The sequence below is a fragment of the Canis aureus genome, chromosome 21 (genome assembly GCF_053574225.1).
Source record: "Canis aureus isolate CA01 chromosome 21, VMU_Caureus_v.1.0, whole genome shotgun sequence".
Lineage (NCBI taxonomy): Eukaryota > Metazoa > Chordata > Mammalia > Carnivora > Canidae > Canis > Canis aureus.
In genome coordinates, this window is record NC_135631.1 from 5,787,234 (window position 1) to 6,044,816 (window position 257,583).

At 53.4% G+C, this 257,583-nt stretch overlaps 22 protein-coding genes and 2 long non-coding RNA genes across 47 annotated transcripts; 11 read left to right on the forward strand and 13 right to left on the reverse strand.

Annotated features, from left to right (window-relative positions):
• Positions 1-2,548: 2,548 nt before the first annotated feature.
• CLCF1 (cardiotrophin like cytokine factor 1) lies at positions 2,549-12,163 on the reverse strand. 3 transcript variants are annotated; one of them, XM_077862605.1, is made up of 4 exons: positions 11,993-12,149; positions 7,882-8,079; positions 5,840-6,006; positions 2,549-3,994 (listed from the first exon to the last, which is right to left on the reverse strand). In XM_077862605.1, exons 3-4 carry the CDS (start codon positions 5,990-5,992, stop codon positions 3,500-3,502), a joined length of 648 nt encoding a protein of 215 aa, XP_077718731.1. In that variant the 5' UTR covers positions 5,993-6,006; positions 7,882-8,079; positions 11,993-12,149; the 3' UTR covers positions 2,549-3,499. The 3 variants fall into 3 exon arrangements, with proteins under 3 accessions (XP_077718731.1, XP_077718730.1, XP_077718729.1); XM_077862604.1 differs by lacking the exon at positions 7,882-8,079 and having other exon boundaries at positions 11,993-12,163; XM_077862603.1 differs by lacking the exons at positions 7,882-8,079; positions 11,993-12,149 and adding an exon at positions 11,346-11,434.
• Positions 12,164-25,394: 13,231 nt separating this feature from the next.
• RAD9A (RAD9 checkpoint clamp component A) lies at positions 25,395-32,901 on the forward strand. Of its 3 annotated transcripts, none has more exons than XM_077862613.1 (11): positions 25,396-25,571; positions 25,655-25,725; positions 26,161-26,289; positions 26,693-26,807; positions 26,896-26,995; positions 28,417-28,526; positions 28,623-28,732; positions 28,810-28,874; positions 28,937-29,092; positions 29,855-30,059; positions 30,146-32,901. In XM_077862613.1, exons 1-11 carry the CDS (start codon positions 25,538-25,540, stop codon positions 30,239-30,241), a joined length of 1,191 nt encoding a protein of 396 aa, XP_077718739.1. In that variant the 5' UTR covers positions 25,396-25,537; the 3' UTR covers positions 30,242-32,901. The 3 variants fall into 3 exon arrangements, with proteins under 3 accessions (XP_077718741.1, XP_077718739.1, XP_077718740.1); XM_077862614.1 differs by having other exon boundaries at positions 25,397-25,571; positions 28,955-29,092; XM_077862615.1 differs by lacking the exons at positions 26,896-26,995; positions 28,417-28,526 and having other exon boundaries at positions 25,395-25,571.
• Positions 30,881-33,910, reverse strand: PPP1CA (protein phosphatase 1 catalytic subunit alpha). Its single transcript, XM_077862616.1, has 7 exons — positions 33,750-33,910; positions 33,093-33,224; positions 32,706-32,936; positions 32,045-32,149; positions 31,625-31,848; positions 31,407-31,541; positions 30,881-31,329 (listed from the first exon to the last, which is right to left on the reverse strand). Exons 1-7 carry the CDS (start codon positions 33,802-33,804, stop codon positions 31,219-31,221), a joined length of 993 nt encoding a protein of 330 aa, XP_077718742.1. The 5' UTR covers positions 33,805-33,910; the 3' UTR covers positions 30,881-31,218.
• An 805-nt stretch (positions 33,911-34,715) lies between these two features.
• On the forward strand, positions 34,716-40,879 carry TBC1D10C (TBC1 domain family member 10C). Of its 4 annotated transcripts, none has more exons than XM_077862611.1 (10): positions 34,716-34,858; positions 35,145-35,323; positions 36,072-36,171; positions 36,368-36,475; positions 36,564-36,670; positions 36,872-36,986; positions 37,643-37,708; positions 37,828-38,017; positions 39,742-39,896; positions 40,193-40,879. In XM_077862611.1, the coding sequence occupies exons 2-10, from the start codon at positions 35,172-35,174 to the stop codon at positions 40,538-40,540; spliced, it is 1,341 nt and encodes a 446-aa protein (XP_077718737.1). In that variant the 5' UTR covers positions 34,716-34,858; positions 35,145-35,171; the 3' UTR covers positions 40,541-40,879. The 4 variants fall into 4 exon arrangements, with proteins under 4 accessions (XP_077718737.1, XP_077718736.1, XP_077718738.1 ...); XM_077862610.1 differs by having other exon boundaries at positions 34,753-34,876; XM_077862612.1 differs by lacking the exon at positions 35,145-35,323 and having other exon boundaries at positions 34,825-34,876.
• A 4,925-nt stretch (positions 40,880-45,804) lies between these two features.
• CARNS1 (carnosine synthase 1) lies at positions 45,805-54,847 on the forward strand. 2 transcript variants are annotated; one of them, XM_077862607.1, is made up of 10 exons: positions 45,805-45,907; positions 46,293-46,311; positions 47,649-47,922; positions 48,951-49,040; positions 49,290-49,777; positions 50,002-50,176; positions 50,269-50,354; positions 51,122-51,353; positions 51,448-51,722; positions 52,698-54,847. In XM_077862607.1, exons 2-10 carry the CDS (start codon positions 46,309-46,311, stop codon positions 53,922-53,924), a joined length of 2,850 nt encoding a protein of 949 aa, XP_077718733.1. In that variant the 5' UTR covers positions 45,805-45,907; positions 46,293-46,308; the 3' UTR covers positions 53,925-54,847. The 2 variants fall into 2 exon arrangements, with proteins under 2 accessions (XP_077718733.1, XP_077718734.1); XM_077862608.1 differs by lacking the exons at positions 46,293-46,311; positions 47,649-47,922 and having other exon boundaries at positions 45,831-45,907.
• Positions 54,848-56,363: 1,516 nt separating this feature from the next.
• RPS6KB2 (ribosomal protein S6 kinase B2) lies at positions 56,364-61,884 on the forward strand. Of its 5 annotated transcripts, none has more exons than XM_077862618.1 (15): positions 56,364-56,520; positions 56,846-56,886; positions 56,982-57,102; positions 57,374-57,442; positions 57,939-58,086; positions 59,117-59,174; positions 59,277-59,377; positions 59,505-59,595; positions 59,679-59,787; positions 59,900-60,007; positions 60,539-60,601; positions 60,743-60,820; positions 60,910-61,017; positions 61,129-61,241; positions 61,465-61,884. In XM_077862618.1, the coding sequence occupies exons 1-15, from the start codon at positions 56,449-56,451 to the stop codon at positions 61,649-61,651; spliced, it is 1,467 nt and encodes a 488-aa protein (XP_077718744.1). In that variant the 5' UTR covers positions 56,364-56,448; the 3' UTR covers positions 61,652-61,884. The 5 variants fall into 5 exon arrangements, with proteins under 5 accessions (XP_077718744.1, XP_077718748.1, XP_077718747.1 ...); XM_077862619.1 differs by having other exon boundaries at positions 56,365-56,520; positions 59,679-59,769; XM_077862622.1 differs by lacking the exon at positions 61,129-61,241 and having other exon boundaries at positions 61,465-61,623.
• Positions 61,885-62,001: 117 nt separating this feature from the next.
• Positions 62,002-64,255, reverse strand: PTPRCAP (protein tyrosine phosphatase receptor type C associated protein). The gene is made up of 2 exons (XM_077862623.1): positions 64,104-64,255; positions 62,002-62,838 (listed from the first exon to the last, which is right to left on the reverse strand). Exons 1-2 carry the CDS (start codon positions 64,104-64,106, stop codon positions 62,218-62,220), a joined length of 624 nt encoding a protein of 207 aa, XP_077718749.1. The 5' UTR covers positions 64,107-64,255; the 3' UTR covers positions 62,002-62,217.
• A 344-nt stretch (positions 64,256-64,599) lies between these two features.
• Positions 64,600-69,816, reverse strand: CORO1B (coronin 1B). Its single transcript, XM_077862617.1, has 11 exons — positions 69,703-69,816; positions 68,735-68,937; positions 68,373-68,495; positions 68,138-68,267; positions 67,774-67,955; positions 67,567-67,686; positions 66,806-66,910; positions 66,580-66,725; positions 66,276-66,333; positions 65,215-65,493; positions 64,600-65,047 (listed from the first exon to the last, which is right to left on the reverse strand). Exons 2-11 carry the CDS (start codon positions 68,933-68,935, stop codon positions 64,922-64,924), a joined length of 1,470 nt encoding a protein of 489 aa, XP_077718743.1. The 5' UTR covers positions 68,936-68,937; positions 69,703-69,816; the 3' UTR covers positions 64,600-64,921.
• Positions 69,817-74,314: 4,498 nt separating this feature from the next.
• On the reverse strand, positions 74,315-75,770 carry GPR152 (G protein-coupled receptor 152). The gene has a single exon (XM_077864310.1). It carries the CDS (start codon positions 75,768-75,770, stop codon positions 74,373-74,375), a length of 1,398 nt encoding a protein of 465 aa, XP_077720436.1. The 3' UTR covers positions 74,315-74,372.
• Positions 75,771-78,200: 2,430 nt separating this feature from the next.
• On the forward strand, positions 78,201-81,357 carry CABP4 (calcium binding protein 4). Its single transcript, XM_077864311.1, has 6 exons — positions 78,201-78,572; positions 78,964-78,994; positions 79,078-79,221; positions 80,643-80,752; positions 81,085-81,232; positions 81,329-81,357. The coding sequence occupies exons 1-6, from the start codon at positions 78,201-78,203 to the stop codon at positions 81,355-81,357; spliced, it is 834 nt and encodes a 277-aa protein (XP_077720437.1).
• A 5,943-nt stretch (positions 81,358-87,300) lies between these two features.
• On the reverse strand, positions 87,301-92,477 carry TMEM134 (transmembrane protein 134). 2 transcript variants are annotated; one of them, XM_077862624.1, is made up of 7 exons: positions 92,225-92,476; positions 91,232-91,296; positions 90,662-90,751; positions 90,433-90,509; positions 88,036-88,080; positions 87,787-87,840; positions 87,301-87,651 (listed from the first exon to the last, which is right to left on the reverse strand). In XM_077862624.1, exons 1-7 carry the CDS (start codon positions 92,396-92,398, stop codon positions 87,569-87,571), a joined length of 588 nt encoding a protein of 195 aa, XP_077718750.1. In that variant the 5' UTR covers positions 92,399-92,476; the 3' UTR covers positions 87,301-87,568. The 2 variants fall into 2 exon arrangements, with proteins under 2 accessions (XP_077718750.1, XP_077718751.1); XM_077862625.1 differs by lacking the exon at positions 88,036-88,080 and having other exon boundaries at positions 92,225-92,477.
• LOC144292409 (uncharacterized) lies at positions 87,760-97,638 on the forward strand. The gene is made up of 3 exons (XR_013359815.1): positions 87,760-88,104; positions 88,616-91,475; positions 95,253-97,638. It is a non-coding gene; the product is annotated as an uncharacterized LOC144292409 (long non-coding RNA).
• Positions 97,639-103,243: 5,605 nt separating this feature from the next.
• AIP (AHR interacting HSP90 co-chaperone) lies at positions 103,244-109,174 on the forward strand. 2 transcript variants are annotated; one of them, XM_077862630.1, is made up of 6 exons: positions 103,244-103,518; positions 106,198-106,377; positions 107,583-107,771; positions 108,194-108,370; positions 108,465-108,598; positions 108,862-109,174. In XM_077862630.1, the coding sequence occupies exons 1-6, from the start codon at positions 103,420-103,422 to the stop codon at positions 108,932-108,934; spliced, it is 852 nt and encodes a 283-aa protein (XP_077718756.1). In that variant the 5' UTR covers positions 103,244-103,419; the 3' UTR covers positions 108,935-109,174. The 2 variants fall into 2 exon arrangements, with proteins under 2 accessions (XP_077718756.1, XP_077718755.1); XM_077862629.1 differs by having other exon boundaries at positions 103,253-103,518; positions 108,465-108,606.
• Positions 109,175-109,760: 586 nt separating this feature from the next.
• Positions 109,761-122,767, reverse strand: PITPNM1 (phosphatidylinositol transfer protein membrane associated 1). 3 transcript variants are annotated; one of them, XM_077862627.1, is made up of 25 exons: positions 122,585-122,767; positions 122,254-122,374; positions 121,510-121,628; positions 119,881-120,095; positions 119,674-119,795; positions 119,241-119,465; positions 117,446-117,775; positions 117,269-117,364; positions 117,079-117,186; positions 116,357-116,418; positions 116,012-116,262; positions 115,514-115,703; positions 115,306-115,413; positions 114,918-115,075; positions 114,629-114,834; positions 114,036-114,206; positions 113,224-113,388; positions 112,839-112,987; positions 112,628-112,738; positions 112,132-112,248; positions 111,813-111,961; positions 111,574-111,723; positions 111,310-111,493; positions 110,873-111,001; positions 109,761-110,270 (listed from the first exon to the last, which is right to left on the reverse strand). In XM_077862627.1, exons 3-25 carry the CDS (start codon positions 121,585-121,587, stop codon positions 110,007-110,009), a joined length of 3,738 nt encoding a protein of 1,245 aa, XP_077718753.1. In that variant the 5' UTR covers positions 121,588-121,628; positions 122,254-122,374; positions 122,585-122,767; the 3' UTR covers positions 109,761-110,006. The 3 variants fall into 3 exon arrangements, with proteins under 3 accessions (XP_077718753.1, XP_077718754.1, XP_077718752.1); XM_077862628.1 differs by lacking the exon at positions 122,254-122,374 and having other exon boundaries at positions 117,079-117,183; XM_077862626.1 differs by lacking the exon at positions 122,254-122,374.
• An 86-nt stretch (positions 122,768-122,853) lies between these two features.
• On the forward strand, positions 122,854-128,195 carry LOC144292413 (uncharacterized). Of its 2 annotated transcripts, none has more exons than XR_013359817.1 (2): positions 122,854-126,525; positions 126,836-128,195. It is a non-coding gene; the product is annotated as an uncharacterized LOC144292413 (long non-coding RNA). The 2 variants fall into 2 exon arrangements; XR_013359816.1 differs by having other exon boundaries at positions 122,854-126,512.
• CDK2AP2 (cyclin dependent kinase 2 associated protein 2) lies at positions 123,940-126,138 on the reverse strand. The gene is made up of 4 exons (XM_077862631.1): positions 125,460-126,138; positions 125,054-125,154; positions 124,835-124,967; positions 123,940-124,477 (listed from the first exon to the last, which is right to left on the reverse strand). The coding sequence occupies exons 1-4, from the start codon at positions 125,539-125,541 to the stop codon at positions 124,410-124,412; spliced, it is 384 nt and encodes a 127-aa protein (XP_077718757.1). The 5' UTR covers positions 125,542-126,138; the 3' UTR covers positions 123,940-124,409.
• Positions 128,196-131,931: 3,736 nt separating the features above from the next.
• Positions 131,932-135,042, reverse strand: CABP2 (calcium binding protein 2). Its single transcript, XM_077864271.1, has 6 exons — positions 134,986-135,042; positions 134,266-134,469; positions 133,663-133,693; positions 132,777-132,911; positions 132,249-132,358; positions 131,932-132,135 (listed from the first exon to the last, which is right to left on the reverse strand). The coding sequence occupies exons 1-6, from the start codon at positions 135,040-135,042 to the stop codon at positions 131,938-131,940; spliced, it is 735 nt and encodes a 244-aa protein (XP_077720397.1). The 3' UTR covers positions 131,932-131,937.
• Positions 135,043-141,831: 6,789 nt separating this feature from the next.
• Positions 141,832-144,819, forward strand: GSTP1 (glutathione S-transferase pi 1). 2 transcript variants are annotated; one of them, XM_077862632.1, is made up of 7 exons: positions 141,832-141,946; positions 142,102-142,137; positions 142,561-142,667; positions 142,776-142,863; positions 144,101-144,204; positions 144,299-144,406; positions 144,567-144,819. In XM_077862632.1, coding segments are annotated over exons 1-7 (633 nt in total). In that variant the 5' UTR covers positions 141,832-141,945; the 3' UTR covers positions 144,756-144,819. The 2 variants fall into 2 exon arrangements, with proteins under 2 accessions (XP_077718758.1, XP_077718759.1); XM_077862633.1 differs by having other exon boundaries at positions 141,926-141,946; positions 142,102-142,211.
• Positions 144,820-187,697: 42,878 nt separating this feature from the next.
• On the forward strand, positions 187,698-190,754 carry LOC144292415 (glutathione S-transferase P). 4 transcript variants are annotated; one of them, XM_077862634.1, is made up of 7 exons: positions 187,698-187,819; positions 188,194-188,229; positions 188,534-188,640; positions 188,747-188,834; positions 189,200-189,303; positions 190,189-190,296; positions 190,485-190,754. In XM_077862634.1, coding segments are annotated over exons 1-7 (633 nt in total). In that variant the 5' UTR covers positions 187,698-187,818; the 3' UTR covers positions 190,674-190,754. The 4 variants fall into 4 exon arrangements, with proteins under 4 accessions (XP_077718760.1, XP_077718762.1, XP_077718763.1 ...); XM_077862637.1 differs by lacking the exon at positions 187,698-187,819 and adding an exon at positions 187,998-188,015; XM_077862636.1 differs by lacking the exon at positions 188,194-188,229 and having other exon boundaries at positions 187,786-187,819.
• An 18,567-nt stretch (positions 190,755-209,321) lies between these two features.
• Positions 209,322-214,921, forward strand: NDUFV1 (NADH:ubiquinone oxidoreductase core subunit V1). The gene is made up of 10 exons (XM_077862638.1): positions 209,322-209,496; positions 210,565-210,647; positions 210,726-210,896; positions 211,819-212,002; positions 212,816-213,005; positions 213,405-213,617; positions 213,796-213,962; positions 214,201-214,282; positions 214,510-214,655; positions 214,762-214,921. The coding sequence occupies exons 1-10, from the start codon at positions 209,425-209,427 to the stop codon at positions 214,846-214,848; spliced, it is 1,395 nt and encodes a 464-aa protein (XP_077718764.1). The 5' UTR covers positions 209,322-209,424; the 3' UTR covers positions 214,849-214,921.
• Positions 214,922-215,306: 385 nt separating this feature from the next.
• Positions 215,307-220,913, reverse strand: LOC144292417 (double C2-like domain-containing protein gamma). Of its 2 annotated transcripts, XM_077862640.1 has the most exons (13): positions 220,541-220,913; positions 219,156-219,252; positions 218,993-219,049; positions 218,664-218,750; positions 218,413-218,492; positions 218,265-218,336; positions 217,941-218,050; positions 217,713-217,848; positions 217,539-217,592; positions 216,132-216,283; positions 215,953-216,034; positions 215,693-215,789; positions 215,307-215,617 (listed from the first exon to the last, which is right to left on the reverse strand). In XM_077862640.1, the coding sequence occupies exons 3-13, from the start codon at positions 219,006-219,008 to the stop codon at positions 215,487-215,489; spliced, it is 1,017 nt and encodes a 338-aa protein (XP_077718766.1). In that variant the 5' UTR covers positions 219,009-219,049; positions 219,156-219,252; positions 220,541-220,913; the 3' UTR covers positions 215,307-215,486. The 2 variants fall into 2 exon arrangements, with proteins under 2 accessions (XP_077718766.1, XP_077718765.1); XM_077862639.1 differs by having other exon boundaries at positions 218,664-219,049.
• A 143-nt stretch (positions 220,914-221,056) lies between these two features.
• NUDT8 (nudix hydrolase 8) lies at positions 221,057-223,104 on the reverse strand. The gene is made up of 4 exons (XM_077862643.1): positions 222,824-223,104; positions 222,063-222,195; positions 221,454-221,531; positions 221,057-221,363 (listed from the first exon to the last, which is right to left on the reverse strand). The coding sequence occupies exons 1-4, from the start codon at positions 223,015-223,017 to the stop codon at positions 221,136-221,138; spliced, it is 633 nt and encodes a 210-aa protein (XP_077718769.1). The 5' UTR covers positions 223,018-223,104; the 3' UTR covers positions 221,057-221,135.
• A 969-nt stretch (positions 223,105-224,073) lies between these two features.
• TBX10 (T-box transcription factor 10) lies at positions 224,074-226,561 on the reverse strand. 2 transcript variants are annotated; one of them, XM_077862641.1, is made up of 5 exons: positions 226,409-226,561; positions 225,716-225,871; positions 225,362-225,429; positions 225,063-225,157; positions 224,074-224,625 (listed from the first exon to the last, which is right to left on the reverse strand). In XM_077862641.1, the coding sequence occupies exons 1-5, from the start codon at positions 226,529-226,531 to the stop codon at positions 224,339-224,341; spliced, it is 729 nt and encodes a 242-aa protein (XP_077718767.1). In that variant the 5' UTR covers positions 226,532-226,561; the 3' UTR covers positions 224,074-224,338. The 2 variants fall into 2 exon arrangements, with proteins under 2 accessions (XP_077718767.1, XP_077718768.1); XM_077862642.1 differs by having other exon boundaries at positions 226,391-226,547.
• Positions 226,562-233,494: 6,933 nt separating this feature from the next.
• Positions 233,495-240,874, reverse strand: LOC144293146 (aldehyde dehydrogenase family 3 member B1-like). The gene is given in 17 exon segments (XM_077864272.1): positions 233,495-233,866; positions 236,138-236,191; positions 236,194-236,252; positions 236,457-236,512; positions 236,514-236,563; positions 236,671-236,767; positions 237,008-237,175; positions 237,625-237,793; positions 237,857-237,941; positions 238,001-238,159; positions 238,519-238,654; positions 238,656-238,863; positions 239,097-239,178; positions 239,302-239,387; positions 239,563-239,683; positions 239,900-240,010; positions 240,399-240,874. Coding segments are annotated over 17 exon segments (2,115 nt in total). The 5' UTR covers positions 240,561-240,874; the 3' UTR covers positions 233,495-233,554.
• Between the last annotated feature and the right edge of the window lie 16,709 nt (positions 240,875-257,583).

Here is a 257,583-nt window from a genome sequence, read left to right on the forward strand (position 1 = left end):
GGTCATCTCTGGCTTGCTAGGGAATGTCACAGTCCATGACAGAGGTGTGTGTGCTGATGTCACCTGGCTCCACATGGCAGCCCAGCAATGCTTTTGATTCCCCTTCTCTGCTCATCCCTGGTTCCATTCTCTAAGGCTCTACATGCTTCTCCAGCTGCCAGAGCTCCTGCAGCAATTTCATGTTTAGATCTCCTGTTTAAAAACAACAGCAAACCAGCCAACCACACACAAAAAACCTTCCCCAGGGCAGCCCGAGTGGCTCAGCGGTTTAGCGTCGCTTTCAGCCCAGGGTGTGATCCTGGAGACCCGGGATCGAGTCCCACGTCAGGCTCCCTGCATGGAGCCTGCTTCTCCCTCTGCCTGTGTCTCTGCCTCTCTCTCTCTCTCATGAATAAATAAAATTTTTTTTTTTATAAATAAAATTTAAAAACAACAACAACAACAAAAAAAAAACCTTCCCTGACCCTGCTACCTGCCTCGGTATTCCCTTTGCCACCAAACCCCTTCCTCTTTCTTACCACCTCGTTTAAGCTCAGAATTTGGTGTCTGCCGCCCAACTGCTCTTGCAAAGGTCACCTGTGACTTCCTGATCTCCCAGTGGGTTTCCCCAGAGTTCTTCCCTCAGCGCTTCTGAGGCACCTCTCTTCTCTTAACTTCTCATACACCATTGTCTTGACACTCTCTAAATCAGCTTACATTAAATGATCAAATACTTTAGTGGGGTGCAGGCATTGTGCTAAAATGCCATAGGGACACTAAAATGAGTAAATCATGGAACCCGCCCTGGAGACACTGTCAGCTTAAAAGGGAGACAGACATACTGAACTGACCCTTGTCCTGCCCTTGTCCAAATCCTACCTGGAGAGGCCATGCAGAAGCACTGACTGACCGACCGTGTTAGGCACTGGAAGGGCACTGGTGACCGAAGACACCACTGCCTCCCCTAGAGGGCTTACAGACCAGCACCCTCCCCAGAGGGACACCATCACCCCTTCCCTGACTCCCAGGGCTTTCGCCTGGGTCTTTCTGTAGTTAATCAAATCCTGCCTTAGATTTTAGCATTTAGAATGAGGGATCCCTTTTCTAGGCTGTTTTGTTCAACGAACTAATTCAACACCTTCTTTAAGCTTGCGCCTAAACTGGGATGGAGAAATGGGGAAAACTCAGAGTCTGCCCTGCAAGAAGCTTGCAGTACAGGAGCGCGGGATATGCCTTCCTCCTCCCTGTACTCTGTATAGCTTGCTTGGTGCCTTACACATTACAGGCTGCTACTCATTTTGCCCCAGCGTGGAGACAGCCCAGATGCCACCTCCTTCCTATCTCGTTAGGCAGGAAGCAGGCCGGCAGGATATCTAGACAGAGCCTGGGCAGATATCCCTGCTGGAATAGCCTGCACCCCTCTACGGGGCATATTCCCTCCCACTCTGGGACATCCAGCAGAACCCAGCTCACCCACAAGCAAGTCCAGTAGTTCCTGCACCTGCACTCATGCACTTGTCGGTGATTTCAGGTGAGCAGGTCTTCTCTCCCCAGATGGATTGCAGGCTCCGCAAGGGCAGAAGCTAAGTTAGGTCTCAGACTTCTCCTGGATTTCCTACTCATTAGCATAATGGTGGGCAGGTCTTTAAAGTATTTATCAATTGCTTGGCATCATTTGTTACTTGCTTCATTTGTTACTTGCTTTGCTTAGGGCACATCTCCTGGAGGCCCTGGGAAAATACTTCTGTTACCTGGGAGCAGTCAGCCCCTTAACTAACCCAGTGGCTCTTCACTAGAGGGTCATGGCAGGCTGATCTGTCCCAAGTAACCTATGATTACCAATCACTGCTGCTGCGGCCAGGCACCTCACCTTTATCGTTTCTCTCATCCTTCAAAAAGTCTTAGAAGTCTATCTAATTATGCCCATTTTATAGATGAGGAAGCTGGAGAATAGAGAGCTTTAAGTAATTTTTCCAAAGTCACTCCAGGAGGCTACAAGGCTGGGCCTGGAGCTAAGGTCATCCTTTGAATAGCATGTACCCCACTGGCTTGCAGACCAATCTGAGGTTTTCTTTTGCCTCCTAACCTGCTGTCTTACACTGGAAAGGAAGCAGTCACAGCTGAGACTTGTGACTTGGCCACCGTCATCATGTTCCCCAGCAGACCAAGGGGATTGAGGTGAGGGTCACTGCTGGGGGCCCCAGTGGGCGGCCACAGGTAGGGGTCCTGGTAAGGCTGAGGGCTGACATGCGCATAGCCCACCCAAAGGGCAGGTGAACAGCTCTGCACGGGGACAGACCTACGAGACCCTTAAAGTAATCTTGAGAGGTGAGGCGCACTGAGCAAAGGCTGCGAGGGGGAAGACAAGATGTTGGAAGGACTAAAAGAACAGGCCGTGGGTGGAGGAGCAGAGTGTGCTGTGCACACCCTCCCTGTGGACAGAGCAGAACCTCTTCCCCCAGCTCTTTGCCTCTTGAGCTATCCCCCGGACTGTCAGGTTCCAAGCCAGTTGGGCGCGCAGGAGCCCAGGAGGGGAAGGGCCAGGAGGAGGGGCAAGGCCACAGTGGAGTCCTGGGGCAAGCATTTTATTTGTTAATACAAGAATAGAAATTCTGCAATAAATATAATCTAATAAATAACATCTCCAAATAAATAAATATTAATACAACAAACTTAGAGTCATGAGTGGGTGAGGCTGGGGGGCAGGGCCTGGGGGAGCTGCCCCCCGCACCCCGCAATGCTACTGCAATGTAAACTTTCAGGGAACCCTGTGGCTGTGGCTCTGGTTGCCCTCCCCAGCCTGGGCAACCCTCAGACAGCCTGGAAAGGGGATGGGGAGGAGGCACCGTGATGCCAATGACAAGATGCAAGGCAAGGTCCTTTTGGCTGTCATCCTGTGCCACCGACGGCCCTGGGTCCCATCTGTCCCTGCCCCTATGTTTTTGGTATGACCTCCAATGCAGACCCTACCTCTCCTACTTTCAAAGCCCATCTCTTCCTGTTTGGACTTGCCATTGTGTCTGTTTCCTGAATTGGGTGTACTGAGTTATTTGGGGGGTAGGGGAGCAACCCCCATCTAGGAAGAGTGGGGCAGCCAAAGGGTTTCACCCCAGAAAGGCATGTGCTGTAGTGGCCCCCCTCCCTGCCCAAGCATGCTTCCTGGAAGTGCTACAGGAGGGGCTGTGTGGCACTGGTGAGTGCTGGGCAGGAAGCAGGAAGCCAAGAGAGTCTTTGCACCAACCTGAACCACTTAGAGCTCCCTGAAGCACTCCTTCCTGTGGAAATGGGACCAGGCCTATTGCACCTCTTCCCCAGACCTGCAGGACTCTGGGAAGCAGGGAAGGGACAGGCCTTATTGCATCACACCCTCTTCCAAGACTAGAGAGAGCCAGAGGCTCATGGCTTCTGTCTCCTGGCTCAACAGGTGTTGGCACACAGCTTTCTCCCCACCCTCCCCCCCACCAGAGTGGGAGCAGGGTTTGAAGGAGGAAGGGAGGGTGGAGGTGGTAAAGGTCAGAGATCAGAAGCCGTGGGCCTCCAGATGCAGGGTCACTGCAGCCGCAGGGGGCTGCATCTTCTTCTTGAGCCGGTTGAAGTCCTTGGCTGAGCGCCACAGCCAGGTCTGCAGCTCCTTCAGCAGCCAGAAGTCATCCATCTTCTGGAGGAAGTCGCTGTGGGCAGGGCCGGGGGCCCAGGTGGGCTCAGTTCCTGGCAGGGGCTGGGGCAGCGGGTAGCCCAGAGCCGCCATGACGCCCGCGATGCTGCCCAGCAGGCCCTGGAGGCTGGTGCAGAAGTGGGCCAGGCTGCGGCGCAGCTCAGCCGTGGCGGCCTGGCGGTTGAGGCCGCGCAAGTAGCACAGCAGGTGGCTGTAGGCCTCATAGTTCTGGGTCAGCCGCAGTTTGTCGTTGAGGCTTCGCCACACATCCAAGTTGACCGTGGCCCTGGGCAGAGTCTCTGCCCCCAGCCGAGGTGGGTTGAAGTCAGGCTCGTTGAAAGGGGGGCCCAGGTAGTTCAGCTGTGAAAAGGAGAGGGCGATGGGGAAGGGGGAGGGCCGAGAGCCAGCGGCCACCAGGAGATACCTGCCCCCAGAGCTTCTATGTCCCCTGTCCCCTGACACTGGGCCCCTCTCTGTTCCAGGGTCTCCCCTAAGTTTCTCCAGGGATGTCATTTGTATGGAGGTGACAGCTGGGGCAGTGGGGGTGATGAACTCTCCTATGGAGAGGTGTGGAAAGAGAAAAACACACAGGAGATGCTCAGGGAGGACGTGCTGATTGGCTGTGTGTGTAAGCCGAGGGACGTGCCCGCCGAGGGATGTGCCCACTGTGGGGCAGGGCAGAGAGGAAGAGAAGCCAGGAGGACCCAGGAGGCCAGGCTGCAGAGGTGGAAGGTGGGCCAGAAGAGTGCAGAGCCAAGAAGAGGAGTTCAGAAGGCAGCAGTGCTCAGCAGTATGGCTGCAAAACAGAGATCAAGGAGAATGAGCCTTAGAAAATTCTGTTGGGTTTGGCAGGGAGGAGGTGCCTGACAACCTTGGAAAGAGCTGTTTCAGTGGCCTAGAGGCCAGATTGCAGGGGGTTAAGGAGTGAGTGGGTGGAGAGGAAGCGGAGGCAGAGGGTGTAGACCACTCCTTCGAGAAATTTGGCAGGGAAAGCCAGGAGAGAGAAAGGGTCGGGAGCTAGAGGGGGTAGCAGAGTCAAGCAAAGGTTTTTGGCCAGGGAAGGGAAAAGCGAGTGGGAAGGCAGAGGGGCCCGTGGGAATCAGAGCTCCATTGGCCTCCCGACATGCCTGGTCCCACCCGCAGAAGGGCAGGGAATAGACGGTACTCACTAAACACTAAGACCCCAAGTCAGGGCTCATGGGAGCAGGGGCTGCAGAAGGAAGAAACTGAGGCAGTCTCTAGCACTGGGCTGGAGGAAGGGTATAGGAGGCAGTCTGGGGAAGTGGACAGAGATTTGCCAACCCTCAAGGGAGAGGCCTGGGGCCCAGGGAGAGGGCTGAGGGGGACGTTTCAGCTGGAGAGAAAGGGAGCAGTGTGGGGCGAGGCCTGGGATAGGCAAGGGCCCAGGGGGAGGTTCACACGCTGACAAGCACAGAGACAAACTAATTTCCTCGGTGTATCCTGGGGCTGGAGCCAGCTCCCCCGCCACCCTCCTCCCCTTTCTTTCCCTGGCTCCAGAGTAGGGTCTGGGATGTGGAAGAGGAACACGGGAAGAGGGGGCCAGTTCCCCATGGTCCTCGGCAACTCTGACCCCCTTTTCTTCTCTCCTGGGCTCTCTGAACACCTCTGGATTGACCCCAGATCCTTATGGCACAACTTCCATCCATACCCTGAACCTCCTGCCACTGCTGGCCTGGCTTTCCTGCAGCCCCCTTCCCCCCAAGTCCCCCCTAGGAGGCCCAGCTAGGATGGGAGAGGCAGACAGAAGGGAGGCCCATGGGTCCAGAGCAGCAGGGCCCCAGGTCTGGGGCAGAGGCGAGCTGGAACACAGGCATGGGAGGTGGGGCCCCTCCATCCCCACCCAGCCCCGCCCGTGCAAGAGACACCACAACACGGTGTAAACAGAAGAGACTTCCCCAGCCCCCAGGGGGAGGCGGGCGGCTGGGCCGGCAGCCAGTGGGGCAATGGGCCAAGGCGGGTGCGAGGCCTGCCCACATGCCTAGTCCTGGGGCCAGGGATGGGGAGGAGGGGGGCACCTAAGAGGGAAGGGCAGGCAATAGGCCAGATATGGGGACCGTTTGGAACCAAAGGGCCCCCCTGGTCACTGTTGCCCACCGGGACCCCTCCACCATCCTGTCTCTCTCCCACCAACTTCTTCTCTCCCTTGCCCAGCTCCCAGACCTTGCCGCTGCCCCGGGTACTCACGTAGGTCCCAGCCAAACTGCGGAGTTGGTGCTCCAGGTAGCGGGTGAGGTCGTAGGTTTTCTGGATGGAGGGGCCAGGCCCTGGGTCCCCAGTGCGATTGAGGGCTGGCACTGCAGGGAGGTGCCAAAGCACAGCACACAGGCAAGCTAGCATCCCCCACGAGTCCCCTATGGACAGGACGGGCAAGAAGCCATGAGAGCAGGCCCAGGCCCAGTGGACAACAATGCAGCTGGCCGTCCCTTGGGTGTCTGTCCCCACCTTGGGCCGGGTAGGGGGGTGGGGGGCCGCCAGATGGGAGGCAGGGGGGATGGAGGAGGGGAGCGTGTCTGGCCTGGGTGTGTGAGTATAGAGGCACGTATGTGTGGATGAGGACTTGGCCTCTGTGTGTGCATCTACCAGTATATATTGGAGAGTATATTAATGTGTCAGCTAATAAAGAGTCACCATATGTATGCCAACATGTATGTGTGCGTACGTGGAGGGATGGGGCCAGGCCTAGGGTCTGTGAATCAGTATTCCCGGGATCAGCCTCCTCTCCCAGCCTCCCAGTCCTACTGGAGCCAAGGGGTGGGAAACAGCATATGTCCCCGCTGCCAGCTGAGAGCAGGCAGCCCTGGGAAGGGCACGGGAGAGGCTGCCCCAAGACAAGTCCAAGCCGAGCCACAGGAGGCAAGGGCTAGGGTTAGATCCCCAGGGTCCGGCTGAAGGACACAGGGCTGGCTCCCATAGTCAGTGGTGGGTACATTCTAGCATAGGATTCCTGGGCATGGACTGGTAGGGTGGAGATTTGCCCCATTCTTATCTAGGAGGTTGGATGGGGAAAAGTGACCTGAATGAGTGTTGTTTGGTTGGTTGGTTTGGTTTTTTGAAAAATTTATTTATTTATTTCAGAGAGAGAGAGAGAGAGAGAGAGAGATTGCATGAGTGGGGGAGGGGCGGGGGCAGAAACAGACTCCCTGCTGAGCATGGAGCCGGACTGGGGGACCATGAGGGGGACCCTGAGATCATGACCTGAGCAGAAATCGAGAGTCGAATGAGAAACCAACTGAGCCACCTAAACACTCCCCTGAATAAGGTCCTTTGATCAGCTTGCAGTGGAGACAGAGGGTGGAGATGGGGTAAGTGAGAGAGGGGAGGGAATATGATGTATGGGTTGGGTTTGGCTTGTCAGCCAACGGTGCTGGAGAGTTTGGACATCTTGGGATACCAGAGCCCAGGCGTCAGTGCCGTGACGACAGACATAAGTTGTTGGGAAACATGATTTTCCCGGCTTTTAGGTGAGGTCCAAGGTGAAGAGAACAAGGCTAGGATTCAGTGGGCACCGGGGCTGGGTAAAGGCAATTAGGGTTAGGTTGGGGTGAGGCTATAATGGGCATTGGGTTAGGTTAGGTTTAAGGACTGGGTTACTTTTAAAGTTTCAGGTTAGTTTATTGGGATTTGGCTGATTGAGTGTGGTTGAGGTTTGAGTCCAGCTGGGGGATGTGGTTAGGTTTGGACAGGCACAGGGTTCGCTGGGGCCAAGGTTTGTGAATGTGTTGATTTAGATGTCAGATGGGGTAACACACAGTACGTCACTAAGAGTAGGGCTCATTTGGGTTTTAAGCTCCAGTAGGTATGAGATCACGAGTAGTTTCTTCTGCTTTCTATTTTCTACTTTCAAAGTTTTATAATGACATTTGTTGCCGTGATAGTTAGAAATGACTTGGACACGGGGTTTGACAAATTGACCGCACTTAGAGTGAGGGGAAGATTGGAGCTAGTCGTAATGCTGGGTCAGGGTTTTAGAGAGGGTTGAAGACTCGAACTGTATAGAATGTCTATTACAGGGCAGAGGAGTCAGGTGGGGACTTCTGCAGTGGCCCAATCCATCAGTCTTGACCCTTTCAGAGGCTTGGCTACATTATTGATGGTGTCTGGGCTCGGGCAGGGTGGGGGAGTGCACCAGGCTCAGAGACCCTGCCCCTGGGGGTGAGGGGCTCTTGGTTTGAGACCATAGGTGGCTGCGTGTTAAGTCAGAAATCAGGATCAGGCACGTGACTGACCCTCTTGTCCTCATCCCCATCTGCAGCCCGGGGCTTCACCCCTTTCCTCATTCTGCCTCTCCACACCTAGCTTCTGCTGACTGCTTTCCCTTCCATCCACTGTTCCTCACATCCCAAGAAGATTCCAGGCCTTGCTCCTCTGCACCAAGCCTTGGGCTGCCCTCAGTCTGCGTATCTGGTAGAGTCACTCCCAAGATCCTAAGGGTACAACATGGGGTTGGTTTTGGAGGTTGGAGACCTGCCGAGGTGGGCAGTGGCCCTTCCAGCCTTGAGTTAGCAGCAGTGCTGAGGGTCCCAGCTGAAACTCAGATTGGGAGCTGGGCTCACCTCTTTCCCCCACCCTGCTTTGGGCAGCCCTATTGGCCAGACTCCTGAGACTGGGTTTTGCCCTCGCCATGGGAGAGGGGGAGCACAGGGTCAGGAACCCAACTCTGGTCTTGTTTCGTCTCCCCTTCTGGGTCTGTGGGACATCCCTGGGGAGAACTGGCTCCCTACGCAGGGACAACAGGGGGAGAAGCCTTTGGATAAACAAGAGCTAAGTCATCTGGGCAGAAAAACGGCTCATGAAATTAACCAGACCAGACGAGGCCGGTGTTTCCAGGAATATTTCAGTTCTGAGGTAACTGTGTCACTGCAGGCAGGGGGTGGGGTGGGGGCAGGGGAAGGAGCAGAAGGATCCGACTGACCCTCCCATGGAAAGAGGAAGGAGTCTCAGGTGTCTAGAGGGAGAAGAGGCTAGAACAGGAGAAAGGGGACTGGCTCTGCTCTCTACTACAACAGCTTCCACGCTGGGCAAGATGTCCCCATATCTCAGACAGCAAACTGATAGCCATCTGGGGCAAAGAACACCTGTGGCTTACTTGTAAGTAGTGCAACTCTGAGCCGCCTGCAGCTTGCCTGCATCACTAGGAGGGAGGATTGGGTGGGCATCCTGGAGCCCTCTTCCATCCTTGTGTGTGTGCAGGTGGACCTGGCCCCTGGGGGCTGCGTCCTGGGCCCCCTCCCCCCAGTCCTGGCCCCTAGCCCAGCCCCCACCCCAGTTCTGCCTCTGGCTGCTGCCCACTGATTGTTTACATCCCGTCTTCCCTTGTGTTTATAAATCCGGCTGAGCACGTGAGGAGCTAATGAGCACAGCTCACGTTTCCTGCTGGAGCCCCCCACCCCCCATCCTGGCCCCCACCCGGGCGGCCCCTAATTCCATCCAGATCCCTGGGCCCTGGGAACCTAGGCTCCCCTCATGAACACACACACACACACACACACACACACACACTCAGCCCATGCAAGCGCATGGCCACCCTGACACGACTGCACAGGCTGCACAGGCGGGCAGACCCTCATCTGCATGTCTTCAGCCTGCTGCCCCTTGATCCCTGATCTGCCCAGGCTGACCTCATTCAGTGAGGGTGGGGGGCTCAGTGGGGCAGCTGTGCCAGAGCAGTCAGGATGGGTAGGACGAATCAGCCAGGAGACTGCACCTGGGATTGGTGCATAGGAGCCATCAGTCAAAAAACATAGAAGCCAAGGAGGCATCACAAAGCTCCAGAGGTGCTGAAAAATGTGGGAGCCTGCCCACGACCAGCATACCGACCAGCATCCCGGTGACCTTGGAGGGATCTACTGAGGGGAACTGGGGTAAGGAAGTGGATTCTGGGGCTGTGTGTCCACTGTAGTGTGAGATCCAGGCACTGAGACTATAGGAAGTGGCCCTTGGGGGCTCCTCCTGACCTGCCTCCTCAGGGAAAAGCCCACAGAAACAGCCCATGTTTCCTTGTCCCAGACTGGGCTGGCTGCCTTCCCCTCGTCTCCTCTCCCGTCTCCTCTCCCATCCCCGCTCCATCCTCTCCTGGGTTTCCTATGCCCCAGGTCTCCTAGAAGTGCTTAGTGAGTGAGTACACAGCGGCCCAGAAGTCAGGAGCCTGAGCTTGGCCACCAACCCATCAGGTGACTGGGCTTGTGTGAGGACTGCACTGCGCACCCGTGAAAGCAGAACCGTGTGGGGCCACATCTCTGCTGTCATCGGCAACAGCTCCCCCCCCTCTTTCTCTTCCAGCCTAAATGATAGGAGAAACTGAGGCCCAGGGAAGGAAGCAGACAGGTGGGCCGGCTGCCCTGCCTTGTGGAGTCAATATGGATATAGTTGAGCTGTCAGGGAGAGAGGGTTCCGGATTGTGCTGCAAGAGGACCCTGGGTGTTCCCAAGGGGTGCAGGATGGGGGGTGGGGGGTGCTGGGCAGCCAGCTGAGAGCCAGACAAGGGGACCAAGAAAAGGAAATAGTCTGGGCAAGTGTGTGGGTGAGTTTGAAAGGGTGTTGGTATTCAGAGGTGTGGGAGGGGCCGGGAGGGAGCGGGCAGGAGCCAGGGTGTGAATAGGCAGGTGGGATTGGATTGCGGGGAGGAATGTGAAGTGTCAGTAATAGAGTAGCTGGTGTGGCCGGGTGGTGTGCACAAGTGTGAACAGGGCAGGAGTGCAGGGCTCTGTGGAGGGCAGAGGGAGCCATTACACCAGTCTGCAAGAGAGACTGGGGAAGGGAGGGCTGCTAGGTGACACTTGTTGCCATCTGCCTGGTGCCTGTTTTCTCCCCTGGTTGAGTGGGTGTCTCCAGGGCAGTGAGGGTGGCAGAGCCAAACTGCGAAAGGGTGGGGGCAGGGTCTGGTCTGTCAGAGGAATGTGTCCCTGGGTCCCGAGGGAGGGGCAGTGTGTGCTCAGAGCCGGAAACGGGGTCTGTGGGGGTTGTGAAAGCCCGGAGATGTCAGCCCGTCTGGGTCAGGGTCAGGGTCAGAGAGTGCCTGACACAGATGTGTGTCCAGCAGCGTCACCCACAGCCTCTCTCCAAGGCTGGGGACCCCCGGCGCCCCTCCCCTCCTGCCCCTGCCGGGAGGGCCGGGCCGGGCGCTGGAGGAAACTGGGACGGGGTCCTCAGGGACGGGGCGTGTGGGGTGAGGACTTCTGGGGCGCAGTGTGGAGTCACTGGGAAGGACGGTGGGGAGGGCAGAGACCAGGGGACTCCGGCGAGGCCCGGGCGCCGGGGGTTTCCCTCGAGGGGCTCGGCTCTCGCTGGCCCTCCCCCACGGCGGTGACCTCTCGCTCCCGGCCCCCTCCCCGCGGCGGCGGCGCCTTCCCCCTGTGTGGCCTCGGCGCCCCCGGCCCCGCCCCCGGCCCGCTCCCGCCCGGTCGCTCCCTTCCCGGCGGCGGGGGCGGGGGCGGGGTCCGGGGCGCCGGGCTCCGGGCTCCGGGCTCCGGGCTCGGCCGCTGCCCTTTCCCGCGCGTCAATTCCCCGCCCGCCCTCCCGCCCTCCCGCGGGCCGCCGGGGCCGAGCGCCCGCTGCCCCGCTCCCGGGCCGGCGACCGACGTTCTCCCGCCGGGTCCGGCCGGGCTGCGCGCGTCCCCCGCACTAGTCACTCCCAGGCCGCGGTGGGCCGGACCCGGGCTCGCCCCCGCCGCCCCCGCCGCCCGGCCCCTACCTGCCGCCAGCTCGCCGGCCGCGGGCAGCATGGTGGGCTCCGGCCGCGGCGCGCCCCGAGGAAGCCGCGAGTCCCGCAGCCCGGCCCGGCCCGGCCCGGCTCTGCCCTCCGCCCTCCTCCCCGCCCGCCCGCCCTCCTTCCCGCCCTCCCCTCCCTCCCGGCGGGCCGCGGAGGGAGCGCGGCGGCCCGAGGTGTCGGCCTCCCCGCGCCTGCCGCCGGCGCGGCCTCGGGCTCCCCGCCTCCTCCCTCCTCCTCCCTCCTCCCGCCGCCTCCCGCGCCCCGCGCCCGGCTCCCCGCGCCCCGCGCCCCGCGCCCGCCGCGGACTCGCTCTTCCCAACTTTCGCGCGGGACTGCTTCCGCCGGGATCCCCGGGACCCCGCCTGGCGGGGGCTCCAGGTCGCGGGTCCCCGGGTCGGCGGGTCGCGCTCCGGCCCCCGGCGCCGGCTGGAGGAACGCCGCGTCCCCGCCCGGCCCCTCTCGAGGGCGCCCGCCGGGCCCCCCCCGGCCCGAGCCCCGCTGGCGGGGTAGCTGCCGGCTCCCGGCCCGGCCCGGCTCGGGGCTCCCGGGGGGTGGGGGGAGCACGGGGACCGGATCTCGCGGCTCCCGGGCGGAGGCGGGGGCCGGGGCCTCGGACGCCGGGCTCCTACCTGCTCGGAGGTCCATGGGGCCGGGGGCCGGGCCGGCCGGGCGCGGCTGCTCTCCCGGAGGCTGGCGGAGTGGGAGGGCGAGCCGCGGCTCCGGCGAAGCTTTAATAATCCCATCCGCCAGGCCCACTCGCAGGTTTTTTTCGCTCGGTTTCGGATTTTTTTTTTTTTTTCGGTGTGGGACATTCTGCAAACTTTTTTTTTTTTTTTTTTTTTTTTCTGACGTGTAAAGCTGTAACCACAAATTGTAGCGGCCCTCCCCGGGGTGGGGGGAGGAGGGGGGAGGAGGGAAGGGAGGGCTTCTGGGGCTCCTCTCCCTCCCACAACACCGAGGGGGGGTGAGGTGAGGCGAGGCTGCGGCGGTACCACCCTGGGCCTCCTGGGGGAGGGGGCGGGGAGGGCATCGGTCGGTCGGCAGAGTCCTGGAGCGGGGGAGTGAGCCGCCCGGTCCTTTACTCCTCCGACGGCGTCGACCTGGGGTGTGGGGTCCCGGCGCTCACCCTACCTCTGCCTCCTCATCCCTAACCTTCCCTCCCCTCCCCCTCCCCCTGAGTAAATGCAATGACACATTCTCCCAAATGCCAGCGAGCTGGCTCCGTAGCAAGTGATGGTGTTTTTCCTGCTGCCCTTTGTCTGGGCTGGCCGCCCCCCTTGCCTATTGTCCCGCCGCCTGTCCCATTTCCAAAAGCTGGGGCTGAGGGAGGCGCTGGGGCTGGGGCAGGTGACTAACCGGCTCGCTATGCCCCCTAGGGTGGGGGCGGCAGAGGGCACCGCAGTCCCACCGGCCAGCTCCAAGGAGAGCGGAGGGCACTTGGCGGAGGGTTTTTGCCTCAGGTTCACAAGGTCCTTCATCCTTCCCAGTGGCCGGGAGAGTGCACATGGGTGGGGGAATTGTAGTTCATTAATCAGCACGAGGCACCGGACCAGTTTCAACACCAGAGGCTGCAGGGGTGACTCAGCGGGAATACTCCCATTCAAGGCGATGGACAGACCAAGAGTCCCCGTTTGTGAAATTCTTCCCCCAAAAGACTCTTGGTTTTCTCTCGCCTTTGGGGTTTGGAGTCGCTGGTGTTTCCAGTGGTGGGGTAGGGGTGGTTTGGTTGCAGAGTGCTCTCCCTCCTTCCTTCCCTCTGGCCTGGGTTAGGATTTGCAGGGGGGATACCTGGGAGACCCATAAGCCTAGACCCTCCCTAGAGGGTCTCCTTCCCACCCCCTTTCCTCCCTACAGAGAGCTGCCAGGGAGAGTGAGTACAGAGGAAATGGCTCTCTCCCATCTGGGGCTTGCAGACAGTCTCCTCTCGGTTACTTCTTGGGGGACAGTCCTTTGGTCTCCAAGGCTTGAGTGCTCTAGATCCAGACCACCAATTAAATCATTTGGTAATAACTTGCTTCTGTTGTTTATTTGTTTTTTCAAAGTGGGAGAGGCAGTGGTGGTGGGCCAGCCCTGGAAAGTGATTGCTCTCTCTGGAATAGCATCAGATTCTTCACTCCACACTCCTGCCCCAGTGCCCCCAGAGAAAGGAAGGCAGGCACCCTGCCAGCCCTGCCACAGCCCTTCCAGCCTGCAGGTCAGAGCCGGCGGATTGGTCAGGACCAGGGCCGGGTTCCCAGGGCAGCTCTTCCCTTTTCTGCACTGTGCAGACTGAGGTGGGGGGGTGGGGGGGTGGGGAAGAAGTTTGTTTTCAATTACCTCACTGGAGTGGGACAGACTTTGTTGTTGGTTTTCTTTCTTTCTTTCTTTCTTTCTTTCTTTCTTTCTTTCTTTCTTTCTTTCTTCTCCTTTTTCTTTCTAAACAAGGAGAAAAAGAGCTGGGAAAGGGGAGCTGGTCCAGGGTTGGGGGCAGGGGGCTTTCCAGGGCATCAGTAGCAGCTCTGATGAAACCTGCGGGGGGGGGGGGGGGTCCTGCTGAAAAATGCTGGGGGGGCCTCTTCCCCCTCACCCCTCAACCCCAGCCAGTACTCTGGAGTTTCAATGACATTCTTGGCGGGTGAGCCCCACGATCTTTTGATGCCCATGCCAAGGTCAAGAAGGCAGATGCCCAGTGAGTGACTGGCACTGAGGCCAGCCATGAGGTCCTCGAGCGCCTCCCTTTCAGAGGGAGGGAGCCATAAAGGGAAGGGGGGGTACTATCCGTCCTTCTCCCTGGTTTGCAGCCTGCTCCTTGTGGAGAGTGTCTGCACAGACAATGTGGTTTGGATTTGGCTGAGCCCCCTCAGCACCTTATAAAGCACCTTGCTGAGTCAGGGAGAAAGCAGCCCCCACACGGGAGAGGAGGAGGGGGGCAAGGGGAAAGAGCGAAAGGGGAGCCAAAGGAGGAGGGTGGGGGCTGAGAACAGAGGAGGGAAAAGGAGAAGGAAAGGGCAGGAAAGAGGAGAGGCAAAGAGGCAAATAAATGGGTGGGAGTGGGAAGGAGGGGAGGAGGCAGGAGCCCAAGGAGGAAGAGGAACAGAGTGTGTGGTGGAAGGGGAGAGAAGCTCACCACGCTGCACACCCCCTCACCCTGCACAGCAAATGTTCACCTCAGGAGTCCAGAAACTTGGTCTGCAGGAACGGAGGACCGTGGCTCCAAAATGGGGACCCAGGCCAAGTAGGTGCAGGGACAATGAGCTTTACACACTGACCCCCAGCTCCCAGCTTGATACACTGACCCCACACACTGGGGAAGTCACCTTCTCCCTCTGCCTCTTGTCTAGACTTGCATGTCAGCCCTCTCCCTTCACCCAGGGGTGGCCAAACCCTCCCCCCCCCATCTTTCCCACTGCCAAAGGGAAAATCAGCTACATCTCCAAGTTGCCAGTGCCCCTCTGCCATGCCTGGGCAAAGGCAGCAGGCTAGGAGCTGCCAGTTGGGTTGGGGTGGGGGCTGGAATAAAGACCGAGCCTTTCTGCTGCCAAATCCCAAATAGGGTGGGCTGTTGGAACTCGGGGGAGTGGGATAGAAGGAAGAAAGGAGAAGCAGAGCAGGAATAGCCCCTCCAGCATTTCTGTAGGGATGGGGACACAGGTGGCTGCCCTCTGATTTCCAGCTAGGATCCTCACGCAGGTTCCTGCCCCCCGCCCCCTCCCCCAAGGGATTCTTGTTCTGGCATTGCTGCTGAGGGCAGGGCAGAGGTTACAGCAGACTCCAGCCCCCTTAGCCCCAGAGCCATCTGTCTTGGTAGGAGGTACAGGCATTTCCTGAACCCCTGCTGGGTGCTAGGCACTGCAGAGGACAGAGGGGACGAGGAAAACCCAACCCTGCCTTGAAGAATTTCATGGTCCTGTGACAAGAGGCACTCATTAAACTGAGATCAGAGGATGGAGAGGGCAGGAGAGCTCTAGGAGGAGGTGGAGCTTCAGGGTGGAAATATAGCTGTATGGCCGGAGGGGCAGTGGCAAGCACCGGAAGAGGCATGGAGGTAGTCTCTGGCCTGGCCTACCCGGCTCCCTGCATCTCTGCAGGTCGCCAGACTGGGAGTCAGGGTGAGGGGCTTCCTTCCAGTTGGCCAGTGTGGCCTTGGGATAAGCCATCACCCCTTCATGGAATGGGTTATGACCACCTAGGCCCTCTTCCCACTCAGGATGGCGGGAGAGCAGTGAGCTCACGAGGAGGACACTGCTTTGGTGCTCACTCTGCCTTCCAGACTCCAGGCCTTATCATCCACAGGGAGTGGCAGACCAGGCCCCAAGGAGTGTGGCTGGGAGTGGGTCAGGGCTGGCACTGGGTGATGCCTGAGTTGCCCTCCACAGGAGTGGGGGTGAGTCAGTGTTGGCTCAGGGACAGGCTAGACCCCCTCCTTTCCCTCTCCCTTCCCTTGCTACACCCATAACTGGTATCCCCAGGAAAGGCACTCCGGACACCCCCAAAACACCATGACCCACACAGCTGCAGAACTGGCACTGAGGGGGTCCTAGCCCTGAGGATGTCATGATTTCTGACTAGGGAGACTTCTGGTCCAGTCCCCTCCTGATGGGTAAGCAAGAGTATGTTGTTGAAGAAGCCCACAGAGGTAAGTAAGGGCACTTGTGAACTCATTCCTGTGCTCACCAAACATCTCCTGGGTAGACAGTGAGGAGCCCCAGAGGGCCATCAAATGAGGGTTAGAGGCTGACCCATGTGCAGGCAGGAGAGGCAGGGGCCTGCCAGTGCCTGATGCAATGCCTGACATTTCATGGTGACACTTTTAAACCTTTTAGGACTCTAAGACTTAACTACTGGCAATAGTTTAAACATACTGAGCTCTCACTCTGTGTTGGGTCCTGTGCTAAGGTTTTTGGGACGATACCATCTTGTTCTTACAGTAACCCTATAAAATAGGAACTATGATTTACCCATTTTATATGTGAGGACATTGAAGCTTGGTAAGATGAAGTCACTTGTCTTAAGGTCACACAAGGGGCAGAACTAGGACTGGAACCCAGCACTGTCTGCCCTCTGAACTACACCACTCAGGATGTAAGGGTGATCTGGTTGTGACATCTGTCACCCCATTGATCACCAGGGTTGATTCGGCTGATCTGGCTGGCTAGGTGAGTGTCTCCTTCCTCCCTCACCCGTTCCATGTGCATCCCTCCAGAAGCTGAGGGCTTGGTTGAAGAAGATGACCATCACTGATAGAGGAGGACCGTTCTTCGGTCAAGGGTATATGAGTAGCTGCACTCACCTGCTAAAACCTCCAAACAAGCTCTCAAGGTCCATTTGAACTACACCACTCAGGCGCTAAATGGGGAGGAAGGTCCTGAAAGGGGAAAAGGCTGGGTGCCAAAGACTGGCTCCAGAGGCAGCAGGACTTGTCAGAGCCCCCTGGCTATGAGGTATCTCACCTGGGGCCAGCCTGTTTTTAAAGGACGCTAAGAGGAACCTTGGGAAGAAGGAGAGCCCCTCCAAACCCGCCCCCCCACCCCAGTCTCCGTCTGCACCTGGAGCTGGAGACCTGGGCTCTCATGCCCTCCACCCATCACCCATGGCTGACACAAACTGCCTGTGTGATGCTGGGTCAGGTGCCTGACCTGAGCCCTCCTGGGGAGGGGAAAGTGCTCCATTCCCCTCAGCTAGAATTATAGATTCCATGAGCAGGTAAACATGTTTGAATCACTGAATGAGGCTGAACTGCGTGTTAGATACCCACCTGCCCCAGCCAGAGTGAGGGCTTCCCCAGGCTTGGAGGGCCTGACTATCCTGCCTGCTGTGTGAGGACTAGGGAGGCTCAGAGGCCCTGCTTGAGCTGCCGGGCCAGACAAAGCTCCCTGGGATCCGCTTCCCTGAGGCAGCCTCCTCTCCATCACCACCCAGCATACTCCACCAAGTGTGTGTGGGGGGGCACAAAGAGCAGAAGGGGGAGGACAGGCAGCAGGGCCATTGTCCACTTTCCCTTTCACGCTAGTGGGCAGGAGCCCAGAGGGCCCTGCCTCACCCTGAGCTGGCAGTGATGTCAGCGGAAACCCCGGGGGGCCGGCCCCAGGACCTCCTCCTACCTCAGCCAAGGCCCTACCCTGCTCTGCTTCCCCACCCACACCTGGCCTGGCTCAACCCTCGGGGACACCGCACCTACCTGCCCTCAGCTTTCCCCGCCAGGCTGAGAGGAACCCGGTCCTGTGGCCTGCCTCTCCCCTGCCCTACCCAGGCTTTGTCTCCCCATCTGCAAGGATGTCTGGGTGATGAGTGCATGAGGAAGGCAGGGGTACCCCTGCTCACCTCCTCCCCTGCCTGCCAGGAGCTTCCCCGCCATCCTCCCAGGATGTTCCATTGCCCTGGCCAACCCATGCCCTGGGCTCAGTGACTCTGTCTCCCCTGGCAGAGAAGTGGGGTTACCTCTCCCTGGGCTGGGAGATCCTTATCCTGCCCTGCTGAGTCACTGCCGGCTCCTCCCGCCCTGTCCCCTCCCTCCTCACTAGCCACCCTCCTTCAGACTTCTCAGGCTTTCTCCAGAGCTTCTGGGTTTCTCAGGGGCCCCACAGGTCAGAGGACAGACAGCACCTCCCTGGAACGACTCAGAGTCCCACCCCAAGTGGCTGCCATCCCAGCGCTGTCAGGACAGTAAAGTGAGCGAGGTGCCCCTCCATCTTTACCAGCCGTGTGACCTTGGGCAAGTCACTTGGCCCTTCTACACCTCACTTTTCTCTTGCATAGAACAGGATGATGATAATGATACCTTCCTCCAAAGAAGTGCAATTGAATTAATACAAGTCAAATCTCTGGCATTCAGCACTTGATTATGTTGAATATTATTGTTACCTGCTCCCCATACCCTATCCTCCTGTCTTGGCTAATGATGCCCTTCCCCTTCCAAGTCCCCATGCCCACATGTCTTTAGATTTTACTTTCCTCCCAAAGCCTGTCCCCACAAGCCACTCACCCCCCTATAGAGCACCTACACAAGACTGGAGAGTTCTAGAGTTGGGCCATTCCTTGTTCAACTCTCCTCCCACCAACTCCTAAGCATTTGCCTTTGTACCCTGACAGCCTCCTCCCAGGGGTTCCATGAATCGAAGGAGGGCTGGAGGGGCAGGGTGGACACTCAGGGCACAGGAAGCTCTGAGGGGATGATAAGAGCATAAATCTGTCCTGGTTGAGCTGGACGCATCTGGGCTTCTTGGCCGTGGGTCCCTCTGCGAGACATGAGAGATTTGGGTCTTCGAGGAGCTACCCCCTCTGTGGTCCCCAGGGGTACCTCTCAGAGGTCCTATTGTGTGCTTCTCACCAGAGCACCCTGAGCACCAGCCAGTCTCAGCTGCTGCCCCCCTGCAAGAGGTGTGACATGATACGCACCTCAGGAGTTCAAGAAGCTGTACCAAGGGCAGCTGTGTGGAGCGAGGAGAGGGCAGGGAGGGATCGCAAGGGGCTGAGGAGGGCCTGGGTGGCAAAGAGGGGAAGGCCATGTCTGGCCTGGAATCCATGTCTGGCGGGGGGGAGAACTGGTGCTCAGGCCTGTGGGGCACAGCAGCCCATCGGTTCTCAGAAGCCCCCTGTCTAGGCACCTCGAGGAGGAACGCTGTAGATCAACAGAGATCCACACTCTGCCCCCCAGGGGCCCCAGATCTGCTGGCATGGTGGGCAAGTGGCTCCAGAACCACCCTGCTCTTCAGGAGTGGCCTCCTCCCTGCCCTACCCCAGGTGCCTGAGGTCTCTCTGCCCTCTCCCTCCACCACAGCCAGGGAGGATGGCATTGCACACTGAGCTGGCACCCTTGTGCACTCACTTGCCCAACTCAGGGCTGAGCTGCCTAGTCTCTGCTCTGGAAGCTGGGACTGTACGCGGTGTCTGTCTCCCTCTGCTGGTCCCTTAAGGGACAGCCTGGCCAGGACGCTTTCCATAGAGCTAGTGGCATCCACGTCTCCCCAGACGGAGGATGCTGAGTACTGGAGGGTGGAGGGAAGGGCCCGGGGACTCAGGCACAGCTGGAGCCTCCGCAGGAACACCGACCCTGCCTCCTGAGTCGGGAAGCCTGAAGCCAGCCTCTGACAGCGGCCCCGAGGGGTGGCCTCCCGGGTGCCTTCCCCACAGACCAGCAGGCCCCAAACAGCCTCTTTCCCCTTCCAACCCCTGAATGGAACTGTCATCCATGGATTTATCTGAACCTTTTGTGAAGTTATTTATATTTCCAGCCGAGACCACATCTTGGAGTAATGAGTTCCATCGGTGGTGTCCTCCCCTGCTGGGTGAAGCACGCTGCCTTTGATTTGTCCTAAACTTACCTCACTTGTGCTCCAAGGGGGCCCTGTAACTCCAGCATGCCAGGTTTTAGTGAACAAGCTGGAGCTTCCCCCTTCGCATCCCTGCTGTGGGCTTAAGAACTTCCATCCCACCTCCCTTCTGCCTCTACCCTGCAGCCTGAAGAGATTCGGTCTCTCCTCGGGCCGCATGAGCAGTCATTACCCGGAGCCAGCCTCTGGCAGCCTGCAAGGACAGCAGGACTTGCAGTCCCCCCACGAGGCGGAGGGTCCCGAGGGCCCCGAGGGCTCCGCACTGAGGTCGGCATGTGGCAACACTGCAGCCTCCCTCCACCGCACCTCTTCTCTCTTCTTGGGGCTGACTTCTGCCCCTACCAGAGCCCTTCTTTGATCCTCCAGTCCCTGGTGGCCTCTGGGCCTCTCTCTGGAATGTTTCTCTGTGGGGACTTTCCTGACAGGTTCCTAGTGGGATTCACTGGGGCTCTGTCCATGTGGATTTTTTTTCTTTAAGATTTTGAGAGAGAGAGAGCAGGGGGAGGAGCAGAGGGGGAAGGACAAACAGACTCCTGCGCTGAGCAGGGAGCCTGATGGGGTACTTGATCTCAGACCCTGGGATCATGACCTGAGCCGAAGGCAGCTGCTCAACTGACTGAGCCACCCAGGTGCCCTTGTCCGTGCAGACTTACATTGTTTCCAGTCCTGACCCTAAAGTGTGATGAAGGTGCACTCCAGAGACGGAGGCGGCAGGACACAACCCTACTAACAGTGACACTGGCGGTGTGTACTAGGAGCTCTGTGGACCCTGGCAGGGCTACCCCTCACCACAGTCCCTGAGGGAAGGACTGGTACCACCCTGCTCAAGCTGTAGGTGAGAATCTGAGAAGGTAAGCAACCTGTCCATGTGCACACACCCTGCAAGTGGTGGAGCCCCGTCTTGGCAGGTTGGTACCTGGAGTGCCCTTAGTCCACCACAGCAGATAGTCTGGGTTCAAGTCTTGCAAAGTCACCAAACGCTAGACACTGGTCGTTCAATATATGCTTCTTAAGCTGCTGCTCTGTACCAAGCTTGTTCTGGTTGCTGGGAGAGATGGCGGAGACCAAGGAAGGCCTGGGCAGCGCTTGCGTGCAGGGGGCTGGCAGTGCCTGGTGTCACAGGCGGGCAAGGGGTGCCCTGCCAGTACCGCGCCCCCGGCAGCTCGCAGCTCCCTTACCCCAGAGTGACCACCCCTATACTGTGTTGTGTGTGTGCACGGCCCAGCGGACTTCCTGTAGAGCCTTGGCACAGGCCGTTCCCTCTACTCAGTATTTCTGCACAGGAGTGGAAGCCCCTGAGGGCGGGGACTTTTGTCCTGCACTCTCTCTTCCTGTAGAGAAGTGCATCTAATACAGGTTAAATAAATGAATGACTGAGCTCCGGGGATTCCTGCATTTTTAAAAGGATTTCATTTTATTTATTTTTTAATTTTTATTTATTTTAAAAAATATTTTATTTATTTATTTGAGAGAGAGAGAGAAGAAGAAGCAGACTCGATCCCTGGTCTCCAGGACCACACCCTGGGCTAAATCGCTGAGCCACCCTGGCTGCCCGAGGATTTTATTTTTAAGTAATCTCTATGCCCAACATGGGGCTCGAGCTTACAACCTCGAGATCAGGAGTCGCATGTTCCTCTGACAGAGCCAGCTAGGCAACCCTGAATTCCTGCATTCTTAAACTTAACCATTTGGGTAAGAAGTGGTTAAAGAGAAGAAGTTTCCCAGCAGATAATTATTTTAAAAGTTTGAAATGGTAATGGCCTTCCTCCATTCCGTATCCACCTCACCACACACATATGCCCCAATACCCATATGCTTATGTACTTGTAGGAGACCATCTTGAATATGGTGCGAGGTAAGAATTTGGGGTTTGAAAAGATCCTGAGAGAGCATCTCATGCAACCCTCTCATTTTATCAAGGAAGAAACAGGCTCAAGGGATGGCCTTGGCTCGCTTGTGATTCTCTGTGAATGGGGCTGGAGCTATGCCAGGTCTCTCCACCTCTTGCACAGACCCCAAATTTTCATTGGGTTCCCAACACAAAGTGTTCTTACCATTGTGAGACCCTCATCCTCCACTGTGCCTCCTTTGTCTGGACCAGAAAGACATCATTGCCTGTGCCAAGTGAAAGCTGGGAGAGGCTGCCCAGCTTCAGACAGGAGATCTACCTTCCAGTCTCACAGTCTGGGGGAAGCAGGATGCCAATTACAGCTCCTCTCCAGAGCTGTGGCCAGATGACAGGCCCAGAGAAGCTGAGGGCCCTGTCAAGATCACATCAAGGTTGGAAACAACCTGGGTAAGCATCTTACGTCACCAACCACAGTTGTACAGATGAGGAAATGGCTGCAGAGACAGAGAGGGACCCACCCAGTTACACAGCGAGTCAGCGGTGAAGCACAGACTAGAGACAACTGGCTTCTGGCAGGGTGTGTGTTGTGTCCAAATACATTAAAAAAAGACATTAAAAAGACATTAAAAATCCTAAAGAAGGGCGCTTGGCTGGCTCAGTCGGTAGAACATGCAACTCTTGATCTTGAGATTATAAAGGTTGTAAATTCAAGCCCACATTGGGCATAGAGTTTATTTATTTATTTATTTATTAAATTTTATTTATTTATTCATGATAGACATAGAGAGAGAGAAAGAGAGGCAGAGACACAGGCAGAGGGAGAAGCAGGCTCCATGCCGGGAGCCCGACCCGGGACTCGATCCTGGGACTCCGGGATTGCACCCCGGGCCAAAGGCAGGTGCTAAACCACTGAGCCACCCAGGGATCCCCGAGATTATTTTTAAAAAGATTTTATTTATTTATTCATGAGACACACACACACACACACAGAGGCAGAGACACAGGCAGAGGGAGAAGCAGGCTCCCTGCAGGGAGTCCAATGTGGGACTCCAATCCTGGACTTGAGATGCCCTGAGCCAAAGGCAGACGCCCAACCACTGAGCCACCCAGGCGTTCCAGGCATAGAGATTACTTAAAAAACAACAACTTAAATTTGCGTGTGTATGTGTGTGTATTTGTGTATGTGTGTCTGAAGACTCATTAAGAAACCTGAAGAGGGGATTCCTGGGTGGCTCAGTGGTTTGGCGCCTGCCTTTGGCCCAGGGCGCGATCCTGGAGTACCGGGGATCAAGTCCCCCGTCGGGCTCCCCGCATGGAGCCTGCTTCTCCCTCTGCCTCTCTCTTTCTCTGTGTCTATCATGAACAGATAAATAAATCTTTTTTTTTTTAGATAAATAAATCTTAAAAAAAAAAAAAACAAAACCTGAAGAGTTTGGGGTGCCTGGGTGGCATAGTCACTTAAGTATCCAACTCTTGGGATCCCTCGGTGGCGCAGCGGTTTAGCGCCTGCCTTTGGCCCAGGGCGCGATCCTGGAGACCCGGGATCGAATCCCATGTCAGGCTCCCGGTGCATGGAGCCTGCTTCTCCCTCTGCCTATGTCTCTGCCTCTCTCTCTCTCTGTGTGACTATCATAAATAAATAAAAAAAATTAAAAAAAAAAAAAAGTATCCAACTCTTGGTTTTGGCTCAGGTCATGAGATTGAAACCCTCGTTGGGCTCTGCACTCAGCTAGGTCTTCTTAAGACTCCCTCCCCACTCCCTCTACCCACCCCCTCAAATAAACAAATAAATCTTTATTTTTTAAAGATTTTATTTATTAATTTATTTCGGGGAGACAGAGAGACATACCGCACAAGCAGGGGGAGTGGCAGAGGGAGGAGAAGCAGACTCCCTGCTGAGCAGGGAGTCCCACGTTGGAGTTGAACTCAGGACCCTGGGATCATGACCTGAGCCAAAGGCAGACACCCAACCAACTGAGCCACCCAGGTGTCCCTAAAGAAATAAACCTTAAAGAAGAAAAATAAAACCCTGGAGTTTATGTCTCCCTTGCCCTCCCCAGGGCCCTGCCTCAAAGACCTCAAGGCGATAGGACCTTCCAGCCCCATAGGTGTCAGTGGCAGAGGTGAGACTGTGTGATTATTTCCCCTCCTTGCTTTCCCGGGAGCCTTGACATCTGCCTCCTGTTCCAGTTGGGCTGCTCAGGTAATGGCTGTGGGGTAAAGCTGTGAAGGCCATGCTGAGTTACACTGGGATAAAGAAAGAGAGGGAGGGAGAGACAGAGAGGAAAGAGGGAAGGAAGAGAGTAGCTAATGCTAAGTTCTTTTGTGGATTTTATTTATTTTTTGTGGATTTTATTTTTTTGACAGAATGTGGAGAGGAGATAGCTACTGTCCAGGAAAAAAATGGGACTGTGTTAGAAGGTGTTGGAAGCTTCATGACAGCAGTTCATGTAGACACCTACCTATGAAAGACTGTTGCAGTGTGATGGGCAGTGGGGGCTGGTGAACAAAAGGCCTGTCTGAGGACCAGCAACTAAAGCTGTGCCCTAGGAAGAGAAGGAGCCAGCAGGGGGAACGTCCGTCAGGAGGACGTTTTAGGAAGATCGCTTTGGTGCCATTTGGAGAGCGGACTGCAGAAGACAGGAGGCAAGAGACCATTCAGCTCCTACAGTCGTTCAGGTGAGAGAGGATGGTGGCCCGAGCCAGGATGATGGCTGTGGAGATGGAAGAGTGTGCCATCTCTTTGGAAGGTGGGACAGTCAGGTCTTATACAAGGACTACAATACCTGGGGTGATGGAGAGGGTCTAGGCTGACTCCCAGTGTAAATGCCTGGGTTGAGGGGAGACCATTTACACTGACCCCCATGGAAGGCAAGAATAGCCTCACCCAGTGCTCTAGAGAAGTCTGGTGATGGCACGGACACTGAGGCACGGGGGGCGGGGTCCGGAATCACAGGCCAGGAGCTGGAGGGCAAACGGCTGGTAGACAAACACCACTCCTCACTGCAGACAATACCAGAAGGGCAGGGCCAAGCAGGTCCTAAGAAATGTGGGGATGCCCAGGGCCCTGAAAGGCCCTACAGAACCTGGATGCTGTGGGGGCTTGAGTTCAGGAAATCCCTTAGGGACTTCCCTTCCACTTTGCAGACTTGGAGCCCAGAGCCCAGGGCGAGGGGGAAAATTCCCTGACGAACCGCCCCCTTCTGCACAGTCCTGGAGGCTTTTTAAAAATGACCCCATAAACGTGACTCTACCCTCTTATAACGTTTCCAGCGCTTCCCACTGGTGTCCCCCACCATTTGGCAGCCTTCATCCCTCTGCAAGGCTCACAGGCCAGTTCCCTCCACGAGGGCCAAAGCCCACGCACCAATGCCCTTTCCTCCCGCTCCCCCTGTTAGGTACACCCTTCTACTCCTTTGAGCCCCCAGAATCTTCCGTTCTCCAAGGGTCAATGACGGATCCTCGAAGCCACAACGAACAGCCACTCTCCCACGCTGGAGTCCTGCAGGAAACTGCTTTCATCTCGTTAGAGCTGGTGGCTGCTGCCTGCGTCCCCGGGACGCTCCAGCTCGACCCCACGTCCAGACAGGCGCCCAGGAAGACCGGTACGAAGCGGCCCAGGAGGGCTCGCCCGCACACGTGCTCGCTGCCTCGCGCCGGGGACTTCGTGCTCTTGGTGTCCAGGTGCGCAGCCGCCGAGGCCCCGCCAGGCCGGCCGGCGCCCCGCGCTCCCGGCTCCGGTGACCGCCGCCCGCCCCTCACCGGGCACCCCGTCACGTGACGGCGGAGCAGCCGGACGTTTTCTCACGTGACGGAGGCGCCGGCGTGTGGACCAATGAGAAGGCGGGGGCGGGGCTTACGAGGGGCGGTGCGCGGGAAGGGAACGCCGGGCCGCTCGGCGGCGGCTGGTGAGACCCGGACCCGAGCCGCGGGCGGGGTGGGCAGGGCCCGGCGCGGACCAGCCGCCAGACCCAACCCGGTCGGAGGCCAGGCCCGACCTCGGCGCTGGGGGCAGCATGAAGTGTCTGGTCACCGGCGGCAACGTGAAGGGTGAGTTCGGGGCCCCCGGGGGCGGGGGCACGTGGGACCGCGGGAGACGCCAGCCTAACCCGTTTCTCTTCTCTTCCCCGCAGTGCTCGGCAAGGCCGTCCATTCCCTGTCCCGCATCGGGGACGAGCTCTACCTGGAGCCCCTGGAGGACGGGGTGAGGGGGGTCACAATCGGGAGCCAGCTTCACCTCGTGTCAGGCTAGATGCCCTTGGGCAGAATTGTCTGCCAAGGTTGCCCCCCCCCCCACCGTTGTTGGGGTGTCAGGTTGGGTCCTGTCATCTTCCCAGGCCGGTGTGTGGATCGAGAGCCATTGCCCTCCCCGAAGTGCCTTGTGTGTGTTTGGGGGGGGGGGGCGGGTAACTAGGGAAAAAAGGCAGTGTGTGCTGACGGTTGTGTAGGGCCCTTGCCGCCAGGGACTCAGGGAAGGCTTCATGGAGAAGGCAGTCGCTGACTGGAAGGAGAGGGAGGATTTCAACAGGTGACGGTGGAGGAGGAGGACATTAGGACAGGTGTGAGCAGAAGCCAGACAGAGGACAGAGCCTGTTTCTGCCCCCTGACCGCATCCCTCTCCCTGCTCTTCCTGGCCCAGCTCTCTCTTCGGACGGTGAACTCCTCTCGCTCTGCCTATGCCTGCTTCCTCTTTGCCCCACTCTTCTTCCAGCAGTACCAGGCCACCACCTCTGGTCAGGAAGCCCTGCGCTGTAAGATCTTGATGAAGGTGAGGTGTCCCCCCCCCCCCCAACCAGGAATGGGTCCACCCTGGGGCATTCAGAAGATCCTGACTGGGGAGGGGGGTGTATGCAGGAGCAAACCAATGTAAAATGCATTGAGGTGTACAGTAGAGACACCACAGAGGGTAATGGGAGCTGGGGAGAGGGTAATAGATCCTTCCAGGGACCTGGAGAGAGTGGTGATATTGAAAAGTAAGCAGATCTTTCAAGACATCCCAGACAGGTGTGATAGCATGAACAGAGAAAGGCCTGGAAAAGCATAAGTGTTCTGCATGTTGTGGGAGCTCCCTCTCTAGTGTGACAGTGCTGAGCCTGGGATGGCCAGAGCCTACATGGGATGTGGAAGCTGGTTGGTGGAGGCCACTGGGCTGATGGGTTTCCCTTGCACAGTCGTTCCTGGCTGTCTTCCGCTCGCTGGCAACGGTGGAGAAGACTGTGGAGAAATGCTGCATCTCACTGAATGGCAGGAGCAGCCGCCTGGTGGTCCAGCTACACTGCAAATACGGTGAGGGGGCAGCTGACTGGCCGAGGAATCCCTGGGGTGGAGGGGTGGAGGTTAGCAAAACCCACTGAGACCCCATCTGCCCATCCAGGGGTGAGGAAGACTCACAACCTGTCCTTCCAGGACTGCGAGTCCCTGCAGGCCGTCTTCGACCCAGCCTTGTGCCCCCATGTACTCCGTGCCCCAGCACGGTGAGTGTGTCCCTCTGGATACAGACTGAATGTGGGTCTTTTTTTATTTTTTGGAGCTTCAAGGGTCAATTTGAGAAGACACCTTCTTCATTTTCTCTACAGAGTTTCTGTGAACCTCAAAGAATTAGTCCAGATCAGTTTGCTCTCAGGTCTGGCTCTTTAAGGGCAGAGGCTGGAATAGAGGAGGGCATTGCTCTGTGCTCCTCACTGTGTCCAGGAACCTGCATTCTCCACCCTAAAGATCTGGCTTGGCTTTCTGGCCACTTGGACCCCTTCTGACTCCCCTTTTAGGAAGCAGGTCTCTTGCTTGCCCTTAAGTCCCCTTCCTTGGGCTTCAGGAGCCTTGAATGTCCATCTTTCACTTTCTGGCTCAGGGGCTCCAAATTCTTCTCTGGAGTAGTCATCTTTCTGGGAGTGTTCTCTATTCAAGGGCAGCCTCTCTTCCCATCTACTTGGGCTGGAGCTTTGAGAAGTCCACAGGCCAAGGAAGGAGGCTGGACAGGGAGGCCATGCTCCAGGAGGGCAACCTGGATCAGCAGCTGTGGGGGTATGGCTGTCCTGGGAAAATCAGAGCACACCTAAGGGCTATGCAGGGCCTGGGAGATGGAGTCTACAGAGGAGGCAAAGGTTCCTGCAGAAGACCAATGTAGAGAGGGATGGCTCCCCTCCCACCCCATGCTGGATGCTGCTTGCATCCGAGTAACCCAAGGTAATGTTCATTTCTTTTTGTAGCCATAGGGTATGATAATTTGAAGTTTCCTTCGGGTCCTGAGTCTGTTTTTCTGAGTTCTGTTGAGATAATGCTGCTTAGGACTCCTTTGGGTAGAGAAAGAGAGAAGGATATCACCTCTGGTCTGGATTTTGGAGCTTTATTATTATTATTTTTTTTAATGAGCAATTGTTTTTCTTCTTTCTTTTTCTTCAAATATGTATAAAAGTGGATGTCTGCTCCCATCTGCTCCGGTTCCAATTGTCTTGAGACAAATTCCAATTGTTACTTCATATGTAAATATTTGTCAACATGTATTCCTAGAAGACAGAGATTTAAGGCCTTTTTCCTGAAGGCTGAATTTCTAGGGATGGCCTGGGTGTGGTTTCCCACCCCTGGGTGGGCAGGTGCTGCTTGCCTGGTTTGGCCCAGTGCAAACATTCCATGCTTTCTGTTGCCTCCTCTGGGCTGTGCTCTTGTCTGCCCCATCCCTTGCAGTGGACTCTTCTCCCCCCAACAGCCTGAAAGCTTTGGATGGGGCAGGACCCATGACCTGCTCACCCTGTCCTCCTTCCCAGGGTATCCCACACATGGTGGATCCCCTTGGACTCTGGCACGTGTCATAGCCCTGCCTCAGCTCAAGAGCAAAGCCACAGTGCAGGACTGAGTGTGTGATGTTGTACTCCCCCCCGCCCCCCGCCCTGCCCCACAGGGTTCTGGGGGAGGCTGTTCTGCCCTTCCCCCCTGCACTGGCAGAAGTGACGTTGGGCATTGGCTGTGGCCGCAGGGTCATCCTGCGCAGCTACCAGGAGGAAGAGGCAGGTGAGAGAGCCAGACATGGCCTTAGGCAGGGTCAGAGCTGGGGTGGGAGGGGGTAGGGCCTAGAAGCCTAGGTTCCTCCTGTTCCTGCCTCCACAGACAGCACCGTCAAAGCCATGGTGACCGAGATGAGCATTGGGGAGGAGGATTTCCAGCAGCTGCAGGCCCAAGAAGGGGTGGCCATCACTTTCTGCCTTAAGGAATTTCGGGTGAGGTTCCCCCCAACACACCACCCTGTCCTTCCCTTCCTGCCCAGGGCCTCACTGCTCTGCTTCTCCCCTCCTAGGGACTCCTGAGCTTTGCGGAGTCAGCAAACTTGTCTCTTAGTGTTCACTTCGATGCACCAGGCAGGTAATTCCCAGCCTCAGGAGGGGAGGGGATGCTGAGAGCTGAAAGGCCCTGACCTTGCCCAGGACCTGTCATCTGCCTAGGCCAGCCATCTTTGCTGTCAAGGATTCTCTGCTGGATGGACACTTTGTCCTGGCCACACTATCAGAGTCGGACCTGCACTCCCCAGCCATGTGCTCCCCAGAGCTCCACAGGCTTGCGCCTCCACTCCAAGCTCACAGGTGAGGAAGCCCACCTGCCTCCCCATGCCTCCCCACTCCCCTCTCTCTGCACCCTGGCCTGAGCCTACTGCTTGCAGCGTGTGCACCTCCCCCAGCACATACACTTCCTGTTGGGCCCAGTGCTACAGCTCTCTCCAGCCCTGCAGGCTCAATCTTCCTGGTCAGCTGTGCTCAGAGATCCCTCCCACCCAGGGAAGTGTCCCCAAGGTCGGTCGGGCTGGCTTCCTTCTCTGGCTGAGTCCTCCCCTTAGAGCCTCTTCCCAGGCCAAGGAGGGAACAGACTGCTGGGAGGCAGGGGGCTGACTGGGGCTGGGGAAAGCAGGTGGCTGGAAGGGCAGGTGGGCTGGGGAGGATGGGCCCAGTGTAGTGGAAGCAGAGGAAGTTTGGTCTGGCCCCCCGCCCAGCAAGTCCCTGGGCCCCAGTGCTCTCCAGCTCCGTCTCCTGGGAAGGGGGGAGCTTTAGCCCCAGGTGGCCTAGTTCAGAGGACTTGAGGCTTCTCTACCCAAGCTGAGCTAAACTGGCTCCCAGGATGTTTCCCTCAAGCCCCTATTTGAATTCTGATCAAACAGATTCCAGGTCCACTCCCTGCAGGAAGACACCACTTAACCACTGCATCGTTTCCCCTCCTATGAAATGAAAGTAATAAAGTCAAGAGACCACCAGTGGTCACAAGGCTTTTACAAATACTCCGACTCCTCTAGGGGTCCTGCCTCTGTACCTTCTTTTCACCCTCCTACTCACTGATACCATCCCTGCCTGCAGCACACCCCACCTGGATGACTTTGCCAGTGACGACATTGACTCTTACATGATTGCCATGGAAACTACTGCGGACAGCGAGGGCTCCCGGGCAGTACCCTCCATCCCCCTTTCACCTGGACTCCGGCCCCCCTGTAGCCCTGGCCCCTTCTCAGAAGACCATGAAGCCGAGCCCAGTACAGAGCCTGGGACTCCCCCACCCAAGAAGGTAGGGGCTGGAGATGGAGGTAGGGGTGGGAGACAAAGAGGGAACAGCCTCCAGAGCTCACTCTACTTCTCTTCGCTCCATTCCAGTTCCGCTCGCTGTTCTTTGGCTCCATCCTCGCCCCTGTACACTCTCCTCCGGGCCCCAGCCCTGTGCTGGCTGAAGATAGTGAGGGTGAAGGCTGAACTGAGAACAAGCCTGTGTCCAGAGGCTCTGATTAGATGAAACCACAGCCTCCTCCTTCCCCCAGCAGCAGCCCAGGGATGGGGCTAATCACCCTGGTGGTTGGTAAAGGTGGGCTGTGTTGGAGTAGAGCACTGGTCTTGATGCCACCCCAGGTCCTTCCTGGCTCTGACTAGCCTGGGTCCTGTCTTCTCTAACTCCCAACCAATCATGTCTGTTCCCAGGCTTTGCACCGAGCTGCCACCTGATGGGAGGCCCCCTGTTATTCCCCTCCCATAGGCCTTTAGGCCAGACTCCCAACTATGTGGCTAGGGCTGGACACCTGCCTTCCCTAAGCCTACCTCCCCAGGACAGAAATCACAGAGGGGCTATGAGCCCCTGCTGATTTACCTTCTTTGCCAATCATGACTTGTCTGTCCCTTAAATCCTAAACACACCTCTGGAATCCTTTGTGGTCACCAAACTGTTTTCTCTATACTCTCTGGCCCCAGCTTGGAATTCTAAGCCCCCATGGACCTGAGCCTATGGCTGGGATTGCCCTAGCTGGGGCCCCATGCCCAGCATGCCTATCCTCCCAAGCAGCCCTGGACAGAAGGGCTGCCAGGCCCAGTATTTGGGACAAGGGAGACAGAGGCCATGGCGAGAATCCAGCTTTGACCTTTATTCAAGAGACCAGATGGGTTGCCCCAGGATCTGTCGGCCAGCCCTGAGGCCAAGCAAGGCTGGAAACCCACATCTGGCCCTGCTTTGCCCTGAGCTGCAGCCTCAGCCCCAGGATCCTGCTTGCCACCACTACAGCAGGCGGAAGGGGCCCTGGGGGATTGGACGCTGCTATTGATTCATTAAAAAAAAAAAAAAAATACACCAAGGCTCCGTGTTCCCCGTGACAGGTGGGCCTGGGGGGCCAGCGTGAACCCCCTATGGCCACGTAATTTCTGTACAAATCCACCATCTGGGGCAGAGTGCGGGCACGCGGAGGCTATTTCTTGGCTTTGGCGGAGTTGCGGGGTGGGGTGATGGGCCGGCCTCCAGGGTTCAAGCCACTGAATTGCCCGTATTTCCCCTTGTTCTTGTCAGCGGGCTTGAGTATCTAAAAAAGACAAGAGCTGGTCAAACTCATGGGCTAAGCCACAGGGTCACCAGCCCCCCTCCTTCCCCCATCCCAACCTGGAAGGAGCACATGAGTGTCTCATCCACACTCATCATGGCGCCTGCATTGTCAAACTCGCCACAGTAGTTGGGAGCCGAGAAGAGAGTCACCAGCTGCCGCTTGGCAAAGAATTCATAGCCATCTTCTACCACCTGGATGAGGATGGGGGCAGTTTGTTCAGCAAGTGCTGGCTACCCAGGCCCCACTCCCACCCGCCCCAGAGCTGCCAGCCCACCTGGTGTGCCCGGCAGATGAGGTCCAAGTCGTGCTTGTGCAGGAATTTGGCCACTACCTCAGCCCCAAAGGTAAAGGAGACACCACGGTCATTCTCGCCCCAGCCCTGCACGTCCTTGTCAGGGTCAGACCACAGCAGGTCGCACAGCAGGCCCTGGTCCGGCACGTCTGTAGGCCGCATGATACGCCGAATCTGCTCCATGGACTGCAGGTCTGGGGACAGGCCTGGGGGAGGGCAGGTTACTTGCTTAAGCCTCAAAACAAAGAGTGACATGCAAACCAAGACCACTGGGAGAGGTCTTCCAGGTGACGGGGAATACATCCTCCAGCTAATAGCCTCATCCCAGGGCTCCCCGGGATGTGGCCCAGGGCTCTTCCTTCCCAAAGAACCCTTCAACATGTACCCCAGAGCCACTCTCACCTCCATGGCAGCAGAAGATCTTCTCATCCACGATGGCAGCAATGGGCAGGCAGTTGAAGCAGTCAGTAAAGGTCTTCCACAGTTTAATATTGTAGCGTCTCTTGCCTGCTGGGAGGAAGGAGATGCCTCATGAGGCCTATCTGCCCCACAGCCAGCCTGGGTCTTGAGGCCCTCCAGACACAGCTGGGAGAAGAGAATGGCAGACAAGAAGAGAATCCCCCCTCCCCCGACTCCGCTGCCTACCAGCCTTCCAGGAATTCTAAAGCAGCTAGGTCCAGAGGAACCTGAGTTCCAATCCGAAACAACCCACCCGCACCCAGTGAGCAGGGCCAGGCCAAGACTAGGCCTGGTTTATCTCAGCTTCTGGTTGGTAGGATCCAGTCCAAATAGGCATCCCAAGTGCCTAATGGATGTCCTGGAGGGGAGTGTCATGAGGCAGGGCCCTGCATTAGAACATGGGCAGTCCTCAGCAGTCACTCCCCAGACCCCTCCTGCGTGCCGGCCCCACGGCAGGAGGGCAGGCAGAGAGGCACCAACTGGTGTGCACCCTTCGCAGAGCTCGCGGTCTGTGGGTAGTGGTCAGACACCAATTCCCCTACTGCCAGGCCTATGTGAGGGTCTCCCCGAAAAGGGAAGTCACTTAAGGACTTGGGCTACTCACACTCATCGTAGAAGCCATAGATGCGGTTGATGCTAGCACACTCATGGTTCCCACGGAGCAGGAAGAAGTTTTCGGGGTACTTGATCTTATAGGCCAGCAGCAAGCAGATGGTTTCCAAAGACTGCTTGCCCCGGTCCACGTAGTCCCCCAGGAAGAGGTAGTTGCTCTCTGGAGGGAAGCCACCATACTCGAAGAGCCGCAGAAGGTCGTAGTACTGGCCATGGATGTCACCTGTAACCCAGGGAACCGGTTCAGCGCTAGGTGCAGGGGCTACACTTGAACCCAGGGCCAAGTTCGGGCTCCAGGAAGCAGCAATGCAAGGACTGGGCGGGGTGAAGTGGGGATTCCACTTTCAGAAAGCCAAAGGGATCTGGGCAGCAGACTCACCGCAGATCTTGAGGGGTGCCTCCAGCTCCAAAAGAATGGGCTGGCTCAGGAAAATCTCCCGTGATTTGAGGCACAGACCACGGATCTCGTTCTCTGTTAGCTGTACATTCTTTCCAGGCCGCGAGCCCTGCACTGTGGGAGGAATGGGGTGTCAAGACTCTGGTCCCTCAGGCAGGAGGAAGGTGGGCGACACAAGTGGCCCTATGGGCACATCTGAGGGCGCCTGGGCCTCCTAGGCCCCTCCCTGCCTAGGGGCAGCTGTTGCTGGTGAGCCTCCCAGGACCTCCGCCTCTGGCCTCCCAGGATGGGACCCCCTCGAGGGGGTGTGCTGTGCGCGGGGGCCTGCCACCCAACACCCCACCCATAGCGCAGGACCCCTGGGAGGGGTGGAGCTAGGCTTCTTAGGTTTCTCCCTCACTCCCAATAGCGCAGGCCAACCCGTGCGCCCCCCGCCCAGGAGGGGGGCTGCTCCCCGTGCCAGAGCGTCCCCGGAACCCCCCTCCCCCGGCGCGCCGCGACTCGGGGGGCGGCTGTGGCCACGGGACCTTGCGGCCCGTCCCCGCCCAGTCTAAGCTGGCCCGGGGAGGGGCAGGCCCGCCCGCGCACCACTTCCGGGCCAGGGCGCGGCGGGCACCGACCTCCCCGGCCCCGGCCAACCTTCCAGCAGGCGCCCGATGATGGAGTCCAGGTTGAGCTTCTCACTGTCGGACATGGCGGCGCCGCCGCTCCGCCCCAGCAGCTCCGGGCCCGCTCCTGCCGCCCTCCCTCCCGCCCGCTGCCTCCTTCCGGCCTGGCGCTCCTTCCGCCCGCCCCGGCCCGCCCCGGCCTGCCGCCCCGCCTCCCCGGCCCGCCGCCCCGCCCTGCGCGCTGCCCCCGCGCTCTAGCGCTCCCGCCGGACACCGCGCGCAGCGGCCGCGGCGGCCCGGGGGGCGGGGCATAGGGGACGGGGCGGGGCTCGGGCTGAGCTCGGCCGGCGGGACGGAGCCCGGCCGGTGGGTGGAGCTCGGAGGGCGGGGTCGAGTCTGGTCCCGCCCCCGAGGAGTTACCCGAGTCCAGTTCCGAGAATATGGGGCCGGAAGTGCTGTGGGAGTTGTTTGTCTCTATCAGACGCTAACCCACCCCCTGGGCGGGAGCGTGGTATGAGCACATTAATAACCGATGCTCCAGACACTGCGGATCAAGTCCTCGAAGTGCAGAAAAGGAAACGGAGACTCAAGAGATAGCAGGGGGGTGGGTTGGTCCAAAACCCTGGCCTCACATTCACGGGGGGCCTCCACCTCCTGAGTCTCTGCGGCCCTCAAGGCAGCTGGCCAGACCCAGGCACCTGCCGCGGCGCTCTGAACCCATCTTGGTCCACGCTGTGCTGCACGCTGAACTAATTTTTGTAAGTTCCGTTATTGCCTGCTGAGTGCATAATAACGCTGCGTTAGGTATATATTCAAAGCATTACTTGTAAAGAGCAAATATTAAATAAACGAGAATTCTCACTGGAATCTTGAATTGTTTTAACCTCAAAACTGGAGGGGCCTGGCCTCTGTAACTCGGGTGGGTCCTGGACTGGTCACACCCTGCTCTGGAGCCCAAGCCTGCAGCCACCCAGCCCATGGGGAGGGTGGGAGGAGCCCACGGTCCTGGGGGCACTGGGGCAGGCCGGAAGAGCCTCAGAGAGGAAGAGGTGACCCCCCCACACACTTGGGAGGGGAGTGTGGGAGGGGCCCCCCAGCCGGTGGCTGAAGCTGCTGAGAAGGAGGAAGTGAGAGGAGGAGGTGAGGTGCAGCAGGGAGGTAAGCTGGCCTGGGGGGGCAGGGGCTGGGCCTGGGGACCAGCCTCTACACAGAGGTCTGGCTTTTCTGCCATTTCAAGGCTCACTCTCACCCTCACCCTCCCACCCCGATAAAAGAGGGGACAGAGGGGGCTTGGTGAGATGCCCTGAAGTCTGTGCCCTCTGAACCCTGCAGCCAGGTCCCCGGGCTGGGGACCGGCTGGATGGGAGCTCAGGCCCCAGGCTGGTCAGAAGCTGCCTCTCACACTGGCTTTCCCCACATCTTGCAGCCTGTGGTAGCTTGGGTCTGGGGCACCATGGCCCAGGCCCTGGGGGAGGACCTGGTACAACCTTTCGAGCTGCAGGATGACTCAAGCTCTTTGGGGTCCGACTCAGAGCTGAGTGGGCCTGGCCCATATCGCCAGGCTGATCGCTATGGCTTCATTGGGGGCAGCTCAGCAGAGCCAGGGTAAGTGGGGAAGGGATGAGGGGCAGTGGGGTGCTGGGAGTGAGGATGGGGGTTGAGGGCTGAATTCTAGAGACAGGCTCAACTCCTAGGGTCCTAGAGGGTCTGGGGACTCAGCCAGTGTCCCTACTCCTCATGTTCCAGGAGGAATCCTAAAGCTGGTAGGGCTGCGGCAAGAGTGTCCCTCATGTGTCTCTTTGACTCCCAATCTCCCAGCCTTTGCACCTATCCTTGGGGCCAGATATCCTTCTGCTTTTAATCCCTGCCATGATAATCCCAGAACCAAACCAAAGAACCCACACCTCTATCCCTACCATCTTCCTTTCCCGATATACAGACAGGAAAACAATTCCAGATAGGAGCTTGCCCAAGGTCACACGGCAGATCAGATAGAATCAGGTTCAAACTCAGGACTCCTAGCTTCTAGCCCTTGGCTCTGGCCACCTGCCTCTCTTATGAGTTGTCTGTGTTCCTGTCCTGGAGGACAGCCACCTGGCCCCTGCCCTCCCCCAACACACACCTACACACCCCCTTCAGCCTCTCCTGCTTCTGCCCACATCAGAGCCACATCTTCTCCTGTCCCTATGACAACCACTGGCAACTCCTGGGTGATAGGTTACCCCCCACCCGGGGCTCCCTAGAGATCCCCACAACCAGGAGCTGAGTTTACCCGGGTAGCATGGAAGGTGGCAGAGGTGGGCTCTGGGTGAGAGCCAGCCAACGCCTCGATGCCTGTGCCTTGTGCCCACAGGCCAGGTCACCCTCCTGCAGACCTTATCCGCCAGCGGGAGATGAAGTGGGTGGAGATGACCTCACACTGGGAGAAAACCATGTCTCGGCGGTACAAGAAGGTGAGGGGACAATGGGACTCCTTCAGTCATCCCCCTTTGCCTCTGCCTATGCCCTGGCAAAATTTACCCATCCTGTGTCCCTACCCCCCCAAGTGACCCTTGTCCCATGACACATTGGAGCTTGGGATCCTCCAATAGGAGCAGGGCAGGCTGGTCTGGCTGATCTAATGGGGCCCTGGGGTGGGCCTCCCCGCAGGTCAAGATGCAGTGCCGGAAAGGCATCCCCTCAGCTCTCCGGGCCCGCTGCTGGCCCCTGTTGTGTGGAGCCCATGTATGTCAGAAGAACAGCCCTGGCACCTATCAGGTAATGCAGTTGACAGGGGTTCTGCTTCCCCTTTCTAGAGCCTCTGGCCGCTCTTAGCCCTCACAGAGAGCTTCCTGTCCACACACAGGAACTGGCCGAGTCCCCTGGAGACCCACAGTGGATGGAGACCATCAGCAGGGACCTACACCGCCAGTTCCCCCTACACGAAATGTTTGTGTCACCTCAGGGTCACGGGTAGGTGGCCAGTGACACCCAGGGACCTCCAGCCCCACAACCTCCAGGGCTTTCAGCCCAGACTCCTATCTCAGCCTCAGCTTATATCCTTACATCTCAGGGGATCCAGCGAGGCCCAGGGGGGCTGTGACCTGGGAAGAGGCCATCTTCGGGCAGGGAAGGGGTATCTGAACCAGCCCCTAATGGGGTCTTCTGGCACAGGCAGCAGGGGCTCCTGCAGGTCTTGAAGGCCTATACGCTGCATCGGCCGGAACAGGGCTACTGTCAGGCCCAGGGTCCCGTGGCTGCCGTGCTACTCATGCATCTGCCCCCAGAGGTGAGTGCCCTAGACCCTAACCCAGGGACTTGAGACCCTGACACCTAAACCCAGTGATCCATGATCCTGACCTTAGGTACTTGAGGTCCTTGACCCACATCCTAGTGACCTACAGACCTAGTAATCCTGTGCTCTGGACCCATGACTCCTATCCTCAGGAACTCGGGACTCAGGGATCTGGGATCCTTGACTCCCAGATCCTGTCCTAGTCACCTAGGGCCTCATGACCATCAACTTCAGTGACTTTCAAGCCCAACGACCTTGACTCCAGGTCAAGGTCCCTTTGGCCCCTGCTCCCTGCCCCAGTGACCTAAGAATCTGGATGTCATCACCTCGACCTCAGGACTCCTGATTCTGAGCCCTGTGACCATGATCTCAATGACTCTGAGAGCTCAGGACTTGAACTTTAGGACCCTCCCAACCCTTGACCAGTGAGCCCCAACTCTGTGACCCTGAAATTCAACACCATGAACCCAATGACTTCCAAACTCCTAAACCAATTGATAGGCAGAGAGACTTTTGGTAAGAGCCTGAGTTTAGGCTCCAGAGTGACCTCAGAGGGCACCTATGCCCACTCCCGCACTCTGTTCCCCTATCCTATGGTTCCTTCTGTGATCCCCTGGGTGTGGGCACTCATGGCGTGTGCCCCCACCCAGGAGGCCTTCTGGTGCCTGGTACAGATCTGCGAGGTCTACCTCCCCGGCTACTACGGGCCCCACATGGTGAGAGGAGGGGGGCGGAGGGCCCGGGGATGCACTGGGTGGGCAGGCAGGGGCCCTGGGAATGGAAAGGGGCAGAGCCTGGGATTGGGGAGTAGAGGCACTGACGGACATGGCTGCAGGAGGCCGTGCAGCTGGATGCTGAGGTGTTCATGGCCCTGCTTCGGCGGCTGCTCCCTCGCGTGCACAAGCATCTGCAGCAGGTGGGCGTTGGGCCTCTGCTCTACCTGCCCGAATGGTTCCTGTGCCTCTTCGCCCGCTCCCTGCCTTTCCCCATCGTGCTGCGCGTCTGGGACGCCTTCCTCAGTGAGGGTGAGTGGCAGCTGGAGGGGAGGCGTGGCCAGCGCGGGGAGCCTGGGGGTGCACGGGCAGGGACGGAGCCTCCACTCGGCCCCACCTGCCCCTGCCAATCCCGGCTGGGGTGTGGGCGCCAGAGGGTGCCAGGGTGATGGTGTCAGCCGGGCTCTGGGGGGAACGGCCCAGCCCCTGCCTGCACATCACCAGGGTACTGACTGGTAGCTCCTGCCCCTGTGATGAGATTACCTGAGGGAAGGCAGACTCTGCCCAGTGGCAGGCTGGGGAGCCGAGGAAGCCCCTCCCCCCAGGTAGGGGGGCCCAGCTGAGGGGGCCAAGCAGTGGAGCTGTTCAGGGTCTGGGCTCAGTAAGCATGGCCAGTGGCAGGGATGGGGCTGGTGGGAGTGGAAGAGTGCTGGTCGCTGGAGCCCACTGGCACTAGGTGAGCCCTCAGGGTGCCAGGCACCTCTATAGACGCTGGGATCACCTGAGTCAACACCACTGCGGTCTGGTGGGGGTGGGGATGGGAGACAACAGGGACCAAATTAACAAGATATTTATAGGGGTGCCTGGCTGGCTCAGTGGTGGAGCATGTGATTCGATCTCTGGGTGGCGAGTTCAAGCCCCACTTTGGGCATAAAGCTTTAAAAAAAAAAAGGGATATTTATAGATTGTCCTAAGTGTCACAAAGAAAATAAAACAAGCGATGAGACCATATTAGGGGAGCAGTGGGAGGAGAGTGCTGTTTTCAAGAAGCTTTTGGCCTCTCCATGGAGGAGACAAACTTGCAGGGCCCAGGTGGAGGTGGGAGAACCAGAGAGATTGATGTCCATAGGGTCCAGGCTATAGACTCCTTGGGGGTGTGGGCATGGAGAGAGATGAAACCAGAGAGGTCAGGCCGAGAGTGGGAGCATTCAGGGCAGAGCTGAGCTGGACTTTTTGGGACTTTGGGGCTCTGCCTTGGTACCCCCGTCAGTAACCCACCTGCCTTCTGATCTATCTGGGTTGTCTCGCAGTAACAACTAAAAAATGGTAGAAATCAATCAGTATGTCTATTGAGCTCCTGCTTTGTGCCCAGTTGGCTCCAGGCCCTATTAGGGCTCTGGCCACAGGTGTCCAGGCTGCTAGGTATGTGTCATCACCCCTCTAACCTCAGATCTCAAAGGCCAGGCAGGGCAAGCTGAGCCCCCTTTGCCCTCTCTGCCAAGGACAGGACAGGCAATGTCACAGGCTCCCATTTGTCATGATGATGACGTGAATGGCTGTTATCATCTCTTTACAAGCCACAGTTGTCACTAGGCCTCACTGGTCCCCAGACTTGAGACTGCCCGGAAAGGATTCTGAGGCTCCGGGAACAGCCCAAGGTCACACCCACGCATGGCTGTGAGCATGTGTGCCTGTGTGTGTGCACATGTGCACCATGCTGTTGGCTTAGGGGTGAAGAGCTCTAGTGAGAATCTCTCCAGAATGAGGTCTCTGATCTGAGCTGGAAAGCTCGTAAGGACAAGTTGCTGAAGCTCAGAGAGCAGGTGTAAGGAGTGGCTAGCCCAGGGTTCTTGGCAGGCTTCTCTGCCCGGAAGCGTCTGCGGCTGCAGACACTCGTCAGTGCCCCCACATTGCAACCCCGCCGTCCAGCACTGCTCCTGGTCTGAGTAGCGGCTGCAGAGCTGCAGGAGGGTGGAAGGCGTCCGGCTGAGGTTAGGTTTAGGTACAGAGCATTGAGTGAGCCCCACGGCCTGCAGGTGTGAAGGTCCTGTTCCGCGTGGGGCTGACGCTGGTGCGCCTGGCGCTGGGCACCACAGAACAACGCCTGGCCTGCCCAGGGCTCCTGGAGACCCTCGGTGCGCTACGAGCCATCCCCCCAACCCAGCTGCAGGAGGAGGTCTTCATGTCCCAGGTGGGTGCACCCTGCCTCCCTTCCACAATGGCCCAGCCCCTGCTGCTCAAGTGGGGAAATGGAGTCTCCCCGCAGAAGTCAGAATGAGAACCGGGGCTCAGTTCCTGTCCTCTGAGCAGCAGTGAATGTGAAAACCCCAGGCTTCAAGTAGTTTTCTATGGCGTAGTGAGTCTGGCTGTCAGCCCCTCAGCCCTCAGCCACTTCCTGAGGCTGCGTCCTGCCCGCCCTGTGGGGACCACATGGTTTCCTGCCCTTCCCCCAGTCTGGGCACACTCAGTACCAACCACTCCCCACAGGTGCACAGCATGGCCCTGTCTGAGCAGGACCTGCAGCGGGAGATCAGGGTCCAGCTGGCCCGGCTGCCTGAGTCGACGTCCGGGCCACCCCCCAGGCCTCAGGCTCGCCTGCCTGGGGCCCAAGCCATCTTTGAGGCCCAGCAGCTGGCAGGGGCACAGGGGAGTGCTAAGCCCGAGGTGCCTCGGATAGTGGTGCAGCCCCCAGAGGAGCCCAGGCCACCACGGCGCAAGCCCCAGACGCGAGGCAAGACTTTCCACGGGCTCCTGACTCGGTCCAGGGGTCCTCCTATTGAGGGCCCCCCCAGGTCTCATCGAGGCTCCACATCCTTCCTGGATACCCGATTCTGAAGGTTCCACTTCTGAGGATATTGTGGACTCGGTATCCGCTAACCCCAGTTGCCTGATTGGCTGATGCCAGCCTCAAAGATGGCACTGCACTTTACCGCTGGGACTTGGCAACTCGGCTCCCTTCCCACGGACTGTCAGACACAAGGATGAAGGAAGGTCACAGAGTGTGGTTTCAGGGCCCCAGGCCTGCCCTTCACCCGCGGAGCTGCCCTGGTACCCGGGCCCTTGCAAGCATGGGAGCTGGCATGGAAGGAGTGTGGGGCTAGGGGCACCTGGCAGGGCTAGGGGACCCCAAAGGGCTCCTGGGGAGGCCTAGAATAAAGTCTGAACAAAACCCTAGATGGAGTTGGATTGACTGCTCTCCACCCCCAACTCTAGACCAGCTGCCCCTTCCCCTGCTCCCTCACCCCCTCACCTTGCCTCTCCTGGTCCAGCCCAAATTCCCACAGGATACACCGAGGCTGCCCATTGGCTGCTGAAAGCTGTTTACCAGCAACAGGAGCCAATGGTAAGCCACCTCGCCCAGCCTCTTGGGTCCAGGTAAGGCTCTGGCGTTGGTGGGAGGAAGGTTCCCCAGCTGGATGCTGGGCCCAGGGGTGGGGCTCTATCTCCTATTCTTCCCTTCCTCCTGGATTGGTTCAGGACCCACAAGGGTAGGGGGGACTCTAACCCCAGTCTGCTCCCCACCCATGGCCTTGGGCTGTTCCTCTAGAGTCAGCCAAGCGGGAACAAAAGCCTCTTGTGCCAGGACAAAAGGAGAAAGCCCCCACAGGCCCTTACCCACTCCCAGAGCCTCAGTACACCCCTGGGGATTCCCACCGTGGAAACTCTCCCACACTTGATAATTGCCCCCGTGGGTGCCCAGGGTGCCTGAGACATGAGCCATCACTAGGACAACAGGGCTGGCTCCCATGCAGCCTGGAATGGGTGCCTTGCCTCCCTGGGGGCCCTCCCCTGCAGGGTGGGGGATGGCCAGGCATGGCAGGACCCTGGAGTCCTGGGAGAAGGCATCTGGACTCCCACCTAGGTGGTGGAGTATACCCACAGCCTCACTAGGGAAAGGGGGAAGGGAGTGCTCAGCCCAAGAGCCCTGTAAGGGGCAGAGCCACTAGGGTGCAGGGCTCTGTAACAAGTGCACAACCCCTTAGCCTTGGGCATCAAATGCTGTCTTAGGAAGGTAGGATGGGGGCACCTACCCCTGGAGTCTGCTCATAAACTCCTTGCCCTCCAAGGGCTCAGCTCTTCTGTTCGGAGGGTGGGGAAGCAGGAAAGCAGCAGCCCCTGTCATGAGGCTGGGAGCTGGGCCATGGTGACAGTGGGTCCCCCTGGTTATAGACCCTAGGGGCAAATGGTCTCCAGCAGGACTTCTCCAGCTAGGGAGGAATCAATGCCTTTTCTGCTCAGGGAAGCATTTTCTGGGCTGGTGCCATTATCAAACATCTATGTGGGGAACCGGAGTAGGGTAGGATGTGGGGGTGTCAGACCAGAAGAGAGTTAGCTCCCCTCACGTAAACACTTTTCTGCACACACTGTCCTCACAAGATTATGCTAGCCGCTACAGCACTTGTGTGCTAGTTGGGAAAAGACACCTCTCCTCCAGGCACATGCAGCCCTATGTGGCAGAGGGGAAGTGACCACTCACCTGAGTGCCTTTGTGAAGTGAGCAACCTGCACAACCATCCTCAGTAAACCTGGCAGCCCCAGCTCCTGACAAACCTGCTTAGAAGGCAAACCTGCTCCGGAAAGCCAAGCCATGTATCTGACAGCACTCAGCCTGCAGGGACTGAAGCTGGAATGGCACCCAGAGATGTCCATTGGTCTGGGTCAGCCCAGGGGACAGCAGTGGGGACCAAGGAAAGAAGTGGAAGGACAGGGGCCCCTGGCTGGCTTAATTGGAAGAACATGGGACTTCTGATCTTGGGGTTGTGAGTTTGAGTCCCATGTTTGGTAAACAGATTACTTAAAAATAAATAAAAAAAATTTTAAAAGTGGAAAGGCAGATGGATCCCACCTCGGTTGTGGGGCCCATGGTCTCCATCTTGCACTGCCACTCACCCCAGAGCTTCCCCATCCCCACACTGTCCAGAAGCCAGACTCCGACTCCCTGCGAAGTCCCTGCATAGGAAATGTCCTCTCGCTCTCTGTGATTGATTTTTCTCCTACGGATAATGAGATAAGAGCTCCCCCCACCCACCCCCCCGCCATGCGCAGCCCCAAGATCGTTTTATCAGTCACATTATTCTGAGGATGATTGTTCACTTGCTCTGGGCTACAGCCGGCACATGGTCCCTCCTCACCCCACCACTAGCTGGCTAGAGACAGAGCAGAACTGCTCTGCCAGACTGCTTGCCCCAAGCCCCAGACCCTGCCATTCCTTCCTGCAACCACAAGGCAAACGCCATGAGAGCTGGTGCCCGGCCAGGACCCTCCGGAACTGGGCACAGGACCACACTGCCCTCTGTGCACGTGTGTATAAACTCTGGCAGATGGAAGACCCCAGCTCCACCTCTCACCAGCAGTGTGACCTTGGGTGAGTCATATCACTTCTCCGAGGCTCACTTTGCTCATTGGTAAAAGGCAGAGAGAATCACAACTGCTACCTCCCAGGGTGAAGAGAGAGACAGCACATAAAGCCCTCCCGCACAGCCCCTGGGACAGAGCCAGGAAACGTTGACACACAGCAGGGGAGCTTATCTTCTCCAGAGGCCCCCTGCCTTGCCACACCTGGGCTGAAATTTGCATCATAATCCCCATTTGAGGATGAAAAAGCTGAGTCTGCAGTGGTGGCATGGCTTGTGTTAAAAACAAGAGGTTTAGGGATATCTGGGTGGCTCAGCGGTTGAGCATCTGCCTTCAGCTTCGGGAGTGATCCCGGGGATCGAGTCCCAACGTCGGGCTCATTGGGGTCCCTGTGAGGAGCCTGCTTCTCTCTCTGCCTGTGTCTCTGCCTCTCTCTCTGGGTCTCTCATGAATAAATAGATAAATAAATCTTAAGAAAAAAAAAAAAACAAGAGGTTTAAGATGGAATTGGTTATGTTAAGCCCCACATTGCCAAACCGAGACTCCGTTCTCAGAGAACTAGAACTTTTTTCTTTCTTTTTTTAAAGTAGGCTCCATGCCCAGTGAGGAACCCAATACAGGGCTCGATCCCATGACCCTGAGATTGAAACCCAACCTGAGATTAAGAGCCAGACTTTTGGGGTGCCTAGGTGGCTCAGTGGGTTGAACGCCTGACTCTTGATAATCAGCTCAGGTCCTGATCTCAGGGTCATGGGATCAAGCCCGGCATCCGGCTCCCCCTCAGCACAGTCTCCTAGAGATCACCACCCGCCCCCTCTGCCACCATGCTTGTACACACATGCGTGCGAGCTCTCTCTCAAATAAATAAATAAAATCTTAAAAAAAAAAAACCTAAAAAACAAAACAGAGTTGGACTGAGCCACCCAGGCGCCCCCAGAAATGCAATCTTAAACTAGGATCAGGAATCACCTATCAGCACTAGTTAGGTTGTCTGATAGATCTCTGCCATCCCCTAAAGGAAAGCAACCTTGCAAAATCCAACTCACTTTTTGCCCAGTACAACCTCCTTGTCTTTGCTCCCTTCTGCTTAGAAGTCTTTCATTCTGCACAGCTCCTCGCAGCTTCTTTCTTATTTGCTAGATAGGATGCTGTCCAATATATGAATCGTTGACTAAAGCCAATAAAATATTTAAAATTTACTCAGTTGCATTTCAGCTTTTAACTCTTGTTAGGTGCCAAAGCTCTTGTTTCTTGATAACATCCGTGCCTCATCCCTGCTCCCACCAGTGGGATTGCAGCGGAGCTCAGTCTACCCATACAGCAGGAGAACGGACTTCTCAAGTGGCCACACCTAATTCCAGAGAGGGCACAGAGCAGCCAGCCCTGGGAAGCTGTGCGGGGAATGTGGGCTGAGCTGGGCAGACTCTGGATGAATCATTACTCCCCTCTGAGTGCCTTCAGTGGTAAACAGAAGTGGGTCCTCTGTATACCCAAAGCTGCTCCCGCAAGTGCCATGGGCCCCTCAGTTCTCTCCCCCAGCCCAGGAGGCTCTCAAGGACACCCAGGAAGTCTCTGGCTCTGAGACAGGCAGGGAGAAAGTGTGGGTTTGAGGCTGTAAGGTGGTGGAATTGTAACAACAGCCTACGTGTGGTGGGTGCATGCAGGACCCTGTGCTTATCCTCCCCACAGCCCTGTGAGATGGAAACTAGCCTTATTTTAGGCAGAAGGAAAGTGAGATTCAGATCAGAAAGGGAAGGTGCCCAGGTCCTATGGCTGGAGGTAAGATCGACACCCACCTACTGTGACACTCGAGGAAAGGGTGTGAGTCTCTGAATTTGTGGCCGAGAGCCAGGTCTCTTGCAGTGTTTTTCTGTGGGTGCTGGAGTGAGCGCACCTGAGTGGAAGGTTGTGTGTCTTGGGGAGACTGGGTGTAACTACTGGTATCCAGCAGACTCAAGTGTTGATGGGCAAGGGAGATCCCATACATACTCCCTTTCCTGGGCTCAGATCCACCAGAACTCCACAGCTTGGGCAACCCCTTCCTTCTTGGCCCCTTGCAGGGCAGAGGGTATCCCAGGAAACTGGGATTGCCCTTATGGGGTCTTCTTACCAATTGGTTCCCACTCTGGTGGTGGTGGGGGCCCAGGAGTGGTGAGGCAGGAACCCCATGGGTGTCCAGGGACCCCTGCCCAACCTGGCCTTTCTGGGAGAGTCTGCCATAGGGCAGAGTGCTTGCCCATGGCTGAGACGGACTCCAGCAGGTTGGGTATTCTAGGGAGCTCAGGACTCCATCCAGGCGCAGGACTCCAGACTGTGTACCTCCACTGCTCTCCTGGCCACCCCACCCCCAAAGGCCAAGGACAGCCCTGCCATGGTCTCTGCCCTCGACAGCCCTGCCCCGCTCCCCTCCCCTCTCTCCCCTCCATCCCTCTTCCATTCTGGACTTGCTCTCACTCCGACTCTGCCTCTCTGTCTCTCTTCCTCCTCTTCTCTGTGTCTCTCCGTGTTTCTCTTTCCCCGTCTGGGCTCTGTCTTTTCCTCACCACAGCCCAGCGTCGTGACCCTCTGCTCCCCGGAGCCTTCCTGCCCTCCTTCCCTGGACCCATCCTGGAGCCCCAGAGGCGGACTGGGCGGCCGCGGCTGGACGGGAGCGACCCGGCAGCCGGAGGGGGGTTGCTGGCTGGGGCCCCGCGCCGCCCCCGCCCCGCACTGGGCATGCCCCGGTCGCTTCTATATAAAGCGGCGCCACCCGCGCCCCGCTGTGCCGCCGCCACCGCTGCCACCGCGCCGCCGTCGCTCTGCTCCACGCCTGCCCGCCTGCCCCACCGAGCCGCTGCCGCCCTCCAGGTACCCGGGCTCCTGCCCTCCCCCGGGGGAGAGCCAGGCAGGGGGGCTGCGGGAGTGGGGGCCGCAGGGATCCAGCGCGCCCCCGGCTGGAAGGGCGGGGTGCTGGGACCTGTCCAGCGCTGCCTGGCGCAAGCCGATGCCTGAGCTCTGGGCAGCGGGGTGCGCGGGGTCAGGACCCCTAGGGTCCCGGCAGAAATCCCACTGCCTCCTTGGAGTGGGGGTGGGGCAGTCTTGGACATCTGTCAGGGACAGGACACCGGCGCCCTGGGGGCCACCTCTCCACCCCAGAGTCTTAGGGGCTGGGGTGGAGAGGTGGGGTACAGGCCCAGCTGCCCTGACTTCCTCCTTTGTCTCTCTCCCTCTATCTCTGCCATCAATCTCTCAGCCACTCCACCTGTAAGATGGTGAGTCTTTTCTGCTCCTTCCCCCCAAAAAGCCCAAGCCCAGAGGGAGAGCCCAGAGGGCAGTGTTTGGCCCCCCAAAACCCCACCCTGGGGGCTCCCCTGTGCAGACAGCTCAGACCTGTGATCAGCCGCACGCACTCGGTTGGCTCCCCGCTCACTGTACCATGGGACAGCTAGCTACTGTGTGCCAGACGCTTCATCTGTCCATCGGCCCTGGAGAACAGCACTGTTGGTTGCCTTTGGCATTCATTCATTCTGCAACATTTATTGAGCTCCTACTATGCATCTGACACCATTCTAGGTTTGGGGACATAGTAGTGAATGTGCAGTCTGGGCTCTTGGGAAACATACCTTCTTCTTTTTGGAATACCTTCTAAGAGAAGGCACAAGGCTCCGAATTTGGAACTGCTTAGTCTGGATTCGAGCCCAGGTCTCAGGCGCAGACCTGTCCTCCTCACCACAGCACACTGTCTCCCCAGGAATGAAGCCTAAGCCTCATCAGCATCCTGGGGTGGTGCCAGGCCCCCACAAGGCCCAAAGAAACCTCCTAACTTACCCAAGGTAGCCTAGCCTGTCCCCTGGAGGACAGGCTCACCTCTGCCCCACCTGTGTTCATAGTGAGTCTCTGAGCAGCCAGCCTCATGTGGACATCAGCCAGCCTCAGAGAGGGGCAGAGGTGTAAAATTTCATCCAAAGAAAGCATTTCCATGACTCAGAACATCTGAAAAAAGGGCACCGGCTCTTTCCCTACCAATACCCAGCACCGGGCCAAGCACATAGTAGGTCCTCAAGGCCTACTTGGCTGGCAGCAGAACAGATTCATCTACACATTTAGATCTCAGCAGAGCTCCATGATGGTGGTAGATAGGTTACCAAGGCCAGAGAAATGAGCAGCTCAAGCGTGATTGCTTGGTTCATTCATTCATCTGTTCTCAATCAACATTTATTGAGCAGCTATGACATGCCAGACACTGTTTTAAGTGCCAGAGTTGCTTCCATGAACGAAACAGACCAAAACCCAAAACCTCTAGTCCTGGAAACCAAGCTAGGGCAGGCCTTGGCAAGGGATGGGGGAGAGTGGTCCAGCCAGCAGCATGTCACTTTCTACCCCCATCCCCTGGAGCATGGCACCTATGGTTTACAAAGCACCCCTACCTACATGTTCTTGGTGACTGGCCTTTATCCCCTAATCCAACTCCATCCTCTCCTGGCTCCTAGGATAGCGTCTTCCCTGAACATAACCCAAGGTTAGGGATGTAGAGGGGCTTATACCCTTGGGTGATTTAATGTGCCCTTTGCCCACTCTGCCCAAGACCTACTGCTTCTGCCCATCTCAGCTCTCCCTGGATGCACTGGGTCCCGAGTGGGACTGCCCCCTGGGGTCCAAGGACCTGGAGGAAGAGGAGGGCCCATGGGGAGGAGGCTCTGGCCTGCCACCCCCAGGTTGCTTCCCTGGCACCTGGCGCCACGATGTAGGCCTGGACTGCAAAGGCTCCCTTGAGGGGGCGGAGGCCCGGGCCTGGACCGTCTACTACTACAGCCTCCTGCAGAGCTGTCTGCAGCAAGCTGGCCTTCCGGAGACCCAGGACCGCAGCCATGTGCCCCGTACAGGTGCCCAAGGGCTCCGTGGAGGAGGTGGGGCTCTCTGTAGGGGGAGGGAGGGAGACGCCCTCTGCCCATCCCGCCTCCCATCCCTGTCAAGGTCAGCCCCTTCCCCCAGGCTCTGGCTGGATCTGAAGCCAGGGAGGCAAGGCCAGTCAACTTCAGGCAGGCAAGCATTGTTTCAAAGGGCACCTGGCACCAGTAGTCAGAGATCAAGGCTTCCCTCCTGTCCCCAGGAGACCCAGCCATGGGATTTGTAAGCCATGTTCTTCGGAGCCTTAGCTTCTTTTTTTTTTTTTTTTTTTAAAGATTTTATTTATTTATTCATGAGAGACACAGAGAGAAGCAGCAGAGACACAGGCAGAGGGAGAAGCAGGCTCCATGCACCAGGAGCCCGATGTGGGATTCGATCCCGGGTCTCCAGGATCGCGCCCCGGGCCAAAGGCAGGCGCCAAACCGCTGCGCCACCCAGGGATCCCAGGAGCCTTAGCTTCTATAGAACTGTCTTGGGGGCTGCTGTGGAAGCAGCTAACAGTTGGGACCCAGAACTCCTCCCCTGCTTTATCTGTTTTATTCTATTTATTTATTTTTATATCTGTTTTATATATTAGGTGGCCACAAAGGTTTTGTGTAGACAGAGGGTTCACAGCTAGAATATATGAACATCACAGACTGGGAAAATGAGGCACAGGGACACCCCCCCCCCCTCCCCACTGCTGCACTGCACGGGGGCCACAGGTCACAGAGAAAGTTCAGTGTCAGAGCCCAGGCTAGAACCCAGGTCTCCAGTTAGCCAGGCTATAGTATGTTCCAGGCTAGCTGCAGAGAGGAGGGAACCAGCCTCACGAGGCGGGATGGGCAAGCAGCTTTCCTTTCCCTTTCCAGCGTCTTCTCTGTCCTCTCTACCCTTGTCATCCCACATTGGGAAGGATCTGGGAGCCCCAGAGGGAGGGGCTATGTGGCAGAGAAGGGGAGGTAGAAAGATAGCAGGGGGAGCCCCTGTTGAGCTTGGCAATGTTCTCCCCACCCCACTGCAGGCTGCCCTGGTGCGGAGGTGACCTTATGCATTCTGGGCTCCCCCAGTACCTTTCTGTCTGTGCTGCTGGAGGGTGGGGTCCAGAGCCCGGGTGAGTATGTGCCCAGGTTCCCCCACCCGCTCCTACAGAAAGGGCAGCCCTGCCCTGGCCCGGCCACATCCCAAAATACCCACTGACCCTGGCAACTGCCTGCATTCCACTGGGCCAGCTGCCATGCTCTGAGTGGGGGTGGGTTCTGGGAGCAACTGCCCCCTACTACCAAGGGGCCTGGTCTGAAGGTGGAGGACATGGGGGCATTAAGCCTTCCCTGGCCAGCAACCCTCCTCCCTCTGCCCACAGGAAACATGCTCCTTTGCCTGTCCCCTGCTTGGCTGACAAAGGTGCCAGCACCTGGACAGCCGGGTGAGGCGATCCTGCTGGTCTCTAAGGCTGTGAGCTTCCATCCAGGGGGCCTGACATTCTTGGATGACTTTGTCCCCCCACGCCGAGCCACCTACTTCCTGGCGGGCCTGGGGCCGGGACCTGGCAGGGGTCGAGAGGCAGCTGAACTTGCCCGTGACCTGACCTGCCCCACAGGAGCCTCGGCTGAGCTGGCGAGGCTCTTGGAGGACAGGCTGCTGACAAGGCGACTGCTGGCTCAGCAGGGTAGTGTGGCTGTGCCAGCTACCCTGGCTTTCACCTATAAGCCACCAGCACTGCTGCGGGGAGGGGATGCCAGCCCAGGACTACGGCTGGTGGAGCTGAGCGGCAAAGAAGGCCAGGAGACGCTGGTGAAGGAGGAAGTTGGGGCCTTTCTGCACTCTGAGGCCCTGGGGGATGCCCTGCAGGTAACAGGCTCCTGCCTGCGAGGTCTTTGCGGATGCCAGCAGGATGGGACCCATGGATGGTTACCTAGTCCTGCTGGGAAGTTGTCCCCAACTTTGGGCCCTACTGCTGGAGTATCTCTCCGTGGCAATCCCCTCCCTTCTTACCTCAGTTTACACATTGGATCTTATGGTACCCCGTGGGTACATGGGGTGGTAAGGAGGCTCCCTCCCCCTCTCTGTTGCAGGTGGCTGTGAAGCTCAGTGGCTGGCGCTGGCGGGGGCAGCAGGCACTGCGTCTGTACCCACGAGTAGAGCTGGGGACAGTGGTCGACACCGTGCTGGCGCTGCTAGAGAAACTGGAAGAGGAAGAGAGTGTCCTGGTGGAGGCTGTGTGCCCACCTGCCCGGCTGCCCTTCCCAGGTGAGAGCCACCAGGGCCAGCCAGGAGCGAGGAGCTTGGCTCAGCCTCCTGACTGCCCTCTGCTGGGCTCAGGCCTCACTGTTCTTCCCCAGGCAGTCCCCCACCTGGCCCCGGGCTGGCTGTGCGGATCTGTGCTGTGGTATGTCGCACACAGGGTGACAAGCCCCTGCTGAGCAAGGTGAGCGTGGCTTGGGTTCAGCTCCTCACCCTGCTGCCATACCCCAGCCCTGAGCTGCTGAGGGTCTCAGGGCAGACAGAAGACATAATATTTGGGGAAAATCTTGGTCCCCTACGAGGACTCCTGGGTCTGACGCTTGGTTTCCCTCCCTCTCCACCCTTCCTGCCTCAGGAGCTCTGCCTGGTACTCCACACTGGGTACCAGGGCCCAGGGCTGAATCCTCTTTCCAGGGAGCTCTTGCCCACAGAAGAGGCTGACCCAGGGTCCCTGAACTTCCAGTGTCTGGAGTCCTTTAGGAGGGGCCTCCAAGCTGGGGAATCCAAGGCAGCTTGAGGACCCTCCTGGGAACACAGCTCTGAGCCAACCTGAGAGAGAGTCTCTCAAACCTGCCCTCATGGAGGTCTAGGGTGGGCCACACCAGGGTGGCAAAGGCCCCCTCCCCCCCCCCGCAGGAGCTAGAAGCAAGCATGCTTGGAGCCTTCAGGGAGCAGAGACCCCAGCTGGGCCTGGAAGCCTGCATAGAATCCCCTCAGGGTCTAAAGGACCAGGTGGGCAGTGGCAGGGGAAGTGGTTTGTGCCGTGTAAGTCATTGTGCAGTGTAAGTCACAGTGGAGGACTGAGCTGCTTGAATGTCCCCCGGGAGGTCCGACCTGGATCTCGGCACTAGGGTAGGTGTGCAGGGGCGGGGGTGGTGGTGTTGGGGGGGGGGGGTGTTAGTCCGGGGAAGGCTCCTCCTGGGCCAACACCCTCAGCCAGATCCTGCTCAGGTGGTGTGCAGCGTGGGCCGTGAGGACCGGCCTCTGCGGCACCAGAGCGCCTTGCCACAGACGCTGGAGGTGGCACTGGCCTGGTGCGGCCTGGGTGAGACAGCGCAGGTGGCGGTCGTGCGGCAGCGCGTCAAGGCGGCGGCCGAGGCCGCGCTGGCCGCCGTGCTGGCCCTGGAGGCCGGCCTGAGCTCTGAGCAGCGCGGCGGGCGCCGGGCCCGCACCGACTTCCTCGGTGAGCGTGGACGACCCGGGCCGGGCCGGGGGGCAGTGGGGCGGAGGGAGGCCGGGGGGCAGCCGCGCTGAGCCCGCGCCCCCCGCCGGCCCAGGCGTGGACTTCGCGCTGACGGTGGCAGGCCGCACGCTGACCCCCGTGGCCCTGGAGCTGAACGGCTGCCTGTGTCTGGAGGCGTGCGGCGCGCTCGAGGGGCTGTGGGCCGCGCGGTCGGCTGCGGCGGAGGAGGCGGCGGCCGCGCCGCTCGTGGAGACCATGCTGCGGAGCTCGGCGCGCTACCTCATGGAGGGCAAGCAGCTGCTGCTAATCGGCGCGGGCGGCGTCAGCAAGAAGTTCGTGTGGGAGGCAGCGCGAGACTACGGGCTCAAGGTGGGCGGGGCGGGGCGGGGCGCGGGGCGGGGGCGCGGGGCGGGCCGAGCCCGAAGTCCCCGCCAGAGTGTTGGAGGGCTTGGGGCGGGGCCAGCACCGCTGGGGGCGGAGCCTGCGCTGGGCGTGCCCGCTGAGGGCTCTGGAGTCCCGGAGGAGGGGTGGGGCCGCCGCCCAGCCCATGTCAGAACTGTGAGCTCTTTTTTGGCTCTCTGCCGGAATTCCATCCCAGCCAGGTGAAATAAGCCCACCGGGAAGGCCCTAATCTACCACAGTGACCTCCTCTCCCCTCTTCCACAGTACAGCCCCCTCTTGGGAATCCTCCCCTCCAGCCATTCCTATGCCTCTTCACTCTGTTTTGCACATTGTGTTCTCCACTTGGAACTGGGACTCCTCATGCTGCCAAAGTGTAATAGGGCTGACTGCTGCCCTCTCCTGTCTCTTCAGGAGCAGCCTCTGCCCTGGGTACCAGCTGCTTGGTGTCAGTGTTCACCCAGCGGCCAGTGAGATTTGGGGCACAGAGCCCCACTAGATTGCTCTGTGGGCACCTCCAGGGTCAGAACTCCTAGGTGTATGACGACCAAGAGCATGATGCCCAAAGACACGAGACCAACTGGCCAAACCCCATCCCTGGTAGTTTCCCTACAACCTCTGGTTAGAGTAAGAATGAGCCCACCAGTCCTTCCAACCCAGATCACACTCTTTCCCTCTGCCGCTGTCTTTCCTCTGGCTGAGACTTACTCAGCTTCCAGCCTAAGCATTGCCCCTTGAGGCTGCCTTCCCTCCCCTCCAGGCTGGGTTAGGTGTGTCCGCTCTGTACCCTCCATTTAGTCAATCATCAACAAATATGTTTTGAACACCTAGAACTGGTAGATCTGTCTCTCCTGAGGGCCAAAACCATGTTCTAGGCCCCATCCAATCTCCCCAGCATCCAGCACAGGCTGACCTGGGTATGTTGTCCTCTGGTGGTTTCTGCAGTTGCACCTGGTGGAGTCAGACCCCAACCACTTTGCATCCCAGCTGGTGCACACTTTCATCCACTTTGATGTGACGGAGCACCGGAGGGATGAAGAGAATGCACGGTTGCTGGCAGAACTGGTGCGGGCACGTGGCCTGCAGCTAGATGGCTGCTTCTCCTACTGGGATGACTGCCTAGTGCTCACGGCCTTGCTCTGCCAGGAGCTGGGTCTGCCCTGCAGCCCACCAGCTGCCATGCGCTTGGCCAAGCAGAAGAGTTGCACCCAGCTGCACCTGTTGCGCTGCCATGGCCCACCCTGGCCTGCGCCCTCCCTCCACGCTGTGCCCTGTTGCCCGCTGGAGAGTGAAGCTGATGTGGAGAAGGCCGTCCATCAGGTGCCCCTGCCAGGTGTCATGAAGCTGGAATTTGGGGCAGGTGCAGTGGGTGTGCGGCTGGTGGAGGATGCACCACAGTGCCACGAACATTTTTCCCGGATCTCTCGCGACCTGCAGGGTGAAGCTGACCACCCTGGCATTGGGCTGGGCTGGGGCAATGCCATGCTGCTGATGGAGTTTGTTGAGGGCACCGAGCATGATGTGGACCTGGTGTTGTTTGGTGGGCGACTGTTGGCTGCCTTCGTCTCCGACAATGGCCCCACAAGGCTGCCTGGCTTCACTGAGACGGCAGCCTGCATGCCCACGGGGCTGGCAGCAGAGCAGGAGGCACAGCTGGTGCAGGCAGCCTTCCGCTGTTGCCTGGGCTGTGGGCTGCTGGATGGGGTCTTCAATGTGGAGCTCAAGCTGACTGCGGCGGGGCCGAAACTCATTGAGATCAATCCCCGCATGGGTGGCTTCTACCTGAGAGACTGGATCCTGGAGCTCTATGGTGTGGACCTACTGCTGGCTGCAGCTATGGTGGCCTGCGGCCTGCGGCCTGCCTTGCCTATGCGCCCACGTGCCCGTGGCCACCTGGTGGGTGTCATGTGCCTATTGTCCCAGCACCTGCAGGTGCTGAGTTCTACCGCCAGCCGTGAGAGCCTGCAGGCTCTTCATGACCAGGGCCTAGTGCGCTTCAATTTGCTGGAGGAGGTCCTGGTGCCAGGTGAATATGAGGAGCCCTACTGCAGTGTGGCCTGCACTGGGTCCAGCCTGGCTGAGGCTCGTCTCCGCCTGCTGGGCCTCTGCCAGGGTCTGGGTATTGATGGGCCCCACTACCCTGTTGCCTACTTCCTGTCCCACTTCAAATAGTGCCTCTTTTCTTGTAGCCCTGCCCCAACCTTGGCCTGGCTCACTCCAAGGCCTCAGGTCTGTTCCAGAGTGGCAGGGCCATTTGACATTAAGGCCTCCTGGGCTTGAGGGCCACTAAAGAAAGCATCTGGGGGGCCACTGGCCTCTCTTGATCTCTATCCAGCCCAAAGATCCCAGTCCTGCCCCCAAGACTCTAGCCATGGAGAAGCAACAACAGCTGCACACATGCATACACCTCCGGGTTGGTGGGAGTGGGCCCAGACTTAGCTCATCTTTGTCATCCTTCCAGGTCTGTCTCTCTTCCTGCAGCCTACAGGAGGAGAGATGCTGGGTGGCCCCTGGCCTTGGCCAAATCCCACAAAAGCCTGAGACTAAACGCCCTGTCCTCTTACCCTCACCCCTCATTTAGCAAATTCTGGTATATTTCTAAAGCCCGCTGACAGCTTTTGGCAGTGCCCTGCCTGCCTTACTTGGCCTGAGCAGTAGAAGCAGGTAACCTGGGGTCAGCAGGAACCATTTCCTCTCCAGGCAGACACTATTACCCCAGTCTGCAGATGAGGAAACAGGCTCAGAGAGGAACAACCCCTGCCTCGGGGTCATACCACAGTAGCTGGACGGTCAAGGGACAAGACACAAGGTCCAGGTTTCCATTTTTACTAAGTCTTAAGTGCCCACTCACCTTCTAAACCCCACTCACCTCCCTGCCCTCATTCATATGTGGCCTTCAGATGAGTGAAGCACACACCTTCTCCATCAAGCTTTGGTGCTTTGACCTCTGGCATAACTAACTAGCCTTGGCAGAGGAGAGTCTACACTCCCTAGTTCAGGGGAGACTGCTTCAGTAACTGCCTCTGTGCAGCACAAGAGCTGTGGCTAGCTCCACAAGCATGCCTCTCCAAATAAAGGCTTATGAACTAATTAAAGGTCTGGCATCTGGTTCTTGTGACTTAGACAACACCTTTCAGGCTCAGCTAGATGGGAGTTGGGGAAGGGAAGAGGGAGAGGTGGTTAGGAGATACCTATAGCATCTGGAGCTAAGAATAAAATGCCATACTGACCAGGCCTCTGTGTTGACTGTGAGCAGAGGCCTGCCATGGTCACCCACAACGGGACCTGAACCTCAGGGTCTCTGGAGGGTGGGATTACAACAGAGGGCCACATCCAACCAAATAACTCTCCTCCAGCCTGGAGACTCCTGAGTTCTGCCCATCTGAGTTCATTTTTAGCCTCCCCATCCAACTAGAATGCACATTTGGACAGCCTCCAACGTCAGAACTCATCCAAGACCTAGTGTGGCCCAAACTCACCCCTATAGAGCCCCATTCAACAAGAATCCATGCCCAAATCGAGAGTCACAGAGAGGTTTGGTGTATTCATTCATTCATTCATTCATTCATTACTTTAATGAAGTTTTATTAAGTGTCTATTCTGTACCAAGCAACAAAATTATTGAATGTACTTAAATTGGCAATGGAGCAAACTCCAGCACAAACCCGTATTTACGGGTGGATCAATGAGACCCAACACCTTTCTGGCAAGAACCAGGTAAAAAAGTCCAGCCGTGACCTGAGCGTGGAGCAATCACCCGGTAAATGCTCTGACTTGGAGAATCCTTGAAACAGGTGTCACGTTAGGGAGACTGTGATGCAGCCGCCTCTCTTTCACGGGCGAACAGAGAGATGCGACCTGCCTTTTGCCACCCAGCCAGCACCCAACCACCCAGCCAGCACACGGCTTGAACAAGGATGCGAATTAAATTTGCACCCATACCTGGGCAGCCCTGGTGACTCAGTGGTTTAGTGCCGCCTTCAGCCTTGGGTGTGATCCTGGGGACCCGGGTTCGAGTACCATGTCGGGCTCCCTGGATAGAGCCTGCTTCCCCCTCTGCCCGTGTCTCTGACCCCCCCCCCCGTCTGTCATAAATAAATAAATAAATAAATAAATAAATAAATAAATAAACAAATAATTTATGATAGACACAGAGAGAGAGAGAGAGAGGCAGAGACACAGGCAGAGGGAGAAGCAGGCTCCATGCCGGGAGCCCGACCCGGGACTCGATCCTGGGACTCCGGGATCGCACCCCGGGCCAAAGGCAGGCGCTAAATTGCTGAGCCACCCAGGGATCCCCTAAATAAAATCTTTTAAAAAAATAATAAATTTACACCCATACCTGCATGTACTTCTGCCCCATCCAAACTCAAACTCTCCCTACAACCAAGATAAACGCTTTCCAGGCCGCCCTTGTCCGGCGCCGCCCCCAGGAAGCAATGCTGGGAACACCGAGGGTTCTGCATTAGAGCGTTAAGCCGGAACTACAGTTCCCGAGAGGCTTTGCGCCGGACGCCATTTTTTTCTCCCGGCCAGGCTAAGCGGCCTGCTGGAAGGAGAGGGAAAGCCTCGTGCGTCATTGGCGCGCGCGGCCGCGGTCGCAGAGTGATAGCGTACGGCTTCCCCCGCCCCGCCCCCCGGGCTGTCAGTCTGAGCGCGGCCAAGCACGGCAAGGGCCCGCCGGGCCGGCGCCGCTATGGCGGCCGTGTTTGACCTGGACTTGGAGACGGAGGAAGGCAGCGAGGGCGAGCCAGAGTTCAGCCCCTCGGTGAGTGGGCCTCCCGGGCGCGGCTCGATCCCGGAGCCGATCCCATTCCCCAGACGGTGGAATCGCCCTGGCTTGCCCCCAGAGCGTCTCAGAGCCCAGCCCGGATTAAGCTCTGGTCCATCCCGACTTCCCCCGACCTGTCTGTCTTCCAGGCCCCCGCGCTTACCCTGGTCCTCCCTTCCTGCCCTCGGCCTCTCCTTCCCAGTGCTGGCCCATCGCCCGCCAGCTCCCATTCCTGACCCCGTCCTCTCCTGGGCCAAGTAGTCCAGCTCGAGGGGGAGGGATCCCCTGTCTTCCTTGGCTCTTACCCCTCGGTTTCTCACAGGACGTGTGTCCCCTTGCCGAGTCGAGGGCGGCTGGCCCGGAGTGAGTGAGGGTTGTGTTGGGGGAAGGAGGGAATGGGCTGGGGAGGGAGACACGAGTACTGGAGCCTGGCCCCCATTAACTTCTTGTATCAATAGGCCTGTGGGACACTGTGAGGAGGTGGAGCTGACTGAGACCAGTGTGAACCTGGGCCCTGAACGCATCGGGCCCCACTGCTTTGAGCTGCTGCGTGTGCTGGGCAAGGGGGGCTATGGCAAGGTACTGGCCCTCCTTCCTCACTGGTCTCCCTGCCTCAGCCTTGCAGCAGCAAAGGGTCTCAAAGCAAATTAGACTTATAAATCAGCAGAGCCTTCATAGAACGCTGTAAAGGAGGGGAAGGCAAATCATCTCAGAATCAGACTTGACATCTTTACTGCCCCACCCTTGGGTGGGCCTAGGCCTCTTGGTCTGAAGGTCAGAGCTTCAGGGTGGAGCTTTGTGAGGGTAGGATGTGGAGAGGGAGGTTGATCCTGTCTCCCCTGCCCCACAGGTGTTCCAAGTCCGGAAGGTGCAGGGCACCAACTTGGGCAAGATATATGCCATGAAAGTCCTGAGAAAGGTGAGTCATTTGTTCAGCCAACAAATCCTTGCTTGGTGGCTGCCATTCTCCATGCACTACTCCAGGCTTCCAGAAGACAATAGTGAACATGATGGAGGAGATGGTCCCTGTCTTGGGCATTGGCTGGTTTATTGTCAACGATGGTTATATTGTTTTGCAGTAATTCTCAACTGTGGGCAATTATGCGTCTATATTTTTGAGCCACAACTAAATAGGGATGCTACTGGCATCCAGTGGGTCAATGCCAGGGATGCTGCTAAACATCCTACAATGTATAAAACAGCACCCACAACAAAGAATTATCTGCCCGAAATGTCATTAGTGCCAAAGTAGAGAGGTACCTCTAGAGGATAAATCAGTCCTTGAGAAGGACAACCACTGATAGTGGAATTATGGAGAAATATAATGGAGTGATAAAGGGTGGCAGAAGGGTAATGGCTGGAGGGACTAAAAGAGCCTGAGGTGCCCACCTTCTGATTGATCCCCGCCTCTTCAGGCCAAAATTGTGCGCAACGCCAAGGACACAGCACACACGCGGGCTGAACGGAACATTCTAGAGTCAGTGAAGCACCCCTTCATTGTGGAACTGGCCTATGCCTTCCAGACTGGTGGCAAACTCTACCTCATCCTCGAGTGCCTCAGTGGTATGAGTGGGGGCCCAGCCAGGGAAGCAGGGCCAGGGAACCAGCCAGGAAGCACTGGGAGCTCTGGGGGAAGCCCGGAGAGATGTGGTGTGTAGAATGGCTAGGGGGCCCCCACACCCATCCATCCATGCATCCATTCGTTCGTTCATTCGTTCATTCAGCAAACGTCTGTCGAGCACCTATTGTGTCCCTCACCTGTATTGGGGGTGGATGGGAACAGTTGGAGGTTGTACAGTGGCTTGTTTTGTCCATTTCCACTGCCCCTTCATGGCCTGTTTCTCACTCCTGTGTGCCCTGTGTCCAGTTGGGTCCCAGATCTGGTGGTTCATTCTTAGCAGTGTCCTCCATCCTCTCCACTCTTGTGAGGGGAGGGCATGGGTCACGATTGTTTCCTAACTGGACCTGAGGCCTGCAGCTCACCTTCTTCCATGAACTCTCAGGGTCATTATCTCACCACGGAATTGTGCCCAACGTTCCTACTCACAATTACGGGGCTCTTTGTAATGGCCCAGATGAAGCCTGGCCTCCTTGGCCTGGTGCCCCCTGTTGGCTGTGAAACGGTTGGGGCCTGCTTCCCACCAGGTCTTATCTGCACAGATGAACCCTGTGAGCCCCAGTCCCCACGTCCCATCTCAGCACCCCCTCGATTCTGTTACCGCGGACTGTGTCCCCTCACGTTGGGATTAATTTTGCCTCCTCTGAGATTTTTTTGTGTTAAGCTCTTGGAGCTATTGCCTCAGTCTGGCATATTAGAGCACCTCTGTGCATGTCTGTCTCCCCATTAGACTGAGCATCCTGAGGGCAGTGGCTGGGTCTCTTCATCTCTGTGTCCCCAGCTTCACCCAGCACAGGGCCAGATACCGAGTAGGCGTCGGTAGATGTTTGCTGAATTGAATTGAATCCCCACGGCAGCTCTGTGAGGCAGGTAGGGCCGGAATTTTGAGTCCCACTCTCCCCAAGAAGAAACCAAGATTCGGAGAGCAGAGGCGCTGGTTCCCAGCACACAGCTGCTGACGTGTTTGTGTCATAGGCGGTGAGCTTTTCACGCATCTGGAGCGAGAGGGCATCTTCCTGGAAGACACAGCCTGGTAGGTGTTACTTCCTGCCTCTCCGGAGGGGCTCCAGGGATCCCCTCCCCCAGAGCCCAGCACCCCCCCTACCCTTGCCTTCACCCTATCCTGTGTCTGCAGTTTCTACCTGGCAGAGATCACCCTGGCCCTGGGACATCTCCACTCCCAAGGCATAATCTACCGGGACCTCAAACCTGAGAACATCATGCTCAACAGTCAGGGTGCGCATGTGTGCACGCACCCCCACCTTGTGCAGCTACATACGCTGGTTCGGGATCTGCAGGGAGGGCTGAGGAGCACGATGCTGTGGGCCAGGGCCCTGATCACTCCCTCCAACATCTTTCTCAGGCCACATCAAACTGACAGACTTTGGACTCTGCAAAGAGTCGATCCATGAGGGCGCTGTCACCCATACTTTCTGTGGCACCATTGAATACATGTAAGCAGCAGCTAGGTGGGACCGGGGGTCGGGAGGATGACAGGAAGGGCCCGACCCAACTGATGGTTTCACCTGGCTCCCAGGGCCCCTGAGATTCTGGTACGCAGTGGCCACAACCGGGCTGTGGACTGGTGGAGCCTGGGGGCCCTGATGTATGACATGCTCACTGGATCGGCAAGTCCAGCCTCCTGGGTGGGGGGGGGTTGGCAGGGCGGGGGGTGGGAGGGGGTCCCCATCTGGGAGCAGGACCAGGACCAGGGCCTTGGGGGAGGCTCACAAGTCTTTCCTCCTCTGCCTTCTCCAGCCACCCTTCACCGCAGAGAACCGGAAGAAAACCATGGACAAGATCATCAAAGGGAAACTGACGCTGCCCCCCTACCTCACCCCGGATGCCCGGGACCTTGTCAAAAAGGTGGGCTTCCCCCTGCCCCCGATCCAGCCTCCAATGTCTTCTAGGTCCTCCTTGGAATCCTGAGTTTCTCTGGGCAGCGGGACACCCCTGCCTGTGCAGTTTGCCTTTATAGTATGAAGGAACACTGGCTTTGAGGTCCAAGACGCTGAGCTTGGACCTTAACCCTGGAAGACCAGCTGCACACATCCCTAGTCTAAGTCCTAATCAGCAAAACATTCACGATGAGCTAGCTGCTCTCCCATTGAGAAGCCATTCATTGGGGGTAAAAGTGGGAGGCTAGGTTTGGAGATTGGATCCCACTGCAGTGGCCTGGATGGGGTGCTGTTGCAAAGGCTTCATGGAAAAGGCCCACTAGACCAAACCTTGGAAATCCTAAGGTTGTCATAGGTGGAGACCATGCTCCAAAGGCCTTGTCCCCACCACTGCACACATACCCCTCCCCTGTCCTCACCCCAGCCAGCCTAAGAACTCAGAGGAACATGCAATCAGTGCCTCTCCCCCAGACCCTCACCCTCTGCCCTTGCCCTGCAGTTTCTGAAGCGGAATCCCAGCCAGCGGATCGGGGGTGGCCCAGGGGACTCTGCTGATGTGCAGGTGGGTCTGGGACCACTAAGAGGGGGCAAGGCTGAGCCCCCAAAAGTTCCAGGGGGCAGGTAAGGCCTTAGGGCAGAGGGAGTTACTGAAGGAGCCAGGGAGGGTGAAATGATGAGATGTTTGGGGGCACTCTACCCACAGAGGCACCCCTTCTTCCGGCACATTAATTGGGATGACCTCCTGGCTCGCCGCATAGACCCCCCTTTCAGGCCCTGTCTGGTGAGTGGAGGTCCCTTGTTCTGGGGGCAGGTGGAAGGCCTGTCTTGGATGTCCCCTAACCTCTCCTCCCCACTCTGGTCTGCCCACAGCAGTCAGAGGAGGACGTGAGCCAGTTTGACACCCACTTCACACGGCAGACACCAGTGGACAGTCCAGATGATACGGCCCTCAGTGAGAGTGCCAACCAGGCCTTCCTGGTGAGGTCCTGGGTGGCCTGAGGGTTATGGGGGCACGGGCAGGATTATGGCTAAGGAGTGGTGGACACTGAGTGTCCCCTGGCCCTGCCTTTGCCCCACCGCACCCTCCAGGGCTTCACATACGTGGCACCTTCTGTCCTGGACAGCATCAAGGAGGGCTTCTCATTCCAGCCCAAGCTACGCTCCCCCAGGCGCCTCAACAGTAGTCCCCGGACCCCGGTCAGGTACCACAGGGCAGAGAGGAGTATGTAGTTGGGCCAGAGGCTAGTTCTAGCTTTGGCTCTGCTGCTCCATCCCAGGGCTGCCTGGGTTGAATCTCAGCACTAGTCTCCATTTTTCGCATATACCACCGGGGACCTCACAGCTTCTGTGCCCAGGCAGGTGGGGAAGTCGGCCCTCTGACCCTACTGCTGGTAGGGGCTGACTCAGCTTCGGTTTCCCCCGCAGCCCCCTGAAGTTCTCACCCTTTGAGGGATTCCGGCCCAGCTCTGGCCCACCGGAGCCCATGGAGCCCCCTCTACCTCCTCTCCTGCCGCCGCCACCACCACCACCATCGAGCACTGCCCCTCTCCCCATCCGACCCCCCTCGGGGACCAAGAAGTCTAAGAGGGGCCGTGGGCGCCCTGGGCGCTAGGAGGATGGGTAGCTGTGAGGGCAAGCAGACCCTAGGGCAGTTCCAGACCCTGGAGGTGTGTCTAGGGGTATGGGAGTGAGTGTGTGTGAGAGCATGTCTCCGTTGGGGGTGGCTGTGCCCCTGAACCGTGCCCATGAAGGGCTATAGGCTGTGGCTGTCAGTGGAGTGGCCTCGCTGCCCAGCTGGTCTAGTTGAGCTGTGCCCTTGAAGAATTAAAATATTGAATCATGGCACTGACCTGGCTCTGCCCTTGGACTTCTGAGGGTAGGATTGGGTGGGGTTGGGCCAGCAGGAGCCCCTGCCTAGAGACGGGCAGGTTACTACAAGACCACAAAGCCGGACCACAGAGCCACAGGGCTGGAGGGGTTTTATTTCAGAAGGCTCTCCAGTGCCACTAGGGATGGGTGGGCTTCCTGATAGGGACAAGGATACACAGCTTTGGGGACAGAACTGGTAGGGGAGCAATAGTCTGAGACACCCTGTGTAGCGGTGTGGGTGACAATAGGTCCAGGGTAGCATGGGATGCAGAGGCACAGTGGCAGGGATGTGACACACCACACTGGCTCTTACAGTGCTGTGACGTGGAGGCCCTGGCTGCCAGCTGCTTCGGCGCTGTCGTCCCAGGCCGCGCTGCCAGCAAAGGCGTGCAGGTCGCTCAGCAGGGCCTCGGCGCTGCCCCCTGAGCCCACTGGCCCCTGGGAACTGAGGCCCAGGCCCCCTCCGGTGTTACTGTCACGTGCTTCCTCGCCTGGCTCTGGGACCTGCTGTGGGCAGGGCCCCTCTCTGCATTGCTGATCCTCTTCCTGGGACTCTGTCTCCTCCAGGCCACCAACCAGATGGTAGTCCTCTTCCACATCCTGCTCGTCCTGCTGCTGTTCTGGGTCCTCATCGGGTGGCTCCACCTCGGCCTGGGCCCGGAGCCAGCGGCCCGGTGGGCTGGCCCAGAGGAGGCGGCGAGTGCGGCCCCATAGTGCGGCGCCCAGGCGGGCTGGGTGGTAGTAGCCCCCTGAGTCGCGGCTGAGGCGGCGCCAGGCCAGTGCCAGGCCAGTGGCCAGCAGCAGTAGCAGCAGCAGCAGCAGGACAACAGTGACAGAGCTGGAGCTCTCACTGTCCTTGGCACTGCTGCCTGAGCCCAGGACCCCTGGCAGGGCCAGCAGTGTCCCGAGCCCAAGGGCACAGGGCAGGTCCTGTGGGAAGACAGGCAGGGGCTTGTCACCTGGGCTGGGGGCAGTCAGACCGGGTGACTCGCTCCTTGGTTGCCTTATGGGCCAAATGGGGACAATCAAGTAGAAAAGCCCAAGTTTTTACTCTGTCAGTAAAGTCCTGGTCCTTTGAGATGCAGCCATGGAGCCTCTAACCCACTCCCAGCCACCCCACCTTCACTGTCTGAGCCTGTGCTTGCCTACGGCCTGTGCGCCGGCTGTTCCCTCTGCTCAGCGTGCTCATCCCCCGAGAGCCACATGACTGCCGGCTCACCTCGGCTCCCATCATCTCAGGGAGGCCGAATCTGACCTGCAGCGCTGCCTTGCCTCTCACCCCTACAGCCGGGCTCTACCTGCCTCTCCCTCGTACTTCTCACACAGCGTACGAGTGCTTCTCATTATTGCCCTATCTGCCCCACCAGAGCAAGCAGCAAGGAGACGGGTCCTTTTGCCTCAAGGACTTAATTTCTGGCACACACCATAGGTTCCTGGCACACATGGTAGCTGCTCAGTAATTACTGGTGTGTCAAGACTCTATGGGTAGGAGTGGGGGTAGGGTGGGATGTGCAGGGAGGGGGGTAATCTGCGAGGCTGGCGTTGGGGTTGGCTCTTTCTGAGGCCTGGATGGAGGGACCAACTCAGAGACAACTGTTTACCCTCCACTTGGCCAGGTCTCAGGACGTGGGTCCCTGAAACCCCTCTTCCTCCCACCCATGGGACTGCCTCAGCTACTGCATTTCCGTTCAGTCCGGTCCCTGGGGGCCTCATGCCTGCAGGGCCTGGGGCTGGGGGAGGCGGGTGCAGCTACCAGAGGAAGCCTGCGGTTGGAACAAGGCAGGTGAGAGATGATGGGGGGGAGGGGTGTGGAGGTTCAAGCAAGCCTCCCCTTCACCCCAGGCTCTGTTTGCCCAGGCTCCAGGAACACAGGTAAGTTCTATGCCCAGGTTCCAGCTCCCCAGCAGAACAGGTGAGAGGGTCTGCCAGAGGTTCCTGAAGGGGAGCTGGGCCTGGAGAGGGGTGCTGGGGGCACACCTTGAGTCCCAGGGAGGTCCAGCTCTGAGGTGAGATGAGGAAGGCCCAGCTTCTGCCCCATGCTTGCCCTGGGTCTCCCACCTCTGCCCTTGACTGACTGCTCCAGCTTCTGGAACCCCACGTGGGCGGGGGGGTCCTCCCTTAGTGCCCAATGCCCAGGCAATCCAGCTCTGACCTGTTGCCCCCACCTCAGGACCCAGTGGGCTCTTGGTGCTCACCATCAGTCCGCCGGCCTTGGTGCTTGAGCGCCCGCCACCAGCTCTGGCTGTGTTCAGTAGAAGTGAGCTCTGGCGTGCTCAGCTGCAGCTAGGGGTTACTGGGCGCTTCCGCTTCCTGCCCACAGTACCCCACCCAACCCTCCCTGCCATAGGCCCCTGCTAGGGGCCACAGGCCTCTTAGGACCACCCTAACCCACACTAGCGCGTCACAGATCTCTCACCTATTGAGGCCAGGGCTGTGGGGCCCGTGGCTAGGCCTCCAGGGAGAGGGACTGGACACCAGCTCAAAGCACGACACAGTCCTGGGCTGGGTCCTCAGTTTCTCTAGCCGGCAGAATTCAGGGAAGCAAGGACTGGGGGGTGAGGTGGGGAATGCTAGTGGCCCCCAGACCTTTTTCACATCCTTGGGTCCCTGAGGGCCTCATCTGTCCCCAGCATTACACACTTCCTTTCCCAGCTGCCTGCCCCCCCAACCCTTGTAGAGGGCAAACCTGACTTTTAGAAAGAGAATTTTATTTGGAATGAAAATATAGAAATTGTTTCTCCCACTTCCTCTGGGGAGGGAGCAGGGCTGGCAGGTGGTGGTCCCTCAGAGTATAAGCTTGCCTTGATACAAAAATCCTCCCTAGTAACAATGACAAGAGCCAGGCTGCGGCTCTAGCCCCGGGATGGGTGGGTGTGGACTGCTCCAGAACCTGTCCCACAGGCCCAGGGCAGGAGGCAGCCAACAAGCGGTGTGACTTGCCAGCAGAGGCTGGGTGAGGAGGGAGCGAATGAAGAGGAAGTGAGGGGGAGCAGCATCCCCTGGGCCTATGGTCCTACGCATCCCCATTCTCCATGCGGCCCAGCTGCTCCTCCAGGCGACCAATGCGCTCCCCCTGCTCCTTGACCAGCGCCCTCAGTGCCCGAAGCTCCTGCATCACCTCGTCCAGCTTCCGCGCCTCCTGCAGGGACATGGGGGCAGGAGTCAGGGGGTGCAGAGCTGCAGTTATCCCCAAACCCCCTGGGCAGGGGACAGAGCCCCACAGACAGGCAGTGAGAGGTTTAGGCACACACAGCAGACCAGAGCCACCAGGGTTTCCTGACACCACCCCGACCATGGGGCACATACCCCGGCTCCGGTGAGGCCACCGCTGGGGATGGAAGCCGGGACGGAGGTGGCAGATGTGGAGGCCCCGGGGCGGGCTGAGCTCGGGGCCACGGCAGGCCGGCTCTCCGACAACACGTTGCGCCTGCTGACCTTCAGGTCCCGCTGTTTACTAGGCACGTAGGCCTCCCGCAGGGAGATGAGGATGGGGCTGGCATCCCGCCCGCTCACCCATTCTTCTGCCTCCAGGGCTGCCTCAGGCCCGGCTGTGTCAGGGTACAGATCGTCCTGGAAGAGGTCCGACTGGGCAGGGGATGGGAGAGGTCCAGGTCAGTCGGGGGCCCAGGGTAGCTACCTCCTTGTCACCCTCTTGTCTGGACCCAGGGTAGCTACCTCCTTGTCACCCTCTTAGCTTCCAGGTCTTCACCCTGTTGACCCATCCTCCAATGGCCTGACCCCGAGTGGCCACTCTAAAGCACAAATCTCTCGTTTCACTTCCCTTTGAGATACGACTTCTCACAGCAGCTTTCCCAACACTCCTAAGCAGGGGCCAGCTATGTGGCTTTGTGGGATTCTGGGAGCCCTGCAGCCTCATTCACAGCTCTCCTCCCTCGGATGTGCCCGGCATGCTGGATGGCACACTCAGTAAATACTGGCTGGAGAACGAAGCTCGTCCAAGGTTCTTGGCTGGGCATCTGAGGCCAGGCACACGTGGGCTGATCCTGTCTTCATGGGAGTCTCCCCTACAGCCAGACTCCCATCCCTCTTTCCTGCCCTTTGCCTGGCTTAGGCCCACCCTAACCATGCTCTTGGTCCTGCCTGGCCTGCTACAGGGAGTCCGTCGTGGCTGCCCAGTGTGTCTGTCTCCTGTGGCTGTTCCAGAGCAGGGCCTCAGCTCACTCTGTCTCATCCCTTCTTGTCCTCCACCTGGCACAGCCCAACCCCTGGCTAAATGACAAAGGCATCCTGGCATCTCTCCAGCCCACCGTCCACATCCACACTCAACCACGTCCTATTCGCAGGCCTCACTCCAGTCGCCCCTGTCTGCTGGGGAAGGGAGTAGGCAGGGGACCAGGCGACCTCACCTTTCTTGGCACAGTCATGACAATGGGCTCACACTTGCGCTCATGCAGTTTGTAGAACCTGGGAAAGGGAGGGGAGGGAGGAACCATGGGGGGAACCTCCCCATCCTCGGCTCCCCTGGCTCCTGACTCTCTACTTCAAGGCCTCACCCTAGCCCCTCCACTGTCTGACCCTGGCCCTCCTGTGGGCTGGTTCCTGTTCCTGAGCAGCCTCCAAAGATCTGATCCCTCACCCTAGTCGGCCCTGGCCTGGCCTCTGCGGCCACATCATTCCCCTGCAGCTGGCCACCCAGGAGGCCCTTCTTACCGGGCAATCTCGCACTTGCTGACCTCCAAGCCCCTCTTAGGCATGCTGCCCATGCCCCTCTGGGGCTCTTTGCTGGTGAATGTGTTCAGGAAGTGGATATAGGGGGGCTCATCTGTGATCTCAAAGTATCGGATGCTAGAGTCACCCTGTAGGGGGGAGGAGGCCAGGGTCAGCACTCAGACAGCCAGCCCTCTTCCCTGCCCCATCAGCCCTGGCCAGGCCCCACCTTGCCGCAGACGTAGACCACACTGGTATCCGGGTCGTAGAAGGGCAGCAGGGCCCCATTGCTAGAGTCCAGCTCCTGGAGAGCCATGGGTTCCTCCAAGTTTTCCTGGCACATGGGATGGTGGGCAGTCAGGCCAGGCCAGAACCTTTCCTTCTCTCTCCTCACCCTCCCCGCCCATCAGGACTGGCCCCAGGCAGCCTCACATGCCCGCTGGCCCTGCCTCCACCATGCCATATGGGTGCTCTCCCACCTTCCAGGACCCTCTCCATTTCTAGGATCTCATTTTCCCAGCCTGCTCCCAGGCCACCGAGAAAGCCTCTCCTGCGTGGGAGCTGGGGATGCCTGGCAGCACCACCCTGTCTCAGAGGAACCCACAGAGGCCACTGTACAGAAGCACAGGGCTGCGGGACAGAGCGCCCTTGGAGAAGGGCTGGGAGGCCTCCTGGAGTAAGGGGGCCTCTATACTGGGCCCCAGAGGGCAGCCAGAGGGGAAGAGGCAAGCAAAGGAAGGAAGGGCCTCTCAGCTGGCAAGATTGACGTGAGCTAAGGCCTGGAGAAAGCTGGAGGCAGCAGGGGAGGCTGGAGGGCAAGGGGCAAGGATGGAAGAGGCTGGCAGGGTTCCAGGTCCCGAGAGCCTCAGGTGCCAGGCTGAGAACCTGGGACCCCCAGACCTCTCCAGGGTGACGCATGCCCTCCTGGGCCAGGATGGGGTCCAAGTCTCCACCAAGCCTGTTCCCTCAAGGCTGGCCATGGCCACTCACCGGGTCCCACAGTGCCAGCTGCCGCTCGCTCATGCGGCTGAAGCCCGTGGTGAACACTTTGCCATCTGCCAGGAAGATGGCCCGCATGGGACGGGCCCCTTCATGGGCCTTCTCCCTCTCCTATCCGGGGGACAGAGTGGTCAGTGCAGCACCTGACAGAGCCCCTTGGTTTGTCCACTACCATCCTAGCCCTCTGGGGCCACGTACCGCCACCAGGGTGCCCCGGCGGGGGTCGATGATGCGCACACTCTTGTCCTTGCATGCAGAGCAGAAGAGGCTGCCATTGCGGTTCCAGCTGACGTTGTAGATGAGGTCAGGGTGCAGGCTGTCCAGGCGGTACAGTTCCTCTGCAGTGCCCACGTTCCAGATGAGCACCACGTTGTCACAGCCTGCCGGGCAGGGGGCCGTCAGCCCAGCAGGCTGGCTTTGACCACCCTCCTGGGACACCTGGCCTCTTGAGCTCTGTGGGTCTCAGCTTTACCACCTGTCAGATGGGCCTGGGAGAGGGTGTGGGTTCTGGAGCTGCGTACAGAGAGGGGCAGGGGGGTTGGGGGGGGTGGGCAGAGCAGACCTGCACTGAGTAGCACGTTGCGGGCAGTCGGGTGCCAGGTGACAATGCCCACTCGCTTGGTGTGTCCCTCCAGCACCACCACTGGCTCTGTCAGTGGGGAGGTGAGCCCATTCTCGGGGATCTGCCACACCTGTGGGAAGGGTGGGGTTGCCAATTGAGGCCTCTGCTTGGCTGTGCTGCCAGCAGCCTCGAGCCACACCTGTGAACCAGGCCTGACCACAGCGCCGTGCCTCACCATGACTGTACAGTCCTCCGAGCCGCTGGCAATGACTTCATCGTTGTGGGGACACCAATCAATGTCCAGGACAGGTCCTGTGTGTCCACACACCGTTGGGTAGGCCTTGTCGATGCGGCCCGTCTGCGGGCATGAGAGGAGCAGTCAAGGGTGTGCAGGAAATGTTTGTTGCCTCTGACCCTAACTCGGTGGCAATAAAAAACTTTCTCCATCTGTGCTAATATCTCTTAGGCAATAAGTCTGGATTATGACACCTGCCCAGCAGTGTGGGGATGGGCAAGATAAAGAAAGTGAAGCTAGGAGAGAGGCCTGGAAGGTGTGGTCAGGTCTCCACTCCTTCCCCCAGCCCTGATGGGGCCCACCTTGCTTAGAGGGAGCACCAGGAAGGCACCCCCGCCGCTGGCCTCTACGATCACAGCCAGGAACCTGGGATTGACTGCGCAGAAGGTGCTGTCCCAGGTGACACGAGACACTCGGATATCTTCATAGCACTGGTCATTCTTGACCGGCTGTCCAAACACATGCCGGAATTTGCTCTGCCGAACCACTTTGCGGAAGGACATATCTGCAGGGTGGAGAGGCTTGGGTCAGCCCTCACCCATGCCAATAACGCCCAACCCTCCCAGGGCTGCATGAAGGGAGGTGGGAAGGATGCATCCTGGGGCCTGATCACTGTCTCCCTCTTGGCTTGCAGTTTCCCCAGTTACAGAACGGGGTCACAGGTGCAGACCCTGGCTGCCACCTACCGAGGGGGCATCTGAGATGGAGAGGGAATGCATTGACCTAAGACCCACAATACTGAGAGGAGAGGGGCTCTGCAGGACCCTACCCAGGCCCCTCCCTAGCCCTGGTATGTGTGGGGGAGGTGGGAAGTGATGAAGCCAGGGCAGGCTTATAGTTCCTCTGTGGGTCCTAGTCCGTTCCGAGCAGGTTCCTTCCGGCCAGGATTTGAAAGTTGGGTGAGGGGGAAAGGTCTCCAATGTGGAGCCGCGCTAGGCCCCAGTTCTGAGCCCCCGGGAATGTGCAGTGCCTGCAGGAATGTGCAGGGAGCCCCAGGCCGGGGGGTCAGGGAGGCCTGACAGGGCTGGGCGGGGGTCAGGATGCCGCTCCCGGCCGCAGAGCATCCCAGGGCGCCCTCGGAGCGGGGTCCAAGGTGAACCGTGGGGGGAGACGCTGGGCAGCCACAGGGGCTTGGGGCTGAGGGTGGAGCGCCGCGGAGGGGCAGGGCTCCTCGGACACACGACCCCGCACCCCAGCCTCCCTCGGCTCCGCCCCCGCAGCCTCATCCGGCCCCCCGCCCGCGCTCCCAGCCCCGGCCCGCTACGCTCACCGGGGACGCCGGGGGCTGCGGCACCGGCCTCGGGCGGCTCCGGATCCTGGCCTCTGGGAAGCAGGAAGCGGGAATCAGGAAGTGACAGAGGAGCCCGGGCCAGGGGGCGGGGGGGGCGGGGGGGCGGGGCGGGGGCTCGCGGGGGCGGGGCCGAGGTCACGCGCGGAGGGGCGGGGCGGGAGGCTGCAAGCGGCCGCGGAGGCGGGGAGCGCCCGGGCCATGGGGGCGCAGGGGCGGGGCCTGGGCGAGCCCCGCCCCTCAGGCGCCCGGGTCTCTTCGGAGCGAGGGGGTGGGGTGGGGGTGGGGCCGGGGCCGGAGGGGCGGTGGGTGCGGGCTCCGTACCAGTCCTGCTCCTCTGGCGGTGCCCTCGGAGGTACCAGGATTGGGTGGAGCCCCTGCCAAACCCCCATCCCAGTGCATATTTCTGGGTCCCCCAGGCCACCCCGGACTCCAAAATATAGTATCTAGTCTGACAGTCGATATATTCACGTGCCTCTTTTCAAAGGTTACAAAAGTACTTGGTGATGAACATTGTAAATACAACAGCAGTGTTTTAAGGGGCACGTGGAAGGCCCCAGCCAACCCACTCTTTCCGATGAACACACCCTTGGGGCCTGCCGGGCCTCCTTATTAAAAACAGGAATGGGGGGCACCTGGGTGGCTCAGTGGTTGAGCGTCTGCCTTTCGCTCAGGGCTTGAGCCCGCAGTCCCCGGATGGAGTCCCACGTCGGGCTCCGTGCATGGAGCCTGCTTCTCCCTCTGCCTGCGTCTCTGCATCTCTGTGTGTGTCTCTCATGAATAAATAAAATCTTTTTAAAAAATAGGAATGGGGGCGTGTCCCCTGCAAGATCCCTTGCACCTTCCTTTCTCTCCCCGACATTCTCCCATGGAGGCATAGTGGTCTGTCCACAGTTGATCCCCCCGCCTAGCTCGCTCCTGTGACAGGAACCCAGACTGGCGGCCCCAGATATACCCCATCGGAGTCCGCATCCTATTCCGGGGTGACTCAGTTGTTCCTCGAGGTCTGACAAGCAGAATCTGCCCCCTCTGCCTGGGGCTGGTGCCACCTCCCTCACCTTCCCTGGGGTGATGATGGTCAGTCTTTCCCAGAAAGAGAAGTAGGTGGGAAGAGGAGGAAGAGCAAAGCCAGAAAGAGTCTTATCTGGGGCTGCAGGAGGCCCCACTGTGCATCTCAGGCAGGCTGGGGCTTACACCCTATTCACCCCCCATCCTACTGCCTGAGGAGGAAACAGCTCAGAGGGGAGGGGTGCCTGCCCCAGGTCACCCCACCAACATTTAGTCCCCATCTGTTTGGCTCCAAAGTACTTGCTTCCACATACTCTGAGGGAGGCAAACCCTTCCAAAAAAGGACAGGAATGAGGGTGCTTTGGAAGAGGGAATGCAGCCACTAAGACTCTCTCCCCATTGTGCCCTCCAGGCAACAGCCAGGGGTTGTCTAAAGCCCAAATCAGACACTTACCCCAAGCCCTCCTCTTGCTCCTTATTGCCACACTTGAAATAATGCCAGTAGTCAATGTGCACCCCCCCCTCCCCCCCCATACGTTACCTTCCTCTGTCCTCTCCCTGCATGTGGTCTGGTGACACTGATCCTCTTGTCCCTGAGACAAACCACCTTCTTTCCCACCCCAGGGCCTGGGTACATCCTGTTCCTCCATCTGGAAACTCTTCCCCCAGCTGATGAAAAGGCTCCATCTCTTGCTTTCTCCAGGTCTCAGACCATTCCCCTCACTCTCTGGTCCTTACTTGTTCCTCCTGTCTCCTTGTTAATCACTATCTGATGTTATATTATATAATGATTTGCATATTTGTGTTTTGTCTGCCCTGTGCCACTAGAATGTCAGCAAAATGAGGGTAGCACTTTGTCTCGTTTTCCACAATATCCCCAGCACCTAGGGTGAGACCTAGCACACGGCGTGGGGTTAAGTCATGTACACTGAATGAATGAATGCACAGCGGTCCTGAATGGAGAATTGAAAATGCTCATATTCACAACTCTCAGAATAGACATCAGGTCCCCATGGGAGGTATCTCTCACCCAGAGCAGGGGTGGGTCTCCTAGAGGGCAATGGGAGCCCAGCCCCCTAGGATGTTAGGGGTGAGGTAGATGGACTATGCAATGTCCGGATGAGCCCTTCCTTCAACCTCTCTGGCCTTGGTGGGGCATGTTTCCTCTAACACAAAACCCTCTTCTATGCGTCAGCAGTTGAATTCCTCTTTATCCCGTGAAACCCTTCATGGTACTGCTCTTTCTCCTGGATAGCAATTACCCATTATGGGTGAGATCTCCCCTCAGGGACCTTGAAAGTGGGGCTGGCCCGCTCTCCAAAAGGCTAGGTTTGGAATGGGGACCAGAGTTGGGGACAGGTGGCTGGCACTGGGGTTTTAGTGCCTGATCTGCCGGTCATGTTGTAAAAGCTTTGGGACCGCTATCTGGGAGAAAGGGGAAGAGCATGCAAAGTGCCCCAAGGAGGACACAAGTCCAGACCCTGCTTCCAGGGAGTGTGCACCAGGGGGAGGAGGAGGCAGTCTGGTGGAGGGGACAATGCCTGTGGGCAGGATACTGCCACGTGGGCTCTGGCCCATGAGCGAGTGTTGATCCCAGGCCTGAGTGAGGCTTGGGGATACCCACTGGTATGATTAAGCTAATGGCTAACAATTCTGCAGCACTTACTCTGTGCCAGGTAAGGATCCAAGTACTTCATAGGGATTAACACTCCTAGGAAATGGGGACCATTAATATGATACCCATTTTAGAGACGAGGAAATTGAGTCCCAGAGAAGCCAAGAGCCATGCTGAAGATCCTACAGCTGGTGAGTGGTGAAGCTGGGATTCAAACAACCCCCAAGGGGCACCAGAGGCCATGCCGTGAACCCCACCCTTGTGTCTCCAGAATGGAAGGCTGACTGGAAGGTCACCTAACAAGTGCTCAATAAATGAATGAATTTAGCAAATTCATGCCTGTTCAGAAATCTCTCTCCTGCAGCTTTGGCATCCGCAGTCCTGTTACCAGGAAATGCTGGTATTATGCCCCTGGCATTGGCCACCATTCAGGGCGCTTCCACCCCTGGGACCAGTTAATGACAGCAGCAGCCCTTGCAAGGGGAACATTACCGTCCCGTTCTACAGAGGAGAAAACTGAGGTGAAAGGGGACCTAGCAACCAGAACCCAGATCTCCCTGTGCCTCTCCAGACCATCTGCACTGTCTTCTGCCTTTTTCAAGTGGAAGCACCCCTGGAAGGGCAGCACAGAAATGTCTGTCATTTATACCTATGGGTAAGGGCAGCTTTTAGCTGCTGCAGGTCACATCGCTGAGCTATGGGCTAAGGACTGGAGTGGGGGTGGGTTAAAAGGGGAAAGGGCTCATGGTTTTGGAACACAGTATGGTGAGGGAAAGCTTGGGGGAGGGGGGGAGGTGGCCAGAAGAGAGCGCTGGTGTGAAAGGGAAGAGGGGGGTGGAAGTGATAACTTCAGCACTTCCTACTTTTTCTTGCAGTGTCTGCACCTTGAGAGGGAAGAGGTGGGTTCTGCCCCCAAATGCTGTGTGACCTCCTGGGGGCCTATACCCTTTCTGGAGCCACTGGTCCCCAGAGCTCTCTGTTTAGACATCCTTGCCTCTCTGCCTGTGGGCTGAGTGCACAGAAGGGGCTCCACTGGAGGCAGGACCATGGTGGGTAGAGGTGAGGGTGGGGGGAAGGTGGACCCTAGTTGAACCCCTGAGTGGAGAGAGCCAACACGGAAGTCCTCTGGAGCCATCCAAGGCACAGACTCGGCCCTGTATTCTCTCAGGACCCCTGGGGGTCTGTGGCCCAGAACTAGTCATGGGCACAGCTGACCTGCCCCAAAGCTCACAGGACCCCAGAGGCCCAGGCCAGGTGGCACTTCCTCCCCTGCGGGGACACCTCTGGATGGCAGTGAGTAGTTGGAGAACTTCTGCTCACTGAGGCCCTACTGCATGCCAGGCTCTAGCTGAGTGCCTCACTTGCTTTCTGACTTAATCCTCACAATGGCAGATGTAACAGAAGCTCAGAGGGTGAAATGGCTTATCCAGAGCCACCAGGGCCTGAGTGGAATCCCGCTGCCTTGCAGAGGGAAGTCCTGCTGGTCTCACTTCCCGTTGGGGGCAGAGGCCCGGTGGACAGGGCTTGGCCGTGCCAGGCCAGCCTGTGTGGGCTCCTAGGGCCCTAGGGTCCTGCTGGCTTGTGAATACCTTCCTCCTCCGCAGGGCCTCCCTCCTCTGGGTGAGGCAGGGAGGACAGGAGGGAGGGAAGGATGAAAGGGGGGCTCAGCTTCAGCCCAGGGAGGTCACCCCTGCTGGCTTTGTCCTGCAGCCTGAGGTAGGGGTCCAGGCTGTCGGATGGCAGAGTCCAGCAGGTTAGCCCAGGCTCCGACTGCTGAGCCATTGGGCATAGGGGCAAGTGTGGAAAAGCTGAGTGGGACCTGCATAGGGACACGACGCTCACGACAAACTGCCTGGGACTTTTGGTGCTTCATTTTCACTTCCCCAAAGTCCTCCTGCCAGGCCCAAGGGACCAGATGGGGTTTTCCATGGTGACTTTCTCTACAGCTTCCCTTCTCTCTGACTGGCTGGTTCCTCTGCCTCCCCCTAACTCTTCCACTGCCCTGATGGGCCTGGGCTTTCCCGGACCCTCACGTGGGGCCTGTTCCAGGGGCCTCCTCTGGGGGGACACTGCCGGGGCCTTCTCCGTCAGAGGCAGCAGGCACTGCTGGGTTCTCAGGGGCTCCTGGGGTGGGATCTGTGGATGGAGCAGAAGAGGCTTCATCACAGGGTCTGGGGGCTGAGCTGGCAGGGGATCCAGGGGCCTGGGCCTTCGGGCTCACTTGGGACTGGGCCACAGAGTCCACGTGGGGCTGGGCCTCATGGTTCACCTGTGGCTGGCCTGAGGAGTTCAGCTGAGGCTGGACCCCAAAATCTGACCGTGGGGGAGCCACAGAATCCAACTGGGGCTGGGCTGCAGGGTCCACTTGTGGGGGGGTCACAGGGTTCCCTGGAGGCTGGGCCCCTGCCATTGGCAGAGTCTGACCCTCAGAGTCCACTTGGGCCTGTGGCTCAGCCGGCGTGAGGCTGCCCGGCCGTTCTTCACACAGAGCCGCGGCAAAGGAGGAGAGCACGGCACGCAGCAGGGCACGGAGGTCGGCGCTGGCCAGGAGGCAGAGGAAGGGGCTGAGACAGCTGTTGAGCAGGATCAGGTAGTCGGAGTAGACCAGGGCTTCCCAGAGCAGGTAGCCGGGGTAGATGTCCCACAGGAAGGCCAGGTAGAGCAGCTGGGCCACGTGGTAGGGCAGCCGCAGGACCACGTAGGTGGACAGAATGGTCTTGGCCACGCGGGCAAAGCCCTGGCAGGCCGCGGGCCGTGGCTGGTGGCGGCAGCAGGTCTTGCAGGCAGTGGCCTGGGTGAGCACGTGGCAGACGAGCAGCAGGAGGAAAGGCAGGAATCCCCCCAGGATCTCGAGCATCCGCAGCGGCAGCTCCTCGCTGTCCCAGAAGTCCAGGCAGATGACCAGGTCATACCACCAGACGGCGGCCTCGGGGAAGACCAGCCAGGGGACACTGAAGAGCGTGGCCAGCACCCAGACCCCGGCGCACACCCAGAGGGGCAGGCGGGCCGGGCGGCGCCCGGGGTACCAGCGTGGACACAGCGCCAGCAGGCAGCGGTCCAGGCTGAGGGCGGCCAGCAGGAAGAGGCCCGAGGAGTACGACACACCCCACAGGAAGTAGTAGAAGCGGCAGGCGGCCGTCCCCAGCGGCCAGTGCCCTCCGTGCTGGATCTCCAGGATCTGGAAGACCGCTGCCGCCAGGAACAAAAAATCGGAGAGGGCCAGGCTGAGCAGGAGCAGGGCAAGCCGCGTGCCCGCTCCCTGCCGAGCCTGCGAGCCAGCCAGCCACGCCATGAGCCCGTTGGCTGGCAGCCCCAGGAGCAGCAGGGCCACCAGGAAGACCGTGTCCCAGCCACCCTGGGGGTAGTAGTCTTCATCGTCCAGCTCTGTGCGGGGCCCGTGGTCGGCGGCACCCAGGTTGGCTTCCATAGCAGCGTCCCTTTGAGGTCCCCAGTGTGCCGTCGGCTACAGAGTGGGTGCCTGAAGAATCAATGAAATCACGGGGGGCTGAGTATGAGAGAGAGGGTGCTGTGTACCTCTGGGCAAGTCACTGTCCTTCTCTGAACCATCATTATCACCTTTTGCATAGTCAACCTCTGCCAGGAACTTTAAATAGGTCACACCATCTAGTCCTCATACAATCCATTTTACAGGTGAGGAGAGGAAGGTTCAGAGGACCAGAGATTTGCTCAAAGTCAGATGCAGGACAGAGGCCTGAAACTCAGACCTAATCATTCTGCCACATGGAATGCTGGTGTCCCCAAGTCGACTAAACCAGAGGCTTTCAAACATATGTTTAAATTTGGTGAATTGGGGATTCCTGAGTGGCTCAGTGGTTTAGTGCTTGCTTTCAGCCCAGGGCATGATCCTGGAGTCCCGGGATCGAGTCCCATGTCGGGCTCCCTCCATGGAGCCTGCTTCTCCCTCTGCCTGTGTCTCTGCCTCTCTCTCTCTCTCTCTCTCTGTCTCTGTCTCTCATGAATAAATAAATAAAATCTTGGGCAGCCCCGGTGGCGCAGCGGTTTAGCGCTGCCTGAAGCCCAGGGTGTGATCCTGGAGACCCAGGATCGAGTCCCACATTGGGCTCCCTGCATGGAGCCTGCTTCTCTGCTGTGTCTTTGCCTCTCTCTCTCTTTCTCTGGATGAATAAATAAATAAATCTTAAAAAAATAAATAAAATCTTTAAAATAAATAAAGCTGGTGAATTTTTTTTTGACTAAAATATTATAGTGGAACTCTCACGTGAACTGGATGGAGTGCTCAGATTAAAGGAGGGGGAGTGCCCCTGGGGCTCCTGGGAAGACAATTTGCAAACTGCTTGGTCAGATCACTGGAGGCCCCTTTTCATCTGGTATCCTGGTTCAAGCATTTTTAGATTCCAAGAGGGGGAGTTTCAGGGTCTCATGGGCCTGTAGGAGTCCAAGGGTGGGCAGGAGCCTGGGCCTGAGGAGGCCCTTCCCCACAGCAAGAGCAGCTCATGAACTCAGGGTGAGGTCTGTAACTCAGGGCCCAGCAGGCTGGGGGCCAGGAGGACTGCCCCAGCTTGAGCTTTTTCATCATCCTCGACCCCTAGCTGTGGCCCTGTTCTCACTTGCTCTGGGAGAAGGTGGTTCTTTGAGGCTACCAAACAGAGCAGGGGTAGGGGGCTCAGCAGTGTGATTAGGATGGGGTAACTGGGACTTGAGAGGCCTGCTGCCCCTCCCGCTCACCCACCCTGCCCACACCCTCCCTCATTGGCCCAGGGACTTTCCCTCGGAGGTCCAGCGCTGAGTCAGGGGAGGAGGTCGATGCCTCAGAAAGGTTGAATCCTGCTGGTGGCCCCATGATTCCAGCCCCTTGGCCTTTAGCCTGGTGGTGTCCTCTCTCCTAGGGCTCAGGCAGACCCCACTCTGCAAGCTCCAGTCCCTACTGGATCAGAGCCCTGGGCTCCCCTGAGCCCCCAGAAGTGAGGCTTGGCTTACCTGTGAGGTGCAGTCTGCTGGCCGGAAGGAGCAGGGCGTGCCTGCCTGCCCTGCAGTCCAGCCATCCGTAGGGCCCCACGCCGGGGCCTGCTGCATGGTGCCTGGCGGCGCTAAGGCGGCTGGTATGAAACCCAAGCTGAGAAGACATCAATCATTCATGGGGCTGCTCACTGGGAAACCCTAACCCCAGCTTAGCGGGGCCAAGTGACCAGCCAGGCCACCCCATCCCTGACAGAGCCAGGTGGCCAAAACCCCCTCATCCTGGGCCCTTCTGCCTCAGGGTAAACTCTGCACCTCCCTGCCCCACCCTGCCAGGGTCCACCTCCTCTGACATCACCCCCATGCCCCTCACTCTGGCATTCAAGGACTCTGTGATCTGGCCTCGCTTCTTCAATTTCACATACCCTCTGTTCTGGCCACGAGGTGCCCCATGAAGGGGCTGCGTGGGCAACTCACCCTATTCTTTCCCACTTGCCAGCTTTTGTCCACACTATTCCTCCTGACGTGACTTCCCTCGTCCTCTGGCTAAGTCCTGCCTGTGTCGCACAACTGGCGTTGGGCAATATTACCCCCATCTTATAGACAAGGTGACTGAGATGTGAAATTGCTGGATCTCCCAGCTCACAAGTGACAGAGCCAGAGTTGGAAGTGGAAGCTCATTGCAGCCCTGTGTCCCGGCATCCCTGTTGCTGAGGACAGTCCTCTTGACCCATCTGGCTCTACCCCTAGGCAGAGGGCTGGGATTAGGGCCTGGGCTGCCTGCCTCACTTACCCTAATCCCCCTCAAGTCTCCATCCCATCAGCTCTCAGGGTAGGAGTGTGTAAGCAGCTTTATGGTTCCTGAGAACCAAGGGTGCTCCCTGGTGCCGCGTCTCTGGGCCTCGTCGTCTCTCCCCATATGGCCACAGAACAGGCAAGGGGGCCACATGGCCCAGACCTGGCCCCCAACTCTCAGAAGTCTCCTGTGGGGGTCGAGGCTTCCAGGGGTGGTGCTGAGGGCCTCCCTTTGACCAGGAAGAGGAGCAAGAAGAAGGGGCTCCGAGGTTCCCGGAAGAGTGCTGGCAGCTCTGAGGAGCAGAACCAAGTCCCTGGCTCCGAGGCCCCAGGAGGCAGCAAGAAAACCTCTGGAACTGGGGAAGGACAGGAGGAGACAGGCGCTGCAGCCTCTGGGCCAACCACCCGTCGCCAGTCCCACCGGCATCGCTCCGTCCCCCAATATGATGCAGCTCAGAAGACCTATGGGCCTCTGCTCAACCGCATCTTCGGGAAGGTCAGGTGGGACCCAGGTTGGGGATGAGGGTGGGGAGTGGGGGACACACTTGTGCCCTTGGACTCAACACACCCTGCCAGTACTCAGGCCTCCCACTACCTCTGCTCCAGATCCAGGAGCCTGAGCCGTAGGCACAGAGTTTCTGCAGTTTGGGGAAGGGTTGGTCTTGGGCCAGCCTGGGTATTGGGCAGAGCTAGACTTCAAACCCAGGATTCTGTGAGAGCTCTGGGCCCCAGGAGCAGAAAGGGGGTGGTCATCTCTTTTCTGGGGCCTATGGGACTTCAGCTGCCTTCTCCTGGCCTTGTGGGACTGGCCCTGCCCAGGCCATCATGACCCAGGGCTGGAGGAGGAAGGATGGGCCCAAGGGACATGCTGGACTCTGCCTCTCCAGGACCGCGAGCTAGGCCCCGAGGAGCTGGATGGTGAGTGGCCCTTGCTGGTGGCAGTGGTGGGTGGGAGGTGTCCCTGAGCTTGTCTGCCTGGGCCTGAACTCCCTCCCCCACAGAGCTTCAGGCTGCCTTTGAGGAGTTCGACACCGACCGGGACGGCTACATCGGCTACCGGGACCTGGGCGACTGCATGCGGACGCTGGGCTACATGCCCACCGAGATGGAGCTCATCGAGGTCTCCCAGCACGTCAAGATGCGCAGTCAGTGACTGACCCCCACTGGCCCCAGGCGGGGTGGGGTGGGAAGCCTGGCTCTGTGCTGAGGCTGGGCAGCCCTGGTCCTCTCTGAGTCTCATTGTTTGGGGGATGACAAGAGGGTGGTGGGAGGTGGCTCTGGGAGTCCACAGGGTGATGGTAGGAGTGTGTGACCGTTTCGAGGGCATTCTGACAGTCTGACATTAGCCTTGTCAGGTGTAGGGGCAGCGAGGTCAAGAAAGGCACCAGCGATCCAAGAGAGACCCTTGGGGCGGGGTTCAGGACCCCTCTGTCTGTGATAAGATGCTCCCTGCTGGTACTAGCCACCTGACTGGCTATCTCTGTATCTCTCTGACCCTCCTGAGGCCCCTGAAAAGAGCCTCCTGAGGCTCAGTGAGGCCTAGTGTGACAGAACCCTGGCCACTCCTTACGATTAAATGTCAGATAGGCGGGCACTTGTGTGATTATCATTAGCTAATTTGTCAAATATCAGATTTCCTTCATTCCAGGACATCTGCATTTGCTTTTTCTATGGTTTCCCAAATGGGACATTTAGTGCAATGCTTCTTTTCTTTTCTGCAAAGCTGCTCTTTGACCATTGGTGCTTTTTATAATGGATGGCATGGATTCTAAGATGCCTATGCTCTTTTTATTTTTATTTATTTTTTAAAAGATATTATTTATTTATTTATTCACAATAGACATAGAGAGAGAGGGAGAGAGGCAGAGACACAGGCAGAGGGAGAAGCAGGCTCCATGCAGGAGCCCGACACGGGACATGATCCTGAGTCTCCAGGATCGCGCCCTGGGCCAAAGGCAGGCGCCAAACCGCTGTGCCACCCAGGGATCCCCTCTTTTTTTTTTTTTTAAGATTTTATTTATTTATTCATGGGAGACAGAGACACAGGCAGAGGGAGAAGCTGGCTCCCTGTGGAGAGCCCCATATGAGACTTGATCCCAGGACCCCGGGATCACGACCTGAGCCAAAGGCAGACGCTCAACCACTGAGCCACCCAGGTGCCCCGATGCCCATGCTTCTTGAGGGGCATTTATTGCTGTCCATGGGGTTCCAGCATATAAGAGCACCCAAGAGTCAATTCTCTCATCCTGGCGCCAGGATGAGGAAGAAGGCTTAGTGAGTCACCCCAAGGCTATGCCCCATTGGCAATAGAGGCAGAGTTCGAACCTGTGGGTGCCTGGTTCCAAACCTTGGTCTGCTTCCCCCACACATAGGTGCTTTGCTGAGAGCACCGAGTCATCTCTCCCTGTCGTCCCTGTGGAGGATGGGGCTCCAGCCTCCTACCTGCCCTGAGGGCATGGACGCTGGACGTTCCTTCCTGGGTGCAAAGCTGGGGAGAGGCTGGCGCTTGTGATGTCCCTTCTGGGTCCCAGCCCTCTCCCATGTGACACTCTGCCTGGGTCCACAGTGGGTGGCCGCGTGGACTTCGAGGAGTTTGTAGAATTGATGAGCCCAAAGCTCAGGGAAGAGACAGCGCACATGTTGGGGATTCGGGAGCTGCGCATTGCCTTCCGAGAGGTGTGGAGTGTGGTCGAGCCGGGTGCTGGGTGGGTGGTTGGACAGCACACTTGCAGGCCTCCCACCTATGTCAGAGAGACTGGGAGCCTCAGTCTCTGGAGGCCCAAGGAGGGGTTGGAGAGGGTCCAGCTCGCTCTCAGCCGGGAGATCCACCCAAGGAGACTTCCTGGAGGAGGGGGCCTACTGTCTCAGCCTGGGAGGAGGTGGAAGGTATGGGTGGGCGGGCAGAGGTGGGGGCATCCAGACACAGAATGTGGCTAGGTGGCAAGGTGGAGACAGGTCCAGGCAGAGCCAGCTTTGGGCAGGAGGGGCTGAACCCGCTGGAATCCTAGTTTGACAGGGATAAAGATGGACGAATCACAGTGGCAGAGCTGCGACAGGCAGCACCGGCTCTGCTGGGGGAGCCACTGGTGGGTTCTGAGCTGGATGAGATGCTCCGAGAAGTGGATCTCAATGGGGATGGCACCGTAGACTTTGATGGTGAGTCTCCTTCCCCTCCAGCACCCGGGATGAGCCCAGCACCTCCCAGGATCCCTGACTAGGACTGGCTCAAGCGCTGCTCCTTCTTTCCTCCAGAATTTGTGATGATGCTTCTCACCCACTGAGGCTCCAGAAGGGAGAACACGCTGCTCCTCTGGCCCCAGGCCAGCAGGGTTCATACTGTACACCCACCCCATGAAGCCCCAGGATGGAAGAGACCCAGCAGCCCCCAGGCTTCTTCAGTCCTTGACAACACCTGGCTGCAGAGGTGGTTCATGATGTCACCCACCTGCCTACATCCTCAGCTTCCTCCCACCTGGGCTGCCTGGAGGAAACCTGCACTTAGCTACCTGTCTTTCTCCAGTGTGAGCAAGATTTGGATCTCTCCAGACTCTTGGGAGGTAGCAAGCTCCCTGGCACTGCAGCATTCAAAGATGGGGGACAGAGTTGTGTGTGGGGGATTCTGGTAACATGGTGAACTGGCAGGGTGGCTGGGTGCCTCCCACTACTTGTGTAAAAATGTTAAAATAAAAAAGTTAACTTGAAAGAAAGCCAGGGATGACCCTAGGTACTAAAGACAAAGCAAGAACTCAGAGCTAGGTGGTGGGAGAGAGGGGACACCATGGGGATCTCAGGCTTGGAGAGAGGTTCAGGAGCCTGGGCTCTGACACCTATGAGTGACAGAAGACCTGTAAGGGGCTGATGAATGGGACATGAGCCTGAGTATCTTCCAGGGTCTTGAAGGGCTACCCTGTTCCTGAAAAGGGACCAAAATATATTTCCACCTACCAGCCTGAGGAATTGGAAAGGATGCCCAGGGCCTTGAGTGTAAAAAGCTACCGCAACCCCCTCCCCACGCAAGGAACGTGAAACTCAGGTTTGCACATTAGGCAGGATAGTGATCTATTTCCGTGGTATGGAATGCTGAATAAAGAAAGAAGCTACTGGAAGGGCACTCTTCAACCCAGGACACAATGGGCTTAGCAAACAAATAACAACCTCGTCGTCACTTCTGAAGATGAGCTTGTGATCATGTAAGAGAACAGGTCACCGTGAGGGAGACTAGGCAGATGCAACAAACAGGAGAATCAGCACCCCAAAGTAGAAGTAGTAGGACCATCTGGAAGAGACCATGAGTACATGCCACCACAAATGGGGTAAACGAAGGGAGAGAGGTGAGAATAGTATGAAACAGAACAGGAAGATTAAAAAGGATAACCCAATAGAACTTCTAAAAATAAAGGATGGGACGCCTGGGTGGCTCAGTGGTTGAGCGTCTACCTTCCGTCCAGGTCGTGATCAGGTCCTGGGATCGAGCCTGCTTCTCCCCCTGCCTGTGTCTCTGCCTCTTTCTGTGTGTCTCTCATGAATAAATCAATATAATCTTTAAAAATAAAACAAATAAAAATAAAAATAAAGGATATAGCCATTGGAATGAAAAAAAGAATCAAGGGGTAAATTAAACACCATATTAGACAGAATTCAATAGAAGATTAATGAATTGGAAGCTAATCTGAGAAATCACCCATAAAGTAGCACTGAGGGATAAACAGATGGAAAATGTTAACGTGTTGTTAAAAGTCAAAAGTCATCAGGAGTCTCAGAAGGAGAGACTATAGAGTGGGCATGAGGCGATCCTCAAAGACAAGAGGACTGAAACTTAAAGGCTTCCACAAAGACAAGCGCTCAGATCGAAGGTACCCCCTGGAGCCTGAGAAGGAGAAATAAGAACAACTGAGAATCTAGGTGCATTTCAGAGGAACTGCAGAATTCAAAAGGAAAACCTTACAAATGACTCAAGACAAAAGTCAGCTGACTTACAAGGAACAGCAATGAGGCTTTATGAAGACTTTTCGTTGGCTACAGTAGATGCCAGAAGACAATGAAATAAGCTGCTCATCAGGCAGAGGAGAAGTCATTGCCAGCCAAGAAGCCTATACCTCACTGAATCATTATTCAAGAATGAAGGTGAAACATCACCTTTTTTTTTTTCAGGAAAGGAGGGCTGAGAAGAGTTTCCCACCCACATGCTCTCTTTGAAGGAATGGCTTCAGTAAAAAGGAAATCCAGATCAGAATGAAGGCAAGTATGTACTAAATTATGATCAGGAAAGCAATCAGTAAGGGAGCCAGGGTGGCTCAGTTAGTGAAGTATCTGCCTTCTGCTCAGGTCATGATCCCAGGGCCCTGGATCAAACCCCGCAGCATCAGGCTCCCTGCTCATGGGGAGTCTACTTCTTCTCCCTCTGTTCCTACCCCCTGCTTGTTCTCTTTCAAATAAATAAATACAATCTTAAAAATAAAGAAAGTGATCAGTAAACACATTGGTGGATCTAAAGGATTAACAATTTAAAAAGTTAGCTTGGGGGATTTTCAAAACAAAGGAGGGACTAAAATAATAGACAAAATAAAATGGGACATGGGAGGGGGTATTTTGGACATGCTGAAATTTTTTTCCCCTCTTTCCTAGAGAAGGATGGATTCACTGTTCAGCTTTAGAGTTTGTTAACCATTTAAAGGTAATCAATGTATAAAAATAGCAATAGAATGTTTTGTTCGACAGTCAAATCCATAGAGGAAGAAAAAAAGGGAAAGTGAAGAATTCTTGGTTAAACCAGTAGAAGGCTACGGAAGAGGGGAAAAAAGTAAAGAAAAGTGGGGTCCATGAAAACATTAAAAGAGAAGGTAGGAAGGGGTTACTTGAGTCACTCTGTTATTTGAGCATCCAACTCTTGATCTCAGGGTCGTGAGTTCAAGCCCTGAGTTGAGCTTCATGCTGGGTATGGAGCCTACTTAAAACAAAAACAAAAACAAAAAACCCCAGAAGGTAGGAAAAATCCTTAAAAAATAAAAATTACAATAATTATGAGCAGTTTTTGGTTAAGAGAGTCTCAGCACCAGAGGAAAGTTTCAATGTTAGATTGAGTTTCCTGTGACTGATGGAGACCCCCAATAACAATACCTTAAAATGGATAGTAGTTTATTTCTTAGGTGAAATCCAGCTGTATAGTCTTCAGGGACCCAAGCTTCTGCTAGATGCCCTGCCATTCCTGGGATATGCCCATGTTTGTTCATTTTCCAGGTGGCAGGTTGGAGAACAAAGGAGGACAAAGAACGTGAACCACTTATTATTTTTTAAATTTTATTTATTTATTCATGAAAGATACAGAGAGAGGGAGAGACATATGCAGAGGGAGAAGCAGGCTCCCTGCGAGGAGCCTGATACAGGACTTGATCCCAGGACCCTGGCATCACAACCTGAGCCAAAGGTAGATAGATGCTCAACCACTGAGCCACCCAGGCATCCCTGAACATGAACCACTTATACCCCATTAGGTAGGGCTCCTCACCTGGTATAGGTAGCTACAAAGGATGCTGGGAAATGCGGTCTTTATTTGAGGGGGCTGCATGCCATGCTAAAGATCAGAGGTCCTTCTACTGTAGGGCAGAAAGCAGTCAGGAAAGGACAGATACCAGGCTTTTCCCCACAGCCGAGTACAGGATCTAAGACATACATTCAAGCAGGATAATGAGAATTGAGAGGCTGAAGTTAAAGTGATGGCTTGAAAAACAGGTTTACTAGAAGAAATGAATGAAAGAAAGCTCATCTAAGTACAGGCATAGCAGACAGAAGCGGGCTATGAGGCAAAAAGCACGGAGGATGAAATGAGTCACAACCTGCTAAGGAAATCTAATGTTCCTGGTCTGAACACATCTATCGGTGTATTTTTCAACTAAAAAAATAAGTTACATTCGGAGTTAAGATATTCCTTGTTCCCCGAGGATAGTGTTACTGCCAATCCTGTTTGGATTACATAATCTAACCAGCAAAAATCAAGCACGTGGGTCACATTGAAACTTTAACTGTTGTGATTCAGTGTTTTTTTTTTTTAATTTAAAAAAATTTTTAAAATTTATGATAGTCACAGAGACAGAGAGAGAGAGAGGCAGAGACATAGATCAGAGGGAGAAGTAGGCTCCATGCACCGGGAGCCTGACGTGGGATTCGATCCCGGGTCTCCAGGATTGCGCCCTGGGCCAAAGCCAGGCGCCAAACCGCTGCGCCACCCAGGGATCCCGATTCAGTGTTCTTTTTAAAAATTATTTATTTATTCATGAGAGACACACAGAGAGAGGCAGAGACATAGGCAGAGAGATAAGCAGGCTCCCCGCGGGAAGCCCAACGCAGAACTCGATCCCAGGACCCCGGGATCATAGCCTGAGCTGAAGGCAGACACTCAACCACTGAGCCACCCAGGCACCCTGAAATTTGAATTTTATAAACTTTTATGTGTCTTATTATTCTTTTATTTTCTTCCCCCAATTGTTACTAGACTGTAAAAACCATTTTTAGCTTGGGGACCATATTGGGTCTGTGGGCTATCGCTTGCTGACACTTGCTGTAGTCTTATAATGTGGAGAATCCCAACTTCTGAAATAACTCTGTTTAGATTGTGGAATGACAAGTTATGAGCATGGCAGTGACTCTGTATCAATTGCCTATTTGCTCACAATGAATTGTTTTCATAATTTTCCTTTTTCCCCATGATTATATTCATTGAAATAGAATTTTGTCTAGTTAATCTGCTAATATAAATTATGAGCTTATATATTCTGTATGTCTTTTCTTTTTTTCACTTTTCTAGGTCAGGTTTTATTTTGTCTTGCCAAAGTATTGGTCCATGATGGATTATATGTGAAAACCAGTCCTTTGCCACAGCTAGTTTGATTTAGGAATTCCTGCATCCAACTGGTGCTCCCCAGAGTGCTTGACTGGGGGCCAAGCAGGAGAGCAGGAGTGGGAGCAGGGGACTGGGTGTTCATTCTTTCAGCAAAGTCACAGAAATCTAAAGACATTGTGCTGCCCTGGTTGCTGCAGACACAGTGGCCAGGTCTCTTCTCAATTGCACACCTGTTTTACTGGGGGAGACAGACTGTAAACATCTAAGTATATGTACAGGCTTTTCCCCACAGCCAAGTGCAGGATCTAAGACATACATTCAAGCAGGATAATGAGAATTGAGAGGCTGAAGTTAAAGTGATGGCTTGAAAAACAGGTTTACTAGGAAAAATGAATGAAATAAAGCTCATCTAAGTACAGGCATAGCAGACAGAAGTGGGCTATGAGGCACAGGATCTACCTCAGCCCACAGTCCTTCAGCCAGCCTCTTGAGTGGTCAGCTGGGGATATTCATGCTTTATATCCTCTCCTCTCCCATACCCAGGTGTCATGGAAGCCTTGGCTTATGTTTCTAACTTTGCCCTTGGGTGAATCAGCTCTCTGGACCTTGGTTTCCTCATCTGCAAAATGGAACTAAGGTGGTGATTATCAGAAATAACCTATGTTAAGTACATAGTGTAGGGTCTGCTGCTTTCTAAGAGCTTGATAAATGGTAGCTATTATGATTTCAGGTTTCAGGGTTCTTGAAGAATCTGTTCCCTGGCTCTCAAGATTCTGAGATGCTTAGGTTTTCCAAAATTCTCAGATGGGTCTGTTGCCAATGTTTCTGTGGTTCAAAGAGTCTTTTATCACTGAGTTCTGTCATATGGGCCTTGCTTCCCATTGTCTTTGCCTCCACTTCTCCCAATCCCTGGACTTGGGAAATAGGGCAGTGGGTGGAGAGGGCTGGGCTGCTGCCTTGTCATGGCCCACAATTGGAGCTGGCTGTGGCAGCCCAGGGCCCCAGAGCCAGGCTGCAACCAGGATACCAGCCTCTAGGCCCCAGGCCTGCGTCATCCAAGTGCCCTTGGCCAGGGCCACCCGGGGCAGGCACCAATGCTGACCCTCTAGGTAGAAAAATGGGCAGGGCCAAGTCGGCTAAGGCCTGGTAGAGTCGGGAGGCTAGAACAACCTCCAGGTTTGCAGGGCAGAGTCCCAGGTTCAGCTCTGTCCCAAAGGCGCAGGTACAAGTCTTGGAGCATCAGGACTGTCACGGGTACAATGAGAAGATGAGTAGTCCTGGAGTCCCTTAGCTCCATCAGCCCTTTCCTCAGTTTTTGTGAGAGGGGAGCTGTGGGCCAGGCTGGTGGCCTGGGCAGGGCTGGTGGGCAAGTAAGATCAATGGTCTCTTTTGGAATTAAGTACATTCTTTTATTAGCACAAAACACCACCAACCCAGCAGCTCCACGGCCCAAGAATAAGTTAAGGCACAGAACAGGCCAGGGGCGACTTTCCCAGGCCTGGGTATTGGGCAAACTTCCTGAACAAACTTCCGAGGGGGCTGGGGGCTGGCGGGTCCCAGAGTTCTTCCCTGGTGAAGAGGGAACCGGAGCGGGGCGGACCCGAAGAGCGCCCCCTGGGGCCGCTCGGAGACAAGGCTGGATCCCGCCCCGCGGCTCACTTCTCGAAGTAGGGCAGGTAGAAGAACTGGAAGCCGCGGTGGCCCTTGACCGCGCAGTAGATGAAGATCACGTGGTAGACTGCGGGGCGGGGCGGGTCAGAGCAGAGGCCCCGGCCCGGCCCCGCCCCTCTCCAGCTCCGGCCCCGCCCCCGCCCCGCCCCCTCTCCAGCTCCGGCCCCGCCCCGCCCCGCCCCGCCCCGCCGCCCTTCCGCACCTCCCGGGACCAACAACAGGAAGCCGGGCACAAAGAAGATGGCGCTGGAGACACCTGCAGGAGGAGGGGCAGAGTCAAGGCGGGGGCGAGGGGCAGGGCTCAGGAGGCACTGCCTGGGCAAGTCTCACTGTCCGTGGCTGAAGGGACCGTTTCCTGCTACGAGGGTGGAAGCAAACTCCCGAGGGGGCTGGGAGTTCTTCCCTTGTGGGGGCCCCCCATTTGCCTGCGGAGGTAGGAGGGGTTGCTCACCTGACGAGGGGGCCACCTCCAGTCCCACGGCGATCAGGATCAGCACTGCACACAGATGGAGCCGCGAGGGTGAGGGCAGGAGGAGGGGGTAGGCTCTGGGGACCGGGTGGGGACCTCCAGCCACAACCCCCCAGCTAGGATTAGGCCCGAGGAATGGTATCCCCCACCTGAGCTGAAGGTTCCCTAGCCAGAGACCCTTCCTGGGAAGCTCACCAAGCTCTGTGTTTTCAGAGTAGGGGACCTGGCAGGCCCTGGGAAATGTCTGAAAGGAGATTTTTCTCTGCTCCTTGGTGTGGTCTTTCAGTTAATCGACAAATATTTGTCGAACACCTGCTGCGTGCCTGGTGCGGAGAATCCCACTGGGAAAGGCAAATGAGGTCCCTGCTCTCATGGCCCTTTCCTAATGGTGTAACCAACAAGAATCTCCAAGCTACAACCCCAGTGATAGGGATGTGGTAAGGCCAGGTCAGGCAGCATAGGAGCCTGGGGGATCTGGGAGGGGCTTTTTGGAGGCAGTGGCAACTAAGCTGGGCATGGTAGCAGTAGCAATAGCAGTTAATACTTAGTTACCATTTACCAGGTGCTGCCAGGCACTGGGCTAAGCTTGTCACCTGCCCTGCTTTATTGTCACCATGACTGACTGAAACAGGTATGATCATCCCCATTTCATAGAAGGTGAAACAGGCACAGAATGCTGCATTCAGAAGGAAGAGGCAATCTGACTCCAGATGTTTTGCTCTGGGCATTGTACAGGCAGAAAAGGGGAGGAGTGCCCCACACAGAGGGAGCAGCATGGCAAGGGCCCACAGTCAAGAGGGAACTTGGGGCTTTCTAGGAGTTTCCAGCTTTTGGCAAGAGTGGTGAGGCAAGAGCCCAGGCCTGAAGAGTTTGGCAGGAGCTGTAGGCAATGGCAAGGGATGCAGACTTTGACTGAGGACAGTGGGTGTTGGGGAAGTCATGGTTGAATCAGCTTTTCATACCCAGAGGGTCCTGGGTCCCCAGTTAAATAATGGGACTGGGGGGTGGTTGGGGAGCCAGGCTCTGCAGCAAGGTGGGCAATAGAGCACGGAGGCTTGAGGGGCCACCATGGACTGCTATGTGATTTGTACCTTGCACAGAGCACCTCAAGTATGCGATGGGGGCTGGAACACTACTTGCCCCCTAAGCTTAGAGCTGGGGGCCCTGCCCACTCAGAGGAGGTGTCTTTTTCTAATTCCCACAAAGGCCCTTTATAGATCTATGGTGATCTCCAGCCTGGTAATGTCCCTGATGTGGGTTTATTTATTTAGTTTTTTAAAAAAATTATTTTTTTATTCATGAGAGACATAGAGAGAGGCAGAGACATAGGCAGAGAGAGAAGCAGGCTCACTGTGGGGAGCCTGATGTGGGACTCCATCCCATGACCAGACCCTCAACCACTGAGCCACCCAGGGGGTCCCTCTGATGTGGGTTTAAATCCCAGTTCATCTACTTCTCAGTTAAGGTCTGAGCAAGTCCCTTTACCTGCCTGAGGCTCTGTCCTTACTTCTGAACAGGAATGGTAATAATGCTTGCCCTCATGGGTATTGAGAGTATGAAATGGGGTAAGGAAGGTGGCCAGTGTGACCAGTGCTCAGCTTGCAGTGGGTACTGGGGAAGTGGTGTCTCCCTCCCCAGCACATAGACACCCAGGGCTGAGTCAAGGACGCTGTTCAGCTTTCTGGCCAGGGGACTTTGACCATCCTGGAGGAAGGAGAGCAGTTGCCACAGCTGGGCTGTATTTAGGTCTCTTGACCCCAACCCTGTCCTTTCTGGGGATCCTGAGTCCTTAGCCCCATAGAATGAGTCAGAGAACATCTGGCTGTGAGATCTGCCTGTTCTGGGCTTCAATTTGCCCATCTGGGCGGGGAGAGGCCCTCATCAGCACTCAGACTCGGAGAAGGGGAAATGATAGGTGCTCTATGGATCAGGCTGGCAGGGATGGGCATATCTCTGAGCATCTGTCCCCATACAGGTTCTGAGTCATGGCCCTGCCTCTCACCTACTGTGTGACTTCTGTAAGGCAGAAAAATAAGCCTACCCTGCACCTGGCTCAAAGTAGACTCAGAATAAATGACAGCTGTTACTCTTCTCCCTGATGGAATTCAATGGGAAGAAAGAAAGGAAAGAAAGAAAAGAAAGAAAAGAAAAGAAAGAAAGAAAAAAAAGAAAGAAGGAAAGAAAAGAAAGACAAAAGTTTGGAGTACTAGACTAAGTTCCATTTTCAACTCTGTGCAATTTCCTGGCTGTGTGACCAGGAGACTGGGCCTGCTCCTCCCAAGGATGCAAGGAGGCTCAGTGTGGCAAGGGGATGCAGAGCCTGCACAAAGGAGGACAGACCCCTCATGGGGGTAGGCAGGGGACCCTCAGGACACTCACTCAGCCCCAGCAGCAGGAGCAGGAAGGAGGCCAGCACCACCCGGCGGTTCTTCTGGATCAAAGGGTGTTGAGTCCAGCTGGGTGGCAGGAGAGCAGAATAGGTGTGAGAGGTGACAGGAGCCCAACACCCTCCTGTTACCCTTCCCCACCCAGAGGACTGAGGTGGAAAGCCAGAGCTGCCTGTTCTGGGGCACAGACCCCAGGTGGCTTAAGCAGGGCAAGGTCTCACCTGCAGCAGGCATGGTAGGAGCGCTGGGTGCTATTGCTGATGGTGCTGAAGGACCACTGGGAGCTGCGGATGGACGTTCGGCTGGAATCCCTGCAGGCCAGGTGGGTCCAGTGGGAGGCAGGGGAAGCAAGGAAGGGGTCATAATGACGTGGTCAGGGATGGTGCAGGGAGCACTGAGAGGGGACAGGGTGAAGAGGAATTCAGGGGCTGGGGTCTCTGACAGTACTGAGAGTGGACAAAGGGTGGGGGTTCAAGCTAGGGATTCCTGCAGGACAGGTGATCTGCGGGAAGGTAGGGGCCAGACCAGGCTGCGGGGGGGGGGGGGGGGGAGGGCGGTTCTTCAGGATAAAGAGCCTGGTGGGACTGGGTGGGTGAAACGGGCACTGGGGTAGGGGACCCTGCAGGACAGGAGAACCCATGAGGGGAGTGGGGATCAAGCCTAGGAATCCTTGTAGGACAGAATGTGAGGGAGCTGAGTGATGGGAGGTGGAAGACTGGCCAGGGACCTGGGGAACAGGAACCAGAAGCATAGGGCTAGAAGTACAGGGTGGGTCCCCACCTGGCCCTGACCTGGTGCCGACTCCCCCATCGGGCTCCGCAGAGGGCTGGGCTCCATCCTCATCGTTCTCCAGGTTCTATTCCAGAACACAGGGCTCAGAGGGGTGGTTGGGCCCAGGCCCTTCCCACTCCCCTCTCAGGGAGAGGAGGAAAGCAATGCCACACAGCTGTTTGCCTGGCTGACTGACAGCTGCTCACCTGGCCCTCCACCCTCCCCGCAAAACGGGTTTGATGATTCACAGAAACCGAAACCCAGGTAGGAGGTGGGGGCTGGGGGCTTAGGGGGCTGGGGGTTGGCAGGAGCCACAGGGGCTGTTTGAGGGCTCCTAGCATGGGTCCCAAGCCAGGAGTTCTCTCATGTTTGGGAGTCAGGGTGGAGCTTTCAGAATGGTATTTCAGAGGCCCAGTTGGAGGCTCCGGATTTGGGGTGCCAAGGAAAGACAGAAGCCCATGGTTTCCAGGTTTGGGGCTCAGGAATCCGGTACAGGTCTCCCAAGGAAAGGATCCTAGAGTTGGTGGAAGTCCTCTAGGGAGAATGGAGATTTCCAGTTCAGTAGAGTCAGGGCACGTGCAAGGATTCATCCTGTGAGTGTGGGGGTGGGGGAACCTCCAGCTGGGGTGGGGACTTCTAGAACACAAGACGGAGGAGTAGAAGGCCCAAGGGTCTGCTCTGGGGTATGGGCAAGGTCTGGATCAGGTACAGAAGAGCTCTCCAGCCCAGGGCGGGGGAGGGGATTGGGCGAGTACCCAGGATGGGTGGGACACCGGGTGGGATTTCCAGCTGGGGCTAGAGGACTGACTGGCTCCCGGGTTCCGGTTGTGGACTCTCCAGCAGCGGCTGGGGACCGAAATCAGAGCTGAGGTCTGGGCAGGGCCCTGGACCAGTGGCCACGCAGGCTGGGGCCCCGAGGCAGATTTCCCTTGAGTTGGGGCTCTCCAGGGTCCGGCCTGGGGTCGCGCCCGGACCCGGGCTGGGGCTGGGCTGAGGTGGTCCGGGCCGTTCACCTGGTAGCGCAGCCGGGACTGCTTGTCCTCGTCGGCCACCTCGAACCGGGCCCGGCGCTCGAAGTGCAGCGGCCCGAAGCGGGCGACTCCGCTGAATTCGGGCCCCGGGCCCGCGTCCTCCAGGGACAGCTCGAAGGCGTCATCGATGCTGAACTGGGGCCGGGCGGCGCTCATGGCCCCGGCCCGCTCAGGCGCCCCTCGCCGCCGCCATCCGCGCCCGCTCGCCCCGAGCGCCACGGTCCCGCCCCCGCACGCAGGGCCCGCCCCGGGGCGCAGTCTTGGGAGCGCGGCTGCCCGGCGCCCGGGCCGAAGCCCCGCCCCTTCTCGGCAGGCCCGAGTTGCCGAGCGCCGAGGGGGGCAGTGGGCGGGGCCTCCTTTGGGGACAGCACGGGGGCCCGGGCGCCTCCTAGCGGCCGCCTGCGCGCTGCACTCGGAGGCAGTCGGTCGGTCTGTGTCATGGGCTTGGAGGGCGTCGGGGTCAGGCTCCCAGCCTGAGACGGGGCCTTCTGCGTCCCAGCCCGCGCCTAGAGAGCCAAGGAGACCCCTGGGACCAGACTGTCCCCACCCAGACTCACCGCAGATGTGCGCGGGATGCGCATTCTCACCACTGCAGATGTGGAAACTGAAAACACTGAGGCCCAGAAAGCTTACGTGGCTTCCATTCCTCCCATCCAGTCTCCACTCAGCAGCCAAAGTGGTCTTTTAAAATCTATCTGATCTTTTTCTCTGTGTGTTATTTTAAAAAAAGACTTATTTGAGAGAGAGAGAGAGAGAGAGTGGGAGCAGGGGGAGGGACCAAGGGGGAGAGAGAAAATCCGCAAGCCAACTTCATTTGAGCGTGGAGTCCCATGTGGCCTGATTCCAGGACCCTGAGATTGTGACCTGAAGCAGAAACCAAGAGTTGGCCACTTAAGAACTGAGTCACCGAGGCGCCCCTCTCTGTGTGTTATTCTTAAGGAAAAAAAAGTTTTGTTTTGTTTTTTAAAGTATGCAGTTAAGTCACTCTGTATAAAACCGTCCCTTGGTTTTCTGTTGTGGTTGAAATAATATCTGAGCCCTTTTTGACTACGGCCCACAAAACTGAATGTACTGGTTCCTACCTACCTATCCAATCTTATCAAGCCTCCTCTGCCCCTCTTTCACCCACTCAGCAACACAGGTCAAACTCATTCTCATCTTAGGGCCTTTGCACATGCTGTTCTCTATGCCTGGAAAGCACTTAACCTTGTTCTTTCACAACTGGGCCCTTTCATCATCTGGGTCCCTTCATTATCTGCGTCCCTGCTCAAATGTTGCCTCTCAGAGGTGCCATCCCTGACCAGGCAATTTAAAGTCAATTTCACATTCCACAGCACTTACCTGAAATTAACTTATTTTATTTACGCTGTTGTTTTATTCACCACTGTGTCCACAGTGCCTAGAACAGTGTTTGGCACTGAGTAGATGCTCCTTAAATATTTGTGGATGAAATGAATGAATGAATGAATGAATGAATGAATGAATGCTTTGCCAGAATCCCAAATGCTTACAGGTGATAGAACTGGGAAACCAAGCTCACCTAACTCTAGGATGCTTATCCTCCACCCACCACACTGCATTGTATGACCTCATGGACCGAGGTGAATCAACCCTACTTCTCAGTTTATGACACATCATCATGGTGAACCAGGCCCCTCTCAGTGTGCTCAGTCAGCTTTCCTGAATCCTGGCCGGTTCTCTACTACACGTGGCTTGGCTGTTATATGGATATTTGCAAATCACAAACGTGGTATCCTGTATAAAACTCACTCTGTTGTTCCTTACATTTTGATACTCAACGCTAATGTCTTCCACATCCATCTCCTTTGTTGCTTCTACCAGTTGCATGCAGCATGCCATGTTGAGCGTCCAGCACTTTTATTATCCACCACACCTTTCAGTGATGCACACTTAGCCTGGCCTCAGTGCTCCTGTCACATACATCACTGCCATGAACACCTTCATGTTACCTCCTTATGAATTGTGGGAGAATTCTTGAAGTAGGACTTCCACGCCATAGAGTGCAGGTGCAAGCACTCTTGATTTCACAAAGCACTGAAGATGCTCGCCTGGGTGGCTGTATGAATTTTGACACTTACCGTGAGGGTTCTGGGTTTCTCTTAACACTTGATACTAATTTTCTAATGCTTACTAATCTGATGAATCTAAAGTGGTTCCTAATTTCCATCTAGGTTCTCTGACAACTGGGGAATTTGAATAGCTCTTCATGCTCTTGGCAGTCATGGTAGTTCTCTTTTCTGAAAACTGTTCATATCCTTTGTCCATTTTTTTTTCTTTTGGGTTTCTAGCCTTCTTTCTGCTGATTGGCATGTCTCTACATAGCTGAGTATCAATGACTGCTGTTGTGCATCTTTTCTCTGTCTTTGTCTCCTTATCTTGTCTAAGCTTCCCTTAGTTAAAAAAGCTTGGAGTGCTGGGATGGAGTGCAGGCTGGGGCCCACATCGCATGCGGGCGTTCTCAGTGAGCACAGCCTTGGCTCCTGCTGGGCTCCAACCAACAGATGATGAGGGCTCTGGGTGCCGGTGCTGCCCAGGAGTGGCTATTGGGATGGGCCCCTACCTCCTCTCCCAAGCCCAGCACTCTCCCTCATTGACCTGCAGGTGGTGCCCCAAGAACTCTACCCGGGCTCAGTTGAGAAATCTGTTCAATTAGACCACTGGGGAGTTCAAAGACTGCTCCAGGACCTGTGAGTGTGGTTGAACTCCTTAACTATTTGACCAACTTCTGTTTCAGCTGCCTTTCTTTCCCATTGCAACATATGCCTTCTTCAAACGAGGCTGCAAGGGGATCCACATTCCTGCCATCTTCTACTTAGTTCACATCGTGACAACCTGAATTCTGGTTCTCTCCACATTTCTATTTGAGGACTTCTCTAAAGCCAGTGGTTTCAAAGGACAAGGACCTAAAACTTTCCATGAACAACTAACCCTTCTGTGTGTCTATGCCTCCTATTTTCTCATTCTTATGCTTTTGCTTTTTGTATTCCAGAGTCCCTCCTACAAGTAGGAGAAGAAAAGAAAGGAAAAGAGAAATAACCACTGGCCCTGGGTAGAGATGCCCACAGGGCAGTTTCCTAATGGACCCAGTGTGAGGAAAACTCAGAACCCATGTCTTCAGGAGCATTTGAAACACCAGCAGCAGCACTCAGGAGGAAGATGCTGGCAGGAGCCACATGGAATGCTCGCCTTCTAAGGACCACCAGGCCAATCACCAGAGGATGGACAGAGGGCTGTGGGCTAGGTTATTGGGAAGTGGTGCCAAATACTTCACTGTGTGCCCAACTTCCATCATGAGCAGGACCAGACCAGAAACTGCATAAACTTCCCAAGAAACATGGTCTCCTTGGCATGTTCATGAGTCATTTGACCCACAATATTCATATGACTGAACCCTGGAGCTAGGTTAGCTTGGGTTATTTTTCATGGGTTTCTGTAGCATATCACTAATTAGCAAAATGAAGCGCAGAATTTTTCAGGCCACTTTTTAAGCTTGAAATTATGTCTCTTTAACATTTGTTAAGAACTATATCATATTTTCTGGCCCCTACCCATGGAGGAAAAGTACTGTGTAAGAGGTTTGGGATTGTTTTTAAATTAATTAATTCTTTTTATAGATTTTATTTTATTATTTATTATTAAAGATTTTATTTATTTATTCATGAAAGAGGCAGAGACATAGGCAGAGGGAGAAGCAGGCTCCTCGAGGGGAGCCTGATGCGGGACTCAATTCCAGGACCCTGGGATCATGCCCTAAGCCGAAGGCAGACACAGCCACTGAGCCACCCAGGCGTCCCTGTGGATTTTATTTTTAAGTAATCTGTATACCCAGCCTGAGGCTCAAACTTATGACCCTGAGATCAAGGGGTTGCGTGCTTTACCAACTGAGCCAGCCAGGTGCCCCTGTACGAGGTTTAAACATATTTTTCCTCAGGGATCAGCCCTGGTATGACTTTCAGTCAGAAATGGGTTAAACTGGAAGGTGTTTTGTTTCTGTCTTGAACAGGTCATCCCAGAACAGATTTTTTAAAAACACTCCTTATTTATCCTCTTTCTAAAACATAATCTTCTATGTTTTTTAAAATTAATTTTTATTTATTATTTTAAAAAATATTTTATTTATTTGAGAGAGAGAGAGAGATAGTGACAGAGATAGCGAGACAGAGCGCAAGTGAGTAGAGGGAGAAGCAGACTCCCTGCTGAGCACGGAGCCCAATTTGGGGCTTGATGCAAGTCCCTGGGATCATGACCTGAACTGAAGGCAGACACTTAACTGACTGAGCCATGGCAGAGTCTTCTGTGCTTTTACAGACCACCTGACATAAGTCCCTTTACTTTGAAGCCTTGTGTCTCCAACCTCATCTAGAAGTGTGCTTCCTATGGGATAACTTCACCCTTCCTAATAGTTTCCTCATCTTTCCAGGCTTGTTCTCAGTCCAAGGCCAGGGGCAGCTGGGCATGACATGTCCATTGTGTAAATCTAGAATCTCTTCATGGTAGTACTTGGTATTCCTTAGCTTTCTCTTAATTCATACCCAAGGCCAACTCAAAAAAACCAAACAAAGAAAAACTGGTGAACACACATGGAAAATGGAAACTTTCCCTGTTTCATTTCCTCTTTTTGTCTGTTTTGCTCACAAGTCATATTGGTCTGCTTGTTGGCAGTTTCACCTGAGTCATGTGTCTGATCCAAATAAGGGTAGCTGCTGACCACTGCCTGATTTGTTTTGTGGACTGGGGGCTACAGGGCCCAGGATTCTCTCACAAGGAGTTAGATATACACTTCAAAGGGAAAGAGGTAGATCATGCTATTTGAAAATAAATATTTAGGGATGCCTGGGTGGCTCAGTGGTTGGGTGTCTGCCCTGGGTTCAGGGCCTGATTCCCCAGTCGGGGATCAAGTCCCACATTGGGCTCCCTGCTGGGAGCCTGCTTGTGTCTCTGCCTCTCTCTGTGTGTCTCTCATGAATAAATAAATAAAATATTAAAAAAAGAAAACAAAAATGTATTGTGTTTCCTTCCAAAGTTTTGGGAATTTACAAGACAGAAAGAGGAAAAGAAAGGATCAAAGTTTACAGACTACTTAGTTCAGGCTGAGAAGGCAAGAGGTGAGAGCCTGTGGCCACTGGGTATTCCCCAGCAGATATGCATTCGCATCTGAAACAATCCCCCCTCCCCGCCCCCGTTTTGTTTACTGCCTTCAGAGATGCTGCATTCCTTTACACGCCATCTTTCACAACATACTTGGGTCATTCAAGTCACTGGAATGTTACAGAGGTTTTTGGGGTTTGGTTTTGTTTGTCCCCGGCTATAAAACAAAAATTTCAGTTCATTTCTGAAAAACAAATTGGTCAGCAAATTAATTTTGTTCTGCTTCTCCTTTACACAAAGATTCATTAAAAGAAAAAAAAAAGATCCTCAGTTTTATATATTCAAGTCCATCAGGTTTCTGCTCTTTGAGTTTTATTTGAAGTATTTCCTCACCCTGAGATCACAAAGATATTCTCCAACTTCATATTCTACTGGTCTGATAGTTTTACGATCCAGAAAAGTGTTGCAACAAGGTAGTTCACTGACTCTGGAGCCAAGCTACACTGGAATTCCAGTCTTCTCCTTACTAACACTAGGATTTTGGAGGGTTAGGACAAGGGTGAAAAATTTAAGGGGACTTCAATGGACCAAGCAAGATCATAATACTTTAAAGCACTATTTTTAAAAATAAAATTTAAGGCAAAAATACATGATTACCAAATATCAACATTTTATTTTATTATTATTTTAAAAATATTTTATTTATTTAATTTAGAGGGGCACCTGGTTAGTTCAGTTGGTTAAGTGTCTGACTCTTGGTTTTGGCCCAGGTCGTGATCTCAGGGTCCTTGGATCGAGCCCCCCGTTGGCTCCATACTGAGCGCAAAGTCTACTTGAGATTCTCTCTCTCCCTCTGCACCTTCCCTTCCTCAAATAAATAATCTTTATGCATTTATTTAAGAGAGAGAGAGAGAGTGTGTCCGAGCAGGGGGAAGAGCAGAGGGGGGAGAGAGAGAGAAAGAGAGAGAGAAACATAAGCAGACTCCACGCGGAGCATGGAACCCAATGAGGGGCTCCATCCCATGATCCCGAGATCATGACCTGAGCTGAAATGAAGAGTCAGGGGCTTAAGCGACTGAGCCACCCAGGTGCCCCAAAATATCAACATTTTAATAAAGACACGATTTGACTTTGCATGACTCATGTCACTCACCTCACCCTAGTCCAACCTTGAGCAAGTTACATAAACTCTCTGTGCCTTAGTTTCCTCTTTTGTCGGATGGAAGTAATAATAGTATTTCCTTTATAGCATTAATTTAGGATTAAATTAGTTAATGCATACTAAGGGGCATAACACTGTGACTGGCACATATAAACACTCGATCCATTTTTAACACCATTAGGTATTACAATTTATATTAAGATACTTAACCCTACAGATTCTGTCTTTGGATGTGGTACAAGAAGGGATCTGTAGTTATTTCAGTGTAGAGTGAACCAGTTTTCCCAGCATTGCCTACCAACCAGTTCTTTCTCCCTCTGAACTGTGGTGCCACTTTTATCACATATCAAGTATATAGTTGTTAACATGTATATCTATTTTAAGCTCTCTTTTGGGTCTTTGGTCAGCTTGACTAATTCTCAGTATCACATGCTTTTTATATTATTATGGTTTGCCATGTGGTTTATTTATTTATTTTTATTTTTTTATTTTTTTAAATTTTTAAAATTTTATTTATTTATTCATGAGAGACACAGAGAGAGAGAGAGAGAGAGAGGCAGAGACACAGGCAGAGGGAGAAGCAGGCTCCACACAGAGAGCCTGACGTGGGACTCGATCCCAGGTCTCCAGGATCACACCCCGGGCTGCAGGTGACGCTAAACCGCTGCGCCACCGGGCTGCCCTATTTTTTTTTTTAATTTTTTATTTTTACTTATGATAGTCGCACAGAGAGAGAGAGAGAGAGAGAGGCAGAGAGACATAGGCAGAGGGAGAAGCAGGCTCCATGCACCGGGAGCCCGACGTGGGATTCGATCCCGGGTCCCCAGGATCGTGTCCTGGGCCAAAGGCAGGCGCTAAACCGCTGCGCCACCCAGGGTTCCCTGCCATGTGGTTTAAAATATGATAAGCCACCCTCCCACCCCCCACCTTTGGTCATCTTTTTCTTTTCTTTTATTATTTTTTAAGATTTTATTTATTTATTCATGACACACACACACACACACATGTACAGCACAGGCAGAGGGAGAAGCAGGCTCTATTCCATGCAGGGAGCCTGATGTGGGACTCGATTCCAGGTCTCTAGGACCACACCCTGGGCTGAAGGCGGCGCTAAACCGCTGAGCCACCCAGGCTGCCCCTCTTTTTTTTTTTTTAAGATTTTATTTATTCATGAGAGACACAGAGAGAGAGAAAGGCAGAGACATAGTCGATCCTCAGACTCCAGGATCACATCTAGTTTCCAGAGGCCAATGCTGGGCTGAAGGCAGACGCTCAACTGCTGAGCCACCCAGGCATCCCTGGTCATCTTTTTCAAACTTGACCTAGCTTTTCATTCTTCTATAGAAATATTACAAAAATTGTTTTCTAGTTCTTAAAGTTTTTTTTTTTTAATTTTCACTGGGATTTCCATTAAATTTCTAGATTGATTTCGGGAGAAGTCAATTTCAAATGTTAAGCTCTTTCATTCAATAAAAAGGTATGTCACTGAAGTTATTCATGTCTTCACTTATGTCCTTAAAATATTTTCTCTCTAAAAAGTTCCAGGCTGTGCTTTTATTTCCTAAATACTGAGTTTTACTGCTCTTGTGAATGGTATCTTATTTTTTCTTTTTTCTTTTTTTTTAAAGATTTTATTTATTTATTCATGAGAGACACACACACACACACACAGACACAGGCAGAGGGAGAAGCAGGCTCCATGCAGGGAGCCTGACATGGGACTCGATCCAGGGTCTCCAGGATCACACCCTGGACTGAAGGCGGCGCTAAACCGCTGAGCCACTGAGCCACCCGGGCTGCCCTTTTTTCTTTCTTTTTTTTTTTTTAAAGATTTTATTTATTCATGAGAAACAGAGAGAGAGAGAGAGAGGCAGAGACATAGGCAGAGGGAGAAGCAGGCTACATGCAGGGAGCCTGATGTGGGACTTGATCCCGCGTGTCCAGGATCACACCCTGGGCCGAAGGCGGCGCTAAACCTCCGAGCCACCTGGGCTGCCCGGTATCTTATTTTCTATTACATTTTTTTAGTGGATTATTGATGTTATGAAGAGTGTTATTAATTTTTGGTAGCTTTATTTTATATTCCTGCAATACTGCAGAATTCTCTAATTTTTTTTAATTAAACTTTTAATTTCCTTATTCATGAGAGACACAGAGGGAGGCAGAAACATAGGCAGAGGGAGAAGCAGGCTTCCCATGGGGAGACTGATGCAGGACTGGATCCCAGGACCCTAGGCTCACAACCCAGCCAAAGGCAGATGCTCAACCACTGAGCCACCCAGTCATCCCAAAATTCTCTAATTTGTTAAAAATAGTCTGCCCATAGATTCTTATTTTTTTTTAAGATTTTATTTATTCACTCATGAGAGTCAGAGAGAGAGACTGAGAGAGAGAAAGAGAGAGAGAGAGAGAGAGGCAGAGACAGAAGCAGGCTCCATGCAGGGAGCCCAACGTGGGACTCCATCCCGGGTCTCCAGGATCAGGCCCTGGGCTGAGGGTGGCACTAAACTGCTGAGCCACCCAGGCTGCCCTGTCCAAAGATTCTGTTGGATTTTCTATGTAGAGGGAATTACTCTTACAATTTATTTTCCTTGGTTCATTGCTTTGGCCAGGACTTCCAGTACTGTGCTAAACAGCATCATTGGTAGAGAGTATTAATTTTTTTTGAAGATTTATTTATTTATTCATGAGAGAGAGAGGCAGAGACATAGGCAGAGAGAGAAGCAGGCTCCACTCAGGAAGCCTGATATGGGACTCGATCAATGGACCCAGGATCACGCCCTGAGTCAAAGGCAGATGCTCAACTGCTGAGCCACCCAGGCATCCCTAGAGAGCATTACTTGTCTTGTTCCTGATATTGAAGGGGATGGGAATACTTATTCCATCATACTTAATCATGTATGGCTTTTTATCAATCTGAGAAGTTTCCTCTTTTTCCTAACCGTAAGGTTTTGGTGTTTTTAAAAAGATCTATTTATTTATTTTTAGAGAGAGAGCAAGGGGAGGGACAGAGGGAGAGAATCTCAAGCAGACTTCTCCCTGGATGCAGGGCTCAATCTCACGATCCTGAGGTCATGACCTGAGCTGAAATTAAGAGTTGGATGCTCAACTGACTGAGCCACCCAGGTGTCCCACTAAACTGTAAGTTTTCATTATTTAGCCATAGAACTTTATCAAATGCTTTTCCTGAGTATTTTGAGATAACCATATGAGTTTTCTCCTTTAGTTCACTGATGTGATAAATTATAATGATAGATGTTTCTATCTATTCTGAAGCATTCTTACATTAATGGAATGAGCTATATTTGATCTCGATGCTTTTTTTTTTGAAAAAAGTTTAGGGGTGCCTGAGTGGCTCAACTGGGTAAGTGTCTGCCTTCGGCTCAGGTCATGATCTTTGGGTCCTGGGATGGAGCCCTGCATTGGGCTCCCTGCTCAGCAGGGAGTTTGCTTCTCTCTCTTCCTCTGCCCCTCCTCCTGCTTGTGCTCTCTCTCTCTCTCTCAAATAAATAAATAAAATCTTTAAAAAAATGCCGGTCAGTTTTCCTCTTTTTCCCTTTTTTGGAACAATTTATAAATAAGATACAGGCTACTTGTGTTTTCTGTTTTTTTAAGATTTTATTTACTTATTTATTCATGAGAGACACAGACAGAGAGGCAGAGACACAGGCAGAGGGACAAGCAGGCTCCATGCAGGGAGCCCGATGTGGACCTTGGGATCACGCCCTGAGCCAAAGGCAGACAGACGCGCAACCGCTGAGCCACCCAGGCGTCCCAGGCTGCTTGTTGCTTCAGAATTTGGCAGTGATGGCCTATAAAACTTTCTGTTGGTAAAAAGCAAAAGCGAAAACCAACCAAACAAATCACATTTCCCTTTCACCTCTGAGGTCCCACCTTTCTCAGGGGACTTCTTGTGGGAAATGAACTCTCACTGTGTCACTGTCCCATGCGCTTAGCACCTGGGTCAGAGGGCAGGGACAATAACCCTTCCTAGTTAGGAGGGTAGGATGAAGACAGGTCACAGTTCTCAAGACATTCCCCTGACTGGAGCACCTAATCCTTTAAATTGGGTGAAGGCTCCTACTGCTATTGATCACAGCTAGTTTCCAGAAGCCAAGAAAAACCTTGTTGTAGCCCCCAAAGTACGTCATTTCTATCAGTCATGTATTTCCTAATACTTATTGCACACCTACTGTGTGCCTGACACTGGATTCAGTGGCCGACTCACCCACTCCTGACCCCACCAGGGGCTCTCCCAGTCTCTTGGGAGCTTATTGTACTCACAGGAATACCGAAACCCTCTTACTCCTGGTTTTATTTTTTGGTTTTCATTTATTTGCTTTTTGTTTTTTCCCAAAGATAAAAATCCAGGATGCAAAAGTCACTCTGTTGCTAGATTTTCAAAAAGAAAAGGCCAGAAAGGGATACACGATAATAGTAGCTGTAGGTAGCGGCGTTACCTCGGAGGATGGGAGGGGGCCGCCTCCCATCCTCCGAGTCCCGGAGCCCCGTAATGCTGCGACACTACAACTTTAAACGGGTTGGGTAGGAGCACACAACCACGTGGGAGCGACCTTCCAAATCCATTCAATGACCTAATTGCTGGGGACGCCCCGCCCCGCGCCCCTGGCCCCGCCCCGCGCCCCTGGCCCCGCCTCTCTGGCGCGTCCCGCCCCCCCGGGGGCCTCCCCAGCCTCAGGCCCCGCCCCTGGTCAGAGCTGCGCGCTCGGCGCTGCGCAGAGAACCAATTACAGTCCGTTTCGACGTTTACTCCCTTTTTGGCATCTGCCCTCAGCCAAAATGGCGGCATCTCGGAAGTTGCCGAAGCCCTAGAAAGTGCCGAAGCAGTTCCGGAAGCTGCCGAAGGAGTCCGGAAGTTACCGAAAGAGAGCAGCGGGGAAGAAGGATGGCGGATATCATCGCAAGGCTCCGGGAGGACGGGATCCAAAAGCGTGTGATACAGGAGGGCCGAGGAGAGCTCCCGGACTTTCAGGATGGAACCAAGGTTCGTGCCCAGCCCCCTCCCCTCGACCCTTTGGCGGCGCGGTGCGCATGCGAGGCGGGAGGAGGCCTTAGGCGAGAGGTTGCGCATGCCCAGAGAGCAGCGGCCGCTGACCCTACCGCTCACATGCCGAGCTCGACGCTGGTTGGTCTGCATTTAAGTAGGGGGTGAATTTAGAGACGTCGGCCTCGCCGGGTGGTTTGGCGGTGTGGCTGCATTGGTCGGGGAGGCCGTCAGTCATCATCAGAAGGTTGCGGGGGTTTGGCTTCAGCGTGTGCTCAGACCTGGAGCTGGAGGAGATCCAGAGCGGGAGACCTGGGACGTGGGGGGTGCCCCGGGACTGGGGAGGAGGCTCGGGGCCTCTGGGTTGTAAGGTTCAAGTTCTTTTATAGATGGGAGAGCCTTCTGAAAACACTTAGACTAGCTCCCATTGTTTAATTGGGGAAAAGTGAGGCCCCCGAGCGCGCAAACCCATTAAACATGCCCAGAGGTCAGGTCTGCCAGACTGGAGCTCTTGGGCAGAGTTTTGGACCTCTCTACGTGATGTTGCTCAGGACAGAGAAGGGCTGGGAGGTTAAAGAGTCTACCACCTTCCTCCTTTGTATCTCCAGGCCTCTCCTGTCCCCTCCCCAAACACCCTAAGTCTCCGGGCTTCCCTGCTTCTGCTCATGCAGTTCCCTCCTCCTGGAGTGCCTTTTTCAGTTGCCTCTAGAGTCAGTTGCTTCCCAGGGGCAGCCCCCAGGGCCCAGCAGAGCAGTCACACAGAACATGCATATTGAGCAAGTAACCAAAGATCCTGGCCTGGATTGGGGACGCCAAAAGTAAAAGCGGTTGTGAATGAGCAGCCCTCTGCCAAGGTTGGGTGGGTAAAGATTCTAGACTGGCCCAGCGTCAGTGCCATGAGAGCAGAGGGAGAACTCCGTCGTTTTGATGGTCAGTTATATTAAGAGGGATTCTTTCAGAGTGGAGAGAAGAGGTGTGGGAGTGGGCGCATGTCCCCATGGGCTGTGTGTAGAGGGGGTTGATGGCCTTGAAGAAGGGAGATTCTGGATGGAACAGACACCAGGAGGAGAGACATTGTAAAGATAGTGAAGATATGTGTGGCACCAAAAAACAGGGACAAGTAATACCAAAGAACAATCCCGTGGTGATCGAGCGCTCACAGTAATACATGATACATAATACATACTCTGTTTCCTTTCATTCCCACAATGCGGGCTGGGTTAGGGTTGCCTCTACTTTACTGATTTGGAATCAGAGTTCAGAGATGCAGCATCGTGTGGTGGGCAAAAGCGTGGGCTTCTCTATCTATATCCTGCCAAGGGTTTCATCTTCAGATCTCTTCTCTCTGGACTCACCCCCTGGGTGATTGTCCCCCAGGCTCATCTCTAAAAAACTCTCCACTGCCACAGGTGTATTTTTGGCTGCGCTCCCGACTCACCACCATCACTTGGTGGCATCTCAGACTTAGCCAGCTGTACCCAAGCCTTCCCCCATCTCAGTGGGGGGGCACCTCCAGCCTTCTGGTTGCCAAAACCCTCCCAGTCTCCACAGCCCTTCCTGTGCTCTCATGTCCTGCAGCAAGCCTTCAGAATGCACCGGGGATCTCACCACTTCTCGTGGTCTCTCCCTGGACCACCCTGGTTCAGGTCCCTGTTGTGCCCCTGGCCTACATCCTGCATCTGCCCTCACCCAAGTCAGATCCTCTCCCTCCTCTGCATGGAGCCACCCAGAGTAAAAACACAATGGCCTCACCATAGCCTCCAAGTCCTGTGGGATCGTTCCCCTTGACTGCGGTGACCCCACAGTGCACCCCTTCCCTCATTTGCTCTTTTTCTGCCACACTGGCCTTTTTTAAATTTTTTTTTAAGATTTTATTTATTTATTCATGAAAGACACAGAGAGAGAGAGAGAGAGAGGCAGAGACACAGGCAGAGGGAGAAGCAGGGGCTCCATGCAGGGAGCCTGATGCGGTACTCGATCCTAAGACTCAAGGATGATGCCCTGGGCTGAAGGCAGGCACTAAACTGCTGAGCCACCCAGGCTGCCCATGCCACACTGACCTTGATGCATCTTGAACACACTGCATGATCTCACTGCTATCCTTTTGGCCTAGACAGTTCACACCAGTTTCCTACCCCAGCATCTGTCTGGTGGGCTTTCTCTTGTACTCTCTTCAGATATCTGCTCTAATGTTGCCTCCTCAGAAAGTGTCCGCATCCTGTGTATAAATTTGCCCTGTCTTCCTCTGCTGCATTGTTTTCTGATCCACAGCCCTTAGCTCCACTGTATATAGCACAGTGTTTTGTTTCAGCCTCATCTCCTTTAGAAGTTCCATGTGAACTCCATGGGCACAGGGACTTTTATCTGTTCTGTTTACTGCTGTGTCTAGCACAGAGCTCAGACACATAGTATGTGCTCAGTAAATATTTGTTGAAAGAACATTTGGTGGCAGGGTGCTTGGAATCCCACCCCAGCCTGTCCACCCCCTAACCATGTGACTTGGGCTCCTTCCTTCACTCTCTGTGACTTAGTTTCCTCCTCTGGGTGGTGGGGTAAAGGTCAGGTGGTGACCCTTGGGTGAGTCCTGTGCCCCATGCTATCTGCAGGCTGGGAGCTGGCTTGTCCTTGGGGGCTTGGTGAGTGTTTGTGCCCTTGCCTTATCCCACATGTGGCCTGCAGGCCACATTCCACTACCGGACTCTGCACAGTGACAAGGAGGGTGCTGTGCTGGATGACAGCCGGGTGCGTGGCAAGCCCATGGAGCTCATCATTGGCAAGAAGTTCAAGCTGCCTGTGTGGGAGACCATCGTGTCCACCATGCGTGAGGGGGAGATCGCCCAGTTCTGCTGCGACGTCAAGGTACCTGACATCCTGCACCTGCCTGCAGTGTCTGTCCAGATGTTTCCTATTCCCCATCCTAGGGCCTGTGCCCTAGCCAGGCTGCCACAAACTCCCTCCAGGGCACTACACCAACAGGACATCGGGGTCCTGGCCCCTTCTGCCTTCTCCTCTTCATTAGCCAGACTGCAGCCAGGGGACTGATTCTCAAATGCAAATAACCTGCACGACTGTGTTTTAAATCCTCTCTGGCCCCTAGTTACTCTCAGACTCTCACACAGCCCTGCAGGCTCTGACTCCTGCCAGTCTTCCCCTCCTACTCACCTCCCTGCCTTTCCTTTCTGTCCCCTTCTTGGCCAAGATCCTACCTCATACTTCAAAGTCAATTCCTGGGGTCACTACCCCTAGGAAGCCCTCCCTGACAGCTGGTGGTTGGCTTGAAATCCTCCTCTGGGTCCTCTAACCCTCATGCCCTGCATGGCCAGGATTTGGTCCTCTACCTGGGTGTAAGGGACTGCAGAGCAAGGACTAGACCTGTTTATCTTTAGCTCAAAACACTCAGCACCAAGACTGAGGACGTCTGCTGGCTGGAGAGACGTTACTCCCACAGTCTGCTCCCATGCAGACTATAGGGAGAGTGAGCAGAGCTGGTTGGACTGGGGTTGAGGTAGTCAGCTTCCCACCTTCTCAGCAGCTGTTCCTGGTGAAAGGTCAAAGACTAGGTCCTCTATGCCTGGAGGTCTCCGCCGAGCACCCAGACCTGAGATAGGCCCTGAATGGGGTGGGGCTGGGGCAGGAGAGAAGGGAGAGGGATGCTGAGAACAGAATGTGGAGGGATCCCAGTAATGGTGAGAAGTCCAGCTTGTGGGCTACACCTCTGGGAGGAGGAGGAGGAAGAGGCAAGAGCCTGAGCTTGTAAGAGCAGGGGAGGTGGGTTGACAGTGAGAGTGTGTGTTTGTGTTGGGTGTGGGAGAGGTGCTTGGTTTGGTGGCCAGAGAGTGTGGTGGGAGCTGGGGACTTTGCCAGAACAGAAGGCTGGGATGCCAGAGGACTCTGGAGGGAGTTTCTCTGTTTCAATGGAGTGGGGCCTGAGCCAGTTGCTGCCCCTCTCTGGGCTTCAGTGTTCTCTCTCAGGTGGTGATGGGGCCAGGGGCTGGGCTTCTTGGGTGTGGAGACCAGGCAGCCCACGCTGACAGAGCCCCTGGTGCCCACTTGCCTCTCTACAGCATGTGGTCCTGTATCCGCTGGTCGCCAAGAGTTTACGCAACATCGCAGCCGGCAAGGACCCTCTGGAGGGCCAGCGGCACTGCTGTGGTATCGCCCAGATGCATGAGCACAGTTCCCTGGGCCATGCTGACCTGGATGCTCTGCAGCAGAACCCTCAGCCTCTCATCTTTGACATTGAGATGCTTAAGGTGAGGGGCTACCAAGCCACCACTGCGCAGCCTCACAGCAGGAATTGGTCCTGACTGCTCGCCCAGGGCTATTGGATGGACCGTTGCAGGGTTGGGATAGGGCAGGTACAAGAACGCCTGGCAGGATCCTGACAGTCTCCATAGGTTTCCCTCCTGGGGCCCCTCTGCTTCCGCAGGTCTCTGTGAAGGTAGGGGTTTTCACCATCTTGTTCACTCTTCTGTTCCTGGAAGCTGGCCTCGTGCTGGACAGGTAGGAGGTCCTACTTAAACATTTGTTGAATGGTCAGTGAAGGAATAAGTGGTTCTGCTTCTGGTGTCCAACGTCCAGAGGCCCGGCCAGCCTAGAGGCTGGTCAGGTCTGCCGATGGGGAAGACCCTGGGGTGCCCTGGGGCCTCACCTGATGTGGCCCATGCTCTGGCAGGTGGAGAACCCCGGCACATATCAGCAGGACCCCTGGGCCATGACAGATGAGGAGAAGGCAAAGGCAGTGCCAGTCATCCACCAGGAAGGCAACAGGCTGTACCGTGAGGGCCACGTGAAGGAGGCCGCCGCCAAGTACTACGATGCCATTGCCTGCCTCAAGAACCTGCAGATGAAGGTGCTGCCCGGAGGCTGTGGTGGAGAGGGTGAGCTGGAACTAAGGGACTCGGCTCTTAGTGTCTTCTGGCCTCTCGCTGTCCCCATGCCCCCAGGAGCAGCCCGGGTCCCCTGACTGGATCCAGCTGGATCAGCAGATCACCCCGCTGCTGCTCAACTATTGTCAGTGCAAGCTGGTGGCCCAGGAGTATTATGAAGTGCTGGACCACTGCTCCTCCATCCTCAACAAGTATGACGGTGAGCCTTTGACGTCACCCCCCTTTGGAGCCCCTACGTGCACCTGAACAAATGTCCTCCACCCAAGCAGGGTCATGGGCACTGTTGTGTCAATGACATATGAATGGTGTCGTGGGGTTTTGGGTGTGGTTGGCATTCTCCGTTTGGGAGGGTTCTGACCCATGAGGGGACCACAGTGGCAGAAGTCAGGCTGGCCAGCTGGCTTGTCCCCCTCTAATGCCTTTGCATGCCTGCTGCCCTCTGGCACCCCTGCAGACAATGTCAAGGCCTACTTCAAGCGGGGCAAGGCACACGCGGCCGTGTGGAATGCACAGGAGGCCCAGGCTGACTTTGCCAAGGTGCTGGAGCTGGACCCTGCCCTGGCGCCCATCGTGAGCCGTGAGCTGCGAGCCCTGGAGGCACGGATCCGGCAGAAGGATGAAGAGGACAAGGCTCGCTTCCGGGGCATCTTCTCCCATTGATAGGGCCCTGCCGGCCCTGCCCACCCTGCCTAGCCCACTGCTGCTCCCAGCACCCCTGCCCCTGCTGCATCATGCTTCTCTGTATATAAAGGCCATATTTATCTCTCCCTGGGCCTGTCGAGCTGAATCATTGGGAAGACCAGGGTTAACATCTCAAACTTACTGGTACTCAGGTGGTTTTGTGAGGCAAAGGATTGAGGTTCTGATCCCAGCTTCCCATTTGCCAGCTCTAGGACCTCTCTGGGCCTCAGTGTCCCCAGCAGAGATGAGGAGGATGATCTCTGTCATAAAGGAAGTGTCTTTTGCTGGCCAGGGCCGAGGTGCCTGGGTACCTTTGGTCCTCAGGGGGAGACAAAGGCACAGCCAGGAGGGCCTGAGTGAGGTGGCCCCCTAGTTTGGTCTCCCCTCCAGCCCCTGGTCCCACAGTCTTGTGGCCTCAGCTTCTGAAGGCAGAAGTTTCAGGCAGAAGCCAAGTCTGGGCCCATGTGAACTGAGGGGCTGACCCAGGTGGGGAGGGCTGCTTGTTCATGAGGAAGCCTCGGATAGAAGGGAGGACCTTGAGGCCCAGGCTCCCATCCTGGCCTTGCCTCTGACCTATGCTATGACCCTGGGCACATCCTGGCCCCTCTCTGCCCTGCAGTGTCCCCCTCAAACTGGAAAGTGGGCTTGGTGCCAGGCGAGTGGGCAGTTGGCTGGGTTACAGGTGCTTTATTTTCATGGATTTACACACACTGGAAAGGCCTCCAGGCCCTTACTGCTCCCTCCTCCCCCGAGGCTAGGTGCCCCCCCACATGAAAGGGAAGTAACATCGAGGGGCAGACAGGGATGCAGGGTGTGGGGTGGGGGGGCCAGCGATCTCGGCCCCCAGCTTCCCACAGGTGCCACTTGGGCCCCTCAAGTACACGAATAAATAACTCAGGGCCAGCCACATTTTGGACCTCACTCCTCGCTGTCCAACTTGAGGCTGATGCTCCGGGCCTTGCCCCGGGCCAGGGCAGTGGGTGGTGTCCCTGGGCCCTCCCGCTCCACCTGACTGGGCCCCCTGGAGCGGAGTAGTTGGCTCTGCTTTCGGAGGAAGTCCACAGGGGCAGCCCCGCCATAGCTGCTCTTGGCCAGGGCAGCCCTGGAGGGTCCAGCGGGGGCATGAGGGTGGGAGCCTGCCTCCAATTGGCCCAGGTGGGCCACGTAGCCATCTGACAGGAACTGTGGGCAGAAATGAGGGGACAGCTGGTCTCAGGCCCACATGCAGCCCTCACCTGCCCCCCTCACTCCACCCCCACCCCCAGGCTCCTCGGCAGTGCTGGTGGCATTATAGACCTGGCATGGCCTGACCCAGAGCCTTCCCTTAGCAGACAGGAACCCCAGATTGGGAGCCAGAGTGCCCTGGCTTTCTTCCTCTGCCTTTCCCTGGGCTTCAGTTTCCTGAGGTCTTGGTGGGAAAGAGGAGCGGCTAACATTCAGTAAGCATTTGCCATATTCCCAGCCCCTGGCATGTTATGTGATATTCACAAGGGGTAGAGGTTGGTGCCAGCTCATTTCTGTTCTACAGGCAGGAAGTTGGGGCTCAGAAAGCTCAAGGTCCATGCCCGCAGCCACCGCAAAGTGAAATGAGCACTCCCGGTCTGGAGCACACCAGCACCCCTGCCCAGCAGCTCCAGGCTGCCCTTGACCCTATCCTAGGAGAAGCCCGGTGTCCTTTTTATAGCCGCCCCCTCAGGTGCTTAACGCAGGTGGTCCTCATGGCTTCAGACCCAGGCTCAGGCTACCTGGCCAGCTCCTGATCACTGGCTTTGCTCGGCCCTCACCTGGCACTGAGCTTGCAGCTTCCGCACTGCGCGGCCCACGATGTAGGTCTGGCTCGGGGGCAGGCCCAGCGCCGCATATACAGCCACGTCTTTGGGTGACCCATAGCCGGCCACGATGTTCAGTTCTACCTGTGGTGGGATAGGCTGGTTAGGGGACTGGGCCACTAGGCATCCCAAGTTTCTGGGAAGGTTTTGGGGGGCGGGGCCATTCAGACGGAGGCGAGGCCACAGGGTCTTATGTCACCAGGCCCAGATGGGAGCCAGAGTTGGGCCAGAGGACTGGGGGCCCTTCGGACCACTAGAGGGCTGGACCATAGGGGCCTCTCCTGCCAGTTAGGGTCCCGAGCCCATGGGGGTGGGACCAGGTGGGCCTCCGTGTGTCGGACAACCTCAGGTGGGGGCGGGGAGGGGCGGGGATGGACCCTCCCCCGCCGCACCTCCTGCACCAGGCTCTGCAGAAACATCGCCTTCTGGCGCAGTGGGTCGTGGGTGAGGCCATCGCAGAAGGAGACGACGCCGTGAGGAAAGTTGTGCTGTGACAACCAGGCCACCACGCGGTGCTTCTGCATATCGGGCCTGCCCGTTACGTACACAATCAGGTAGCCCGAGTCCTGCCAGTGCCTGTGGGGTGGGATGGCGGTCAGCTCTATCGCCGGGGGTGGGGCGGGTCACCAGGGTGAGCTGGGTGGCGCCGCTCCTACCTGACCACATCCACGGCGCCGGCGCGCACCTTGGGGTCGCTGCCCATGATGGAGACGCTGGCGGTGAAGGAGCCGTCGATGCTGAAGACCACAGCTGCGGTCCCACGGGCCACCACGGTCAGGCAGCACTCGGCGTATGTGTGGTCGCCCCTGCGGCCCAGGGACTGCATGAGCTGCGTGGGGCAAGCGAGGCCCGGCAGAGCCCCGGCCCGCGGAAGCCTGGCCTGTCCAGTGCTCACCTGACCACCATGCGCACCGGGTAGACGCCGATGCCCAGCGCGCGCTCGAGGGGCACTGGGAAGGTGAGGCGGCCAGAGCTGTTGGTGACCTCAGTTCCGAAGTGGATCCACTTGCCTGAGAGTGGCTGCGTCATGATGTAGACGTCTACCTGGTGGGGCGAGCAGGTGAGAGGGCCTGTGAGGTGGAGCCTCACGCACCCCAGGACCCTGAGTGGAGGAGGGTCTGGGCTGTCATTGTTGTCGGAGGGTGGAGGAGACCCAGAGTTGCCCGGCTGGATGGGGGCGGGTCTACCCGGGGCCAAGGCCAGCATGTCCTGACCTTCTCTCCAGTGAGCGTGACCACGTCCAAGGGCCCGTACATGAAGCGCCCGTTCAGCACCTGGGGGCGGCCCTCGCACACCACCGTGTCGCTTGCCCGGTGGTTGGAAGTGACGTTCTGGCGGGAGGAGACGGCGTGAGCCCACAGCCCGGAGATGACAGGGATGCAGGAGGAGCTATTGTAGAGGACCCACACCCAGGCAGGGGCGAGGCCCAAGTGGTGGGCACTTTTCCGACCCGACCTGAGGTCAGGAGTGTGTGTGAACTGCGGGTCCCAGGGGATGGACAGGATGGGATTCAGAGGATGAGGCTGGGTGCAGAGAGCACGGATCCGGCCAGCGGTGGAAGGGGAGGAGATTCTTGGTTCCCAAGGGCAGGGCCAGGACTCGGTGTGGGGGCGGCACCCAGGAAGGTCCCAGGAACGTAGTGAGCAGCAGGGATGCTGGGGAGAGGGGGCAGGGTCTTGCTCCTGAGGCCGCAAGGGGAAGGGCCCATACCCGGATCTTGACTTGCGTGCGTTTGCGCTGCCACTTCTCTCTGGGGAAGGCCGGGCTGTAGATGGACGGCTCCTCGCATTCCGTCAGCTGTGGCTGCTCCTTCTCGATCACCTGTGTGCGAGAGGCCACATGAACAGGGAGCCTGGGGTTGCCTCTCGGCTCCCTATCCCTTGTCCAGGTCTCATCTCCCACCCTGTATCCCCGAGCCCACCTGGCGCAGGATGAAGGCCACCACATCAGCCGACTCCCAGTAGCTGGCGTGGAAGAGGTGAGGCAGCGTGACGGTGGGGAAGGCGGTGAGCGCCTCGGGGCAGTAGAGCGAGTAGTCAATCCGCTTGGTCCCCCACCAGCGCTCCAGGACTGCACGGCCACGTTGGGCAGTGGGTCAGGGGTGGCCTCCCACCTCATGCCCACGTGTCTGGCCCCTGAGTGCTCTTTCTCCCCTCCTTTCTGCCAAGCCTGCTCTTTGCCAAGTCCAATGTTGGGTGCCGGGGCCCTCTCATCCCAGAGCCAATGCTGGGGGCAAGGGTGTTTCAGGTGGGCTTTGGGGGGCAGAATCAGCGTCCCCTCCCCAGCTGGGTGGCTGGTTGACTTACTCTTAACCACTTCACTGGTGGTGCTAGGAGCAGCTGGCTGGGCTGGTGGGTCGGTGCCTAACTCACTGCCTTTCCAGAAGGCACCGCTGGCAGAGGTGGGTGTTGAGGGCACCAACATCTCCAGCTCTTCCAGAAAGAGGCCTGAGTGTGTCTGCAGAGTGTCAGCTGGGGGAGGTGGGGCAACCTGAGTGGCAGTCTGAGCCCGGCTGCCCTCCTGTCTTCCCACCTAGGGCTTCCAAGACAGCTTGGCTCTGACACCTCCCTTGTCTCCCCTGCCAGCCCTCCCTGGTCAGGGAGCAGAGGCTGAACTGTCCCGTATTTGGGTAGAAATGAAGAATAGGGGAGCATTGTCTCCTTTTAGCTTATGCCAACAGTCAACTGTATTCCTGCCGGAATGCCTGCTACCACCACCCCCACACAGGCCCATTTGTCTCATGGGGCCAAATGGGTACCCACTTGCATGCATACACAGGTACCTGCCCCATACCGATGCATGAACACAAGTGTATATGCATATGCTGTGCACCGCCCCCCTCCAGTATAGCAACCCCCCACATTGTGGGTATTCCCAGACACTAGCACGACAGTGCCACTGGCTCCTCTCTCTAGCCTAGCCATCATGACTGCCCCCAACTTCTTGGCAGAGACTGCCAGAGTCTTGGGTAGGATTCCATGGTCTTGGGATTGGTGACATGAGAGGTCAGCAATGATGTAGGAACCACCTCACGTCTTCTTGGGTCAGGGGGCCCTGTTCCCATCCCTCCCTGTTGATGCCCTCCTCCTTCTCCCCTTTATCTTGGTTGGGGGCATACCCAGCAGCAGGGATGAGCCATCTCCCAGGGGGAACTTCTGGTAGCGGGGCACCGCCAGTGGGGCGATAGCTTGAAATTTGGGAGCCAGCAAGGGCTCAAGGCGGGAGGCGCAGGGGTCGGCCGCGTGGAAGAGGTTGTAGATCTGCTCACAGGCTGGGCGCATCTGGGCAACTAGAAGACAAAGGAAAGAGGAGTTGCAGTTGGGCATGCTGGGAGGTGTGCAAAGCAGCACCTCACATGCTGTATGACCCTGAGCCAGCCCTTCCCAAACTGCGCTCCCTGAGAGGTCACCAGATTCCTGATAAAGTGGGATGAGTGTCCTGGCTAAGAAGAGATAAGACCTTTCCTCTGCTGATGGGATTGGTGAGGACCCCTTCCCTGGGCTGTCAGACCTGTTCCCGAGCAGAGCACTGTGTTTGGGAACTTGGCCTTGGCAAGTCCCTTCTTTCTGAAGGGCCTCAGGTTCCCTCCTCCAGCCAGCAACTTAGTTTATACTGGGGGTATGGCAATAATGCCAGCATCTCATGGGAAATAGAGGAGAGGGAGGAGCAAAGGGAAAGGTGTGTGGCACCCACCCCCACCCTGAGCCTCACCCTCCAAGGCGGGCATCACGGTTTTGCGCAGAGCCAGCACCAGGCCCAGCGGGGAGCCAAAGAGGAAGAAGCCGGAGACCTTGAAGTCAAGGCGGGCAGCACTGGTGGGGCCATCAGGAGCCTCAGAAGTGGCGGCAGGTGGGCAGGAGGCTGTGCTTGCCCGCCTGGGCTCCCCAGAGGAGGTGGTTGGGGGGGCTGCCTGCAGGCTGCGTGGGGAAGGGTGCTCAGTGCTGATGCCTCCACAGCCCCACACAAGCCCAGGGTGTGGGTTATGGGGTAGAAACATCACCTGTTCTGAGCACCCTCAGGCTCAGTACTGGTCAGGTCGCTGGGGGTGCGTTGGGCAGGCAGGACTGAGGGTTCTGGGCTCGCCCGGCCCAGCCCCTCCACCCCATCTGCCAGGGGGTCCCGCACTAGGCCAACCTCCGGTGAGAGCAGCTCATTGTTCTAGACAAAATAGAGGACAGAAATATCCCTAGGATTGGAGACAATTCGATTTCTACTTATTTGGAGGTGAGGAGAGAGGCTTGGGGGTGGAGCAGGGACTCCAGGAGAGAACTCGGGGCACAGCCCAATAGGGGACAGAATAGCAGGGGAGCTGTCATATTGCAGGGGACAGAGACCTAGAGCTGGAGAGATACCCCCCTCCTGAGGAGGCAGGGTTCGGCCAAACTGACCATGCTCCCTCGGCGGCTGCTGCCCCGGCTCCCTGTGCCCACACTGGCACTATGGCAGAGCGCATCGAAGCCCAGGATCCCGCCGACGCCATCTCCAATCAGCACCACCTGATTGGCGAGAGTGGTGCCATCAGGAAGGGCTGTAGCAGAGGCAGGCAGGTGGAAGGCTCTAGCAACAAGCTTCCCGAGGATGTCCCTGACTGCTGACCTGCCCACAGAAGCCAGCACCCTCAGGCGAGCGCAGGAAGGCAGCATAGGCCTGGTTGGTGCGGGCGATGACAGTGGCCACAGCGCCCTGGTACCGGGAGGATGAGGTGGCCAGCAGTGGCAGGGCAGCCAGAGGAATGTGGTCCTGGGAGCGGGACAGGCTGTCACCGTCATGGCTGTAGGGGCTCAGGCTGTAGGAGGAGGTGGGGTGGGTGGGTGGGAGGCCCTCCAGCCCTGCATTGCCTCCTCCCAGTCCCCTTGGCCTGTTGGCAAGTCTTAGCACCATGGGGCCTTTGTGGGGAGCATCAGCACCCAAGGCCCTTTGTGGGGTGCATTGACTAGAAGCCGAAGTCCACCTGGGTGGATGACTGGCCCAGGTGTCTGGGTTCCTGGCCTCCTCCCCCCTTTCCTCATGAGGCCTTTTAGGTCCCTGGAGCCCCATGCTCTCTGCTCCTTGAAGACCCTGTACATCCCCCACCCTCCCACCCCTGACCAGTACTTGGAGACAAGGGCATAGGCAGCAGCACAGATGGGTGGGCAGGGCACCAGACGCAGCGCCACGTGGCCCAAGGCCTCAGGAAAGTGGATTCGTGTGACAGCCTCAAAGGCCAGGCTCAGGGTCTGCACGTCCGCCTGCTTGGAGTTGGCATCTCCAGGGCCTGAGTCCAGGATATTGCCGCTGTGCAGGATGAGGAAGAGGGCGTGGACTGCACATGCCTCTGCCCCCAGCTCCCCAGCTCCGTCTGGGCCCTGTGGGGCAAAGTGGGGTGCCAGGGGTGTCAGGGCAGTAGCCTGCCTGGCCGACAGGCAGAACTGCAGTTGTAGGGTAGGTGACCATACTCACCTCTGAGTCCCTGGGTGCTCGGGCCCCATCCCCAATGTCTTTGGTGGCCTCGGTTCCAGGGTCTATAGGATGGGGGAAGCCAGTGAAGGAGACTGAGGGGTCTGTGGGGATCCCCTCATAGGGCACTTCAGATATCTCTGCTGTGCTGTCTGCCTAAGCCATCCCCCAACTTCCTGTATCCTCTCTCATCAGGCTCTCGTGGGTCATTTCACATGTCTGGGCCTTTGTATATGTTGGTCCTGCTACTATCCAGGCAAACACGCCTAGAAGATTCCTTCCAATCCTGCCCTGTCCAATATGGTAGTCACTAGTCACATATGCCTATTTAAATTGAAATAAATTAAAATACAATGCAAGGCAAAATTCAGCTCCTTAGTCACACTAGCCATGTTTCAAGTGAAAACCACATGTGGCTAGTGGCTAGAACATTTCCATCATCACAGAAAGTTCTAATGGACAGAGTTCGTCCAATCCTTTAAAATCCAGCTTAGATACCATCTCCCATGTGAAGCCTTCCTGGATTCCAAATTAATTCCTTCGTTTTTTGGCCTGTGTCTGAGCTTGGAATACTCTAACCAACCATCTATCCACTCCTTATCCACTAATTATTCACCTGTATATTTAATGGACTGACATTCAATTGAGGACCCCATTAAACTCAGGGCTGAGTTGTTTTCTGAGTGTCTACTGCATTCAGAGTGCTGGTGGATGGCAATCTTTACCTGGTGTCCCCTCAGCCTCCACAGGGGAGGCAAAGGCGTCAATGAAGTCATTGGAGTTCCACTTGGTCATCTCCTTGGGGAAGACCTCATCACTGTCTGAGAAGCCTTCTGAAAGGACAAGGGGCTATGTCATGGGGCAGGAGGAGCCGCTCAGGGATACCCCCACCCCCACCAGGGCTGTGGTGCTGACCATGGGCATCAAAGAATTCCTCCTCAGAGCTGTTCTCAGAGTCTCGGGCAATGTTCTGCATGCGCCACTCGGACAAGCTCTGGGGAGACACGCCCCCTGCAGGGCCATATCAACCTCAGCCTGGGTGTCCAGCCTGAGGGTGGCTCCCTCCCCCACCCCTCCATGCCCCAGCCTCACCTCCATGCTGGGATGAGTAGGAGGAACGTGAGGAAGAGGACCACTGCTTGCCAAAACTGGCATCAGGCGAGGCATCGGGGCCGGAGGGTGCCTCAGGCCCATCGGGGGTGCCAGCATGGCTGGCTGCAGCCCGGGCCTCAACGCTGCTAGGCTTCCCAGGGGCCTGGGCCTCCGGCCCCTCAGTGCCTGTGTTGCACTTAGCCATGCGCTGTGCCAACATGCGGGCAGTCTCTTCCTCCAGTGCCCGGATGTCAGCCATGCTCAGCTCTGTCCATTCATCCTGCCAGCACCAGGCCTGGCGGTGGGCCCGTAGCATCACCCGACGCAGACCTGTAGGGGCATCAGAACCATGTCCTCCCAGCCTGAACTTCCCTGGCACGGCCACCAGGCAGCCACATACCTAGCCCCCTACATGGGGTGATGGCTTCTCTGGGCACACCACCCACCCAGAGCCACAAAGTAGGCCAGGGCGAGTGCCATCCGGGAGATGGGAATAGAAACTGGGGCATTTGTCTTTCTGCTCCACCTGCCTCCCTCTGTTCCTGCCTCTTTCATCCCTCTGGACACTCCAACTCTGAGCACAAACCCAGTGCTGACACCCTGGAAAGCTGGGACCCAGGCTTCTTGCTGTCTTTCTCACTAGCTTCCTGCTGACTTCTTCAGAGGAGTTAACAATTAAGGCATTAACAGTTAATGAAATTGTTGATAGTTAATGAAGGTGTTAATAGTTAATGGAAGTGTTGGCACTTAATGAAGTTTGTAGCGAAAGATGATACCCATTCTGGGATATTTTCATCGGAAGCAGAGGAATAAAGTTAGAAACTCCAATATCTAGGAGTAAACTAGTATCTAGGAAATAAACTAATAAAGGTCAGATTATAAACTTCTGGAAGGAAATAGATCAGAATCTTAACCACAGTTATATGTTGCTGGTTTCATTTTCTTATTCGTGCTTTTTGGTATTTTTACAAATGTGAGACAAGGAGCCTATATTATTCTCTAAGCTAAATTTCCTCATCTGGTCTGTAAAATGGGAATAGCAGTTCTTACCTTGCAGGGGTGTCATGGGTGTTAAAGGAACTCTTGCAGGAAGAGTGATTAGCAAAGCACCTTACATATTGTGAATGCTCAGTCAGTGTTAGCTCTTAATACCCGAACCAGCCTCCTGCTCATTCACAGAAGGGAAAACTAAAGTGCAGGGCTGGGAAGTGGCTCACTGGGGGTCCCATGGAGCCCGGGCCCCTGTACGCTCCTACGGTAGGCGGCCCACCTTCAGACCTGGGGGATGTGGCGGGGCAGAGTTGCAGGAGCCGTCGGGTTAGAAACAGGACTTCTGGATCTCAGGGCTAGAGCATGGGGCCATGGGAGCTGGGCATGGGAGGGGCCCCAAGAGAATGATGGCAGAGTCCCAGCCTTAGGCTGTATTTCTTTGTGTGTTGCTGGTTAGGGCTGCTGACCCTTTTGAGAGTTTCTAAGTCTCCCTTGACCCACCGAACACTGGAGAATCTTGGAAGCTTAACGGATGAAAGTAGCATCTCTGAATGTCAGTGCCTGCATGCTCAGAACTCATGTCCCCAGCTTCTTGCCCTCCTGACTCTTACCTATACCTCAAGGCTAGGCTCCCATGAACCCCCAGCCGGGCTGTGCTGCTCTCCTCTGCCCCAGTGCCAACAAGTCAAAGGGAAATGATGGCTTTATGCTTCTGGGAGCATAAAGACTGGGAGCACCCCTGGCTCAAATAAGGGGTGCCTGGTGGATGCTGGGTAAAGGGAACCTCCTGTGGCTGGGTGCTCACCGACATCATGGATGAACTGCTCGATCTTGGCCTGCATGCCCCAGTAGCGGAACTCGACCTTGCACAGCTTATAGGCACACATGAGGGGCCCTGTCTGGGCCGCTGTGCGTGCCCAGTCATCAGCCAGTGGTCCGCGGCCAGTCTTGGCCGAGCGGTACAGCCGGGGGTCCTCTTCTGCTTTGTATTCTCCTGGGGCCACTGCATCCCGCACGATGTCGATGGTGTCTGAGGGGAGGGTTCCAGCAGTATACTGAGCCATGCCAGCCCCCTCCCCAACTGCCACCCCTTCCCTGCCTTGGGATTGGGAAGGCAGCCTTGCACAGCCAGGAATCTGAGACCTGGAGAGGGGCTGTGACTTGTCAGAGGCTGCTCACTGAGGTAGCAGGTGGCCTGAGAGGGCCTCTAGGTTCCCCTCACTGGTCCCAGGCCTCACCCAGGATGCGCTGTCTCCTCTCAGCTCCACTCAGGTTGAAGACATTTGGCTGCTGCCCGCCATCAGGCAGGTAATAAGTCTCTATTTCGATGGAGAATTTCTCCACAAAGGGGCAGGTGTACCTGGGCACAGGGCAGGGGTGAGGGTCATTACTGTGCCCACCAGGGCTGTTCTCCTCATTGCTCCAGGCCTGCTCCACCCACTTACCGTGTCCGGGTGTAAGGATAAGCATTCCAGGATTCCTCTTCCACCTGCAGGGCAGCCTTGGGCAGCAGTGCCCGGAACCAGCCTGGGATGTGGGAGCCCACGTGGTACACCTTGTGTGTGTATTGCCCGCTGCCGCCAGGCCCATCTGTGTAGGGCCGGTTGGCCAGGATCTCCACGCCGCTGCCCTCACCACTGGACTCCTCCCGGCTCTTTTTCTGCACCCGGGGCAGAGCAGAATGGGCAGCTCAGCCCCAGCTCAGCCTGGCCCTCTACACAGTGCTAGAACGCTAGTCCTAGCCTTTCTATCTCCCTGAGACCCAACCCTGGTCCCCTGCAGTTCCCTAGGATCAGGATCACAGCTGCTGTCCGGTCCTCCACAGGGCTTGCAACCCAGCACTCAGTCACATACTGATTGTCTGCTCTTTTCTAGGCATATTGGGATTATATGAATTGGGACCTCCTGTTGATGAACAAAACAAAGACCCTGCCTGCCCTGTGGGATTTAGTTCTAGTGGAGGGAGGGACTTAACAGAAGCAAATGACATGGTATGTTAGAAGTGGTGAGTGTTATGGGAAGAAGAAAGTGTAGGTTAGGGCCAGGGATATAGGGTTGGGATTATGATTATGACAGGATGATCAGGGAAAGCCTCACTGAGAAGATAACATGACCACAGTGTGAATACAGCTTGAAGTAGGGGAGGGTGGATGTGGAGTACAGATGTGGGGTGGAGGGAACTATTCAAAGCAGAGGGGATGCCGATGCAAGCTCCTGAGGTGGGAGTGTGCCACATGTACTCCAGGAGCAGCTAAGAGGCCTGGAGGGTGGGCTGGAAGAATCAAGGACAGTAAAAGGGGCCCACACTTTTCTGAGAATCTGCTCCCAGTCCCCTCCTTCTCTGGGACCCCAACACCAGCTCCTGCCACACCCCTTATGGCTAGAGGGCATTCAGATCCTGTCCTTTTATAGTTCTGGTGCCTGAACTTGGCCCACTCAACCCTCTGAGGCTAGATCCTGGCCCTCTTGTCTCTTCAGACCCTGACCCTCATTTCTGGGGAACACAGGCCTCCCAGAGGCCCAGCGCTGTCTTCCCTCCCTGAGAGCCTGCCTCACTGCATTCCACCCAAGCTCAGACCCCAACCTCATCCTCTAGGGTCCCTGCCTGCCCCTCTGTCACAGTTTTGGGGTCTGATCCTCATTCCCATCTCCCTGACCACCTGGGGTTGTCAGGAATCTGCACCCTCTGGGGACCCCCTTTCCAGTCTTCTCTACCACCTGGCTCCCTGCCTCTCACTCTTGCCTCCTCATGCACTCCTTTCCCTCCCACAAGGGGTTACAGATTCTAAGGAGGATTAAAGGAGATCAGAAGTGGGCTGAGCATCAATCAGGGGCCAGGCATTTGGGGGATGGGGCCACTAGCCCCTTCTGCCCCTTTTCCCACAGCCACCTCCTGGGCTCCCGTATTGGAAGGGGTACTTCTCTGTCCTTCCAAGCCCCAGAGCCGGGCTGACGGGGGCTGAGCTGGGCCTGGCCACTCGTCCCAGGTGCGGCCTGCGCGCTCCTGCTGCCATTACCCCATCATGAAGTGTGCACCGCCCCCCCCCCCCCCCCCAGCTTCCCACCGCCCTCACCTGGATCATGTAGAGCTGGGCCACCTGGTACTCATCCAGGCTCATGGGCAGCAGGATGTGGTACTCCTTGATGAGCATCCTGAAGGTGCTCGGCCGGCCGAGTGCGGCCTCCGCTCCGCCTGGCGCAGGGCACGGCGCGGCAGTCAGTGCGGGGCGGCGGCGCGCGGCCCCGAGCCCTGCGCGCGGGCCGGAGGGCTCGGGCCGCCGGACCCCATGCCTGGGCCCGCCACGGGGTGGGCAGAGGCGAGCCCAGTGCCGCCGCCAGCGCCGCCGGGGGCCACGAGCCGCAGCTAGGCTGAGCGCTGACCTCTTTTCCGCGCAGCCCCCGTCCCCCGCCCGCCCGTCGCTATGGCAACCGCGCGCTGACGCGGGCCCCCCGGAGCGGCTGGCGCGGGCCGGCGGGCTCAGGGGCCAGCTTCGCCTCTGAAGCCGCGGCCGCGTCCTAAGCCCCCTCGAAGCTGCATCCCTCCGGGACCCGCCCCCAGGAGCCGGGCCCCCGTCCCCTCCCTCCAGGCCCGCCTTCCACAGCCATCCGGTCGGGGCCCGCCCGCTGCATCACTATCCCCTAGTCGGCGGTCGCGTGTCCCCCACTCCCCATCCACTTAGAACCTAGTCCCCGGGATGTCTGTCCGCAGAGCAGCTCCGGGCGCTCCTCCTCTTAGCGTCTGTCAGTGCTCCCCACCCCCTGCACCCGAACCTACCTTCTTGGACCACATGACTAACCCCTCCGGCCCCCAGACCTGCCTTTGCCCTTCTGGCCCGCAGCCCAGTCCTCGACTTCCCCTCCTCAGCATCCTTCCTGGACCCCTGGCACTCGTCTATGCAGCCACACCATCATCCTTCCCGGAGTTGACCCCTCCTGGGGCTGAGGCAAGAGTGGCTCCACTGGGTATCCCACGGCCCCCACCCGGAGAGACCCGCTCCGCCCCTCTGCGCCCCGGTTCCGCGACAGGCACCCCTCCCACCTCGCACCCGGCGAGCAGGCGAGAGGCCCCATTTGTCCCCACTTCCCTCTGCTCCCCGGCGGACCGTCCCCCGCCGTGTTCTTGGCCCGCCCGCCGACGTCCCGTCTCACCTCTAGTTTAGGGCGGGCGCCCCTCACCCGGTCCGGGTGGGGGCGGGAGGGCCGTGGGTCGGAGCCCGGAGAGCCCCCAGCCCCAGCCTCGGGTTCCAGCAGCCGCCGGACCCTCTGGAGGTGCAGCGCGGGCCCATGGCCCCGACCTTCCTCCGGGTCCGCCCGCCGGCGCCCCTGCCGTCCCTCCCCCCGCCCGCCGCGTCACTGCGGCCGCCCCGCCCCTTTCCTGGGCCCGGCTGGCCCTCCCCACTCCTGCGGGGTCCCGCAGCCCCGCCCGTGGCGGCGGAGGGCGGCCCTTGCCTTCCTTCCCCCAGGCAGCGGGGGAAGACGCAGTTCTCCAAGTGCTGGCGCTTTTTACTCCCGCTATGCTCTTTGGGATCTCCTAAGCTCTAATGGCTCGTGTCTCCACCCTGGCCCAGCCCTCCTGTGTGCCATGGAAATATGGCAGGACCCCATCCCCATTCTCCCCAGCCCTCCAACCTGGAACCCGGGATAGGGGAAATGTCTCAGTCCCCAAAGTTAGCCGAGAAGCTGGTCCTAGACTTGCCTCTTCTAAGGGGCTGGGGTTCCAGTGCCCTAGGCCTCTGGGGTCATTCAGGTACACACCCAGGCAGACCGCTACTGTGGTCACCGGAAGTCCTTGGTCTAGCCCCTGAATGGGGCCCCATGGCTTTTCCCACAGATGCCTTCCGGGTCCACAAGTCTGGCCAACCAGACCCTGGGCAAAGGCTGAGACACCTGAGGGCTGGGCTCACGGGACCACACCCAGCTGGCTAGGAGGTGCTGGGACAGTGGATGGCAGCACCAAGCTGGATCTCGCTCCTGTTGGAAGACCATCCTCTCCCCTTGGCTCTGCTTCTCAGGTGCTGGAGAAAAGCAGCAGCAGTGCCCCCTCTCCTCTGAGAAGTCAGGACGTGTTCAGAACCTTCCAGGGTTGACTGGGAGGTTAAGATTTTAGAAAATTAATACACGTGAGGGCCTGGCTTATATGAACTGACATTTCCACCCTGCCAGGCACTGACTGCCAATCCAGAGAAAGAACCCTCTAGGCCCGGGCTGGCGACAGTGCCCTCCAGCTGTGGAGGCGGCTAAAGCTCCAGGCTGCCCCCTGGTGGCACCACGTGTAGGAGGGTAGGGCTCACAGCTACTGGAGCTTAAGCCTTTTCAAGACTCAGAACTGTGAAGGCCCAGGGCTGGAGGAGGGCAGGGTCCCAGCCAAGTCAATGGACAGTAGGAGCCAGGCCAGGCCAGGTTCAGTGGCCCTGTCTCCCACCACTGCATTGCCCCTCTCCCCTCCTCGATCTCCTCTTTTCCAATTTCTTCCTGGCTCAGCAGAAGCACCACACTCAGAAAGATTAAGAGGTGAGAGAACAACTCCAAATTATCTTTTATTTATACAAAAAGGGCATATTTAGCAAAAGACACTGACTGAAAAAAGAGTCGCTATGGCCCAGGAGACAAGGCAGGGAGGTGACAGGCCTAGGGAGGCCTTGCTAGGGGAGGAGTCTAGGAAAGGTGGTGACAAGTCCTGGGTAAGTGCTGAGTGGTGGGGGCCACAGAAAGGAGCAAGCTCCAGTTGGATCAACACTGTTGGCAGGTCATGGGCGGGACTCACAGTGACCTCGCTGCTAACTCTTGAAAGAGTCCCAGTCAAGTGTTGTCGGCTGGAGTGAGAGCCGCCCCCTGGTTCCTGGAGGGCACCCACCAAGGGACACAGGACAGGAAGCCCAGGTTGGGAAGTGCAACTCGGGGTGAAGGCCAGGGAGAAGCAGGTGCTCTGCAGTGGCCAGGAAAGGTCCAGACTCGGCGGTGGAATTGCGTCCTGTTACGTGCGGGCGTTCCGCTCTGTCTCTGCCAGGCACTCTCTGACTAGGGCCCGGGCATGGATGATGCCTGAGGTGGGAATGGGCAAGTAACATGCAGCGACCCTGCAGGGTCCCACCCTCATCCTCCAGAGGAAGACCCTCCTTCCCCACCCCCTTTCCTTCCAGTGAAAGGGAGGAGGATGATAAAGGGCCTGATGAGATTAACAATTTGGCTAATCCTCAAATTTGTCCTTTTGAAAGACAAATGCCCTGGTCCTTCCCCCCAAACGGACTCAATTTCAATTCAATTCAAAACACCTCCCTGGAAAGTGACACCCACCCTTGTTTAGGCTTGGGTCACGCGGCCTCCAGATGTCCTTCCTTTGCTAAGGAAGGATTGTCCAGTGTTAGTCTCCTGAGCAGGGAGGGTGGAAGCCTCACTTACCTCTCTTCAGGCGCTCCATGGCGCTCTTGCTGCCAGCATAGGTGGGCCGGATCTCTTTACCCATCTCCTCTATGACCGACAGCAGGTCCGTGTAGGTGCTCTGGGAGCCCTGGGCGCCAGGTGGCTTCATTGCCTATGTCAAAAGAGGACAGGGCCATGAGCTCAGGGCCCGCGGGGACCTCCAGTCCCCGTCCGTAGGCAATCCCTCACCCCACTCACCTGTACATAGCCCATGGAGGGCGGTCCAAAGTCGTTAAACAGGGGCCTGAAAGGGGCAGCGGCTCCCGGCACTGAGCCCGACGGCGATGGGACACTTCCGGCTGCAACATGCGCGAGTAATAGGTCAGCGCGGGGCCGGGACCCGGCCTCCCAGCGTTCCAAGCCCCCGACCGGATTCGCCCGCTTCCCTCCAAAGGGATACTTCGCTCCAGGCGCTCAACTTCAGCGACAAACCCCTCCCCCTGCGCTCCACCAACTAGCCCTTACGTGACCACGCCCACTTCACAGGCCAGCAAACTGAGGCTCAGAGAGGGGAGGCAGCAGGCCCAGTGTTGCAGAACTCGGGCCGTGTTCTCGAGACCTCGACCACCCGGGCAAGCGAGCAGGGGTAGAGTCGGATCCTCACCTGTGGGGACCGGGGTGCCGGGCCCAGGGGTGCTGGAGCCGGGGGTGCTGCTGGGGGCGGGGGCGATGGGTTTGTAGGACATCCCCAACTCTCGGGTGCGGCGGACGCCGGCCGGCCGCTCCTCCGGGGTTGGCTGCTCGGCCGCTCAGCCGCGCTCTGATTGGTAAACCGGCCGCACGCCCCTGGTAAATAGAGCTCAGGCCGGAAGGGCGGGCGGGCACGAACGCTCTCTCACTCCCGATTGGTGTGCGCGGATGTCACTCGGGCCTCCTCATTGGCAGAGATCGGCCCCAACAGGCCGCAACCGCTGCTGATTGGTCTCCGCCTTTCGGACCTCGCACCTGTCTGCTCCGGATTGGGCGGTAGCTGACGCCCTACGCAATTGGCGAGTTCGGGGTCCGGGCCGGCGCGCTCTCAATCCGATTAGTCCCAAGGCCCGAGAGGCGGGGCCTTGGAAGCCGGGACCCGGGTCCGGTCGGCCGCGTTTTGCGCGGAGGGGTCTTCCCGGCGCGGGCGCCGCCTTCACGCTTCACTGGCGCTGCTCTGCACGTCAGCTCCGCACCGCCTGCTCTCGGTCCAGTTGGGGCTGCTATCACTGCCGGCGCCAGCACCGCGCGCGCCTTTCCACTGCACTGAATGCCGGAGGACGCAGGGCTTTGACGTGCGGAGCCCTGCGTCTCACCCCGTGCGCTTTTACGTCACCTTTCGCCGGCTCCACACCCTTTCCCCGGCCTGCGCATGCGCCCTCCTAAAGCTTCCGTTTGTTCCTATGGCAACGGGTCCCTCATCGACGCTGCCTCCGCGCCTCTCGGGTTTGCCTCGTCCTCTGGTCTAAGCTCGTGTTAGGTCCGAGGGCGGCCTCAAAGACCCCTCAGCCAGTCCTCCAAGACTCCGAGCCTGGGCCTCCTACTGACGACAGCAGGATCATCTCGCCTTCGTTGAATTCTCGCCGCTCGCCGGGCCCTGTACCAAACCGATCTTGGGTGAGAGCACCGAGTGGAGCGAGGCTGATGGTTCGAATCTCACCCCACCGCACCAGCGATTTCCCCTTGGGCAAGTTACCCTAGTATGTTTGGGTTTCCCCATCGTAAAGATGCGGACGTTAGTAATAACTGTCTTACAGGGTTGTGTGGATAAATGAATATTCATAAGCTTGTTTCATTGTCCTCTTTTCTTTCCATTTCTGCATCCAGACCCCTCCCCTCAAATTTCATTCCTCACCACCCTAGATCTTAGACTTTCCTCCGAACACTAACCCTTTCTCTTGGGCTACTTCGCCTCAAAACTATTCTGGCCTTGTGTATTCTTCATGCCCCAGGTCTGTAGATTTTCCTCCTCTCCGTGACATTTCATTCATTCGTCCATTCATCCAACAGGCATTTTCTGACTCCATCCTCCATCCTTGTGCGGGACACTGATGATATGGAAATGAACTGGCCGTGGCTTCTCTCCTCAAGGAGCTCCTGGTCTCAAGGAGAGACAGACAGGAAAGCAAAGGCACACAGCACAATAAGACAATGTGGAGACTGGTATACAGGATGCATTGGAACTAAGAGGAAGGAGCCTGCTTGGTGACATCACAGGAGTCTTTGCAGAGGAGGCAGCTTTCAATTGGCGAATGAACAAACTGTGATATATCCGTATAAGGGACTATTTATTCAGCAATAAAAGGAAATCATCTATCTAGCTCTGAAAAGACACAGGTAGGCATATTTCTAAGTGAAAGAAGCCAGTCTGAAAAAGCTATGCGCTGTATGGTTCCAATTGTATGACATTCTGGAAAAGACAAACTCATACATGAGGTAAACAGATTACTGGGTGCCGGGGGTGGTGAGGGGTAGAGTTAAATGAGTGACATCGGGGATTTTTTTTTTTTTTTTTTTTTAAGGCAGTGAAGTTATTTTGTATGGTAGGATTGAGACAGCCTCACTAAAGGGGTGGGGGAGTAAGGTGCTAATCTGGAAATGGGCGGAGTCTGTAAGTGAATGTAAAGGAGCTGCGGGTAAGCATCAACCTTAGTTGATGAAGCGGTTTTCTGTGGCAGTATGGGTTAACAATTGTGAAGCCACAGCACATGTACACTAGAATTGACAGTTAAGTCAGGATGGATGATTTCTTATTGTTGGAATAAGTAGTGACAGGTAAGCATGTGGAGGAGGCTAACACGATCCAGGTTGGAACTGGAGATATCAGTATGAACTCCTGTTTAGCTCAATGTAGATACAGTTGGTTACATAGAGAAATTATATAAAGACTGCATATACACAGATTAGTGTACATGGGTATCTCCTCTGTCTGCTGAGAGGGCCTAGAAGCAACTTAGCACCCAGATCTTGGTTTCTAATAGCATTCTCCAATAAAGTGAACCAGAGTTCCTTGGAGAAATGGCTAATTCTAAGACTGGGGTAGGAAATATACAAGATGATCTTGGAAGAAAAAAAACAAAACAAAAAAAGCCAAAAACCTCACAAAACCCCAAACCCACCACACCCCAAAATCCCAAACCCCAAATGCTAACATGATGGGTATATACCAAAGGGATACAGGAGCCAGCTGAAAGGGCTGCCAGTGGCCAAAGCTGGAGCAATTTGAACAAAATTTTAAAAAGAATAGGATTATAACTTGCATAAAATAAATATCTATAAGCCTATACTGATATATATATATATATTTATGTATATCATTTATACATATAAATGGTTGAGTAAATAAAGGTGGAGATATTATATGTTGATATGTAATGTCTAGGATGTAATTATATGTATGTAAGTAGATGTAATTATATAACATATCATATATAACTTATATGGTATATCATATATATATATAAATGGTTGAGTAAACAAATAAAGGAAGAGAAGAGACAAATCTATGTAGAAGAATTCCAAGTAGTTTATGTAGATATGCCTTTAATCAGGTGGATTTTAACCCCCACCCCTTAAGTGTGGGGGTACATAGTGACTTTCTTCCAGAGAGTGTAGTACATAATGGGAGAAAGAAAAAAGAGTAATTTTCTAGTATAGAAATTTTTTTTAAAGATTTTATTTATTTATTCATGAGAGAGAGAGAGAGAGGCAGAGACACAGGCAGAGGGAGAAGCAGGCTCCACACAGGGAGCCCCACGTGGGACTCAATCCTGGGTCTTCAGGATCACGCCCTTGGCTGAAGGTGGCACTAAACCGCTGAGCCACCCAGGCTGCCCACTAGGATAGAAATTTAGACAAACATTACCTCCAGCCAGGTGATCAAGGTCAACATCCATAGTGATGTCATGTTGATAGTATGTACCCTTGATAATAATGGATGAGAAGGGCACTTTACCTCTGTGGTCTTCCTCCTGCAAACCCATAACCCTAGATTAATCATGAGAGAAACATCAGACAAATCCCAATTTAGGGACTTTTTATGAAATATCTGACCAGTCCTTAAAACTGCCATGATCCTAAGAAAGCAAGAGCAGTTTGAGAAACTGTCAAAACTGAGAGGAGTCTGAGGAGACATGATGCCTAATGTATTGTGGTATCCTGGATGCATTCTGGAACAGCAGGATAATCAGGGAAAAAATTATGGAATCTGCATAAAATATCGACTTTAGTTAATAACTGTATCAGTGTTAGTTCATTAATTGTGGCACATGTACCAATTCTAATGTGAGATATTAACAGACTGTGATGGTTACTTTTAAGGGTCAACTTGCCTGGGTCACAAGGCCCAGATATTTGGTCAAATATGATTTTGGGTGTGTCTGTGAGGGTGTCTCTGGATGCGGTTAACATCCATTGAATTGGTAGATGGAGTAAAGCAGATGGCCCTTCCCCTGGTGAGTGGCCCTTATCCAATCAGTTGAAGACCCAAATGGAACAGAAAGGCTGAGTAAGAGGGAACCTGGCCTACCTGACGGTTGAGCTAGGACATCAGTCCTCCACCCTCAGACTAGAACTGACACCATCAATTTTCCTGGTTCTCAGGCCTTTGGGCTTGGACTGGAACTGAACCACCAGTTCTCCTGTGTCTCCACCTTGCTGATTGCAAATCATGGAACTACTCAGCACCTGAAATCACCTGAGCCAATTCCTTACAATAAATGTCTTTACACACACATCCACACACCCACATACACACATACACAGAGGCATCTATTGGTTCTGTTTCTCTGGAGAACCGTGGCCAACACACAGGAGAAACTGGCCGTAGTAGTTTATACAAGAGCTTTTGTACTATCTTCAAATAATTCTGTAAGCCGAGAACTATTTTAAATAAAATAAGTGGATGTAATATCCTTTTGTGGGTGATGGTTACCTGGGCACACAAACATGTAAAGCTCATTTTGCTGTACACTTAAGGTTATACACCTTATTGAATGCTATAGTCGATAGTCAAAACTATTTAAAGTGGACTTAATGTAAATCCAACTTTCTGGTTTCTTTTGGGAAATCAGAAGCTCTCATAGCTCTGGCCTGCTCCACCTGGCAACAGCCAATGTGGTTGGGTGATAGGTGCCCCCTTTAAACAGAGAAAGGGCTCTGAGCTCAGCACAGTCTCTACCTCCTTACTCTTCCTTCCTGGCTGGTCTCTGTTGTCACAGTTATCTGGTTGGGACCTTTTGGGCCAGCAGCCTTTTTGGGGTAGGAGGGCATGTATGAGATTTGGAGAACAGTAGGCACTTTTTGTGCTAGCAGATACATGGCAACCAGCTGAGACTATCCCCCCTCATTACCTCCTGTCCCCACCCCAGCCCCAGAGCCTGCCAGGTGGGGAGGCAAGGGGCAGTAGGAGGCAGGCCCTGAGCAGGGTTCTGGTCTTCCTCTGACACACATCCATCACTACCCCTGGCCCCTGCAGAGGGGACAGACATCCCAGGCAGCCATGCCATCTGTGCCAGCTGGTAGGGGGTGGTGGGAGGGAGGATGGACCACAGCCCCCAGAGAAGAGCTGCCAGACTGGCAGGAGAGATCACGTAATTGAGTATTAGGATTAATTGGGATCTGCTAGGCAAGTGAGTGGTGCTGAGGCTGCTGCAGCCAACCCTGGCACCTTGGTGTCCAGACTCTGGGCTGGGCCAGACACCAGTGACTGCCTGCCTTCTTGGTCCCAAGGCCATCTTGTTGGTGGCAGTGATGGTGAAGCCCAGGCAGGAGCTCTGAAAGTTCTCACCCCTTCTTGACCAGGAGGTTAGGGCTTGTGTCCTCACTCCCAGCAGGTCGGAACAGCCTTGGGCCAGGCAGTGTTCTGCAGAGCAGCTGTTTGCTGCAGCTAGGAGAGCCTGAGGCCTGAGTCACCTTGATTCCAAGGCCCCCTCTCCTGTTAGCACTGTGACTTTAGAATCCTGGGGCTAGGGTGTAAGTCCCACCTCTACTTCATCCTCATTGTGTGTGACTCTATGCCAGCCTTCCTCCTCCCAGAACCTTCTGATGCCGGGAGAAAGGGCTGGATTAATCTGGGAGTGATGGGGTTCATGGCCAGTTCCTGAACAGCAGTGTGACACAACGCAAGTCACATTTTAGGAAGAAGAATCTGGCAGCACATGCCAGGCATGTGTAACCATGGGCCTGGCAGGAGCCTTTTTTACAGGGTGAGGGGCATCCCAGCTCTGGAACATCTCCTGACACTTGCTCTGGGATAGTCCCAGAATCCAGAAAGGGCTCCTGCCTACCTGGAGTTCACAGTTGATGGGTCTTGCAGCCCAGGACTTAACTTTTGGGGGCCAAATACTGGGTGCTCCAGGGTAACAAGCGAGAGGCAAAAGCCATCTCCCCAGGCTCCAAGATACTTTATTGTTAGACAGGGATGGGCATGGGTTGGTGAGGAAGTGGGGCTGGGGGGTGAGGGCAGGCTGGGGTGTCACACACAGGTGGGGTAGGAAGGAGAATGGGAGAGTCATTTGGAGGCAGTGGGCTTCCTGGAACACACTGACAGGCAGTCGCTGTGGTCCCAAGTCCTGTCTGCTGCCAAGTCCTGAGCTTCTGTGCAGGCTCAACGTGACATCATCCGCACAAACTCTGCCAGGACAAAGCCAAGGTTGCAGGTCTGCTCTCTGGAGCCCAGTAGTGGTGAGACTGATATACGGGCCTTAAGGTGGGAGGGAGTGTGGTCCAGGGCAGGGCCTGTAAGGGAGTCTTCTGGATCTGGTAGGGAATAGGCCTTTGGGCTAAGAAGAGGGGCTTTGTTTTATGGAAAACACTATTTTCCTCTTTGCTTTGGCTGCTAGGAAGCTCACAGACAATTTTGGGGCCTACTTTGGAGAATTTCTACTTACTCATCTTCTTTGGCTTCCTATTATTATTTAACCCTTGTTTTCCCCCTGTGGGAATACAGCACAGAGGAAGAAGTGGGTTTCCGTCAGACTGTCTGGCTTCACGTCTTGGCTCCATCCACATCTTTTGCTAAGCACTCACACTTTCCTAAGAATGGACTTTCTTGTCCTGCTCACGGGGAGAGGACATGGGGTCTGGCACACAGTGACAATGCTCCTTTTCTGTCAAAAACCAGTCAGGGTGTGTGGGCCGAAGCACAGAGGGTAAGTGGTACCTTCAAAGTCCACCAGGCCATCCCCGTTGAGGTCAATGTCATGGAGGATCTCGTCCACCTCCCGCTGGCTGAGGCGCTCCCCCAGCAGGACCTTGAGGGCTGCCCGCAGCTCCGCCAAGCTGATGCAGCCATCACCATTGGTGTCAAACTGTGGTGGCATTGGTCGTGGCGTTGAGTGTCCGACCCAGTCATTCATTCACTCGGCCCCCACTCACAGCGGACCCGAGGCCTCCGTCCGCCCTCCAGCCCCAGGGGCCGCACCTCCCGAAAGGCGTCCCGGAGCTCCCTGACGCCAATCATGTCTGCTGTCTCTGCCAACAGCTTGGGGCCCATGAGCTCCACGAAGTCTTCAAAGTCCACCTTTCCGCCACCTGGAGGCCAGGCCCGTCAGAGACCCCTGCCCAGCCCTCCTATGCCCACCTCTCCTGGCCTCTCCCTCTCCCCTGCCCCACTGAATGGGGCCCCACAGGCTGGATCATCTGTGTTTTCTGGTGGCTTTTCTTAATTTCCCTGAAGAGTTTGGGTTTCAGTCCTGGCTCAAGTGACCTGGCTCTGTGACCTTAGCCAAGTCACTTAAGCTTTCAGAGACTCAGTTTTCTCAACTGAAAAATGGGGATCGTGATCCTTGCCCTGCCCACCCTGTAGGGGATGGTGCCCTGAGAATGACCAGGGCCCCGGGCTCCGGGGGTCAACGTGGGGAGGCCCCTGTGTTCCCTGGGCTGCCCAGCTGCTCAAGCCATGGCCATGGCCTCTGGAGAACTGGGCGTGGGGCAAGTCTGAGGCACATACTGATCTGCTGTGAAATCTCGATGAGCTCCATCTCGGTGGGCATGTAGCCCAGCGTCCGCATGCAGGCGCCCAGCTCCCGGTAGCCGATGTAGCCGTCCCGGTCCCGGTCAAACTCCTGGAAGGCGACCTGCAGCTCTGCCGGGCAGGGCGGGGTCAGTTCCTCCTACACATGTCCCTGGACCAGCACAGCCTCTCACCTTGGTCTGCTCACTTCCTCCTTGTAAGCATCAGTTTCTTTTTGCTATTACGGGGTCTTAGCACATGCTATTTAACTCATTCTTTCAACAAATATTTAAGGAGCATCTACTGTGTGCTAAGCTCTGCTCTAGGTACTGGGGGTATGGCAGCAAGGGAGGGAGGGAAAGAAAGGAAACAGTTCCTATCCTCAAGGAGCTCACGTTCTGGAACTCTACCCTCTTCTAGTCTTTATGTCACCTACTCAAGAAAGCCTTTCCTCTCCATTTGGTCCCCTCCAGCCCATCTGTTCATTTCCTTGAGAGCACTTAGCAGCATTTGTACTCATAGTTGACTCATTGACATCTGTTTCCAGAGGACATGGGCCCCATCTGTCCAGTTTGCTGCATTCCCCAGTTCTCCCCACACAGGGCTAGGCACATGGCGAGCACCCGGGAGGTGTTTGCTGAATGACCAGATATAAAAGGGGCCCTCAACCTGCCTGGCAATGAGATCTGGGGACTGACAGCTGGGGGTCCGGTCAGCCCCTCCCTGTCCAGTGTGGTCTCCATCTCCTCCATCTCCTGCAACCGCCTCCTTGACCCTAGTTCCTCCTGGCGACCAGCTGAGGCCACACCCAGTGCCCCCACCCTGTGTGCCCCACCCTCTGCCCACCCCTTTGGAGACACCAGTCTTTTCCAAAACCCTTTACCTTCAATCTCCTCTGGCCGCAGCTCCCGGTCCTGGGGGCACAGACAGGTTAAGAAGTCCCTGGACCACCCAGGTATCTGCACCCCATCCTCTGTTCTTTGAGGGCTCCCCACTCAGCACCCCCAACACGATGGGCAGGGCCTGTGTCTGTCTGACACTGCTCAGACATGCTCCAACCATTGCTGCTGACTGGCCTGGTGTCTTGGGCCCCCCCTTCCCTGCCCCCACCCTCTCCTGGGGCTCAGAGCTCAATTTGCCAGATGTGGATCTGGGGTTGGGCAGACCCTCAGACCTGGCCCTGGGGACCTCGGTGTCACTCTGTCTCTCGTATTGTCTCTCTGTCCCTCTCCTGGAGGCCCTGGCACCTCCCTGCCCACCCCCTTGTGGTTGTCTCTGAGGTTCTCTGGGTCTCTTTCTGTCCTCTCTTCTGTCTTTCCTGGCATGTCTCCCTGGGTCTCCCCACTGATCTTGTTTCTGTTTCTCCACTTCTCTTTGCCCCACCCCCTGGATCTGGGTGCCTTTGCTCCAAAGACCCCACTCTATCCTCTCCCCCCTACTCAGGGAGAGGCAGAGAGGAGGCAAAGCCTGGGGCAGCCATACATACGAGCTGGGTGGCGGCGATGCTGGGCCGCAGGAAGATGCAGGCCGGCCCCACTAGGCTGCTGAGCACTGAGTAACCCTGGATGCCTGGCCCTGGGCCCCCCTGCTCCTCAGGCCGGGAGCCACCTGGTGGGAGAGCTGGGCCTGGGGGCTCCCTGGGGCCATGGTGGGAGCCTCCTGGTGGGGAGCTGGGCCACTGCCAGTGGTCCTGCAGCAGAGCCAGCCATGAGCTGGGGGTAGTGGCCCCTCCACCCTCATTTACCAGCCTCTTCCGTCTTTGGAACCTGGCATGGGACAGTGGGAGCTCTCACCCATCAACACTCTAGGCTGGGACGGTCCATCCCCTTACTGTTTAATTGGGCAAACCGAGCCCACCCACCCCCGCAAAGGAAGGGACCGGGTTAAGGTCACTCAGAAAGCCAGTGGCAGAATGGGACCTTGAGCTCAGCTCTCAGCAGCAGGCACAGGCAGCTGGAGCGCAGCTGGGGGGCCTGATGAGCTTGGCAGGAAAGGCCCAGTGGTCCATGGAAGGGGCTAGAGTCTGGGGCCCTTCCCAGACTCTTGATCTTGATTGGTCTAGGGCAGTGGGAACCTACCCCTCCATCCCCCTGAGGCTGCTCCGTCTCTAATCTAGTCCAGCCCTCACAGAGGGCTCTGCCCACCCCACCTGACTCTTCCAGGCTACAGCCCAGCCTCCTGGTCTTGGCTTCTCCCCCTTTCCTACCTTAGGCCTCCGGTGCCGAGGCCGCTTGGCACAGTTTCCCATGGGCTCCTGAACCATGCCAGGCCTGGTGTCCTGGGGGCAGCCCAGGCCTGGGCCTCAGCGGATGCTGTGGGCTCCTGACAGCCCCCAGCTGCTCCCAGTGAGAGTCTGGGAGGACTGCAGAGGATTTTCCTAGGGTTTTGTGGGGAAGATTGGGAGCGGGTGGGCAGGCGGGGAGCCCTGGGCACGGGGGTTTGGGTCCTAATCCAGGATTATCTCTGAGCATCTCTGCTGGTGAGGGGGGCCACTCGGGACCCAAGGCCCCCTGGAAGGCACAGCCTCCCTGTGCTCGCTCCTGAGGGTCTTCCAGATATCCCCTCTCCAGCCCTCTGTCCCTTAACCCCTACCCTAATCTCCCCCAATCAGGAGAGATTTAATATCTTCAGAAGCAGGGCCAGACCCGGGAGGAGGAGACTGGGTGCCCGGTGTGCCAGGGCGGGCTGGGCACCTCTCCCCTCAGAATGGCAGTATGGATTTGGTGGACTCTCCCCCTCCTCCCTGTCCAGAGAGGAGGCAATCCTGGCCCAGTCCAGGAGGCTCCTGCCCCTCCCTGCCAGGACTCTTGCTCTCACAGGGGAGCACCTGCCCCTTGTACTCAGGTGAAGAGTGGAAGGGAGCCAACTCTGGGCACCGTAGGCTGGATGCAGGGCTCAGTGAGGGCAGAGGTGGGGAGAGGCTCCAGCCTCCTGGGCAGCTGACAGACCCCCAGAGCCCTCCATCAAAATGCATGTCCTGGGTCTCTTCCCTGAGCTCTGTCCTGGGCCCCAGGTGGGCTGTGGGATCCCCGCTGTTCCCTCATGGTGCCCTCAGTTGAGGACAGCCCCACACCCCTGTCCCCTTTACCTGCCCATAGGCTGCCTGGACCTGAGATTCCAGCTCCCTGAGGAGTGCCCGCCGACGCCTGGTGGCTGCTGGGCTGGCAGAAGCCTGACTGGGTCCTGGAGTGCCCTCCGAGGGGCTGGGGTCCCCCACGGGGAGCCTGCCATCTGCCTGGTCCTGGGGAAGGGCCATGGAGACGAGGGCTTGGTGCCTCCTGCTCCCACTCTGGTCGCCCTGTTCCTGCAGGAGGGTGGGTTGGAGTGGGCAGCTGTGCGTGTGGTTCCCACAGGGTCCCTGCTACTCTTTCCCATGCTCCTCTCTCCATGAGTCCAGGTCCCCAAGTCCCCTAGCTCTCCAAGCTCCCCATGCTGCTTACACAGCCACTCCTCCAAATCCTCATCTCCCCCAACCCACTAGCTCCAGCCCCATCCTGGCCACAGACTGAGGTTTGGGGCCCCACTGGGCCTTCTTTGCAGACCCTCCGTTGCCTCGCCTCTGGCTCATGGTCTCTGCACACCCCCCACAATCCCTTCCCCACTATTCTGTCTTGCTTGCTGCCTGGCTTGGCCCCTCAGCCCTCGGCTCTGTGCCTATCTCTCTGTGTCTGTCCACCTGCAGCCCCATGTCACCCCCTGCACCCTGTTGACATCTGTCCAGCTGTGACTCTGTGGGTCTCTCCGACCACTCATGCCCATCTCTGTCATTCCCTCCCTCTGTTGCATGAGAACCCTTCTCACACTGGTCTGTCTGTCTTTCTGTTTGTCTGCCCTCGTTCTTCCTATTCTCCCCACCATCCCCTCTCTCAGGATGACTCCTGGATTCTGGAAAGTCAGCCCCCACCATAGCCGAGCCTGGCCCCAGACATCCCACCTTCTGCCCACCCTGAGCTCCAGGATAGCTCTGAACTCCCCCCACCTCCCCACCTTCTGCCAGTACCTCCCACCTACCTTCTGCTGACCTCCAACCTCTTGCTCAGCAGGGAGCAATGTGGGGGTGGGCCAGGCAACCCCCACGGGCCTCCTATGCCCCTCTGTTATGTCCCCAGCCCTCTTACGCTCTCACTGCCCACCTTCCTGTTCTTCACCTCCCACAATGAGGTCAGTTGTCCTGCCCCAGCCCTGCTCTAGGCCTCTCATGATTTATTCACCTGCCCCCTGCACCAGTCTTTGTCCAAGGGAAACAGATCCCTCCAGACACCTGCCACCTGAGCTGGTGGCTCTGGCCTCCCTCAGCCACATGAAGGGCCACCCATTCATGTATTCCTTTTGCAAACATCTGAGGCTGGCTGGGACTGAGCCTCAGGCCTGCTGTTGGGGCTACATAGACAGACCGTGTCTGTCCTGAGGCTCCTGCTCTTGGCCACACAGCTCAGAAAGGGCCACAGAGAGCCTCCTGGTGCTTGGGAGCACGAACCCAGGCATCAGTGGGGGCAAAGAGACAACAGGGCAGCCTTTTAGGCATGAGAACCCATGCTCAGCCCTGGGTGAGCACTGGGACCCCGGCAGGGATCAGCCGTGAATGTGGAATGTTCCAGGCACTGGAGTCCAGCAGAGTATGTTAGGTGGAGGCCCTTGGGAGGTAGGCAGAGGTCAGCAGTCCCTGGAGGGGTGAAGGTGGCAAGAGGCCGGAGAAAATTTCAGAGGTGCTGAATCTTCTGCCAGTGTTGTGGAATACCTACCAGACACCTTCCTGGGTGTTGGGAACCAGTAGTCCCTGCCTCCTGGAAACTTCCAGCTGGTGGGAAATGCATATTCAGCAAGCGCAGAATGACTGTGGAGGACAACTGAGAGGGTTGGAGAGTGGGGACCTTGCCAAGGACGTGGCATGTGAGCCAAGCCCAGAGATATGGTAGAAATGACCACCTGAAAGGAAGAGTGGCCAATGGCCAGAGGGAATGGCCCCCACACAACCCTGAATGGGGCTGAGGATCTGAAGAAAGGTTAGGATTCAGAGGTTAGTGGATGCTGGCCAGGTGGTCAAGGGTCACCTTATGAAGGTGAGGGCTCCTTATGACCACTTGAACATTCAACCTTCAAACTTCAGCCCTCTGCCCTAGGGGGTCTCACCTTCTCCTGCAGACCAGGAGGACACTATATCCCAGGCAGCACTACAAACATCCTCCAGACACAGAAATTCTAGCATTTTCTGCAAGGTCTTAGAGAAGGACCACAGGCCTTGATTTCCCTGTGTGCTTACTGTGTGGACCTTGGCAAGGTATTTCACCTCTCTGAGTCTCAGTTTCCTTATTTGGAAAATGGCCGTTGGCCTAGGCTTCATGGTGCTTTTGTGAAAATTAAGTAAAGGACCTAGCAGTTTCCTGGCACATAGGAAGGGCTCAAAACATGGTGGATGCCATGAGTGATGAATGATCCTGTGTCCAAATGACCACCTAAGAAGGTGGGAAGTGGGAGAAATGTGTTGCCCCAAATTATAAGCCAAAGTAGTGGGGGCATTAATGGGTTGGGGTATAGTTGTTAAAAGTGTTTCTAATCAAGAAGCAAAGCCTTTGTGTCCAGGTAGAGAAAGCCTGGCTTGGAAATCCTTTCTCACTTGTGTTCAATGAACAGCATACTAGGGTATTTATCTTGATGCCCTTGACTTGTCCAGCCCAATTTAGCCAAGCTGGAGCTCCAGCTCCAGTTGTCTAGGATGTACACATGGATCCATGGTTGACAGACAGATGTATGTATGTATGTATGTATGTATGTATGGATGTATGGATGTATGGATGTATGGATGAACAGACAGGTGGCTCACTGGATGGCAGGATGGGTAGATGATTTGATAGACTAGTGGTTAAATAGTTGGTAGATGGATGGATAGGTGATTGTACCAATAGTTGGTTGGCTGAATGGATAGATGGATGGATAGACAGGTGCAGGATGACTGAGTGGCTAAAAGGGTAGCTGGATGGATAGGTGGATAAATACATAAATACATAGATGAAAGTAGCCCCTTGCCCATCTGGTCAAATGTTTGGTTGTTGGATGGGTGGATGATTGGGTAGATGGGTACACAGAGGAAGAGACAGGTGGATGGAAGTGGATAGATGGCTGGGCAGATAGACTTCTGATGAAGGCTTTCTATTCTTCATTACAAGAGTCAATTAGAGTGGAGACTGTATCTTGCCTATTCTGGTGTTGGCCATGATGCCTAGCCCATACACAGCCTGATACATACTAATCAGTGTGTGAATGAAGAACTGTGTCTATCTCTTCCACTCTGAGTTGTGATTCTTCTTTTTTAAAAATTATTATTTTTTATTATTATTTTAAGTCGGCTCCATGCCCACCATGGGGCTTGAACCCTAGGATCAAGAGTCCCATGCTCCACTGACTGAGCCAGCCAGGCACTCCTGAGCTGTGATTCTTCCAATGGCAAAGATGTAGCTCTTTCTCTACCCTGTTCCCCATAAGTCTTGGCACACAGAACCCTCCTGAGATACCACTTCACACTCACTGGGATAATTAAAGCGAAAAAGATAGACAGTAGCTGTGCTGGTGAAGACATAGAGAAGTTGGGAACTTTGCATGCTGCTGTTTGGTTTACAAAATGGTGCAGCCGTTTTGAAAAAGAGCTTGGAAATTCCTCAAATGAGCTATCATGTGACCCAGCGAGTCCACCCTTGGGTATGTATCCGAGGGAATTGATAGTATAAGCTCACACAAAAATTTGCACAAAAACGTTCATAGCAGCCTGATTCATAAAAGCCCAAAGGTGAAACCACCCAAATGTCTGTCAGTGCAGGAATGGGTAGACAAAATGTGTATGTCCATGTCATGGAATATTCCTCAGCCATAGACAGGAATGATGCACTGATATTCACTATGACATACATGACACCTCCAAGACATTCTGCTAAGTGACAGCAGCCAGACCCAAAAGGCCACAGTGTATGATTCCATTTATATGAAATATTCAGAATAGACAAATCATAGCAAAAAAAGAGATTAGTGGGGATGGGAGATGGGGAATGAAGAGTGACTGCCTATGAGTACAGTGTTTCTTTTTGGGGTGATGGAAATGTTCTGGAACTACATAGTGGTGGTGGTTGCACAACACTGAATATACTAAAACCACTGAATATACACTTTATGAGAATGAAATTTAAGTAGTAACAAAGCTGTTTGTTTAGGGCGCTTGGGTGGCTCAGTCGGTGAAGCATCTGCCTTCGGCTCAGGTCATGGTTCCAGGGTCTTGGGATCAAGTGCCACATTGGGATCCTTGCTCAGCTGGGAGCCTGCTTCTCCCTCTTCCTCTGCCTGCTTCCCCTGCTTGTGCTTTTGCTCTTTCTGTGTCAAATAAATAAAATATATATTTTAAAAACCTGCTTGTTTCTATTTAAAAAACTTCTGGGGTGCCTGGGTGGCTCAGTGGTTGAGCGTCTGCCTTCAGTTCAGGTCATGATCCCGGGGTCTTGGAATCGAGTCCCACATCGGGCTCCCCGCAGGGAGCCTGCTTCTCCCTCTACCTGTGTCTCTGCCTCTTTCTCTGTATCTCTCATGAGTAAATAAAATCTTAAAAAAAAAAAAAAACAACTGCCAAAGACAGGTGCTGATATACACGTGGACTGGAGGTGGGGGATGGACACAGGAAGGTTCCTGGCCCACTGGCCTGGGAAAACTGCTCTGGACCCCAGAGGAGAAGGCCCGAGGGTGGCCACAGGCTTTGCCTGTGGAGCCAGAGGACTGTGGGTAAAAGCAGCCCACCACCAAATAGTGCCAAGCTGACCTGGGGGACAGCTAGCCAGGGGACCTGAGTGTGATGGCTGGAGGGTGTGAGCTGGTAGGAGGCTGGCCCACTGGACAGGAAAGGGTCTCCCAGGCCTTTGATGCTTGTGCACAAACGAAGGGCATGAATGTTGCAGGCCAGAGCAGATGAATGAACCTCTGTGAACCTTGGTGTCCTCATCAGTATAATGGGAACAAGACTCCCTCCCTCTCAGGATGTGGGGGAAATGAAATGAGACCATTTATATAAAAGCTCTTTGTAAGCTGCAAAGTGCTGGGCAGATGTTCCTCCAGCTGTGAGTCATGGATAGAACCCAGCTCTATCACCACCTCCCCTACCCCTCCCAGCCCCAGGCAGCTGTGGACTCAAATGAGGCTAAGGGATGCTTTTGATTAGGCATGTTTGGGTTTTCTCCCAGGCTTTAGATAGGAACTGCACCAGGGAAAGATACCTTCCTCTCTCCTGGTGGCTCTGACAGGAAAACGTGGCTGAGACAGCTGTCTGGTTCAGTCAGGCTCCAGTTCCCTGGGGAAGACCAGCACATCCACTGAGTGGGCTGGGGCGCCAGATGGCCTGCAGGGAGGCAGGCACTCGGTCCCCTCGGGTCCAGGAGGTCCTGTGCATTTCAGTCTGTCCTTCTTTCCATCCACCCAGATCCCCAGGTCCAGTCAATATTTGAAGAGTGCCTAGCACTTAGACTTAGTCAAAAAATGGTTTGGAGATGACAAGGCTTTGTAGAAGAAAGACAGAGGGTTAAAAGTGAGGCCCCTGAACCTAGCCACACCTGAGTTTAAGTCCTGCTTATTAGCTGTGTGACCTTGAGAAAGTCACTTAACCTCTCTGTGCCTCAGTTCCTCCTTTGTAAAATGAGGATCAGAACAATATCAAGTCCTAGGGTGGTTATATATGTAAAGTTCCCTACACAGTCCTCAGCCCCTGAGGGTTTGCCATAATTATTTCAGAGAGAGGATGTGTCTATGGAAATTGCATTCATTCATGCAAGAAGCATTAAATGAGCACCTACTGAGTCCTCATGCTGGTGGCCCAGCAGCTAGTTAGGGACTCAGAACTGGCCTTCTGTGGGCCCTGAGAAGTTCTGTGGGTTTTGGTGTGGCCTGGAGGCTGGCAGTGACTGTGCCATGCTAAAGTCAGTGCCCTTCAGGCAGGGTACACCCATGCAGATGTGCTGGTGAGCCTGTCGGGCCCTGCCCCCGCCACACCCCGCCCTGCCCCTTGCCCAGGGCCAAGCTCCGCTCGGTGACTCGGCACATTCTTGGGTGGGGCGGTTAGGGAGCAGGGGGTGGGACAGACCATAAATATAAGGCCACGAGCCTCGCCACTTCCTGCTGCTCTTCTACTTCACCGCTTGCTAGTGAGTAGGGTCTGGACCTGGTCGGGGGACAGGACCCAGGCTGAGCTACCCCCCTCTCTCGGGTGTCTGACACCCCCCACCTCGTCCCGGGTTGCGGGCCCCTGGGCCGTGCAGCTCCCTAGGATACTCTTTGACGCCCTGTTTGTCTCTCCTAGTGCCGCCCTACACCATCGTCTACTTCCCCGTCCGAGGTGCGGCCCCGGCTCCTTCAGGAGGGCGAAGGGCACCGAGGGAGCCCGGCTGCCAGCTCGAGCTGCTCCCTGGGGTTCGGCCCGGCGGGAGGCGGGACGGCGCTGCGGGGCCGGGGGGGCGGGGGCAGGGGCGGGGCCGGGGCGGCGGGGGCGGGGCCGGGGCCGGCACTTGCCGCGGCTGCATCCTCTTGGTGCCCTGTCTGGCTGCGCCTGTCCGTCTGCTCTGTTCCCAACCTGGGACACCATGGGCTGGGGGCTGCGCACCTGTCTGCCTCTCCAGGACAGGGCTGGGGCCATGGTCTCCCCTCTTTCTCCGTGAAGCTAGTTTCCCTTCAGTCCCCACACTCCTGGGCCCTTCCCAGGGCGCTGTGAGCCTGGGGTCTGTCTGCCCACATCCCACTACCCTGTCGTCCCCTCCCCCAGGGCGCTGCGAGGCCATGCGCATGCTGCTGGCTGACCAGGGCCAGAGCTGGAAGGAGGAGGTGGTGACCAAAGACAGCTGGATGCAGAGCCCACTCAAGGCCTCCTGTGTGAGTGACTGTGCCCTGGCAGGGGGTCAGGGGCTGGGCCTTTGGGGGGCAAAACTAGAGGGGGGGCACTGAGCCCAGCATCTCTTACTGACCCATGCCGTTCCCTAGCTGTATGGGCAGCTCCCCAAGTTCCAGGATGGAGACCTCACCCTGTACCAGTCCAATGCCATCCTGCGACACCTGGGTCGCACCTTTGGTGAGTTCTGAGGTCTGGGGCAGCCTGGTCCTGCAGAGGACCTAATGGGTCCCCCTTGGATGTCTTGAGAACCAGAGCTCTCCCCATTTGGAAGACAGGCCAGATGACCCTAGAGGAAGGGCAGAGCCTGGGTTATGAGGGCTCTGCCAACTGGCCAGTGCCAGATGGGTTCACTATGCCTGTTTCCTGGAAGACAGCTCAGAGGAGGCTGCCAGCCCCCACATGTGTACTGGTGTAGGCTAGAGGCCACCGCAAGTGTGGCTACAGGCTTCCACGTAGGCCTCCTGCCCATATTTTCCTATGTTGACCCCTCTTGAATCTGGAAAACCCATATTCACAATAAGGAAGCCTATGGCCTTCTTACAATGGTGGCAGGAACATGGCTGAGAGAGGTCGCTGCTTTTTTGGCTAACTTTGTGGTGGTGGGGGGTGGGGGTGATTCTAGAAAAGCCCTGGGTCCAGTAGGATGTGGCAATTAGGGAAGAGGACAGAAGAGTAGTGGTAGCAGCCAGGCCCAGCCTACCCTGACTTCTGCAGGACCCAGAGTGGGAGGACAAAGGCCTCTGGCTATGGCCTGCCACCTCTTCCTGCCCAACAGCTGCCCTGCACTGAGCTGGACACACCAATTCTCACAGCCAAGTTCTGTCCATCCTCCACAGACACCTGCCTCTCAGGCCTAGGACACATGCACCAGAGGCTTGGTTCACCATTTCAGGGGGACAGATCTGGGGGATGGGACTTAGGGCCATTTGGGCAGGGAATTCCTGAGTCTCAGGATGAGACCTAGGATGTGACAGAGAAGAGGCATGGTCCTCAGCTGGGCATGTCCCCTTGGGCATTTTTTTTTAAAGATTTTATTTATTTATTTGAGAGAGAGTGTCCAAGAATGAGCAAGTGCTTGCAAGAGGCAATAGGGGCAGAGGGAGAAGGAGAGGGACAGGCTGACTCTGCACTGAGTGCTGAGCCCATTGCAGGTCTCAATCCCAGGACCTGAGATCATTGTCCAAGCCGAAATCAGGAGTCAGACACCCAACTGACTGAGCTCCCCTGCCCCCTGCCCCTGGCACCGCCCCTTCCCTTGGCTTTTGGAGGTGGGAGCAGCAGAGCTGTGTAGAGCAGGCCCTCCGATCTAGGGAACTGGGTGCCCCAGCCTGAGGCCTGTGGGCATTTGGGGGAGAGGGGAGCAGTGCAGCGCCAACTTGGACAGAACCTGACCCATTGCCTGGCTTCTGACCAGGGCTCTATGGCAAAGACCAGCGGGAGGCGGCACTGGTGGATATGGTGAATGACGGCGTGGAGGACGTCCGCAGGCACTGCAGCCAGCTCATCCACCACAGCTATGTGAGCAGGGGCGGCTGGTGCTCGGGGCTGGGGGCCAGGAGGTCACCCTGGCCAGGCACTCTGGGAGCTGCCACTAGATCACTGCCCTTTGCAGGAGGGAGGCAAGGCCAGGTACGTTCAGGAGCTGCCAGGGTACCTGAAGCCTTTTGAGACTCTGCTGATCCAGAACCAGGGGGGTCAGGCCTTCATTGTGGGTGACCAGGTGAGTGCTGGGTCTAGCCCATGGCAGATGATTCATTTCTCAGAAGGGCAAACAGAGGCCCAGAGGGGAGTCGCCGCAGGTTCACTGGAGGTGTTCTGGCTCCCTGCAGCCCCTTCTCTTCTGACCCTGCTCAAGCCCCTTCATATCCCCTCCCCTGCAGATCTCCTTCGCGGACTACAACCTGCTGGACCTGTTGCTGAATCACCAGGTCCTGGCCCCCGGCTGCCTAGACTCCCACCCTCTGCTCTTGGCCTATGTGACGCGCCTCAGTGCTCGGCCTAAGCTCAAGGCCTACCTGGCCTCCCCTGAGCACGTGAACCGCCCTGTTCACGGAGCCCAAAAGATATGAGCCTGCTCAGCCTCTGCTGGGAGAAAGGCTGCCCTTTAGAACCAATAAACATTGGGAAAAGAGAGCTGTGCTGTGGTCACTAAGGGGCCAGAGGGCATAGGGGAGCCCCTGCCCCTTCCCAGGCCGCCTCCAGTGGATGAGGGTTTGGGCTGGATGACTGGCCCCTGGAACAGAATTAGGTGCCTGGTCTGCCAGGAGACAGTAGTTCCAGGTCCTGACAGGATGATGAGACTAAGCCTTGAGGACCTACTCCCTGAAGACTTCCTGCAGGAGGTGGGGTGCCCTCCCTGGGGGTACTCGTGGTTACAGCAACCCTCTTCATCTGAGAGAAGGGCAGCCATGAATGTAGCAGACAGTCACTGGCATCAGTGAGTGCCACAGTCAGGGCGGCCTCTTGTGTGCTCAGATGCTATGCACACGTGTACCCTGGGAAGTGACACGTTCACTTGACTGTTTCATGCGGGCATCAGTGTTGCCCATTCTCGTGTGTCACCCAGAGTCAGCCCCAGGTAGTGTGGCAGGTGGCCAGCAGGGCCTAGCAGGTGTGTGGCTGAAGGCAAGCCTAGAGCTCTGGTGGTATGGCTGCTTGGGGGACCCAAGGAGGATGGAAGGTCTCCCTCAGCTCCAGGGAACCTCTGTGAGCCCCAGTGGGAATGTCTTGCCACCTGCCCAGTCCTAGCCTGTCTCTCCCTCCCAAAGACCAAGAGTGATGCCTGCTTCCAGCTTGGCTTCCTCAGTTGGCCTGGCCTGCAACCTTGTACGTATCAGCTCATTGAGCAGAGTGGCCTCAGACAGATCCAGACTACCTTGCACTCCTTGTGCAAACCTGCCAGCGGCTTTTGCTGCCTTGTGGACAAAGTCCACAGCCTGACAGGCCTACCAGGCCTTTCTTCATATGAGCTCTCCATTCCAGAACATTCCTTTGCCCTGCTCACTTCACCCACTGCTCCTCCCTGCCTTTGTCCCTGTGATCTTCTCTGCTAGCACTCTCCCACTGCTCACTGCCACATCTCCCAGTGCTCACCGCACTGCCCCTGGGCAGCGACAAGAGTTCACTTCCACCTTCCACTTCTTGCTCCACTCTGTGGGGTCCTGGTCTCTCAAACCCCCCTCCTGTGAGGTCAGAGGTCAGATCTGGTTCATTTCCGTCCCCCTGTCCCCAGGTGAGGTGGCTGACTCAGCTTAACCTGTCAGGGAACAGATGTGCAAGCACCAGCAAGGGGGGGCTGTCGCACAGGATCCTTCCATGGGGTAGAGGCTGTGGTAGGGAGCTAGTTCTCTCCCCAACTGCGTCTGTCTTACCAAGGTCCTCTATCAGAGGCCTGCTGCCCCAATTCTGTGCTGGCCCCATGCTGGGCATAGTTATCTCAATTAACCCTCTCAAGGGAGAAAACCAAAACTCAGAGGAATGAAGCAATAAGGCAACTTGTCCAAGGCCACAGGCCACACAGCTCAAAGGGGAGAGTGGGAATTCAAACTCAGTCTGAGTGACTCCCAGGCTTCTGCAGGGGTGGTCATCAGAGAGAGAAGTCGGGACAGAGTTGAGGGCCAGAGGAGAGAACAGGAGGCCAGTTTCAGGGATCAAGAGTGCCCCAGGAACAGGCAGGTGCCAGAGGCTGGCAGAGGCTCCTGGTGGAGTGGGCAGGGGCACTGGCCTCCCCTGTGGAGTTGAACCCAGCATGCTGGGGAGCCACTGCAGGCTTTTGAGCAGGAAGGTGACGTGAAAGAGGACATGTGGGAATTACAGCCTCAGGGTTCAGGAGGCTGCGGGCATCATGGAACTCAATACCCTCACTCTACAGATAGAGAAACTGAGGCCCAGAGAGGGGTTCACTGAGCAAGGTGGGTGTGACACCCCCAGGCTGGAGGCCTGGCTGCCCCTTAGAGGAATCTATGTCCACAGACCTCAAGTAGAGAGGCTTCTTGAGGAGGGTCTTTTGTGCATTGGATTTGAGGGGATGGTTGGCAGTTTGGGTTTCTAGAGGACAACTGGTCTCTTTGGGTGGAATGCGCCAGGAAGGGCCCATCGGTCCCTTAGAGGACAGTGCTGGGACCCTGAAGCTCCCGTTGCCCTGAGACAGTCTGTCCTGTTGGGTTTCATAAGCCTGGGCAGGGAGACTGCAGGGCAGGGCTGAGACCTGTGAGCCTCCTCCATGTCACTTGTCTGCTGAGCCTTCCGCAGACCGTGTTCAGCTTGCAGTCCCACCCGGTGTGAGGAGGGCAGGGAGCCCTGGCCACTGGCTTGTGGTGGGGAGCGTGGAACCCATGGGCTGCCGTGGTTCATTGCGCAGGCAGACAGGGCAGTGGCCATAGGAGGCCACAGAAGAGGCCTGGGGGACACTCGGGCATCTTGCAGGTCCCAGGGCAGCAGGAGGAAAGTTGCTCTTTTGAAAGATTCCTGTGACCAACGGCTTCCATATTCTGTGGGGCTCTGGGTTGGGCATTTTGATTGTGCAGCTCTGTGATCCCAAGGAGGCAGCTGGAAGAGGCTCCCTGCAGCCTGGAGGAGGGGCTCCGGGGAGTGGCAGGGCCCCTGTTTGGACAGATGGGGAGAGGCTGGCAGCCCCTCCAGCTAGAGAGGTGACAAGTGACCCCCCCCAGGTTGAGCTTTCTCCAAGCAATGTCCCAAGAGCATTACATTCATTAATTCATTTAGTTGTCACAGAAGTAGCACCTAGTATATCCCCATTTTACAGACGAGAACATTGAGGCCCAGAGAGGTGAAGTAAGCTGCTCAAGGTCATACAGCTGGTTAAGAGGCCATGGCAGGATTTGAACTCAGGCTGTCTGGCCCCAGAGCCTCTGCTTGTAATGACTGCTATAAGGATGTTTGAGCCACTGTATTTTTTTTATAACCTTGCACAGGGTGACTGCAGTTACCCACAGGGGTTTGATAACTCTGGTGACCCCTTTAATTAGCTGGGGGACAGGAACCCTAAGAGAAAGGTTGGGCTTCCTGCCTATCAGGGGTGGAAATGGAGCCAGTTCTCGTTTGAAAGGTGGAAGATGATGGGGCTTGCTCCCCAGTTGGTTATATAATAAAAGTTCCAGCTCCGCTGGGAACTCTGGGTCCTCAAGGAGCTGCCATCAGCAATGCTTAGGGGCTCAGCAGTTGAGCATTGGCCTTTGGCTCAGGGCATGATCCCAGGGTCCCAGGATCGAGTCCCACATCAGACTCTCCTCAGGGAGCCTGCTTCTCCCTCTGCCTGTGTCTCTCTCTCTGTGTCTCTCATGAACAAATAAATAAAATCTTAAAAAAAAAAAAAAAGAAGCTTCCATCGAGTCAGATGGGGTGGCATCAAGAGGACCGATGTCAGTTCACCCAAGGGTGGCAGCTCTAAGACAGTGGGTATGAGGGATGTAGAGAGTGACTCCAGACCTCAGGGGTACAACCCGAGCATGTTTCAAGGTCTTGGGTCCAGGTCTCAGCTTGTGGGCCTCACCCCCCAACCACACCATCTTTGGTTCCATTCCTGCCACCTCCACCGCTTTCTCCCAGCTCTGTAGTGTTCCCAAGGGTTCTGAGCTGGGCTCCCTTTCACTGCCCCACTACCCCCCTGCCTCCTCCCTACCCTGCCCTGGCCTGGGGCCTTGGGACTGGGTCAGGACCCCTAGCTGCCCTTAGCCACATGTGTAGCCAGGGACAGGTGGCCAATCCTCTACGGGCCTGTTTCCCCTACTGACATCCCGGTGGTCACAAAGTGCCACGCTGTTTACCAAGCACCTCCTACAGCCAGACCCTTTGCTGGTCTTAAAATCTCCATTTTACAGATGAGAAAACAAACAGGTCAGAGCTGGAATTTGCACCTGGGCGTGCTAAGCAGCACGCCTACATTCTTTCCCAAACAGCTTCCCAAAATGCTCTCAAATGTGCTCTGGACACATCTAGTAGTCAATGACGTGGTTTTTAAAATGTTAATGTGAGTTAAATGTTAAATACCCCGATTGAAATCACAACAAAGTCACGGGGATTTTAGAAGCAAGAGCATAGGTCCTGCCCAAGCCTGGGTCTGCTTTGCTGTTGGCCTCCACACTGCTCTGCAAACGTGCGGGTTTGGAATTGGGGTGCCTGTATGCAGACCCAAGTCTCCTCTCAGGTAACCTGCAGAAACATTTGCCCCCATGAAATGCCAAGTGTTTGGGAGGTGTTTTTGGCAACGAAACTACGCTTGAGCTCATGTCTCCCCATTGGAGGACTTTGGACACGGTGAAGGGGAGACCTTTTCATGTCCAGATGGGATTTTCCACAAGATCAGGAAACTAGCCCAGGATCCTGGGGGCATGAGCTTTGCCTGCTGCCCCTTCAACTTACTTTCATGAGCCTAGTTCTTCAGAGCAGCGCCCACGGGAGAAATTAATGTTTGGCCCACTCATCTGCTGTGTCAGTGAGACTGGATTCTGGCTTGAGGATGTCAATGAGGAAGAAGGTGGCTTCTTTAAGATTCAGGCTTAGTACATATGTCTTGGGATAGACCTACTGATGAGGCCACATCTGTGGAAAGTCACTGTTTTGAGAGTTTGGAGCAATAGCTTTCTCCCGTTATTCCCAAAATAGGGCAATTCTGACTCTGGTTCGAACACTGGGATGGCTGCCCAGCTGCAAGTTGGCAATGTGTGCACTTCTCTTCCTCCACCCCTAGCCCTCACCCACCCCTGCTGCTGGCGGGCCTTGTCCCTCGGACCCCTGTGACACAGCCAAAGGGCTCGGGCCATGGGTGATGTGAAGATGAAGCTGAGTTCATCAGGGCCATCCTAGATAGCAGCTGACCAGGCACCAGGGGCTCCCTCCAGGCCAGAGCTTTCTTTTCTGTTCAAGAGGCTGCAAGGATGTGAATTCAGAGTGGACTCCGGTTGGTTATAGCTGAGAAAGTGGAGCCAGGCACAGAGAAAAGTGATTCTGTGTGTGTGTATGTGTGTGTGTGTGTGTGAGAGAGAGAGAGAGAGAGAGAGGGAGGGAGGGAGGGAGTTTTTTTTAGGTCCCTGGATCTAGCTCCCAAAAGGCCAGCTCTACTCTGTCTTTCTGCTGGTTTGGGATCTGTGAGTAACAAACTATCTTTTCAATGACAATCGCTTCCTTATCTGTTGGCCTTGCTGTACCCAAATAAGAAGAATAAAAGCTAAATTTAAAACAGACCCCATGCAACAACCACTCAGCCAAACCACTTCTGAATTTCTGACTCAGAAACAGAGCTAATAAATGCTAGTTTTTTAAGTGGCTAAATTTTGATGTAATTTGTTAGGCAGCAATAGATAATTTTTTTAAAAAGATTTTATTCATTCATTCATGAGAGACACAGAGAGAGCGAGAGGCAGAGACACAGGCAGAGGGAGAAGCAGGCTCCATGCAGGGAGCCCGACGCAGGACTCAATCCCGGGATTCCAGAATCATGCCCCCGGCCGAAGACAGGCGCCAAACCGCTGAGCCACCCAGGGATCCCAGTAATAGATAATTAATGTAAAGTCAGGACCAAGCCAACACCATATGGCCGCAGTGTGAGGCAGAAAGCGAAGGGGGCTCATATTGCAAGGCAGGCGCTTTGAGGTCTAATGAGCTGTCTTCCAGAGGCTTTATGGTTCCTTGGGTGGAGGCTTGATGTCTTCTCTGAGATCACTGAGCAAGGGTGTTGGTCAGTGTTTGGGACGAAGGCACATCCTTCAAACAAGAGCCCCTCCTGATTGCTGAAGCCGACGTGGCCGAGCACCTACCCTGGACATTCCAATAACTTGTTTTCGCCATGCAGCTTGTTCATGTTGAAAAGGCAGGAGATCCAGTGGTTAAGAGAATGGTTGATGAGCTTAACTTCAGCTCCCAACTCTGTCCCTCATTGGCTGTAATCCTCAGCTAGACACCCAAACAAGATAACGACACAAAACACTTAGCACGGTGCCTGGCACATGAGAGGTGCCCAGTAAATGATTGACAACAAAATTCATAAGAACCCAGCTTTGCAGATATTATCATCACCATTAGCTTTGGCATTACCTCAAAGTCTTGAGAAAGCCATATCCCTTCTTTCACCATGTATTTTGTACAAACAAGCAATTGGGCAAGAGGGAAAAAGAGCCAGTGAATTGACCTCCAGCAAAACATGAAGTTTGAGATTTCAGTCAAGTCATCCCTTAGGCACTGGAGTCTAGGACGAAACAAATAAATATTACTACATTATGATTTCCTCTCCAAGTAGGGTTTTTTAAACCAAGTTTTTTTTTTTTAAATTATTTGACTTAAAATCAAAACCAGGGGCACCTCAGTTTGTAGGCTCAATGTGGAGCCTGCTTGGGATTCCGTCTCTCTTTCTTCCTCCGCTCCTGCCCTGCTCACACTCTATTGCTCTCTCAATAAAATAAAATAAAACAAAACAAAATAAAATAACTAGGTATTTATCCAAAGGATACAAACATAGTGATTTGAAGGGGTAATGTTTATAACAGCAATTTCTACAATAGCCAAACTATGGAAAGAGCCCAGATGTCCACTGACAGATGAATAGATAAAGAAGATGTGGTATATATACAATGGACTATTACTCAACCATCAGAAAATGAAATCTTGCCATTTGCAATGACATGGATGGAACTAGAGGGTATTATGCTAAATAAATAAGTCAGCGAAAGGCAAATACCATATGATTTCACTCATCTATGCGGAATCTAAGAAGGAAGACTGATGAACATAAGGGAAAGGAAAGAAAAATAAGACAAAAACAGAGAGGGAGACAACCATAAGAGACTCTTAGTCATAGGAAACAAACTGAGGGTCTCTGAGGAGGGGGGTGGGGAACAGGGTAACTGGGTAACAGGCATGAAGGAGGGCACAATATGGAATGAGGACTGGGTATTACATGCAAGTGATGAATCACTAAATTCTAATTCTGTAACTAATAACACACTCTATTAAATTAAATAGAATTTAAATAAAAAATGAAATAAAATCTTTAAAAAAGTCAAAACGAGGGGATCTCCCAGAGTGGTTCAGCAGTTTAGCGCCTGCCTTCGGCCCAGGGCATGATCCTGGAGTCCTGGGATTGAGTCCTGGGATTGAGTCCTACATCGGGCTCCCTGCATGGAGCCTGCTTCTTCCTCTGCCTGTGTCTCTGCCTCTCTCTCTCTCTCTCTCTCTCTCTCTGTCTCTTGTGAAAAAATAAAATAAAACAAAATCAAAATGAAAGTGATTGTTCTAATCACATCAAGTAGGTTGAAAAGCTACCTTTTCAGACATAGGCTTTGATACGGGATTTGCTTAAATAGCATATTAGTCAGGGTTCTCTGGAGAAACAAAACCGATATACATATCTTTACATACATATCTATTTATATTTATGTCTGTATCTATCTATCTACAAAGAGATTTATCATAAGGAATCAGTTCACAGGATTCTGGACGCTGAGAAGTTCCCTGATCTGCCATCTGCAAGCTGGAGTCCCAGGAGAGCCAGTGGTGTGGTTTGAAGGCCTGAGAGCTTGAGAGCTGAAGAAGATTCCAGTCTAGGTCTGAAGGCCTGAGAACAAGGAGGGCTGAGGGCAGGAGACAATCGATTTCCCAGCTCAACAATCAGGCAGAGAGTGAATTCAATCTTCCTCTGCCTTTTTGTTTTATTTAGGCCCTCAACAGATTAGATGAGGCCTACCCACACTGGGGAGGGCCATCTGCTTTACTCTGTCCACTAATTGAAGTGTTAATCTCTTTGGGAAACACTCTAATCTACACACCCAGAAAAAATGTTTAACCAGTAACCAGTAATCTGGGCATCCCTTGGCCCAGCCAAGTTGACACATTACAAATTGCTTTGGTAGTATCCCCTTTTGTGTAGAAGACATCCTCCGTGTATTTTTTTTTTTTTTAAGTTTTCTATCTGAGCCCTCCATGATGGTCTTTTTAGATCAGTATCTTCAGCCCACTCCTCATGCTTCAACTGTGCAGGACAGCTATCTCTCCCCCTACATGCTGTTCCCATGCCTCTACATCTTTTCTCACCCAGTGCCCTTCTTTCAGGACCACCCTGAGGCCCTTTGATCTAGAATGCCTTCCTGTCTTCCTGTGAGGGCTGATGCCAGCAGCCTGGAGTTGGCCTGAGCTGTTTTGAAGTGAGAGATGCACCTGCTCAGCATTCACTTGGGTCAAGGTGTGAAACATACTGAGTAGGAGTGTCACTTTGCAAACCAGTGGCTTGTAGCATTTCTCAGGGTGGCCCTGTTTCTCCCCCACTGTGCGTCCAAAGCACTGTCTGGGGCTCCAGATTCCAAGGACACGTTTGGTTTTATGCTAGAATGCTCGTTGATGTCTGTTTCCTTACCATATGACTAGGCACCCGTAGAGAGAAGGGACCTCACTTTTATGTTCTTTTTCTGTTCCCACTTCTTTTTTTTTTTTTAAGATTTTATTTATTTATTCATGAGAGACAGAGGAAGAGAGAGAGAGGGAGAGAGAGAGAGAGAAAGAGAGAGGCAGAGACACAGGCAGAGGGAGAAGCAGGCTCCATGTAGGGAGCCCGATGTGGGACTTGATCCCGGGCCTCCAGGATCATGCCCCGGGTGAAGGCAGGCGCTAAACCACTGAGCCACCCAGGGATCCCGCTGTTCCCACTTCTTAATTGAGCTGCAACTTACATACAGTAGGTGTACTTAAATATACAGCTCCATTCTTTTTTACATCTGTGTACAGTTCCAATTCTGATTCCCAAGGAAAAGACTTCCTCTCTGTTGGTGTCACCGGATGCCACCACATCTGTTGTTTGCTACATAACAAATCATCCCAACATGTAGTGGCTTAAAATAATTCACTTGTCTTATTTCTTGGCTTTCCCTGGTGGCTCTTCTGGTCTGGGCCAACTCAGTTGGGGCTTGGTGGTCTCGGTCACCCTCCCTTGCATATATCCCATGGATGGAGATGGCAGGGATGGCCTTCTACATGATTGCTTGTTTTCTAGGAGGGCAGTCCAAGCTCAATTGTGCAGTGGTGGAAGGTTGACCAGCAGCAGGCAAGGGCAATCTTCAATGCTCAAGTGACCTCTGCCACTTTTGTGGATATCTTATTGACCAAGCAAGTCACGTGGCCAGGGCCAGACTCAGGAGATAGAGAAATTCTTTACTGCTTCATGGTAGGAGCACCAAATTCATACTGCAGAGGGTAATGTGTAGGAAAAGGGGAAGAACTTGTAGTCAGTTTGCAATCAACCACTGATGTTCTTTGGGAGAAGGTGAGTGAGCACAGGTAGGAGAATAGAGGTACAAGGAAACAAACAAGCAAGAAGGTGAGTATGTAGGTAGTTTTTAGGGTAACCCTAAATGAATAGAAATAGAGTATGCCATATAAATTAATAGTGAAGAAAAATGAAATGGTATACCCAATCAATTCAAAAGAGGGCAAGAAAGAAAAGAAACAGGACAGGGAAAATAAGACAGATTAGAATCCAAATATGTAATAGCAATTCCACTAAATGTAAGTAGACCACTCACACAGATATGCCCAACTGATCTTTTATTTTATTACTATTTATTTATTTATAAGACCTGATCTGAGATCAAGAGTCAGATGCTCAACTGACTTAGCCACCCAGGCGCCCCACCAATTGATTTTTTTTTTTTTTACAAAGATGAAAAAATAATTTGAAGAAAGAGCATTTTCAACAAATGGTGTTGGAACAATTAGACTGCCCTTGGATAACAAATGGGAAAAAAAGGTTCAGAATCTAGGCTAGGTTAAGATTTCTTAGATGTGACTCTAAAATCATGACCCATAAAAGGCAAAAATGATAAATCAGACCTCATAAAAATGAAAAAGTTTGCTTTGCTAAATGCAGTATTTAAGAACATGAAAAGACTAGCTATGAGTGGAAGGAAACACTTGCAAACTACCTACCCAGAGAGACTAGCACCTGGAACATACAACGGACTCTTTAAACTCAACAGTTAAAAAAACCCCGAGGGGGGTCCCTGGGTGGCGCAGCGGTTTAGCGCCTGCCTTTGGCCCATGGCGTGATCCTGGAGACCCGGGATCGAATCCCACATCGGGCTCCCGGTGCATGGAGCCTGCTTCTCCCTCTGCCTGTGTCTCTGCCTCTCTCTCTCTCTCTCTCTCTCTCTCTCTCTCTCTGTGACTATCATAAATAAATTTTAAAGAATTTTAAAAAAAACCCACGGGATTCTATTTGAAAATGGGTAAAGGACATGAAAAGACATCTTAGTGAAGATGATGTACAGATGGAAAATAAGCACATGAAATGATGTTCAACTTCATTAGCCACTAAGGAGATGCCAATTAAAATCACAATGAGCTATCACCACACACTTAATAGAATGGCTAAAAAAATAGTGACAACACCAAACTCTGGCAAGGATTTGAAGAAACTACCATCGCTCTTATATTACTGTTGGGCACGTAAATTGATACAGTCTGGAAAACAGTCTGACAGTTTCTAATAAAACTAAACAGGCAAATTTCTATACAACCTAGCAATTGTACTCTTGGGCATTTATCCCAAGGAAATGGAAATGTAGGTCACACGCAAAAAACGTGTACATGAATATTTACAGCAATTTTATTTAGAGGAGCTCCAAAGTAGAAATAACCTAGATAGCCATCCAGAACATGGACTCCAACTCAGCAACAAGAAAGAATGAACCATTGATGTATAGAACAAACTGGATGAATCTAGAGCATTATGCTGAGTTAAAAAAAAAAAAGAAGAAAGAAAGAAAGAAAGAAAGAAAGAAAGAAAGAAAGAAAGAAAAGCTCATCCCAAAATGTTACATACTGTTTGATTCCATTTATATAACATTCTTGACATGATCAAATTATAGAAGCGGAAAACAGATTAAAGGTTGCCAGAGATTAAGGATAGGCGAGGGGGAGTGATGGAGGGAAGTGTGTGTGGTTATAAAAGGTTGATATAAGTGATCCTTGTGTTGACAGAATTGCTGAGTGTGTTGACTGTGGTGGTGAATACATGAAATTATATGGGTGATAACATTATACAGAAGTAGACACACACACACAAGTCCAACTATAAATGGGGGAATCTAAACAAGATGTGTAGATTGGATCAATGTCAATATCCTGGGTGTGATATTAAGCTATAGCTTTGCAAAGTGTTATCTCAAAATAAAAAATTTAGGTAAAAAAATCAAAACAGGCTTAAAAAGACAAAAGACATCAGGATGACAAAAAGCATTAAATCATATTTAGTTTACAAGAAACATATTTAAAGCTAAGGGTATAGAAAGGTTGAAAGTAGAAAGATGGGGAAGGTATGCCACACAGGCACTAACTAAAAGAAAGCTAATGCATCTATATTAATATCAGGCCAACTGCACTTACAGACAAAAAATAAATAATGCATAAAAAACTTTTAAAAATATAGAGAGAATTTTGTTCATGTGAAAAGGTTCAATATTTGTCAGGAAGTTATAACAATTCTAAATCTGTATGCATCTAATAACATGGCCTTAAACTACAGAAAGCAAAACATGATGGAATTACAGTTGAGAAATAGACAAAAGTGCAATTATGTGTATGTGTTTGTGTGTGTATTGCCAATCTTGTTTCATTTATATTTTCTCCCAGTCTATAACTGGGATATTTTAACACATTGTTCTTAGTAATTGATAGAAACAACAGAGAAACCTATCAAAAATAACATAGAAGAGTCAAACAATTGCAGAATACACTTACTTTTCAAGCCCACATGGAACACAGACAAACTTGATCCTGTAGAGGGCTAGAAATAACACATTTGAATGGATTGGAATCATAGAGTATGTTTTGTGTATACACTGAATATGAGCTAGAAATCAATTCTAAAAAGAGAACTTGAGTCTTCATGATTAAGAAATGGTTTCAGGAGCTTTTGCTGAGCTTTCATGGCATGTTCCAGAATCATTGAACCACAAGCAAGGAAGATTCATTGCTTCACAGAAAGCATGGCAATCCACAACACAGCAAACAAATAAAAGTTTACTGCCACTATTTTTATTTTTTAATTTTAGGGATTTGTTTTTTTAAAAATTCTGTGTTGAGATGTGTTATACATACTGTAAAGTGCACTGCCCCTAAGTGGACTTCTCAGTCTATTTTCATATACATACACGCCACCACCAGATTAAGACACAGAGCACTTCTAGCACCACAGAAGCTTCCTTCATGCTCTCCTGCAGTTAATACCCCCCAAGGTACACTTTGTTCTGGCTTCTAACACCACAGGTTAGATTTACATGTGTCCAAATTTCATACAAGTGAAGTTACATTCTCTGTGTTCTTTTGTGTGGCTTGTTTTGGTTAGTTTAATGTCTGTGGGATTCATTCTTGGCAGTTTTCCATGGTCTGACCATACCACAATCAATTTTTCCATTCCCCCCATTGGTTGATACTTAGTTTGTTTCCAGTTTTGGCTATTTTAAGTAAGGAACTGGCTCATGTGACTTTAAACGTTTGGCAAATCTAAGCTCCCGGCTGGAGACCCAGGAAAGATCTGATTCTGCAGTTCAAGTCTGAAGGCAGTTTGCTGGAAGAATTCCCTCTTTCTTGGGAGAAGGGAGTCTTTTTATTTTAAGGCCTTCAACTGATTGGATGAGGCCCACCTATATTATGGAGGATGACCTTACTGCCTGCTGATGAAGTGTTAATCTCATCTAAAAAAACTCATACAGGAACACCTAGAATAACGTTTGACCAAGTACCTATTCAAGGTGACACAGAAAATTAACCATCCCAAGAGTATATGTAGGGGTGGAGCTTTAGTAGATAATGCATTTTTCAGTTCCAGTGGTGGAGCCATTTTAATACCCCCGCCTGCAGTGCATGAAACCTCCCATTGCTCTATATCCTTGTTAACACTTGGAATTGTCAGCGCTTCAGATTTTTTTTTTCCTGGGCATGTGGTGGTGATCAACAGGTGTTGCAGTTTGAATTTGCATTTCCCTGATTACTAGTGATGCTGAACACTTTTCATACACTCAAATGTTGTATACTATTGGCCACACGAAATATCTTAAGACAGCAAACATTTTTTTACATTGAGAGTTGGACTGTGAAATATGGCCACAGGTAGGCTAGGAATATGTTCCTCTTTCCAACCAAAGTCTTTAAATATTTGCTCAACATGTATTTTGTTTGGCTGCTCAGATGCTACTTAAAAAAAAAAAAAAAAAAAAAAAAGATTGTTTACAGAAACAGACTTGCTTTCAGAGGCTGAGAAAAAAAATCCGCCTAACCATTTCCTATGTCCCTATAGTTCCCATTCTTGCTTCAGTTTGGGTAATAATTAGATGGAAGTTCAACTGAGGTTACAAAGTCTCCAAGGAAGAGCAGCTGCAACAAGTGAGGTTTTTTCACTAGGCTGAAAGTCCAGGGTCCTCTGGACAGAGCTGGTGTCCATCCATGGTGTTGGGGACCTTAGCTCCTGGCTCTCTCTGTCACTCTGCGGGCGCTGTCTTGTCCCTTCCCAGGTCCACTCAGGGAAAAGGGGTTTTCTGAACCATATCCACTGGGAGGCATATGTTAGGATTTACAGTGTAGATGATAAAATAAGTCACTTGTTGTCAACACACAGCATGACTCCATGTGGTATTCCGCCTGGAATTTCTGACTTTGAATTGAAATGATGTCTAGTGAATATGCCTTGCAAGAGCACTTGGCAAAGAGTCCAGTACTATATCAAGAAGTTCTTTTTTTCTTCCTCTTGAGTACATCAGGGGGTGGGGCCGATTGTATTTAACCAGTTACTTAAGGAACTGTAGGAGATGTGGAGGGAAACTGGCTGCCCTGTAACTGGTTTATTCCAGTTGTTTTATCTACTGGCCCTTAGGGAAGCTCTGGGAGGTACCTGCCTAAGCCCCAGTCTCTCACTCTGTGGTGACACGCTCCAGGGTTAACAGTGAAGATTGCCCTGCGCTCTAACAGGCACCTCGAGCCGGTAAAGGTGTCACACAGCCCAGGAGTGCCAGGGCTCACTCTTTGTTCCATTTGTATCAGGATGATTTTGGTTGCAAGCCACAGGAACCCCAGTCAAACACGGTGAAATAATCATTTACTGACTCAGTCAGCTGGGAGCTGGATGCTTCTGACTTGAGGCTCACCCTCCTGCCTGCCCCACTCTCCCCTGTCCCCCACTCCTGCTACTGGGACCACATCCCAAAGAAGCTGCCACATACAGCTTCTGGTCCTAGGCTTTCTGGGGAGACCCAGCCTAAGACAGTGGGTTTTGCCTCAGGAAGGAATCAGAACCTTGGGATGTGGTTTGGGAGCAGCTCGGACTGGGTCTGGGGCTTCTCCATTTCCCAAGGACCCCCATGAGACAGGCCCTTGGCTGTGGGTTCAAGGGTGTGTGGTGGAAGGTGTGGGAAAAGAGGGAAAAGCCTCTTCTGGGCCCGAGTCCTGAGCCCAGCTTCTCCCACAGTTAGTTGTAGCTCATCAGGCCCCCCTGGGAGTTGTAGGGGCAGCTCAGGGGATGTGCGCTCCCTTGAGCCAGACTCAGGGAGCAGAGATCCTGGGATTAGAAAAGACATCTGGGAATATCCCAGGGGAGATGGGGAGGGTCAAAGGTATGGGCCTAAACCAGCCCAGTGGTCTCTGACCACCTTCCCTCAATCCGGTCAATGTCCCCGCGGCCCCCAGGAGCAGGCAGGCAGAGCATGAGTGACCCCTGGCGTTTTCAGAGCATTCGCTGTGTGCAGAGGAGCATCTTCTGTAATCCTCACAACTGTCAGTCTTCACTTTGCAAGAAGGTTCTAAGTAGCAGGACCAAGGTCTCTGAGAGCGTCCAGGAGCTCAGGCCTGAGACCAGGCTCTTGCCACTAATGCCTCAGATGGGGACTCTAATGTGAGTGCCAGGAAGTGCTTTCTTGATTGTTGACACATGGAAGGGCTATTCAGCTAAGGATCCCAATTTCGTTCTCCCAGGCTTTCGGCTAAGTAGGCAGGGCTAAGTAGGCAGGCCAGGACCCTGGACAGCCTCGCCGAGGTGAGGTGAGGTGTATCTGAGGACACCGTTATTTTTGGCTGCAGTCTGAAGGAACATGAGGGTCCATGTGCCTGTGGCCCTCACCTGCTCTGGAGCATGGTCAATGACAGCATTCTGGCACCGAGCGGACACAGGCCTGGAAGAGTCTCATTGTTACCAGTTGGCCCTGCTCCAGCAGGGCCAGAGATGAAAGCCCTTCTGGGGTTTCCAGTTCCTCTGGGAGGTTTGGGGAGATTATTCTGAGTGCTAAACAGCTTAATAGCTCATCCAGGTTATCAGGTTAGACTGGGATGCCACAGTGATGAGTGCAGCCTGGCCCCTGGGGCACCAGGAATACAGTTCCCGCCCCTGTCCCCACCCAGGGTCCCTCTCAGCCTTCTGGGGAACTGTTGGGGTGAAGCTGTCAGCTCTTCATGCCCTGTGGAGCTGGGGCCAAGCCCCTGGCTTAGCCTTTGGTGCCCTGACTGTACCCAAGTCCTTGGTCATGTTGCACATCTCAGGTTCACTGGTGGGCACAGGGTGGAACTGGATTTAGCTCAAGGAGGAGGCAGGGGCCAAGGGCTCTCACCAGCATCAGCCTGCCTGCTCTTAAGAGCTGTCACCCACCCATTAAGTGGAGCTCCTGGCCCCACAATGGGTTGTTATTGACGACTTTCAGCAAAGTATAAGCCCGTACCTGAGGCCCACCAGATGCCTGGGGGAAGTCACAGAATGAGCCGGTTTTCAGTGGGGTCACTAGGGCTCCTTTCCCTTTGCCCCACTGCAGGCTGCTTGGCCACCCTGCAGAGGGCACAGGACAATCTGGGCACTCCTGAGGACTTGAACATTCTCCTGACCAAACAGTGTTGATTTGGGGGCTGCTGCCACCCCACTGAGCCTCCCCTTGAGGCCCTGCCCACTGGAGGAGTCAGTCCCAGGCTGCCAGATCCTGTTGGAAGAGCCAGGAGCCCAACTGGGTCTCAGGTCCTCTGCTTTCTTGCTTCACCCCCTCGTTTGGCTGGAGCAAAACATTCCATGAGTTCCTTAGAAAAGCATGGAAGGTAACTTTTCCGAACTCTTCATATCTAAAAATTCTGTGTCTTCTCACTTGACTCAGTTTGTCTGGATCTACATTCAAGGTTGAGAATCCTCCCTGCTGACCTGGAAGGTCATCGTGCCTTCCTACCTTTACCCTTATGGGTGGGAGGCCCAAGGCCAGTCTGATCCCATTTCTCTGTACACAGCCTGGTTGTTGTGTTTTGTTTCATTTTCTTTCATTTTTTCCCTCTAGAGAAGCCTGGAGGATCTTCTTATTCTTGGCATTCTAAAGCTTCTCAGCTGTGGGTGTAGGTGGGAGGTTTTTTCTCTCCTCATTTTCCTGGACCCCTGAGGCCTTTCAATCTGGAGTTGTGTGTCCTTTAGCAGACAGAGGTCTCTCACATTATTTCTTTGGCAATGTCATTTTCTCTGTTCTATTAGTTGGATGTTGAAACTCTTGGTTTCCTTTTCCCTGTCTCTTGTCTTCTTTCCCTTATTTGTACTTCTTTAAAATATATTATAAAATGTCTCTTTATATTCCAACCCATTGGTTAGAGTTTTTAAAAAGATTTTATTTATTTATTCATGAGAGACACGTAGAGAGAGGGAGAAACAGGCAGAGGGAGAAGCAGGCTCCCTGCTTTTTTTTTTTTTTTTTTTTTTAAGGTATAGGTTTTATGCCCAGCATAGAGCCCAATGTGGGCCTTAATTCTTGACCCCAAGATCCAGATCTGAGCTGAGATCAAGAATCAGATGCTTAACCAACTGAGCCACCCTGGTTAGATTTTTGTTTTGGCAGTCATTTTTTTTTTAAGAGTTTTTATTTTTTTAAGTTTATTTATTTAGTTTTAGTAATCTCATCACCCAGTGTGGGACTCAAACTCACAACCCTGAGGTCAAGGGTTTCATGCTTCACTGACTGGGGCAGCCAGGTGCTCCTTTTGGCAGTAATTTTAAATTTCCAAGAATTCCTTCTTGTTCTGTTTTTTACTTTTCCTAGCTGGGGAGGTGCTGTGCTACATTGCTGAGAGCCATTCTCTCCTGAGTCAGAGAGTTACTCCCTGGCCCTTGTACAAGCTGGTAGCAAACAGCCCGGGGATGTCAGCCCTCTTCAGAATTGCCTTGGAAGACATTCACTTGCTCGAGCCCATGTCTCCTTCCCCACACAACCCACATCCATAAAGGTCCAGCGTTGTCCCAACTCAAGACAATCCTCCAGAACTATCCAGCTTCTACCTTTCCTGTGGGGTCGACTGAGGGCTCTATTGACTTCCCACTGTAGCCCACTTTCTCCCTCCACTCAATCCTCCTGTGTCTTTCTTCTCTTCCCTAGGTGTAAACCCCAAGGATGCTTTCTAATAAACCTCCCACATGCCAAGCTGTGGAAGAGAGTCTGCTTCCTGAGGATCCTGAGCTGTGATGCTGGTACAAAAATGGTCCGAGAAACAGACGCTCAGTGGCAATGACGACCTGTCACAGAGAGCTCCTGGGACAAGGTAGCAGAGTGATTGCTAAGCCCTCTCTGGGGAGGGGAAGGGAGCAAATGGGATGCCAGTGGAAAGAACAGGAAGGTGCTAGTTGGTGAGAGGAATCAGGCATGTGAGAAATATGAGAGAAGTTGTCCCTACAAGAAAAGTGGGGTTAGGGGGTCCATTGCTGAGCCTGATTGACACTCTGCAATCTTAGTATGTGATTAACTTACTATGTAAAAAATAGAATTCATAGGTACGTGTGCATCCATGGAGGTGTATAGAGGTACAGGTGTGTTGTGTATGGCATGTGTATGCATGTAGTATGTGTATGTATGCAGGTGCATGTGTGAATGTACATGTGTGTGTGTCTGTGGAGGTGTGTGTGTGTGGGGGGGCAAGACTGAATATGGCTGGAGGTGACAAAAACAAGATGCCAGAGGGAAGCAGTTTGCGTGTGGTCATACCACTCCCTGGAGTTGTTGAGAGGCTGTCATTGATCCATCCTGTCTGTAGTGCGAGTTTTGTGAGAATTATATTGGGGCTGTGAGACTTCTGTTGGCTGAGGCCTTGGGGAAAAGAATGGAGACCACTGACCTTGGGCTTTCCCTTCCAGATCTCCCCACAAGCCTCCAGGGGGGCACATTAGAACCTGGGAGTCACTGCCACATTCCACAGTGTATGTCCCCAAGAATCTTTTTTTTTTTTAAGCTTTTCTTTATTGACAGAGAGAGCGTGCACAGGTAGGCAGAGCTGCAGAAGGAGAGGGAGAAGCAGGCTCCCTGCTGAGCAGGGAACCCGATGTGGGGCCCAATCTTAGGACCCTGGAAATCATGACCTGAGCTGGAGGCACATTCCTCACTGACTGAGCCACCTAGATGCCCCTGCAAGGATCTGATAAAAGCTGCAAAAGCAAGTCAGTGAAGAAAAGATTATTGTCTTTTCAACTAATGGTGCTGGAATAGTTGGACATCACACAGGAAAGATGAACTCCAGGGATGCTTGGGTGGCTCAGCGGTTGAGCGTCTGCCTTTGGCTCAGGTTGTGATCTCGGAGTCCCAGGATCAAGTCCCACATCAGGCTCCCTACATGGAGTCTGCTTCTCCCTCTGCCTCTGCCTCTTTCTCTGTGTGTCTGTCATGAAGTAAATAAATAAAATCTTAAAAAAAAAAAAGAACTCCAACACATATTTCACATCATACATAAAACTCAAAATGGATCTCAGACATAAATATAAAACCCCAAATTATAAAATTTCTAGAAGAAACCATAAAATAATTCCTGTAGTTTTTGCATTAGGCAAAGATTTCTTAGATACAACACCGAAAACATGATCCATAATTTTTTTTTTAAGATTTTATTTTTAAGTGATCTCTACATGCAACACGGGGCTTGAACTCAGAACCCCAAGATCAAGAGTTGCATGCTCACTGACTGAGCCAGCCAGGTGCCCCATGATGCTCAAAATTTAAAAGTTGCCAAATTTTGGGATGCCTGGGTGGCTTGGCGGTTGGGTGTCTGCCTGTGGCTCTGGGTGTGATCCTGGGGTCCCGGGATCAAGTCCCACATCGGACTCCCTGCATGGAGCCTGCTTCTCCCTCTGCCTATGTCTCTGCCTCTCTCTGTGTGTCTCTCATAAAGAAATAAATAAAATCTTTTTAAAAAATGAATAAAAGTTGCTAAATTTTACCTCATCAAAATTAAAAACTTGAAAACTTAATAAAAAACAACCAAACTCTGTTAAGAAAGTGGAAAGCGAGGGCAGCCCGGGTGGCTCAGTGGTTCAGCGCCGCCTGCAGCCCAGGCCCTGATCCTGGAGACCTTGGATCGAGTCCCATGTCGAGCTTGCTGCATGGAGCCTGCTTCTCCCTTTGCCTGTGTCTCTGCTTCTCTCTCTCTTTCTCTCTCTCTCTCTCTCTCTCTCTGTGTCTGTCATGAATAAATAAATAAAATCTTAAAAAAATAAAGTGGAAAGTGATAAACCATAGACTGGGAGAAAATATTTATAAACTCTTATCCAATAAAGACTCTATCTAGAGTATAGGAAAAACTCTCAAAACTCAGTAATAAGAGGAACAATCCAATTAAAAATGGCCAGAAGATTTGAACAGTCAACAAAGAAGATACATTCATGCCAAATAAGAGTGAAAGTTGAAAGGACATTCAGTGTCATTAGCCAGTGGGGAAATGCACACTAAAACCACAGTGAGACAACATTGCAAATCTATTAGAGCCGCCAGGACAAAAGCTGACAATCCTGAGTGCTGATGAGGACAGAGAGAGCAAGTGCAATTCTTATGCACCCTTGCAGAGAATGTGAAATGGAAAACCGTTCGGCAATATGTTAGAAGGTTAAACATGCTTGCCCCATGACACAGCAATCCTTCCCCTTGGTTTTTGCCCAAGGCAGATGAAAAATTATGTTCATTTAAAAACCTACGTGCAGGGGTGCCTAGCTGGCTCAGTCTGTGCAGTGTGCGACTCTTGATCTCAGGGTCGTGAGTTTGAACCTCACGTTGGGGGTAGAGATTACTTAAAAAACAAAACAAAACAAAACAAAACAAAAAAACCCCTCTGCATTCAAATGATGAAGGTAGTTTTATTCATTATTGCCCAAACTCCAAATGCTCTTTGGGTGGTGAACAGATAGACAAACTGTGGTACGTCCGTACAATACAATACTATTCAGCAATAAAAAGGAAAGAAGTGTCGATACATACAAGACCATGGATGAATCTCAAATGCTTTATGAAACAAGTCAGACTCAAAATGCTGTGTGCTTGTGGTTCTGTGGCGTTCTGAAAAAGACAGAACTGTAGGGTAAGAAAGCAGATCAGTGGCTGCTGAGGGCAACAGGAAGCGAGGAGGCTGAGTATAAAGAGACACAGGAAGCTTTTTGGATGATAGAAATTTCTAGATCTTCACTGTAGTGATGGCTTTTGTCAAACTCATAGAACAGTATATGAAAAATGATAAAGTTTACTAAATGCAAACCATATCTCAATAAAAAATCTTTTTTTTAAATAAAGATTTATTTAGGGATGCCTCGGTGGCTCGGGGTTTGGGCGCCTGCCTTTGGCTCAGGTTGTGATCCTGGAATCCGGGATCGATTCCCGCATTGGGCTTACTGCATGGAGCCTGCTTCTTCCTCTGCCTGTGTCTCTGCCTCCCTCTCTCTCTGTGTGTCTCTCATGAATAAATAAGACACAGAGAGAGAGGCAGAGACACAGGCAGAGGGAGAAGCAGGCTCGCTGCTGGGAACCTGATGCAGGACTCCATCTGAGGACCCTGGATCACAACCTGAGCCAAAGGCAGACCCTCAACCACTGAGCCAGCCAGGTGCCCCTAAAAAAGAGTTTATTTATTGATTTGAAAGACAGAGTGCACTGGGTGATGGGGAAGGGTGGTGGCCAGAAGGGCAAGAGGGGGAAGGAGAGGAAAAAGAAGAGACTCCTAAGCAGGCTCTGTGCACTGAGCATCACACAGGGCTCTATCTCACAACCCTGGAGATCGTGACCAGGGCTGAAACCAAGAGTCAGACGCTTAACTGATTGAGCCACTCAGTGGCCCCTCAAAAAAAATCTTTTGATGTTATGTTGAATGGGATGTTATGTTATGTGAGAAATTTGAGAAAAGCAAAACTATTCTATGGTGATAGAAGTCAAAGCAGTGGTTATTTACAGAAGGTGGGGATCAACTGGGAGGTGCCCAAGGGGACTTTCAAGGTGATGAATGTGTTGTGACTTGCTGGGCTGGTGGTTACATGAGTACATATATTTATCACAATGCATCATATTGTATACTTTTTAAAAAAGATTTTTTAAATTTATTTATTCATGAGAGACACAGAGAGAGACAGAGACATAGGCAGAGGGAGAAGCAAGTTCCCCGCAAGGATCTCGATGTGGGTCTCGATCCTGGATCCGGGATCACGCCCTGAGGCAAAGGCAGACAGCCAACCGCTGAGCCACCCAGGCGTCCCCATGTGGTACATTTAAAAACATCTTCCTGAATATAAATCACATCCATTTTCTTAAAGGTACAGAAGGGTTTTTTTAGATTTCATTTATTTATTTGAGAGAAAGAGTGAGCAAAAGAGAGAGAGAGAGAGAGCACGAGCAGGGGGAGAGGGAGAAGCAGACTCTCCGCTGAGCAGAGAGCCCAATGTGGGGCTCCATCCCAGGACCCTGGGATCATGATCTGAGCTGAAGGCAGCCACCCAACCAACCAAGCCACCCAGGTGCCCCAGAAGTATTTTTTTTTTAGAAGTATTTTTTTTAAAAGGATAAGAAAAGATATTCCAAATGAACATGAATAAAAAGAAAGCCAAGGCAGGAATCTTAATATGTGACTACTATTCATTCACATAGTAAATGTGAAAAAATATAATTCAAGGTTAAAAATCACCAAAGACAAAAATGTTATAAACTCATAAAACAAATGATAAACAAAGATAAATGTACTTAACAATATGACTTTACATGATGGCAAGTACACACTGGTGGAGCTGTAGGGAGACATAGAGAGACAATGGTAATACCACACCTCTCTCAAATTCGGAGACAACAAACATACAAAAGGAATAAACACTAATATCAATGGTATGAGCAATTATTTACACTTAACAGAAAGTAAACTCTTTTTTTGGAATATCTCTAAACATTTACAAAAACAACCTATGACCTAGGCCATAAATAAAATCTCAGTAAATTTCAATGGATAAATATGAAACTGTTCTTTGGCCATAATGTAATAAAACTAGAAATAAAAACAAAAGGGATGAAAGCTTCTCCTAATTGAAATTGATAACAATTGTCTAAGAATTACAAGTCAAACTAAGGTAGCTTAAAATTCCATATATTTAGAAACATATCATACATCATTAAATAATCCTTGAGGTAATGAGGAAATCATCAAGAGAATTGACACATATGTATATTTGCATGAATAGAAGAATGTGTTCAAAGTAGTGAGACCCAGCTAAGAAGTACTTTGAGGAAAATGTACAGCTTTAACTATACTTATCAGGAAATAAAAATGTCTGAAAGAAATGAGCAAACAGTTGCAATCATAAAGTTGGGGGAAAAATAATAGTACATTTGTAAAAGTAACATCAATCATAAAGATAAGAGGAAGATAGCAAATAAGAACCACAGGACAATTTAGAAAATGAATAAACCCAAAAGTTGGTTCTTTATATATAATTATATAACCAGATATAATGAAGGGAAAAGAGAAGATGTGAATAATTTCTTTTTTTTTATAAATTAGTCGAGATAATAGAAAAAAAGGGGGAAGTTTCCCAGAAAATTTTATGAAGATAGTGAAATTTTGATTCTGAAAACCAGATAAGAACAAAACAAAACAAAAAGTAAATTACATGCTCACCTCATTCATAGACATGGATGTTAAAATCCTAAAAAAAAAACAAAACACTATATTGTATTAAAAATAACATATCAATATCAAATAGAGCTTATTCCAAGAATTCATTACAAAATTTATCAATATAACTCTGCACACTGATAAAAATAAAGAAGAAACAGTGCCCGGGTGGCTCAGTTAGTTAAACATCTGCCTTTGGCTCGGGTCATGGTCCTGGGATCCTGGGATCGAGTCCCACTTTGGGCTCCTTGCTCAGCAAGAAGACTGCTTCTCCCTCTCCCTCTGTTCATACTCTCACTTGCTCAGTCTCTCTCTCAAATAAATAATTAAAATCTTAAAAAAAAACCCACATGTGATAGCATTAGACAATGTAAAAAAAGCACCTAATAATATTTGTTACTTATTTATGATATAAATTCTTACTAAGCTAGGAAGAGAAATGAACTTGTTGGAATTTGTTGCAGTTTCCATGTCAAAAATCCACAGCAAATATTATGCAGAATGGCCCTCAGCCCCCAGCCCAGACACTCTGACCCAGGAAACAGTCAACCAAGCATTGAGAAAGATGGGGATGCAGGTACAGGTGTACTCTGTTTTCATTCATGCCCAAAATGTCCCTGTCCTGTTAAGATCAGAAATAAGATACTATGATTTAGTATCAATCTGGAGATGCTTGCCCATGTGATAAAGAAAGAGAAAGAAAAAAAGGGTTAGGAGAGAGGAGATAAAATTCTCATTAATTGCTGCGATCATTTTCCTAGAAGAGCCTTGGAAATCAACACACCATTGGAATCAGTAAGAGATTCCAGCAACATTGCTAGATATAAACCTACCAGACCGATTGTGTTTCTGGTATATCTCTAAAACTCTGATACCCAACAGAAAAACGAGATATTCATCAAGATATAAAGTACCTAGAATACACAAGAATAGATAAGACCTCTTGGTAGAAGATTTTAATAAAGATGGAGAAGAGAATTTGAATGAATAGAGAAAATAGACCATTATGAAGGGTAGGATGACAAAGTTATAAAGATGTTAATTCTCTCCATATTTAATTTAGCTTCTCTTTAAATGAAAAGCAATCCTAATCAAAATTCCAGTTGTATTTTTGGAAGAAATTTTTATAAATGTACAATAGTATTTTTATAGATGAATGAAGATCCACAAATAACTAAGAAAACTTAAAAAAAAAAAAGAAAGAAGCTGGAAGGTATGTTTTTCCCTACCAGATGTAAGACCACAGTAATTATAATAATGAAAAAATGACAGACAATGAAAGAGAAGAGAGAACCAAAAGGCAGACTCAATGTCTGTGGGAGTTGAACATATAAATGAGACTGTTCTGTAGATGCTATAGGGGACAGGAGTTCTTTTAGTGGAAAAATATAAAATTGGATTCCTACCTAACAGTACATGTAGAATGGCCTCTAAATGGATTAACAGTGTCAATGTGAAAGCTCACTGACAAACTTTAAAGCAGACCACAGGGACACCTGGGGGGCTCAGTTGGTGAAGCATCTGCCTTCAGCTCATATCATGATAACGGGGTCCTGGGGTCCAGCTCCCGCATTGGGCTCCCTGCTCAGCAGGGAGCCTGGTTCTCCCTCTCTCTCTGCTGCTCCTCCTGCTTGTGTTCTCTCTCTTTCTATGAAATAAATAAGTAAAATAAAAAAATTAAAATTAAAAAACAGAAAAGCAGACAGTAGAGGACAATATTGTGATCCAGGGCAGACTTTTTTTTTTAAGATGTATTTATTTATTTATTCATGAGACAGAGAGAGAGAGAGAGCGAGGCAGAGACACAGGCAGAGGGAGAAGCAGGCTCCACGCAGGGAGCCTGACGTGGGACTCGATCCTGGGTCTCCAGGATCACACCCTGAGCTGGAGGCGGCGCTAAACCACTGAGCCACCCGGGCTGCCCTAGGGCAGACTTTTAAACCAAATTTCAAAAGCACATAATATAAGCCACCCCCCATTTTTTACCCCCAAAATACCTCCTGGTGAATCTAATTACTCTAAAATTGAGGAGTTACGTTCTTTGAAAGGCATCTTGCAGTTAAAAGCATTGACAGAATAGGAGAAGGTATTTGCAATGTCCCAAATCAACAAGACACTAGTATTTAAAATAAAGGAAGAATTACAAAGCAACAGAAATAAGCCACAGAGCCAATGGAGAACAGGGTGGGACGATTTCCACAAGAGGAAAACAAAATCCCGTGAGCATGTGGAGACGATAGAGATCCTTCCTTTTTTACAAACTTTTTTTTTTTTAAGATTTAATTTATCTATTCATGAGAGACACACACAGAGAGAGGCAGAGACATAGGCAGAGGGAGAAGCAGGCTTCTTCATGAACAGAAATCTCACAGAGGAAGACATAGACATGGCCAACAAGCACGTGAGCAAATGCTCCGCATCACTGGCCATCAGGGAAATACAAATCAGAACCACGATGAGATCCCACCTCACACCAGTGAGAATGGTGAAAAATGAACAAGACAGGAAACAATAAATGTTGGAGAGGATGGGGAGAAAGGAGAACCCTCTTGCACTGTTGGTGGGAATGTGAACTGGTGCAGCCACTCTGGAAAACTGTGTGGAGGTTCCTCAAAGAGTTAAAAATAGACCTGCCTTACGACCCAGCAATTGCACTGCTGGGTATTTACCCCAAAGATACAGATGCAGTGAAACGGCAGGACACCTACACCCCAATGTTTATAGCAGCAGTGTCCACAATAGCCAAACTGTGGAAGGAGCCTCGGTGTCCATCGACAGATGAATGGATAAAGGAGATGTGGTCTATATATACAGTGGAATATTACTCAGTCATTAGAAACAACAAGTACCCACCATTTGCTTCAATGTGGATGGAACTGGAGGGTATTATGCTGAGTGAAGTAAGTCAATTGGAGAAGGACAAACATTATATGGTCTCACTCATTTGGGGAATATAAAAAATAGTGAAAGGGATTATAGGGGAAAGGAGAGAAAACGAGTAGGAAATATCAGTGAGGGTGACGGAACATGAGAGACTCCTAACTCTGGGAAACGAACAAGGGGTAGTGGAAAGGGAGGTGGGCAGGGGGACGGGGTGACTGGGTGACAGGCACTGATGGGGGGCACTTGATGGGATGAGCACTGGATGATATGCTATATGTTGGCAAATTGAACTCCAATAAAAAAATTTAAAAAATAAAAAATAAAAAGAAGCAGGCTCCTTGCGGGGAGCCCAGTGCAGGACTCCATCCCAAGACCCTGGGATCATGACCGAGTCAAAGGCAGATGCTCAACTACTGACCCACTCCGGTGCCCTGATGGAAATCCTTCCTAATGAGAGATGTACAGCTGAATATGACAGCATGTCACTTTACACCTGTTGGACTGGTGAATGTTCCAGAGCTGCTAAGGCCATGTGGTGGGAGGATAGGCTATTGCCCTCACACACCCCAGGGCAAGCAGAGGTTGAGGTAGGCCAGCATCCAGTAGGAGGTGGGAAGGGGACTGAGCTGGGGCAGCAGCAGGAGGGGTGGGAGAGGAGGGACACCAGCCACTCGCCCCCACTTTAGTAGTCCAGCTGCAGGCCCTGCCTACACAGGAAGACCCTGAGGTCTGGCTGTCCCTGTCAGACCCTGGAGAGCTCAGAGGGGAAGGCCACCCTGCTATCTGGTGAGATCCCAGCCCCTATGTGGCGTGTGTGAGTGTGTGAGACCGGTGCGTGAAAGGCCGTGAGCATGGGTGGGAGTCTCTGGAGATAGGGAGCCTTTGGTGGGGCTGTGGATCTTGCTGCAAGGAGGGAACATAGCAGAAAGGGACCATTTACACTGTTTTTGATACAAAATCACAACTGTTTCTTTGCTTTATTTTTCTTTGCTTTTTAAAGCATTATTTATTTTGCTCTTTGCTTTTCTTTTGCTTTTTGACTTCCAGGCACTGAGAATTGGGGAAGGCAAATTTCAGGTTGCTTTTAGCTCAGGTCAAAAGCAAAGCCAGCTCTTCTGGGAGAAATAGAAGAAAGGAGTTGTGTGTGTTAAGGGCTAATTGGCCAGACCCCGTGGAAGAAGTTTATTGTGGGGTGGGGGTGGGGGAGCAGGCAGGGCAGAGACTCAAAGCCTAGGCCCTTGGGCCAGAAAGGAACATGTTCTAAAGCTTGGGCACCGTGCTAATGGTAACCTGGCTCAGCCTCCCGTGGGCCAGACTCCACCCCAGAGCAGTGCTTGTCTTGTATCTGTACCACTCTGGCAGGGCCCGTCCTGGAGGGTGTTACCCCTTCACTCTACCTGCCAACGGGCAGTAAGGAAATGATTATGTTATCGTCCACAGGTAAAGTTAGCTTATATATATGTGGTGTTTTTCAGGCTTCTTATCACACCAAAAGAATCACTGTTCTGGCTGAGGGAGGGGTGTGGTCAGAGACGAAGAAAAAGAGGGTCACCGGTCCACCCTCGGGCAGGAATCTGGTTCTCCTGATCCCATAGCTCTGCTGAGCTCCTGTAGGGGTTTTCTCTTTGCATCTTTGAGACAACTCCCCACTCCCACTCCGAGTCCCACAGACACCTGGACTTGCTAGGCCTAACAGAGGACACAGTGTCCTCCCAAAGGCTGCCTCTTGGCCCTGGTCCCCATCTCAGGGAAGCAGTGACCTCTCAGGCTCTCTTGAGGCTTCCTTCCCCACAGTCACCAAGGCTGGAAGCTTCCACCTTGATGTGTTTGGAGAGCTTGTGCAGAGCCCAGCCGAGGCCAACCCCAGCCTGAGGTCCTACTCTCTGTAGCCTCAGCTCACTCCACCAGCCCTGCAGGAGGAGTCTTTAGGAAAAGCTGTCTGGACATCCCACTCCCCAGCTTGCCCTCCGTCACTGCCATCAGGTGCCCCAGAGTAGGGCCTGATCCATGGGCAAGGGGTTTCCAAGGTGGATAGATGGGGTTAAATAGCACCAAAGCTCAGGCTGAAACCCTTGGCAACTGTCCCTAATCTTGATGACACAGAGGGACAAAGCTCAGTTTGGTGCCATTGTACCAGAAAGCCTAGCACTTGCTAATGTTGCTTGTGAAAAGGGAAGGTCCAGAGTCCCTTTGTCCAGATAGATTAAAAAAAAAAAAAAAAAAGCATTTTCCTTGTCATTATTTTTAGCGACCTTTCACTTATAACAAATGGTACCTGTTCCCACTTGGGGAGTAGAACAGACTCCAGTTAAAATAAGTGTGTTTTGGGCAACCAGTGGCTCAGCGGTTTAGCTCCAGTGGCTCAGCGGTTTAGCGCCACCTTCAGCCCCGGGTCTGATTCTGGAGACCCGGGATTGAGTCCCATGTCGGGCTTCCTGCTTGGAGCCTACTTCTCCTTCTGCCTGTGTCTCTGCCTCTCTCTCTCTCTCTCTGTCTCTCATGAATAAATAAATAAAATCTTTAAAAAAAAATAAGTGTGTTTGGAGGCATGTGGGTGGCTCAGTTGGTTAAGTGTTTGACTCTTGATTTCAGCTCAGGTCTTGATCTCGGGGTTGTGAGTTCAGGCCTTGCATCAGGCTCCATGCTGGGCATAGAACCTACTAAAAAAATAAAATAAGTGTGTTTTGGGTGCCTGGGTGACTCAGTGGGTTTAGCGTTTACCTTCAGCTCAGATCATGATCTAAGGGTCCTGGGGTTGAGCCCCACATGGGCTCCTTGCTCAGTGAGGAGGCTGCTTCTCTCTCTCCCTCTGCCCTCTCCCCTGCTAATGCTCTCTGTGTGTCAAGTAAATAAAATCTTAAAATAAGAAAATGTGTTTTAGTTGAAGATGTAAGGATATTTAGAGAAAGTTGGTTAGTAGACAGCATCAGGAACATGCCTATGACAAGAGCCATGAAAGTAGTATGGGTGTGAGAAACCCAGGTTGAAGTGTGAGCATGTATGTGAGTATGTGTGTACAGGGCCAGTGGGTGTGCCTGTCTTTGTGCAGTGACTATTACATCTTTTGTCTGTGGGAGCAAGTGTCTACATGCAAAGTATGGAAATGTGTAAAGGACACCTCATTTATTTTCATTTTAAAAAATTTTTATTTATTTATTCATGAGAGACACAGAGAGAGAGGCAGAGACATAGGCAGAGGGAGAAACAGGCTCCCTGTGGGAGCTCAATGAAGGACTCGATCCTGAAGGTCTGGGATCATGCTCTGAGCTGAAGGCAGATGCTCAACTACTGAGCCACCCAGGAGTCCTTCATTTATTTTTTTTTTTAAGATTTTATTTATTTGAAAGAGAGAGAGAGTGAAGAGAGTCCGTGAGGGGGAGGAGGGGCAAAGGAAGAGGGAAAGAGAATCTCAAGCAGACTCCACATTGAGGTGGAGCCCAACAAAGGGCTTGATCTAATGACCCCAAGATCATGACCTGAGATGAAACCAAGAGTCAGATACCCAACTGACTACACCACCCAGGTCCTCCAAGGACACCTCATTTGAAATGGAGTTGGCAGGCACTTGGCCGGCTCATTCATAAGGGCATGCAACTCTTGATCTCAGGGTCATGAGTTTGAGCCCCTTGTTGGGTGTAGAGATTACTTAAAAAAAGCTTAAAAAATTAAGGGGTGCCTGGGTGGCTTAGTCCGATGGACAGCTGACTTTTTTTTTTTTTAAAGATTTTATTTATTTATTTGACACACAGAGAGAGTGCATGTATGCACAAGCAGGACAAGCAGCAGGCAGAGAGAGAGAGGGAGAAGGAGAGGGAGAGGCAGACTCCCGCTGAGCAAGGAGCCCCGTGTAGGGCTCCATCCCAGGATCCTGGGATCATGATCTGAGTCAAAGACAGACACTTAACTGACTGAGCCATCCAGGTGCCCCTGAACATATGACTTTTGATCTCAGCTCAGGTCTTGATCTCAGGGCTGTGAGTTCAAGCCCTGCAATGGACTCCACACTAGGTGAGGAACCTACTTAAAAAATAATAATAATAAAATAAACAAACAACTAAATAAATAAAATAATTTTAAAATGGAGCTGGGAGGCCAGAAAGGGGCGCTCTCATGCCCACTGGTCATCCGTTTGGGGTGGAAGAGAAGGATCTTACATTTCTGTAAGATCAACCTCAGCAGGAGGAAGGGAGATTTTTATCCTCAACCAGCAACAGCTCAACCAATGAGAAACTGCCACTCTCAGCTCTTTTTTTTTTTTTTTTAAGATTTTATTTATTTATTCATGAAAGACACACACAGAGAGGCAGAGACACAGGCAGAGGGAGAAGCAGGCTCCCTGTGGGGAGCCCGATGCAGGACTTGATCCCAGGTCCCTGGGATCAAGCCTGAGCCAAAGGCAGACGCTCAACTACTGAGCCACCCAGGCGTCCCTGAACTCTTCTTTCTTCTAATAGATTTTTCTTCAGAGCAAATCCCTCCGAACTCCCTCCTCTTTCTCTATACTGGTCCTCTCCTTTGTTCCTTGGCCTTGCCTGTGTTTTTACCATAGCTTGCTTGTCCCAAATTGCAATTCTTTGCTCTTGCTGAATAAATCCATTTTGATGGTAAAGTAACCAGCTGTCTAGTTTTTATTTATTTATTTTTAAGTAGGCTCCTCGCCCAGCATAGGGCACTTGCAGTGCTCAAACTTAAAACCCTGAGATCAAGATCTGAGCTGAGACCAAGAGTCAGATGTTTAACCCACTGAGCCACCAAGGTGCCCCTGGACTGTCTTATTTTTAAGGTTGATATTACTTGGTGATCAGAGGTGGGATCCAGAGAAGACTGCCAATAGCTCCAAGGCTGGTAAGCAAACAGATGCTGATGCTCACAGACCTCATTGAGGTCACTGCTCTGTTGCTGGCCCTGAAGATTGACGGTCTCTCCTGATTTCAGCACCACTCCCTTTGCATGATGAGTGCTTGGCTTGATTCGGGATCTGTTTAATGGCTCTGTCCTTTCTAGTGAGTACTCATTATTCTGAACCTCTTAGTTTTGAGTAATATGATCCCTGCCCTCTAAACTCTTAGAAGAGAGCCCTCCTGGAACGCCTGGGTAGCTCAGCGATTGAGATTGAGCGTCAGCCTTTGGCAGACGTGTGTGATCCCAGAGTTCCGGGATAGAGTCCTACATCAGGATCCCAGCAAGGAGCCTGCTTCTCCCTCTTCCTATGTCTCTGGCTTCTCTCTGTGTCTCTCATGAATAAATAAATAAAATCTTTAAAAAAACAAAGAGAGAGAGCCGTCCTGCTTGGACCCTGGACAGCTTTATGTTTAAAAACCATGATCCAAAAAAACCCCCAAAAAAACAAAAACAAAAAAACAAAAAACCATGATCCCTCTTCCTATGCATTTTCAATTAAATAGACCAACTTAGCTAAAGATAATTTAGAACTTCAATGGTCATTATTGGAAGCTTTCAATCTTCAGAACTTGTTTTTCTCAAAACTAAATTAGAAAGCTACAGCTCCAAAATTAAACAAACTGAATGGGATGCCTTTTTAAATTGGCAACTTGAGGCTTCCAAATGTTTGCAGGATTCTAAAATTGTCTCTTTGCAAAATACTATGTCTAAATTAAATGAGGTAAACAAACAATTGAAAGAAGTCAAATGGCTTCCGAGGCTTTTTTTTCCTCTCCCCCATTTCCTTGGTCTCTGGGGGGTATGACAGCCACCTTGTACTCAGGTCTCACGGCTGGGGCCATCTTCCTCTATCTCCTCTGCACCCTACCTCCCATCTTCCCCTTCCCTGATTCTAATCCCTCCACTGAACTTCCTTTTTCCTTTGAACTTCTCCCGACTCCCTCTTCTGAACCTATTAAAACCTGTCCCTCTGAAGTTAAGTCTTCCAAGGATCCAAATAAACCTCAAATTTCTTATGTTCCCTGGACTGAATTGCAAGCCATAATTAAAGAGTTTCTCAAAGTGAAATGGAAGAGGAAGAAAAGCTTCTAAATTCATTCTACAAGGCCAGCATTATCTTAATACCCAAACCAGATAAAAACACTACAAAAAAAAGAAAGAAAGAAAGGAAAGAAAGAAAGAAAGAAAGAAAGAAAGAAAGAAAGAAAGAAAGAAAACTATAGGCCAGGTTCTCTTCTGAATGTATGCAACAAACCTCAACAAAACATTAGGAAACCAAATCCAGTGACATATTTTTAAAAAATCATACACATTAATCAAGTGGGATTCATTCCAGGGATGCAAAGGTGGTTCAATATTCACAAATCAATCAACATGATACATCAATAAGATAAAGGATAAAAACCATATGATCATTTCAATGGATGCAGAAAAAGCATTTGACAAAGTACAACATCCATTTATGATTTTAAAAAACCCTCAACAAAGTAGATTTGGAGGAAATATACCTCAATATAATAAAGACTATATCTGAAAAACCCACAGCTGTCATAATCAATGGTAAAAAAACAGAGAGCTTTTCTTCTAATATCAGGAACAAGACAAGGATGTCCACTCCCATCACTTTTATTCAACATAGTACTGGAAGTCCTAACCACAGCAATCAGATAAGAAAAAGAAATAAAAGGCATCCAAATGGGTAAGGAAGAATAAGACTTTCCTATTTGCCACTGATATGCTACTATATATAGAAAACCCTAAAGACTCCACCAAAAACTAGTAGAATTGATAAATGAATTCAGTAAAGTTGCAAAATCAACATACAGAATCTGTTGCATTTCTATACACCAATAATGAAGTAACAGAAAGACCAATTAACAAGACAAAAAAAAAAAAGAAAGAGAAAAAAAATCCCACTTATGATTGCACCAAAAATAATAAAATACCAAAGAATAAACATAACCAAAGAGATGAAGACTGAAAACTATAAAACACTGATGAAAGAAATTGAAGATGACACAAATGGAAAGACAGTCCATGCTCATGGATTAGAAAAATGAAATATTGTTAAAATGTCCATACTACCCAAACAATCTACAGATTTAATGTAATCCCAACACCCAACAGCATGTTTCATAGAACTAGGATAATATTAAAATTTGTATGGAACCACAAAAGACCCTCAGTAGTCAAAGCTATCTGGAAAAAGAAGACCAAAACTGGAGGTATCACAATTCTAGATTTCAAAATATACTACAAAACTGTAGTAATCAAAACAGTATGGTACTAGCTAGAAAAAGACACAGAGATCAATGATACAGACTAGAAAGCCCAGAAATAAACCTACAGTTATATGGTCAATTAATCTTTGACAAAGAATATGCAATGGGAAAAGGCAGTCTCTTCAAAAAATGATGTTGGGGAAACTTGACAGCAGTATGTCAAAGAGTGAAACTGGACCACTTTCTTAAACCATACACAAAAATAAACTCGAAATGGATTAAAGACCTAAATGTGAGACTGAAAACCAAAAAAATCTCTAGAAGAAAACATAGGTTGTAATCTCTTTAACATCAACATAGGAACATTTTTTCTAGATGTATTTCTTTTGGCAAGGGAAATAAAAGCAAAATCAAACTATTAGGACTATACCAAAAGAAAATGGCAAAGGAAACCATCAACAAAACCAAAAGACAGCCCAGTGAATGGCAGAAGATATTTGCAAATGATATACCTGTTAAGGGGTTAATATCTAAAATACATAAAGAACTTATAAGACTCAATGCCAAAAAAAAAAAAAAACCCTCAATGCCAAAAAACAAACAATCCAATTAAAAATGGGCAGAAGACATGAGTAGACTTTTTTCCAAAGAAAACATACAGGGCAGCCCTAGTGGCCCAGCGGTTTAGCGCCACCTTCAGCCTGGGGTGTGATCCTGGAGACCCTAGATGGAGTCCCACGTCCGGCTCCCTGCATGGAGACTGCTTCTCCCTCTGCCTGTGTTTCTGCCCCTCTCTCTCTCTCTCTGTCATGAATAGATAAATAAAATAAAATAAAAAAAAGAAAACATACAAACGGGCAAGAGTCAAATGAAAAGATGAAAAGATGGTCAACATCACTCATCATTAGAGAAATAGAAATCAAAACAAAATGATATATCACTTCACACCTTATCGGAATGGCTAAATTAAAAAACACAAGAAAAACAAATGTTGGTGAGCATATGGAGAAGAAATCCTTGTGTATTGTTGGTGGGAACGCAAGTTGGTGCAGCCACTGAAAAACACTACGGAGATTTCTCAAAAAATTAAAAATAAAATTGTCATATGATCCAGTGATGCCATACCTGTGTATTTACCCAAAGAAAATGAAATCACTACTTTGAGAAGATATATGCACCTCTGTGTTTATTGCAACATTATTTACAATAGCCAAGATATGGAAGCGACCCAAGTGTCTGTCCATAGATGAACGGGTAAAGAAAACATACAATGGAATATTACTTGGCCATAGAAAGAATGAAATCTTGCCATTTGCAACAACATGGATGGATATAGAAACTATAGTGCTAAGTAAAGTAAGTCAGTCAGAGAAAGACAAGTACCATGTGATTTCACTCATATGTGGAATTTAAGAAACGAAACAAGTGAACAAAGAAAAAAGAGACAAAAACACCAGACTTTTAAATATAGAGAACAAATTGCGTTTGCCAGAAAGAGGTGGGTGGGGGGATGGATGAAATAAGTGAAGGAGATTGAGAGTCCACTTCTCTTGATGAGCACTGAGTAATGCATAGAATTATTGAATCATTATATTGTACACCTGAAACTAATATAACGATGTGTGCAAATAAATAAATTAATTAATAAATACAATGTTTCCCCCGGGGAACCTCAGTGGCCCACAGTCAGTAGAATATGATCTCGGGGTCATGAGTTTAAGCCCCATTGGGCACAGGGTTTATTAAAAAAAAAAAAAAAAAAACTTCCCCAAAGTAACTAAGGACTCAGCAAACCCATAGGTTCGCTGAGGAACTTAACATAGTTATTCAAACTCCCCAGCCTAGCTTCTTAGATTTGTATCATTAGTCCGCAAGCTTGTTGGTGAAGATCAGACCCAACATTGGATGAAACTCGCCCAGTGGAAAATCCCAAAAGGGATTTAGAGAAACAGACCCCTAACTTCTGGCAAGATGCTAGAATACTCACTGGAAATTTCCAAGCCATTCCAGTAGCTTTTCCTAAGCCTGTTGATTGGAACAAAATTCGGACTTGATCACAAAAACCTGATGAACCTGTTCATAACTATGGCAATTGGCTGCAGATTGTTTTCAGGGAAAATTCTGGTCTTCTTTGGCTGTTGAGTTCACTAGGGTAGCTTTTTATTCTATTTATTAATGGGCTGAATTGGGATTATTCTCTTCTCTTTAAAAGGACCGGGATGGAAAGGGAAACTATGTCCACTCCAGCTCTAATTAATTTAGCAGAGCAGCTTGACTGCACTATGGATGATTTGACCCAAAAGGAAGACCAAGAAATCCTTAATTTTCAGCTTCAACAAATGGAGGCCCCTAAACAAAACCAAAATAGTGGTGTCTGCCACTATTGCCGAGAGTCAGGACACTTGGAGAAAGGACAGCTATAAGCTGAAGTACTCCAGATGCCTCAGCCAGCCTTTCCAGTGTCCTAATCCTCGATCACAGGATCTGAGGTACTCCCCATCCTTCCTCTTAATCAGCGCAGAGAAGCATCTTTTCAGATTGGGAAATGGCTCTTTCTACTCTTATTGACATTAGAGCTATACTCTCGGTGTTCAATCTTGCTGCTGTAAAGCGGCCCCTGCCTTGGAGTATTAAAATTACTCAAATAATGGGAGTCTCTGCTAAACCTTAGCACGTGGGACGCCTGGGAGGCTCAGCAGTTGAGCGTTTGCCTTTGGCTCAGGGTGTGATCCCCATCCTGGGATTGAGTCCTGCATAGGGCTCCCTGCCAGGAGCGTGCCTCTGTCTATGCCTCTGCTTCTCTCTGTGTGTGTCTCTCATGAATAAATAAATAAAATCCTTAAAATAAATAAATAAATAAATAAATAAATAAATAAATAAATAAATACATCTTAGCACATTTCTGTTTCTAAACTGATTCTCTTCTGTTTAGATCCTCTAAGAGACACCCACCCCTCTCGCCTTAGTTCCTCCACCCCAATTCACTTATTAGGACAAGATTTCTTAGAAAACAGTCATGCTAGATTATCCTTCTCCCAAAAGGGGAAACAATTCTAGAGTTTGACAGTAGCAATCAAAGTAGCCAATCGGTGAGTCAAATGACCCTTCAACATCTCTTATTTGCTCCATCTCTGACGGCACTGGGGCTAAGTTCCGGGACATTAGTCAGTTACCATCTCCTCGTGGGCCAAGCCTTCAACTGATACTGGCAAAATCCACAGTGCATCTCCCATTAAAATTCTGATAGATCCCTCAAAACCTCTCCCCAGAATGAATCAATCCTATACATTAAAAAAAAAAAAAAAGATCCCTTCAAGGCTCCAGGCCCATAAATAAAATATTATAAGGCTCAGGGCTTCAAAAATCCCCTGCTCTCGTCCCTATAATACTCCTGTACTCTTGTTGTACCTGAGAAAAAAACCCAGTGGCCAAGGATGGAAGTTTGTCCAAGACTCTAAGCCATAAATGGATCCCTCACCACCCTGTTGTTCCTAATCCCCGCACTTTAGTGGCTCCTGTGCCCACTGAAAGCAAATTTTTCACTGCGATCAATTGATGTAGCACTTAGCATCCCTGTGGATAAGGCCAGTCAATATCTTTTTGCCTTCACTCGGGGAGGAGAATAATACACCTGGACAGTAATGCCCCAGGATATCACAGAATGTCCTTACTTTTCACAGAACTTAAAGGCTGATTTGGATGATAGAAAGTTTTCTGGACTCTCTACTTGGTTATAACAGGTACATGACTTGCTTCTCTGCTCTCCACAAACCTATTCAAAGGAAGACAGCATCCACCAGTTAAGACTTTAAGCCAAAATGGACATACATTCTCCAAAAATAAATTGCAGTTTGCTCAAACCCAGGTTCAATATTATGGCACCTGATCTTGGAGCCGGGGCTACATTTAGATCCAGATAGGCTTCATGGCATCCTGAATTCCCCCAAATTTAAAACTAAGCACCAGTTACAAGATTTTTTTTAGACTCGCTGGCTATTGTTGAAATCACATTCCAAACTTCTTATTGCCCAGCCCCTATGTGTTTTACAAAAAAAAAAAAAAAAAAAAAGGAAAACCCAATTCTATTGTTTGGAAAGATCAGGATGACACAGCTTTTGAAACTTTAAAGATAATTTTTTTAATTAATTAATTTTTTTTTAGTAATCTCTATACCCAACATGGAGCTCAAACTCAAAATGCTGAGATCAAGAGTCACAAGCTCTTCCGACTGAGCCAGCCAGATGCTCCTAAAGTGAAGTTTAATAACCCCCCTGCCCTTGGCCATCCTGATTATCAGCTTCCTGCCTTTCCCTTTGTATGTGAGAAGGAAGGGAATGCTCTCAGAGTGCTCATCCAAAAATATGGGACAACCATTGACCCATTGGCTCATAGGGTATGGTAGCCAATGATGGATTCTGGGGCTCGAGGATATGCCCTTACCTCAGAACCATTCCTGCCATTCCTGTCCTTTTTGTTAAGGTCACTGCAGAAATAGTCACAGGGTCCCCTAACTGTCCTGTGCCCCCTGCAGCCTAAGCCCTCTGATTATCCTCACACTCAACACCTAGCAGTCACCTCACCTGCTATGAAACCATTCTGCTAACTGTTCCTCACATAGGTTTTTCTTGCTGCAATAACCTTAACCCTGCTACTCTTCCCCTTTTCACTGAGGAGACCCCCTCACCACTGCTTGATGCTGTCAGATCCCCCCTTTGACTCCCCATGACAATTGACAGGAACCTCCTCAAACCAGTGCAGAGTTGTTCATGGTTTATGGATGGTTCTTATGTAAAGGATAAAAAGAGAAAACACTGGGCTATTATAGGGCTATTATAACTCTTTCTGAAGTCATCGGGGCAGCACCTTTGTCTTTGGCCACTTCAGTCCTACAGGCTGGGTTATACACCCTTCCTCTGGCTTGTATGTTGGTCACGGGTAAAACCGCAAGCATTTACACCGACAACTAGTATGTTTTGGCGTTGCTCATGACTTTGGAATGTTATGGAAACAATGAGGTATCCTTACCTCCAGTGGGGATAAAATGTTAAATGGCTCCTATGTCCAAAATGTATTAGATGCCACACACTTGCAGCTGCTCTGTTATTAAGGTTCCTGGGCACTCGACACCCAACCTCCCAGAGGCCAGAGGAAACCACATTGCTGATGTTTCTACCAGAAATGCTCAAGGAAACCAAGAGCTCAACCTCTGTCATGGTCCAAAGGGATGCTCTTCCAAATGACAGTCTAGAAAAAATTTGATACCAGATGCCCAACAATTGGCCCCAGAGAGGGAAAACAATATTGGAAATCTAATAATTGTTGGTATGATAAAAAGAGAGGACTTTGGTTTCAGCCAAATGTAATCCAGTCCTGCCAGAGACTAAAATTCCCATCGCTAACCATTGTACATGCATTAGATAATTGGTCTACTGATAATATGACACCCTGTAAAAATCAACACTGATAGGGAAAAATTAATAATGCCACATGCTGGGGTGCCTGGGGCATTCAGTCGGTTAAGCATCTGCCTTTGACTCAGGTCATGATCCCGGGAGCCTTGCCCTGGGCTTCCTGCTCAGTGGAGACTGCTTCTCCCTCTGACCCTCCCTCTCTTGCTCTCTCTCTTTCTTTTATAAATAAATAAATAAATAAATAAATAAATAAATAAATAAATAAATAAAATCTTTTAAAAAAGTAACATCACACACCAAAAATGCCCATCTTGCTTGTCCCACCTATCCAAAATACAATGAGAAGCCCATCCATACTGCCCCTGGGCATTTAAAATTGCCCAATGGACTATTTGAGGTTTGGCAAATGGATTTTATTCGGCTTGCCCCGTCTCATGGATATAAATATGTTTCAATTGTGGGTTGCATGTTTTCTCACTGGACTGAAGCTTTCATTGTAGGCAAGCCATGGCCTCTTTTGTGGCTAAAATCCTATTTTAGAAAGGTTATTCCTACCTGGGGGAGTTCCTCTGATGCTTCATAGTGGTCGAGGGAACTTACTTCACTGGGCAGGTGTTCTAATAGCTTTGTACTGTTCGACCAGTCCTATAGCACTTTCACCGTGGTTATCATCCTCAGATGTCAGGGCTAGTCAACACACTGAGACATAGTTAAGACTCAACTGGCAAAATTTGTAAAAGCCTTTCCAATACCTCAGTCCAAAGCATTGCCCTTGGTCCTTCAAAGTCTCAAATCTGTCCTCCTTGAAACTCATGGACTTTCACCCTTTGAAATAGTACCAAGGATGTTTAATGCACTTGACCCCTGCCTCCTTTGATCCACAGCTCTTAAAAGGAGATATACTTCAATAAAGGTCTAATTGCTTCTATTGAAAAAAAAAAAAAACACACTTTGGTAGAACTTCTTTACAGCATGTTCCCAGGAGACAAAGATATTAAGCCTCACACCTTGCAACAGACAGATTTTTTTTCCTCCATTGGAAAAGACACCTCCAAGATTCTCTTCTAACTCTCTGGGGGAGGAGTTGGGGTGGGGAAAGACCCTACTACGTACCATTAGCCAGCCTTGATGTCACTAACTTCAGGGAATCAACTCTTGGATTCATATATAACATCTAAAGAAAGTACCAAAGCTGTTGGGCCTGCACATGGATTGGTGAGCTGAAAGCAAAGACTTCCAGTATTTGAAGCAGACCTGGTGGAGACAGCTTTCCCAAGGTGAGTGGGCCAGGCCTGTGTGTCCTTGTCTCACTATTATTTCTTTTTTTTTTTTTTTTTAAGATTTTATTTATTTATTTATTCATGAGAGACACAGAGCGAGAGAGGCAGAGAGAGAGAGAGAGAGAAGCAGGCTCCATGCACGGAACCCAACGCAGGACTCCATCCGGAGTCTCCAGTATCACACCCTGGGCCTAAGGCAGGTGCCAAACCGCTGAGCCACCCAGGTGTCCCTCACTATTGCTTCTTACTCTATTTTCTCCCTCTCTTCTTCAGACAGATAAGGCTCTCATCCACATTTCCCAGTCATTGTAAAAAGGTGAAATTGTTAGATTTGTCCCCAGAAACCTTGATATGTGTGTGTATGTATATATATATATAAAAATATATATTTTAATATATTTTAAATATATAAAATATATATTTAAATTCTTAAATATATTTGTATATTTATATATATGTATGTGTATATATGTCATATATATGTATATATACAATGCAGGGTGACCAGTATAAATAGAGCTGTTTATAAGTTTACTGACATACCCATACATCTAGGTAATTGTATCTAAGTCTTGGGTGAAGGGTGCTAATGCTTCTATACTGGCCAATGGGTTGACACATGCTAGTACATATGAGGGAGCCCTCTGCATGTCCCCTGGCTACTCTAAATGTGGAGGTTTTGACAATGATGTCTATGCTAGGGCAACTTATTGTCCCAGCTGGAGGGTAAAAGGGCTATGTGCTCTTGCTGTGTTTACCATTCTATTTTCTTTCCACAACAAATCAGAAGCCTCTCACTGGTCTACCCCATTGGTTCTCCACAGCTGCCTGGAAGGGGAGTTCCCAGGAGATGGACGTGATTCTGGGACTGCCTCCACAGGAAGAACTTTTCTCCCCAGGGTCAAAATAAGTGCCAATGAAAACACGATTAGAAATCTCTCCCTATCGTGGCCGATGTTTATAGCAGCAATGGCCACGATAGGGAGAGATTTCTAATCGTGTTTTCATTGGCACTTATTTTGACCCTGGGGAGAAAAGTTCTTCCTGTGGAGGCAGTCCCAGAATCACGTCCAGATAGCCAAACTGTGGAAGGAGCCTCAGTGTCCAACGAAAGATGAATGGATAAAGAAGATGTGGTTTATGTATACAATGGATATTACTCAGCTATTAGAAATGACAAATACCCACCATTTGCTTCGACGTGGATGGAACTGGAGGGTATTATGCTGAGTGAAGTAAGTCAGTCGGAGAAGGACAACATTATATGTTCTCATTCATTTGGGGAATATAAATAATAGTGAAAGGGAATATAAGGGAAGGGGGAAGAAATGTGTGGGAAATATCAGAAAGGGAGACAGAACGTAAAGACTGCTAACTCTGGGAAACGAACTAGGGGTGGTAGAAGGGGAGGAGGGTGGGGGGTGGGAGTGAATGGGTGACGGGCACTGGGTGTTATTCTGTATGTTAGTAAATTGAACACCAATAAAAAATAAATTAAAAAAAAAAAAAAAAAAAAAGAAATCTCTCCCTAGGGCAGCCCCGGTGGCGCAGCGGTTTAGCGCCGCCTGCAGCTCAGGGCATGATCCTGGAGACCCTGGATCGAGTCCCACGTCGGGCTCCCTGCATGGAGCCTGCTCCTCCCTCTGCCTGTGTCTCTGCCTCTCTCTCTAGCTGTGTCTCTACGAATAAATAAATAAAATCTTTTTAAAAAAAAAAAAAGAAAAAAAAAGAGAAATCTCTCCCTAGGGATCCCTGGGTGGCGCAGCGGTTTAGCGCCTGCCTTTGGCCCAGGGCGCGATCCTGGAGACCCCGGATCGAATCCCACGTCGGGCTCCCGGTGCATGGAGCCTGCTTCTCCCTCTGCCTGTGTCTCTGCCTCTCTCTCTCTCTCTCTCTCTCTCTGTGTGTGACTATCATAAATAGATAAAAAATAAATTAAAAAAAAAAAAAAAAAAGAAATCTCTCCCTAACATCAAGAGGGCAGGCCAATTCCACAGCCCAAAGAGCCACAGCCCCAACTCAATTTGTTTGCCTAAGGTAGTTGGAGACAATTGCACAATCCTGGATTATTTAGTTGTGTCTGTGTGAAAGCATACAGCACGTCTAGCTACATGCGGATAAACTCAGATGAAGTGAAACCCGATTGCACAAAATTACAGAACAAGCACATTGGCTAAAGTAAATTTCACCTGATTCTCTGTGGTCCTTTCATGCGTTCATTAGCTACCTTCAGGCTTAGGGTAGTGGCTCAGAACCATCATTACAATTTAGAATTGTCATGTTTGCCTTTAATTATATTTTGTATCACATAATTATACTTTGTATAATTTAACTATGCTCTGTATAATTACTTTTAAGTTCTGTAGCTATGGCTTGTCAAATCATTGTAGAAACATGTACCCAATAAGGTGGTGCTGTTCAACACTTTGAGATGATTCACAATGCGCAGGACCTTGAAAAGATGAAGACTTTAGATAGGAAATCCCGAGTGCTCCATCTTACCATTCCTTGTTACTTGAATGCAGCCTCAGGGGTTTTGGATATGTGTAGTTTCCCTCCAATGTGGGACGTGACACCCAAGAAAGGCCAAAGGACAAAAGTCCTGGCACCAAAGGACAAAAGTTGCTGAATTTTGGAAAACCTGACTCTTGATCAGGGATGCTTGGGGCCAGGTGGGGGGAAGATCTTGATCAAAAGGGATAAATGTAAACCTGAATAAAGAAAACCTCGTTTAAAATGCGGTGGGGGCTGGGGGGGTGTCTCACTTAGGACCGCTCCTGGTCCGCTGTGGACAGCAATGGGAAGACTCCCATTCTACTACCCCAGCAGGAGGAAAATAGAGATTTTCTCCCCCTTTGCCAATAAGCCCAGCCAATGAGAAACTGTCACAACTCAGCCAACTCACCACCTCCCTCCTTCCAGTAGACCTTTCAAAGCAGCCCCCCACTCCCTCCTTTTTCTCCGGCGGTGTTTCTGTCTAACCCCCTGGTGTCGCCCAGGGTTTCACCACAGCTTGCTTGTCTCCAATAATGCTGCTTTGCTATTCCTGAATAAACCCATTTTGCTGGTAAAATAATTGCCTGTTCTGTTGTGAAGGTGGACAAAGGGTTTGTGCCTCTGAGGTCTGACAACCAAGCAGGGCTAGAGGCTGCAATCGGCAAACCCCAAGGCCACCGAAAGCTTCGGCAGCTGGTGCCCTCGCCCTCGCCCTCGCCCTCGCCCTCGCCAGCGAGCCCCCAGCGCCAGGCCGAGGATCCGCACGTCCTGCCCGAGGGCGGCGGGCGCAGGGGGGCGGGGGGCCTCGGGCGGGGGGCGCCAGCAGGGTTCGGGTCCCGCAGGGGAGTGGGGAGCCGGACTTCCGGAGCGCGGTGACTCAGCACTGGGGCGGGACGGGGCGGAACGGGACGGGGTGGGAGGGACGACCCTTAATAAGGCTGGAGGCCTGGCCGGGGCCTGAGCTCTGCTGCCGCCGCCGCTGCCACTGCTACCGCCGCCGCCACCGCCGCCGCCGCCGCCACCGCCACCCGCGCTGCAACCAGTGAGTCCCTGCCGCCTGGGCCTGCTTGGGGAGGGGCTGATGCTCCCGGGGGCCTCGGAATGCTCCCGGCTGGAGGCCTGACCGCTGGCTCCGGGTCAGAGTTCCTGGAAGGCCCTGCAAGGCCGTGCATCCCCGCCGCCCTCACCGCAGCGCCGGGATGGGGATCCAGGGGGCCCACGGGGCCAGCAGCGTGCAGGTGGGGCTTTGGGGGGGGGGGCGGGGAGGGCTGGGCGCCTCCAGTGCAGAGACGGGCTCCTAGGGCCCAGGGTGAGCACAGCAGGAAATGAGACTCCAGGGATGACAGATTGGTGCTCGCTCTCCCTCTGTAACATCCTTCCGCCGGCCTCTAACAAACTTCTCTCCCTCTGCTGCAGTGCCACCCTACACCATCACCTACTTCCCTGTTCGAGGTAGGGACCCCATGACTGGGAGCTGAGGGAGACAGAGGTTGGGGCTGCAGCCCACACCCCTTTACCCCCTGAGGGAGAGCCCAAGACCTCCACCGCACCCCTCCATCACGTGGGTACCAGCTGGGGCCTCCTTCCCTGTGCCCCTGAGCTCCCTAGGCTGGAGTATCCAGCCTCCTCACCGTGGCCCATCCCCTCCCTAGTCCAGTGAGGTCACTGGAGCAGTTCCTGCCCCCATGGGCCCTCGAGAGTGCTCTGAGCCTGGGGTCTCTGCACACATCCAACCAGCCAATTCGCCTTCCCCCAGGGCGCTGTGAGGCCATGCGCATGCTGCTGGCTGACCAGGGCCAGAGCTGGAAGGAGGAGGTGGTGACCATGGAGACCTGGATGAAGGGCTCACTCAAGGCCTCCTGTGTGAGTGACTGTGCCCAGAGGGGGTCAGGGGCTGGGCCACTGTGGGGCAGCGCCACTGTGGGGCAGCCAAGTTCAGCACTGCTGACAGAGCTGTGCCACCCTCCAGCTGTACGGGCAGCTCCCCAAGTTCCAGGACGGAGACCTCACCCTGTACCAGTCCAATGCCATCCTGCGACACCTGGGCCGCTCCCTTGGTAAGTCTTGAGGCTGCAGGTGGCCCAGAGCAGGGGTGGAGAAGCATCAGCCCAGTGTTCCCTCACATCTTGGTGCCTGCCCTCTGAACCTCTTTCACTTAAGTCAAGCTGCCTGGTAACACCGTGGAATGGAGGCAACAGAGGCTTGAGGAGGTTATATAAATTGCCCACTGTCAACCCCAGGTCTGCCTACCTTGCACTGCCACACTGGCTCTTGCTAAGTTCTGAGCACTTACTGTGCATCAGGATTGTCCCTTCTGGCCACATCTTCCTTCTCACCCCCTGGCTGTGCCCACAGGCAATGGCCTGGCCTGGCAGGAGTGTGTCAGGTGGCCAGTTCTGCATTTTGCTCTCCTGCCACCCAGGGCTCTACGGGAAGGACCAGCAGGAGGCGGCCTTGCTGGATGTAGTGAACGATGGTGTGGAGGATCTCCGCTGCAAATACGCCCTCCTCATCTACACTAACTATGTGAGCCCGGGCACAGGGTGTGGACACGGGAGGTGGGCACAACGTGGGGGGGATTGGGAGTAGGGATGGTGCGAACAAAGGCGTCCTGTATTCTCACCCTACTCCTCAGCCCTCATGTGGCTCTGGCCCAGCCTTCCTCCTGAGTCAAGGTCCCTGGGCTGGGTTGGGCTCAGTGCCAAGGACCAGGAGCTGTTAGGAACGAGACCTAGCCCTCACCCTCACTGCTGGGGGTGGACCCAGTCAAGTAGAGGGCAATGGCACAACCTGCAAGGGCAGGAGCCATACCTGGTTCCTGATAGCCTGGGCTGCAGAGGGCAGGGCTTGGAGGAGGAGGAGCTACAGCCAGCCCCTGGAAGGGAGTGCTGGCACTTCCAGCGGCATAAAGTATGAAGACATGGAGTGTATTTGGGGATCTGGGACCAGAAGAGTGGAGGCAAGTCATGTGTGTACCTATAGGAGAGGGAGAGGGAAAGTCAGGAGTTGGAGCTGGAGCTGGATGAGCAACGGGTCCAGGCCCCGAGAGCCTTGATACTGCTGGTTGGATAACCCCTGATGGCAGTGGGGGGAGCCACTGAGGAGTCAAAGCAGAGCCGTGTCCAGTGTGAGGTCTAGAAGGATCTTCTGAGGCTTTTGGAGTAGGGATCATGGCAGAGGTGGAAAAGTGGGAATGGGGTAGAGAAGAATCAGCAGCTGACCTGGACAGGATGTGGCAGTGGCTTGTGGTTGAGGAGTGAGCAGAGGAGCATCGAGGGCTCTGACCTGGGTGGGTGGTGATTCACTGAAATGGGGGGGGCAAACAGAAGGGGCACCTGAGGGCTGGGGCAGGGGCTGGGCAGGCAGCAGTGAGGATCAGGAGGGTAACATGCAGCGGTATCTTTCTGGCAGGAGGCAGGAAAGGAGGAGTATGTGAAGGCACTACCAGGTTACCTGAAGCCTTTTGAAACGCTGTTGTCCCAGAATGAGGGGGGCCAGGCCTTCATCGTGGGCAACCAGGTGAGCATCTGACCCTGTCCCCTCTGCACTGTTCTCTTCTTAAAAGATGGTACATAGATGCAGAGGGAACGCATAAACGAGTTACTCAGCAAAACTAGGCAGACTTAGGGAACAGCTCAGACTCCCTCCCCGCTGACCGCCATGCCCCCATCTGCTGAGTCCCTGGCCCCCTGCCCTCTGCCCTGCAGATCTCCTTCGCGGACTACAACCTGCTGGACTTGCTGCTGATTCACCAGGTCCTGGCCCCCAGCTGCCTGGACTCCTTCCCCCTGCTCTCGGCCTATGTGGCGCGCCTCAGCGCCAGACCCAAGCTCAAGGCATTCCTGTCGTCCCCCGAGCACGTGAACCGCCCCATCAATGGCAACGGGAAGCAGTGAGAGCTTGTGGAACCCTGGGCGGGAAGCTGGGGGGCTACCTGACTTCCTTTCTCCCTGACCAATAAAATTTTCAAGTGAGAAGCAGTGTTGTGAGCATCGAGTTTCTTGTGGGGAGGGCTCTCAGATCCTCAACAGGTTCAGGGGAGGGAGGGGGCAGCCAATTTGGATGCTGGAATCCTAAAACACATCAGAGTTTCTTCTTAGGGTTCTCAACCTAGTGTTTACTGAACTCTAGGAACAGGAATAAAAAAAAAAAAAAATACCAGTAAGAAAACTAACTATGGTTTCTGCCCTGGAGGTGCCCACAGTCTAGAGGGAGAAAAGCCTCCCTTATATAAACTTATGGGGATCCCTGTGTGGCTCAGCGGTTTAGCGCCTGCCTTCAGCCTAGGGCCTGATCCTGGAGTCCCAGGATCGAGTCCCACATCAGGCTCCCTGCATGGAGCCTGCTTCTCTCTGCCTGTGTCTCTGCCTCTCTCTCTCTCTCTCTCTGTGTGCATGTGTGTGTGTCTCTCATGAATAAATAAATAAAATCTTTAAAAAAAAATAAACTTATGCTTTCTAGTTTGGGCAGGCCGCCTGCCACATGCCCTCCGTCCATGACAGCAGAGCCCCAGAGCCAAGGGGTCTGGGTGAGGAGGGGTGTGGGTATGTGGGTAGGAGCACAGGAGCTCCGGGTAGCCCTTGGTTGGGTTGGTAGGAGGGTGAGTTGCGTCTGCTCAGGGAGGGGCCCTCCTGGCTTTCTCTTGCATCTTGGGCGATCCAGGTGGCTCTCCCAGGCTGTTTTTTTACCAATCCATGTCAGCCGGGCCAAGAGAAACAACACAGCCTGGGAGAGCTGGCAGTGGCCTGTCCAAGGTGGTGAGAGGCCTGTTGGTGCGTGAGAAGACCATCACAGAGTTTAAGTGACTCGCTGATGTGTGAGCCGAGACACTGCCAAGGTTATTCATTGTATTGCTTATGATCACAACAGGTTGAAAGATCCTGTTGTGAAAGAACGGTCCATCAACAGGAGACTGGCTGCATCAGAGGCGCATACCCCATGGGTTATGCCGCTGTACAAAAGCCTGGAGGAGGCCTGGACCGGGCTTCTCTGGCTCATGGCGGGCTGGAGCCACTGAGCACAGCCCTCTTTGCAAGAAATCTTTTTCTGCTGTTCACCTGTCAGCCTGGAAATGACCCTTCCCTGTCCCCCTTGCAGTTGGGAGGGTCCTTGTGACACACTCTGGCCTGCAGGCTGGGAGCAGGGTGAGGGAATCACTTGGCAGTGCAAGAGCCCAGCACTGTCCCCTGCCGCTGTGACTGGTGATGGCAGCCTCCGCCCAGCACAGGGACCACAGGGAGCAGAGCCCCCACTAATGTGGAGGGTACATGGTGTGGCTGAGCAATGACCTTGTGGTTTTACCTTAAGTTTCAGTATTAAAAAAAAAAAAGTTTTTTTTAAAGGTTTTATTTATTTATTCATGAGAGACACACAGAGAGGGAGAGACACAGGCAGAGGGAGAAGCAGGCTCCACACAGGGAGCCTCATGTGGGACTTGATCCCAGGTCTCCAGGATCATGCCCTGGGCCAATGGCGGGCGTCAAACCGCTGAGCCACCCAGGGATCCCAAGTTCCCATATTTTAGATCTGCTGTTACTACAGCATAATCTGACCCATCCTGTCTGGTCCGTGCTTCGTTCTCAGGCTAAGAGTATCTGGTCCCCACCCAGCTTTTTCCTGCCTCTGAAGGTGATCGCAGAGGAGTTGAGGAGGGCTTGAGGGAGAGGGCTGTGGGAGTACTCCCCATGCCAAAGCCAGGCCTCTCTGACTGCCCCAGACTAGACCCCGAGAGCAGGCAGCGAGGGGCAGCTAGAGTTCCCTCTGGGAGCAGGAAGACCCCGGCTGAGGGAGGTGACTGGACCTCTGGCTACAGGCCAGGAGAAAGTGGAACCGATGGATGAGCCTTCTCCAGGGGCTGTAGGCACCCCGGTTGCTACTCCTGGGGGCAGCGCTTGGCCTGAAGACGCTGGCCAGGTGATGTGGCCCCTGGTCGGAGGACAGTGCAGGACGATTTCAGAGCCAGGCCCTGCCTGCTCCTTCTGCCCTTCCTGGGGCGCTAAATTGTTCTTGAACATCTTGCTCATTGCATCCCAAAGGCCCCATCCCTGCGGACTGGTGGAGACTCATCTGTCCTCCATCTTTTTTTTTTTTTTTAATTTTTTAAAAAAAGATTTTATTTATTCATGAGAGAGAGGCAGAGACATAGGCAGAGGGAGAAGCAGGCTCCCTTCGAGGAGCCTGATGTGGGACTCAATCCCAAGACTCCAGGATCATAACCTGAGCCAAAGGCAGACACTCAACCACTGAGCCACCCAGTTGCCCCTGTCCTCCATCTTCCTCCACACCAGCACCTCCCGCATCTTTCGCCTGGGAGCCACTTCCCGCATAGCTGGTTCTATCAGTCCTCTGGATATAAAGAACAGCAAATGGAAGTAAGCAGTGCTGTTTACCCAGACTCACTAGCAAGAGTACTGGCTGCCACCCCTTGTGTTTGGCAGAGACAGGCAGGGAGAGGATTTGGGGGGACAAAGGAGACTTCATTGTGCCCTAGATAGGGGCCGCCAGCCTGGTGAAGCAGTGGGTAGGCTTAGTAGAAGTGGGGTGTCCACTCTCACCACTGCTATTCAACATAGTATTAGAAGTCCTAGCCTCAGCAATCAGACAACAAAAAGAAAGAAAAGGCATTCAAATTGGCAAAGACAAAGTCAAATACTCCCTCTTTGCAGATGACATGATAGTGTACATAGAAAACCCAAGGGATCCCTGGGTGGCGCAGTGGTTTAGCGCCTGCCTTTGGCCCAGGGCGCGATCCTGGAGACCCGGGATCGAATCCCACGTCAGGCTCCCGGTGCATGGAGCCTGCTTCTCCCTCTGCCTGTGTCTCTGCCTCTCTCTCTCTCTCTGTGACTATCATAAATAAATAAAAATTAAAAAAAAAAAAAAAGAAAACCCAAAAGACTCTACCCCAAGATCGCTAGAACTCATACAGCAATTTGGCAGTGTGGCAGGATACAAAATCAATGCCCAGAAATCAGTGTCATTTCTCTACACTAACAATGAAACTGAAGAAAGAGAAATTAAGGAATCAATCCCATTTACAATTGTACCCAAAAGCGTAAGATACCTAGGAATAAACCTAACCAAGGAGGTAAAGGATCCATATCCTAAAAACTACAGAACACTTCTGAAAGAAGTTGAAGAAGACACAAAGAGATGGAAAAATATTCCATGCTCATGGATTGGAAGAATGAATATTGTGAAAATGTCAATGCTACCTGGGCAATTTACACATTTAATGCAATCCCTGTCACAATACCATGGATTTCCTTCAGAGAGTTGGAACAAACAATCTTAAGATTTGTGTGGAATCAGAAAAGACCCTGAATAGCCAGGGAAATATTGAAAAAGAAAATCAGAGCCAGGGGCATCACAATACCAGATTTCAAGTTGTACCACAAAGCTGTGATCATCAAGACAGTGTGGTACTGGCACAAAAACAGACACATAGATCAATCGAACAGAATAGAGAATCCAGAAATGGGCCCTGAACTGTATGGTCAACTAATATTTGACAAAGCAGGAAAGACTATCCACTGGAAAAAGAACAGTTTCTTTAATTAATGGTGCTCGGAAAATTGGACAGCCATGTGCAGAAGAATGAAACTAGACCATTCTCTTACATCATACACAAAGGTAAACTCAAAATGGATGAAAGATCTAAATGTGAAACAAGAATCCATCAAAATCTAGAGGAGAACACAGGCAACACCCTTTTTGAACTTGGCCACAGCAACTTCTTGTACGATACATCTATGAAGTCAAACCAAAGCAAAAATGAACTATTGGGACTTAAACAAGGTCAAAAGCTTTGCACAAGCAAAAGAAACAGTCAACAAAACTAAAAGACAACCTACAGAATGGGAGATCAAATAAAGGGCTAGTATCCAAGATCTATAAAGAACCTATTAAACTCAACAGCAAAGAAACAAACAATCCAATCATGAAATGGGCAAAAGACATGATGAGAAATTTCACCAAAGAAGACATAGACATGGCCAACAAACACATGAGAAAATGCTCCGCATCACTGGCCATCAGGGAAATACAAATCAGAACCACAATAAGATCCCACCTCACACCAGTGAGAATGGCGAAAATGAACAAGACAGGAACAATAAATGTTGGAGAGGATGTGGAGAAAGGGGAACCCTCTTGCACTGTTGGTGGGAATGTGAACTGGTGCCGCCACTCTGGAAAACTGTGTGGAGGTTCCTCAAAGAGTTAAAAATAGACCTGCCCTACGACCCACAATTGCACTGCTGGGGATTTACCCCAAAGATACAGATGCAGTGAAACGGCAGGACACCTGCACCCCAATGTTTATAGCAGCGATGTCCACAATAGCCAAACTGTGGAAGGAGCCCCGGTGTCCATCGACAGATGAATGGATAAAGGAGATGTGGTCTATATATACAGTGGAATATTATTCAGTCATTAGAAACGACAAGTACCCACCATTTGCTTCGACGTGGATGGAACTGGAGGGTATTATGCTGAGTGAAGTAAGTCAATTGGAGAAGGACAAACATTATATGGTCTCATTCATTTGGGGAATATAAAAAATAGTGAAAGGGATTATAGGGGAAAGGAGAGAAAATGAGTGGGAAATATTAGAGAGGGAGACAACATGAGAGGCTCCTAACTCTGGGAAACGAACAAGGGGTAGTGGAAAGGGAGGTGGGCGGGGGGTTGGGGTGACTGGGTGACGGCACTGAGGGGGGCACTTGATGGGATGAGCACTGGATGATATGCTATATGTTGGCAAATTGAACTCCAATAAAAAAAATACAAAGAAAAAAAAAAAGAAGTGGGGTGTCCTGTGTCACTGCTCCAGGGGCAGATTTGTCTTTTTCTGGTTGGTCCTAAGTAGGAAAGGGGAATAAACACCAGGGAAGCTATCACTTATTAATCAAGCCCTAGATGTTCTGGGCAACTAGTACAAGCAAGGCTTACTGTCTGGCTTCCTGCATTGTTCCTAGAGATCGTCTGACTTCCCACAGAAGAGATCTACGTACAACTGCTGACCTCCTGGCTGGCTGTTGCAGAGAAGAGGTGAATTTTCTGAGAAGATTGTTGTACCTTGTGGGTAAGAGTTCTGCTTTCATATGTGGTTTGCCATTGTCTGTTGTGTACGCAGAGCTGCATCTTTCTGGAGACATGTGACCCCCGCCACGCCAACCAGAAGCCTCTTCCTTAGGCATTGGAAACTTTAGTGGAGAAACATCCTGCAGGGAGAAAACAGGATGCCACTCATTCTCCTTTCAAGGAGCAGCTCCTGATGCATTTTAAGCCCTGGGGCGGGGGGGGGACTGGACACTTGATCATGGGGCACCAGAGGAACAGTCTGAGTCACCCATCGGAAAACCAAGACAGAGATGCTGTGCCACACAGCACCACCCCTGGGGCACATGGTTACCACAGGATCTGCTGAGCAGTCCTGGGATCCCAGGAGATCCCAGGAACTTGGAAGAGACAAGACTGGGGAATTGGCATTGAGGTCGTTGATAAAGAGGTTTAAGAGCGGGCCTTGAGGGTAGCCTGTGGGAATGCTGGCACAGAGGACTCAAGCTGCAGAAAAATCCAGTCGGGGCTGATGGTCTCCAGCAGGCTAGCACTGTGTCGCCCTTCCCCAGCAGACCCAGTGCCTACTGGTTGGGTTTTCAGGCACCTGTGTCGCATAGCAAACTTGGTGACTCCTCACTTGGTCATAATCAGTGGGTGAGACTGGGTAGCCTGCAGGCCAGGGGAGGGTCCCCACACTCAGCCTTGGGACCCTGTGCCCAGCCTCCAGCCCAGCTTCTGGAGTGTGTGCAGAGAGCCCATAGCCCAGGTGGGAGACTGGGGGAGTGCTCTGGGAGAAGTGGAAACTGACATTAGGGGGCCTCCACCTACTGTGAGGTTTACAAGCCCCTCTGCTACCCAGAACTTTGGTCAATTTTCCTGCTCACTCCTGACGTGACAAATATCAAACAAAGGGCAACAAATAATTGCCAGCTACTTGAAAGTAATCTCTACATTAAAAGACAGTAATAAACTGGGGGAAAGAAAAGGAACTCAAAAAATATAGAGACTACACATGCCACATAAGAAGCCTTCAAATAAGCTTTAATCATTATCTTCAGGGAGATAACAAAAGATAGTACATCCAGGAGATGAGAAAAGGAGGCTGTTATAAAGGGCATTCAGGGCACCTGGGTGGCTCAGTGGTTGAGCGTCTGCCTTTGGCTCATGGCGTGATCCCGGGGTCCTGGGATCAAGTCCCACATCGGGCTCCCCACAGGAGCCTGCTTCTCCCTCTGCCTGTGTCTCTGCCTCTCTATGTCTCTCATGAATAAATAAATAAAATATTTTTTAAAAATTGAGCATTCAGAGAAATAGAAGGAACTCTTGGAAATTAAAAATGTGATAGAAATGAAAAATCTCGAGATAAAGTTGAAAAATATATTTGAAAATAGAACAAAAGGATAAAAGCATGGAAAGATAAGAAAAATGGTATTATTCTAGGAGGTCCAGAGAGAGGGAGAGACTAGAAGGTAGAAAAAAAAAGTGGGGGGAGGGGCACCTGGATAGCTCAGCAGGTGGAGCATCTGCCTTTGGCTCAGGTCATGATCCCGGGGTCCTAGGATCGAGCCCCATGTTGGGCTCCCTGCTCAGCAGAGAGCCTGCTTCTCCCTCTGCCTCTGCCTGCCACTCCTTCTGCTTGTGTGCTCTGTCAAATAAATAAATAAAATATCTTTTTAAAAAGTAGGGAGATTATCAAATTTTCCCAGGACTTAAGAAGACTGGCTTTTGAGTTGAAAGGCACAGTGAGTGCCAGACACATTGACTGAAAAAGGAACCACAAAACAGATCATAAAATTCCAGAGCCCCTGGAGAGAAGATAAAGACCCTGCAAGCTTCCAGAAGGAGAAACATACACCACACATAAGGAATGAGGAATCTGGGGCTGCATCAGATATCTTGTGATTTTGGAATTTGTCCACAAATAGTTGGACATCCAGGTATCTCTATGCTCTCCGTGTGGCTGCTTGGATGAAGAGGACATAGTGAGTGGAAGGGCCACTGTGGAGTTTCCCAGGCTGAATTAGGAAAGGTCACAGTTTCTCTTGAGACAACTCACTTTGGTCATTGTGCAAAAGTTCCAGCTACCCTGAGGCTGCCACACGGAGACTCCACATGAGAGACCAGAGAGGGTAGGAGGGGGGTGGTGAGGGAGAGAGCCAGCCAGCCAGTGAGGCACAGTTGTTCCAGACTCCAGCTCCTTTCCTAGCCCTGTCCTGCCAAGTGAGGGAAGAAGACCTCTAAGTGGCACTGACCACAACTGTCATGTGATATGATCACATGAAACCCTGAGAAAGAACTGGGTGAGCCCATTCAACCCCCAGATTCATACTCAGACAAGATGTCCTATGGAAGAGGAAGGGAGAGAGAGGAGAACTTGACGAAAACACACCTACTGTCTGCTGTCCAGACCTGGAAGTGACACCCTTCACTTCTTTCTCCATTCGGTGCAGGGGACTCTGTGCCCAGGAAGAAGAAAGGAGTTTGTGGTTCGTAGTCAGTGTCTACAATATACCATCACAGTACACCTATATAGGAGGTTGGTATGTAATAGCAGTGGGTGGCATGGTGAATAAGTTTGAGAAGAAGAATGATTTAGTATTAGTAAATTTGATACATCATATTGAGAAAAAGTACTGGATCCTTATCTCACACATAAAACAATAACATCCAAATAGATCGGTGGTTCTCAACTGGGGGTGATCTTGAACCCCAGGATATATTTGGCAGTGTCTGGAGATATTTTTATTGTCACAACTTGTGGGATGCCTCTGACACTTAGGGAAGCTGCCAAACATCCTATGATGTACACACAGGACAGCTGCCCACAACAAAGAATCATCCACCCCCAGATATCTAGTGTCAAGATTGAGAAACCCTGCAGTACGATTCCCTTACATGTGATGAGAAAAACAAAATATTAACAGAAAAAGGGGGCCTGGCTGACTTAGTCAAAAGAGCATGTGACTCTTGATCCTGGAGTTGTGAGTTTGAGCCCCACATTGGGTATAGAAACTACTTTAAATAAATAAATAGGGGATCCCCGTGTGGCTCAGCGGTTTAGTGCCTACCTTTGGCCCAGGGTGTGATCCTGGAGTCCTGGGATCGAGTCCCACATTGGGCTCCCTGCATGGAGCCTGCTTCTCCCTCTGCCTGTGTCTCTGCCTCTCTCTCTCTGTCTCTCATGAATAAATAAATAAAATCTTAATAAATAAATTCAAAATATGTTAGAAAAAAATAAAATATTTCTTCATGACTTTGGGCAGGGTATGAGTTTTTTTAATTAAGGATTTTATTTATTTATTCATGAGAGACACACACAGAGAGGCAGAGACATGGGCAGAGGGAGAAGCAGGCTCCCTGTGATGAGCCTGATGCGGAGTTTGATTCCAGGATCCCAAGATCATGACCTGAACCAAAGGCAGATGCTCAACCACTGAGTCACCCAGGCACCCTGGGGATTAATTTCTTAAACAAGGTCCCCAGATGAATGAAATTTACTACATCAAAACTTAGGCTTTCACCTGTCCAGTGATGGTTATTGTTTATCAGATTATCAGATGATATACTCAAAGGAAATATTTGCAACATCTTATGGGGTGGGAGAGGACTGTGGTTTATAATGTTGAATTTGGAGTTCCCACTAATTTTCCAGAATCCCCCCAAACCACAAAGACCATGAAAAACCAACACACACACACACACCATCTGTCATGAAAGTTGGAGACATCTGAAGGGAGTCCTGTTAAGAGCTTCTATGCACCAAATAACAGACCCTGACATTCATAAAGTGAAAGCTGGTGGGAAGACAAGGATTTCGGGAGCTGGAAACAACAGATTTGAAATTATGCAACAGGAAGATAGGGAAGGTGCTGCCCTTTCAATTGCTTTTGGGACATTCACTGTCATAGCCACATTTCATGGCGTAGAGGATGTTTTAGAACATTCCAGAGGAAAAGAGAGAAATAGGACAGACACCAGTCTCTCATTGTAATGCAATACAATGAAAAATAACAAAGCCAGGAGACAAAAAGCCCTTAACGCTTATAGTTAACAATAGTAATTTACAATATTTATAGCTGTAAGTATATTTATAAATCTCTTAATCACATGTCAAAGAAGAGACCAAAACCAAAATTTCAAAACTTCTAGCAAATTATGATAAAGAAACACCATATTCCAGAAGCATTGGTCTGCTTATCTCAATGACACTAGCTTTTAATTAGTCTTGCGCATTACAGCAATTATTAGAAGCGGTATATGGAAGCTCCCCCACAGCTCATTCTTCAAAGCTGGCTTGGCCATTCTTGACTCTTTGTCATTCTATATAGATTTTTTAGTATTAGTTTTCCCAGTTCCATGAAAAACTTTGATGAAATTTTGATTGGGATTCGAGTGTATTTATAGATTAATTTGGTGAGACGTGACATCTTTATGATATTAAGTCATCCCATCTGGTAAAGCCCCTGAACAGCCGAAGTGCTGGCTGGAGGTAAAGGGAGTGTGGGATTCATGGAGAAGGAAGGAAACCATAAATACTGGCTATGGTGTCATGACCTGTTGCAGCAACAGAGCCCCCTCCATATGTCCTTTGTGGTTCTGAGTTTTGTATATTGGGAGGAAATTATCTTTGTGAGGTGCAAAGTGGTCACGGGAGGAAAAACATGTAACAGAAGACAGACAGCTCAACCTGTTTCCAATAATACACTCAACAGGTTTTTCTTTTTCTCTGTTCACCTATGAACAAGATGGGGCCTGGAATTTCTGAAAAAACGAACCTTTGAGGGATGGGGAAGATGAGTCTCACGTTTCTAACAGCTTGGATTAGTTGAGGGGTGGGTAAACTCTTCCTGCTGTCTGTCATCCCAAATAACCATCAAGGGCTACACTGGGCGAAGCAGAGACAAGAGCTTTTGTGTGAAGGGACAAAGGGGCTGTAGGCAGGACTCCAAGGGATGACGTGGAGATGGGCAAAGGACCAACACGGAGATGTTCCAGGTCCTAGACCTGATCTGCTGGGTACCTGAACGTCAGTCTGCTGCCAGGGAGGTGCCAGGATGAGTGGGCCGAAGGGATTGTACTGGTGCTTGGGACCTCTGCCCAGCTGAGCTCTCATAAGTCCTCCCTAGTGGAGACAGCAGAGTGCAGACCGTGTCCAGTGCTTCAGAATCAGTAACAGCCCAAAGAGGGACCCTGACACAGTGGCAGGCTGACAGGGTGTGGTTCTCATGTTAAGACTAGAGTCTGCAGGGGATCCTTGGGTGGCGCAGCGGTTTGGCGCCTGCCTTTGGCCCAGGGCGCGATCCTGGAGACCCGGGATCGAATCCCACATCGGGCTCCCGGTGCATGGAGCCTGCTTCTCCCTCTGCCTGTGTCTCTGCCTCTCTCTCTCTCTCTCTCTGTGACTATCATAAATAAAAAAAAAAAAAAAAAAAAAAGACTAGAGTCTGCAGAATGTGTGAGGCTCCCCATGCTGTGGTGCAGGGAGGGAGGCCTGTGCTAAATACACAGTTAATTGAGTTGCTTGCCTCAAATGCACTCACCTTGTCCTGTGTGTAGCCCACCAGCCATGACTGATTGACTTTATTTTATCACGTTTAAATTAATGGGGAAAGAGGGATCCCTGGGTGGCGCAGCGGTTTGGCGCCTGCCTTTGGCCCAGGGCGCGATCCTGGAGACCCGGGATCGAATCCCACATCAGGCTCCCGGTGCATGGAGCCTGCTTCTCCCTCGGCCTGTGTCTCTGCCTCTCTCTCTCTCTCTCTCTCTGTGACTATCATAAATAAATAAAAATTAAAAAAAAAAAATAAATTAATGGGGAAAGAATAGGGAGATTTCCAGGTCAAGACAGCAGAGTACAACCAGAAATCCACCCTGTCCTTCTCGAAAGCATTAGAATCAGAGAAGAAAAAATGTTAATATTAAATGCGACACAAATATGAAAAGGGAATTCTGTATAGGTTTGAATTAAACCTCTCTCTGAAGAGGAAAACAACAACAAACAAACCAGGAAGAAACCCACAGCCTGGGTTTGGATGGGAGCTGAAGGCTTACATCTTAGCCAGGAAGCAGGCACACAGCCAGACTGAATGCACAGGGCTTGGGGCCAGGTCCTCAGTCTGTACTCAGCTCTGGAGAGCAAAGCTTGAGAGCTCCCCATAGCTGGGGCCAGGTCTCCCCCAGCAGCACAAAGCAGGAGGCCAGAAATGCCTTCCCTGCCAGGTCACAGATGAGGCCAACCCAGAAAACAGGAGTACAGAGTTTGGGAGGGAACAGAGGAAAGCTCTATATATTCTGTTTATATTTTTGTTTCATATTCAGTAGGAGGATAGATGTATTAGCTAGATGTTTGCTGGAAAAGGAAATTTATCCATGACTTTTGAAAATGTAAGGGAAACTACTAACAATAGAAACAAAATATATAACTTCCAAAACAATCGTGGACAAGGCAACAGCAGAAAGAAAACTCAGTTAATTCACCAGAAGACAGGGCACCTGGGTGGCTCAGTGGTTGAGCATCAGACTTTGGCTCAGGTCGTGATCCCGGAGTCCGGGATCGAGTCCCACATTGGACTCCCCACAGGAAGCCCGCTTCTCCCTCTGCCTATGTCTGTGCCTCTCTGTGTGTACCACTCATGAATAAATAAATAAATGAAACATTTTTTAAAAAATTCACCAAGACAGGAAAAGAGGGAGAGCAAGAAATAAAGAATGCTAAATAGAACACATACTATAATATGGAAAGTTTAAGTCTCAGTGGCAATACCAATAAATGTAAAGGAGTCAAACTTTTTTAAAAAGACAGACACCAGGCAGCCCGGGTGGCTCAGTGGTTTAGTGCCACCTTCAGCCCAGGGTGTGATCCTGGAGACCCGGGATCGAGTCCCATGTTGGGCTCCCTGTATGGAGCCTGCTTCTCCCTCTGCCTGTGTCTCTGCCTCCCTCCCTCTCTCTCTCTGTGTGTTTCTCATGAATAAATAAATAAAATCTTAAAAAAAAGACTGACACCAATTGGACTAAAACAAAACACGATGAAATTTAATTATATGTTGTTTTTAGGAAACATTTCTAAAACAAGAGAAAGATTGTAAATAAAAAAGATGGGGAAAAATACCAAATGCTAATAGAAAGAAAGCCTGTATAGCAATTGTAGTATCAGAGAACCTAGGGCTCAAAGCAAAATTGTTACAATAGACACAGAAATATTTCATATTAGAAAAAGGGCCAATTCATCAAGAAAATATCCTTTAAAATACGGCTGAAGGGATCCCCGGGTGGCGCAGCGGTTTAGCGCCTGCCTTTGGCCCAGGGCGTGATCCTGGAGACCTGGGATCGAATCCCACGTCGGGCTTCCGGTGCATGGAGCCTGCTTCTCCCTCTGCCTATGTCTCTGCCTCTCTCTCTCTCATAAATAAATAAAAAAAAATATATGGCTGAAAAAAAAAACCCCACAGTTTGAAATTGGCTCAAGGAAAGAAACAGTCATAAAAGAAATGTAAACTGTGATCAGATCACCCCTAAACAGAGGCCTCAGGTCCAGATGGCCTTATCATGAATTCTAGCTATGCTTCAGGACAGGAGCATTTTAACCCTCAGCAAACTCCTGCAATGACTAGGAAAAGGTAGAAAGTGATCATGTCATTTTTTGAAAAGAGATTTTATTTAATTGTTTGAGATAGAGAGAGAGAAAGTGAGAGACAGGGCATGAGCAGAGGGAGAGAGGCAGAGAGAGAAGGAGAGTAGACTCTCTGCTGAGCAGGAAGCCCAATGTGGGACTTGATCACAGGACCCCAGGATCATGACCTGAGCCAAAGGCAGACACTTAACTGACTGAACCACCCAGGTGTCCCTGATCATGTCACTTTAATAGAACTGGACAAGATACCCTGGAGAAAAGGTAACTCTAAGCCACTCTCCCTTATGAGCACTGAGGTAAAAAGCAACCCAGCATTACAATGAAAGAATAGTACAGCATGACCAAAAGATTTGCCCTTGAAATAATAAAAAATGAGAACAGCAAACACTTACATAGTACTTACTGTGTACCAGGCCTTGCTGTAAGGCTTTACAGAGATTAAAAAAATTAATCATCGCAATGATACTATGAGGTACAGAGAAGTCAAGGAACTTGCCTAATGCCACACAGCTGGTAGGCAGTAGAGCCCAAGATTTAGTCCCAACTGGCCTCAATCTGTTCTCTTAGCTGCCTCACTCTGCCACCCCTTTAGGTCAACCATAGTTTAATAGATTAGAAAAAAGATTGATGTAATTAAGAAGAAAGAAGAAAAACAATATGACTATCTGTGATGTAGAAGAAGCATTCAATGAAACTGAGCACCCCATTCATAATAAAACTGCCTTGGGAGTTTCCTTAGTATGATCAAGCTCTCTACCATAAGCCTCAGCAAGCCTCATACTTACAGGGTGCCAAGACAGTTGTCACATTTAAGTGCCATCTTAAGATAAGAAATGGGCCAGAGTCCTCTGGTTGTGACGGAAGGGGAAGTCCATTTCCAAGGCGCCTCTGGGCAACCAACCAAGTCACACCCAGATCTGGGAGGGCAGTTTGAATTTTATTGTCTGGATCCTCTATAAACAGTTTGTTAGCGAGCTATTTGGAGGTGAATTCCTCCGGATGCAGCAGGTGTCATGAAAGATCCTCTGACTAATTAGGGAAGAAGGCATTCTATGGTAGAGAAGGGCAACAGTGTCAGAGAAAAACCTGGACAGATACTCTTGTGAAGGTTTCAAGGCTTCAGCTTTATCTGAGATAGTTTCAAGGTATTATTGTTTATACTTCCATTTCCTTTGGCATCTGCATCACCAGATCTGCATCACATTTCTGCAGCCCCTTGCCTTTCTGTTCAGAAGCAGTTGCCACTCACTAGGGGGAACACATCGGACACCCACACCAGAATTCCGTGTCTGAGCAGCCAGTGAAAAATGGCCTCCCTAAGGAAATCTAAAGCATAGGAAACAAAAAGGAGAAACAACAATTCTTTTTTAAAAAAAAAAAGGATTTTATTTATCTATTTGACACAGAAAGAGAGCACAAGCAGGGGGAGCAGCAGAAGCAGAATCTCCACCGAGCAGGGAGCCTGAGCCTGATATGGGGCTCAATCCCAGGACCCCAGGACCCCGGGATCATGATCTGAGCTGAAGGCAGATGCTTAACTGACGGAGTCACCCAGGTGCCCCAGAAGCAGCAATTCTAACAAATGGAACTGGGGACTTGAATATTAAGTTTTTATACACTTGCATTCAAGTCATGCCCCACATAAGGAAGCCCACTACTTTTATACCTTATTATTTAAACCTATGAGCTCTTAGTTGGTGAAATAAGAGAAAGAAACTAGCATATGTCAATTATAATTCAATAATAAAAAAGGGAGAGAAGAGAAACTAGACACCTAATATTAGAAAACAAGATACTAGACTCTCATTATTTCTCAATAAGATTACCATCAGCATAGAAAACAGAAAAGCTTCGACAAATTTTTATGTAATAGGGGAGTCCATTAAGGGATCCAGATCGAAACTATTAAAGGCAAATCAATACTGCTCTATTCACAAACAATAGCTAGTTAGGAAATGAGATCACAAAACATAAAAACACAAGACATCACATAAAATTCCTATGTTAAAAAATGTGCACAATTTTTAAAGAAAAAGTTCTAAATGTTTAGCAAAGAACCAAAAAGATCTACAAAACTGAGGAGTGACATCACATTTCCTAGGTGGAGAGACTCCATATTGTAAAGACCTGGATCTTCTTCAAATGAATCTGTAATCCAGGGCATTTAGGTAAACGTTCTTTGTGCATTTGCTGTGTGCCCAGCACTGCTCATTTACTCTTCTTCACCCTAACAGTTGCTCCTTTAGGGCATATGTTATCCTAATTTCCCACTAGAAGGGACTGAGGCATCAGTCATAAAATCACACAGGTTGTAAGTGGTGAACGCAGGTTTTTAAAAAAAAAAAAAAAAAAAACCTTATTCATTTATTCATGAGAGACTCAGAGAGGGAGGCAGAGAGAGAAGCAGGGTCCATGCAAGGAGCCCAGTGTGGGACTCAATCCTGGGACTCCAGGATCACACCCTGGGGCAAAGGCAGACGCTCAACCGCTGAGCCACCCAGGCATCCCAAATGTAGGCTTTTGAATCCAGATCCTTAACTTTGAAGCTCTGGTGTTACCTATAGACAATCATGTTTCTAAATCTATTTGGATCAACCCGAACTCTTCTAAAAAATATAGTGTTGGGCAGCCCTGGTGGCGCAGCGGTTTAGCGCCGCCTGCAGCCCAGGGCGTGATCCTGGAGACCCGGCATTGAGTCCCACATCAGGCTCCCTGCATGGTGCCTGCTTCTCCCTCTGCCTGTGTCTCTGCCTCTCTCTCTCTAGCTGTGTCTCTATGAATAAATAAATAAAATCTTAAAAAAATAAAAAATATAGTGTTGAATGAAAAGGCAAGGTGAAAATTTGTGGCATAGCAAGATATTATTACTACAAGTAAAAAGCACCAAACACTCATATTTTTTCTGCAGGTAAGTGCATGTGCAAGTAGAGGCATTTTTTTTTTCTTTAGAGGATTGGAAGATAATATTGGATCCAATAGCATTTGGCTCTGGGGTGGAAGGATTCTTGTTTTTTTGGTTGTTGTTGTTGTTAGGGTCTTAATTTTTAAGGATCAGTATATACATATGCTACTGTGAAGTATTTTTAAATCACCTAGAAAAGAGTGGAAACAAATAAGCAAAAACAATAATGGGGATTGAGTCAGGGCAGTGAAAATCTGTTACTACTTTCTTTTTGCTTTTCTGTATATCTTAACTTCCCAAAGAAAGGAAAAGCAGTGATTTTTTTCATTTTCCATATATAAAATTGTATTACAATAATTTTGGGGGGTGTATGTATGTATGTATGTATGTATTTATTTTTGTATATATTTTTTTGTATTACAATATTGTGTAAGCACCTCCCTTGAGAAGCTCTGTGCTCGGGGCTGGAGAAGAGAGAAGATCCGATTGTGCCATTGTCACACCTGATCTGTGGCAATGGTTGCTCAAGATGGTTGTATGGAGTGGTAGAAGAAAACTTCCTGGGAAGGTGACATTCAAAGGGAGGAGGAATGAGGAATGGGAGGAAGATGGATCCTCGGGTGCAAATCCAGCCTGTGGATAGAGCCATCTGAGCTGGAACTGGAGAGGTCAGTGCCTGATCTTGAACACCAGGCCAGGGGCTTGGGATTGGGCTTGAGGACACTGGGGAACCACCAAAGGAGAGGCAGAATGGATCTGAGGCTTAATCCCACTCATTCCATGGTGCAGAGAAAGAATCGGAAGAGATGAGATGAGAGGTGAGGCTGGGAGACCTCAAGGATGCTTTGGAAATTTCCGGGTGAAAGCGCATCAGTCATGGCCATGAGACAGGCAGGAGGACACAGGAACAAGGAACATCTGGAAGGCAGAATTAGCTGAACACAGTGGCTTCTGGTCTGGAGGCTAGTGAAGGAGGCAAATGTGGATGGTGGTATAGAATGGGACAGGTGCAGAAGGAGAGGTGATAGTGGGGGCCTGGGATGCCTCAGAGGAGGGCTTTCTGGGAGGTGACATTGAGTGGAGCCTGGTGAGTGGGTACCCCAGATGGGTGGGGACTCAGTGAGGGATCTAAGGTCAGGAAACCTCAGACAGAGTTCTGGCAGCTGTGCTGTCTTGGGCAAGCCACTCAGTGTCCCTATCACATTCTGTCTTCTTTTGTAAACAGGGGTCATCATTCCTCCACCCTGAGTTGTGGGAGGATTAAGGAGATAACACATGGCAAGTGGTTGGCACAGAGCCTGGTGCTGGATGAACAGGAGATCCTACCCCTTACTCTCAGTTTCCCATCACCCGGTGCCCAGCCATCTCCCATCCACAGCATCTCCAGGCTGCCGCCTCCCCATGGCCTTATGTTCCCTTGACCCAGTTAGACGGGATGAGGAAGAAATCCACCCTCTGGCTCCATCCTACCCCCCTTCTCCTGCCCCAGGGGGAGGATCTATGGACTCAGGTCGGAATCCAGGATTAGCTGTGTAATCCCCCAGCTCTGTCTGGGCATTCTCTTTCCCTACCTAGGAGTAGGGGCCCGCTGGCTAGGAGCCAGAACTGCTGGGCCCTGGTCCTGGTACTGTGAGACCTCAGACAAGGCGTCGATGTTTTGGTGCCTTTATTGGGACTACCAATGACATCTGCAGTGAGTGTCACATGTGCTCCAGTTGTTCTGTGTGTTTGCTGGGGTGGGGGGCGGGGGGGTGGTGCTCCGGAAAGGAAGGCAGGCCTTGACTTGATTCTAGCTCTACCACTCTGCAGCGTCATGCCCGTGGACAAGAGATGAAACTCCATGGGCCTCAACTTTTTCCTCACATATAAAGTTAACTCTATTCTAGGCTGCCATGGGGAGTATTTGAGAAAATAAGAGCAAATGAGTTTGTAACTAGCAGGAGAGACAAGGAAGGATGGTAATGGGACAAGAGAATAGAGGATCCCTAAAGAAAAGACCAAAAAGGGCATCCTTGTCCCTGGACCGGGGCAAAGTGTCCCAGCGAACAGGTGCCAGAGAACTGACAAAAGACCAGAGCTAATCAGACTCCTGAGGCTTCCCAAGAAGGCAAAGGACACAGGACCTCCTCAGGCCGGGGGAGCACCCAGTAAGGGGAGGACAGTAAAGTCCCAAGAAGAAGGGGTCCTGGGCAGGGGCTTCAAGGGTGATGTGTCTGAGCTGAGGATCCTGCCTGGGGAGAGGGGCAGAGTCCTTAAATGCCAGGCCAGGGCCTGGCTGCGAAGGCAGGGCGGCCACTCCAAGATTTTGGGCAGGAGTGCCTGTCTCTATTCTATTCCCCTCCCAGGGGCTGGGGAGAGGAATTGGCTGGCAGGGTTTAGCAGCGTGGGCAAGAGGCTGTGCCACTATCTCCACCATCTCCACCGTCTCCACACTCGCTGCCTCACCCCAACCTAACACCTCCAACCATCCCCTGCCTGCCTCTGGAACTGTCCCTGCTCTCTGCCCCTGATAAGCAATACCTCCCTGAGCCCAGCAGTGCCCAGACTGGGGTCGGGGAGCTGAGGACAGAATAGTGACAACAGGGTCCTGGGGTTCGTAGGGCCTGATTTCTTCTCCCAGCATACACTTGTGCATAAGCAGGTGCGCACTAAATGCAGAACCTGGAGAAAGTGGGAAACACCAGAACCCATTAGAAGGCATCTTGCAACGTTTGTTTACTTGGGGTTTGAAAGTCTGGAGCCCGGAAGTGAGCAAGGAAACTAGAAACTAAGCGCCACCCCCTAGGGAGAGAAAAGCGGGCCCGGAAGCCGACGGGACTACATTTCCCAGCAGCCGCCGCGCCAGAGAGGCCACTTTGGCCTCCCCGCCCTCCTACCAGGAAGCGGAGACGGGGGCGAGGCGATAGGGGCGCAGGGCAGCTTGCGCGCGCAACCCGAGCCAGGGCGCGTGACGTTTTTCCTGTGCGCCGCCTAGCGTCTCGGGAGCGCCGGTTCCTCAGCCTCGGAGCCGTGAAGGTGACAGCGGGAGGTGACTGAACCGTCTACCGTGATGCTGGGGGCACGGCGGCTGCTCAGCAAGTCGCTCCCCGCTCGGGTGTCTGTGCGTTTCAGCGGCGACACGGTGAGACCCGGCCTGGCTCCGGCCAGGGGTGCCCCCGGGTCGGGTCTCGCTGCAGTGCCTCTGCGCGCGCCATCCCTTGGCTTTGTAGTCCCTTCCGGAGAACCTCCTCATTTCCCCAGCCCGGCAGGAAGGTTGCCGCCCCGGCCTGGATGTAGAGGGAATGGGTCCCTATGGCAGGCTGACTCCCCGTTCCTCCGGCTCCTTGGCTTCCCCATTTAACAGCCGGGCGACACAGTAGAAAATTTTGCAGGTGGAGAAGCGTCCTTGTCTCCTTCCTTCCTTCGCATGGCCTTATACAGTGTAAAGGTGTCATTGTCCTCATTTTACAGCTGCAGAAAACAAGCTTTGGGGAGGATGTACGTCTCTTGAAGCCCCGTCCAGCGCTCTGCTCCCTGTAGTGACTTTAAAGGGGGTGGGAGTCTGGGGTGCCCTCACCTGGGGTGCTCGCCACTTGGCCATGTGGATTCCAGACCCCACTTCTCATCAGTCTTATCCCAAGTGGGTCGCCCTCCATCACCTTTGTATCCCAGCCCCAGTGAAGTGTTTCTTTTGCATCAGTAAGCACATTCTGTTTCCAGCAGAGTTATTAATATAAGACCCCGGTCTGACCAAGCTTTGGTCCAGCAGGACGGCCAGGCAAGTGAATGGATACTTGACATTGGGCTCAGGGAGGTAGTAAGGTGCTGTGGTTCAGGTGTGGGCTTTGACCATGACAGACCTGAGTTCAAATTCCAGCTAGTGCTTTTGGTTGTGTGCCCTTCCATAAGTTCTATTTGTTCTTAGCCTCAGTTTCCTCCTCTGTAAAACAGAGGAAGTCATTCGTGTCTCAGGGTTATGAGGATGAAATGGGGTTTTGGATGTCAAATACTTAGCCTAATGCCTACTAAGCAGGAAGTGCCTACTAACTGGTGGTAGCTTTGCTGCTATGAAGGGTTCTGAGGCATAGGCCCTTACCATCTCTTCAGCCCAGCCCCATCTAATCAGGGGAACTGAAGAATCTGTAACCTTTGGCTTGGCCCTTCATGACCCCAGAACTGTGCTGAGCCTCCTGACTCTTTGTGTCCTCAGACAGCACCCAAGAAAACCTCATTTGGCTCGCTGAAGGATGAAGACCGGATCTTCACCAACCTGTATGGCCGCCATGACTGGAGGTGAGATGATGAGATGGTGCCCTTAGCTCTGTGGTCCTGGAGCAAGGCCTCCCCTTCAATGCCTTCCTCACTGTCCAGGCTGAAAGGTGCCCAGAGTCGGGGTGACTGGTACAAGACAAAGGAGATCTTGCTGAAGGGCCCTGACTGGATCCTGGGTGAGGTCAAGACATCCGGCTTGCGGGGCCGTGGTGGTGCTGGCTTTCCCACTGGCCTGAAGTGGAGCTTCATGAATAAGCCTTCAGATGGCAGGTGTGTGTAGGGAGGCAGAGATGGGGTTGCAGGAGAAATGTGGGGGTGGCTATGGCTTACCTGGGCCCTGGGACTGTTTCCTCTGAAACTAAAAGTAAATGAATGAGAGAACCTCACCAGAGATTAAGTAGGTGAAAGTCAGTTCTCTCTGGTCTTCCTCAGGTATAGCAGAATCAACACAAGATTTTGACTCATGCAGACTTATTGGTCAATCCTGCTTTCTAATTATTTTTTTATTTTTTATTATTGTTTAAAAGATTTTATTCATGAGAGAGAGAGGGGGGCAGAGACATGGGCAAAGGGAGAAGCAGGCAACATGCAGGGAGCCCGATGTGGGACTTGATCCCGGGACTCCAGGATCACACCCTGGGCCAAAGGCAGGCACTAAACCACCAGGCTGAGCCACCTAGGGATTCCCCTGCCTTCTAATTATAAGGCTTTGTGCTATCTCCTGGTCTGTTTGAACTCAGTTTTATTTTTATAAGTGGATTTTCTATTTTGCAGGGATTAAGATATAGTGTTCATATAGCTCTTGGCCCTTAAATTGGTTGGCACATAGAAAGCAAATGATAAATGTCAGCTACTTTACCTCCTTTTGGCCCCAGAGGTGTGGCAGAGGTTCAGGAAGGTTCTTGGTGACCAAGAGCAGAATTTGGGCTCTTAGGAAAGCACAAGGGAACATGTGGACTGAGCAGAACAAAGACCTTTCCCATGGTCATAGTCTCCCAAGGATGTAACAGGCAGTGAGCTTGCTGTCATTGATGGTGAACAAGCAGAGCTCCTAAGACTGTTGGGAGGACTGTGAGAGATCGACTATCAGAGGAGACATCTCTGAGGCTTCCTTGGGTGGAGTGGGGTGGCGTGTAGTTGAAGGCCCAGCCCTGGTGGCCCTGTAGCCTCACCAATGTGCTGGCACCCACAGGCCCAAGTATCTAGTCGTGAATGCAGACGAGGGTGAGCCGGGCACCTGCAAGGACCGGGAGATCATGCGCCACGATCCCCACAAGCTAGTGGAAGGCTGCCTAGTTGGGGGCCGGGCCATGGGCGCCCGAGCTGCCTACATCTACATCCGAGGGGAATTCTACAATGAGGCTTCCAATCTGCAGGTGGGAAAGGGGAGTGGCATCCACAGAAGGGAGGGTGCTGGGTGTGCACTCACGTGCTTGCTTACTGCCATAGTTGTTCTTAGATTTTAGCACCGGGTCTGTTTGGGGTTGAACTGAAGAGTGGTTGCCACTGCTGCATGCATTGTAAATAGGACATGGCCCCCAAAGCCTCCTCTGGGCTCTTTCTTTATGTTCCAGAGCCTCAACTTGAGAGGCTTTCAGGCCTCCATGACTCGTGGGGCAGGGTTGGCTCGCAGGTATTTTTCCTACAGAAGGGTCAAGGGGTCATTTCAGTAATTCTGAGCTCAGTGGCACCTGTAGTGACTGGTCCAGGGCCAGAGTCTCACTCCATTCTATTAGGCTCTTACACAACAGTGATGAGGGATGCGGAAACAGCACCTGGAACAGCGCCTGGCACAAAGTAGCATTATGTATAAGTGTTATTGCTACATATTTAAAAATCAATCTCTACTGCAGAAGTAATACTTGCTCTTTATAAAGATAGGAAAGCACACACATACATACACACAAGAAAACCTCCCACAGATCCACTATCTATAGGAAAGTGCTTATTAAAATCTTCATTATTTTCTCAGCCTTTCTTTTAAAAATACATGTAGTTGGAGAATTTGTTAAAGGTTATTACAATTACACATTGTAAAATCCCCACCTTCCAGAGCATCCTCTGCTCATGTTCAAGAGGAGCTTTCTCCCAGACTTTTATGAACATGGGCTCCCTCGGTCTGTTCCCCTCCCCACCACACAGTGTTCTCGGACTGGTGGGAGTGGCACCCTCACACTCTTGTCCCACAGGTGGCCATTCGAGAGGCCTACGAGGCTGGTCTGATCGGCAAGAATGCCTGTGGCTCTGGCTATGATTTTGATGTGTTTGTTGTGCGTGGGGCCGGGGCCTACATCTGTGGGGAGGAGACAGCACTCATCGAGTCCATTGAGGGCAAGCAGGGCAAGCCCCGCCTGAAGCCGCCATTCCCTGCCGACGTGGGTAAGACTCGGCCTGAACCTGAGCCTTGTTCTGTGTCCTGTGGAATCTCATTGGGCATCAAGTGCCCAGTGGTCTTTCTTAGGGAATTTCTGAGCACTTTCTGGATTTGGGGCCAGATGCTGAGTAAGGTGGTGACAGCAGTCCCTCATCCTGCCTCAGCCCCCATGTCAGACACTTGGGTCCTCCAGTCCTCTAGGGACTAGGGGGAGAGAGATGAAAAGGCATTGCAGTGTATGTTGGGAGTTTGTATGTTGGGAGTTTGGGATCCAGTCGGGGATGGGAAGGACAAAAGAGTGAAGGGGGACTGGATCACAGAGCAGGACCCTGGGACAGACCCCACTGCTAGGAAACCTGACCACCCTTTGGTAGCCACCAGTCCCTCATCCCATTCCTCCACAGGAGTGTTTGGCTGTCCCACAACCGTGGCCAACGTGGAGACAGTGGCTGTGTCTCCCACCATCTGCCGCCGTGGGGGTGCTTGGTTTGCCAGCTTTGGTCGTGAACGTAACTCCGGCACCAAACTGTTCAATATCTCTGGCCATGTCAACCACCCTTGCACTGTGGAGGAGGAAATGTCTGTACCCCTGAAGGAACTGATTGAAAAACATGCTGGTGAGGCCTGGGGCCAACCGGGGCAGAAGTGGGGCAGGATGTTCGTGGAGAAAGCCAGGGAGGGCCTCATGAGGCAGTGCTGGGCAGGGGCGGACAGAGGTCCTGGGCTCAGGACTAGGCAGCTATGCTGGTCCCAGCCCTGATCATCCATCCTTTTGGGAACTGACTGTGGTCCCAGGGGGTGTCACAGGTGGCTGGGACAATCTCCTTGCTGTGATCCCCGGCGGCTCATCCACACCACTGATCCCCAAGTCGGTGTGTGAGACAGTGCTGATGGACTTTGATGCGCTGGTACAAGCACAGACAGGCCTGGGCACAGCTGCCGTGATTGTCATGGATCGCTCGGTAAGGGCTGCCAACCTCCCCACCCAGTGGTACGGTACCCCTCCCTGGGCTTCCTAAGAACTCTTGCCAGCTCTTGGATCCCAGGTCCTGTGACCAGAGGGAATGCCTGTTGGGGTCTGGGCAGTGCCAGTGGATAGGGGGAGTGGAGGAGGTGGCCAGAACATTGCTGGAATCAGGGTGTGCTACTAAAGGTCTGAGGCTCCGGCCTAGGAGCCTGCTCATTCTCTTGTCACCCCAGACAGATATTGTGAAAGCCATTGCCCGCCTTATTGAGTTCTACAAGCACGAGAGCTGTGGCCAGTGTACTCCATGCCGTGAGGGTAAGCTCCCTGGGCAGGGTGGGGACTTCTTCTCTGACTCGCCTAGGCCTGGGTCAGGCACAGGGCAAAGGTTGGGTGGGCTCTGGACACTGAATGTATAGCTGCTGCTTCCCAGCCGGCTGTAGTTTCTCTTGGCCTTGCCCTTCCCATGGCCTACAGCCTTGGAGTGCTATTCTCTACACCCTGGCTGGAGATCATTGGGCTCTCTCTTACTGCCATGGCTGCAGGTGTGGACTGGATGAACAAGGTGATGGCCCGCTTTGTGAGGGGGGATGCCCGGCCAGCCGAGATCGACTCCCTTTGGGAGATCAGCAAACAGATAGAGGGCCATACCATTTGTGCCCTGGGCGATGGAGCCGCCTGGCCTGTGCAGGTACTCATTGCCCTGCTTGTGGGCACTGGGGTGGGGGTGGGGTGCTGAGGCCTTGGGGTGCTGAGATTTTCAGCTCTGCTTCATGGTGTCTCCTACCTGCCTCTAGGGCCTGATCCGCCATTTTCGGCCAGAGCTTGAGGAACGAATGCAGAGGTTTGCCCAGCAGCACCAGGCCAGGCAAGCTACCTCCTGAGCTCGATGCCCTGCACCGAAGTCCATCTGTCCAGATGGCTGGACAATAAAGCAAGTGCTGCCCACTCTCCTGATGCATCTGTTCTGTGGCCTTGCTGTTCACTTTGCCACTGTAGCCCATGACTCATGGAGGTCTGTTTCCCAGACAGGATTAGAGGCTTCCCATACCCTACTTGGACCCCACATGGTGGAAGGATAGGTCAGCTCAGGGTCATGTCATGAATCCACACCTTGGCTTCCTGTGAGTCGGTCTGTCCCAGACCATCTTGAGTACCCATCCCTCAGTGCAGCTAGCAGGGGCAGGTACAGGGGCCTTTCCCAGTATGGCGAGGGGAAGGCAGTAGCCTGGGGTTCAGACCTGGACCTGGCCCAGTGGGGGCCTCTGGAGGATGGGAGCAAGAACGGGGCCCAGTCTGCCCTGTGAGGTGATGGGCAGGGAAAAGAACAGGCTCTGTCTGGTCTGATTTGAAGGTTTATTCTTGCTTTATGGTTGGCAGGGGGGTGAATCTGAAAGGGGAATAAGAAAGCAAACAATTTGATGTGGGGCTGGGCACGGTGGGTGGGGCAGCTCCAGGTCCTCCCAGCTGTATGGGTCAGTTTGGGGGAGGGTGGTAGGCAGGAACAGGCTGGGTACCACTTCTAGTCGCTGAGCTGGAGGGGCGCACCGTCCAGCGGGTGCCACAGCTCCAGTCGGCAGTCACTGCGGCCCAGGCATTCACACCAGTGCTGCTGACGTTCCCCACCGGCCTGGCTACTCAGCTGGACCCCACCTGGATTGGGGGACAGGAGTCAGGAGCCATGTGGGAGCCCATTGGGCCCCTCCCCCCGCTTCCCCACATTCTCACCAATGAAGTCGTCAGCTGTACCCAGGTCATAGTCCCATACAGACACCAGCAGTGTCTTCTGGGCCAGCTCCTCCCTTGGGCCTGCATAGAAGAATTCCTGCAGGGAAGAGGGCAGAAAGGCAGGAAAGAAGGGGCCTTGAGTCCTTTACAGACTCAGAAACAGGTGAGTTGCTCAGGTTAGAGGGGGCCTATGCTTTCTGGCTGAGAGAACATTGACCTCCCTAACCCTGGAAGACTGCCTCCACCTGGCCCTGGCCTACCTCATTGAACTCAGGGTTCAGGGTCTTCTTCCGAACACTGGTCTTGTATTTAGATCTCTTCCCCACATTTGGATGCAGGAAACTGGTTGGGAAGGATGGGATCAGGTTAGGTGTGGCCCCGGAGAGGGGCTCTACGGAACCCCCACTTTCCACCTGCCCTTCCACCCACTTATACTCACAGGCGAACAAAGGGGTCCGAATAGCCATTGGCATCCATGGGGGCAAGGTGGGCGCAACGCAGCACACCTACCAGCAAGCCGCCTTGCTGAGAGCTGTAGCACAGTGACAGCAGGATGCGCCCCCGCTCCTCCCCTGCCGCCTCCACCTCATCCTGCAGGGTAGGCTGTGGTCAGCCAGGTGCAACCACAAGCCTGCACACCCACCAGTGTCAGCTGAATGTAACAACTCAAGAAATCAGGGGCCAACAATTTAATGTCATGATTCAGTTTCCAAAAATAGTCACTGGCCTGGTGCCCTGGAAGGGAGCTTCCAGATCGGCCCTGTACCCTCCAGGGCCTGTGAAGGGGAGGGGCTTGCTCAGGCCATATTACTGGTGAGGTCAGGCCATCTTTGTCACTGAGGGGAAGGGCGCTGGAGTCTGAGTGGCACAAACATGCTAAGAGCTTCCTAGATGACCTCTTACCACCCTCTTCACCCCCCACCACCCAGGGGACCAGATTCTGAATGTCCTTTGCCACCCTCAGCCCCTGGTGAGGACTTGGGGAGGATGCCCGGGAAAAATGTGTTTCTCCCATACTTAAGGTAGGATTCAGTTCAGATAAAGCCCAACCACCTTGCTTACATTTTCTCAGTAAGGGAGTATTCCAGAAGCACCTGCCATGCACAGTGATGCTTCAGTGTGTGGGGTCTTGGACAGGAAGTGTGTGTCTCAGAGTGCCTGCCCCACCTGGGTGGGACTTGCCAGCCTGGCCTTGGCTAATTGGCAGGTGCAGCAACTTGCAGCCCCACCAGGGGGCAGGGCAGCAGCACCTGGCCCTAACCACCTAGAGGAGCTGGGGAGGGCCTGCCCTGAGCCTTGCAGGGCCCTCACTCTGCTGAGCTGGGGGTGGGGGTTCTGGCCATGCCTTTGGTCTTTGGCATGGAGCCTCTTGCAGTCATCTCTGCCTCTTGTAGCCCCTGTGTAGGGATACAAGCCCCAGGAGTGGTACCTACAATGCTTAGGGGTCAACCTAGAAGCCAGAGAGCCCCATCTGCTGTCCATTCTCTCCTGGACCTTGACCTGCCCTCCCAACTTGGGCCATGGACAGAACCCACCAGTTGCAGCCTCTGCTTCTACCTGGCCTACGTCTCTGCCTCCTGAGGGCTCTGCTTGTCCCAGCGCCCAGTGGCTGCTCTCAGTTGCCCTAGCCAGGGAGTCTCCCTCCCTGTCCAGGCACTGGGGTCCAGCTGTTCCCAGGGCATATGAATGCTAGGGCCTGTGAAGGAGATGGCTTCTCAGCGTCCCCAGGCCCACCTGGGCCTGGATCTACCCCCTCAGCCCACCTGAGGCCCTGCCTGATGCACATCTGCCTGGGCTCCCAGGTTGACCCCCCCCAATCCCTGCTTGGTCCCACTGCCCTACCCACCTCCTCATACAGGGACATGCCACGGGCTGTGTCGAGGCTCTTGGGCCTCTTGGTCTGAAAGAGCAAAGAGCCTGGTCAACTTGGCCAGATATTGCCCCCGCCCCCGTTCCCTTTCCAGCTTCCCCACCACAGGATCCTAGTCCCTATACCCCAACCTGTACCAGCCCCACTCACCAGCTTCCGCTTCTCCAGACACACATCAAAGCTCCTGGCTCGGTTGGGCACCAGCTTCCTCAGGGGTACCCGCAGCTCCCCCAGGGGAGGCGCCCGCCGCCGTCGCCGCAGCCGTGGGTCCTCACACACACACAGCCTGGTAGCCACTCAGGTCAGACCTAGCCAGGTTAGCTTCCCCCCACCCCCTACCTCGTCCTTGCCCCCTTGTGACCCAGGCCCATTCCTCACCGCAGAGTCTTCCGCCCAGCATCCTGGCAGGTAAAGCCATGATAGGTGAGTGTCTCCTCCCAGACAGGGCCCCTTGTGCCCCGAACTGTGCGGGTCCGAAGCTGGCTGGCCTGGGGGCCAGGTAGAATGGATCAGGGCCTCCTTGGGCCTGGGGCCCCACCCCAGCCCACCTCCCTGGTAGGCCTCCAGTTGCACAAGCCAGTGATGGGGAGCTCCATGCCTGATATCTAGGCTTTGTCAGGAGGGACACAGCAGGGCCAGATGGGCATTCTAGGCTGGAGTGTGGCCAGGGGGCACCAGTAGGGGCCTGGGTCTCACCCTTACCTTGCTGGTCCCTGGCAGCAGATTGGCTTTGACATAGGTGTCCACAGAGCCTGAGGCCGGTGGCTTGAGCCCCTGAGAAAAGACAATGAATGTGGGACAGGCCTGTGGCCCAGGCTCTTGGCCCATAGACCCCTGCCCCCATCCTCACCTTGGCACGGTGAGCCGTGCAGTGCAGGGCGCTGTTGTCCGCATCAAAAAGAAGCGTGAACTCGAGGGTGCCCAGGGCAGCTAATGGCAGGTAGCAGGCAGGGTCAGCTCCTACCTCAACCCCACCCTACCCCCCAAATGGCACCATGCCTCCTGCCCAGCTCCTCCTGGGTCGGATGCCTGGGATGCCTCAAACCCTACCCCTGGGGAGCTGGGCCAGGAGTGCTCCCCTTGTTCCCTGCCCCCACTCACTGCTGTCGTCTGAATCTCCTTCCGGCTCTGGGTCAGGCTGCAGCTGGGGTGCAGAGTGTATGGCAGGGGTCACTGCAGGGTGTGGGTCTAGGGTGGGCAGGCTGTGCTTAGTAAAGGGGTAGAAATGTGGGAAATAGTCGGAAATGAGGTGGATGGGCCGGATAGGGCCGGGGCTCACATCAATGGCCATGTGCTCCTGCATGCTGACCCGCGGTGGCCGCCCCCGGCTCACTGCCACCATGCCTGCCATGGGGGCTTGGGCATGGGGGAAGGGACTCAGAGGAGCCCCTGCGGACTGGAGACAGGGGGAATGCAGCGGGCCAAGGAACCTGAGTGGAGAGGCATCCCCGAGGGTTCGGAGTGGGGTCTGGAATGGCAGCCAGGACCTGAGGACAAAGTGCAGGATCAGAGTAGGTGGGGCGGGGGAGAAGTGGGGGCTATGGCCCGAAGGGGGACCCCAGTCTGCTGGCAGTTAGGCCGGCGGCTACTCACCACTCTGTGAGCTCCTCCACCTGCTTTGGTTCGCGGAGTATAAGCCAGACTGAGGTGCCCGTTTAGAGCAAGAGGGTGAGCAAAGGGCCTCCCAGAGCTGGTGGGGAAGTGGGGGGGAAGAGGCGGGGCTCAGAGCTCATCTCCAGGGCTCCGGAGGCTGGCACCTCTCTGCCCTCAACCCCCAGGGTCCCTTTAGTGCAGGGGCTCAGCCTCCCACCTCCCTCACCCTGTTTCACACACTGTCACGGTTATTTTTACCATCATCATGCGCCCTGCTCCCAGGTGAGGAGTCTGGAGGGCCAGTGGTGACACGGGGTGTGAAGTGTGAGGGTGGTGGGAGGGGCCCATGAAGGAAGGTGTAGGTGAGGCAGGAGGGGTGCAGGGGGAGGGAGCACGCGGTGTGGGGGACACTTCAGGAGGTGTAGAGGGGGTGTGTGGGAGGTGAGGTGACAGGGCTCCTGTGGAGCGGGGAAGGGCGCCCAGGGAGAGGACTCCAAGGGGAGGGCCTCTGTAGCCTGGGCCTCTTGCAGCTCAAGCTTTTTCAAACAGGAATCCCATCACTTCAACACCCTGTGCTGCTTTCCCAGCCTGGAACAAAATCCTAACCTACCACTGAAGCGGGTTCCCTTGACACCCCAGGGTGGCCCCTGAGTGAGGGGGCCCCTCCCCACCCCCACACTGCTAATCTTGTGTCCTTGAACACCCCAACCTTTGCACATGTGCTACTCTTTCTGCCCCAACTTCCCTCCTTTGCCCTGGGCTGCCCTTGCCCACTTTTGGTGTCAAGGTCACTCTGCAGGGGAATTGGCTGATTTTTACCCAAACTTTTGTCTCTTCCCAGTGGTCCTCTGGAGATTGTCCCTCCCCTAGTCTCATCTAGGAGGCTTGTCCTCCTCTCTAGGCCTCAGCAGGCAGATCCTGCCAACCAATGAATTCCAACTACAGCAGACGCCATGTGACAGGTTCAGGGAGGGCCAATGACGAATGAACAACTCTGGGTTAGAGCTTCTAGAGAAATGAAGCTCTGGTTCCTGTTGGTGGGATACTGGTGCTGTGCCATCCTAGAGCTGTTGCCCTCTCCTTATTTCTCATCCCCGCAGAGCAGGGATTCTCCAAGAGTGAGGCTGACACAGTGGAAGGCACAATTAGAGAAAGCGAGCCCCTGAGCCCTTGGATCCAGCCATGCCTGGAGCTAGTTTATCTCAAGTTTATCACCATTCCTCTTTTGGCAAAGTCAGCTAGTGGGTAGTTTCCTATCACCTGTCCTGGCTAATATTGCCCGGTCCACAATGACAAGGTTGGACTGCTTACCACCTCTCTCTGGTCTACATAATGTATAACTCCACTATTATCTGTGATTAATTAACGTACAGTCACATGATTACCTGTGTGACATACTCTGAGGTCTTCCCCAGACTGAGTCACCCCCAGAGGTCAGGGCAGCATCTGGCTGGTCCGAAGATATGGCACCGGCACAGTACTGGTGTGTGGGAGGAGCCTAACATGTTGGAACTTTGCAGTAACATGCAGGGCTCCTCTTTGGATTCCTACAGCCCGACAAGGGGTCAGCTAGACACAGAGGAGGGAGCAGGAACTACAGTGTGTGGCTGAGTTTTCACTCTGGAGTCAGAGAGGGCTTGGCTCAAGTCCTAGCTTGGAATGACCTTGGGCAAGGTGTCCCCTCTCTCTGAGCCCTGGTCTCACCAGCCAGGGTCAGCATTGGCCTCACCTCAGGGCTGTGGTGAGGGCCAAGTACCTGTACACAGTAAGCACCCACTGTAAGTGCCCACTGTTCAATAGGTAGCAGTGTGATTGGACAGAGGCACCCCAGTCAGGACAGAGGCACCCTGGGGTCTGCCCTAGGTCAAGGTCCCAATGCAGAAGAGACAGTTGCCACAGACTTGGTAAAGGCTCTTTATTCAGTCCTAGATTGAAGCTGGCCTGGCAATGTGAGGGAAGGGGCTGGTTATGGCCAGGCCTTTAGCCTGTGAGCCGCTTGGAGGTGGCCAGACAGGGCTGGTAGGCGCCAGGTGCCAGCAGCTGCAGGGTGAACTCAGTGATGACGGCCGTGAGCCCCCAGACACGGTGTGGCCCATGCAGGAAAACAGGCAGTGTGTAGCTGAAGTGGCCACGGTGGCAGAAGTGGGTGTACCCTTGGTTCTCCTCCTGTAGCAGGTGGGCCAGGGGTAGGGCAAATACCTGGTCCACCTGTGGGCAGGAGGCCGTAAGAGGGAGGACAGAGGACTTGCCACTGCAGGCTCCCCACAATTGGTTGGCCCCCACCATCCCCCTACTCACCTCTTTGGGGTTGGGCCTGAGACTCTGGGGATCCAGTGGGCCCACGCCAGCAAGCACTGGTACCACAGTGGCCTTTTGCTGGGGCAGGAGGATGACAGGTAGTCAAGGGAGGCATGCCTCGGTGGAGCTTTGGGGCTGGGGAGAGGAGCCTGAGAGGAAGACCCCCACCTGGCCACCCAGAGGCTTTCAGCATTGGAAGCCCCTGCTCCTGAGCTCATTCCAGCCACACTAACTCAGAGCCCTTGAACTTGCTAGAGCCCTTCGGCCCTCTGGGCCTTTGCAGATTGTTCCCTTCACTTCGCTTTTACTACCCTAAAATCTCCCACTTGTCATCCAATCCCCACCTACCCTGTGAAGACTTCCACAACCCTTCTCCACCAAGCTGGGCAGAGCTGGCTTACCCTGGAGCCACCTCCAGCCCAGGACCTGAGCCTCAGTATCCCCCGGGAAAAGGAGCTAAGATAGCCTTGGCCCGTCCTTGATGGGTTGTGTGAGGATGGAATGTGACTGCCAGGCTGGTGCCTAGTGCTCCACCATGCTGTTTGCTGGCCAGAGGCCCTTATCACTCTGCTTGTCCCTGATGGTGGCCGCAGGGCCTGGCAGTCTTACCCTGTCGTGCACAGGCTGCAGGACACCCCACACATGCTCTTCAGGCACAGTAAGGCCCAGCTCCTCGCGGGTCTCCCTCAGAGCTGTATGCACCACATCCTGGTCAGTGGGGTCACATTTGCCACCTGGGAAACTGAACAAGCACAGGGAGCCTGGTCCTTGGTCTGTTGGGGCCATGGTGGGTGGGGGTGAAGCTGTGGCAGAGGGCTAGCTACCCGCTTAGCATCTTTTGTCTCTACCTCTAGTTTGTAGTGAGGCCGCGGGCAAGCCACGGTGACCTGTCCTGGCTCAGTTGCCCTCCCTGAACGCCAGGGCTGAGGGAGAGGCCTTGGAGCTCACACACGCAAGTTTTACCTATGGTGGCCGCAGTGGCGCTACGACCCTACTGTGTCCCCAGTTTCCACCGGGACGGGGGCGGGGGCAGGGCGGGAAGCCAGGCAGCCCCGCCCGGCGAGCTCCGTGTGCTCCCGGGCCCGAATCTCCCGGAGTCGCCGACAGGAGGCCGGGTCCTGCCTTCTCAGAGAGGTGTTCCGGCCCGAGGCGGTGCGGGACGCGCTTGGAGGGGTCCGGCGCGGCTCCAGGCGGGGGCGCCCACGGCGCCAGGCTCGGGGCGGAGGGACGCGGGGCGCGGCTCTCCCCAGCCCCGTTCCCCAGAGGCGGAAACCCAGGTTCGGAGACGCAGAGCGCCTGGCTCAGGTCCCCGCGGTGTCCGGGGGTCGGCGGCCTCCTCCCGGAAAGGACAGGAGTTCCCAGCCGTGTACCTGACGTCACCCTTGTGTCTCCCAACCAGGCGGCTGGACCGCAGCGTGTAGAGCAGCGCCGGGACCCCGCGCACCGAGCACAGCGGCACCAGCACTGCGGCCGCCGCGGGGCGCGCGCGGAGCCGGGCCGTGGCCCCCGCCAGCAGCCGCCGGCAGCGCCGCTCGCCCTCCGCGGACAGGTAGTCGGGCAGCATTCCCGCCCGGTGCCGCCGGGACGCGGAGGGCGCGGGGCCTCGGGAGGGGGCGCACCGCGAGCGCGCTCCGAGTCTCCGGGGAAGCTGGGCGGGGCCGCGGGAGGAGTCGCCCCGCCCCCGCCCCGTGAGCCCGCGGAGGTGGGGCTGTGCCCTTGGGGGCGGAGCCTCGGCGGAGCGGGGCGGGGCCTGAGGGAGAGGGCTCGCCTCCAGTTGGTGGGGCGGGGCCGGAAGGGGCGGGTCCCGACGACTTGGCTTCCGGCCGGGGCGGAGCTGGCGTTGGTGGCCTAGAGAGAGTCCCCGGAGCGCCCGGCGTCGCGCTCGCCCCGGCTTCCCGGCCCGGCCCTTCTGACGGTGTCGGGCTTCGAGGCTTTGCCAGGCCCCGCCCCGCGTCCCTCCACGCTCGCCTGTGTCCGTCCCTCTTCTAAGGCCCCAAGGCGAGGTGCCCTAGGATGTTCGGAGTGGGTGTCTCGGGGACCCACGGGGCGCTCCGGAGGCCGAGGACGTCGGGGCTGCGGGAGGGGTGCCCAGCGGCTTCCCCTCCCGGCTCCTCCCCGGCCCTGTCCCTAGCAATTTATACTCCTTTCGGTGCTGGTTTAAATGTTACCGTTCTGTGACGCACTCCTGCGTCGCTTGAGCCTGGATTGGATTCTCAAGTCCCTCCCCCTGCCCCCATCTTGGCCTGGCCCGAGTGGTCACTGCCTGTCCTGCTTCTGCATCCCTCCAGACCCTGGCTTCTGGAGGACCAGAGCACCCCAGTCTTGGGCACAGCACCTATGTGTGGGATGGCAGATGTCACCATGCTTTCCTTTGATTTTGAGCAGCCGCCTCTTTGCGGTGCAGTTTCAGTCCTCACCTGGACACAGAAGGCTGGGAGCAGAAACCGCAGCCTCACTCAGAGCCCGCCCCATGGCCGGAGCCAGCACCTTTGCCATCACTGTGCTCCAAGGAACCCCACTGGCACTGCGCAGACCTTTGGGACCTCTGCAGCCCATTATCTGGGGTCTGAGTGTTCCTAAATCCCTCCACCCCAACCCCCAAGGAAAGAAGTGCTCTGACTACTCATGCCAAATGGTTTAATGTAAAGTAGGGCTTGGAGGAGTCACCCCTCAAGGTAGAAGAGGACAGCTTCTGGGGAGGGGCGGGGAGCTGGTTCCAATCCTGGAACTTTCTCAGCTTTGCTGTGCTCTGGGCAGGTAGCCTTCCTCTTTGGGCTTCCACCTGCCCTGCTCTCCTTGGGAGGGGACAGGGCCTCTGCAGAGGCAAGGCTGGAGGGAGTAATGTTCAGGGCAAGAGGAGTCTGTCCACAGGGCCCTCACCATCACTAAGGGTCCTGGACAGGCCCTAAGTGCATGGCAGTGGGGGACAGGAGCCCCAGCCTAGCTGGGAGGGGCAGGCCGTCCTGATCTCTGCCGGCCTGGATATTGGGCAGGGGGTATGGTGCTGGTCGCGCCTTAGGGATTCTGAGGGGACTTGGGGCTCCAGGGTACAGGCCGTGGTAGTTGAGGGGCTGGTAGGTGGCTGGAGGCAGCAGAGCCTCAGGGGGGGGCAGCAGCTGATGGTGCAGCCGGGCAGATGTCCTGGAGTTAGAGGCCGGAGCTTTGTTGGGGTCTGAAGGAGGACATGGTCTAAGTGGACCCCAGACCTCCCCACATCCTCAACCTCCCTGTTCCTTCCCTGCTCCCATCCCATTCCTCCCCTTTTCAGCCTTTGCCCTTGCTCTTCCTTCTCCCTCCCTTCTTTCCCACCTTCTCTCACTGTCCAAACCCTTCCTAGTTCAAGGCCCAGCTCAGGAGCCACCTCCTTCAGGAAGCCCACCTGACACCTCCCACCCCTGTTCTTAGCACCTTGTCCCTGTCCTGTTCTCTCTGCCCTTGGTCCTAATTGTCTCAGAAATCTCTGTTTCCTCCACTTTGGCTGAAGAGGTGCCCAGTGGGCTTGCTGAACATGCTGAAGCCCCAGGCTGAAGGCCCTGTGGCCCTGTCAGCTGACTTCCTGCCCATCACATGGGCTGTGAGCCTACTGGGTCTGTAAGCCTGGGGGCTAACCTTTCTCCTGCTCTGCGGGGCCTGTCAGCAGGCAGGAGCTGAGGCTGCTGGGACTCCGGGCCGGAATGCTGAGCAGGGTTCGGGAAGATACAGTCCTGAGGATGGGACAAACAAGAATGGAGGCAGGAGGTCAAGCGGGGAGCCCAGGCCAAGGGGCGTGATCAGTCAAACAGGACCCCAGGACGAGTCAGTGGATATGACCCTCCCAGCAGGGCAGGAGGATTTAGAAGAGGCCTGGGGACAGGGGTGAGGGGCTGGTTTAAGGGCAGCCAGGTGGAGATGCCAGGCCCAGACAGTACCAGGAGTCCGAGTCGGTCTCCCTGAAGCCCTTGGCAAAAGGGTTGCTGGCGATCTTCAGCTGGGTGATCTGCAGAGGAGAAAGTGTGGTTATGGGCCAGCCCCCAAGCCAGGGACAGGCTGCGGGGCCCCAGGCTCAGCCACCCCGTCTCCCTGGATGCCCTAAACAGGAGGCTCTGGGACCTGGGCCCCTCAGCCCGGGAGCCATAGAGCCAGTGGGCACAAGGGCAGGGGAATGACCGAGGGCAGGGGTCTGCTGCGTCCTAGGGGAGGAGAGAGGGCAGGGCTCTGTGAGCATGTGGGAGCCCAGAGCCTGGGGCCTCAGTCTCCGTCCCTGTGAAATGGGCCCCACCCACCCGGTGGTTCTGATAGGCTGTGACGGCCGTGAACTGGGTCTCCGTGAAGATGAAAGACTTGAAGTTCTCCTGCGCGTAGCGCTCGCTGTCCTTGCGAGGGTCCACGAAGACCACGTGGAAGCGGGGCTGGTAGCGGTGCATGGAGTTGAGAATGATCTGTGGGGGGTTGCGGAAGGCGGTGTGCAGGGGAGCAGTGGCAGCCCCCCGAGGCTAAGTCCCCTCTGGGGCGGGAAGGCTGCCCGGTGGGGGGGGGGGCTGGGGGGGGCGCAGAGTCTGGCCGGGAGAGCCCGCGGTTCTGCAGCAAAGGCCCCTTGTGTCTGAGCGTCTCTGCCACTTTGCGTTCTCCCACACCCACGCCTCACTGTCAGCTTTACTTTCGGAAATATCCAGAACCTGACCACCTCTGCCACCCAACCGTCTCCACCTGGCCTGGCTGCCGTCATGTCCCCCTGGATTTCCTCAGCTGCCTCCTGACTGGTCTCCCTGCGTCCTTGCAGCTTCCCTGTCCATTCTGCGCACAGCAACCCCAGTGAGCTGCAGCATGTCACCCCCGACTCAAAGGTCTCCTGTGCCCACTGCGTAGAGTAAAAGCCAGAACCCTCTCCACAGCCAGCTGGCCGCGCAGATCAGCCCTGGCAGCTTCGGGGTCTCTTTCCCTCCTTCTCCCTTACTCACCCCACTTCAGCTACGTACGTGAGGAGCCTCCTTGCACTTCCCCTTCACTGGCCAAACATTCTGCAACCTCAGGGCCTTTGCACTTAGTGTCCCTTCCCCTGCAACAGCTCCCACTTCTGGTACACAGGCTCCCTTCCCCATTTCCTTTAGATCTCTCTTCAAATATTGCCTCAGTGGCTTCTAGAACCCCCTGAACGGAACTTTCACCTCTGTCTCAGCCCCCCTCCCTGGTTCCTTTTTCTCCTGGCATTTGTCACCATCTGAGACACTGCACACAGGGCAGTCTGGATTCTTTGCTCACCACCTGCATCCCTCCCCATGGAGACAGGGATCTTTGTTTGACAAAGTGGCAACCATGCTGTATTCCTGCACCTACCATGGGCCTAGCCCCCTCTACAAAGAGGACAGTGTTTGCTGGAACATTCCCACACCTCCAGCCCACTTACCCACCTGTTTGGACAGTCCCCTCTGCTGTCCAGCCCACAGCCAGGTGAACTTCGCCCCCAGCATTGGTCATCAGTAGGGGTTGGGGGTGCTTCAAGGCTTCTGCGCATCAGAGGCACAGCTAGCCCTGGTCTCAGGCTTTGTTATGACCAGGCCCCAGTGTCCCCAGCCCTGGCCTAACCCCTCCCTACTGTGGCTGGGGCCTCACGTGGCCATTGTCGTCCAGCAGGTTGTTGGTCAGCTTAAGCTTGTCAAAGGACACAATCTGGCGCATCCACTGCGCGCCCTTGGCCGGCGAGTCCGGGTGGAAGTGCACACGACCTGGCGTGACCGGGTCTGCTTTGCCTGCCACCAGCCAGGCTGAGCTGTGAAAGGCGTACCTGGAGAGCAGAGCAATGGCAGGGGTGCTCCATCTGCACCCCACAGCACTCATCTGCTGCCCCTACCTGGAGCCAGGACTTGCGGGACAGAGGGGCCGTCCCTCAGCATAACTGCCCATGCACTGTCCCCGTCTCACACATGAGGATGGGAGAGCCCCGAACGCTGTCTGGCTTGAGTTCCCTCTGCCTGCCCAGGCTAGCCCAGAGCTGGGCTCCCCCCTGCCATCGGGCTTCCACTGGTGCCCCAGGACTGGCCTCCCTGCCACTGCTCCAACTGGCCCCTGGCTCAGCCCCTGCTATCTGAGCTGCTTCCCCGGCTAGCCCCCAGACCTGTATCTTTTGTCATCCAGAGGCACGAAGTCCATGAGTAGGGCGTAGTCCGCCAGCATGTCCATGCCCAGGATCTTCACCTGGAAGGTGGGAAACATCCTCCTGCAGGGGACAGGTGCTCAGCAGCCCAAATGCGGCTCCAGCATGGCCCCCTGTCCCCGCCACGCACGCCCCCACTCTTCACACCTGCCTGCCTTGGTGACAATCATCTCTGTGCCCAGCTGGTTGAATTCCTCCCAAAGAGCCTTCATCTCCAGCTGAACTGTCACGCTGGACACACGTGGGTTCTTGGGGCCCTGCTTGCTGGGCTCAACTGTGGCTTGGGCCCCGGTCGAAGGGTCTGACGAGAATGGGGAGTCCAGCCGGGGCTCCCAGCTGGAGCTGGTCATGGGCAGGGTGTAGGGCTCTGAGGACGCAAGTACCCCGAGGCCAGCAGACAGGAAGGCTGGGGAGAGAGGGTGAAAGTGTGGGCCCCTCTTGCTCACCCTTATGCCACCAAGCCAGCTCCTTCAGGCTGCACTTAGGTGCCTCTTCCTCCAGGAAGCCCTTCCTGACTGCCAGGCCTGTGTTCCCATAGTGCCCCTGACTGCGCATCACTTCATGAGGTAATTGCTGACTTAAAGCTCCTGGAGGCCAGAGACAGGGCCTGTTTACCCAGGGAGTCTTTGAGTCATCAATGGCCTCATGGCCTTAAGTTGTTTCACTTCCCAGACCCTCAGTTTCCATATCTGTCACAAGTGGTTCTTAATACCTGCCTCATAGGGTCAACGTGAGGATTTGTGAGGACGACGCATGCAGTGCCTGGCACACAGCAGACCCTTTAAAAAGGACCCCTGTTATGCATGATAGGATATGTGAGGTTGTGGGAGTTGGGGATGAGCGTCTTAGCTCCGTGGGGACCCCGCTGCCCGGTGCTGCTCCAGGAGATCTGAGCCGAGAGGAGATCCTGGAATCACCACTGGAGACCCTCACCCATGTCTGACTTCAAAAACCTGCCCAAACTCTAACTCTGGCAGCCCATCCTAATGTCTTCTTGCTCTGGCCTCCTCACGTTTTCCTAAAAATGCCATTTAAAAAAATGATTTTGTTTATTCATGAGAGACACATAGAGAGAGGCAGAGACATGGGCAGAGGGAGAAGCAGGCTCCCTGCAGAGAACCGGATGCAGGACTCGATCCTAGGCCCCCAGGATCCACCCAAGTGTCCCCAAAATGCCATTTTTTTTAATGTACAATCCTGGCACAAGCCTTGGCCAAAAGTTTTGCCACCTTCTACTCTTAAAAAAAAAACAAACTTAACTACAATGAGATACTACTCTACGTCTGTAAGGATGGTTATTACCAAAAACGAAACAAAAAGGAACAACCAAACAAAAACAAGTGTTGGTGTGGACGTGGAGAAGTTGGAGCCCTGTGCATTGCTGGCCAGATGTAAAAAGGTGCGGCTGCTGGAAAATAAAATTTCTGTATGATCCAGCAATTCCATTTCTGGGAGCAAGGACCCTAACAGATATGTGTACCTGAGTGTTCACAGCAGCATTAATCCCAATAGCCAGAAGGTGGAAGCACCTCAAGTGTCCGCTGATGAAAGGATGGATGAGCATAGTATGGTCTATCCAGACAATGGAATATTATTCCTCCTTAAAAAGGAAGGACATTCTGCAGTATGCTACAGCATGCATGGACCTTGAGGACGTTATGCCAAGTGAAATAAGCCAGATAGACACAAAAGGACAAATCCTGTGTGATTCCATTTATAAGAGGTCCCTAGAATCCTCAGATTCATCCACCAGGAGTAGCATGGTGGTTGCCAGGGGCGGAGACCACGGGAGGGAGAGTGAGCGTTGAATGCAGACAGAGTTGCAGTTTTGCAAGATGCAAAAGTTCTAGAGGTGGATGGAGGTGATGAGTGCACAGCAGTGTGGATGTACTTAATGCCATCAGAATGTCCACTTAAAAAATGGCTAAAATGGAAATTTTTATGTTCTGTACCTTTTACCACAATATAAAAATTAAAACCAGAAAAAAAAAAATCCTGAAAAACAGACTATTAGTCTGTAGCAGCCCCCAAAGGGCCTAGAGCCTGGTAAAACTGAGATCCCCTGGGCAGATGTGGATTTTGGTGTCGGATGGATGGACAGACAGATGGGTGGAAGGAGATTCCTGGGGTGGTATACGTGTCATGAGCTAACAGTTGGGCAGTGCCTGGCCAGGGCTGGCACACAGTAGGTGCCTCATCTGAGTGTGGGGCTCAGGGCTGGTGGCCCCATATTTAGCAGCCCTGAGGACTGCAAATGAAAGGTGACACCTCACTAAAGCCCCCAGGAGTTCGGGAGTCTGGGAGTGGGTGGGTCTCTCTGAGAGGGGATGGGCCACACTAGGTGTGCGTCCCCTAGAAGGGCATGAAAGGAGGATGGGTTGATGGCCCCCACCACCCGGACCAGGCCATCAGACAGGCCATTGTTCAGCTGCCCTGTGCAGATCCACCATCCACGTAGCTAGCGCCAGCTCCAGGATCCTGTGGGTCCCCAAGGGAGAGGCTCATGGCTTCCCTGGGCCTGGGGCCTTTGCAGGCTGGTCACCCATCCCCTGCCCCTCTAGGTCAACGTGCCACCCCTGAGTGCTCTCTGGAACCCAGGAAGGGCCTGTCCCTTCCCTTGGGGTCAGGATTTGACAATTTCCCACAAGCATGGAGTCAGGTCTGAAGGGGAAATTAGAGGTTTCTTGTCTGGCCCCCCACCTGGATACTCAATGGGTGAGGCCCAGAGAGGGAAGGGGACAGGCTCAGGGTCATCCATGCCTAAGAAGGCTTTCCCTTTCTAGAAATGACTCCATTACCCCACCTGTCAGTACCCCCCATATTTGTACCCGGGTGAGCCCATCAACCCTGCCCTGGTGGGATCTGAGACTCAATGTGGGGAGCCCCTGCCCCATCCTCCTGCCTAGAACCCGGGCCCAGCGGGATTTCTTTGGTCCCCACACCCGGTCCCTGCCCTGCCCCGTTCACCCTGGAGCCTGAGCCCAGCCACCGGGCCACCTTGGCTGCCTGCACCATACCTGCCATGGGGACAGCCTGGACGTTGGTTCCCGGAGGAGGGCCGGCTGCCGCTGCCACCCAAGGGGGCCCTGCCCGCTGGGAGGATGGTCAGCCCCTCCTGGTGTCCCGGCCCAATCAGCGGCACAGCTCCGTTCTGCAGGACCGTCCTTCCCTCCGAGCGATCACTCAGGTCCCGCTTCTCCACCGGAGCCAGGCACCGGGTCTCTGCGGAGGGGGCCCCCGGTTCTGGGGGTATACAGGGCCCCTTGTCCAAGCCCCACTCAGAATGAACTGCACGAGGCTGCTGGCTGGGCTTGTCCAGCTCCAGGCGTGTGCTGTGTGGGAGGAGGGCAGGTGGGAAGAAGGCTCTGACGTTGCAAAGCCTCCTCTCCCCCTCCCGGCCCTCTCTCCCGGCTCCCTCCGTTCCCCAGCTCGGAGACCCCCAGCCCTCCCGATCAATGGACCCAGGCGCAGGGTGGGGGCCCATCTTGAGGACCTGCTGGGGCCCAGGCCCTGTGACAGGAGGGGCTCGGTGCCTACAGGGCCTGGGGGCAGCTGGGGAGGCCTCGGAAGCCACAGGAGCTTGAGGGCTGGATGGTAGAGGTGGTGCCCTCTCACTGGGACCCCATCCCTGACCTGGGGTTGCTGGTGTGGCGTGGCCCGGAAACTGGGGCAGCAAACACAAGGGGGCAGCACCAGCAAGTGCTGGCAGAGGCGGAGCCCCTGGACTGGGTGGCAGGAAGCTGGGGCTTGCCCATGCTCTGACTCATGAGCTGTGCAATGCTGCTGGATTCCTGACCGTCTCTGTGCCTCGGTTTCCCCAACTGTAGTAAGTGCATACTCTCTCCTATCTGGGATGGACAGTGGTGCGCTGTTTCTATCCTGACTGACAGTGCCTGCGTAGTCCCCACAGGGTGGGAGCCCGGCCCAGGTCAGGGGTCACCGGGGCAGGTGTCTGCTCTGCCCAAGGTCTGTGTGCTCTATCCAGCCTGACCAGGCACCTTCTCCAGGCTGCCCCTGCTTGTCTGGGCTGGCCATTAGGGGACACACAGATCACTGGTCAGAAAGGCAAGAGGGGCGGGGCTACCCCCAAACTGGTTGCTATCAATTGATAATGCTGTTTGGCCATTTCATCCCTGCCATATGGCCCAGGGAGGGTTATCAGGCTAGACCCCAAGCTAGCCCTCTCTGGGAGTGGGTATTCCAGCCCCCAGGGCAGCACTAGGCGACAGCACCTCAGCTGTGCTCTGCATACTTGACTTGGGTCCCCAAGGCAGGCTAAACAGCCCCCCAACACATCTCCACTGGGGACGTGGGGCAGGCAGAGGCCCATACCTGGGAGTGGGCATGGAGCGACCAAGGGTCAGGGGGGCTGCTTTTCTCCACGATGACACCCCGGCTCCCCCTGGAGCCTCATGCCAGGGGGTAGACCTCTCCTCCCTTCAGCTTAGGGACCAAGACCCTGCCTTGGTCTCCTACACCCCAGATCCCTGCCTGCCGAGCTGGGAGAGATGGGTGGACCCCTGGTGCAGAGCCATGCCCAGTTTTGGAGTTTGCTGTGGGGCAAGATCGGGGTGGGGGGTGCGGTTCTCTGTGCTTGTGAGGGTCCCAACAGCATTCAGGGGCCACCCAGTGGGGTGTGGCCAGCCATGCCGCACTGTCCCAGGATCCACGGTGGGGCCAGTGGGAGAGGGGAGAGATGGTGGGGGGGGGCTTGGGAGATTCGCACCAATCCTGGGGGGCACCCCCTCAGCCGAGGCTCCCCGGAGTGGGCTGGCCCGCGGTTCTGGAGGCTACTGATTGTGTGTGTGTGTGTGTGTGTGTGTTGTGTGTGTGTGCGTGCTTGCATGCAGCTCTGATCTGTGTGATGGGAAACACCCCCTCACAGTATTTGAGCACACTGACATGCCGACCCACATGCACACAGATGAGCTCTAGGCCTGATGCCCACAATCACTCGTGTGCACGGATGCACAAGCTCCTGTGTGCATGGATATACATGCTCTCTCTTGCACATACACCATGCACACAGGCGCGCCCCTCTGCACAACCTCCTCTATGGCTGGCCTGCCCTTCCTGCCGGAGGCGCCTGCTGGCCCCCCTGCCCCCTCATCCATCTTGCCTGCCAGCCTGTCCCTGGTGTCCTCGTATCCTTCACACCTTCTCATCTCACTGCTCAATAGCAGGAGGCCACATGGCAGCTGTGGCCGCAGGGAGATGGATGGGCCAGGCAGGGGTGCAGAGGGGCTGGGGAGTGATACCGCCCATGCACGGAGCTCTGGGCCCCCCAGGCACCCTGTGAGGCTCAGGTTGCTGTGGAAGCTGTCAAGTTGTGTCCAGTTTGGCCTGCGTGGATGCCCTGCATAGTGCCTGGATCAGGACTGAGGGGACCCCAGCAGCAGACCTTGTGCCTGCTTCCTCCTGGAGCGCTGAGTAGTTCCAGCCTCCCTGGTCGGACTTCCCCTACCCCTGGATGGGCTATCCCACCCCTTCCCCAGCCCTGACTCCCCCTGAGCCCTCATGGGCACATTGCACATTGGAAATGCACGTCTGGGCTGTGTGCCCAGCCACATAGAGATCCCCCCGAGAAGGACGCCCAAGGTACTGAAGCTCTTGGAATGCATGTGTGTGACTTGCTAAAGGTCACACACACACAACACCCAGGCAGGCACACGCATGGTCACCCACACATGTGTGCATACACATGGGCACATGCTTCTGCCCTCTCAGACTGACTCTCTGGCCCTGGTGGGTTGGTGGGGGTGGGGGTGGGGGTGGGCTCTGTTGTCTCCAGCACAGTTTTTCTACAAGTGGGATCCTCCCCCTGGAACCACCCTGGGGTAGACCTGCCCCAGATCCTGAGGTCACAGAGGGACCATGCAGGACAGAGGATATGAATCATTAACCCCACACATCTTCCATTTTATAGAGAAACTGAGGCACGGAGGTATGGGGCATAGCAAGAAACATGGTATTATAGCGGGTGGCAAAGGGGGCCCCTGGACTCAGGACTGTGGCTCAGGACACATTGTTCGGATGGGAGAGCTGAGGCTGGGTGGATCTGGGTGGGGGTTAGGGCCCTGAGGTGGGGGTGAGGGCCAACACCGGCAGGGCAGGCACAGAGTGGGAGCTTCTCAATCTGGATGACAGCCATGCCGTTCTCATAGTAGGCGGCCTCATTGATGAACACGGGGTACACAGTGGACTCCCCCTCAGAGAGCACATCTTCATCACTGAACATCTGGGAGATGGGCATCCCGGGCAGCAGCGGCTGGGAGTCTTGGGCCTGGGAAGAGAGCCGCAGACCAGGGTTGCTGGGGCCCACCTCTGCCCTGACCGCTGGGGGTGTGTGACCCCAGCAGGCACTGCCCAAGGAGCCTCTCACTTATGGCCTTGCCCAGTCACTGCTCTGCTTCCTCAGTTGATGCCACACGCTGTCTGCTGAGATGCCAACTGGCTCTGTGTTTAGAAATGGAGACGCAAGTTGCCTTAGAATGACAGTTGCCGTTGTGGAAGTGTAGCCTAGCGTTAAGGGCATAGGTAGTAAAGCCTGGGTTCAAATCCTTGCTAGCTATGTGACCTTGGGCAAGTCACTTAACCTCTCCGTTCCTCAGCTTCCTTGTCTGTAAAATCGGAACTATATATTTTTTTTAATTTTTATTTATTTTTGATAGTCACACACGGGGGGGAGAGAGAGAGGCAGAGGGAGAAGCAGGCTCCATGCAGGGAGCCCGACGTGGGACTCGATCCTGGGTCTCCAGGATCGCGCCCTGGGCCAAAGGCAGGCGCCAAACCGCTGCACCACCCAGGGATCCCCTAAAATCGGAACTATAATATCTTCTCCTATCACCCTGAGGTTTCAATTAAACAACTAACAGTGTCTGACACATAGTAAATATAATATAAAAGTTTATCATAGTTTTAAATTGTGGGAGAAATCAGGGGCACTTGGGTGGTGCAGTTGGTTAAGTGGCCAGCTCTTGGTTTGGGCTCAGGTCATGATCTCAGGGCCTTGAGATGGAGCCCCACATCAGGCTCCGCCCTCAACATCGAGTGGGCTTGAGTTTCTCTCCCTCTGCCCCACCCACTTGTGCTCCTTCTCACTGTCAAATAAATAAAAAATAAAAATTGGGGCGCCTGAGTGGCTCAGTGGTTAAGCATCTGCCTTAGGCTCAGGGCGTGATCCCAGAGTCCTGGGATCGAGTCCCACATCCGGCTCCCTGCCTGGAGCCTGCTTCTCCCTCTGCCTATGTCTCTGCCTCTCTCTGTGTGTCTCACATGAATAAATAAATTTTAAAAAATCTTTAAAAATAAATAATAACAAATAAAAATAAATTATTGTGGAAGAAATCACTCACAATTATTGCCACAGCTTAGCACCTTCCAGGTAGATAGCCCCAGCCCTAAACACTGAAGAGATGGTGCCCAGCCCACTACAACGCTGTTACAAGTAAGAGAACACCTCAAAATAAAACACGAAGCTGTAATAAGAGCAAAAAAATCCAAGTTCTGATTTTTCCTACAATTGTTAACTTGGTTCTTTGAACAATTTTTGAAATGTCAAATTCTTTGCAATATTTCTTTCTCTTTTGTGCCTAGCTCCGCTGTGCCCTCAGCACATGCCGGGTCAGCTTGCTGGGTCACCCCCAGGCCAGGCCATTCCCAGGGCTGGGGGCTCGGCTGTCCCCTGCAGGGATGGACGGGGCAGTGGAGGAAGGAGGTGGAGGCCCCTGGGACAGAGACCCACCCTTGCAGAGGTGTTACATTTGGTCATCTGTGATACTGAGGGGGTTCCCACGGGCTGGAGAGGACCCCGCTGGCCCACAAGGACTCATCTTTGAAGGAGGGCTCGTGGCTCCCCACGGGGCTCAGGGGCAGGTCTCTGCGGCGGCCTGGGGAGGGCTGGTGCCAACAGAGTATGTGCCCGCCCCCAGGCCTCTCCCGCCCCCCAAGGCCAGTTGGGGAAACGGTTACTAAAGAAGCTAGGGCTGGGCCCCCAGCGTGGCAGCCCTGCCGCCTGGACGCTGCAGGACACCAGGGCCCCAGGGGCGGGGAGCTTGCACCTTGCCCTACAGCGACCCCACGTGGCGGCAGGCGGAGCCGGTGGGCGGCGCGCTCGGCCCCATCTCCTCCTCCCTCCGGGGGTCGCGGCAGGATCGTCAGATCCCCGCAACATTCGGGACGAGGTCTGCAGAAGGACTGGCTCGATTCCCTAACTTGCAGAGGGACGCTCGAGGAATTAATTGGGAAACAGAGAGGGTTCCGTATTTGTGCCTCCAAGCAGGTGAACTGGGCGGTGGCCGCCCCACAGCCTCGCCCTCGGCCTTCTGTGGCCTCGGGGAGGCTCATCCAGGCTTTGGGGACCTCCCCCGCCCCTGCCCTCTGCAGATCCCTGTGGCCCGAGGGCCAGGCTGGTTGTGGGCTTCCTGGGAGGCAGTAGGGGCAGGGCGTGTTCTGATCCCAATGACCCTGTGGGAGGCACCTGGGATCCCTCCCTCTGGGGCTCAGTTTCCTCTGATACCCAAGCTGTGACCCAGGAGTCTCCCCACCACAGCACACACCCCGGCAGCTGAGGATGCGCGGTGCCTGCCAGGTCCCCAGACTCGGTGCGCATGCGAAGTCCACGCTGCCCACGGTTCTGTTTGCTTCCATCTCAAAAGCAGGAAAGGCCATAAATTTTAAAAAACAATAAAGACTGGGTGCCCAAGACTGGGTGAGTGAGTCTGTCCCTCCCTCCAGGCCCAGGGCAGAAAGGGCCGTGGGGGCCACCCAGGGCTGGTGGGTGGTCACAGCCCAAACGTGAACCTGGCTCCCTAGCCCCTGGGCCTGGCCTTCGCCTCTCTAGGCCTCAGTTTCTCCCCAAATCCCAACAGTCTCACCCTGATTGAAGAGCTCAATAAAGTCCAGGACTTCGGCGACCAGGGTCCTCATGGTCTGCCTGCAGCGGGCCCTGAGGCTGGGGTCCTAGCTCCAGGGCTGGGGACTGGGAGGGGAGGGCTCAGGAGGGTGTCCCAGAGAGGAGGGCTCTGACCCCCAGGCCCTGACCTTGCCCATCATCTGGCCTCGCCCTTCTAGGCCCCGCCCCCTCACCCAGTCATCCTGAGGTCCCAGCCCACCCATTACTTCCTTGGGTGTAACTCTTCTCCCCTGGCAGCTGGTACAGAAAGACTTGGCAGGGGTCCTGCCGCTGAGGGGCAACGGAGGTGTGCAGAGCCCCAGGCCACCTTGGGAGGCTTGGGGAGGGCATGGAGGGAGCACCGGGGCACCACCCACCACAGCCCAACTTTCTCCACCCTCTGGCAAAAGCGGGGAAGGAAGGGACCAGAGGGCTTGAAGCATCTACAGGTGGCAGGCCCCAGTGAAGGGAGCCCAGGGAAGGGAAACCAAGCTGAGGAGGCACTGGTTGCCCCCTACCCCCATCCCTCACTTTGTCCTCTGAGGGGGCAGGGCCACCAGAAGGTAGTGGCACAGGTGCATGGCAGAGACCTTGTGGACAGCTTCTGTGATGAGACAGGTGCCCATGCTGGCCGCAGTGGTGTGTGGATCAAGGGCAAAGTTGATCACCCTGCCTGAGGCCTTGGGCCCCAGTAGCTGGCTCGGCTCTCAGGCCATAGCTCGATCTTGGGTCCCCTCTCCAGCAGCTCCCACCCATGGACTGCTTCCCCACCCTGGCTTCCCATCCCCTCCCTTGCTATTAAAAAAGGAAAAGGAATGGCCCTGTATCCTGGGAGCCTAATTGTAGATCTGATACAAGTGAGTCCTTTCTAACCATAAGAGCTCCATCACCAGACACATCCAAGCAGAGGGTCAGTGAATCTGTCGGGAGGCTGCAGAGAGGACTTTGGCTCTGAAAACTGCTGGATCAGAGGCCCAGAGGTCCTGACTAGCCAGGGATCTGTTGAGACAAAGCCTCAAGAATAGGATCTTTGCACTCCTGGACAGGACACCTACCTTTCAGGGACCACTGAACACTTGTGAAGTATCGAGAGAGGGGTGGTGGGGTAGGGCGTTGGAGGTGCCCAGGGAGCTCACAGAAGGGCGCACCTGTGGGAGCCCAAGACCCAGGTTATCAGCTTCTGGCTGTGGGCAGTGTAGGGCGGGTAGTGGAGTTCGTTGAGCTTCTCCAGGCCCGATGAGGAGAGCAGGCTGGCACGGTGGTGGGAGAAGGTGTCGAAGGAGAACTTGCCATGGTATCTTCCTATGCCACTGTTACCTGTGCACGCACGGAGGTGAGGGCCTAAGGCCGGCAGCCCACCCAGCCGTAGCGGCAGCCCACAGCTGGCAGGGAGCTCTGGGAAAGCCAAGCCACTCAAAGAGTCATTTTGCAGATAAGAAAACCGAGGCTTTGAGAAGTCCAGGGCCTGGATCAAGGTAGAACAGAGAGTCAAGGGAAAACTGGGCCCTCCCAGGATGGGAGTACCAACCCCAGGCTTGGGGGTGGGGGTCGGGGTGGGGGCTCTAGAGGAGGGCAGGGCTCATCAACCCCCCCCAGCAGCAAGGTCGACAGAGTCAGGTGAATGAAGCCCTGGTTGCCTCCGACAATGCCGCTGCTGGTCTGATGGAGCATCTGGGTCACTACCTGGGGGCGGCAGAAGAGGCCAGGTGGAGGCTCATCATCAAAGGAAGAGGGCTTGGGTCTCCGACCATTGCACGGGGAGCAGAGGGACCTCCCTGTTCCCATCCTCTACTGAGCTGTGTCCCCGTGAGCACTTTGCACATGGAGGGGAGACCGTGACTGCCAGAAGTGGCAGTGAGGGCGGCCAGTGCCTGCGATGGCGCACAGGCCCCACCGTGGCCAGCCTGGCTCTGCCTGTCAGGTCCCAGCCCTGCGCTGCCCCCACCTCCCTCCAGGGCCTCTGCTTGCCCACACAGAGCTTTTGCGTGGTTTAGGAAGACGGGGCCCTGCTCTCTGGGCCGGGCGGGGCGGGGGCCCCTCACCGATGGAGCGCTCGTCCTGTCGCTCTGGCCGCCGATGGCCACGCGGCCGCAGCCCAGCAGGCCCCGCAGCCGCCGGACGCGGCCCAGGCTCGGGGAGCGCCGCGGGTCCTCGCCGTAGAAGCGGGTGATGGCGCCCCCGCGTGTGGGGGCTGCACAGGACGTAGTCGGGCACCACGCACGTCTGGCCGCAGTTGAAGTAGCGGAACCAGGCCACGCGGTTGGCCACGGTCTGGGGGTCGCAGTCGTCATCCACGTAGCAGGGGTTCTTGCCCCCCAGCTCCAGCGTGACGGGCGTCAGGTGCTTGGCGGGGGCGGCCACGACGATCCTGCCCACCCGGGGGCTCCCTGGGAATGTGGGAGTTGACCTCCACATGCTCAACCAGATGGTCCAGGCAGCCACCTCCTCTGTCCCACTTTAACTTGTCTGCTGGGACCTGCCCTAGGCCCTGCTGCCCCAGCATTCCTCTCTCAAGGCCCAGGGGCTGAGCATCTGGAGTGCCCTCCCCCCCCTGCTGGCCATCACCTCTCCCTCCACAGCCTTCCCCCCCCAGGACACTGGTTGAGGCCACCACCCTCACCAGGGAAGAAGATGTAGTCAAACTTGTGTTCTAGCAGCTGCCGGGTCTCCTGGGGCCCTCCCAGCACCACGGCAAAGCAGCTCTGCAAGGCAGGACAGGTGTTTCAAGGGACACTTCAGGCCCTGGAGACAGCTGGACCTCCCCAGCTGTGACAGGGGCAGGGGTGTAGGGGCCCTGGGTGCTGATGGGGTGGGGTCATCCTCACCTGGTCCAGGTATTGGGGCAGGACCTCAGCCAGGACCTTCTCCGTGCTCTTACTTAATTCTGATGGCTTCAACACCACACAGTTCCCTGCAGGAACAGAGGGGCATGGCGTGGGGAGAGGCCAGTATGCCCACACCCACCCAGGGCGGAGATCCAAGGAATGTGCCAGAGGCTGGGGCACCACATAAGGGAATTTGAGGGGGCTCCCTTTGGGAAGGGCTACCAGGCTGGGCAGACATGGGGCTCAGAACTCTCTCCTCACCTGTGGCCAGGGCACCCACCAGGGACACCAGCGGCAGGTTCATGGGGTAGTTCCAGGGCGCGATGATGAGCACCAGGCCGAAGGGCTCCTTCTGGATGAAGGCCGAGTCCAGCTGCGTGAACTGCAGCACAGGACACATGGTAAGGTGCTGCTGGGGATCACCCCAAAGCCGCCCCCCAGGGGCCTCAAGGTGCCTGTGTTGTGGCGTGCTCATGACACAGAGATCTCCAGGAAGTCAGAGACTCGCTGTGGGTCAGGGGTGGTGAAGATGCCTGGGCGGGAGCTGCTGCTGGGCACTGTCCCTGGCACTGGCCCCGGCCCCAGCCAGCTGACTCACCAGGTTCTTGGCCACAGGCTCATCCTTCATCCAGTTGTGCAGATTCTTGAGCGCCAGGTCAACCTCATTCTGGCACATGAGGAGCTCAGATGTTTCAGCCTCAAAGACTGACTGCAGTGGAGATGGAATTCATGGGTCAGGCCTGGGACAGAGCAGGGAGGGTATTTAGTGCTTGGGGTCCCCAAGAGTCCTGACCCTGGGATAAAGGAGATAGTCTCCAGCAGCAGCACAGCCCCTGGGAACTGCACTGTGAGCCGTGAGGAGCATAGACCCCGGGACGGGTGGCCTGGCCTCCACCCCGCACTGCCACATCCTTGCTGTGGGATCTTGGGCAAATGTCTTCACCCCCCCACACCTCAGTTTCCCCTCAGTAACATGGGGACCGTGCCTCACAGGTTTGGACGAGTGAATGCTGTCACACATGCCACGCCACGAAGGGGTCTGTGAAATAGGAATGAATTGGCAGCACAGCCAGCCCCCAGCCCCCTCCCCCGCCCACCTTGTGCAGGTCCTGCCCCAGCGCCTCCTGCAGAAGCTGCTTGTTTTCTTGCAGGAAGCGGCCCAGGCCCTTGAGCTGCGCAGCCCTGAACTCGGGGGACCTCGTCCGCCCCGCGCTGAAGGCCTCCCGCAGCCGCCGCAGGGTGTCCGCCAAGGGGTCCATCCTGCGGGGAGGGGGGTGGCATGGATGGGGCGCCTCGCCTTCCCAGGCACTCTCCCCGCACCCCTGACTGTGCCTGTGTGGGCTCACAGACACTCCTCTGAGGCCTCACGTGGAGCCCCCGAGGGACAGGGCTGCCCCCCTACACACACACACACACACACACACACACACACACACAAACACAAAATAGTCCCTTCCCCTCGGCCAGGCAACAGGAGACCCTAGGCCTTGAGGTGGGTGCAGGACAGGGTGTGGGCTCGGGACCAGCTACCCCAGCCCCTAGGGGTAGGCCAGCAGCCAGGGGACCTCGCTTCTTCCTCCCGCACAGAAATTAGCCCCAAGGCATGGCCCCCGTCCCACTCTGGTGCCCCTCCTGGAGATGGGGCAGCCCTCGTCCCTGCCAGGCCTGCGTGGAGTAACCGGGAAGTTTGATGAGTGGAGGGACAGTCCACCAACAGCCACCATGGCCACCGCTGGGGGATAGTCCAGACGCAGAACGCACTGTGCCTCCTGCCCCTCGCCTGGGGGGCACCGCCTGGGGAAGCCAGGCTGGCTGGTGGTGGCTTGGGGTGCTGGGTGGCCTGGGCAGTGGCCTCCTCTGTCTATGCCCCTGTCACCAGTCTCAGTATTGGAGGAGCAGAGGACAGTGCGGGGCAGGGGTGCCTCCATGCTGCCATCAGCCATGGCAGGAGATCCGGGTGGGGCCCCCACATTCCCCCGGGCCCCCGCCTGTTTACTTGAAGCTCATCAGAGGAGCAGGGTGCTCATCTGCAGTCCCAGAGTTGGCCTGGAGCACCTTCAGGTTCCCTGGGTGCCCCAAAGCACTACCTGGAGTGCCAGCATCACCCTCCCTCATCCAGTTTTCTCTGTCCTGGTCCTATCAGTCCTGCTCTAACTCTGTCCGTGGTTCCCTAGTACCTCTCTAGGGCCAAAACCCTCAGCCCTGAATCAAGCGCCAGAGGAGAGGAGTCTGGGATGAGTTGTGGTACCCAGGGGTCTATCCCAAGACCCTGGCCCCAGCTCAGTCATACCTTTCCCAGGTGAAGTGTGTCCTCACTGTGCACACCTGGAGTGCCCGAGGACAACCTCAGACTCTGCTTGTCCATGGCCAGATCCCCAGGTCCAGTCCCACTGTTGCCCAACAAATGAGGAAGCAGAGCTGAGTGGGGGTGTGCCCAGAGAGGTTGGAGCTGGCCAGCTGCTTCTCATCCAAGCTGCATCCTTGCCTGCCCACTGCAGGGGGTAAGGACCCAAGGTTTGCAGACAAGAAGTCCCTGGCTGTTTACCAGTCCAGGCTTTGGTTGGGCCTGGGCCATGTAAGTGACCCTAGCAGACCTGGCCAGTCCTCACAGACCTTGAGGTCTAGACACAGGGAGAACAATGATACTGAAAACATAAGTCGGTGGGCCACAGGCGCACAGGCTCACCAGACACCCTGCCAGCGGGCTCCCACTGCAGCAGGAGAGGGGCAGGGGCAGACTCTCAGAGGGCAGGTGTTCCGGACAGAGGAACAGAAGCAAGACCCAGCTAGGCAGGGCCTTCCCACAGGGGGCTGGGACTTAGTCCGTGGGTGGTGAGCACACCGCAGAGCAGGGCTAGATGGAAACACAGCTGGTGCCTGGAGCTGACTGCTTGGCAGGCATCACCTATGTCTTCGGAGCGCCAAGGGCTTATTACCCCATCGTAAGGGTGAGGAAACTGAGGTTCTGGGGTGGGAGATGGCCTGATTTGTCCTCCTGACGGCTGCTGTATGGTGGCTTCAGCCCCAGTCCCCATGGCCCAGAGACCCTCCCCTGCAGCGCTGAGTCCCTGCGCCAGTGTATGCCCTGTGCTTCTTTAATTGGCTTCCTAGCATCTTTCTGTAGCTTCGCGATGTTCCACAGTGAGACTGCAATACTTTCAGAAACAGAAATAAACAGTCAGTGTCACTTTTACAGCCCTAAACCAAAGACTCAGATCTGGCCTCGCTTCCCAAGCAGCTCTCTGCTTTCCCTCTCCCAACTGCCCAGCCTTCCCCGTCACAGCCCCGGTGATGGTGACAGTGACATCTGGCTGGTCCTGGTCTGTCCACACACTGCCTCTTCTCCCAGCCTAGGGGCTCCTTTTTTTTTTAAGATTTTATTTATTTATTTATTTATTTATTTATTTATTTATTTGAGAGAGAGAGAGAGCACGAGGGCAGACTCCGCACCAAGAGCAGGGAGACTGATGTGGGGCTCAATCCTGGGACCCCGGGATCATGACCTGAGCTGAAGACAGACGCTTAACTGACTGAGCCACCTAGGCGCCCCAGCCTACGAGCTCCTTGAGGGAGGATGGGGTCTGTCCCCTTTACAGGCCCCAGAGGGAGGGTTCCTTTGAGGGTGTTCCCAGGACCCTGTCAGGGGGGGTGTGAAATCCAGTCAGAATTGGCACAGTCAGAGGCACCTGGGTGGCTCAGTGGTTGAACATCTGCCTTTGACTCAGGGCATGATCCCGGGGTCCTGGGATCGGGTCCCACGTCGGGCTCCCTGCACAGAGCTTGCTTCTCCCTCTGCCTGTGTTTCTGCCTCTCTCTGTGTGTCTCATGAATAAATAAATAAAATCTATCTAAAAAAAAAAAAAAGAACTGGTACAGCCAGAGCAGGACAGTGAGTGCCCCCCTCTCTGAGCTGAGCCAGCTCCTGGGTCCTGGTCCCTGGCCCTGTGGCCCCACATTTCACTCCCCCATACTGCTGGCCCTGGACTCCAGGGCCCCACATACCCCAGTGTGGGCTCAAACCCTGGATCCCTTGTGACATCTTTGCCTTCTTTGCCTGACATTCTGCTTCCAGATGCACTCACCCCTGCCTCTGCGGACTGCCAATCGTCCTGGCTCCTACCAGATTCCTGTGCCCATGCCTGGCAGTGGAGTGACCTTGGGGGTGACCTAGCAGAAGCTGCCTCCTGCTTCACAGATCTAAAACTTTGCCCTTACCAGGTCAGGAGTTGGCTTCAGCTGAACAGAGAACAGGTCTGGCAACTCTAGGCTGCTCTGGGTGTGCATATGGGGCTGGCAGGGAGTTATCTGATGAGAAAAATCCCCCAGAGGATTACAGGATAAACTACCAGTGGGACTCGGGTAGCAAATGCTGCCTCTTCCAGGAAGCCCTTAGCCAGCAGACCACATGCTCCCCACACCAAGTCTTCATGTCCACCACCCCCTCCTTCCCCTTGCCACGGGGGTCATTTATTGCCCCTCCCCTAATGTGTCCACAGGCATCCTTGGGGCAGAGGAAGGGGCCGTGGTAGCTGCAGGGATCCTGGATGGGCAGGGCACCCACTGGGCTACAAGGTGGTGATTCATTGTTCCTCTGCTCATTTATTCTTTTATTTATGGCAGGACTCTGGGCAAGTTATTTAACTTCTCTTAGCCTCTCCAGGTAACCATAGTGAGTGTCATGGCCCTTGAGAGGATCACGTACGGGAAGATAGAGGAATACATAGGATAGGTCACAGCTGATGGCACAAAGTCAGTGCTCCCCAATGTTGGCTACTAATATTTCCTCGAGTCTTTCTTAAGCACATACTAAGTTCTGGGAAGCAAAAGAATGAGCTCAGACCCTGTCGCCAGCTCTCATCAGTTGTCTGACCCTGTCCTTCCTCCAGCCCTGAATTCTGTAGGATTAGACTGTGACCACCCAGTGCTGAGGGCTGTGGAAAGTGGCTCTGGGCAGGGCTGGGAAAACCCACCAGGCGCCCTGGATCATCGTTGGCTTGACTGGAGTCAGCCTAGCAGGAGCCACAGCCTACCACAGACCCCAGGCCTGCATCTGGGCCTGAACCAGAGATGCCAGTGCTGTTAGGACACCCAGAAGGGAACCTCAGAGCTGGCATTTAAAAGTGGAGGGGTAGGGGGTGAGGGGATGGGGGAGGGTGGTGGCAGCTGAGCAGGCCTCCTGTCCCCAAACCATTGGGTGATGTGCACTTCAGATATCTGAACTGTACCTTAACGAAACCATTAAAACAACTAAAACTAAATGGAATCCAGAAACCTGAGTAGCTCATAAGTAAATGAGAATGCACGAAACCTCAACAAGGATTGGCAAAATGTAAAATAAAACCATTGTAAGATGTCTTTGTTGCCCCATTTTATCAGTTTCCTGTGGCTGCTGTAACAAACGGCCACAAATGTGGTGGGTGAGGACAACAGAAATGAATTGTCTCACAGCTCTACAGGTCAGAAGTCCAAGATCAGAGCCAAACTTCCACCCAGGGGTTCCAACTTTTTTTTTTTTTTAAGATTTTGTTTATTCATGAGATACACAGAGAGAGAGTCAGTGACATAGGCAGAGGGAGAAGCAGGCTGCCTGAAAGGAGCTGGATGCGGACTTGATCCCAGGACCCCAGGATGGCAACCTGAACCAAAGGCAGATGCTCAACCACTGAGCCAACCAGGTGCCCCCTCTTGGGGGCTCCAGAACAGAGTCTGTCCCTGCTTCCCCTAGGTTCAGTGGCTACGAGCACCCCTGGGCTTTGTGGCCACATATTTCCTACCCCTGCTTCCGTCTTTACACGGTCTCAGCATTGAACCTCCCCTTGCCTCTCTCTTCTCAGGACACTTGTGACTGAATTTGGGGCCTGTTGGATATTCCAGGATGGATTCCATCTCTCGAGATCATTAACTCAATCACAATATGCAAGACTACTTTTTCTAAGTAAGGTCTCATTCACAGAGGATTAGGACGTGGACAAACCTTTGGGATCCATTATCAGCCCGCTACAGGGAGCAAAAGCCGCTTGCTTTGACACCCCTGGAGAATAAGGGACCGTGGCTCCCAGAAAAATGTATTCAAATCATCAACAGATATTTGCTGAGCACTTAAGTGGAGGGCTGCACATAGGACCTGGCTTTGAACTAGCCTTGCAACAGGGCACTAGTCTCAAAGGGGACCGGGGGGTCGGGGACTCCAAATAGGATGATCACAAGATGCTGGGCGGAGAGACGCTGGCCAGGGACACCTCTTAGACGAAGCTGCATCTGAGCCGATTCCTGGCAGTGAGATATGCCACGTATTTGCAGCTGGGAGGGGAAGAGTGTCCATTCCAGACAGATGGGATTAAGTGCAAACATCTAAGGACAAGAGGAAGCCAACGTGGCTGCACATCAGTGAGACAGGGCAGGGGGACAGCAGAGGACAGGCCAAGGCACACTTTGGAGTGGGAGCATCTACTGGAAGGCAAACACTTAACTGACCGAGCCACCCAGGCTCCCTGAGGTGATTCTTTCCAGGAGTTCTGTTGCTACAGAGAAGCCAAGAATGGGTGCTGGCTGAGGGGTGGGACGGGTTGAGATCCAGGGGGTACATATGGGTGTTTATGGGGATGAAGCAGGTGGGGAGCCCTTGTTGGGAGAAGATAGAAGGGGCAGAGAAAGTGGATGTGGATTGAGGGCTTGCAGAGGTAGGGGTGGAGAATGAGGGACAGATTTCCCCTGGGGATTTTTGTGTTTTCCATGATGTAACATAACAGGAGCCAGAGCTGGGGAGGCCGGAGGTCAGATGTGACAGAACAGTGGCTCTGGTTGAGGCCTCTGAGGTTTGGCCATGACCTTCTGTTGAGATCCGACGGACTCCTATGGACTGAATTGTATCCCTCCAAAATCATGTGGTGGACATTTAGAGAGTGCTCCCTTCTTAGTGATTACAAGCATTGCCGTGGGTAACATCAGATATGTGTTTCTTGGGGCACCTGGGTGGCTTAGTGGTTGAGCATCTGCCTTTGGCTCAGGTCATGATCCTGGGGTCCTGGGATCGAGTCGCACATCAGGCTCCCTGTGAGGAGCCTACTTCTCCCTCTGCCTGTGTCTCTGCCTCTCTGTGTCTCTCATGAATAAATAAATAAAATCTAAAAAAAACCTTTGTATCTCTTGGTGTTTCTCTTGGGTGTGTATCTGGGTGTAAGATGTGTAGGTGGTAAGTGCATCTTCAACCTTCCCAGGTATTGCTACACATGGCCTGCATGTTGCCTCCAGAGAGACTGACTAATTGAAATTCCCCAAAACATTGTATGAAAGTTCTCCTTGCCCCATATCTTTTCCAACACTTGATCACTTGATATTGTCAGACTTTTTGCTTTTTGCCAATGAGTGTAGTAGGTTGAACGGTACCCTCCCCCTCTAAAAAGATATGTCTATGCCCTAACCCTAGGAGTCTGTGACTGTGACCTTATGTGGGCAAAGAGTCTTTGCAGATGTAATTAAAGATCTCAAGATAAGAGATCCCAGATTGGCCAGGGGAGCCCTAAATCCTATGATAAATGTCCTTGTATAAGAAAGAGATTTGAGATAGAAGAGGAGGAGGCCATGTGAAGATGAAGCAGAGACTGCCACAAGCCAAGGAGCCCTCGGAACCTCTAGAAGTTGGAAGAGGTAAGGAAGGACCCTCCTCTAGAGGCAGTGGAGAGAGTGTGGTCCTGTCATACTTGGATTGCAGACTTCTGACCTCTAGAACTGTGGGAGAAGAAGTATCTGGTTTCTAAGCCATGCAGTTTGTGTTTGTGTCCTTTGTTATGACAGTCCTAGGAAACTGACACAATGAGCACGTAACAGTATCTTACAATCATTTTAATTTATATTTTAACCAATACTGCTGAGGATGAGCATAGTCTCATTTGCTTATGGGCTCCTCAGGTTTCTTATCAGGTCTTTGTTGTTGTTGTTGTTGCTTAGTTTTCTACTGTGTTATTTTTCTTTTGTCTTATCAGTTTGTAGGAATTCTGTATTTTCACAATAGTAACCCTTTTCTCTGTATCTAATTTTAGGGGGTAATTAATAAACTTTATTTTCTAGAACAGCTTTAGATTCACAGCCAAATTGAGTGAAAAATACACATAGTTCCCATATACCCCTTTGTTCCCCACACACATATTCAACATCCTTCACCAGAGAGGCACATGTGTTAAAATCAGTGAGTCCACACTGACACATCATCATCACCCACAGTCCACAGTTACATTAGGGTCCCCACTTGGTGTTATACATTCTGTGTGTTTTGACAAATGCATGATAACATGTACCCCATTGTAATATAGAGAATAATTTCACTGCCCCAAATCCTCTGTGCTCCACCTGTTCATCACTCTTTCACCCCAAACACCTAACAACCACTACTTTTTTTGTTTTACTGTTTCCATAGCTTTTTCTTTTCTGGAATTCCACATAGTTGGAATCACACAGTACGTAGTAATTTCAGATCGGCATCTTTCACTTAATCATATGCATTTAAGCTTCCCTTGTTTCTTTTCATGACTTGATAACTCATTTCTGTTTGGCCCTGAATAATATTCCATTGTCTGGGCGGACCATAATTTATTTAACCATCTAGCCTACTGAAGGACATCTTTGATGTCACCAAGTTTTGGAAAATATGAATAAAGCAACTACACACTTCCATGTACAGATTTTTGTATAGACATAAGTTTTCAACTCCTTTGGGCAAATGCCAAATATTTCACTAGACTTTCTTTTTGCTTACATGGTTTCTGAGAATTCCAATATAATTCTTATTTGTCTTCCTCAGGTATAGATAAGGTGTCCCCCAATCTCTGATTTTTTTCTCTATCTTTGATTTCCTAAAGTTTGAATGTTATATGCCTAGATGTAGCTTTCTTTGCATTTGTCCTGCTTGGTGTGCTTTGAGATTCCTGAATCTGTGGTTTGGTGTCTGATGTTAATTTGGGGGAATTCTCAGTCATCACTCCTTCAAATATCACTTCTGTTCCTTTTCTGTCTTCCTTCCAGCTTCCCTATCACATGTAAGTTACACCTTTTGCTATTGTCCCACACTTCTTGGATGTTCTGTACTATTTTTTTAAAAAAAGATTTATTTATTTATTCATTCAGAGAGAGCGAGAGAGAGGCAGAGACACAGGCAGAGGGAGAAGCAGGCTCCATGAAGGGAGCTTGATGTGGGACTCGATCCCGGGACTCCGGAATCATGCCCGGGGCCAAAGGCAGGCGCTCAACTGCTGAGCCACCCAGGCATCCTGTCCCTCAAGTTACTTGACACAAACACAAATCCTAGAAGTCTTTTCTAGCCCCCGCCCCCCTTATTGAGACACCTTGCAGTTCTCCGTGGTCTCAAAAGTAATAAATCCCACCTGTTCAAAGATAAATGTGTTCTCACTGATCTTTGGCTAGAGGACATTGACAATAGAGTCCAATTTGTTTTTACTTTAAGATTTATGCTTTTTAAACTTTAAGAAATTTTTATCTACCCTAAGTTCGTTTAAAAAGTTAGGTTTAGGGGCATCTAGGTGGCTCAGTCCTTGAAGCATCTGCCTTCGGCTCAGGTCATGATCCCAGGATCCTGGGATTGAGCCCCTTGTTGGACTCCCTGCCCAGCAGGAAGTCTGCTTCTCCCTCTTCCTCTGCCTGCTGCTTCCCCTGCTTGTGCTCTCTCTCTTCATTAAATAAATAAATAAAATCTTTTTAAAAAGTTGGGTTTGTGTATATGTGTGTGTATTTTCTTCTCAAAGTTAGCTTTTCACATTAAGTTCTGCTAGAATTTATTTACTTTTGTGAATTGTGTGAGGCAGAGATCTAATTTAACTTTTCCCCCACAAATAAAACTCATTGTTCTAGCAACTGGTTGGATAATAAATCATTTGTAGTAAGTCTGTTTCTGGGTACTGTACTCTATTTCATTGATTTGTCTATTTCTCCATCCCTATACTAATACTATAGTGTCTTAAATACTATAGTTTATTTTATTTTTTAAAGATTTTATTTATTCATTCATGATAGACATAGATAGAGAGAGAGGCAGAGACATAGACAGAGGGAGAAGCAGGCTCCATGCAGGAAGCCCAATGTAGGATTCGATTGCGGGACACCGGGATCATGCCCCCAAGCCAAAGGCAGTCGGTTAACTGCTGAGCCACCCAGGCACTTAAATACTATAGTTTAATAAAAAGTCTTGAAATCTAGTAGGGCAAATTCCCCTACCTTGCTTATCTTCCAAATTATTTTGACTTGTTCTTGGCCCATTTGTTTTCCATAAACATGTTAGAATCAGCACACCAAATTCCATGAAAACTTCTGTTGGGATCTTGATTGGAAGTGTTTAAATTTATAGATCATTTTTGGTGAATGTGACATCTTTATGAATCTTTCCATCCATTAACATGGTATATCTTTCCACTGATTTAGCTCTTTATTACTGTCTTTCAATACAATATTGTAAATTTTTGCCACTAGATCTTCAGTTAGATGAATACCTAGGTAGCTTGTTTTGATTGCTGCTCTAAAAACTATACTTTCTAAAAGTGTGTAAGAGTATGGGAATGCAATTTACATCTTTGTCTTAATCTTATTTTCATTACTGGTTCTAACAATAATGAGGTTTTCATGTAAATGAAGATAAAATCTGTAGAAATTGACATATTTCTTTCTTTTTAATTCTTACATCGCATTCGTTTTTCTTTTTTTATTATCTACACTAGGATCTCCTGTGCAATGTTGAATAGAAGCAAATGACAGTGAGAATTATCATCAACTTCTTGTCCTTAAGACTGTGAGTAATTCATCTTTAGGTATAATGTTTGCTGCACATTTTTGGAAGACTTCTTTACCTTTCTATGGTATATTTTCTATACTTAGCTTGATGAGAAATCTTGTTTATTTTAAATCATGAATGGATATTGAATTTCATCAAACATTTTCTCTTTGTCTATTGAAATGATCATATGCCTTTTCTCCTTTAATCAATGAATATGATGAATTATACTAAAAGGAATCTGCTTTTGGAGGTGCCTGGGTGGCTCATTCTGTTAAGCGTCCAACTCTTGATTTTGGCTCAGGTCATGATGTCAGGGTCATGGGATTGAACCCTTCATTGGGCTCCAAGCTGAGTGTAGAGCCTGCTTAGGATTCTCTCCCTCCCTCCCCCTCTGACCCTCCCCATCGTCCTCCTACCCTGCCTCCCCCACCCTGCCCTGGCTCGCATATATGCATGTACTGGATTCTCTCTAAAAAGAGGGAGGAAGAGGGCAGCCCTGGTGGCTAAGCGGTTTAGTACCGCCTTCAGCCCAGGACCTGATCCTGGAGACCAGTGATCAAATCCCACGTTGGGCTCCCTGCATGGATCCTGTTTCTCCCTCTGCCTGTGTCTCTGTGTGTGTGTGTGTGTGTGTGTGTGTATCTCATGGATAAATAAATAAAATCTTTAAAAAAAGAAAAGGAGGAAGAAAGAAAAGAAATTTGTTTTTTGTGTATTGCAGAATTAGATTTGCTAATAAAATACTAAGTATATTTGCATCTCTATTCATACATGTAATTGATCTTGCTTTCTTTTTCTGTTTTTAGTGTCAAGAATGGACTAGCTTTATCAAGTAAGTTGAAGAGCATCCCCTTTTTTTTTGTTCTCTGGACAATGCATATAAGTTTGGGATTACCTATTCCCTGAATAGTTGGTAAAACTCTAACTATAAACTCAACTGGCTTAAAGGTTTCATTGTTGTTGGTGGTGTCACATGTACATGTAAAAGATCTGAGAGATTATATAATAAATCCGAAGATAATTGTGATAGCTTCTAGGATGGCTCCTATGAGCCCTGCCTCCAGGTATTTTTTTTTATTTATTCATGAGAGACAGACAAAGAGAGAGAGAGAGAGAGAGGCAGAGACACAGGCAGAGGGAGAAGCAGGCTCCATGCAGGGATCCCAACGTGGGACTCCATCCTGGGACTCCAGGATTACTCCCTGGGCTGAAGGCAGGTGCCCAACCGCTGAGCCACCCAGGGACCCCCAACCTCCAGGTATTTATAATCCTCTCCCCTTTAGTATGGAATGGATCTATTAACTTGTTTCTAAAGAATACAAGAGAGCAAAGGTAATGAGATGTCATTTTAAAGACTGGATTATAAAGGATTATGAGCCACAGAACACTGAAAGGATTGTGCACCATGACTTATAATAGGATTTATCCCAGGAAGGCAAGGGTGATTCAACATGAGGAACCAATCAATATAATATGTCACGTTAATAAAATAAAGGGGAAAAAGCTTGATCATATTCATAGACATTAAAAAATTGACAAATTCAACACATTTTCTTTCTTTCTTTCTTTTTTTTTATGATAGTCACAGAGAGAGAGAGAGAGAGAGAGAGAGAGAGGCAGAGACACAGGCAGAGGGAGAATCAGGCTCCATGCCGGGAGCCCGATGTGGGACACGATCCCGGGACTCCAGGATCGCGCCCTGGGCCAAAGGCAGGCGCCAAACCGCTGTGCCACCCAGGGATCCCTCAACACATTTTCATAATCAAAACCACTTAGCAAACTAGGAATTGAAAGGAATCTTTTTTAAAGATTTTATTTATCCATTTGAGAGAGAGAATGTACACAAGCATGGGAGGACCAGAGGGAGAGAGGAAGAAACAGGCTCCCGTTGAGCAGGGAGCCCAATGTGGGACTCAATCCCAGGACCCCAGGATCATGACCTGAGCCAAAGTCAGACGCTTAACCAACTGAGCCACCCAGGTGCCCCTGAGAGGAACTTTCTTTTTTTTTTTTTAAAGATTGTTTATTTATTCATTTATGATAGAGAGAGAGAGAGAGAGAGAGAGAGAGAGGCAGAGACACAGGCAGAGGGAGAAGCAGGCTCCATGCCGGGAGCCCGACGCGGGACTCGATCCCGGGACTCCAGGATCGCGCCCTGGGCCAAAGGCTGGCGCCAAACCGCTGAGCCACCCAGGGATCCCCTGAGAGGAACTTTCTTAATGTGATAAGAAGCATTTATGAAAAACTCACACCTAACTTCATACTCTGTGGTGAAACATTGAGAACTTTCCCCTTAAAATCAGGAACAAGACAAGGATGACTGCTTTCACCACTGCACTTCAGTATTTTCCTGAAAGTCTATCTGGAGTATTTAGGCAAGAAAAAAAAATAAATAAAAGGCATTCAAATCAGAAAGGAAGAAGGAAGAAGTAGGGGTGCCTAGGTGACTGAGTCGGTATGGTGGCTGCCTTCTGCTTGGGTCATGATCTTGGTTGGGGTCCCCCAAGTCAGGCTTTCTGCTCAGCCAGGAGACTGCTTCTCCCTCTTCCTCTGTCCCTCCCCCTACTTATGCACGCGCTCTCTCTCTCTAAAATAAATATTTAAAAAAAAAGAAATTTCAAATCAAATTTCAAATTCAAACCATGGAAACTCGAGCCTGCATATACTGGCATTCTCCCCCCACCCCGGGTGTACTCCGAAGTACAATGACAACCTGAAGTCATCTGCTCTTATTTTGCTTTAGATTCCAACCTAAGCCTTCTCCCTGGGGAATTTTGCTATTTATTATGTAATAAATACTATTTGATGTCTGTTGGTGCCTTTGTGTCATTTATCCCAAGATCCCTAAGTCACTGGGCAGGGGGTGTCCAGCATGCAGCAGGGGGTGGCAGGCACCCAACTGAAACACTTGTTGCTGTGAACAGGGGGGCTAGACGATGGCCATGGGTGATGGATCTTCTCTCCACTTACTGACTGGGTTAGCTGACAGGAGGTGGGCTTGGGCAGGCTCAGTAGATTGCTGGCATGTTTGTGCCCCAGTCTGTACCATTTCTGTTATTTCCACTGGATTTTACCAAGCTCTGCCCTATGTCTAGCTGGCTGAAGCCAGACATAATGATGGAGGAAAGGGTTCAAGAGCAGACCCTGGACAGGGTTGAGCAATCATGAAAAGAAACACAGGCTGAGGACCCTGACCCTGGACTGGACACTAGCAGTGCCAGACTATTCTGAGAGAAGGACGCAAATGGTCTCATGTCTCAGCCAGGCACTGACCCCCACCTTTCCCAAGAGTTCCCTGGAAAGGGTGCTTGATCCTCGGGGGGTGTTACAGTATGTGAGCACGATGTGGCAGTGTTTGGGGCCTTGTGTTTCTGCGGCAGGTGGCCTACCAGCACCCACAAGGTCAGAGTGCTTCTTTTGTGTAGCTTTTCTCACTTTGCAGCTATATTCGGACCCATTTGGGAATTTCCTGCAGGAAAAAAAATCTAAACAGAATGTCCCCTAAAACATCCTGAATTATGAACTGTTAAGATAAGATTACTACAGATAAAGAAAAAATAATAGTCTGAGGCCTTCTGACCGCCCTGGTCAGTAGAGAGTTGCAGGATGTCAGAGCACTCAGCTGTGAACAGGCTCCTTAGCTGCCAGGTATCCCATGACTCACCAGCAGTGCTCTCGTCCCTTTGGTTTCAAGGCCATCCTTTCTGGTGTGTAGGACAAGGTCCTCGGGGAGCTGGCACCTTTGGCTTATTCCCTTTCTCACTGTCTATGTAACTAATAAACCTTAAATCTGAAAGCAGCTCAGCATGGGGTGCCTGGGAGGTTCATTCCGTGAAGCATCTGACTCTTGATTTCAGCTTAGATCATGATCTCAGGGTCATGAGATCGAGCCCCATGTCAGGCTCTGCTGGGCATGGACCTGCTTGGGATTTTCTCTCCTCCTCTCCCTTTGCCCCTCCCCATCCTACTTGTGAGTGCTTGCTCTCTCTCTCTCTCAAAAAAAAAAAAAAAAAAAAAAGAAAAGAAAAGAAAAAGAAAAGAAAAGCAGCTCATTGTGTCATTACCAGCCAAATTAGTGCAAACTTGACTTTGGCCTGGTGCTGTCTTGTGTGTCAACTTGACCTGCTGCACTACTAACTATACCACCAGCACTTCCTTGATGCCCCCAGATAACTCCTTTCTGGACAAGACCTTGCTCAGGCCTCTGACAGCCTCTGAGCCATGAAGGATGGCTGCCCACTGGTTTCTAATGTGAAAAACTGCCTGCTTCAGCTCCTCACCCCACCCTCACTCGCCATCAGAACAATTGCTGGCTGCGTGTTGGGCCCTATTGGAGATGAGCCCCCTGGTTCCAACCCTATTACCCTTCAGACAGATGTCCATTATGTCTGGGTCATGGAGGCAGCACCCCGCGGACTCAACTTACCCACAAGCCTCCTCGCTACAGTAGAGATGACATCTTCAGGGTAAAGCTTTACCTGGGCCTTCTAGCGTGTTCACTGTGCCATCCTAGGTCCCTTGCCCAAGACCGATGCAGAGGGAGGCTACCCCTCTCCCAGTCGTTAAGCCAGCAAACAAGAAAACAAAACTACATGCATTGCCTCAGAGCATCCAATATACAATACAAAATGATTCAACCTGTCCCACTGTTTCCAACCTCAACAAAGTATCATAAGATCTTACTTTCTTACAAAATACAAAAGGTTTCTCTCTCTCTCTCACCCTATAAGGGATGGAGATCAGATGGCGGCCCAAGGGGAATCCATTGAACATGACCCTCTAGTGATAAATCCCAAGAGGGCTTAATATTTACCTTTGGTATCCTGTTTGTGTAGACCTACCTAACCTGCAAGACTCACCAAAAAATATAAAATGCACAAATACAATCCTAATGAAAGTCTCTTACAGGAGAGTTAGGAGTTAAAATTGGCATATCATGAAGCACGTTTCAGTAGGAGGTGTCCCCAAGCCCTCCTGAACATGCAAATATTAAATAATCCCCCCCCAAACAGTGCTTATTCCAAGTCAGGCCTTCCGGGACCTCAGGCCATTGCATAAAAATGCAGCTGCTCAGCTTTCTGGCTGTTATTTGAGCTAGGCTTGGGTCAAGGACACTGCCATCCTTTTGGGGGTCCCATTCAGATCTGAGATACTCATGGGCCATCTTTTGGCCCCATTACCATCCGGTATCATTTGACTTCTTCAATATTTTTGTAGGGGCCACAGCCTCTTATGATCTAAGATAAAGTCCATTCCAACAATATATAAATTGTTGAAATTCTTCAACTGACCATCTTTTAAAATTAAAAGGGAGTCACACTTATTAGCAAAAGGCCTCCAAAATGACAGATTGTACCTACAGAAGGCCTCTGATCTTCATGCCTCTCTATGATCATTGTTATTAGCAAATGGAATTGTTCTAAAGTACTGGCATCAAAACTAAACATGGGCACTCTTGGCCTCCTTACACCCACAGTGTGGATATACATGCTGCAGGTAGGGTGATTGACACATTATCCTATGACATTTGTCCAGCTTTGTACCTCCCTGACCAATACAACTCTGTGCCTAATGGTAGTCAGTTTGGCTCAAAATGACTATATTCCAAATTACAACAAAATCACTCTTGCATCCTGATGACCTCTGCCTCAATGGTAACAGCCCTTTGACCGCCAGGTCCCTGCGAATGGATGGACTTAATTCCAGAGCTAAATCCTGTGTCACCTTCCCTGTACACGCTCTTTCCTCCCCCTTACAATCTTCTAGAAAAATCATACCACTTCTCAAATCTCTCCAAAAACGGACCTTGAGCCCCAACCTCTTGAACTCAGAATCCCTCCAAATAATATTACAGTTGACCCTTGAACAACATGAGGGCTTGGTGTTTACCTTTGGGGCACTGACCCCCTGTGCAGTTGAAAATTTGAGTATGGCTTTTGAGTCACCCAAAACTTAGCTACTAATAGCCTACTGCTGGCAGGAAGCCTCATGGATAATGCAAACAGTCAATTAACACATATTTTGTATGTTGTATGTATTGGGTATTGTGTTCTTACAATAAAGTAAGCTAGTGAAAAGAAAATGTTAACAAAATCATAAGGAGGAGAAAATATATTTATAGCCCCGTAAAAAATCCAAGTATAAGAGGACCCATGAAGTTCAAACTCATGTGGTTCAAGGGTCAACTGTCTTTTTTAGTTTATTTTTTTTAGTAATCTGTACACCCAACATGGGGCTCGAACCCTGAGATCAAGAGTCACATGCTCTTCTGACTGAAAGCAGCCAGGTGCCACTGTATATCCCTAACTAAAATTACAGCCCACAGCCTTAATCAGTGTTGGGCTTACCATGCACCAAATAGGCTCTGCCTTCTGTAATTAATGCCTACTCTGCTAACCTTCTAGAAACTTTAATTGACGATATCTTCCCTTACTCTGCAGACCTACAATCATCCTGAAATTTTCAATCATTATTAAATTGGATGCCAGGGATCCCTGGGTGGCGCAGCAGTTTGGCGCCTGCCTTTGGCCCAGGGCGCGATCCTGGAGACCCGGGATCGAATCCCACGTCGGGCTCCTGGTGCATGGAGCCTGCTTCTCCCTCTGCCTGTGTCTCTGCCTCTCTCTCTCTCTCTCTCTGTGACTATCATAAATAAATAAAAAATTAAAAAAAAAGAATTAAATGTTTAAAAAAATAAAAAATAAAAAAAAATAAATTGGATGCCAGATTCCTTTCCTTTCAACACCAGCTTTACTAAAATATAATTCATATACCCTAAAATTCATCCTTGTAATGGACAATCCTTGTCTATATAATCCGGTGGCTTTCAGTATATTCACAGAGTTGTGTCACCATCACCATCATCTACTTTTAGAATATTTCCAACACTCCAGAGAGAAACTCCAGACCCATCAGCAGTCACGCATTCACTCCACCGTCCCAGGCCCTTGCCACCCATAAATCTATTTCTGTCTTCAAGGACTTGCCTCTTCTGGACCTTTCACATTGATGGGATCCTGTACTGTGTGGCCTTTGTGTCCAGCTCCTTTCACTGAGCAGGTGCTTTCCAGCTTCATTCACTCCATAGCTCTGCAGGTCCCTTTCACACCACCAAAGCTCCAGCCTGTTGGCACAGGACCCCCACACTCAGGTCCCCCCTCAACCACAGCAAAGATCCAAAGCCACCCTTCCTGCTCGTTCTTGTTTCATTCTAGACCCACAGAGTCTTCTCTCTGGGAAATCCTTTTACTGTTTACTATGTGATGAATACATTTTATGCCGTGTCCACAGGTGCTAAGTGTGCACGCAAGTAGGGAGAGGGACAGAAAGAGAGAGAGAATCTCAATCAGACACCTGGGGCACCTGGGTGGCTCAGTTAGTAAAGTTCCAGCTCTTGACTTCGGCTCAGGTCATGACCTCAGGGTCCTGGGATCGAGTCCCATGATGGGGCTCTGCACTCAGTGGGGAGTGTTTGAGGATTCTCTCTCTCCCTCTCCCTCTGCCCC

Bases quoted from the DNA above. Each gene is read 5' to 3' on its own strand.
- CABP4 (XM_077864311.1), top strand. From the start codon at position 78,201: ATGGCCACAGAACAGGCAAGGGGGCCACATGGCCCAGACCTGGCCCCC. The intron at 78,573-78,963 runs GTCAGGTGGGAC...CTGCCTCTCCAG, and splicing joins TCAACCGCATCTTCGGGAAG to GACCGCGAGCTAGGCCCCGA. The intron at 79,222-80,642 runs GTCAGTGACTGA...CTGGGTCCACAG, and splicing joins CCAGCACGTCAAGATGCGCA to TGGGTGGCCGCGTGGACTTC.
- GPR152 (XM_077864310.1), bottom strand. From the start codon at position 75,770: ATGGAAGCCAACCTGGGTGCCGCCGACCACGGGCCCCGCACAGAGCTG.
- TBX10 (XM_077862641.1), bottom strand. From the start codon at position 226,531: ATGGGGAAGGGAGCCTGTGTACCAGAAGTGGGAGCTGTTGCAGGGGAA. The intron at 225,872-226,408 runs GTACGTAGCTGA...AACCCCCCACAG, and splicing joins AGTGCAAGGAGGCTCCTCAC to ATCATTCTCAACTCCATGCA. The intron at 225,158-225,361 runs GTACTGTCTGGG...TCCCATCCTCAG, and splicing joins GAGACCGACTCGGACTCCTG to GACTGTATCTTCCCGAACCC.
- LOC144292417 (XM_077862639.1), bottom strand. From the start codon at position 218,913: ATGGCAGGCATGGTGGCAGTGAGCCGGGGGCGGCCACCGCGGGTCAGC. The intron at 218,337-218,412 runs GTGAGGATGGGG...GTCTTTTCTCAG, and splicing joins GCACGGCTCACCGTGCCAAG to GGGCTCAAGCCACCGGCCTC. The intron at 218,051-218,264 runs GTAAGGGTGAGA...CCTGGCCCCCAG, and splicing joins TGCTGCCAGGGACCAGCAAG to GCCAGCCAGCTTCGGACCCG.
- CARNS1 (XM_077862607.1), top strand. The intron at 49,778-50,001 runs GTAACAGGCTCC...TCTCTGTTGCAG, and splicing joins CCCTGGGGGATGCCCTGCAG to GTGGCTGTGAAGCTCAGTGG. The intron at 51,723-52,697 runs GTGGGCGGGGCG...TGGTTTCTGCAG, and splicing joins CGCGAGACTACGGGCTCAAG to TTGCACCTGGTGGAGTCAGA.
- NUDT8 (XM_077862643.1), bottom strand. From the start codon at position 223,017: ATGCTGCCCGACTACCTGTCCGCGGAGGGCGAGCGGCGCTGCCGGCGG. The intron at 222,196-222,823 runs GTACACGGCTGG...GTGCTTGTTCAG, and splicing joins AGACACAAGGGTGACGTCAG to TTTCCCAGGTGGCAAATGTG. The intron at 221,364-221,453 runs GTGAGTAGGGGG...TCCTGCCCACAG, and splicing joins TCAGGCCCAACCCCAAAGAG to GTGGACCAGGTATTTGCCCT.
- PPP1CA (XM_077862616.1), bottom strand. From the start codon at position 33,804: ATGTCCGACAGTGAGAAGCTCAACCTGGACTCCATCATCGGGCGCCTG. The intron at 32,150-32,705 runs GTGAGTAGCCCA...TCCTCCCAGCAG, and splicing joins CTATGGCTTCTACGATGAGT to GCAAGAGACGCTACAATATT. The intron at 31,849-32,044 runs GTGAGAGTGGCT...GCCCTCCCCCAG, and splicing joins GATCTTCTGCTGCCATGGAG to GCCTGTCCCCAGACCTGCAG.
- PITPNM1 (XM_077862626.1), bottom strand. From the start codon at position 121,587: ATGCTCATCAAGGAGTACCACATCCTGCTGCCCATGAGCCTGGATGAG. The intron at 119,466-119,673 runs GTGAGGCCTGGG...CCCTCCCCTCAG, and splicing joins GAGGAGACAGCGCATCCTGG to ACACCATCGACATCGTGCGG. The intron at 111,002-111,309 runs GTGCGGCGGGGG...ATCCCACCACAG, and splicing joins TGCAGAGCCTGGTGCAGGAG to GTAGAACTGAACATCGTGGC.
- RPS6KB2 (XM_077862618.1), top strand. From the start codon at position 56,449: ATGGCGGCCGTGTTTGACCTGGACTTGGAGACGGAGGAAGGCAGCGAG. The intron at 58,087-59,116 runs GTATGAGTGGGG...TTTGTGTCATAG, and splicing joins CATCCTCGAGTGCCTCAGTG to GCGGTGAGCTTTTCACGCAT. The intron at 59,175-59,276 runs GTAGGTGTTACT...CTGTGTCTGCAG, and splicing joins TTCCTGGAAGACACAGCCTG to TTTCTACCTGGCAGAGATCA.
- TBC1D10C (XM_077862609.1), top strand. From the start codon at position 35,079: ATGGGAGCTCAGGCCCCAGGCTGGTCAGAAGCTGCCTCTCACACTGGC. The intron at 36,671-36,871 runs GTAGGTGGCCAG...CTTCTGGCACAG, and splicing joins GTGTCACCTCAGGGTCACGG to GCAGCAGGGGCTCCTGCAGG. The intron at 36,987-37,642 runs GTGAGTGCCCTA...GCCCCCACCCAG, and splicing joins TCATGCATCTGCCCCCAGAG to GAGGCCTTCTGGTGCCTGGT.
- CDK2AP2 (XM_077862631.1), bottom strand. From the start codon at position 125,541: ATGTCCTACAAACCCATCGCCCCCGCCCCCAGCAGCACCCCCGGCTCC. The intron at 125,155-125,459 runs GTGAGGATCCGA...CGCATGTTGCAG, and splicing joins CGGCACCCCGGTCCCCACAG to CCGGAAGTGTCCCATCGCCG. The intron at 124,478-124,834 runs GTAAGTGAGGCT...TTCCCACCTCAG, and splicing joins CATGGAGCGCCTGAAGAGAG to GCATCATCCATGCCCGGGCC.
- NDUFV1 (XM_077862638.1), top strand. From the start codon at position 209,425: ATGCTGGGGGCACGGCGGCTGCTCAGCAAGTCGCTCCCCGCTCGGGTG. The intron at 210,648-210,725 runs GTGAGATGATGA...CTCACTGTCCAG, and splicing joins TATGGCCGCCATGACTGGAG to GCTGAAAGGTGCCCAGAGTC. The intron at 210,897-211,818 runs GTGTGTGTAGGG...TGGCACCCACAG, and splicing joins AATAAGCCTTCAGATGGCAG to GCCCAAGTATCTAGTCGTGA.
- CORO1B (XM_077862617.1), bottom strand. From the start codon at position 68,935: ATGTCCTTCCGCAAAGTGGTTCGGCAGAGCAAATTCCGGCATGTGTTT. The intron at 66,726-66,805 runs GTGGGGCCTGGC...TCCCCCCTACAG, and splicing joins TGGTCTACGTCTGCGGCAAG to GGTGACTCTAGCATCCGATA. The intron at 65,494-66,275 runs GTGAGGTCGCCT...TCCCCTGCCCAG, and splicing joins TCATGACTGTGCCAAGAAAG to TCGGACCTCTTCCAGGACGA.
- GSTP1 (XM_077862632.1), top strand. The intron at 142,668-142,775 runs GTGAGTGACTGT...GCCGTTCCCTAG, and splicing joins GCCCACTCAAGGCCTCCTGT to CTGTATGGGCAGCTCCCCAA. The intron at 144,205-144,298 runs GTGAGCAGGGGC...TGCCCTTTGCAG, and splicing joins AGCTCATCCACCACAGCTAT to GAGGGAGGCAAGGCCAGGTA.
- CLCF1 (XM_077862603.1), bottom strand. From the start codon at position 11,376: ATGCTGCCCGCGGCCGGCGAGCTGGCGGCAG. The intron at 6,007-11,345 runs GTAGGGGCCGGG...TCCTGTCCATAG, and splicing joins GGCCGGCGAGCTGGCGGCAG to GGGACTCGTGGGGGATGCTA. The intron at 3,995-5,839 runs GTGAGTACCCGG...TCCTTTTCACAG, and splicing joins GCAGTTTGGCTGGGACCTAC to CTGAACTACCTGGGCCCCCC.
- AIP (XM_077862629.1), top strand. From the start codon at position 103,420: ATGGCGGATATCATCGCAAGGCTCCGGGAGGACGGGATCCAAAAGCGT. The intron at 103,519-106,197 runs GTTCGTGCCCAG...TGTGGCCTGCAG, and splicing joins ACTTTCAGGATGGAACCAAG to GCCACATTCCACTACCGGAC. The intron at 106,378-107,582 runs GTACCTGACATC...GCCTCTCTACAG, and splicing joins AGTTCTGCTGCGACGTCAAG to CATGTGGTCCTGTATCCGCT.
- RAD9A (XM_077862613.1), top strand. From the start codon at position 25,538: ATGAAGTGTCTGGTCACCGGCGGCAACGTGAAGG. The intron at 28,527-28,622 runs GTGAGAGAGCCA...CTGCCTCCACAG, and splicing joins CTACCAGGAGGAAGAGGCAG to ACAGCACCGTCAAAGCCATG. The intron at 28,875-28,936 runs GTAATTCCCAGC...GACCTTGCCCAG, and splicing joins CACTTCGATGCACCAGGCAG to GACCTGTCATCTGCCTAGGC.
- LOC144292415 (XM_077862634.1), top strand. The intron at 188,230-188,533 runs GTAGGGACCCCA...GCCTTCCCCCAG, and splicing joins CACCTACTTCCCTGTTCGAG to GGCGCTGTGAGGCCATGCGC. The intron at 190,297-190,484 runs GTGAGCATCTGA...TCTGCCCTGCAG, and splicing joins CCTTCATCGTGGGCAACCAG to ATCTCCTTCGCGGACTACAA.
- CABP2 (XM_077864271.1), bottom strand. From the start codon at position 135,042: ATGGTTCAGGAGCCCATGGGAAACTGTGCCAAGCGGCCTCGGCACCGG. The intron at 134,470-134,985 runs GTAGGAAAGGGG...GCTCTGCTGCAG, and splicing joins CTCGGCACCGGAGGCCTAAG to GACCACTGGCAGTGGCCCAG. The intron at 132,912-133,662 runs GTAAAGGGTTTT...CCTGCCCGGCAG, and splicing joins GCGGCCAGAGGAGATTGAAG to AGCTGCAGGTCGCCTTCCAG.
- TMEM134 (XM_077862624.1), bottom strand. From the start codon at position 92,398: ATGAGCGCCGCCCGGCCCCAGTTCAGCATCGATGACGCCTTCGAGCTG. The intron at 90,752-91,231 runs GTCAGGGCCAGG...CCTGGCCTGCAG, and splicing joins GATGGGGGAGTCGGCACCAG to GGATTCCAGCCGAACGTCCA. The intron at 87,841-88,035 runs GTGAGCAACCCC...CTCCTCCTGCAG, and splicing joins GGAGGTGGCCCCCTCGTCAG to GTGTCTCCAGCGCCATCTTC.